Genomic DNA, 281,142 nt, shown 5'->3' on the forward strand with positions numbered 1-281,142 from the left:
ATGTCCCCTGCATTGGCAGGCGGATTCTTAACCACTGCGCCACCAGGGAAGCCCCGAAATCAAATTCTTAACAACTGAAACCGGTTGGGGAGAAGAAGTTGGGGAGGAGAGGGATTGGGGAAGGTGGGAGGTTGGGGATGGGATAAGAGGCAGGGATTATTCCCAGAAGAATGAGGAAATTGGAGATGCAGGCAGCAGCTTCTGGAAATGTCAGTGTTTATTAAACATTTAAGGAGATTTGGGGGTTTGAGAAGAAATATACAGAATGTAGAAAAATCCTAAGAATCCCCTGTGGCTAGGAGTGCAGCCTCTTCCCTTTCCCCCCTGTTTCCCATTTGTTTTTCCTGCGTTGTCTTTGGTTATTTAAAAGCTATTTCTTAAGGCTCATTTGTCCCCTCCTCAACCCCCTCACCTATGAAGATCCTTTGTCTCTCCCTCTCCTTTCCCGTGACGTTGAGTCCCAGAACAGTGCTCCAAAGTGGTCAGGGGGCACCATTCCTGTAGCTGAGGTTTGAGGATCAGGGGCCCCTCTGCTTGGGCTGGCTCTCCGTTAAGGATTTAATGGGGGGTGGGGAATTGCCAAAGCCGCATGACGTCATTGGTACTCAGTCATGGGGGGAGGGTAGAGCATGGGCACAGATCAGATAAACAAACAAACAAACAAACAAACAAGAATGGATTAAAAAATAAAAAATAACTAACAACCTAAATAAAACCTGAAGGAGAGTCTGATCTGGGTGACCTGGGTGTTAGCTGGGAGGGCAGAGTCTGGAGCTGGGCCACCTGACAGAGGGGAGGGAGGGTCAGAGAGAAGAGAGTCAGAGGGACAGGCTAGGTGGTGCAGGGGATGGGAATATCAGGTGGCCTGGAGTTGAGGCAGGGGGTATCAAGGTCCCTTTCTTCTCAGCGCCAGAGGAACAGGCACCAAACACAGAGTCCTTGGGGCAGGTGAAGCGTAGGATGGAGCCCTGGGCTTCCAGAAAGCCAGGGGGTGAAGGTGGGGGAGAATATGAAGTGCCTGGGGAATGAATTTTGGAATGAAACTTACATCTCAAAGGGAAGTGAGGGCAGGGCAGGGCTGGGGAGCTAAGGAGGAAAGCACCTAGACGGGGGATAGAGGAGCCTAGGTTCCCCTTTTCTGGCAGGGCCTTGGTGGGGGGGGGGGCGGTGATCACTTTTCTGAGTCCAGGCCCATCATGTTCTTGAGGGCATTCTTGAGGCTGGTTCTGCTGGGGGACTTGACAGCAGGCCGGAGCTCCGAGCTCTGCTCATCCTTTCGTAGCTCCATCTCTATGACCACCATCTGAGAGCCTTTGGAAGACTCCGCCCCTGACCCCTTACCCCCCGCCCGGCCCGCTAACCGCTATTTCTTATCCTTGCGAGACTCCCCCAACCCTTTAGTCTTCTTCTCACTGGCAGCTTTGGTGCTTCTGCTGTGGTCCAGCATGGCATACAGCACTGGCGTCTGTGGAGAGGAGTGCACGCATCAGTCACCGGTCTGGTGGGGCTTGACTGTTTCCATCCTGCCCCTGACTGCTGCCCGGAGGCCCCCCAAGTCCCGCTAACCTGCCGGCCGCGCTTCGACGAGTCCTTCACAGACTTGTGCAATTTCCCCTTCTCCATGGCACTGCAGGGAAAGGGGGTGCTATGGATTTGGCCCTGTTGGAGCCCCTCGTAGAGGGGTCAAGGCTTCCTTTTCCCTTTGGCCCTCCCACCCATTGGGTTAGTCTCCGCCCAGATGGGGAGTAGTGGGTTAGGGAAGGGGAGTCGGCTCCGCCCTTTACCTGAGTCTCCTCTGCAGGGCCGCCTGCCTGCGTAGCCAGCAGTACCGAATCAGGTAGAAAAGCAGCAGCAGCAATAGAACACCCCCCAAAACACCCCCGATCACGGCTCCCAGCACCACCCCGTACCTAGTAGGCACTAAAACGGGAAGGAAAAGAAGTGGGGGAATGAGCAGGGACAAGTATCTTTGGTTCCTAGCCCCACACCTATTCCCTACGGTTCGGGTTGTAAGACACCCCAACCAAGGCTGCCTTCTGCCCACTCTCCCAGAGGCTGAGGGACATTAGCCCCGGCATTTTGCCCCTTCCCCCAGCCTCTCAGGGAGGCCCGATCCCCTCTCTGAACTCCCTCCCATACCCACATCCCATCTCCTCTCACACCTTTTTCAAAGACATAGAGCGTGACCTGAGAGGTCTTGCCCACTATGTCTGGTGGGTTTTTGACGTCACAGGTGAAAGTGCCGTTGTCACTATAGTCCAGGTTGTGTATGACAATGGAGCCATCCTTCCAGAGAGGGTCCCCTACCCACTGAATGCGCTCTTTGAAGGTCCCCACCTCATCGATGTAGGGTTGTCCCTTGGCATAGTGGAAGATCTATGAGGAATGAGGGGAAGCATGTATTTCTAGCCTCAGGGTGAGGAATTCTGGGCTGGTGACGGTAATGCTGGGGAGGGGATTCAGCCCTAGTCAGGGTGACGAAGATTGCCACTTACCTTGCCAAAGATGGGATTATGGCTCATAAAGGATTTCCCCTTCCTTAGCCCAAGTTCTCTTTTCTGTGGTTCTTTGAAGCACCCTTTCTGTTATGCAATCTCAGGATTCCCCCCAGGCACTCACCGAGATGGCATCGCGGCCTCCTTCTGGCTGGTAGCGCCAGGTGAAGGAGATGTCATCTGAGACCCACTCACTGGACCAAAAGGAGCAGTGCAGGGTCACCTGGGAGCCCACAGCACCGTGGACCTCCTTGTCCGTGTAAACCACAATGGCCTGGGCTGGGGAGAGCACTGCAAACATAGAGAGGGAATCAGATGCACATGTGGGCCCAAAAAGGGATATAGAGTGAGTGAGATCAATAGGAAGTCAAGCCTGAGTCAGAGGCCATAGCAAAGACTGGGACAGAAATGACGAATTCTGAGGTCCAGGTCTCTCTTGCCTAATTGAATAGATGAGTGGAAATGCTGTGTTGGTTCAAGCTCTTCAGCATGTTCATAGAGGAAATGAAATCAGCAGTACCAGAATTCTCCTGAGGACTTCCAGAAGTTGAATTCTGTCTCCAAGTCTAACTTTCCCTTTGGATCAGTATCTAATTCTTAAGCTATCCCTTAGATGCAGGCTTTACAATTTTTAAAACTTATTATAAATTATACAGGTAACACATAGTGCATTCTTCTTATAACTATTCAAGCAATAGAGATAAAGAGAGCTAAAGTCTCTCTTGACCAATTCCTTTCCTGTAGTCCCCTCCCAGATATTACCAATGTTATCAGTTTAATGTGTAACAATTTTCTATGTGTCAGACTCAATATAAACTCAAGATACACACGTACTTATAAGAAATAGTTTCTTCCTGTGGAGCTTTCTTTTCTTTCCTTTTTTTTTTTTTTAACATACATTGCATTATAGTCTACCTTTTTTTTTTGCTTAAGAATATATGTATAAAAAGAATATATGTATCTGTTGGGAGTGTTCCACTTTGATGCATACAGATCAATATTATTTTTAACAGCTACATAGTATTTCACAGTACAACAAACTCAAATTTCTTGCAGAAAAATTGAAGATAACTAGAGAATGTAAGTCTTCTTCCCTGACCCAGCTGTCTTCATTGCTGAATCTCTGATTGCCATACAGCTGCTCTTGACTGGGGGGTCACGGAAGGAAGGACCTCATATCCCTCTCAGGGGAAGCTTGATTCAGAGCAGGACCCCCAAGCCCAAAGCTCAGATGACTCTGCATTTGAGCCCCTTGTGGTTCTGGTTTGACCCTCCTCACCCTCCTCTTGGCCATTTTGTCCCAGTGCCACTCCCAAGACTCACCCACACAAGGCCATTCCAGGGAGATTATGTGTGTGGGCTGGCCCTGGCTGGGGGCAACTGTAGACCCTTTTGTTCTATGGGAGGGGGAGGAAGCAACCAAATAAATAGAGACCCATTGTCTGACCACTGACCAATGTTGGGGGCTCATGCCTCCCCTCCCCTCACCGCCCCCCGCACCCCACCCGGGGTCCATAGTCCCAAATCTCCCACCTCAGCATACAATACCAGTGACTCACCTCCTGGGGCTCAGCCTTAGAGCCTTCTTGGGTATCCCAAATGTAACAAGGAAGGTTATTCATTGGATCTAACTTCTATTCCTCCTGTTCAAATATCAACCACTGCCCTTCAGCTCTGTTCAATGGTGCTATGAGTGGGACAGAACTCTCTCTCCCTCTTATACTCCAAGATTCCCTCTCCCCATTTCCCTCACCACGCCCTTCTCCAACTCCCTATCTTTAACATTTTCTCAGGGTACCTCTGAATAGTCCAGTACAGTCCAGAAGAGTCTAGCTTCTAGGTTTAGGACTCAAGGAGCTGACAGCAGAGAATCTCAGACATTCTAACCAGCCCTTCCTCCCCTCCCCCCATTTGCCCTACTTCTCACCCACTGCACTAGGCTTCAGGGCAGTTTGGAGAAGGGAACAATCCATTCAGATAACCCTGCTTTGAACTTCTCTTCCTCACCCAATATCTGCCCTGGGGCAAGGAAGGGGCTGGTCAACTTATGTGGAAGATAGCTTTAGATGGGACAAGACCCTAGAATCTCATAGAACCTCCCTTCTACTCTGTTCATCCACATAATGGACGCAGATCCACAGAGAGAAACTGAGGCACCAAGAGACAAAGGATCTGAGGAGTTGGGACCACAAACCTTGGGCTCCTTCCTTAGATCACATTCCCTGACTTTTCTCTTCAGGGAAACTAAGGTTAAGTTACCTTCTGCACGACTAGGGAATGAGTAGGGACCAGAACCCAGATGTCTGAACATGTTCCTTACCAAGCTCTAACACTGCTTCCTACTAGGCCTTCACCACCGCTTTGGGGGCATTTATTGGTTTCCAACCCGGGTCCAGTCAGGTCCACTTCAGGAGAGCTCTCTACACTCTTTTACCTTTTCCCTTCACAGAATACCTTTACCTTTACAGCCTCCCTCCAAACTATATATTTTTTCTCTGCATAGAATATCACCTTCCTGCTCTTGCTCACTCTTTCTTTGATTGCAGTGAGGAGCACAGCGAAGGCAGAGGAAAGCTTGCTGAGAGACAACCTGAGCCCCGGGGCCCCCAGACTGGGGTGGCTCAACTTACCCAAAGAGGAGAAGAGTAGCGCAGCCAGGACAGGACTGGGGCTGGAAGAGGGAGCCCCAGGAGCCATAGCTGGGGCAGGGCTAGGGCCCGGAGCGTCCGTGGGGTTGGGAGAGTGGGGGACAAGGAACTGAGCGGGGGTTCCTGGAACCCGCTTAAAATCCCCCAGGGCCCCAGTATGAGGGGGCTGTCCTGAGCCAGTAGCCAATTGCAGCCTGGCATGTGCAGTTGAGAGGTGGTGGGGAGGGGGGCAGAGTGCAGGGAGCAGAAGGGGCATTGTGTCCTCTGGGTGGAGGGGTGGGGGGGACACATACCACCCCATACACTGAGGGCTTTGTGTCTGCTAGCCTCCCCCTGCCCCAGGCTGGAATGTCGGGGGGGGGGTGAGGGGGAGGGACAGAAAAAGGGACACAAACACATTTCTCTGAGGGACAGATGGGCAGAGGAACCTGAATCCTAAGGCTATGAAAAGGGATTCCTCCCTAGCCTCCATGCCTGAGAGTGGCTCCCCTAGAGCTCTAGGAGTTAGAGGCGGGTTTCCCCCAGAGAACTTTGAAAACAGGATATCCCTGTTATCTTGACTACTATGGGCTGCATTACAGGCTTCTTGAGATGACCAAGTCCTTTGGGTGTCTTTTTTTTTTTCCCCTATCTCTCTGCATCTTTGGTGATTCTTTCCAGATAAAAAACTTTTTTTCCATGGGAAAATATCCAGGGAAGAATCCCTGATTTTTCCCTTTTTTTCAGGAGGTCCTTCACTGCCTAATGCTGCAGATTAAGTCCATTTCAGTTAAGAGCAAGGCAACAAAATTATATTGAGTACCAGCCAGCTACATATATGAGTATGCGAATATGTGGGTATGTGAGTAATAGAAAGAGGAATAAAAATTAAGATCCTCCTTCAAGGAGTTCAAAATTTAGTTTGGGGAGACAGAGAGGGGAGAATCAGAGGACAAACCCATTAACAACGAAATATAATAAACCATGATGCTTGTATAGCAGACTGATGAACAAAGTGTTGAGAGTATAAATGAGGGCACATAGAGCTACATTAGGAAAATTAAGTTATGTAACAGAGATTAAACACAAAAATATCAATAACTTTCATTTAATAAATGAAGTTCAGAGGAAGGGGGAGTCATGTCTAGAAGGCAATATTAGATGTGGACCAACCTTTAAGGATGCATGCCATTTTGAAAAGGAGAAATTGGCAGTGAGGGTATCTAGGCAGATAGAACCACAAAAGCAAAGACAAAGAGATAAGAAAGTGTGTGTGTGTTGGGGGGGGTGGTGGGTAGGTTTGTGAAGTTTTGGGAATATTCAGGGCAGATCTGGTGTCCTCCATTTTTACTCGACTTGGGGGATCTTGAACAGGCATCAGAGGAAAGGAGTCTGTACAGGAAAGTTGAAGCCAGTTTGTGGAGGGCCTTAAATGACAGACTAAAGGGGGTGGATTTAATTTGGTACATCATAAGAATTTGCTGATGGTTTTGGGATGGTATTTGGGGTTAGGAATGGGAGTGTCTACATGGTCAGAGCTGAGTTTTAAGACAAATACGTTACGTGAAACATTTGAAGAACTAAGTGAAAGAGGCATCCATTGGATTTGTTAATGTGAAGCTTCCGAGGGCCAAAGCAAGATCAATGACTGGAAGATCAATAGCAGAAAACTGTATTTTACCGTAACAACTTCCTAATGACTAAATTGTTTACTAAATGAAACTTGTTTTTTGAGGTACCCATTATCGAATGTGTTAGAACACACTCTTGAAGATCAGCTGTCAGCAGCGCTACAGAGGACATTCCTGCACTGGAGAGAAAATCGGGTTGGAGAGCCTGTAAGGTCCCTTCCAGTCCAGAAGTTTATTAAAGTGCTTTCTTTGCCAGCATTATAGAAATGCAAAATAGTATATTCATTTGATGTAGAAATAAATGAATCTGTGCTATTTAAGTCCTGAAAGGAAAAGTACAGAAGCCCTAGGTATAAATAAAATCTGAATATTAATGTAACGAATATGTTTTTATTGCCGAACAGGAGTTGCTCTGGGCTGTCTGCTTCACTTCTCCTCACCCTTCCTCCTCAAAAGAGGCTCAAGAACTTTTGCGCTTTTCCGTTCCTTTCCACTTGCTTGTTTTCTCCCTTATGTTATAAGTGCTCTAGAAGTGATTGCTGTGCTTGGGTTCCTCAAAACTGTTTTTATGTATATAAATCAAAGCGAGTTCTCCCCCACCCCTACCCCAGGTTCTTCTGGCAGTGGGTGTCACCCACATAGCCCTGAAACAAGGAACAAGGGAGCGTTGTCTTTGGTTAGTGGGCATCTAGCTCATGCAGCAGCTCAAGCCCAGGAATTGTGAGACATAAAGCTAATCGAGGTGGTTAGAGGACGCTCCCCATGCTCGGAAATGGTGCTCTGAGAGGTTCTCTCCCCCATGGATCTCAACTTGTGCACTATCTCTGTATTGGTGAAGACGGTTCACATAAGAATGGGAAGGAGCCCAAAATATCTTTACAAAAAAAATTTTTTTAATTGAAGTATAGTTGATTTACGAAGTTGTGTTAATTTCTGGTATACAGCAAAGTGATTCAGTCATATATATATTCTTTTTCATATTCTTTTCCATTATGGTTTATTACAGGATATTGAATATAGTTCCCCGTGCCATACAGTAGGACCTTGTTGGTTACCTATTTTATTCATAGTAGTTTGTATCTGCTAATCCCAAACTCCTAATTTATCCCTCCTCCTTTCCCCTTTGGTAACTATGTTTGTTTGTTTTCTATGTCTGTTTCTGTTCCGTAAATAAATTCAGTTGTACCATATTTTAGAGTCCACATATATGTGATATCATGTTATTTGTCTTTTTCTTTCTGACTTACTTTAGTATGATAATCTTTTGGTTCATCCATGTTGCTGCAAGCCGAAAGTATCTTCTTCCCTGCATGTCTCAGTCACCCTATAATACTTTTTAGTCCCACCTGGGAGGGGGAAGGCATGAAACTAGACTGAGAAGTCCTCAGTGAAGAATCTGGGCAAGTCCTCTGCTTTGTGGTGCTAAACAAAATGAGTGTGTTTTTAGAGGTGCTACCTGTGAAGCACCTCTAAAAACAAAAAGGTAAAACGCAGACTGCAGAATTTGAGCCAGCGGCAGTCCTGCGGAAAACTTGTCACTTTCTAGAAGTCAGCTGAGAGAGGCGGGGTCAGAGACTAACTGCGCACAGAAAATCTGCGAAGAGTCGGAACTAGGGAAGAGCCGGAGACGCTCCCAATCCTCTGAAAGAGCTGGTGTCGTCACGTGACAGGAGCCCCGCCCCGCCCCCCCCCCCCGTCGCCCAGAAGTGGTGGGGCCGTCGGCGTCACTTCCGTCCAGGCCGGAACGCAAGATGGCTGCGCTCTTGTTGAGGTGACTTTAGTGGGGGGTGGGAGTCGGTGCCGGCGGCTCTCGGGAGAGCTGCACTGGCGCCTCACGTCTTGCTAACAGCTATTTACCCCGTGCCTCGGCAGGGAAAGGACCTGTGGGTGGAGGCCACGCGCTTTGGAAACGTAGAGACCCTTCCCCTCCCCTAGCGTCTCCTGTGCACCCTGTAGGGCTTCGGGGTCCCTGGCCGAGTATCTTTTCCTTACTCCTTGCGGATGGGTCGCGGGGCTCTCGCCGCTTCTGCTTTCCCACTTCTAAAATAGTTTTTCCCCATTTCTAAAATAGTTCTTCCCCAGATTGCTCTCGGGGCTGCAGCGAGAGCCGAACTCCAAGAAAATAAGTAGGTCTAACTTCTCTTATTTGGGGCTTGGGCCTCGAGGAGAAGGATCTTGGTGTACTTTACCTTTGCGTTTTACTCCTGCAAACACCAGCCGCTGGCAATGAGTGGGCACTGTCCCAGTTCCTAACGGGCCCCTGGCAGAGAGTGCAGGAGGCCTAGACCCCTATCGGGGTGACGATTAGCAATAGCGCCGATAGTGGTCGCTCTGCTGCCCCAGAGCAGCCAGGAACTTCAATTTTAGTTTATTTTTTTACTTGGTGGGTGAGGGGAGTAGATGCTCCAGTTTTCCTCTGTAGTGTCAACTCCTTGTCCAGAGAAATATCCTAGATTGTCTTCCATTTTGAACTGTCCACTGTCTACAAAGCCTCGTTCTCTGCTCAGAGCCTTTCTAGCCATAGCGATTTTAGACGCTCTTGGTACGAATCCCAGCATAGTTTCGTGCCAGCACTATTTTTGGAAACTATTTGTTATGGAAAGTTAGTTTTAATGCAGTTGAGATTTAATTCCTGATTTCCCCAAATGTCTTCTCATTTCTCTTTCCTCTTCAATCACCCCGTATAAAAATAGACGGACTTTATTTAGTTTTTCTCTGTGACAGAATGATTCCTCTTGGAGGTGAGATCAGGAATGGTTTATCTTAATCCTTCGTTTTTCTCCCTGACTCTTATTTCCAATTGTGTCTTTTTTCTAAAGCGTGTCAGGGCTAGTCTTGCCAGATTGCCTCCTTTATTACAAGTAGTTTGACCATAATTGAATGCTTTTGAATTCTTTGATATATCATATTTTAGAAGATGTCACAGGCTTTTTGGTGGAATTAACGTTTAGCTTGTAATGATCATATTGGGTCTAAACAGTTCATTTTAGGAGTTTCATGATTAGCGCTTAGAAACCCAGGATCACTGAACGCATTGAGTATGTCCAATCTGTATCATTTTGAGCTGTGTAAGGCTGTCATCACTAGGATTCATTAGTGGTAGTACAAAACTCTTATGGAAGGGGAACCTTAAATTCTAGGAGCTAGTTTATAGTTCTAGTAGTGTCACTAATTCCATTTATTTTGGACAAGTCAAGGTCATTGATTGCGTGATTGTGGTTTCTTCATTTGTGAATGAAAACAGTGATAACTTGAACTCACTTAAGAGAAATATTGGCTAAACATTTTTAATGCTTGGTTAACTAAAAATTATTAGTTACCACAGTATTGTATGTCATGGCTTTTGAATAGTGCTCTATATTTTGTATACTCCCTAAAGTTCATGGACTAGCTAGGGAGGAATAACCAGCTAAGTAGCACAAACTCCATTGGCAGTCAGTCAGGGAATGATTTGCCAAAGCCAAGACCGAGATAGAGAACTAAGCTAAGAACAGCTAGGCTTCTATCTAGTGATATTCACGCAGCTTAAGCACAAAGCTACCAAGTCATTAACCCTCTGAACGTTGCTCATCATATTAAATGCTACACGTGAAGCACCTCCAAAAACAAAGTTTAATTTATTTAAAGTCTAAATTCTTAAGACTGCTTTTTAAAATAAGCAAACTAATTCACAAATCATTTTTTTGAGCCCCTTCTGTCATATTATTATAGGTGCTATAGATGCAAAGTATTCCAGTTCTATTCTTGAGGAGCTCAATTTTAGGAAAGGAGATAACTGGATTAATTAATAAGCTACATAATGTTGACTTAGAGATATGAACAAGTGATGTGGGAGCATGACAGGTGCAGCAGGTAAGGCTAAAGGAGTGGTGAAGTTGCCATTTGGGAGTTGTTGGATCTTGAAGGATGAGTTTGTCAGGCTGCGAGGGAGGTCCACTCAGAGAATAGTCTGAGCAAAGGCATGTGGTCAAAAGAAACCATGCTCTGTCTGGGGGTAACGTAACATTCAGTGTGGTAGAAGTATAGAGGGCTGAAGGGGACTTGTGGGAGAATAGCTCTGGAGAATTGGATTAGGTCATGTTGAGAAGGGCCTTGTTTGACTGCAGTGTGAACCTTATAAGTAGTGGGGAACTGTTAAAGACTTTTAGGCAGATGATTGATGAAGTCAGCTTTATTTTTCAGTAATTTAACTCTGGTAATATTGAACGATAGGGAAGAGATTGGTGCTAGGAGATCAATTCAGGAGCTCCTGTTATAGTCCTCCTAGTGAGAAATGAAGAGAATACACACTAAAACAATGGACTGAAGTTTCCTAGATAGTATTGGTAGGATTGGGTGATGCCTTGCATATATATGGGGGGATGTAAGAGAAAAGAAATCAAGAATGACTTACATTGTATCTTTGGAGTTAGTTGGGTGCTCATACAATTAATCAGAAATTTTGTAAATAAGTGATTGCTCTTCATTGTGTCCTTCAAGGTTATATAAATATTTCAATGTTGCTGTTACCTCAGACATTTATGAAACTAAATTTTGACATGCCATCAGATCAAGTTTAGAGGGCATACAAGAGAAACTCATTATATTATAGTCACATCTTGTTTTGGACCAAAAATGGATCTTATTCAATTTGATCACATAGACTTGGCTTTGAATAACTTTTGGTTTTTTCCAAAAGTCAAATCCATTTTCAGCAGATGAATATTTTTACACTGCGAAGAGTTTTAAAAAGAACGTGATGTGAATTCTAAAGACCTTTGGGAGACCAGTGAAATAATACTAAATTGCATATATGTGGTATATTGCAGTTTAGAGAGTGCTTTCCTATACATTTTCTCATGCAGTCCTCCCAACAACCAATAATGTAGGTATTATCAATCCTATTTTATAAATGAAAAAGCTGAAGCTCAGTGACTCACTAAGTTACACAACTTATGCAGATCTAGACCTCCAGTCTGGCTTTTTTACTTTGTCCAGTGTTCTTTTTACATTACTCTTGTTGCCTCAGTACAGAGAAGAGTTTCAAAAACAATTTGAGCCATGATTACATTTTGGGGGAGACATGTATAATGCATTTAGAAAGGGACCAGCACTAACTAGAAATAAGTTCTGGCTTGTTAATTAAAAATAAAACAAAGAAAGTACTATTACTTTCTAGCTATAACATATAAAGCACTCTTCCTGGGTGGAAAAAGAAATCTTTTCAGGGTTCCTGGTTTCACATGAAAGGCAAGGATAGATTAGATATCTACTCTTGTCATATTTCAAATAAGGTTATGCAGTTGTGCAACTAGTTTCTGTTAGGGCCTTGTGGAAAGATTACATTGGTATTTGTCTGGGAGACAATAGCACTAGACAGAGAGTGCTGTAGATTCCAACCCACATCTGCAAACTCTTGCTGGGTAGCTGAGTGACTGGATGTAGCCTGGTGTGAGGAATGCATGCCCTGCAACTTCAGAGTCACAATTACTTCAATTGATTTAAAGAGATTTGTTCCCACTTCTTTCTTTCTGGGAGTCTTGGGTACACAATGTCTGTATTCACCTCTTGCCTCCAAAGCTGGAAAGAGGGAAGAGCTGAAGGAAGTGTTGGTTGGATTATTTTTCCTTCAAATAGTGGGCCCTTCTAGTGTTCTAGTGTAGAGTGTAAGGTTCTTGAAATGTTTATGCATCTAATATCAATGGTATGAGGGACATCATGAGCTGTTTTAGAAGATCATTGGATCTTAATGTGATCTTGTATCCCCACAGTGCCTTGCACATAGTGTATATACAATAAACTTTTGTAGAATCTCAATGTATTTGGTCCCAGAGCTTCACTCTGAAAACTTTCTCAAATACCTTTGGAAAGATTCGATATAATGTGAGTTAAAGGGGTGTAGTGATCATGTGTTTTTCATAATACCATGTAAACGCTGGATCAGTTAAATTCTCTTTAGATAGAATGCCTGGGTACATTTTAGTCTCAGACTTGAAAAGCAGTTCTGGTATTGATATATACATTTCAAAAATAGCAACTTTTTAGTAGAAAACTTGTGTTACCTTCTTCAAGTACCTTTTCATGTGGATAGTAAAGAAATCTACATTCTCATATTTTTTGCACTATTATATGACAGCCTTTTTTTTTAAGTTTTTTTAAAAAATTAATTAATTTATTTTTGGCTGTGTTGGGTCTTCGTTTCTGTGCGAGGGCTTTCTCTAGTTGCGGCAAGCGGGGGCCACTCTTCATCGCGGTGCGCGGGCCTCTCACTATCGTGACCTCTCTTGTTGCGGACCACAGGCTCCAGACGCACAGGCTCAGTAGTTGTGGCTCACGGGCCTAGTTGCTTTGCGGCATGTGGGATCTTCCCAGACCAGGGCTCGAACCTGTGTCGCCTGTATTAGCAGGCAGATTCTCAACCACTGCGCCACCAGGGAAGCCCGACAGCCTTTTTCATGTAAAGTTCATCCAGGTTGTCTGGAACTTGTTGGTAGTTACTAAAATGACAGCTTAATACTTGGGACCCTGCCTCCTCAAACCCCTTGTTCTTTAAACCTTTTAAATTCATCCATTTGCATCAGGTGTCTGCTTTGGCTAAGTTGTATAGTACTTGGTGTTGCCACTGGCTTATTCTGTACCCAACCCCCTTTTTAAATTTTATTTTATTTTTTATTTTATTTTATTTTTGGCCATGCCTCGTGGCATGCACGATCTTAGTTCCCCCACCAGGGATCGAACCCTTGCCCCCTGCAGTGCAAGCGAGGAGTCCTAACAACTGAACTGCCAGGGAAGTCCCCCTCTCTTTTTTTTAAACCCCTGTCTTTTAACCATCACCTCCTTTAACATCTAGCTTGAAAAAATTTGCTTTCTGTATTTCTTTGTTGAACATTACCAACTCTGATTATTCTTTTACCTTGTATTATTTGTGTTCAGCTAAAACCTTATTTTGCATTTGTGAGTAATATTTGTGATTATTCTCAAGTTATTTAAAGTTGTAGCTTTCCAACTAGAAAAAATCTCAAAGATCCTGATACTGTCATTGTTTTCATCTTATTCCTAATTTTCCCCTCCACCCCAAATCTAATACAGTAAAAAAATAGAGAAGTTGATATACTGAAGTAGGTCTCTAAATGTGTATTGACTGTTGGTTCTCTTATCTTTCAGACGTGTTGGCCATCATTGCCTCCGTGCCCACCTTAGTCCTCTGCTCTGTATCAGAAGGTAAGTTTCTAAATATGGAGATTATTATTAACCTTTTTTTCATCAGGGAAAAGCAGTAGGTTGTTGACTGATATTTTGGGGATATGTACGAAAGCAGGTAATTGTAGATGGTTCGCTGAAAATTTAGTGATTGTGGTCCCTATTTTTCTCATCTGGTAGTAGAAGAAGGAAGGATAAGAATATGTCTTTGTTTTTTTCTTAATTTTCCTCACTTTAAGCTTTTCTGCTATATCTAACTTTATTGATTTGCATTTTGGGCAGCTCCTAGGCCTTAGTCTTTATATCTGTTTCTTTCTGCTATATTCATTTCTAGTCTATTGACTTCAACAATTGTCTCTTTGTGGTTCTTTCTTTTTTAACGTTTAATTTTAGAAATATTTTGTACTTCCAGGGAGTTCTCTAGTGGTCTAGTGGTTAGGATTCAGTGCTTTCACTGCCACGGCCCGGGCTCAATCCCTGGTTGGGGAACTGAGGTCCCGCAAGCTGTGTGGTACTGCCGGAAAAAAAAAAAAAAAAAAAAAAGAGAGATAGAAATATTTTGATAATTGGTACTTTCAGAAAAGTTGGAAGAACAGTACAAGGAGGTTCTGTATACCTTTCACCTACATTCATCAGTTGTTAACATTTTGCTGTGTTTACCTATCACTCTATATATTTTAGGTTGTGCTATATGAAATTGCCATTTTTGTGGGTCAAAACTGGCCTAGTAGTGACAATTTAGTGTGGTTCAGCACAATTTAATTATTGTGATTATTTTCTCTGAATTCTTTGAGATTAAGTTGCAGACATCATGACCTTTTACTTCTAAATACTTCTAAGGGAATTCCCTGGCGGTCCAGTGGTTGGGACTCCGAGCTTCCACTGCAGGGGGCACCAGTTCTATTCCTGGTCGGGGAACTAAGATCCCACATGCCGTGTGATGCGGCAAAAAAAAAAAAACAACTTCTCCTAAGATCAAGAGCATTATCTTATAAAACACAGTATAATTATACAAATGCAATTATCAAATTCGGCAAATTTAACATTGATGTAATCTTATCTGATATACAGTTGTTTTTCAGATTTTCCATTTGTCCCAAATAATGTACTTTATAGAAATACAGTCCACCTGTCCCCCATCCAAGATCTAATTAGGCTCACATATTATATTTAGTTGTCATGTTTCTGTAGTATCCTTTAACCTGGAACTATTTCTTAGCCTTCCTGTGTCTTTTATGACATTGACATTTTTGAAGAATACAGGTCAGTTATTTTGTAGTCTCTTAAGTTAGGTTTGTCTGATTGTTTTCTAATGACTAGATTCAGGTTATCCATTTTTGGCAAGAGTAATACATAAATGATGTTGTATTCTCAGTACATCACATCAGGGGCATATGATGTCATTTGTCCCATTAGTGATTTTAACTTTGATCATTTGAATACAGAAATGTCTGCTAAATTTTTTCCCAGTATGGAGATAACTGTTTTTAACTTTTGCAATTAATAAGTAATCTATGGGGAAATATTTTCTTGAGGGGGATAGATCATGTTTAATATAGGCACATAGTAAGTTAAAGTGTTGAACACAGCTGTTTAACAATTGGCTTCAGGGACTTCCCTGGCAGTCCAGTGGTTAAGACTCTGCACTTCCACTGCAGGGGGCGCAGGTTCAATCCTGGTAGGGGAACTAAGATCCCATATGCCCCACATGTGGCCAAAAAAAAAGGAAAAAGAAAAGAAAAAGAAAAAAACAGTTGGCTTCAGCCTAGCCCAGTGACAAGGAAAACCAAGAAGCTATTCAGAGGTACTGAGCTGAATCCAGTTCTTGATTTTTGAGAACCTAAAAAGGAGTCTTGAAGAGCCAGATGAGAGCAGGTGGTAATGTATGAGATATCACCCATGGCCTAGGAAAAGGATAATCCATTTATGTAAATGGTTTTGAAATATTATATTTGCCCTGCTGCCCAACAAGAAAGAAGTTTAGCCTCCATTACTGGACCTGTGTGTTGGGGGATTGGAAAGAAGAGTTATCCTCTGATATGACCTCATTGGGTGATTGAGGTTATTAATAACTGAGTCAAACTTGGCAGAAAGATAAGGTGAGTGGACAAACCATGTTTTCCTAATACGTAGGTTCATCTAGCCCAGCTTACCTTTTTATATTTTAACTTTTTGTTATGTGAAAATTTAAACCAAGTTTACTTTTAATCATTTTAAAACCTTTTGGTTTTATTTTAGTGCTGTCCCTTTGGGAACCACAGCCAAAGAAGAGATGGAGAGGTTCTGGACTAAGAACACTGGTTCAAACCGTCCTTTGTCTCCCCATGTCACTATCTACAGGTAAGGGCTCTGGAACCAGGGGATTTAGTAGTAGTGGATAAAAGTTCTGGAGGTTGCCCCATAGCCTCCCTGATTATTTCCCTTAGGCCTTTTTTTATAACAAGATGACTAAATTCTCTCTTCTGGCCTTAGAAGGGTAATCTAGCCTGCAAAACTACTATTTGGAAAATTCTGGTAAGTCAAAATGTAATTCCTATTAATTAAAAAAATTTATTTTGAAACAGTTTCAGATTTACATAAATGTTGCAGAAGTAGTGCACTGTGTTCCTCTATACCTTTATGCAGATTCCCAATGTGTTATAACATGTCTGAATGATTTAAGAACAAGTGCAGTGTTGATGATACCCCATTATTCCTGTATTAGGTTTCTATTGCTGCTGTCACAAGTTACTACAAACTTGGTGGCTTACAACAGCACATTTATTATCTTACAGTCCTGTAGGTCAAACTCTGGCTCATGTCTTACAGGGCTAAAATTAAGGTGTTAGCAGGGCTGCATTTGTTTCTGGAGGCTCTAGGGGAGAATCTGTTTCCTTGCCTTTTCCAGTTTCTGAAGGCTGTTCTGAATTCTTTGGTTTGTGGTCTTCCTCCATCTTTAAAACCAGCAGTGGTGGGTCAAGTTCTCTCATCCTATCACTTTGAACCTGCTTCATTGTCACATTTCTTCTCTAACTCCCTACTTCTGCCAGACCCTTCCACTTTTAAGGACTTTAAAAGGATTATATTGGGCCCATCCAGCTAATCCAAGATAGTCTCCTTATCTTAAGGTGAGCTTATAGCAACCTTAATTTCACCTGCAACCTTAATTCCCCTTTGCCATTTAAGGTAAATACTCACAGGTTTCAGGGATTAGAATGTGGACACCTTTCTGCCTACCACAATCCCTTAATACTTGAGTGTATGTTTCCTAAATTCAAGGAAACTCTCCATACTACAACCGTCACAGTCAAAATTAACATTGATCCAGTGTTACCATCTAATCCTCAGATCCCATTCAGGTTTTGCCAGTTGTCCCAATAATGTCCTTTATAGGTCCAAGAGCCAACTCACGATCATGTATTACATTTAGTTGTCTCTTTAATCTCCTTCAGTATGGAACAATTTTTAGCCTTTCTGTATCTTTTATGATCTTGACAGTTTTAGGATGTTTCCCAGTTTGGGGTTTATCTGATGTTTTCTTGTGTTTATGCATTTTTGGCAGGAATACCTCTGAAGTGATGTAATGTTCTTCTTAGTGCATCCTATCAGAGGGTGACACATGATGATGATTTATCCCATTGGTAGTGATGTAACTTTTTTTTAAAAGATTTATTTATTATTTATTTATTTATTTAATTTATTTATCTTTGGCTGCATCAGGTTTTAGTTGCAGCATGTGGGATCTTCGTTGTGGTGCATGGGCTTCTCTCTAGTTGTGGCGTGCGAGTTTTCTCTTCTCTAGTTGTGGCGTGCGAGTTTTCTCTTTTCTAGTTGTGGCGCACAGGCTCCAGGGTGCACGGGCTCTGTAGTTGTGATGCATGGGTTCCAAAGCACATGGGCTCTGTAGTTTGTGGCACACAGGCTCTAGTTGAGGCACTCGAGCTCAGTAGTTGTGGTGCACGGGCTTAGTTGCCCCGTGGTATGTGGGATCTTAGTTCCCTGACCAGGGATCGAACCTGCGTCCCCTGCATTGTAAGGTGGATTTTTTACCACTGGACCACCAAGGAAGTCCCTGGTTGGTGATGTAACTTTTTATCACTGGTTAAGGTGTGTCTGCCAGGTTTCTCTACTATAAAGTTAATGAATAAAGATGTATTTATTAATTCTTATTTTGTGGGGTGGTACTCTGAGACTGTAATGTTCTATTTCTCGTCAGATGTTTACCCATTAGCATCTTTCGATGGTAGTTGCCTGAATCAGTTATTACTGTGATGGTTGCCAAATTGTGATTTTTCTAATTCCATCATACCTTGTTTATTACTATAGGGTAAAGCTTGCTTGCTTGCTTGCTTGCTTGCTTTCTCTCTCTCTCTCTCTCTTTCTTTCTCCAGGATTTCTAACAGGAAAAACTCTTCTCTACTCTTATGACACCAACTAAAGGAAAGACACTAATGTTTCCTCTCTACTCTCAATACTTCTGATACCAAACGTGTACGGGTTTTCCCACATCAACCAATTTTTCAACTCTCCAGAAACCAACTGGGTGTCCGACAATTCAGTTATGACACTAACTACTTGGAGTTAGCACAAACCCCCCAGGTTAGAGGCTCAGTCCCACAAGACTGCCTGCCACTTCGGATGCCAATCGCAAGTCCCAGGTTGTCACCTGTACTTCTAACTAATCAACTATAAATCAAGAGTTTTCACAACACCCTCTATGGATTCAATAATTTGCTAGAATGGCTCAAAGAACTCAGAAACATTTATTTAAATTTACTAGTTTATTATAAAGGATATTACAGATGATACAGATGAATAGCCAGGTGCCCTTTTTGGTAGTTCTATGTCTGGAAGGATCCTGAGCACAGGAGCTTCTGTCCCCATGGAGTTGTGGTGCACTACCTTCCTCTCGTGGATGTATTTACCAGCCTGAAAACTTCCCAAACCCTGTACTTTGGGGATTTTTATGGAGGCTTCAACACGTAGGCATGATCAATTATTAACTTAATCTCTAGCCCTTCCCTCCCCGGAAGGAGGTGGGGGTGGGGCTGAAAGTTCCAAGCTTCTGGTCATGGTTTGGTCTTTCTGGGAACCAACCCCCATACAGAGTCACCTCATTAGAACAAAGATGGCTCTTACCACCCAGGAAATTCCAAGGGATTTAGGAACTGTGTGTCAGGAACCAGAGTCAAAGACCAAATAAAAAGATACTCCTAGCACCCCTATCACTCAGGAGATTAATAAGGGTTTTAGGAGCGCTGTGTCAGAAACTAGGAACAGATATATGTATATATATATATATATATATACACACACACACACACACATATATATATACATATACACATATATATATAGACTTCCTTGGTGGCGCCTGCCAATGCAGGGGAATATATATATACGCACATATATATATATACATATACACATATATATATAGACTTCCTTGGTGGCGCCTGCCAATGCAGGGGACACGGGTTTGAGCCCTGGTCCGGCAAGATCCCACGTGCCGCGGAGCAACTAAGCCCATTAGCTACGACTACTGAGCCTGCGCTCTAGAGCCCATGAGCCACAACTACTGAAGCCCACGCTCCTAGAGTCCTTGCTCCACAACAAGAGAAGCCACCGCAATGAGAAGCCCGTGCACCACAACGAAGAGTAGCCCCCGCTCACCACAACTGGAGAAAGCCCGTGAGCAGCACCGAGGACCCAACGCAGACAAAAATTAATTAATTAATTAATTTAAAAAATATGTATATATATATTTTTTTCTATTTTTGCACAATTCCTATTTTGCCCAAAGAGTTACACTGTTACTCTGATTTATTTTGTTGTTCAGATTGTCCCAGACTTAGCTAGTGGGAGTTCTTTCAAGATGGCTCCTATGAAATCAAGGTCTGGGTGCTAGATGTGCTCATTGCTACCAGGATATCATTGCTTCTAGGCTGTTTCAGTAGATAGAGCTATGAGATATATGTATGAATACACACATGTACATGTGTATATGTGAGTATATACATATGCATACGTACATCTATTTCTGTTAATTTGTTGTCTTCAGAAGTAGCATTGATGGCTGTTACGCTGGTGTCTTCCCAAAAAACCCCTATAGATCTGCTCCTTTCTAGCTAACTCAGCAAATCATCTTGAGCTCAGCTACCGTCTTTACTTGGGTTCCTGCCAGGGAGGCTGGTCATTTTTTAACCACCTCCACAAATACCACAACCCTTCAGATTTTTTCCAAGCCAGATTCCAGAAATAATTCTGATTGAACAGTAGAAATTGGACATTCTGCTAAAACAGAAGATTAATAAGTGATCTCAATCCTTGCTACTTTATGGTAAAACTTTTTTTTAAGAGATGAAAGATGTGGGGGAGGATGATAATGATGAAGAACTTCTCAAAGTATTTTGAGTCTATATTTAAAGCCCTGGCCTTTTTTCACAGGTCATATAACAAACAGTAATAAGCTGATGAGACGAGACTTAAACTACCTTGTTTGCTCTTCTGGTTATGAAACTCTAGACATATTTATGGGAAAAAAAAATAGCAGGAAACATAAAGCTGTTTCCAAGGTGAAATGTCTGGGAAAGATGTCTAAGATATCTGGAATCATATATTTTCTGTTGCTAACTTTTATAGATTTTTGGAGGTGGCATGGAAGTATATGGTTAAGTTAGCCCTTTCTGAAGTACTCTTTTTTTAAATTTTTTTTTTAAAATAAATTGTTTATTTATCTATTTTTGGCTGCGTTGGGGCTTTGTTGCTGCACGCAGGCTTTCTCTAGTTGTGGTGAGCAAGGCCCGTGCAGAGCACGGGCTCTGGGCTTGCGGGCTTCAGTAGTTGTGGCTCGTGGGCTCTAGAGCGCAGCCTCAGTAGTTGTGGTGCATGGGCTTAATTACGCTGCAGCATGTGGGATCTTCCAGGACCAGGGCTCGAACCTGTGTCCCCTGCATTGGCAGGCGGATTCTTAACCACTGTGCCACCAGGGAAGTCCCTGAAGTACTCTTTATCTTTTTTTTTTTTTTTTTAAGTTAGTGATGTCAGAGCTTTTATTTGTTTTCCTTTTTTTTATTCTTTTGTGCATTTCTTTTTTTTTTTAAATAAATTTATTTATTTATTATTTATTTATTTAGTTTTGGCTGTGTTGGGTCTTTGTTTCTGTGCGAGGGCTTTCTCTAGTTGCAGCAAGCGGGGGCCACTCTTCATCGCGGTGCATGGGCCTCTCACTGTCGCGGCCTCTCTCGTTGCGGAGCACAGGCTCCAGACGCACAGGCTCAGTAGTTGTGGCTCCCGGGCCTAGTTGCTCCGCGGCATGTGGGATCCTCCCAGACCAGGGCTCGAACCCATGTCCCCTGCATTGGCAGGCAGATTCTCAACCACTGCGCCACCAGGGAAGCCCTGGAGGAGAGTTCTTGAGGCCTCCTTGGGCTTGGCTGATGTCCCAGGGGCTCCAGGTGGTAGGGAGTTCCTGTACACTTTCCCCGACCTGTGAGTCACTGCAGCAGAAAACAATGCACTGCGGGAAGGAAAAAAAGGATAGACAATAAAGTGGGAACAGTATAAGGAGATGTGTCCCCTGCATTAGCAGGCAGATTCTCAACCACTGCGCCACCGCGGAAGCCCCTTCTTTATCTCTTAATAAATTAAGTCAGTTTATCAAAGTAAAAGTGTGTATAGGGATTATGTTATTAGGAAAACAAGTCATTCTAAAGGACGTTAGAAAAATAGTTTTAAAAACTTAAGAGTTAGAAACGTTCTTAAATTTTAATTTTTTTTTTTTAATAAATTTATTTTATTTATTTATTTATTTTTGGCTGCGTTGGATCTTCCTTGCTCCGTGCAGACTTTCTCTAGTTGCGGTGAGCGGGGGCTACTCTTTGTTGTGGCGCGTGGGCTTCTCAATGCGGTGGCTTCTCTTGTTGCGGAGCACAGGCTCTAGGCATGTGGGCTTCAGTAGTTGTGACACACGGGCTTAGTAGTTGTGGCTCACAGGCTCTAGAGCACAGGCTCAGTAGTTGTGGAGCACGGGCTCAGTTGCTCCGCAGCATGTGGGATCTTCCCGGACCAGGGCTTGAACCCGTGTCCCCTGCATTGGCAGGCGGATTCCCAACCACTACGCCACCAGGGAAGCCCTTAAATTTTAATTTAATCTTCAACCTCATTGGTTTTAAGACTGCTACTTGGGGCTTTGGATATTCCATTAAGCTTCTGCGGATAGTTGTGTGGGGCTGGCCAACATGCAGATTTCACTGTAGGCCCTTAGTTCTGGATAACCAAAGCAACTTGACTTTAAGGATTTTGCATTTGAAGAAAGGGTGCTGCTCAAAAAATAATAATAATAAAAAAATTAAAATAAAAAAAGTTTAAAAGCCACTATTGTACCTAATGAGTGAATTTCCTCTGCAGTAGTTTCATAAATGGATGTCTACCTATGCTTGCACACCTCCAGAGACAAGGAACTCACTACCACCCTTTTCCAATTTGGGAATTTCTCTTATTATCAGAAAGACCCTCATTTTATTGAACTTACTACAACTTATATCTTCTGTACAGTGGTTCTAGTTCTACCTTGAACCATATAAAATAGATCTAAGTCCATTTTTTTTCTGACAACCTTTATTGACGTTGAGTATCTTTTTATGTGTTTATTGGCCATTTGTATATCTTCTTTGGAGAAATGTATCTTCAAGTCCTATGCTCATTTTTAAGTTGGGTTGTCTTTTTACTTTTTTTAAATTGTGGTAAAATGTATATAACATAAAATTTGCCAGTTTAGCCATTTTTAAGTGTATAGTTCAGTGGCATTAAGTACATTCACATTGCTGTACCACCATCACCACTATTCATCTCCAGAATCCTCTCATCTTCTGAAGCTGAAACTATACAATAATTCCATTCCCCTCTGCCCCCAACCCCTGGCAACCACCAGTCAAGTTTCTGTCTCTATAAATTTGACTACTCTAGGTACCTCATAAGGTAGAATCATATAATGTTTGTCCTTTTGTATCTGGCTTATTTCATCTGGCATAATGTCTTCAGGGTTCATCCATGTTGAAGAATGTGTCAAAATTCTATTCCTTTTTAAAGCTGAATAATATCCCATTTTACGTATATACCACATTTTGCTTATCCATTAATTCGTCCATGGATTTTTGTGTTGTTTCTATCTTTTGGCTCTTGTGAATAATGCTGCTATGAACATGGGTGTACATGGGTGAACATGGGATCCCTTTGAATCTCTGATTTCAATTCTTTTGGGTATATCCTCAAAGTGGAATTGCCAGATCATATGGTAATTCTATATTTAATTTTTTTTAATATAAATTATTTTTATTTCTTTATTTTTGGCTGCGTTGGGTCTTCTTTGCTGTGCGCGGGCTTTCTCTAGTTGAGGTGAGCGGGGGCTACTCTTCGTTGCGGTGCGTAGTTTCTCATTGTGGTGGCTTCTCTTGTTGCAGAGCATGGACTCTAGGTGCATGGGCTTCAGTAGTTGTGGCTTGCGGGCTCTAGAGCACAGGCTCAGTAGTTGTGGCGCATAGGCTTAGTTGCTCCGCAGCATGTGGGATCTTCCCAGACCAGGGCTCAAACCTGTGTTGCCTGCACTAGCAGGCAGATTCTTAACCACTGCGCCACCAGGAAAGTCCCTATATTTAATTTTTTGAGGAAGCAACATACTGTTTTCCACAAGGGCTGCACTGTATACATTTCCACCAGCAGTGCACAAGGGTTCCAATTTCTCCACATCCTTGCCAACATTTGTGGTTTGCTGTTTTTGTTGTTGTTGTTTTAATAATAGCCATCCTAATGGATGTGAAGAGGTATTTCATTACGGTTTTGATTTGCATTTCTCTAATGATTAGTGATGCTGAGCATCTTTTCATATACTTACTGGCCGTTTATATATCTTCTTTGCTTTTTACTTTTTTGGTGGTATTGTTTGCAGCGTAATGTTAGGTCACTTGCTGAAAATCATATATCTTATGTCTCTAGCTTTTCCTTGATTAACATTCTACTAACAGTCAAAAAAGGAAAAAAATTTAACACACTTCAAATCAGTAGATATTTGTTAATTGCTCACAGTGTGCTTGGTACTTTTTTAGGAGTTGGAAATACAAAGATGAATAAGATATAATCTGTGTTCAAAAGGATCTCAGTATTTCCTGAAAAAAAATTTTCCAAAGGGAAATCATACTGGCTCCTAGTGATCATCTTTTCTGTAAGTGAATTTAAACAATCTTGATTTTCTGTGCTTGACTCTTATCTAATGTTTGAAAGGAAATAGTGGGGATGATCTGTCTCTGCTCCATGATGTCTGAGGCCTCAACTAGAGAACACAAGGCTGGGACTGAAATAATTTGAAGATCCGTTTACTCACATGTCTTGGGTTGATTCTGGCTCTTAGAGGGGACTTCGTTTTTCTCTCTGCATGGGTCTTGTTACATGATCTCTCTGCTGAGGCTATTTTGGGCTTTCATATTGCATAAGAGAGGGATGGACGAAGGGATGGAGGGATAGAAGGAGGGCAAGTGATTTGGAACTCGTGCAGTGTCAGTTCTGCTGCATTCTATATCTTGAGGCAGTCAGTCATGAAGTCCTGCCCAGAGTCAAGGGGCTAAATATAAATACTTGCCTGATGAGGAGTGACAAGATTCTGGAAGATCATGTGAGACTGGAAATAATATCATGGTTGTTTGGAAAATAAAATCTCCCTTACCTACTCAGTACTAGGCTAATCAGGCTATGGTTTAAACCATTTTTTAAAATTTAAAAAAAAAATTAATTAATTAATTTATTTATTTATTTTTGGCTGCATTGGGTCTTCGTTGCTGCGTGCTGGCTTTCTCTAGTTGTGGCGAGCAGGGGCTGCTCTTCGTTGCGGTGCATGGGCTTCTCATTGTGGTGGCTTCTCTTGTTGCAGAGCACGGGCTCTAGGCGCACGGGCTTCAGTAGTTGTAGCACATGGGCTTAGTTGCTCCGCGGCATGTGGGATCTTCCCGGACCAGGGCTCGAACCCGTGTCCCCTGCACTGGCAGGCGGATTCCTAATCACTGTGCCACCAGGGGAGCCTAACCATTTTTTTAAAATTAGGGTAACATTTGACTCCCATTTTCCATTTCAATATGTCTAAAAGATTACTAGAACAGTGCATATGTTCCATGTGTTAGCTCTTGGGATTTAATTAATCTTGCCAGGAGCCCTAAGTGCACTTGGAATGCTAAGCAATGTCTTATAATTTCCCCACTTTTTTTTTTTTCTTTCAAATAAATATTTGTTCTGTCTTTTTCAGTCTGATAATCATTCTCTTTGACAAATAAAATAGTTGAGCAATCTGCTTTGCACTCTGTCATCCATTAACATAAAATTGTCAACCCCAGTTAGGAGGCTGTCTTTCCCTGAATACAATTTTAAAAGCCCCTTGTTGTTGTCCTTGACATTTTTGCAAGCCTCAGCTCATTCTGGGTTTTAGTCTCCTGATTCTTCTAATCAAATTATGCCATTGTTCTCCGCTTGTCCTTTGTTATGAGGCTCTTCTTCTGCCTTTTATATTTATCTTGTTAGTCTGAGTTAATCAGAGTGGTGTCTAGCCAGTTTTTTTGGTTTCTTTAGACATTACTCCTTTCTTACAGTGACCATTTTTAATACATAGAATTTCCTTTTGTGGTCCTTTCAACCTACTTGACTTGCTTCCCTTTAGAGTATGGAGTATGTGGTCTGATTATGCTCTGCATTCCCTATCTAAGCTGACTTTCCAGGATGAATGTTAACTTTATCCAAAGATGCCTGTTCTTTCCATTTCACTAACCAGTTCCTTCTTGAGCATGAGCACTAGGTCCAGAATGTAGCAGTGTTGGTTGTCCTTCCATGGAAATGCTTTGGCAGATAGACAAATCAGAACATGATTGATTGATATTAATTAATTAATTAATTAATTAAAAAAAATTTTTTTATTATTTATTTATTTGGTTGCACTGGGTCTTAGTTGTGGCAGGTGGGCTCCTTAGTTGCGTCTCCAGGACTCTTTAGTTGTGGTAGGTGGGCTTCTTAGTTGCGGCTTGCAGGCTCCTTAGCTGTGGCATGCGAACTCTTAGTTGCGGCATGCATGTGGGATCTAGTTCCCTGCAGGGATTGAACCCTGGCCCCCTGCATTGGGAGCACAGAGTCTCTTCCACTGCACCACCAGGGAAGTCCCTAATTAATTAATTTTTGACTGTGTTGGGTCCTCGTTGCTGCGCGCGGGCTTTCTCTAGCTGCGGCAAGTGGGGACTACTCTTTGTTGTGGTGCGCGGGCTTCTCATTGTGGTGGCTTCTCTTGTGGTGGAGCACGGGCTCTGGGTGCATGGGCTTCAGTAGCTGTGGCTTGCAGGCTCTAGAGCGCAGGCTCAGTAGCTGTGGCGCATGAGCTTAGTTGCTCTGCGGTATGTGGGAATCTTCCTGGACCAGGGATTGAACCCATGTCCCCTGCATTGGCAGGCGGATTCTTAACCACTGCGCCACCAGGGAAGTCCCACAACATGCTTTAAAAAGTGGTTTGATGACAAAGTATTTTAAAACTACTGTGGATTAAGAACATATACTAAATCCAGCAAAATGGGATTTTAAATTTGGGATAGGTAATTTATTAGGGAATGACTGATATGCTCAATTTGGATATTTTGGGGTATATAATAAGAAAGATCATGGATGACTGTATGTTATATGAAACAGTGGATAAATAAAACTCAGGTTTTCTTCTACTTCTGTCTTACGACTGGAGAAATGGAAGGACCCAGGTGGTTGTAATCTAGTGTTTATTTTCTAACTGTATGCAACTTTAATTAATGTTTTTGACCCATATTCCTTCTTCTTATGAAAGGAGGAGTGTGAGTTTTAATTGATTCCTCCTCTCAGCTCTGTTAGTGATGCAATCTGGAAAAGGGAGTAATGCTTCTCCTTAAGTAAATCATTGTTCTTATTTTCAAATTAGAGAGTGGAAACACAGGAATGTGAAAGCTGTTTGTTTTTGTTTTGTGATAAATGGTTGCCTATTTCCGAAGTGGTTTATATTCTCTTTGCCAAGACGGACTCTCTACTATGGTGTCATCTATTCCTTTTTTTAATTGCTTTTTTGTGTTTCTTTTCAGATGGTCTCTTCCCATGGTGATGTCCATTTGCCACCGTGGCACTGGTATTGCCTTGAGTGCAGGTATGTATATGTGTTTTTATGCGCACATGAACACACAAACACACACACACATACTGCTTTGAAAAACTTTTCTGTTTCTTTGGCTCTTGGCAATGCCTCCTTGGCAGTGCCTCCTCAGAAACTTGATTTAGAGAAAATGATAAGTCATTTAAGCTTATTGTTTGTTCATTTCTTTAACAATTAATTATGAGTTCACACAGTGCTCAGGTTCTTTTCTTAGCCAATCTTTTTTCTTTTTTTAATTCTTTTTCTTATTTTTTCTTAGCCAATTTTTAAATCATCCCTAGCATGTCCTGATAGTATGTTTATTGACATTACAGAGAACAGATATACAAATATAATGGAGATAGACTGGCTGACTGACCAAACACAGTCCAAGATTAATCATCAACCTTATTCTTTCAGAAACTCAGTTTTAGCACCCAGTTTTCATCACCTAGAATTGATCAGATGCAAAAACATTAACTCATTCTCCAATCTCAAAAAAATCTTGGTTACAAATCAGAATGTCTATTTATTTATTTATATAATATGAAATACAGCTGCAGAGTGAGTCGTATGCTGGTCTTAGTGCATCCTTTTCAGGTAGTAAGGTTTATTGCAGGTAGGATGTACAGATTATAGTCAGGTTTCTGGAGTCTGATGGATCTTTCCACAGTAGGGAAGTACCTTATAAGAGGATCAGCTGTATTTTAAAAGTTTTCTCTGGCTAGTGCTGGAGACATGGACATATTTTTGTTTTTCATAATATCCTTTGGGCCCCCTCCTAGGCTTCCGTAGAGTATGTTTTCACTGAAGTGGTCATCAACAGGACTAGTGGCTCAAATATAGGGATCCTGTATTTAGGGAGCTGCTGCTGAGACATTGGAGGAATTACCCAAAACTAAGTCTCTGCTATTCACAATTAGATTAGTTTTGTTGGTAAGCAAGTAAAGATAGGAACTCCTATCTAAGATCCGATGTTATCATTCCTTTGTTACCATTCCTTAGGTTATTATATAACTTGTAATTATTTTATTTGCTTAGTTTTTATAAATCTGTCTCTTTTATTAGGCTGTAAACTCTTCATAGAGTAGGAACTGCATCTATCTTATTTACCTTTCATATCCTCTAGCACTCAGTAGATGCTTAGTAAATCTTTATTTACTAAATGAGTACAACCATGTAAAAATCACTTTGCTCATAGTGGTCATTTCAGATATGTTCGTTCCTTCTAACTTCTAATTAATCTCCTGTTATGCATTAGAAATTGGATAGTGATAATAATAGCCTCTACCCTCAAGGGTGAAAGAGTCTAAGGAGTAAGACAAATAAATATTTAGAATGCACTGTGATAACTTTTTAATAGAGGTATGAGATCCCAGTGGGGAGAACAACTCTGCAGGAATTGGAGAACTTGAAAGAAGGATGAGTAGGAGAATTCATGAAAAGGAGGTAGAGGAGGACTTTCCAATGGACAGACTACCTTATGCAAAGGCACAGGGTTTGGAAAGCATCCAGAGTCCTGGATAATGATAACTAGATCTGCTTGTTTAAGAGTTGTGTTATGGGAGAAGCAGCAAAAGATAAGGCTGGAAAGTGTGCCAGACAGTAAAGGACTTTGACTGCTGTGCTGAGAAGTTGGAACTTGATCCCGTAAACCATGGGAAGTCATAAAAGGTTCATGTTCTCACTTGTTTGGCCTAGACAAATCCATGATTAGGTATTTATTCAGACTATAGAGATTTTGTGGCCGATATATAAATTCTATAAAGCATGTTGAACTAAAAAAGCATGATGACACTAGTTTGACTTTATATAGAATTTATTGAGGAAGACCTTTACAAGCAGTCCTTTAAAAGGTGGAGAGAGAAGGCTAGTAACACTCTTTCATTGCTTAGATTCTGTAGGGATTAAAATACTCGTGATTTTTCATAGTGACAGACAGTATAAAAATCTAGGTGAAATTAGGTAAATTGCTTGAGAATGGCAGGTAGCTGAAGCTGCAATGTGAATGAGACTGGGAAAGGGTTATCAAGATGCAACATACAACAATAAAAAGAATGAGATTCGAAAAAGAAAATATGAGTGCCAAACAACAGATATTTTAGAGGAATACAACTATAAATAAATTGTACAATTAACTTGAATGGGTAGAAGAATGGTCCTGAATGTTTTGGATAGTCTTTAAAAACAGGTTAGATTGGAGAATCAGAACTTCAGTGAAAGGTCACTTGACTGTATAGGCAAACCTACTACTCAGGCAATCGTTTCTTTTCTAGAAAAGCCAAAGGACTTATAGATATATAAAGTAACTAATGGAACTCTGAAATGACTGTTTTTTTCGTCTGGGCTTTTCATGAGATGGGACCGGAGTTATTGATTCTCAAATGTGATGTGTTATACCCTGGTCATTCCCCACTGAGGCAGTTTAGAGAAAGAGAAAAGAGCACAAACTTTGGAGTTAGATCTGAGTTCAATTCCAACTCTGTCACTAACTAGCTACTGTATCATCACTTCTTTTTCTGGTTATAATAATGCCTAGTTAGGACTGTGAGAATTAAATTAAATATATAAAATTTGAGCTGTAAATCAGGGTTCCCGTGACCCCTTCCTCAGGTTTGATAATTTGCTAGAACTCACCATAACTCAGGAAGACACTTTATTTAGACATACTGTTTTGTTTCTTTTTTTTTTTTTTTTTTGCCATGTGGCTTGTGGGACCTTAGTTCCCTGACCAGGGATTGAACCTGTGCCCCCTGCATTGGAAGTGTGGAGTCCTAACCACTGGACCACCAGGGAAGTCCCAAGTCATACTGGTTTTGAAAATAAAGGATCAACTTCTTTATTTTATTTTTTAAACTTGCTTCAGAACTTTTTTTTTTGGCTGCGTTGGGTCTTTGTTGCTGCGCTCAGGCTTTCTCTAGTTGCGGCGAGTGGGAGCTACTCTTCGTTGCAGTGCGTGTGCTTCTCATCACGGTGGCTTTTCTTGTTGCGGAGCTTGGGCTCTAGGAGCACAAGCTCAGTAGTTGTGGCGCACAGGCTTAGTTGCTCCGCGGCATGTGGGATCTTCCTGGACCAGGGCTCGAACCCGTGTCCCCTGCATTGCAGGTGGATTCTTAACCACTGCGCCACCAGGGAAGTCCTCAACTCCTTTATTTAAAAAACCAAACAGAGGAGATACACAGGGCAAGGTATGGGGGAGCAGAGAGGGGAGTGTGTATGGCGCTTCCATGCCCTCTCTGGGCACACCACTCTCCCAGCACATCTTTGTGTTCAGTGACCTGGAAGCTGTCCGAGTCCTGTAGTTTAGGGGGTTTTATGGTGGCTTCATTGCCTAGGCAAGGTTGATTAAATCATTGGCCATTGGTGATTAGCTCAATCATCAGCCACTCCCAGGTGTGGTGGGGTTGGGGGAGGGAGGTGGACAGGGAACGGGAGGGGGAGGTATGGGACTAAAAGTCCCAATCCTCAAATCATGCCTTGGTCTTTTTGGCAGCTAGACCCCATCCTGAAGCTGTCTAGCCGCCCGCACCCAGCGCCCCCTGCCCAGCTGCTAATTATCTCATTAGCATACAAAAAAACTTTCCTTTCACTCCAGAGATTACAAGGGTTTTAGGAGCTGTGTGCCAGGAACTGGGAAAAAGACCAAATACGTATTTCTTATTGTATCACATCTTCAAACAAGGAATGTCAAGTTAATCAGAAGCGATTTTGGCCAAAGCTTTCCTTTTACAAATGAAAAGTATATGAGAAGAAATTAAATATGAAATTTCCTAAATCATCCTCTGATGTTTAGTGTACTGGGAGGCAGGAAATAGCCTCTCCTCCTAGAACCTGAGTGCCTGAGGAGGGACTCCTCTAACAGCCAAACAATTTAAATTACGAAAACAAAGCCACTGAAGCTGTCCCATCTAATCACTAAGAAAAATTAAATGGTGCTTTCACTTGGCTGCCAGGACCAATTTCAGCCTGCTCCTCTGCAGTTAAGTGCTACATACAGAACTGTGCGGATTGTCAGTAAGTCCTATTGCCACTTCCAGAAGCCATCATAAGTTCCTTCAGACACTTCTTCCCAGCAAGCCTCTGCAGATGTCACTGCAAAGAGAATGAAGACATCTAAAAGGGACTTGGTGGACCTGTCCAAATGATGATTAAAACTCAGGTTGGCAGTACCTGATTGCTGTCTTAACTAAAGTGTTGTCAAACTAATCTCATCATATATTCTGCCTGTCTGCTTCCCTGCAGCCTTGTGGGGGGGTGGGGCGCGTGGCGGGCAGGAGTACTCATGCATTGAGGGAAAACAAAGAATTTCTGAGAAGCATTTTCTCTTCTGGTGACAATCAGTTTTTCCAGGTCATCCCCTCTTGACAACTCAAGGACCAAGACATGGAGTAGGAAGGGCTGAGAATGAGATTTTTAGCTACAAGTGATCAGACATTTTCTGAGAGGTAAAAGATTAAATATTGCAACTATTAATGTAAATAATAATCACTACCAGGCCTGTATTAGGAACTTTATATATATGTATTTAATTTAATTCTCACAGTCCTAACTAGGCATTATTATAAGCAGAGAAGGAAGTGATGATATAGTAGCTAGTTAGTGACAGAACTGAACTCAGATCTGTCTTAACCAAAGTTTGTGCACTTTTCACTCTCTCTACACTGCCTCTGTCTGGAATGACTGGGATTCCTAACATACGACATATCACATTTGAGAATCAATAATTCATGTCCCATCTCACAAAAAGCCCAAGAGAATAAAACAGTAATTTCAGAGTTCTGTTAATTACTTTGTAAATCTGTAAGTCCTTTGGCTTTTCTAGAAACGAAGCTGACAGCCTGAGCAGTAGGTTTGCCTGGTCTCTCACTGAAGGTCTGATCCTCTAATCCGACTTGTGTGAAGGTCAGTGTGGAACAGGAAGTGAGGATGGTAATGTCCAATTTAATTTCTGAGGTTTGAGATGTACGATATCCAACAACATATTAGTAAGTAACTGTGGTTATTTAAGAATAAAATTTTTTTCTTTCCATTTACAAGGATATTTTTTTCAAATAGCTGCTAAATTATTAGGACATAAATATTTAAGTTGTTTGAATCTAACTACTTAATAAACAGAACTGTTAGGTTTTTCTTTTGGCTTAGGGGCATCATGAAAAAAAATTCCTGAAAACACTGAGGTACCATGGAACTGAGATAGTTTGAGAAGGTTTGGGAGGAAAATATGACCCAAGAGCATTCAAGGATCTTTGACAGTCTGGATAGATAGGAAGCTAGACGATCACAGGAGCTCCCCATTATCCTCTGAATTTCAGTGCAAACCTGAAGTTCTGAAACCTCGACAGCCACACATATGCCTCAGATACCAGGCTCAGCTCTGATATGTGCACCAAATGTGACAGCAGTCTAATAACTGAGTCCCAGGAATGGCCACTCAGCCACACTTACCTCTAGGAGACCAGACTCTGATGTGGCTGCCTCATCCTAGGGTGTGAACAGCATGTCTTCCTTCAGCCTTTGCTTCTCCTATGAATGCTATAAAATTCTGACGCATCTGAGGTTTCGTCAAAGAGCTGGAAGCCATGGTAGTTATTCTCAGCACCAGCATTCTTCCAGACTGATGGAGAAATGGACAGTGCCCAAAAGTTTTTAATTTTGATGAAGTCCAGTTTATTATTTTGTTGCTTCTGGTTTGGTGTCATATCTAAGAAACCACTGCTAATCCAAGGTCATAAAGATTTACTCCTTTGTTTTCTTGGTGTTATGGTTTTAGTTCTTACATTTAGGTCTCTGATCCATTTTGAGTTAAGTTTTTGTATGGTAGAGATTTGAGTGATTTAAAATTTTTTCTCATTCTTTTCCTTGGACTGAATGTACTGTTATTATTTTTTCTTACTGAGATGATGATATAGATGCAGCCAGAGGTGGCTTCTAAAATGGTGGGTGAAGTTTTTATAGAGAGAGATGTTGAAAGAAGGAGCAATATGCTAAGATATATGGCAAATTTAAGAGATTAGGGTCAGATTCCAAGTAGCGAATCTTTCACTGCAAATGTGAACATTAGTTTAAATCGTCCCCATTTTAAAATGGTTTAGAATTGTGTGAAGTCCTAGGGGCTGTCATAGAACCCAGTTTTATGTGTTACATTGGTTGTAGCTGGTGTGTAGCTGTGACGGGCTTACTTTGTTTCTCCTCAGGGGTCTCTCTTTTTGGCTTGTCAGCCCTCTTGGTCCCTGGGAGCTTTGAGTCTCATTTGGAACTTGTAAAGTCCCTGTGTTTGGGGCCAGCACTGATCCACACAGCCAAATTTGCACTCGTCTTCCCTCTCATGTATCACACCTGGAATGGGATCCGACACTTGGTAAGTTAATTGTAGACTTGTGCATTTTCTGGGTGAAAGGAATGGAGAGCCTGGAAGGATTTTCTCTTTCCTGGTGTGGGTTTAGTGCTGTTCTTAAAGTTAGTTGTGCTGGACCTTTGTTCAAGGGCCTCTTGGAGAAAGCTAAACTAGATGCCCTGTGCGTTGCCAGGTAGCCCAGCTGGTGATGTAGCTGAGACTGGACGTAGGCCTGGAAGATACTTGCAGGGTCTCAGTGAACTCTTTTAGTTTCGAGAGGGATGTTACTAAAAGAGACCCATGAAGCCAGGCCATACATCTGGCATAGAAGGCATATTTATCAGACAAATAATAGTTACTGCTTTCAGTCTAAACTTCCTATCAACACAGAGTGACAAATCTGGCTGGAGTCAAATATACTGACGTTTATTATCTTGATATTGGATTGTGTTAACTGCTTTTGTTTTTTGTTTGTTTTGAACTATTAGAGAGAATGGGGCCAACTTTAACAAGCAACTGGGTGCTAGGATCCCAATACTGAGTTTAGGAATCTTTTGATAGCCTGAAATCTGACCATGTTGCTTCCTACATGACCTTGGGGTCAGTTCAAACTGGTGTCTCCTTCTCTTTATTAAGGAATTAAAGCTTAATGAAACCTGCCCCAGGTCAGAGATGAATCTCTCCTACAGCACTTTAAGATTTATATTTTGTGGTCTCCCTACCCCTAGTCTTGCTTCCTTTCCCAGGAAGATAATTACAGCTTCATTCTTTCTGGTTTTCCATTATTTCTCAACCTAAGCCATCTGTCAGTTGGATGCTCTTGCCTTAATTTGACCTTTCATAACTTCCACATCAGAGCCTAGAGATAAGCACTTTCTGAATTGTAGTCTGGTCCAATAGACAGTTTAATGGAATCAGAAAAGTGAGAGACTAAATGATCTACTAAATTAAGTGTATCTATCAACTGTTCCCTAGGGCAGTGTTCAGTTTGATTCAAAATGACTTTACTTCCCTCAGGAGGAGGGGATGGAGAGGGAGGGCAATTTCCATTAATGACTTCTTATTCCACAGAACAAAGCTCTCCAATGGAATCAGCTGATCAGCTTCCTTTGTTGGCATCCTGGCTCAGGCAGGGACTTGCCATATATTTGCTTTTGTCTCAGTATGGGGGGAGGGAAGGGGAAGAGATTTTATAAAATGTCAGAACTCAGTCAAGGCTTTTCTTAATCCCTTAAATCTGCTTTTGTTTGTTGTTTTAGCAAGTCCTGGCTCTGAGTGTGGGACAGGATTTTATCTGTTCTCTGTGACAGTCCATAGTTCTTGCACTCTGAGCTTCATAATTGCCTTGCCAGAAGATCTAGTGGGGGAGTGGAGGGTGGAATTGATATTAAGAGAGTAGGAAGTGACAAGGTCTCTGGTATGCTAGAGAACACTCCCCCATCACCACCACCCAGTAGGTCTCGATTTTTTGGTAAAACGCTGTGCCTTTATAAGCAAAACAGCTTTTTGTGGAATCTGTTTGACTCCTAATCTTATCTAGGTAGAAACTCTTTGGCAGCTGAGGTAGGGGCATCTTCTCATCTTGATTATTTTGGGAGCTCTCTAATTTTTCTCTGAAGCAATCCTAATTTATTCAGTTTTACATTCAGGGTATAGGTATATGTGTGTGTTGAGACAGTCATATGTGGAAAGTATGAAACCTGAAGACTCTACTTTTGCCCGAGGGGATCTTTTAGAGTACAATATGTTAATGTCCCTAGGGCACAAGAGAGTCTAGATCAGTATTTTTTAAATTGTGTTTTTTTGACTCAATGGGTAGAAAATCAATTTAGTGGATTGCTACCAACAACAACAAAAAAAATTAAATAGAATACAACATATAGAATATAACACACATGGTAATGATAAATATTGCTTATTGTTTCGTGAAATTTTATATAGTATATATTTTATATATACACACACACAGACACACACATACATACACACACACACACTGGGTACTAATTAAAAAGATATTTCTTAGTTGGGGGTGTGGGTGACAGTCAAAACAAAATTGAGAAATAATGTTCTAGACCCCAAAGAGTATTTTTTAAAAATATTGGTCCTGGACTTCCCTGGTGGCCCAGTGGTTAAGAATCCGCCTGCCAATGCAGGAGACACAGGTTCGAACCCTGGTCCAGGAAGATCCCACATGCTGCAGAGCAACTAAGCCTGAGCGCCACAACTACTGAGCCTGCGCTCTAGAGCCCATGAGCCACAACTACTGAGCCCTTGTGCCACAGTTACTGAAGCCTGCGTGCCTAGAGCCCGTGCTCCACAACAAGAGAAACCCCCGCTTGCTGCAACTAGAGAAAAGCCCGTGCGCAGCAATGAAGACCCAATGCAGCCAAAAATAAATAAATAAATTTATTAAAAAAAAAATACTAGTCCTCTGATGGACAAATGTTCCTTCTCAAAGGGGATTCTGTGGTTGGCTATACCTAGGAAATCATGTATATTATATCCATTTTGGAGATTAACAGTGTGCATTAATAAATTGTTTGAGAAGTCTTGTAGTTAAACTTTTACCAAATTAATTTGACCACAGAACTTTTTTCCCCCATGTAATGCCTTTTAACATTCTGAGGAACTAGTTTTTAGAGAAACACACTTTGGGAAACACTGATCAGTTTTTTTGTCACGAGGGAAAGTTTTTATCTATTCATTCTGGAAGATCTTATGGGCTGAGGATGGATCCCTTTACTGTCATTGGGATAAATGGGTGGTCGTTACTGTATTGTGGGTTTTGAGGAAAGTGAAGGTCAGGAATATGGGGAGAAGAGCTTTTCTCTAGAATCATGCTGAGAGGAATTGCCTGTTCCTAGGTGGAGTTTCTTTCTGAGAAAGGAGCTGTGAGAGTGACCAGGACCCTGATTGCTGAAAAAAAATTTTTTTTTCTTATTTCTACAGATGTGGGACCTAGGAAAAGGCCTGACGATTTCCCAGCTATACCAGTCTGGAGTGGTTGTCTTGGTTCTTACCGTGTTGTCCTCTGTAGGGCTGGCAGCCATGTGAAGAGCCGACGTTCCCAGCATCATCTTCCTACCAGTTATTGCATTGACCTATCTTCCTGTTTGTTACTCTTATCTTAGGCCATGGCAAAGTTATCTTGATTTGTTTAGACCCTTTTGTGCTTGCAGATCCCCTTGGAGCTCAGCAGTAAGAGTACCTTATAGAACCAGAGTAGTGGAAAAGGATCCAGTTTTCCCCTTATTTCTAAAGATGGAATGACTGTAAAAACTCCCTTTTCCTGCCCCCAGCTTGCAGCCTACTCTGGGCCTGGGAGCCCTCATTCTCTCTCCATATTAGGCCTTGATTTGTGCTGAGGGTCAGCTTTTGGCGCCTTCTTCCTAAGACAGTGGAAACAATGCCACTCTGTGGCCTCTGCCTTGGGGACTGGGAGTGGGGCTTGAGTTGCCACTGCCTGTGGGTTGCTGGCTTAAAGGACAATTCTGTTAATTGGTCAGAGCCCAGGGTCTTTAACACCCACACAGTGTGACTGAAAGACGAGGGGTGGGGTTGGAGGGGAATTAGCCTGTCCCGGCTAGAGGGAGATGAAGAGAGTAAGTTGGCTCTTGGAGAACATGCTTTGGGGAGAAGAAGATATATAGCTTTTGATGCAAGGGGAAGATCCAGAAAACTATCATTGAACCTATTAAGGATTATTTCTCTTCCTTGCATTTCCAGAAAAACCAAGCCTCTTATTGTCATGTTTTCTAATCCAAATTCATGTGACAGCTTTTTCTGAAATGGAATTAAAATTATTATTTTGTCTTTGACTCTCCTTGATATCTTGAGAAACCAAGACAATGGTGGTTGGGGAGGAGCCAATTTCCTCCCCCTCCCTCTGGTCTCAGGCGATTACATCCCCCAATCTGACCTTTCTCAGGAGGGAAACAGTTTGTCCTACAAGTGACCACTGGAAAAATTTTCAGGGAATCAAATGCAAGTAGCCAGGGTTTTAACATCTTGCCGAAACCTCAGGGAAGGAAGGAGCAAGAGAGAGGAAGTTAAGCATGTGGAGAGATTTTTGGTTATTACAGGCTCCAAAATCCCACTGAGAACTGATTATTATAAGCCTTAAGGTACAGTTCAGCAAATTATGATCCAGTGGAACAATGGAGGGGACAGCCACGGGACTATGAATATGAACTAAGTATGTCCATTTGGGGAGAAAGGGGAGTAGAGGTAAGAAAGGAGAGATTGTTGGAAACCTGGCAAACATTTGTAGTTTAATGAGAAAACTTGCTACTTTTATAATCCATGTAGGCCAGGCTTTTGGGTCCCTAACTGCCTTGACAGGAGTGCTGCTTTGATAGTCTTTGGAAACTCTGGGGTGACAGATCTATCTTGCTGTCACTCTGAGTTTTTAGCCAACCAGTTAAAGCTGTGGGTTGGAGAGAAGTAACAGTGGCTGTAATTGGTGTCAGTTGGAGAGGAAGACCTTACTTAGTTGCCTCAACAGTCTTCATCCCAGCTCCCAAGTAGTCTTTGGCTTTAAGTGATGATCACTTCTCCCTTTTTGCTACACTGGCCCTGGGAAGTCTTTGTAGCCTTCCTCCAGCGTATACATATGTCCTCTATACTTGTCCTTGGAGTTAGGCATATGTGTTTATCAGGGAACAATTGGGCACTGGAACTGGGAAAGGTTTGGCAAGGGCATTAAATTTAACAGCCAGTGCCAGGAAGATGCAGAATGGGGATAATGATAAACAAATTGGAGGCTGGGAAATAGATAAGGGACTTTTTTGGTGGCTTCTTATCATTCAGGTGATTGGGGTGGGGGGAGTGGCAGTGTGGTCATCATGTATGTTATTCTGTCCTAAATTTCTACTTGTTGTCTCCCTTTATTTTTCTTCTCTGTCTTCTAATCACTTCTATATCTTCAGTTTTCAAATTATATTTGTATTTTTGCTTGAGTTTTGCTTTTATAACTCTTTCTAATTTGTTTTCCCTGTGTGTTCTGTCATCAGATAATGAAGTGTTAGACAAGGATTGTGTCTTCTACTCTGGCTTTCTGTACCTTTTCTTCCCCACCTTCTCCAAATGCACATACACACACTCTACCCTAAATGATTGTACTTCTGACTTTGAAGTTGTAGTTCATGCTCAGGATGAAAAGTGAGCGAGTAGGGGTGACAGACTTGTTATTTGAGGTTTCTTTTGCTGTGATTCAGACCAGCTTCCTCCTGGTCATTTCTGGAAATGACTCAATCCTTGTAAAAATGTGGTCTACCCCCAAGCCACTGTCATGTTCTTTTCCCTGCTCTATTTCCTCCAACCCTCCTCCAAGTTATGGGTTAAAAGAGGCAGACATAGCAGGAGGGAAAAATCCAAATCAGTAGAAGAGTCAACAAAGAATGTTTATTTTCCAAATTTGCCTTTATTCCCATCCATAATTTCCCTGACTGGGGGGTCTTGCTTACATCACTCAATCTCTAGACAGGTTTTCTCAGTGTGGTCCCTTAGTCCCTAATGGAGTTCCAGGTTTGCATTTCTGGACCTCGGCTAAATTAGGACCTGCACAGTGTTCTAGCATACATGGGCTTCCAGGTGGACTCTTTGGAGAGTTGGGTGGGCTTTGGGGACCCGGAGTGTGACCTTCAGAGGGGTGTGAGCTTTGGAGTTGATCTGGGGAATTGAGATTTGATTCTGGGGAGTTTAGGATTATGGTTGGACTTGGTGCTTGCTGTACAGTCTTTGTGATAGACTTCTCAAGTTTCTTCTGACTGTCTGGATCACGGGGCTGTCAGGGGTGGAATAGAAGAGACAATTATGTTTCAGGTTAGGCCTAGATCATTCCCAATCCATCTCACAATTCTAGATCCCTTTCTCCCCATTCCATGAACAAAAGGTCAGGTTTCAAATAAGAGTTAAATTTGATACTGTTAACTTCCCCTTGAGATCAGCTCATTTTGTACTGTGTGGAGGGGGTGTGAGTGGGAGGGTGTGGATAAGATGCCCTTAGCTTATCCCTTCAGGCCTCAGAGGTTGTTTAAGGACTAGACAGGGTAAGACAGCATTGGTTAGAGGTTCCCCCTGCTGGGATTGTGGTAGTATAACAGGCATTTTTGAGGTTGAAATGAAGTGAAGACAACAGGATTGAGGTTAGATGGGAGGAAGAGATACCTTGCCTAAGATTTCAGGATGTAGCCCATTGGAGGCCTTGAGTAAATCAGGATTTTTCTGTATCCATTTGGTAAGGGAGGCAGCACCAGCAGCTGTACGGGAGGTCAGGGTCACCCGAGCAGGGGGTACCTTCAGAGGCATTTGCCAGGTGCCCATGAAGGAACCCCAAGGACTTGCCTAAAAGGAAGAATGGGATTCCTCAACAGGGCTTCTCACTCCCAGTAACTGACCTATTGGTGGGCCTTCTGTTTGTCTTATTTCCATCCTTTACCTTTGGGAATGCATCATCATGAAACAAGAATGAAAGCATAATTTCCCCACTCTTCCTTTTCCCCCTCTCTCATTTAGGCTACCCTAATTTTTTCATCCCCTTATCTCTGCTGGCTTCAATTCCATATCCTTAGGTTAAGTTTGGCAGCGTACCCACTGCATAAATGTTATCACCTGAAGGTGTTCATTTTATACAGATCATTCATCAGCTTAAGGAATTCTGGGTGTTAAACACAACCCTGTTCTGTTGGATAAGCTGGCTGGAAGTTTGGGGGCACTCGTGTTACAGTGTGAATTAGATTGCACTTTAATTTCCCAAATAGGAGCTGCAGGAGATTGCACGTCTCCCCGCTCTGTTACTACAGTTCTGTGCCTCAGTTCTATACCTTTCAAGATGAGAATGGAGGCGAGTATCTCACCTTGGAACGGGGCACTGAAGGCAACAGATGACCACGATCATTGGCGATAATCTGAGTGTAGCCTTCATGGGAAGAAATCCTCTGGGGTAGAGGTGGGGAGAGAAGTGCTTGTGAAGATGGAGTGGAAAAGTGGAAGAAAGTATCTGAAGGGCTTGAATTAAGGGCTGAGGGAGAGGAGGATATGGGAATTCAAAGAAGGCTGAAAGAAGTTAGGTACCAATGAATTACATAGAGTGTGACGTAAAGAACCAGAAACTGGCATTGTGCTGTGCTGAATGTGGAATACCTCTTTTGTTGGCTTGGCGAGAGACCAGTTCTGCAGATACTTGGGTGAGAAAGCTTTTTCATACTGTGGAGAAAAAGATGAGAATCCCTATGAGACCCAAAGGCCCCAAGCCCAGGAAATGATAGCTAGGCACAGTTCTTTAGATTTGAAGACCAAAGACATGAACAACCATGCTAAGTAAGCTTTAACTCACTTTAGAGAGAATGTGATTTGTTTCATCTGTGTGCTGTCCAACAGGGAGCCACTAGCCACATGTGGCTATTGAGCATTGGAAATGTGACTAGTCCAAATTGAGGTGCTTTGTAAGTACAGTTGACCCTTGAACAACATGGGTTTGAACTGTGCAGGTTAACTTACAATAAATAAATAAATATGTACTTTTCAATAAATATGTATTACAGTACTACATGATCAATAGTTGGTTGAATCTGTGGATGTGGAACCCGGGTTATGGAGAGCCGACTGTAAAGTTACATGTAGATTTTCAACTGTGTGGGGATCTGTACCTTAATCCCTGCCTTGTTCAAGGGTCAGCTATATAAAATACAATGGATTTTGAAGACTTAGTACAAAAAATGTGAAACATCTGATTATAACTTAAAATATTAAGTGTTGGAAATAATATTTTGGACTTAACTGGGCTAAATTATTATTATTATTATTATTTTTTTTTTGGCTGCGTTGGGTCTTTGTTGCTGCACGCAGGCTTTCTCTAGTTGTGGCGAGCGGGGCCACTCTTTGTTGCAGTGCGTGGGCTTCTCATTGCGGTGGCTTCTCTTGTTTTGGAGCACGGGCTCTAGGCACGTAGGCTTCAGTAGTTGTGGCACACGGGCTTAGTTGCTCCACGGCATGTGGGATCTTCCCGGACCAGGGATCAAACCTGTGTCCCCTGCATTGGCAGGTGGATTCTTAACCACTGCGCCGCCAGGGAAGTCCCTAAGTTATATTATTAAAATTATTTCTTTTTAATTTTTTTCACGTAGCTACTAGAAAATTTAAAGTTACATTTGTGACTCACATTATCTTTTTATTGCAGTGCTGGTCTAGACCAGCGGTCAGCAAACTCTGGCCTGGGCCAAATCCATCCTCCTGTCTGTTTTTGGATGGCCTGAGAAAGCTAAGAATTGTTTCTATAGATGAACATTTGCAGTTGATTTGATAAAGGGGAACACTAACTTTGTACCCCAATTAAGCGAAATATTTTCTCATTCTATAAGAATTTCATGCTTTTCATTAATATTACAAAAAATTGCACTCAGTTATTGTATTTTGAATTTTGTCAAAATTTTATGGAAAAGTGTTTTCTCTCATACCTATATAATATCTCTGATTTTGTCACTCGACCCACAAAGCCTAAAATATTTATTCTCTGGCCCTTTTCAGAAAAAATTTGCTGACCTCTGGGTTAGGGCCTACAAACTTAACCCAGAGATACCTATTACTTGTCCTTAGGCCCTCCCTCCCCTGAGGAGCTGAGGAGGTAAAAAAATACTATCTCACCTGACTCTTAGCTATATATTCAGTCATCAGAATCCTATGGGAGGGGTCAGGCGAAAGGTGGAATCTGGAAGGCAAAATTAAACGTTAAAGAAATGGAAAAGAGTACTTACTTGGTTGGCACTGTAGTTAGTGGCCATGATCCTGCCACTTCCTCTGTTTACCTGTGTTGCCTGGCAACCGCAAGAAGGCCGACCTTCTCGGACTACCTCCCAATTAGCAGGGGCTGCCTTTTCCTTCTTGTTTATCACTGTCTTGGCTGACACTGCCCCCAATCTTTTCCCCTGAAACTTAGGTTCATTTTCATTTTAGAGATGGGAGGGACAGAGTAAATAAATGTGAGAAAATTGGTTGAATAGTGGCCCTGACTTTTTTCTAGCATAACTTCCCCTGCTTAAGAACTTCCAGGTTGTCTTTGACTGGGGTCTTCAACTACCACAACAAACCATGGAGCCCCAAGAGCTGTGTTCATTGGGCAGTGTGGTGTAATGTACCATAGACTTTAGAGCCAGACACTGGGGTTTGAGTCCTTACTCAACACAGGAACATAGGAGCTGTATGGCATTAAACAACTGACATCCCTTCACTGAATTTCTATAGTCATTTGTATTGTGGAGATAATAGAACAATTACAGGGTAAATGAGGTGAGGTGAATAAAGTATCTAGATAATGTCATACCATGGTAGGTACTCAGTACTGCCAAGACCCTGTTTACAGGGTCCACTACTTCGTTTTCTCAGAATAACAAAGGAATGATGTTTTTATTTATTTATTTTGTTTATTTATTTATTTTAAATAAATATATTTATTTTTGGCTGTGTTGGGTCTTCGTTGCTGCACGCGGGCTTTCTCTAGTTGCGGTGAGTGGGGGCTACTCTTCGTTGTGCTGTGCGGGCTACTCACTGTCATGGCTTCTCTTGTTGCAGAGCATGGGCTCTAGGCGCGTGGGATTCAGTAGTTGTGGCTCATGGGCTCTCTTAGAATACAGGCTCAGTAGTTGTGCCACACGAGCTTAGTTGCTCCGCGGCATGTGGGATCTTCCCAGACCAGGGCTCGAACCTGTGTCGCCTGCATTGGCAGGCGGATTCTTAATCACTGTGCCACCAGGGAAGTCCAGGAATGATGTTTTTAAAAGCAGCTGATTCAGATTTGTCCCCAGAAAGAAAAACATATCCTTAGTCCTTAAATGACTCCTGTCTCTTCCATCACTCTCTAGAATCACAGAGCCTAAAAACAAAGGTGCTTGATGTTGGCTGGGATGAGGTGGAATCAGGAGCTGGTGCCAGGAGATTGAGCAGGGATGATGAAAGAAAGCTGTAGTGTGGAAATCATCAGATTTAGAAAATTAAGTGGTGGTGCTATGACACAAACCTAATATTTGTTGGACTAGGAAACCTGTCTGAGACTAATCTAAAATGGCATTATCAGAACCATCTACTGGGTTGTTAGGGAGAAAGTGGAATTGTGTTTTCTGAATTATAAAGTTTATCCATAAGGTATTAAAATGAAAGGAAAAAACTAAGAAGTAAGTTGTCCAAAGAAATAGATCATTGAGAACCAGGGGAGCATTTAAATGGATGATTGTCAATCCCTTCTCCCTTCCTTCTTCTCCCAAAGTCCTCATCCCAACCAACACACCAAGTACAAGAACACTCCTACACTTCTAGAGGTGGAGGTAAAAACAGCTCTTGTTTTACAGACTCTGGCAGTTAACAGATGTGCTTATGTGAGGTCTGGAAAGGGGACTCGTGTGCTTAGTCCCTGTGGTTCTCATTACTCTCTAGAGTGATAACATTTTGGTTCCTAAAGCCACAATGATATTTAAGCAAGCATCATTTCTCTTGGAACTTCTGTCTTTAGCTGGTATGCTTTTCTGATAGAGATGCAGTGTTATATGATGGCTGCAATCTTATTTTTTTTAATTAACTAGTTTTTGTTTAATTGAAAAAAGTGTACATGGGAAAAAAATTTCACTTTTACGGAAAGGTATTTAATGAAAAGCAAATCTCCATTTGACTTCAACTCCCAGTCTTGCTCCTCAGAGGCAACTACTGTTATTATTTTCTTGTGTCTCCTTCCAGAAATATTCTATACATTCTAAGATTAATGGGAGCAAGCCGTTCACACTGTTTTGTGATTTGCTTTTTTGACTATCTTGGGGATTTTTTTTTCATGACAGTTTATTATTTCATTTTAGGGTGTACCATCATGTATTTATTTAGTCTCATTTGGATGACCATTTAGGTTATTTCTAGTCTTTTGCTGTTACATACATTGCTGCAATGAAAATCTATATCTACATATATATCTTTACGAATATAAATATATATAGAGAGAAATATATGTGTATATCTTTAGGAACATATGTGATTAGTAGGATAAATTTCTAAAAGTGAATTGTAAAGTCAAAGGGTTTATGAATTTAGGACATTAGTAGACAATGTCAAATTGCCACTCAAAGACATTGTACCAGTTTATACATCTGCCAACGGTGTATGAGAGTGCTTAGTTCTCCACTCCCTTACCAATGTTTTTCCTGTTTTTGTCAATCTAATAATAAGAACTAATGTAGTTACTATATGCGAGGCACAGTCCTAATTGCTTTTTATTATATTTTCTCATTTGGTTCTCACAAGAACCCCAGCCTAGGAAACTGGGGCATGCGCAGTAAGGAGTAGAACCAGGATTTAATCCCAAGTATTCTGACTCTAGAGTGATCAGGTTTTTTTTTGTTTGTTTTTTGCTTTTTTATAATGTGTATGTCTGTATTATTTAAAATTTTTATTTATTTATTTTTGGCTGTGTTGGGTCTTTGTTTCTGTGCGAGGGCTTTCTCTAGTTGCGGCAAGCGGGGGCCACTCTTCATCACGGTGCGCGGGCCTCTCACCATCGCGGCCTCTCTTGTTGCGGAGCACAGGCTCCAGACACGCAGGCTCAGTAGTTGTGGCTCACGGGCCTAGTTGCTCCGCGGCATGTGGGATCTTCCCAGACCGGGGCTCGAACCCGTGTCCCCTGCATTAGCAGGCAGGTTCTCAACCACTCCGCCACCAGGGAAGCCCCAACTACTTTCATTTTAAGATTTAAAAATATATTTTGAATATCATTAAATATTAGTACATAAAGAGCTTCCTTGCTTTTTTTATAGCTGCATAGTATACATTAATGATGTATTATAATCAGTTCCCTATTGTTGAACATTTAGTTTGTTTTTAAACTTTTGCTATGCAGCAATGAATAACTTTCTACATGTGTTGTTTTGCATTGTGTGAGTATATTTGTAAGATAAATTTATAGAAATGAAATTGTGAAGTCAAAGGATATGTGCAGTTTGATAGATACTGCCAAATTGCCTTCTAGAGGTTATATCCCCTCCAGCCATTTATCAAGAGTTCTCTGGCAGATCTTGAAGCCTTGATGGATTGATTAGATCTCCAAGTTTGCTTTTATCCCACATCTCTTCCCAGACATTAAAGAGATTCACAGCAACTTCTCCCTCAAAAATTTGCGTTGTTAGGTAAACTACCTCAATTAGTGATTTCGAATTTATAATAGCCAAAAGTTAGCAACCTGAACTTTCAATGTATTTTTCTTCCCATGGCAATTTTTTTTTCTTTTTCACCACGCAGCTTGCAGGATCTTAGTTCCCCGACCAGGGAATGAACCCAGGCCCTCGGCAGTGAAAGCGCAGGGTCCTAACCACCTGACCGCCAGGGAATTCCCCCCCATGGCAATTTTAAAACCAGAAAAATCATTAGTAACCTCATTAGTAAAAACTTGAGCATCTCATCTATTACATAGTTTGACCAACAGCTCTCCAAGTTTTCTTCCAGATAGTTCCAAAGTACCCTGCATGCTAGTTCACTGGGGCAGGTGGTAGTGGGTCTTGGATTGGAGACCTGGCTTTTGCCTGTTATCCTGAGCTAACAGGATCTTATCCAACCAAGCTCCTGGACCAACTTTGAACTATTTACACCTCCCTGTTTTCTATATATTCCTTTATAGGAACTGAAGACAGTTCTGTACACAGTAAGCACTGAAGGAATGGATGGCTGCAAATATAGACACTATTTCAAAATTTCTCTAAGATTACAAATTTTTTATCCTATTTTCTTTCCTTTGAGGAACCTAAGGCTCCCTCTATTGGAGACTGCTATTACGTCTCCCCTCCCATACCCCATAAAAGAAGAATATTCTTGATAAGAACACTTCCTGAGGAATCTAGAGAACAAGCTGTAGACAATCACAATGACTGAAGAGACATCAGTGTCTCTCACTAGTGGAGAGAATTAAATTTATGTTTACTTGAATAACCAAGAATAAACGATGGTTCTAATGGAAAGTGTAGTTATGTGATAGCTATGTGCTTTGACGATATACACAGTGGCCATAAAGTCTGGGAAAAGATACTATTTTGTTCTGTATTGAAATATAATACCAACAAACCATTAATATGTATTCATTTATGTTTCCAGATTTCTTGGCAACGCTGTAAATATAGTACAGCTAACAATGAGAGATTAGATATGTGAGGTAGATTAGGTAGTATGTGAGAAGTATCAATAGAATAAGCCCTGATTATCATATACAGGTATTAACTAGAAATAAAAGGATTTGCCTCAAGTTAGGTGCTAGGGGAAAGCAATGGGGGCTGGTGGGGGGAGTGACTGATTAAGAGATTCCTAGATAGTTTCAGTGTTGCTCTATATTAGGAAAAACTCCAGTCCTCCTGTGTTTCTCCTTTACTCTCACACTACTATCTCATTAACAACACTTCTGACACCAGACAAGGGGGTTTTCCCCACATCAGGTAATTCCATGACACCAGCTGGGTGTTCTATAATTTAGCTCAATTCTAACGCTATCTACCTGGAGATAGCGTCAGATCCCACAGGTTAAGGGCTCAGTCCCACAAGACCGCCTGCCCCCCCACCCTTCAGATGCCAATTGCATGTCCAGGTTGTTACTTGTGCTTCTGATCAATCAGCTGTAAGTCAGAGGTTCCCATGACCCCCTCCTTGAGTTTAATTAATTTGCTAGAATGGCTCACAGAACTCAACAAAATACTTGAGGATATCTGTGAGGATATGATAAAGAATACTGATGAACATCCAGATAGAAGAGATGTTTAGGGAAAGTATGTGGGAAGGGGCGTGGAGCTCCCATGTCCTCTCTGGGTCTGCCACTCTCCCTGGACACTCTCCAAACCCTATCTTATTGGGATTTTTCTGGAGTCTTCATCACATAGGCCTGATCGATCGTTAATTCCATTTCTAGCCCCTCTCCCCTCTCCAGAGAATGGGGGATGGGGTTGAAGTCTAAGCTTCTAATCATGACTTGGTCTTTCTGGTAACCAGCTTCCATCCAGGAGCCCACCAATAATCACCTCATTAGAGCAAAAGACACCCCCACCCCTATTACCCAGGAAATTCCAAGCACTGTGTCAGGAACCAGGGTCAAAGACCAAATGTTAGCACAAAAGATGTTCCTAGTGCTTTTATCACTTAGGTATTTACAAGGGTTTCAGGAGCTCTGTGCCAGGAACAAGGGGCAGAGACCAATATATGTATTTTCTATCATCTCACGTGCTCATATAGACAATAGCAAAAAAGAGACAGAACTTATGTATTGTATAAAAGTATTAGGATAAAGTTAACCATTAGAACAAAAATACAAACTCTTAAATACCAGAAGGTATGTTAAAAAAAAGTGGGGGGTGGGGAGAGGAGGAAGCATATGAAATAGATCACATGGTGAGAGACCTACATATATAAAAAATATGTAACATAAAAGAGTAAGGCAGATCTAAGGCCAGAAATATTGATTGCATCAAAAAATATATAAATGGGCTTACCACACCTGTTAAAATGATTTTCACATTGACTATAAAAGCAAATTCCAACACTATGCTGTATAAAAGAAATATATCTAAATTGAAGAGATTCAAGAAGCCTAAAAATCAATGACTAAAAAAGTACCAGAATGTTTTTCTTAAATTAAAGCAGGGGTTGCAATTGTAATTATCCAAGAAGTAGAATTCTGACTAAAATGGTTTAAAAGAGATAAAGAATTTTTTTTTAATTTAATTTTTTATACAGCAAGTTCTTATTAGTTATCCATTTTAAACATATTAGTGTATATATGTCAATCCCAATCTCCCAATTCATTCCACCAACCCCTCCCCCCTGGCCGCTTGCCCCCCTTGGTGTCCATGTTTGTTCTCTACATCTGTGTCTCAATTTCTGCCCTGCAAACCCATTCATCTGTACCATTTTTCTAGGTTGCACATATATGCGTTAATATACGATATTTGTTTTTCTCTTTCTGACTTACTTCACTCTGTATGACAGTCTCTAGATTCATCCACGTCTCTACAAATGACCCAATTTCGTTCCTCTTTATGGCTGAGTAATACTCCATTGTATATATGTACCACATCTTCTTTATCCATTCGTCTGTCGATGGGCATTTAGGTTGCTTCCATGACCTGGCTATTGTAAATAGTGCTGCAATGAACATTGGGGTGCATGTGTCTTTTTGAATTATGGTTTTCTCTGGGTATATGCCCAGTAGTGGGATTGCTGAGTCATATGGTAATTCTCTTTTTAGTTTTTTAAGGAACCTCCATACTGTTCTCCATAGTGGCTGTATCAATTTACATTCCCACCAACAGCGCAAGAGGGTTCCCTTTTCTCCACACCCTCTCCAGCATTTGTTGTTTGTAGATTTTCGGATGAAGCCCATTCTAACTGGTGTGAGGTGATACCTCACTGTAGTTTTGATTTGCATTTCTCTAATCATTAGTAATGTTGAGCATCTTTTCATGTGCTTCTTGGCCATCTGTATGTCTTCTTTGGAGAAATGTCTATTTAGGTCTTCTGCCCATTTTTGGATTGGGTTGTTTGTTTTTTTACTATTGAGCTGCACATATATTTTGGAGATTAATCCTTTGTCCGTTGATTCATTTGCAAATATTTTCTCCCATTCTGAGGGTTGTCTTTTCGTCTTGTTTGTAGTTTCCTTTGCTTTGCAAAAGGTTTTAAGTTTCATTAGGTCCCATTTATTTTTGTTTTTATTTCCATTACTCTAGGAGGTGGATCAAAAAAGACCTTGCTGTAATTTATGTCAAAGAGTGTTCTTCCTATGTTTTCGTCCAAGAGTTTTATAGTGTCCGGTCTTACATTTAGGTCTCAAATCCATTTTGAGTTTATTTTTGTGTATGGTGTTAGGGAGTGTTCTAATTTCATTCTTTTACATGTAGCTGTCCAGTTTTCCCAGCACCACTTATTGAAGAGACTGTCTTTTCTCCATTGTATATCCTTGCCTCCTTTGTCATAGATTAGTTGACCATAAGTGCGTGGGTTTATCTCTGGGCTTTCTGTCCTGTTCCATTGATCTATATTTCTGTTTTTGTGCCAGTACCGTATTGTCTTGATTACTGTAGCTTTGTAGTGTAGTCTGAAGTCAAGGAGTCTGATTCCTCCAGCTCCTTTTTTATTCTCTCAAGACTGCTGTGGCTATTTGGGGTCTTTTGTGTCTCCATACAAATTTTAAGACTTTTTGTTCTAGTTCTGTAAAAAATGCCATTGGTAATTTGATAGGGATTGCATTGAATCTGTAGATTGCTTTGGATCGTATAGTCATTTTCACAATGTTGATTCTTCCAATCCAAGAACATGGTATGTCTCTCCATCTGTTTGTATCATCTTTAATTTCTTTCATCAGTGTCTTATAGTATTCTGCATACAGGTCTTTTGTCTCCCTAGGTAGGTTTATTCCTAGGTATTTTATTCTTTTTGTTGCAGTGGTAAATGGGAGTGTTTCCTTAATTTCTCTTTCAGATTTTTCATCATTAGTGTATAGGAATGCAAGAGATTTCTGTGCATTAATTTTGTATCCTGCAACTTTACCAGATTCATTGATTAGCTCTAGTAGTTTTCTGGTGGCATCTGTAGGATTCTCTATGTATAGTATCATGTCATCTGCAAACAGTGACAGTTTTACTTCTTCTTTTCCAACTTGTGTTCCTTTTATTTCTTTTTCTTCTCTGATTGCCGTGGCTAGGACTTCCAAAACTATGTTCAATAATAGTGGTGAGAGTGGACATCCTTGTCTTGTTCCTGATCTCAGAGGAAATGCTTTCAGTTTTTCACCATTGAGAATGATGTTTGCTGTGGGTTTGTCATATATGGCCTTTATTATGTTGAGGTAGGTTCCCTCTGTGCCCACTTTCTGGAGAGTTTTTATCATAAATGGGTGTTGAATTTTGTCAAAAGCTTTTTCTGCATCTATTGAGATGATCATATGGTTTTTTCTTCAGTTTGTTAATATGGTGTATCACATTGATTGATTTGCGTATATTGAAGAATCATTGCATCCCTGGGATAAATCCCACTTGATCATGGTGTATGATCCTTTTAATGTGTTTTTGGATTCTGTTTGCTAGTATTTTGTTGAGGATTTTTGCATCTATGTTCATCAGTGATATTGGTCTGTAATTTTTTTTTGTAGTATCTTTGTCTGGTTTTGGTATCAGGGTGATGGTGGCCTCATAGAATGAGTTTGGGAGTGTTCCTTCCTCTGCAATTTTTTTGGAAGAGTTTGAGAAGGATGGGTGTTAGCTCTTCTCTAAATGTTTGATAGAATTCACCTGTGAAGCCGTCTGGTCCTGGACTTTTGTTTGTTGGAAAATTTTTAATCACAGTTTCAATTTCATTAGTGGTGATTGGTCTGTTCCTATTTTCTATTTCTTCCTGGTTCAGTCTTGATAGGTTATACCTTTCTAAGAATTTGTCCATTTCTTCCAGGTTGTCCATTTTATTGGCATAGAGTTTCTTATAGTAGTCTCTTAGGATGCTTTGAATTTCTGCGGTGCCTGTTGTAACTTCTCCTTTTTCATTTCTAATTTTATTGATTTGAGTCCTCTGCCTCTTTTTCTTGATGAGTCTAGCTAATGGTTTATCAATTTTGTTTATCTTCTCAAAGAACCAGCTTTTAGTTTTATTGATCTTTGCTATTGTTTTCTTTGTTTCTATTTCATTTATTTCTGCTCTGATCTTTTTTTTAAAAAAATAAATTTATTTATTTATTTATTTATTTTGGACTGTGTTAGGTCTTCATTGCTGCAGGCAGGCCCTCTCTAGCTGCGCCGAGCAGGGGCCACTCTTTGTGGTGGTGCGTGGGCTTCTCACTGCAGTGGCCCCTCCCACTGCAGAGCACAGGCTCCAGGCGCACAGGCTTCAGCAGTTGTGGCCCACGGGCTCCAGAGTGCAGGCCCAGCAGCCATGGTGCACAGGCCTAGTTCCTCCGCAGCATGTGGGATCCTCCTGGAGCAAGGCTTGAACCCACGTCCCCTGCACTGGCAGGCGGACTCCCAACAACTGCGCCACCAGGGAAGCCCTCTGCTCTGATCTTTATGATTTCTTTCCTTTTGCTAACTTTGGGTTTTGTTTGTTCTTCTTTCTCTAGTCCCTTTAGGTGTAAGGTTAGATTGTTTATTTGAGATTTTTCTTGTTTCTTGAGGTAGGCTTGTATTGCTATAAACTTCCCGCTTAGAACTGCTTTTGCTGCATCCCATAGGTTTTGGATCATTGTGTTTTCATTGTCATTTGTCTCTAGGTATTTTTTGATTTCCTCTTTGATTTCTTCAGTGATCTCTTGGTTATTTAGTAATGTATTATTTAGCCTCCATGTGTTTGTGTTTTTTACAGTTTTTTCCCTGTAATTGATTTCTAATCTTATAGCACTGTGGTCAGAAAAGATGCTTGATATGATTTCAGTTTTCTTAAATTTACTGAGGCTTGATTTGTGACCCAAGATGTGATCTATCCTGGAAAATGTTCTATGCGCACTTGAGAAGAAAGTGTAATCTGCTGGTTTTGGATGGAATGTCCTATAAATATCACTTAAATCTATCTGGTCTATTGTGTCATTTAAAGCTTGTGTTTCCTTATTAATTTTCTATTTGGATGATTTGTCCATTGGTGTAAGTGAGGTGTTAAAATCTCCCACTATTATTGTGTTACTGTCGATTTCCTCTTTTATAGCTGTTAGCAGTTGCGTTATGTATTGAGGTGCTCCTATGTTGGGTGCATATATATGTATAATTGTTATATCTTCTTCTTGGATTGATCCCTTGATCATTATGTAGTGTCCTTCCTTGTCTCTTGTAACATTCTTTATTTTAAAGTCTATTTTATCTGCTGTGACTATTGCTACTCCAGCTTTCTTTTGATTTCTATTTGCATGGAATATCTTTTTCCTTCCCCTCACTTTCAGTCTGTATGTGTCCCTAGGTCTGAAGTGAGTCTCTTGTAGACAGCATATATATGAGTCTTGTTTTTTTTTTTTTTTTTTAAAGTAATATCTTGGTTTGTTGTTTTTTTTAAAAAATTATTTATTTATTTATTTATTTTTGGCTGTGTAGGGTCTTCGTTTCTGTGCGAGGGCTTTCTCTAGTTGCGGCAAGCGGAGGCCACTCTTCATCATGGTGCATGGGCCTCTCACTATCATGGCCTCTCTTGTTGCGGAGAACAGGCTCCAGACGCGCTAGCTCAGTAATTGTGGCTCACGGACCCAGTTGCTCCGCGGCATGTGGGATCTTCCCAGACCAGGGCTCGAACCCATGTCCCCTGCATTAGCAGGCAGATTCTCAACCACTGCACCACCAGGGAAGCCCTATGGGTCTTGTTTTTGTATCCATTCAGCAAGCCTGTGTCTTTTGGTTGGAGCATTTAATCCATTCACGTTTAAGGTAATTATCGATATGTATGTTACTATTACCATTTTCTTAATTGTTTTGGGTTTGTTTTTGTAGTCCTTTTCTTCTCTTGTGTTTCCCACTTAGAAAAGTTCCTTTAGCATTTGCTGTAGAGCTGGTTTGGTGGTCCTGAATTCTCTTAGCTTTTGCTTGTCTGTAAAGCTTTTGATTTCTCCATTAAATCTGAATGAGATCCTTGCTGGGTAGAGTAATCTTGGTTGTAGGTTCTCCCCTTTCATCACTTTAAATATGTCATGCCACCCCCTTCTGGCTTGTAGAGTTTCTGCTGAGAAATCAGCTCTTAACCTTATGGGAGTTCCCTTGTATGTTATTTGTTGTTTTTCCCTAGCGGCTTTCAATAATTTTTCTTTGTCTTTAATTTTTACCAGTTTGATTACTATGTGTCTCAGCATGTTTCTCCTTGGGTTTATCCTGTATGGGACTCTCTGTGCTTCCTGGACTTGGGTGGCTATTTCCTTTCCCATGTTAGGGAAGTTTTCAACTATAATCTCTTCAAATATTTTCTCAGGTCCTTTTTCTCTTTCTTCTCCTTCTGGGACCCCATAATATGAATGTTGTTGTGTTTAATGTTGTCCCAGAGGTCTCTTAGGCTGTCTTCATTTCTTTTCATTCTTTTTTCTTTATTCTGTTCTGCAGCAGTGAATTCCACCATTCTGTCTTCCAGGTCACTTATCCGTTCTTCTGCCTCAGTTATTCTGCTATTGATTCCTTCTAGTGTATTTTTCATTTCAGTTCTTGTATTGTTCATTTCTGTCTGTTTGTTCTTTAATTCTTCTAGGTCTTTGTTAAACATTTCTTGCATCTGCTCGATCTTTGCCTCCATTCTTTTTCTGAGGTCCTGGATCATCCTCACTATCATTATTCTGAATTCTTTTTCTGGAAGGTTGCCTATCTCCACTTCATTTAGTTGTTTTTCTGGGGGTTTATCTTGTTCCTTCATCTGGTACACAGCCCTCTGCCTTTTCATGTTGTCTATCTTTCTGTGAATGTGGTTTTTGTTCCACAGGCTGCAGGATTCGAGATAAAGAAATTTTTACCACAATTAAAAAAAGAGAAAGAATTACACTTAATATGGGAGACATAGACGCACATTAATAATAGGAGACTTTAACAAATCAGATCTAGAGAGACAAAGTGAACAAGAAATTAGTACACATACAGACAACCTAACCAACATAATAAATAAGATAGATTTAATATATATTAAACTCTGAACCTTGATAATAGAGAATATGGCTTTCTTCCCCCCCCAAATGCATATAAAGGATTCACAAAAAATCACAAAAATGTGGCACATTCACATCTTAGGCCACAGAAAAAAATCTCAATAAATTCCAATTTAAATTTCCAAATGGGAAATTTAAAAACTTGCTGTTAACCACTTCTGGGTCAAAGGAGAAATGCAAAACAAAACGAAAATATTAATAATGAAAACAAGAATCTATGGGAAATAGTTAAAACAACTATCAGAGAAAGATATAATATTAAATGAATAAAAGTTAAAAAGCAAAGATAAATGAACATTATGTCTCAAAAAACTAGGGGGAAAAAAAAAAACAAGGCAAACAAAATGTCAGCAAAAGAAAGAAATTAGTAAGAAAAAAAAAAGGCAGTGTTAATGGGTTTGAAAACTACGACAACAAAAAGTAGAACTCTTAAAACTGGAAATTAAAATTCTCTTTTAAAATAAATAAATCCAAAACTGTTTCTTTGAAAAAATTAAATTGATAACTTCTTAACTAAACTACTCAAAATAAAGGGGGGGGGGGAAGACAGCACAAATACATAAAGTTAGAAAGAAAGAGACACAGAAAAGAAAAATTTTTAAATATTCTATGTAAATATGTTCGAAAATCTACATTAAATGTATAATGTTGTATAAAACCCCAATTTAACAGAATTGACCCCTGTGGAGACAGAGTAAAAACAGACCATTTAACATAAAAGAATTAGAGAAACTGGTTAGAGTTACCCCACAAAACAAAACAGATCCACATAGTTTCACAGAAGATATTATCAAATTTAAAAAAATAAATCCTTAACTTTTTAAGCTATTTTAGAGCATGGCATAAGAAGGAAAATTCACAAATTCATTTTATGAAGTGGGTGTAACATTGATTCCCAAACTTGAATTTTGGAACCATGACAAAGACTAAACAAAAAACACTATAGATCAACTTCACTTATTAATATTGATACAAAAATCTTATATAAAATATTAGTAAGCAGAATCCAGTAGTATGTTAAAAAAATTGTATCATGACCAAGTGGATAATACTCTATGGATGCAAAGATGGAGAGTCAAAGGAAATCCATTAATATAGTTTATTATATTAATTGATCCAAGGTAAAAAAAAAAATGCTCATCTCCACAGATGCATTGATAAATTTTAATACATAACAACACCACCAAAAAGTAAAAAGACAACTGGGGGAAAAAGTTATACCACAGGCAAAGAGTTAGCATCTTTGATAAAAAGAACAACAGGGACTTCCCTGGTGGTCCAGTGGGTAAGACTCCACACTCCCAATGCAGGGGGCCCAGGTTCGATCCCTGGTCAGGGAACTAGATCCCACATGCCACAACTAAGAGTCCACATGCCACAACTAAGAAGCCCAAACACCGCAACGAAGATCCTGCATGCCACAACTAAGACCCGGCACAGCCAAAATAAATAAATAAATAAATAAATATTAAAACAAACAAACAACGACAACAACAAAACTTCTAAAAATACAGAAGAAAAAAACTAATAACCCTATAGAAAACTGGTTATAATGAGGCATGTCACAGTGAAAGACATACAAATTGCTGTTAACCATATGAAAATTGTTCAGTATTGCTCATAATTTTAAAAATATTGAAATTAAAACTGCATGGAGATACCACATTTTACCCACGAGACTGCATAAATCCAAAAGTTTGATAACGTACTCTGTTGGTCAGTCTATGAGGAAACAGGCATTCTAATATGTTGAGTATGGAAATGTAAAATGGTACAACCTCCACGATGGAGACTTTGGCAGTATCTAGCTAGCACAATTATCAATGCCTTTTGATTAAGCAATTCCATTTTTAGAAATCTATCCCAAAGATACTCTAGCAAAAATATGAAAAGTGTCAACTATTATATGCAGCATTATTTGTAATAACTACAGACTGGAAACAACTCAGCTGTCAGTAATACGGTATCTCCACACAGTGGAGTACTACACAGCTGTGAAAAGCAGTGAGGAAGATGCTGCTGTGGAATGATGTCCAGGAAATACTTTAAAGTGAATAAAGCAAGGTGCAGGACATGTGAATAGTGTGCTATTGTTTATATTAAAAAGGAGATAGAAATATATGTGTTTCTAAGAGAAAAAGGATGGAAAAATAAGTGGTATGATTAGTGATTACCTTTAGGTAGAGGAGAAATAATGCGGAAAAGACAGGGGTAGAAGATAAACTTCTTTGAATATACCTTGTTTTGCAGAGTTGATTTTAGAACCATGTAAATATTTTACATAATTATAAAATTAAGATTAAAAAAAGGTAATTCCTAAAATAAAAAACAAATGAATTCTCATTATTTTCACAAGAGTTTTTTTTTTTTTTTACAGAGATAATTGGCTACATACAACAGCTATATAAATGAGTCAATACCTCTACTTCCTCTAAACGTCACGAATTTCATAACCAGTTTTCTTTCTTAAGACTAAGTCTCCCTCTAGTGGAGATTAGTTTTACAACCAGTCCCCTACCCCCTACACTGCAAAGGAAGAAACCTTTTGCCCATTGTCTCCTGCCACCAAATCCTTAAATTACATAAGTGTTAGAGTCATGAGGAGGAGGATGTGATGGAAGATATTGAGCAATGGGATAGCAAAGAGTCAGGGACAGAGTCAAGTTTTAAAAAGAAGTGGGGGGAGGAGAGACTCTAAGAGCCAAGAAAATTTGGTTATTCAACCCAGAATGGGGAAGGAACTTCAACTTCTTGTTGTTGGAGGATTGCCACCAACTCTGCGCAGAAAGATGCGATTAATATGTCAGTGTTGCTGTGTACCCAGGGAAAGAGCTCCCCCTAAGGCATTGCTTTAGGGAGAAACCTGGGTGAGAAATAGTGATGAGTAGATGAAGAGTGATTCTCTTGAGCCAGATGAAGTGTGATGGGGGTGAACTCCAGGCATCTCTCCCATCCCTCAGGATGCTCCCAGAGTCCCACTGACCCTTGAGGTCAGATGCATGAAAGCTTTGCCTCCTTGGAAGCTGATCATGGGGAAAGGTACTGGCACAGTCTCTTCAGTTCCTGGTAGGGAGAGGAGAGTCAGAGACTGGCTCACATTGACAGTGGCCTCTGGGGATATGATGGGAGGAGGGTCCTTTTGTTCTGGGCTGTCCTAGGTCTCATCTGACCTCACACAGTGGAAAATACTCAGAGGAAAACTCCTTTAGAGTAGAACCTCTTCTAACATCTACTCCAGTTTCTAAAAGTATATGCCATTCTTCCCCTCCCTCTGTCACAGTGTGGTCTTACCATCTGTAGAGAACGTTTGAGGCTTGCCACCTCAGCATGTATCTCCAATCTCCTGTACAGTTTTAAATAAGAACACAAAAAGAAATGAATACTAAAAACAGTCTAGTTTCCCAAGTTCATTTCTGGTCCTATAGTATCTAACTCCTTGGTAGGGAGGGATAAATTAGGAGTTTGGGGTTAATACACACACACTACTATAGATAAAATAGATAATCAACAAGGATCTACTGTATAGCACAGGGAACTCTACTCAATATTCTGTAATAACCTATATGGGAAAGAATCTGAAAAAGAATGGATATATGTATAACTGAATCACATAGCTGTATACCTGAAACTAACACAACATTGTAAATCAACTATACTCCAATATAAAATAAAAATTTTTTAATAATCCACTTCTTGGTATATACCCAAGAGAAATGAAAACATATGTCCAGACAAAAACGTATACATGAGTATTCAAAGCAGCAATACTCATAATAGCCAAAAAATAGACGCAACTGTAATGTCCAAAAACTGATGAGTAGATAAAATGTGGTATAATCACACAATGGAATATTATTCAGTAATACAAAGAATGAATTCATGCTATTATTTCTCTCGTCTACTAAACAAACAAAGAAATGAATTACCAGTACACGCTACAACATGGATGAATCTTGAAAACATTACACTAAGTGAAAGAGGCCAGTCACAAAGGACCACATATTATATGATTCCATTTATATGAAATTTCCAGAATAGGCAACTCTGTATGGACAGAAAGTAGGTTAGTGGTTGCATAAGGCTGAGAAGGGACCTGAGGGTGATGGCAAATTGCTACGGGATTTCTTTCAGGGACGAGGAAAATTTTCTAAGGTTGTGGTGATATTTGCACAACTCTGTGAATATACTAAAAGTCAATGAAGTGTGCCCTTGAACTGAGTGAATTGTATGGTCTATGAATTATATCTCAATAAATCTGTTACCAAAGAACTAAATAAATGAGTAAATGTCCCCCCCTACCCCCGCCAAATCTAACTCCTTAATTCAGTTCTGGGGGCCTGCTCTTCTACATATCTAGCCTAAGAATACTGTCCAGGAAATTACTCATTTGAATGATTATTTCAGCCAATTCCCACACCTTTCTTTGTTCTGCCTTCACTCCCTCCCTTTAAAAGGTGAATTGAAATCCTAGATGGAAAAAATTGTCTTAACTAGGTGTGGTGACACTTCCTGTGGGCAAAATATAAGAAACATGTCGCTAAAGGCTAAAGTTCTTAATATAACAAGAAGTAATGTGAACGTTATACAATGAAATATTGATCAGCCTTAAAAAAGCATGAAATTCTGACATGCTACAACATTTAGATGAACCTTGAAGACATTATGCTAAATGAAATAAGCCTGTCACAAAAAGACATACTGAATGATTCATTTATATGAGGTACCTGTACTTAGAGTGATCAAACATCATAGAGGCAGAAAGTAGAATTCTACTGGGTCTGGGGGGGGAGATGGGGAGTTATTGTTTAATAGGTACAGAGTTTCGGTTTTGCAAGATGAAAAAAATTCTGGAAATGGATAAGGGTGTTGGTCATACAACAATATGAATGTACTTAATACGACTGAACTGTACACTTAAAAAGGGTTAAGATGGTAAATTTTATATGTATTTTACCATAATAAGAAAAAAAAAATTTTTAAGTGTTGTGTAATGTGAACTTTACTGAAGACTGCCAAGAAGTAATGAAAACAGGTACCGATGAATGCTGCTAGGATAAGATGTCATGTCTCATTTTAACAAGTACCAAGAGGAACACCAGAGCTCTCCAGAGTTCTGTGTCTCTCCTTGTTACATACAAAAATCACTCAATCATCATTCATACCTCTTCTCTGAGAATATATTGCCTCAGACCACTCCCAAATTTTACCCTCTCCTTCTTCGTTTGTCAGAAATCAGGCACAGAGTCAGTAATTTCCTAAAAAGTCTAGATCAGAGTTTTTATTCTCACAATTATCAAAAATTTTTGAGCAATTAAAGTAAAACCAAAGTTTTTAAACTTATTTTTGCATAGCCCCTTGTAAAATGAGAATAATATTAGTACATTTTATATATGAGAAAACTGAAACATAGGAAGGTTAAATAATTTGTCCAAGGTGCACAGCCAGTAAGTTGCAGAACCAGTTTTCAAACTCCCAAACTGACCCGTTCCTGAAAGTCCAGACCCTAAAATCTGAAATCTCGAGCCCTCATTTTATCTGATTGGATTAGTGAAACAAAACAAGTTTCTCCTATGGGAAGTCTCAGATGTTTAACTTCCAAGCATATATTAAAACTCTTCAGTAGTGGAAAGGGGATATAATATAGAGCATTTCCTCAACTCATTTGACCACTGGACTTATTTTTCATGGAGCCTCTCAAGGAATTTTCTTAGCTGAAATTTTGCAAAACTTTACATGTAATACAGAATATTGCTTTGTCTTTTTCAACTACTTTAAGAGAATATTTGAATTACTTTCTCTCATTTGGAAAAATTTTTAAATTGAGATATTGAGAAACTTAATGATTTGCCTAAGGCCATAACCAGTTAATATTGGAGCTGTAATTAGACTCTAGGCCTTCTGGCCACAATTTCAGGGATTTAAAAAAAAATTTTTTTTTTAAATTATAGAAGGAATATATTCACATTGTAGAAAATCAAACAAATCAAACAGAGATATGCAAAGACTCCCCCCTCCGCCACCCCCAGCATTCCAACCTCATCTTCCTTGGGGAAAAAACTATTCTAGTTAAAGTAGATTTGGCTGCAAGTGACAGAAAATTTAAAATGAGTAGCTTAAAAATATAGAGAGGTTTATTTTGCTCCCATGAAAATGTCCAGAGGTATGCAGTGCTGGGTTGTTAGGGGAGCTCTGCTGCTTGAGGACCTCAGGGTCTTAGATTCCTTCCAGCTCATTCTTTCTCCATCCCAAGGGTGGAACCCTGATTCTCATAATCCAAGATGGCAGTAGTTCCAAAGGGCACGCAGCAGCTGTCTTTTAAGGAATGATGCTTGAAGCTGTCACACAAAGATGTTCCCATTTTCATCTCATTGGCCTGAACTTAGTCACTGACCATAGCTAGCTGCAAATATAGCAGGCTAGGAAATATACAGTTTTTATTCTGAGAGGTTATATGCCCAACTAAAAATTATGTTACTAGAAGAAGTGGGAGAAATTATGTCAGGGAACTGTTTCTGAAACTAAATAATCTTCAGCACTTGTTATGCATCCTTTCAGATTGTTTTCTTGTACTATACACATTACTCTGCAACTTGCTTTTTTCATTTAATATATCACTGAGGTATCAGAGTCCTCAGCTGAAAGAAACACAAATCAACTCTGGCTAATTCAGTGGAAAAATAACTTATTAAAGGATATTGGGTAGTTCATACGATTTCTAGGGAGATAGAGAATTAGACTTGGATTTTAAGTTATTCCTGTTAGTCCTGACGAATTAGTACCCTGAGCTGCCACTGCCACTGGGCACGACCACTGCGGCTTGCATATCTGACTTACTCTGCCCTGGCTCCATGGGCATACGACCTATGCAGTCCCATAGGGCCCTGCACTGAGAAAGGCTGTGCCCTCGGTTTAATTGTCTGTTGTCCCCGTCTTGAAATTCTTAATAATTTTTGAATAAGGGGCCCCACATTTTTATTTTGCACTGGCTCCCAAAAATCATGTAGCCAGTCCTGCGTTCTGGACATTGGGTGCTACTATTCGAGTCACTGTGACTACCACCTCTAGAAACTGGCTGAAGCTGCCGCTGTTGCCATACCCCTCACCAGGCTGCGTTCACTGCCTTCCCTGCTTCTTCCCCTCACCTGTTTCCAATTCAAGATGTGGGACTGGTGGTCTAATCTGCAGATTTTCTAGCTGCAACAGAGGCTAGAAAAGTGACTAGCTGGCATTTTATGGTGGGAGAAAAGCTGTATCTTACAAGGCTGGGGCAGCGGTGGTTGGGTGGGGATCCCCCAAACATAGGAAGTAGGTTCAGAGGCTCAATAGTCAAAAGGAATCAATAAAATAGAACCGCAAAGTATACATAAATTTATCTCATTTTCTTAAACAGTTGCCTAATATTCCATAGTGGAGACATTTATTCAATCATTCCCCTGTTAATGGGCATTCAAGATATTTCCACTTTTTGCTACCACAATATTGTAATAAACATCTTTATATATTTGGCCTTCTATACTGATGGTTTTATTTCAGTAGGCTAGATTCTTAAAAGTAGAGTTGCTGGACAAAAGTGAACATGTATTCTTATTTTTAGTATATATTGCCAGGTTACTTTTTAAAAAATATAGTAATTTATATTCCCACCAGAATGATACAAAAGTGCTGTTTTCTCCCATCCTTTTAGTCCCTGAATATTATTACTCTTTTTCTTTTTATCAATCTGATGAGTGAAAATGATATATTATTCTTTTAATTTTTGGTTTTTTCACTACCAGCACCTTTTCATATGTTTATTGGCTATGCTGAATTTCTTTTTTATGAATTGCCTATTCATATCCTTTACTCACTTTTCTATTAGTTTCTTTTTCTTATCAATTTGTAGGCACTCTTTGTGTGTTAGAGATACACTTTTTCAGTCATATGTGTTGGAATTATTTCTCAGCATGTTTCTAGTTTTTTGTTTTTTTGTTTTTTACTTTATTTAGGGTGTCTTTTGTTTTAATTTCCTTTAAAAGATAGTTAAATATGTCTTTTCCTGTATGGCTTCTCCATTTGGTTGGTTATTCTTGCTTAAGAAGTTTTCATTGTACATTTATGTGCTGATTGGTTATAATAAGCACATATTTCTTTTGTAATAAAAATATTTTTTTAAAAAGGAAAAGAAGGGGCTTCCATGGTGGCGCAGTGGTTGAGAGTCTGCCTGCCAATGCAGGGGACACGGGTTCGAGCCCTGGTCCGGGAAGATCCCACATGCCGTGGAGCAGCTAGGCCCGTAAGCCACGATTGCTGAGCCTGCGCGTCTGGAGCCTGTGCTCTGCAGCGAGAGAGGCCGCGATAATGAGAGGCCTGCGCACCGCGATGAAGAGTGGCCCCCGCTTGCCACAACTAGAGAAAGCCCTCGCACAGAAGCGAGGACCCAGCACAGCCATAAATAAATAAATAAAAATTAAGAAAAAAAAAAATAAAAAAAAAAAAAAGGAAAAGAAGTTTAAAACCTTGAAAGAGTAGCCTGAAGACTTTTATTCTTAGGTCCAATTCTATTACCAACTAGATATGGCCTTGGACAAGTCACCAAGTTGCTATTTCATTGTCTTAATTTTACAAATGAAAGGTAGTAACATCTACCCTGCCACTTCACAGGGTTGTTGTAAAGATAAATCAGATTTTTTAAAGTATAAATATGGGTTATAAAAATATAAGGTATTATTATTATTATATGTTTTCCCTCTTGAAAGGTAATGTGATGAGTAAAGAGATCACTAGATTAGGAAGTCATGTTCCATCTTATGCCAATTACTAACCAGTATGCCTTTGAACAACTTGCTTAGCTTCTATGAGATTCAGTTTCCTCATCCTTAAAATGAAAGTGTTGGTCTCTAAGTTTTTTTCCAGCTTTAAGGATCTAAAGATATTATAGCGAAATCCCTAACAAGAAAGTTATGTAATTTTTTTTGGTATTAAAGGATATTCTTAGGATTAAGTGTTTAAATATGTATCTTGAAGATACATAAATGGAGAGTGGATTGGAAGATGACAACTATGGATGAACTGAAACTGATTAGGAGCCTTCTGCAGTTGTTTAGGTGAGGGGTGATGGTAGATTGAACCAGGATGAGAGCAAAGGAGAATGTAGAACAAGTGAGTCAGCCTTAAAAGTCTCAGTTGATCATTTGGCCCATCTTGGGTGTTTGTTAAGTCACAGCACGCACTCAGATGATGGACAGATATAGGTCCAAAACCAAAATTAATCTTCCTATTTCCCATTCCGATTCACATTTGTTCTCCAGTTTTATGTCTTAAGACTAAGACTCTTTCTAGTGCAGACCAATATTTTGACATAAGTAGTGGCTCACAATTTACTCATTACATTCAGATATGCATGGGAAAAAAAAATGTAGCCTATTTTATAATTGATCTAACCTGTTCTTAAGCCTCTATCCTACAAGATGTGGAGAAATGGGGGAAATTTTAACTGCCCAGTTAAAGATCTCTAAGTTTTTTCTTGTTTAAGTTGTGGTGGTGATTGTGTTTCCAAAGATGACAACAATATCTCCCACCCCATAAGCTCTTTTGAAATGTGACCTGGACAATTACCCTTCAAGAGGTAGAGTCTATTTCCCTTCTCTAGGAATCTGAGAACTGCTGATATGTAAGTTCCAGGGTGGAGCCTTAACAGATCTGTAGCTTCTGCCTGCCTTGGTTGGAACATTCCCTCTTGCTAGTCCGTGCCATGTAAGAAGACCAGTTACTTTGCCAGAGATAAAGGCCATGTGGAGAAAGGCCTAAGGCTATCTTGATCATTCTAGTTCCAGCCAAATTCCCATCTGAGCCCCTGCCAACCAACAGAACCATAAGAAATAATAAATTGTTATTTTAAGGCACTAAATTTTGAGGTGGTTATACAGAAATAGATAACAAAACATGGTGTTTGGGGGTTAACTCAGTCCCTATAGGAATATGCTTGGTCTTTCATCATTCCTCTTAATTTTTCAACAGGGTTGCAGCTAGATATTCCATAGCACGTGCTCTTCTTAAATGTGATGCTGACATTCCTCCCACTGAGGAGTCTATATTCTCTCCTCTTGAATTTGGGTGGGCCTATGACTAAGGTGGAAGGGATGCAAAGTCAAAGGTGACAGCTCCTGCTTGGTCCTCTTGGGATGCCACCTCTTGGAGTCCAGCCACCTTGGATCTGAGGAAGTAGAGAGACCTCATGGAGAGTCCACTTGTAGGTGCTGCTGCTGACGGCCTCAGCTGAGATCCCAGCCGACAGCCAGCATAACATCCAGACATTTGAATGAGCAACTCCAGATGATTCCAGCCCCCAGCCGTCAAGTCACCTCTGGCCTCCAAGTCTTCCCAGCTGAAGTCCCAGAGATTTTAAGCAGAAACAAACTGTCCCCAACATACCCTTTCCAAATTCTTGACTCTGGAGTCATTTGTTACACAACAATAGATCACCAGAACACTCTCTTATTCTCCTCAAGGTGGCATCTAGGTGAAGGTGGACCTACCATGACCTAGAGGTAGCAGAAAAGGGAGGCAACCCTGTGGCTGGCAGCTGGCACCTTACTGCTCTCAGATGTGTTGGGCTGGCCTTGTCCCTGGGTACCATGTGCTAAGTTGCAGCTATTTCTGTTGGGCCTTTTGCCATCCTGACATTAATTGTTCAAGTCCATTGACCCATCCCATTCATTTGCCTCTAGCTGCAAAGTCTCTGCCCAGTAAGCTGTTTTGTCTCATTCCCAGACTTCTACAAAAGACATTTGTTCTAGTCTAGGTGTCTTCCCTTGGAAGGAGATGGGAGTTAAATCTATTCAGAATCTATTCCTCTCTCCTCCCGCCCCCCCCCACCAGCAACTCCCAGTGTGACTGTATTAGACCAGATGGTGGGTCAAGTTCTCACTTCCTACTCTTAGGGGTTTTTTGTTTGTTTTATTTTGTTTTTTTAATCCATTCCTCAGGAGTGGGAGGCTCAGAGTCCCTTCCAGCACTAGCCTCACCTTCAGGGTTTCATTAGAATATTGGGGAGTGTTCTGCAAGGGGTGTAGGCAGGAGCAGCTGTGTTTAAGGTAGCAAGAAGTACTGCTGGCACCCCAACCTCAGTTTCCTGCAGTTTCCCCACTGCCTCACCTTGTTGTCAGAAACCAGGAAATTCACCTCTTCCATGGTAGGGCTGGGGCTCACATTCTCTTGTTTGACTTGGACCTCACAGATGCTCCCTCCAAGGACTCCAAGACAGAGTACACTCTTTATAGGCCTGGTCTCAAGTGATGCTCTGGTTTAAAAAGGGATTTGTGGACAATCAGTACAAATGACCTGGGTTTGGATCTAGCTCCATCACTAGAATGGGAACTCAGGCATATCTCTTTACAACTTTATTTCCTCATCTGTAACATTTTGATGATTATCTCATAAGATTGTTAAAATGATTAAATGACATTGTAAACTACTGTGATACAAAGTAAATGTAAAACAAACGTTAGTCATTATGATTAGGAAGTGTATATTATTAGCACGTTTAAAAACTCCGAAAGCTATTTAATTAGAGGACTGCTCAACTCTGTTGAACCAGAATTTTCCTGGTTAATACGTCCACAGGAACACTTTTAAATAGCACACCTATAATTGGGATTAGGTGGAGATGGAGGAGCTGGAGTGAATGGGACCCGGCTGGAACACGCACATGACTATGAAGTGTTCAGATCTATGGGATCGCCACTCTCCTCGGAGCAATGACAAGGCCCGGTCATTTCCAGCTCCTGGGCCCGAAGTGGGGACGCCAACAGGAGGCTGCCTGCGCTGTGCTCCACTTCCCTCCCACCGATGTGTGGCCGGTATCGTGTCACGTTGCTCCCACTGTCGGGAACAGATCAACACTTCCCAGCTTTCCGGTCCTGACTCAGGCCTGACTTGCGGGAAGGCTCCCCACCGCGGCTGCCCTGGCAGGAGCGGGGGCGGGGCCGCCCGCGGGCGTGACGGCGGGCAGGGGGCGGGGACGTCCGAGGGCTGCGGCCAATCGGCCTTCTCAGACTTCCGGGAAACGCTGGCGCGCCTTTTCTCCAGGCCTCAGATTTCCGGCCTTGAAATAGGTTTCTCAGGTTGTACCGTTAAGCCGAATGTGGCCTTTGTGCAGGTTTCGTGCCCCGGAGACGGTCTCAGGAGCCCGGATTTCAGGTGTGTCTGGGGACCCCTGGGCGTCTCGGTTGACTCGCGCGCTGCCCAGCTGTTGGCCCTCGGAGTCTAAGGAAAACGAGGAAGGAGGGGTTAGGTGCAGCCTGGACGACCCCAGGAGTAAGAAGGCGAAATCACGCGACGAATTAATTTTTGGAGATATTCGCGTTTTTATTGTTTAGTTAATGTGTCCATATCTTCTTTGTCTTTGTAATGAAAATTTATAATCTCGCCTTTGCCTAACTAGATTGCTCTTTTCTCATATTACGTGTCTTTTTTTTTTTTTTTTTTTTTTTTAACCATGTTTGAATTCGTCTGCCCACTCCAGAAAAATGTCCACTGACATTTTCACTTAAAGTTAGGTCACATACACTTCTCGTTTCTATTTAGTCTTAATGGTATTTTTTTTCACCTTAAAAACATTTGATAGTTTTTGAATAGGTGATACATAAAAGTAATAAAAATAAATCCACACACTAAGAAAGTTAATACAGAGAAAAAACAGGTGGTTGCCAGAGGGGAGGGGTGGGAGAGGAGAGAAATAGGTGAGGGAAGTTAAGTGGTGCAAACTTCCAGTTACAAAGTAAATGAGTTAGGAGTATGAAATATACAATGTGGGGAATATAGTCAATAATAATGTAATATCTTTGTATGGTGATAGATGGTAATCATTTTGAAATGTATAGAAATATCGAATCACTATGCTGTGCATCAGGAACTAACATAGTGTTGTATAGATCAAATATACCTCAAAAACAAACAAACAGGGCTTCCCTGGTGGCGCAGTGGTTGAGAATCTGCCTGCTAATGCAGGGGATACGGGTTCGAGCCCTGGTCTGGGAAGATCCCACATGCCGCGGAGCAGCTGGGCCCGTGAGCCACAATTACTGAGCCTGCGCGTCTGGAGCCTGTGCTCCGCAACAAGAGAGGCCGCGATAGTGAGAGGCCCGCGCACCGCGATGAAGAGTGGCCCCCGCTTGCCACAACTAGAGAAAGCCCTCGCACAGAAACGAAGACCCAACACAGCCATAAATAAATAAATAAACAAATACTTTAAAAAAAAATTAAAAAAACAAAAAAACAAAAAACAAACATACTAATAGAAAAAGAGATCAGATTTATGGTTACCAGAAGCAAGGTCTGGGGAGAAGCAGAATTGGATGAAGGTGGTCAAAAGGTACAAACTTCCAGTTATAAGTTAAATAAGTACTAGGGACATAATGTACAATATGATAAATGTAATTAACACTGCTGTATGTTATATATCAAAGTTATTTAAGAGAGTAAATTCTAAGAGTTCTCATCACAAGGGAAAAAAATTTTTTTTTTTTTTTTTTACTTTTATTTGCATTTATTTTTTGCAGCATTTATTCCCGGGCCATAAGTTTTTGTTTCTTCATTTTCTTCTGGGATATCTTTTTCTTCTGGGCAACCTCCTCTCCTGGTTTAGGAACAATCTGTTCTTTTTCAGTAAGGATCATCTCAATGTGGCAGGGAGAGCTCATGTATGGGTTGATCCGACCATGAGCTCTGTATGTCCTGCGCCGCATCTTGGGGGCTTTGTTCACCTGGATATACTCAATGACCAGAGAATCTACATCTAAGCCCTTAAGTTCAGCATTACTCTCTGCATTTTTGAGCATGTGCAGTAAAAATTCAGCACTTTTTGGGCCACTGACCTTGCGTCCAGCCCCACTGTTTGGCCTGGGCACACCTACCAACTTCCCCATTGTAATGATGGAATGGCACACACTGCTTCTTTAAAGTGACATCCTTCAGATACTTGGTGGCTTTTCGGATATGCATACCCTTAATGGCCTGGGCTGTTTCACGAGTGTTCTTAAAGTTAACACGAAGATTTGAACCTCTTGACTTGCATGATTTTGTGGGGTTTTCTGGGTCAAGTGAATAGCGAACCATTTTTAGAGGTCACCTCAGGCCGCTGACCGGAAAAGCAAAAATTTTTTTAATGTTATCTTATTTTGTATCTATATGAGGTAATGGATGTTCACTAAACTAATTACAGTAATCATTTCATGATGTATATAAGTCAAATCATTATGTTGTACATCTTAAACTTACACTGTGCTGTATGTCAATTATATCTCAATAAAACTGGAAGGGGAGAAAAATCGTTAAAACAAAAAACAAATGGAGACTGGCTTTGAAAATTCCCTGAGCAGACAAAACCAGTTTAGTTATACAGCAAAGCTTAATTTAGCTTATTTTACAAAGCAAGGGAGACTAATTTGACCTTGGTCACTTCTTGCTCATGCCTCTGGAAATCATAGGCACAACTTAAACTCTTCACCAAAATTGATATGAGGTAACCACTAACCAATTCCCTATCACTTAAGGAAATTCTAAAATTGTAACCAATCACTGTGAATAATAAGCAGTCACTGCCTCCTCACTAATACAAGCTGCTTTGTAACAATACAGTTGGCCCTTCCTATTCGTGGCTTCCACATTCTTGGGCTCAACCAACCAAGAATCAAAAATATTTGGAAAAAAAATTCCAGAAAGTTCTAAAAAGCAAAACTTGAATTTCTCGCAAGCCAGCGACTATTTACATGGCATTTATATTGTATTTACAGCTATTTACATTTACATTGTATTAGGTATCATAAGTAATCTAGAGATGATTTAAAGTAAATGGGAGGACGTGAGTAGGTTAGAGGCAAACACTACACCATTTTATATGATGGACTTCAGTGTTCAAGGATTTTGGTGTATGAGTAGAGGTCGTGGAACCAATCCCCCACAGATATGGAGGGATGACTCTATACCCCTGAGTTTTCCTCCATGTTTTGGAGTGAGTGCTCCTGGTGTGTGAACTTTCTTTTTGTTGTGTGCATAGTAAACTTTTACTACTTCAGTGATTCATTGGTTTTACTTCTGCTGTTTCTGAACTTTGGACAAAGTATTGGGTTGGCCAAAAAGTTTTTATTTTCACCAAGAACTTTATTGATCAATATATACACCATTTTGTTCCACTACCTTCTGCCATTTTTCAGGCAACTTCATAATTCCATCTTCCCAAAATTTTTTATCTTTTTGAGCAAAGAACTGTTCCAAGTGCCTTTTACAGTCTTCCAGGGAATTGAAATTTTTTCCATTAAAAGAATTTTGTAAGGACAGAAATAAATGGAAATCCGAAGGTGCAATGTCTGGTGAATGTGGCGCATGAATCAGAACTTCCCAGCCAAGCTGTAACAGTTTTTGCCTGGTCATCAAAGAAACATGTGGTCTTAATTTATGACAAAGGAGGCAAGAACAATGGAGAGAAAACAGCCTCTTTAATAAGTGGTGCTGGGAAAACTGGACAGCTACATGTAAAAGAATGAAATTAGAACACTACCTAACACCATACACAAAAATAAACTCCAAATGGATTAAAGACCTAAATGTAAAACCAGACACTATAAAGCTCTTAGAGGAAAATATAGGAAGAACACTCTATGACATAAATCACAGCAAGATCTTTTTGACCAGCCTCTTAGAGTAGTGAAAATAAAAACAAAAAATGGGACCTAATGAAACTTAAAAGCTTTTACACAACAAAGGAAACTATAAACAAGACAAGAAGACAACCCTCAGAATGGGAGAAAATATTTGCAAACGAAACAACAGACAAAGGATTAATCTCCAAAATATACAAACAGCTCATGGAGCTCAATATCAAAAAAACAAACAGCCCAATTAAAAAATGGACGGAAGACCTAAATAGACATTTCACCAAAGAAGACATACAGATGCCAAGAGGCACATGAAAAGATGGTCAACATCACTAGTTATTAGAGAAATGCAACTCGAAACTCCAATGAGGTATCACCTCACACCAGTCAAAATGGCCATTATCAAAAAAATCTAGAAACAATAAATGCTGGAAAGGGTGTGATGAAAAGGGAACCGTCCTGCACTGTTAGTGGGAATGTAAATTGATACAACCACTATGGAGAACAGTATGGTGGTTCCTTAAAAATCTAAAAATAGAACTACCATATGACCCTGCAATCCCACTACTGGGCATATACCCTGAGATAACCATAATTCAGAAAGAGACATGTACCACAATGTGGTACATTGCAGCACTATTTACAACAGCCAGGACATGGAAGCAACCTAAATGTCCATCGACAGATGAATGGATAAAGAAGATGTGACACATATATACAATGGAATATTACTCAGCCATAAAAAGAAACGAAATTGAGTAATTTGTAGTGAGGTGATGGACCTAGAGTCTGTCATACAGACTGAAGTAAGTCAGAAAGACAAAAACAAATATCGTATATTAACGCATATATATGGAATCTAAAAAAAAAAAAAAAAAGTGGTACTGATGAACCTAGTGGCAGGGCAGGAATAAAGACGTAGACATAGAGAATGGACTTGAGGACACGGGGGGCGGGGGAGGGGGAAGCTGGGGTGAAGTGAGAGTAGCATCGACATATATACACTACTAAATGTAAAAATAGATAGCTAGTGGGAGGCAGCAGCATAGCACAGGGAGATCAGCTCGGTGCTTTGCGATGACCTAGAGGGGTGGGATAGGGAGGGTGGGAGGGAGGCTCAAGAGGGAGGGGATATGGGGATATATGTATGCATATGGCTGATTCACTTTGTTGTACAACAGAAACTAACACAGTATTGTGAAGCAATTATACTCTAATAAAGATGTATAAAAAAAAAAGAAAAAGAAACATGGTGTTGCGGTATCCTGATGGAAGGTTATGCATTTTCTGTTGACTAATTCCGGACACTTTTTTTCGAGTGCTGTTTTCAGTTGGTCTAATTGGGAGCAGTACTTGTTGGAATTAATTCGTTTGGTTTTCTGGAAGGAGCTCATAATAGAGGACTCCCTTCCAATCCCACCATATACACAACATCACTTTCTTTGGATGAAGACCGGCCTTTGGTGTGGTTGGTGGTGGCTCATTTCACTTGCCCTATTTGCCCTTCTGTTCCACATTATTTAAAAATTTTTTTAAAAAATAATTATGGCTGCGCCAGGTCTTAGTTGCGGCATGCGGGATCTTCGTTGCGGCATGTGGGATCTAGTTCCCTGACCAGGGATCGAACCTGGGCCCTTTACTTTGGGAGCACGAAGTCTTAACCACTGGACCACAAGGGAAGTCCCCTGTTCCACATTATTGTACAGTATCCACTTTTCATCGCCCGTTACAATTTGTTTTAAAAACGGAATGTTTTCGTTACATTTAAATAGAGAATCACATGCAGAAATACGGTCAAGAAGGTTTTTTTCGCTTAACTTATGTGGAACCCAAACATCAAAGCGATGAACATAACCAAGCTGGTGCAAATGATTTTCAGTGCTTGTTTTGGATATTTTGAGTATGTTGGCTATCTCCTGAGTGTTATAACGTTGATTGTTCTCAATTAATGTCTTGATCTGATTGCCATCAACTTCAACTGGTCTACCCGACTGTGGAGAACCGTCCAGCGAGAAATCTCCAGCATGAAACTTCGCAAACCACTTTTGACACATTCGGTCAGTCACAGCACCTTCTCCATACACTGCACAAATCTTTTTTTGCATTTCAGTTGCATTTTTACCTTTCTTGAAATAATAAAGCATGATATGCTGAAAATGTTGCTTTTTTCTTCCATCTTCAATATTAAAATGGCTACACAAAAATTCACCAATTTTGATAAGCTTTTTTTTAAAATGCATGCTGATATGACAGCTGTCACAATACGATCTCACAAAATTGTTTCAAATGAAGTTAAAGATAACTAAGTGCTACTAGAGACAGCTGACGCAAAAAACCGAACGGACTTTTTGGCCAGCCCAACATATACAAAGAAAAGTAAGTTTCCTTTCCAGCTCTACCCTCAATTCCCCATTCCTTTTCCCAGAAGCAAGAATGGCTATCAGTTTCTTGTCTGCCTTTCCTAGATAACTAAACACATATACATGTATCTATATGTGCATAGATATATTTCCTCAATTTTTCCTTACCCCAATACTACATATTATACACACTGCTCTGCACCTGAGTCCTTTTCAATTAATATATCTTGGAGACTTTGAACAAGTCTAAAAGCAGGATGGTATGCAAGATGAAGAGTGATTAAAAACTGTCCTACTATGGCTGGGCTCTAAAGCATTTCCATCTCTTTGCCAGTGTAGGCAGATGGCCCAACCATGGGAATTATGGACGCTTTTCCAGCCCTTGACATGCATTGGCTGTTTCTTTCCAAACAAAGGGAAAAGTTTGCTCAGTATTCTTACTGAAGTTCGGCAGGTTGTGATACCTGAGATTCCTGAGACTCAGCCAGATGGACCCTGTTTCCCCAGCAGTGTGTGTAGCATTCACCCGAAGTCCCTAAGCCTGGGTAGAATTACTGGCCTGTGCAGAGGCCTCTTTGAAAGCCAAGGCTGCTTTTATATCAATGGGAGATCCCCGGGGCCTCCCGAAACAGGAAGTAGTTGTGCAGACTACTCATTTCAGACCCAAAGTGCATGTGACCCAACCATTTTTTTTTTAATTTCTTAGATAAGCTTCACTGATTCTATCCTGAAATTCTTCAGAAGGCTCATCATACTTTCCTCAGACCGGGGGTGACAGCAGAGAAGGGAGTTCAGTGAGACCACCTTAGGGAAATGCTAAGCTCAGGGCCAATGCTTACTGAAGTTTACCTCACAACCTCCCCGGAAAGCCATGGTCTTGTTTGCTCTCGTAAACAAGGCCTGTCTCCCTGCCCCTGGATTTCCATTTTGTGTCCCACCAAAGATCAGACTGGAAGATCCTGGCCAGTTTGGGTGGTGCAGACCTATCACCCTACTATTTCTTTGTGCTCTCCATAAAGCCCTGAAATATTCTGACCAATCAGGATGAACTCTTTTCAAGGTCCAGAGAGCTCTGAGGAATTTGCCCATTCTCTTCCTCCCCAGCTGCCCAGGTTACTGGCGTATGCTCAGAAAGGAGCTAGTGGAATGGGTAACCTAGCACTGCTAGAGTAGTTGGTCTGGGACAAAGGTGAGGGAGAGGAATCAACCACTTTGGACTCAGAGAGGAAAGCAGGGCCACCAAGGGAGCTGTAGTTATTCCTTCTTTATTGCTATTAGGCTGTAGTTTCTCTCTTCCATACCATCAATGAGCCCCAGTGAAACCACAGGTTGTGCTGTTTATTTGTATTTTTGCTCTCAGATTCATTCTCTACCCTACCTCTGCCCTATTCTGCAATGCAGGGAAATGCATTTCCCAGGCTCCCATATCATGCGAAGTGAAAATGAAATTCCCTACAATGTCTCACAAGGCACTCTACCTCCCCCTAGCTCATTCTGATCCAGCTACACTGGTCTTCTTGCTATTTCTGTAATATAATAGTTAGCTCCTGCTGTAGGACCTTTGCACTTGCTGCCCCTCAGCCTAGAAGCTTGTTCCCCAGATTTCTACATGGCCAGTTCCCTAACTTCTTTCAGGTTTTAACTCAAAGTTACTTTCTCAGGGGCCCTTTCTTGGCCACACTATCTCAAATTTTCACACACACATCCCAGACATTTAATACCCTGCTGCCCTCTTTATTTCTCCTTAGTATTTATTATCATCAAACTTATTATATATTTTATCTTGTTATCATTTGCCTCACCCACTAGAATGTAAACTACATGTGGGCAGGGATTTGGTTCTGTCTTTTTTTGTAGTTAATGAATCCCTGGAGGTTAGAACAGTACCTGGAACTTAGTAGGTACTCTATAAATATTTGTTTAATAAAGAATGTATGATGGCATTGTTTGTCATATCTTGGAGTGGGTAACAACCTAGCATCTATCATGGGGGAAAGAAAAGTAAAATGGGTGGGTGCCCACTATGAAATTATTTACAGCAGTCAGAAACACAGGACTAAATGTGCACACAGAAACTTGGGTAGAACCCAAAGTCACAATGCTGAGTGAAGAACATACACAAAATTAGGAAACAGTTACACACAAAACAACTACACAGTCTACAAGGATACACACAAATTCAAAATACATGTCAAACACATTAGAGAGGGGGTGAAAGTAGGTAATAGGGATAAAAGAAAGTAATAAATTAAGACAAAAATAAATAAAGCAAGAGAAGAGTCTTGCACCCATCCATGTGGATCAAGGGCAATGAATTGAGATTAACACTGTACCTGAGGTCCATCCCAAAATTATTTAATGTTGTGAATACATATTTTAGTTTCATACAAAAATTTTAATAAGAAACTTAAAAATATGTATTTGTATGAGTATCCAGAACAGACTTCAAATACATGTTTATTTATTTTTTTCTGAGAAATATTAAAACAAATTTTAACAGCTGTATTAGGCATAACTGACATACAGTAAATTGGACATATTCAAAATGTACAGGTTAAGTTTTGGCAAATGTATCACTCTCTGAAATCATCCTCACAATGGGGGGCCAACTTGCCCATTAGGCATGGTAGGCATACACCTACAAAAATATTTCAACTTATTTTAAATCCAAAATGCTTTAATTTTTTAAAAAAGATCATTTAAATTCAAAATAAAATAATGAAATTTTACAAGTGATTTTATATAATATTAATACCTTCATCTTTATACCAATGCAGCTGTAAAATATCTTATATTAAGTTATATATTTAAGTCATATATTATATATAATAATATATTCAATTATATATTATATGTTATATATAAATGAACTATATTAATACAACTAAATTTTAAATTAAAGAAAATATTTTTAATATTTAAACATTATTTTTTATGAAGAGTCCCAGGAAGGTCAAAGTGTCTAGGGCCAATGAAAGTCATAATGCAGCCCTGTCACAATTAAGATAGTGAACATATCCATTGTCCCCGCAATTTTCCCTTTCTAATCCTTATTGCCTGCCATTCTCCTTCCACTTACCAAGCAATCACTGATCTGCTTTCTGTCATTATAGTTTTCATTTTCTACAATTTTATATAAGTGGAGTCATATAACACTCTTTTTGACTGGGCTTCTTTCACCCAGCATAATAGTAATAATAATATTTTTTTTTTCTTTTGCTGAGCAGCATTCCATTGTATGGATGTAACCATAATTTATCTTCACCTGTTGGGTGGGTGACGTTTGGGTTGTTTCCAGCTTTGGGCTATTACAAATAAAGCTACTATGAGTATTCGTGTACAAGTCTTTCTATGAGCATACACTTAATTTTCTCTTGGAAATACCTAGGATTAGAATGGCTGAGTCTATAGTAGTAGTTTAACTTTCAAAGAAACTGTTAACTGTTTTCCAAAGTGGATGTGACATTTTACATCCCCCCACCCCCCATCAGTGTATGAGTGCTCCAGTTCTTCCACATCCTGGACACCTGGTATGATAGGCATTCTAATACATGTGTATGATATCTCGTGTTTTAATTTTGCATTTCCCTAATGATTAATGATGTAGAACATCTTTAGATATGATTATTTGCTATCCGTCTATCTTCCTTGGAGAAGTGTCTGTGCAAACTGCCGGGTGTGTGTGTGTGTGTGAAAATAACTTAATTAAAAGAAAATATACATTGTTTCCACCTGATTTAGAACCAAGGGCTTAGGGCCTTAGGATTCCCTGTGGGGAAAGACTCAGAGGAGAGAGGGAGAAAGAATCTCCATGACTGGGAACTTAGAACTGAATGCATGGGGACAGCTTAAATCGAAAAAAGAAATAGGCAGGTTTGGTGGGGGTGGAGAGCAGAGCGACTTGTAACACTGGCTCTGCAACTATGTTCCATTCATTCCTCTGGACTGCAGGGTAAAGATACCCGCCCTTCAGCTTAAAGCGAGATAATGCCAGGCACACAGCTGGGTCTTGATACAGGTTTGCAAATTCTATGGAGGAGACAGCCCCTTGCAAACCCAGCTGAAGAAGAAGGAGCCTGAGCAGAGTCTGAATAAGGGACCAGCCTGAGTTTCAGGACACCGCCCTGAACCAGAACTTGGTTCTGGGGATCCGGATCGGAACCGATGACTTCATTCGAGTGGCCAAAAGTACTTTACCTTTCTGGTGTCAGAAAAGATAAGAGAAAAACTGGAGGACCGCCGCGGGGGTCAGTGCTCAAACAGCGAAAAAAAAAAGAAAAGCACGCGTGTTGTTTCCGCCCGGTTTCGAACCGGGGACCTTTCGCGTGTGAGGCGAACGTGATAACCACTACACTACGGAAACAGCCGATAGCTGTTCTTTCAAAAACTAGTCTTGAAATGTAGCAGCTCGTCACTGTGTCCCCGCCGGTGAGAAAAGTGCCAGGGAGGGTCAACCACAGCCTAGGCTCGCCCAGAGGCCTGGAAAGTGGCAGGCAAGGCCCGGATGCGCGCCCGGCATCATGGCTACAGCACCAGGTGAGCTCGATGGTGCCTCATCAGGAAACTCCCAGCACAAGTGAAGCTCCAGCCAGTGTCCTTGCTGTTGAAAGCCTGAGCCTGTGGGCCAAAGCTCCAGGCTTCCTCAAATGCTCGTCGTGCAGTTTTCCGGATCCTGCAGGTCCCGGAGGAACGCTTGGCGGGGAGCCGGACCACCCTGGGGTCAGGTCACCCTCTGGCACTTAGCGCGTGTCCCCTGTTCCGAGACTGGAGAAAAATGGTGCAGTAACTACAGGTAGGAAGAGACTTAGGTGACAGACTCGGCCAAGATAAGGAAAAACCAGCTCATCGGTGAAACAAATATACACCTTAAGTTTGCCCAGTACTTATTTTAGAAAGCAATTGTAATGGAAAAACTGTTTTCTCCTTCCTACGTCTTTCTTCCCTTTACTACTCACACCAGCACTTCACTTCTGGTCACCAAGTGTGTGGAGGTTTTTGCCCCACAGCAAGCAATTCTCTGTCTCTGACACCACCTACGTGTTCCATAGTTTAACTCAATTCTGACACTATCTACTTGGAGATTAGATTAAAGGCTCAGTCCTACAAGAGTGCCCTCACCCCCTTCATATGCCAGTCTCAAGCCCAAGTTATCACCTGAACTTCTTTTTTTAATTTTATTTTATTTACAGCAGGTTATTATTATCTATTTTATACATATTAGTATATATGTCAATGCCAATCTCCCAATTCATCACACCCCCACCCCCACCCCCCGCTTGGTGTCCATACATTTGTTCTCTACATCTGTGTCTTTATTTCTGCCTTGCAAACTGGTTCATCTGTACCATTTTTCTAGACTGCACACATATGCATTAATATACGATATTTGTTTTTTTCTTTCTGACTTACTTCACTCTGTATGACAGTCTGTAGGTCCATCCACGTCTCTACAAATGACCCAATTCCATTCCTTTTTATGGCTGAGTAATATTCCATTCTATATATGTACCACATCTTCTTTATCCATTTATCTGTCAATGGGCATTTAGGTTGCTTCCATGACCTGGCTATTGTAAATAGTGCTGCAATGAACATTGGGGTGCGTGTGTCTTTTTGAATTATGGTTTTCTCTGGGTATATGCCCAGTAATGGGGTTGCTGGGTCATATGGTAATTCTGTTTTTAGTTTTTTAAGGAACCTTCATACTGTTCTCCATAGTGGCTGTATCAATTTACATTCCCACCAACAGTGCAAGAGGGTTCCCTTTTCTCCACACCCTCTCCAGCATTTGTTATTTGTAGATTTTCTGATGATGCCCATTCTAACTGGTGTGAGGTGATACCTCATTGTAGTTTGATTTGCATTTCTCTAATAATTAGTGAGGTTGAGCAGCTTGTCATGTGCCTCTTGGCCATCTGTATGTCTTCTTTGGAGAAATGTCTATTTAGGTCTTCTGCCCATTTTTTGATTGGGTTGTTTGTTTTTTAATATTGAGCTGCATGAGCTGTTTATATATTTTGGAGATTAATCCTTTGTCCATTGATTCGTTTGCAAATATTTTCTCCCATTCTGAGGGTTGCCTTTTCATCTTGTTTATAGTTTCCTTTGCTGTGCAAAAGGTTTTAAGTTTCATTAGGTCCCACTTGTTTATTTTTATTTTTTCACTTGTTTATTTTTGTTTTTATTTCCATTACTCTAGGAGGCTGGTCAAAAAAGATCTTGCTGTGACTTATGTCAAAGAGTGTTCTTCCTATGTTTTCCTCTAAGAGTTTAATAGTGTCAGGTCTTACATTTAGGTCTTTAATCCATTTTGAGTTTATTTTTGTGTATGGTGTTAGGGAGTGTTCTAATTTCATTCTTTTACATGTAGCTGTCCAGTTTTCCCAGCACCACTTATTGAAGAGACTGTCTGTCTTTTCTCCATTGTATATCCTTGCCTCCTTTGTCATAGATTAGTTGACCATAAGTGTGTATCATCTAAAACTGGGAAAAATACCCAAATGTCCATTATTGGGAGACTGGGTAAATAAATTGTGATATATTTATATAATGGAATACTCACAACAAAATAACTATATACTGATATCTTCAACAATATGAATGTATTTAATAATCATCATGTGAGTGAAAGAAACTATACACAGAAGAGAACTTACCCTGTGTTTTCATGTATATGAAATTTCAAGAACTAATTGTGATAAATGTCAGAATAGTGGCTCCCTCTGGTGGGGAGTACAGATTGAGAAGGAGTAGGAGAGAACCACCTAGGATGCTGGAAATGTACTATATCTTAACTTGAGTGGTGATTGCATGGGTGTATACATATGTAAAAACTCATCAAGCTGTAAGTTTAATGTTAGTGCACTTTAAACCTCAGTAAAAAGGAAAAATGAACAAAACACAATTCCTTAAAAATTACAAGTGTGGGACTTCCCTGGTGGTCCAGTGGGTAAGACTCCATGTTCCCAATGCAGGGGGCCTGGGTTCGATCCCTGGTCGGGGAACTAGATCCCACACGCATGCCACAACTAAGAGTCCGCATGCCGCAAATAAGAGTCCGCATGCCACAACTAAGACCCGGCACAGCCAAAATAAAAAAATAAATTAATTAAAAAAAATTACAAATGCAATTTCTTTTCACTTAGCAATTCTTCTATGAATTTATTCTCCAGATATAGCTGCACATTTTCAAAATGATACGTGTACAGGTTATTCAAGCAGCATTCTTTGTAATAGTAAAAGATTGGAAACAACCTAAATGTCCATTAATAGAGGATTGGTGAAATAAATTATGAACATCTACACAGTGGAATACTATACAGCCACAAAAAAGGAATGAGGAAGATCATTTAAATGAATAAGGCAGGTGTAGAAAAATATATATAGTATAATACCATTTGTATAAAAGGGGGAGTATAGACATTAGGTGAATAGGGGTGTTTAGGCTTTTCCTACTCCTAGTTGGTTCTCATTATCCCTCACTTCTTATCATGGCCCCTGACTCCTTTTGTGTGAAGCCACAAAATCTGCAGTGTGCGCAACCATGACCTTTTAAGCCACTGTCTGGGGAAGTCTGAACAGGTAGCAGCCTCTCTGCAAGAGTGGGATGTTTGAAACAATTGTATCAGATAATGGTAAAGGATCTCCTGTAAGCTTTTCTTAACAGGCAGACTTTACTCAACCCATTTAAAAGGCTGGTTAACCTTAATATGTATATGAATGATTTAAGATTTATCTTTCATCTACAATAGAAATAGAATGATTCATAATAGTTTGTTTTCTCTAAAGCCCTAATACAATGCAATGTTTGTCTTTTTAATTTGTTTGTTTTGATAACTTATATCTTTCACAGACCCAAAGGGCTGAATAAAATGGGAACTACACCTGTTTGTAGACTATTTTAGTTTGACTGTAACTGAAATGAAATATTTTGTCTGGAACTATATAATCAGTTAATCCAAGATGGCAAGTCTACAGGATGGGACATTGAAATACCCTAGAACAAAAGGCAATATGTTACGCAAGTTGGTAATCAATTTTTAAAATGTGCAAGGATGGTTTCTGAGCTGCTGGGATAAGAGTATTTGAACACAAAACCCTCTATTCCTCTACACAGAGATGTGTGGGTTTTTCCCCACTGACCAGTTCTCTAATACCAGCTGGGTGTCCTAAATTCAACTGAATTCTGATACTATCTACCTGTGGTTAGCACAGACTGCACAGGTTAAGGGCTCAGTCCCACAAGACTGCCACCGCCATTTCAGATACCTATCGCAAGTTCAGGTTGTCACTTGTGCGTCTGATCAACCAGTTATAAATTGGAGGCTCCCATAACTCCCTTCTCAAGTTTGATTATTTGCTAGAATGACTCCCTGAATTCAGGAAAACAGGTTACTTACTAGATTATCAGTTTATTATAAAAGGATGCAACTCAGAAACAGCCAGAATAAAGAGATGCATAGGGCAAGATATGTGGGGAGGAGCTCAGAGCTTTGATGTCCTATCCAGGTGGGCCACCCGCCTAGCACCTCCATGTGTTCACCAGCTTGAAAGCTCTCTGAACCCCCTAGTTAAGGGATTTTTATGGAGGCCTCCTCTAATAGGCATGCTTGGTTATTTTTTTTTTATTGAAGTATAGTTGATTTACTATAGTTTCTGTTGTGTTAGTTTCTGGTGTATAGCAAAGTAATTCAGTTATACATATATGTACATATTCTTTTTCATACTCTTTTCCATTAAGATTTATTACAGGATTTTGAATATAGTTCCCTGTGCTATACAGTAGGAGCTTGTTGTTTATTTTATATATAGTAGTTTGTATCTGCTAATCCCAAACTCCTAACTTATCCCTCCTCCACCCCCTTTCCCCTTTGGTAGCCAAAAGTTTGTTTTCTGTGTCTGTGAGTCTGTTTCTGTTTCATAAATAAGTTCATTTGTGCCATATTTTAGATTCCACATATAAGTGATATCCTATGGTACTTATCTTTCTCTTTCTGACTTACTTCACTTAGTATGATAATCTCTAGGTTCATCCATGTTGCTGCAAATGGCATTATCTCGTTCTTTATAATGGCTGAGAAGTGTTCCATTGTGTATATACACCGCATCTTCTTTATTCATTCATCTGTTGATGGATATTAGGCTGCGTCCATGTATTGGCTATTGTAAATAGTTAGGCATGCTTGATTATTAACTCAATCTCCAGTGCCTCTCCAAAGGATGGAAGTGGGGGAGTAGTTGGGGGGCTGAAATTTCCAAACTTCTAATCATAACGTTCTTTCTGGTGACAAGGCCCCATCCTGAAGCTATCCAGGAGCCCACCAAAATTTCCCTCAATAGAACATAAGATGCTCCTATCATCCAGGAAATTCCAAGGGATTTAGGAGCTCTGTGACAGGAACCAGGTCAAAGACCAAATATTAGAACAAAAGATGCTCCTAGCACTTTTATCTCTCAGGATATTACAAAGGTTTTAGGAGCTCTGTCCAGGAGCCTGGAATAAAGACATATATATATATATTTCTTATTAAAAAAAATATCACAGTACCTATATGGGGGTCTCTCAGACACGTGGCATAACAACACTGGGCATCATTATTTTACAAGTCCTAGCACTAATTGTTAAGCCAGACAGACACCAGCCCCTTCTCCCACTTTTGGAGGAAGGGAGGAGAAAGGGCCCACACAGCCATAATTCTCAAGAGAAACAAAGGGCAGTGTCGAACACCCGGTTGCTAGGCTGATCAGCACCTGAGCGGAGGCTGTGAAGGTTGAAGATGTCCTTCAGGTAATTCCAAAATGCCCACCCCCATTGAGAATCACGTATTTATTTATTTATTTATTGCCTTGCAGCTTGCAGGATCTTAGTTCCCAGACCAGGGATGGAATCCAGCCCCAGCAGTGAAAGCGCTGAGTCCTAACCACTGGACCACCAGGGAATTCCCTGATTTATACTTTAAAAAATTAATTTTCACACTGAAACATGCACAATATTTCAGATATCTTCTAAATCTTGAAAGGTTTTATTAGCATAGGCACAGCATTAATAATTATGACACTTTCTCCCACTTTGAAATATTAAAAATAGTTAAAATTAGAGTTCTAGGAAGCCCAGTAATTTTACCTTTTTGGTCTTTCCACTGGTGGCTGTCACCAGGTGCCTCATAGGGAAATTCAGAGCCACTCAGTACACTTACTGAGCTTGCAAAATCAGGGATGTCATCCATTTGTATTTCTTGTAAAATAAGAATGTATTTCTGTATAGTAACTAACTGGTTAATTTTACTTGTAAGCCAGGAAATAAAATGAATAAACAAATGTGATGTGGTAACAAAATTAATTAAATATTTGGGAAATCAAATCCTAATCTCCATGACAGATGATAATAATCACTACTATACTAATGAGGAAGGATATGGGGCGTTTCATCAAAGTTGGTTATCTCCTTCAACTGCCTGGGTCTACCCTGGGTCCAGCTAGCTACAGACATTGATTGCTCTGGTCCAATTAGCTCCCAGGCTACCAGCAGCATCCAGTCCCCTGCAGAAAGGAGAGAGTGAGAGACCAACATAGAAGTGGCACATGGTGGAAATGCCAGAAACATTGTCGGCTCTCCACCCCTCCCCCACCGAAACCCATTTGCTCCCCGCAGGGCTGTGGTAGGTGGTCATAGAATGAGGAGGCTGCACTGCTGTGGTCTGGGAGCAGCAGACGCTAGGTTTGGCCTAGTGGAAGCAACGGGTCAGGAAAATCCAACCACGTGCTCTGGAGAGATGCATGCCCTGTTCAGCTCCTGCCTGAGCAAAGGGGAATGAGGTGATCGCAAAGGACGGACTAGGAAGAAGCCGTGGACTTCTATCCGAAATGCAAAGGAATTAAAAAAGCAATCAATTGGGCATAGGGGCCAGCTGGACGCTTGAATGGGAGGTGCAGCGTGGGCATTCTGGAGTTCTTTGGCTGCTTGATCAAGGCCCAGAACAATGGAAACGTTGATGGCACAGTATCAGAAGCTTAGTAGTAAGAAGGAAACAAAATAGATAACAAAAGCAAGACAAACTCCAGCTGGGAAGTTTGAGAAAGAAAGTCTTAATAACCAAAATATAAATGTATACCAGGAAACCCATCTTACCTTCTGGTACCAGGATCAAAATTATGGGGCCTAGTGTAAAATGAAAATGTGAGACCCCTGTTCAGAAAGCAGCAAGAAAAGTACTGTTCAACGTAGTGAAATATAACACTTTTTCCTTTTTTTCTGTGGTCTCTCTGTCTTGACTTGTTATGGTGTTTTTTATTTGCTATTTAATGTCATTCTATGTAAAGAAAAATTAAGAATTTAAATAGCATGAATTTTACTTGTCATCTTTATATTGTGCAATGCCAGTTTTAAATGTTGACCAAGTTCTCACTATTGCCCATTTCTTATACTCTGCTTTATCTTGACCTAACTTTAGTCAGGCTTCTCTACTCCCCACAGGCCCTTAAACTTTGGATTGTCCCTGAGATTGAACAAGCACTAAAATGCAGAATATGTCCCTTTCACCAGCTTATCCTGAGAATCATCTGGCCAAAGGGAGATACATTTCCTGGGAAACTGCTCTGATCATGCCATCTATTCACTCTCCATTGATTCCTCAACTTCCCCTTAAAAGTTTCTGGTAAGCTCTGCTTACCCCTCCCTCTGAAAGAAACACCTTTTTCTGTTTGATTTTGAGATGCTTGCAGATTTCTGAGATTGGAACATTCTCCCTATCGCAATAGTCTTTTTGAAAAGTCTTTCATTATCTAAGTCTAGATTTGTTTTTATTTGACAATGAAAATATAAAAGCATTTAATTCATATGCTGAATCACTGAAACGACACAATCCATATTTCATAGCTCCTATGTGCACATGAATTTTTGTCCCTACCAGAACAGTGGAAATGCTGCATAGGACTAACTCAGCTGCTTTTATTTTACTTCTTGATACACACATACTACCAACATTTTCTATCTTTGGCTTGCTGATAAGTAAGGACTGAAAGGAAAAGGAACTATGGGTTGTTCTGTCTTTCTCTTTCCTTCTATGTCATCGTTTTCAGCATAAGTGGTTGGCTAATTCAGGGAAGTGATATGATAGGATTCCCTGGTCGTTTGTTTTTCTTAGAATGTCACTGCCTTTTGGTGTCTGAAGCAAGTTCTGCTTTGAAGGGAAAGTGTAGCCTCTGGGGCAAGCAGGTCAGCTTATTCAGTCATAGAGGCAATGTACTTACCTTATACTACTCATCTTAGGTTTTTGAATTCCCACTGCATAGTGGGTCCATCCGGAATTCTGTGTTCATCAAGCATAGCAAGTGCTATATACAAATGGGTGACAAGGAAGGCAGATAAGAATGTTGCTGGTATCTGCTTATTGAGCAGGCTTCATTGTCCCACCGGGCTCCAGTTACAAAACTCTCGGTCAAAGATAAAATTATTTAAAATTTCAGGGACATTTTTCGGGCATCCCTAAAAGTTTCTAATATTTGTTTGAATCATTCCCAAGATCTTTTTCTAGAAGGTGCTGTCTGTCCTTTTTAGTGCCCTTCCCTGGTGGTCTAGCGGTTAGGACTTGGCACTTTTACCGCCAAGGCCCAGACTCGATTCCTGGTCAGGGAAGCTAGTTCTGTTTCTGATCACCCACATTCTATTGTTGCCATGGCTGCTGCGGCTTCAGTGCCTGAGTCTTTACCGAGGCTTGCTTGCCCGTACCTCAAGTCATCTGGTCCTGAGGTATATATTTACGAAGGGAACAAGGTGACTGTGAAAAAATGAAAAATTCCTCTGTGCAGATTCGAACTTGCTTACATGTGCCTCACCACACTGGGAATTACTGATTTCTGTGGCTTGTCGTCCCCCACCCTCACTGTGCAATATAAGTAATTTCTACATGAAACGAGTGAGTTATTGCAAATGGTTTATAAATCTATTAAGGCTTTATTGGCATAGGCACAGTTTTAGTAATGGATGTAATTTCCACCCCCACCCCCCCCACCCAGTTCATTGAAACCCTAAGAGCAGTTACATTCAGAAATGTAGACAGCTCAGGTAATTTTACCAGATCCACTGCTGTTTCTGCTGGTGGCTGCAGCCGGGTATTCCCAGTTGCCCCATTAGGAAGTTGAAACCATCTATTATGCTTCCTTACGTATTTTAGGAATAGAAAACCACACTTCATCCGTTTGATCTTTTGTAAAAATAAGAACACATTTCTACATGATAATTGGTTAGTTAACTTTACCTGTAAGACAGGAACTGTAATAAAAAGATCAAGGATGATATTATTAAAATGGCAAGTTACATGGCAACAGTCCTTCCTTGGCTGTCAAGAGACGTCGTCCCGCAATTCTCAAAGTTGACTTCAGGATAACCTGGAGAAGTTTGAGAGGCATGAAGACTTTGCATGCCGCCCCTTAATCTGAGGATCTCCAAGTTCAGCATTGGTGGGCAAAAATCAGGAGCCATGTGGTCACTTGCGTATCTCAAAGATTGCACGCAAGCAAGCCTTTGCTATAACAGAGGCGGTGGGAGTCTCAACAGCAACAGAATACAGGTGACCAGAAAGAAAAAACAGCTTTTCCTGACTGGAAGTCGAACTTGGGCTGCGGCGGTTAAATCCTAGCCACTAGACTACCAGGGAACAGGGTCAGGAGGCTGCAGGCAGCACCTTGTGGAAAAAGATCTTAGGAATGATTCAGATATGTGTTAGAAAACTTTCAGGGATGTCTGAAGAATGTTTTGAAGTGGTGAGTGTGGTGGTGGTGCAGTGATTGCCACCTGGGTCAAAGGGTGGAAGGGAACTTTAGTGGCAGAAAAGTTGGAAGAAAGATTGTGACAAGTCAAGCCAGGCAGGAAGAGGATAATTTTTCCTACAACATTTTTGTCACTGACTCTCTGACCACAGGGGTTTCTCTTCTTTCCGTCCTTCTTTCTTTCTTCCTTCTTCCTTCCCTCCCTCCCTTACTACCTTCCTTCCTTCCATTCCTAAAATTTGTGTGCCTCTCTCCCTTCTGTAGTTTCCCTATGTTTGACTGAGGAAAACATGTCCTTTTTTGCCCACCCTTCCCCTAAAAGGACAATATTCCTGGTCTTCTCCAAATTTACCTCTCCCCAATGCAGAGGGGGAAACATTCAGGGTCAATGGGAAATGCCCACCTGGAGCTGCACCCTTCTTCTTGGCTGTGCTGTTATTTGCGACCTGGGAATGACCTGCACAAATGCCTGAATTCTGATGAGGCTTCTTCGCCCATCAGTATTGCTGAGGTGGGTGAGGCCTCCAGTGCATACAGGCAAGGATCCACAGGTGGCCAAAGGAAGGCTGTTTGCAGGGGTTTGAACAGAGCTTGGACATGGGAGGTGAGGTGCCCTTTCAGTGCAGAAAGGAGCTAGAGTTGACAGAGGGTCCTCCCTGTGCCACCATGCTTAGGCACAGAAGTGTGAGGAGTCCCATAATTCTAAATGTAAAACTGGCCTCACAGATCCTTCAGAAGGTATTTTTGTCAAGGTAGGAAGAAAGATCTTATTTTATTTTGCTCTTTATTAACTTAATTTATAAGTTTAAAATATTTAAACATATGGTATGTGGGCCTCCATTTGTACTCATTCCCACAGCTGCAGATATTAGGGCACACTGACTTCTCTGACTTTCCAGGCCCACCCATGTATCAAGCTATCAGCTCCTTGCCCTGACCACTTGGATCTAAGGTCCTTCTTTCCTAACTGAGTCATCTTTCCCCACTCCCCCCACCAGGAACCTTTTCCCGGGTCCCACCCCTAGTGAATCATAGCACCCTTGGAAATAAGCTCAGAACCTTTCCTACCCACTGTATCCATTAAGCATCAAGTCCTTTCTGTTTCATCCTCTGTGGCTTCCCCTCCAGTGAGGACAATGCCAAGTTCTCTGGGGAGTGTTTTCACCTCAGTAGCTCAAGCAGTTGCCATGTAGTTTGAAGGTACGGGGCTAAGGGGTGTGCATGTCCCTCTTAAAATTGTATTCAGTATCATGTTTCCAAATTTTAAAGAAGATTCCTTTAACTTGAGGAACACTCAGATATCCTACTAGAAGTTAATGAGAGGAGGGAGGAAAGGAAGCCTGTAAAGTTTCTCGGATGTTGGACTGGATGGATGGTGTGTTAGTCAGGATCTCCTAGAAACAGAACCATTAGGGGATCTGTATCTATCTATGTCTATATCATCTATATTTATATCTATATCTATATCTAGAGAGAGAGAGATTATAAAGAATTAGCTCATGTGATTATGGATCTGCAGTGTGAGTTGACAAGCTAGACACCCAGGAGAGCCGGTTCAAGGCCAGCAGGCCCCAGACCAAGGAAGAGTTTATGTTCCAGTCCAAGTCTGAAGGCGGGAAAACCGCAATTCCCAGTTTGAAGGCAGTTAGGCAGGATGAGTTCTTTCTTACAAGGGGGAGGACAGTCTTTTTGTTCTATTTGGTCATCCAACAAATTGGATGAGGCCCACCCACATTAGGGAGAGCAATCTGCTTTACTCAGTCTTCTGAGTGAAACGTTAATCCCATGAAAAAACATCCTCACAGAAACACTTGAAATAACATTTGACCAAATATCTGGGCAACCCATGGCTCAGTCAAGTTGACACATAAAACTAACCATCACAGATGGTGACACCGTTATACTAAGCACACAGAGAGAGACTTGCTTTGGTTGGGCTTTAGTTTAGGATAACTGCTTTTTCAGAGCATTTTTGCTTCTGCCCTATTTGGATGTAGTGCAAAGATGCTTTCATCTGGTTGCATAAGAGGGATGAATTAAGAAAGAAAAAGTCCCTTCTGGCAGAGAAACAGCAGGGCTGGGCAATAGTAGGCTAAAATACACTTCCCTGGGAGCGCTTGAACCAACAATATATTGATTTACAGTTAAACCTGCTGACCATCGGACATCAGGGACCACACTGAATTTTTTTAAGTGAAATTCACATAACATAAAATTAACCATTTTAAAGTGAACAATTCAGTGGCATTTAATACATTCTCAAGGTTACACAACCACCACCTCTATCTAGTCCAAAACATGTTCATCATCCAAAATAAAACTCCATATCCATTAAGCAATTATTCCCTAATACTCTCTCCTCCCAGAAACCAACGTTACCTCAAAAAATTTAAAGTTACAAACGTCCAGGAGTGGGATTAGAACCAATGACCTTTACACCTAACAGCCTAACACACTAACCACTTGCACCACAGAAGCCAAGGCAACATATTCATCCTTGCAGATTATATTCACAGATCTTTAATCAAACACCACGTTCCTCCGCTAAGATTTCCACTTCTTCACTTTCACATTGCAAGTAGGTCTGACTTGTGTGATTCTAAAAACTAAAACAAGAAATCATCCCTGCATGTGACACTAGGATCCTTACTTCCTTTCTTCCCAATTCCAGGAGGAAGCGACTGCCTCTTTCTCCTGAAGTTGAGACAGAGACACGAGTAAAACTGAATTCACTACTTGAGGGACGTGAGAATGGCTTGAGGGAACGGAGAATGAAGCAGGGGTGGGTTTTGGGCAAATAGTTCGCTGCTAATTTGAACTAATGATCCCTGCTTGGGAAGTCAGCCTTATGTCCTAATTTCAGTAAACGTCTTTGAAGCCCAGTTTCATTGCCCCTTTCTGAATTTTAAACAGATGCTGGGTTTATTCAAAGACATAAGTTCAATATGGCAGTGAGCTCCGAAGCTCTCCCTGAATGATTCTCAAGGAGTACTAAATACACCAACTGGAGGCAGAGCAACGTCTGGGGACCTGAGAGACTGTAGGTTGAACACTCCCCCCCAATACTACTCCTATTAACACACGTAGTGATACAAAAATTTTGCTGATGGGCCATGGCTCGCCATAGAGGATCACTAGTTTTTAATGAGTATCACTATAATTTTTTATTCTGAAACATGAAACCCACCTGCAAGTTACTTTGAATCAAGAAAATCAGTTTTAGTAATGAACGTAGTTACCCCAGATTCTTTGGAATTCTAAAAGCAGTTAACTATTCAGAGTTCTGCGCAGACTGGGCAATTTTACCAAACGCTCTGACATTTCTACTGGTGGATCCTGCCATTCAGAAGTTCCTCAATAGACAAAACCAGAGCGTCAATTACACTTACTTAAGGTCTGAAAAAGCCTACTTATTGATTATTAATTACTTAATAATCATTAGTGTTATAATATTAATGTATTAGCATGATCACATTTATCATATAATTATATAATGAAAAAAGTACTTAATTTATTACTATTAATGTAATTAATATTATATTAATATCAATTAATTATTAATTAGGTGTTAATTTACCTATATATTCATATGGTTAGTTTTTCTAGAAAAAAATTTTGATGCTGCTATGTGTAAAACCAGATCAGAAATGATATTCAGAAAATGAAAAATAATACGATGTCATTTCCTAGCTAGGAGGTAAAGCAGATACAAATGGAAGACACCACTTCCTCCAGGGAAAAGTCGATTTGATTCAAAAGGCTTTTGTAAAAATTCCATAGACAAGTTTTGCTAGAAGTGCAAGAGGCATAGAGAAAGTCTGGGTCCACAGAGTGGAGAGGCTTCTTTTTCTTTTCTTTTCTTAAAATTTTTAAACAAGAGTCAGGTGGTCAAAGTCCTATTTAAAAAAAAAAAAAGGAAAAAATAGCAGCTGAAGAGTCTAGAAGAAGAACTGAACGCAAAAACTTCCACATGAATAGAAAGGTAACTGCCAAGGAAAATATTAAACAGAAATAACAGGAGCTGGAAACTGAACTAGATAAATCTCAGCACCAAGGAGAATGCCATTTCCCGGTAAGGAAGGATAGTGACAAAGAAAAGATATAGTGGTGTGAAAAAGGTGGGGAGTTTTCCTGGAAAGAAAGGCAGGGTGGAAAAGAGAACAAAAGTCAACGCCAGAGAGTAAAAGGAGGTTATGTGAACGTATCCTTAACAAACGCAATTACCACAATGGTGCAGCCATCTGGCCTAAAAAAAATGAGGGCTGCGATTTACTATGAGAGCATCATCAGAAGAAGACAGGTACAGGGGTGGAGAGAAGGATGGTGTATCCTGGGTACACAGACGGTAAGGCAGAAATGGGAAATTATTAGGTCATATCTACGTGAGGGGCGTGTGTGTGTTTGGTTCGGGGTGGGGGAGGGAGGTATTCTCGGTAATATTGTTGCCTCACTGTGATAGGATTGAGAGCACTGGTCATGCAACTGGAACAAGATGACGGCTAGTAGTCCACCCTGTCAGGCATCTGCCTCCACCGCCTCCCACCTGCTTGGCTAAGTTTGCCCGACTGGCCTGCGGTATCTGCCTGCTCTCTCACTACCGCTGCCCGGTGGTGTAACTACTGGCACGTGTCCAGATTCATTTTCACATCTCTGGCCCCCGGGTGCCTTGGTCCGCCTCTCTGCTCCCATGGCCCGCACAAGACCAGGACGCCCTTGGAGCACACCACCGACACACGGGAGTCACAGGCAGCCCAGGAGCTGGCACGCAACGGGGAAGCTGGCCCGAGCGGTTGCTGGCATGAGCGACGAGATAAGGGAGGCGAGTCCACGCAAGTGGCCCGACTTGGAGATGTAGTTCCCTGTCCCGCAGCCTTCGGCTGTCGCCGCCGCCGCTGCCGGCACGCAACACTGCCACCCCCGGCCCACCACCCCTAACTTTACAAAAAACAGCAGCATCAGCACCAGCACAACACCGGTACCACCGCCGCCGCCAGCGGCAACACCAGAACCAGCAGCACCATCACCTCACGAGGAAAGACGGGGTGGGTGGTCAGAAGGGAGGGGCGTCGTGGGGGAAGCAGTGCTGATGGAGAGTCCAAACACAGGCGGGGGCGTTTGCTCGTGGCCACGGCCACGGCGGGGAGAGGCGCGGCCCCGGCCACTCGTGTTTGGGGCTGAGGCAAGCGTCCGGAAAGGAAGACACGGGACGTCGAAGGCCTCGAGTGGGCGCGCGCCAGTGCGGCCAAAAGGTTTGGCCGGGGAGGCAGGGTGGAGGTTGCCTGGCAGGGCTTGGGCTGGAGATGCAGGGCACCGGGCGGCTCTTGTCGGGGCGCCGAGGCCGCGGAGCAAGCGTGGCCTAAAAGTGGGATGTGGACGGTGGGAGGTAGAGAGGCTTCCCTGACCGGGAATCGAACCCGGGCCGCGGCGGTGAGAGCGCCGAATCCTAACCACTAGACCACCAGGGAGCGTCAGGCTCTACCACTGCTCCTGCTGGACCCATAGCACCCGCTCGGCGCCACCTTGGCGCCAAGACCCGGCCTTTCCAAGTCCAGCCACGCGCCGCCCCTGGCAATCCACGTGTCCTACCGTCCTTCCTGCTTGCAGCGCCCTCAGAACACTGCGCGCCTGCTTCTCGCACACACGAGAAAAGCCGCTGGGGCCAGCTAGCTCCCTGCTCCCAGCTCTCCCTCACAGGCCCCCGGCCGGCCGGCCGCCCGTGGAGCTCGGTAAAAGGTCAGCCCGCTGCGTTGGCCGGGAATCGAACCCGGGTCAACTGCTTGGAAGGCAGCTATGCTCACCACTATACCACCAACGCTGCACAGCCCGGGCCGCCCCGAGACGCCGGCACCGGGCTCGCCCGAGCGCACTCTCGTCGCCGCCGCCTTCTCCTCCTCCTCCTCCTCCAACTCCTCCTCCTCCTCCTCCTGCTCCTCCTTCTCTTCGACTCCTCCTCCTTCTCTTCCTCCTCCTACTCCCCTTTCTCTTCCCCGTCCTCCTCCTCCTCCTCCTCCTCCTCCTCAGCCGCCGCCGCTTGGAGCAGCCCTGCCCCGACGCCCCGCCGGCCGGCAGCTCTGTGACGTCACAGGCGCCACCAAGGCCCCCCGGCGCCCCACCCGCGCCAGCCCTACGAAGCTGCCCTAGGCCGCCGGCCCGACCGCCTCAGGGGGGCGCTCTCGCTGCCTTGCTGCTCCAGGGCCCTCCGCTCCACGCCGCGGCCCGCCCCCGCCCCCGCCCCGCCCCGCCCCGCTCCCGGGGCACGCGTCTTCCAGCCCCCGGCTGGCCAAAGCCCTTCTCCACCGGGCGCTGGGCCAGGCCACTTCCCGCACCGACAGGGCACGCCACTCATCCGCCTCCCACCCGTCCCGGCAGCTGTGCACCTATGCCGCTGTGGATAGCTGCGCAGCTGTGCGTCGCGACGCAAGGAGCCCACTGAGACAGCCACTTTGGGCGGGCCGCAATGTCATCGGGCGCTTGTGGGGTCCAGAGGAGGCCCTCGCTCGGCCCTGGCGACTGAGCGCCCGGCGAGGAGGAAGGGCTGGGCGGCTGGAGGGGGGCGAGGGTGGGCAGGCTGGGCACGCGCTGGCGCCCTGCGCCTCGCTGGAGGGCGGAGGGCGGAGGGCGGAGGGAGGAGAAGAAGGGCCCTTGGGAGCCAGGCGGCAGGACAGAGAGCGGCGCCAGCCACCAAAAGAGGGCGTGTTGCCTCCCCGTCGGGGAATCGAACCCCGGTCTCCCGCGTGACAGGCGGGGATACTCACCACTATACTAACGAGGACGGCGGCCACCGCCCCCGCGCCCGGCCGCTCTCGGGCTGCCTGCCGACGCCTCCCCCTGCCCTCCGGCCCCCTGCCCACCACGGGCGCCCGGCACGTGCCCGACCCGACCCAACGCCACACCAACCGCGCCCTCCAAAGCAGCAGCCCCCGACCCCGACAGGGACCCGGACCCGCGTGGCCCTGAAAACTCCGAGTGCGCGCTGCCTATTGCCTCCGACGCGGGGATCGCGCCGGGTGGAGGGGGCCCGAGACGCAAAGCAAGGCTGCGAGGAGGGGGTGGGCGCGCGCCGGGCCATGGCCGGCGAGGAGACGCGCGGGTGGGGGCCGGCGGCAGGGGGCTGGCCCGACGCGGCCCGGCTGCGTCCGGGGCCAGGGCTGGGCGAGGGCGCCACCGCGGCGCAGCCAGGCGCGTCGTCTGGCCGTGCTCCCCGTCGGCCGCCGCGCGCCCGCTCCGTCGCTCACCCAGACGGCCGCGCGCCTGGCGCGGAGCACCGCGTCCCGCCAAGGGCACCGGGGTTCGCGTCGCCTCGGGTCCCAGCCAGCCGAGCGGCCACGCGCACGCCCAGGCCCGCCGTCAGGATGGCCGAGCGGTCTAAGGCGCTGCGTTCAGGTCGCAGTCTCCCCTGGAGGCGTGGGTTCGAATCCCACTCCTGACAAGCCAGCCTTTTGGCCCGCCCGACAAACGCACCCGGCCCTACGGCAGCGCTTTACTGCCTTCCAGTCCGTTCGCGCCTTGCACTCTTGCGGCCTCTCCGAACTCCGGCCCGGACATCCACGCCTCTCAGACGCGGGACCTTCTCAGCCACGGCCGCGGGCCTGGCAGAAACGGCGCACTAGGAACCCTCCGGCGACTGGCTTTCCGGACAAACGCCCTCCCCGCCAGCTCCTAAGCCCCCTCCTACCTGCACCCACACCAGAAAAACCTTCAGTCCTTCGCAGCCCATCTTCCCTCACCTGCTTGCGGCTGCTGCTGCTGGTGCTTTTCCTGCCTGCCTGCCTGCCTGCCTTCGTCCCTCCCTCCCACTCCCACTCCCACGCTCCACCCCGCCCCCACCGCCACACGCAGAACGGCCGCGTGTGGAAAGCCCTCCACGCCTGGCCCGCCCTCCGACTTCGGCCTGGTGAACAGCGGACTCGCTCTCACAGCCTTTCTTCCACTTCCGCCACCAGCAGCTCTCCCTCTTTCCAACATCCTGTCCTTCCCGCCAGCCCCAACGGCCCGCCTGCCCATTCCATTCCCTCCACAGCCACACCGTCTTGCCGGCCTGTGGTGCGTGCCCTCGGTGCTTTTTCGCCTTGGGACCTTGGCCGGACCACACCTGCCTGCCTGCCTGCCTGCCTGCCTGCCTGCCTGCCTGCCTCCCTCCCTGCCTGCCTGCCTGCCTGCCTGCCTGCCTGCCTGCTGGGCCGCGTGCAGCCCAGCCTCCTGCTGGCCAGCCAACAGGGGGCCCTCCCTGCACGGGGCCTGGCGCAGGAGTCGCTCCCGGGAACGGTGCTCCAGTGAGTAGTGAGCGGAAGCCCTGGATGCCCTGTCACCCACCACAGACGTCCGGCCCCCAGCCCGGGCCACCCACCTCGGCGCCACAGCGCAAGTCCCTCGGGGAAGCCGCTGCTCCGGCCGGACCCAACCACACCCTGGCGCGCTCCCTCCCTCACCGGGCTGTCCGCGAGCCAGCAGCCAGTCTGCCACAGTGCTTCTCCTCACAACCAACGCAGCAGAGCGGGACCCCGCGGGAGAGGGGTGGGCCAGAGCGCAGAAGCGAGGCTCAGACACCTTTGGTCTTGTGGCCTGAGCGCCGCTCGGCGACGGCGGCGGCGGCGGCGGCGGCGGTGCCCGGCGTCCATCTCCCACGCTCGCGGTCCCTGCACAGCCCCGAGCTCCGACCCCTGCCCCCGCCCGCCCTCGCACGCCCCGCACCAGCAAGAAAGCCAGCCGCCAGAGGGACTGTGCGTCGGGGCCGGGCGGCTGCTGAGAGGAACGTCGGCGCTCGGCCGCAGCGGCCACGCCTCGCCTGCCCTGACTGGGATTCGGGCGCGGGCCAGGCCGCTTGGGCTCCTGGCTTCCTCTGGCGACACCGACAGTCTCGCGGCGGCCGTGGACGGCAGAGAAAGCGCAGGACGGGCCGAGCACGCCTGCGTCCCTCCGTCCCTCGGTGCTTCCGACCGCCTCGCGCCCTGGGGTCGCCAGCGTGCCCGGAGCCTCTCATTCAGGTGGCCCGTCGGCCTCCTGCTCAAATGGAGCACATGCCCACGGGGCGAGCAGTGACCAGGGTCCGGCGGTTGGCGGCGAGCGCCGCTGGGGCAGCGCCGGGGGCCGGCGGCCACCGGTGCATGGGTGGTTCAGTGGTAGAATTCTCGCCTGCCACGCGGGAGGCCCGGGTTCGATTCCCGGCCCATGCAGCCGCAGCGTCCCCTTTTGGTTCCCGCAGCCCCACAGCGGAGCTGGGCTTCCCCGCTGCCACACTCAAGGCACCGGTCGTGCAACAGCTCGCTCACCACCGCACCTTCCGGCCCCTGTCCTTCCCACGCAGACGCCCCCACCCCACACACACCCGGGAGCCAGGCCTCCGGGACCTGACACCTTGCGGGCTCAGCCACTCTTACGCCCAGACCCCTTCCTTGTCCTTGTTCTCGTCCTTACCCCGACCCCGCTTGTGTCACGCTTTTCACTGTGAGGAACACCCCACACTGGCACCCGCACAGCCCAACCTCTTCACCTTTCGCCACGTTTCCAAGCTCTCTGCCTCACTCTGCCCGCACTTCGAGAGTTATACTATGTTTGCACAACCAGGAGCAAGGAAGTTGCCACCTCTGGGAGTGATACATCCCACTTTCCTGGACAGTCCCCAAAGCGTTCACTTGCACGAGGAGTTCAAAAGAAGTCCACACCATCATCGCAGACTGCACTCTAGATTCATGTTCTGACCCTCGACAGAAATACGTTTCCAACACCGGCCCGCTCCTCCACCACTACTGCCACCACCACCATCAGCACGACAAACACCAGCCCCTCCCCTGAACCTCTGCTCCCACCAACAGCATCAGCCCTCGGGACAGCACCACCGGCACCACCACCTCAGCCTCCACCCTACTCCCACAGACACCCCCATCCCACCCCCTATCTCCCCGCTTTTTCCCCCGATCCTTTCCAAATCCTACGTTGTCAAGGATCCTGCCCTTGCCTCTGTCCCGTTGCCCTCCTTTTTTTCCCCTTCGTCGTCTTCTCCTTTTCGCAGCAGTACGGTTGACTTACAATACTGTGTGACTTTCAGGTGTACAGCCAAGTGATTCAGTTATATGTCCTTTTCCAGGTTATTTTCCGTTATACGTTATCACGACATATGAATACAGTTCCCTGTGCTGTACAGTAAATCCTTGTTGCTTCTGTGCTTTATGTCCAGTATTTCCTCTCTGTTAATCGCAGCTCCGGATTTTTCCCTGCCCTACACTTTCCCCTTGGGTAACGAACAGTGTGTTTTCTATGTCTGTGGGTCTGTTTCTCTTTGGCACATACATTCGTTTGTAGTACGGTTTAGATTCCACATATCTTTGTGCTCCTCTGCCTGACTTACGTCGCGAAGTGTAATATACTCTAGGTCCATCCTTACTGGTGCAAATGGCAATATCTCACTCTTTTGTATGGCTGAGGAATATTCCACAGTACGTACGTACCACGTCTTCCTGTGCCAGCCATCGGTTGATGGGCACTTGGGTTTTGTCCATGTCTTGGCTGTGGCCCGTAGTGCTGCTGTGAACATGGGGGGGTGCATGGATCTCTTCAAATGACAGTTTCTCTCCTTTGCCGATGTGTACCCACGATGGGGATTGCTGGATCATATGAGAGCTCATATTTCACCTATTTATTTAGTGTGTTGTTTTTATTTATGCATTTAATATTTATTTATTCGTTTACTTATAAGAACTAGTAGCTGCAATTTTGGAAGAAAAGTTGATTAACAGTATTGAGTTAGTTTCAGGTGCACAGCAAAGCGGATACTGTCTTCCATGTCTAATATTGTTTCAGGTTGCTTTCCATCACAGTTTACTACAGGATATTGAACATCATTCCCTGTGTTATTCTGGAAATCCTTGTTGCGTATGTCTTTTATATGAAGTACGGTGTATCTGTTCATCGCAGCTCCTACTTTATGTCTCCACCCCTCCCTTTCTCCTCGGGGAACCACCAGTGTGTTTTCTATGTCTGTGAGTCTGTTTCGCTTTGGCACATACATTCTTGTCTATTATGTTTTAGATTCCACGTATCTTTGTGCTTCTCTGTCAGACTTAACTTCACTAAGTGTAATATTCTCTAGGACCATCCTTATTGTGGCAAATGGCAATATTTCATTTTCGGAAATGGCTGAGTAATATTCCACAGTACATTTACACCGCATCTTTTTCTGTCAGCCAACCGTTGATGGGCACATGGGTTTTTTCCATGTCTTGGCTGCGGCACACAGTGCTGCTACAAAGACGGGGGTGCGTGGATCTCTTCAAACAACAGTTTTTCTCTTTGGCGGATGTGTACCCACGACGGGGATTGCTGGATCATCTGATGGCTCATGTTTCTCCTGTTTATTTTGTTCGTTGTTTTTATTTATTTATTTACTTACTTACTTATAAGTACTAGTACTTGTGGTTGAAGAAGAAGAGTTGATTAACGATATTGAGTTCGTTTCAGGTGTACAGCAAAGGGGATACTGTTTTCCATGTCTAATATCGTTTCAGAGTGATTTCCATTACAGGTTATTGCAGGATATTGACTATCACTCCCTGTGTTATTCTGGAAATCCTTGTTGCTTATCTCCTTTATATGAACCACTGTGTATCTGTTCATCGAGCTCCTAATTTATCCCTCCACCCCTCCTTTTTAACTCGGGTAACCATCACTGTGTTTTCTAGGTCTGTGAGTCTGTTTCCGTTTTGCACAGAGATTCATTGGTAGTACGTCTTAGATTCCACATATCTTTGTGCTTCTCTGTCGGACCTACTTCACTAAGTGTAATACTCCCTGGGAGCATTCTTGTTGCGGCAAATGGCGATATTTCATTCTTTCTTATTAATGGCTGTGTAATATCCCATAGTACATATATACCACCTCTTCTTGTACTAGCCACCCGTTGATGGGCACTTGGGTATTTTTCCATGTCTTGGCTACTGCAAATAGTGCCGCTGTGAACATGGAGGTGCTTGTGCCTTTTTGCACTCTTGTTTCGTCATTTCCGGGTACGTACCCAGGAGTGGGATTGCTGGATCATAGGGGACCTCTCCTTTGGCCTCTTTCAACCTCAACCCCTCCTCCCCCCACCCCCGCCGCCACACACACCTGAGACCGGATGGTTTCTCCCGACGAGAGGCGATGTATGTCTCTGGGGCAGTAGAATGCCCCCACCCCATTCGGACCCCGCCTAGCCCCTGTGGCGCGCTCCGTTTCTGTTGTTCTCTTGCCTGCCTCCTACCCACCGCCCCCAGTCCCAACCCACTGGTTAGCCTGACCACCTTGCCGCGCAGCACAGCAGTCTGGCGCCCTCACCCGCCACCCCACCGCGAAGGGGTCCTCTCCCACCATCTTCCTCGCCCCACAGCCCACTCACACACCCCGCCCTTCCCCCAGCCTGCAGGCTCGGACCCCTCTCCCCGCCACCTTCCCCTTGTATCCCAGGCCCGACTGTCACATGTCCTGCCCGGAAGTCTCACTTCCGCCAGTGCTCCTCAGACGCACTCCTACTCCAGGCCCACCCCGCCCCCTGATCTGACCCACCCGTACACACGTGCCGGGCCAGGTGCTGCCACCACCCCAAGCTTCTGCTGAGCCCCTGCCTGAGGGGCCAGCCGCTCTCCCGGGCCAGGTCCCCGCCAGCCCAACACCTCCCGCTCCTGCCCGCGCTCCACCCAGACACCCCAGGCCCTTCCTCGCACCTCCCAGCACGCGGCCCACCGCCGCCCTCTCTCCATGGGGTCGTTCTGCTCCGTTCCCTAACCCGCGTGGGGTGACCACCGACCACGGCCACAAACACCTTCATCCCACACTGTCAGCCACCCCCACGGCACCGGCAAGGGCGTTCAGGAAACCTGCTGCGGTGGTGCGAAGCACCCGTCTGCCCACCGGTGCTCCGTTCCACAGGGGATCCGGCTTTGTTAGAAGGCACCGCCTGTGACACCGCCGTCGCCGTCGGCGCTGCCGCCGCTGTCGCCGTGGGGGAAAAGCAGTGCTGATGGAGAGTCCAAACACAGGCGGGGGCGTTTGCTCGTGGCCACGGCCACGGCGGGGAGAGGCGCGGCCCCGGCCACTCGTGTTTGGGGCTGAGGCAAGCGTCCGGAAAGGAAGACACGGGACGTCGAAGGCCTCGAGTGGGCGCGCGCCAGTGCGGCCAAAAGGTTTGGCCGGGGAGGCAGGGTGGAGGTTGCCTGGCAGGGCTTGGGCTGGAGGTGCAGGGCACCGGGCGGCTCTTGTCGGGGCGCCGAGGCCGCGGAGCAAGCGTGGCCTAAAAGTGGGATGTGGACGGTGGGAGGTAGAGAGGCTTCCCTGACCGGGAATCGAACCCGGGCCGCGGCGGTGAGAGCGCCGAATCCTAACCACTAGACCACCAGGGAGCGTCAGGCTCTACCACTGCTCCTTCTGGACCCATAGCACCCGCTCGGCGCCACCTTGGCGCCAAGACCCGGCCTTTCCAAGTCCAGCCACGCGCCGCCCCTGGCAATCCACGTGTCCTACCGTCCTTCCTGCTTGCAGCGCCCTCAGAACACTGCGCGCCTGCTTCTCGCACACACGAGAAAAGCCGCTGGGGCCAGCTAGCTCCCTGCTCCCAGCTCTCCCTCACAGGCCCCCGGCCGGCCGGCCGCCCGTGGAGCTCGGTAAAAGGTCAGCCCGCTGCGTTGGCCGGGAATCGAACCCGGGTCAACTGCTTGGAAGGCAGCTATGCTCACCACTATACCACCAACGCTGCACAGCCCGGGCCGCCCCGAGACGCCGGCACCGGGCTCGCCCGAGCGCACTCTCGTCGCCGCCGCCTTCTCCTCCTCCTCCTCCTCCTCCTCCTCCTCCTGCTCCTCCTTCTCTTCGACTCCTCCTCCTTCTCTTCCTCCTCCTACTCCCCTTTCTCTTCCCCGTCCTCCTCCTCCTCCTCCTCCTCCTCCTCCTCCTCCTCCTCCTCCTCAGCCGCCGCCGCTTGGAGCAGCCCTGCCCCGACGCCCCGCCGGCCGGCAGCTCTGTGACGTCACAGGCGCCACCAAGGCCCCCCGGCGCCCCACCCCGCGCCAGCCCTACGAAGCTGCCCTAGGCCGCCGGCCCGACCGCCTCAGGGGGGCGCTCTCGCTGCCTTGCTGCTCCAGGGCCCTCCGCTCCACGCCGCGGCCCGCCCCCGCCCCCGCCCCGCCCCGCCCCGCTCCCGGGGCACGCGTCTTCCAGCCCCCGGCTGGCCAAAGCCCTTCTCCACCGGGCGCTGGGCCAGGCCACTTCCCGCACCGACAGGGCACGCCACTCATCCGCCTCCCACCCGTCCCGGCAGCTGTGCACCTATGCCGCTGTGGATAGCTGCGCAGCTGTGCGTCGCGACGCAAGGAGCCCACTGAGACAGCCACTTTGGGCGGGCCGCAATGTCATCGGGCGCTTGTGGGGTCCAGAGGAGGCCCTCGCTCGGCCCTGGCGACTGAGCGCCCGGCGAGGAGGAAGGGCTGGGCGGCTGGAGGGGGGCGAGGGTGGGCAGGCTGGGCACGCGCTGGCGCCCTGCGCCTCGCTGGAGGGCGGAGGGCGGAGGGCGGAGGGAGGAGAAGAAGGGCCCTTGGGAGCCAGGCGGCAGGACAGAGAGCGGCGCCAGCCACCAAAAGAGGGCGTGTTGCCTCCCCGTCGGGGAATCGAACCCCGGTCTCCCGCGTGACAGGCGGGGATACTCACCACTATACTAACGAGGACGGCGGCCACCGCCCCCGCGCCCGGCCGCTCTCGGGCTGCCTGCCGACGCCTCCCCCTGCCCTCCGGCCCCCTGCCCACCACGGGCGCCCGGCACGTGCCCGACCCGACCCAACGCCACACCAACCGCGCCCTCCAAAGCAGCAGCCCCCGACCCCGACAGGGACCCGGACCCGCGTGGCCCTGAAAACTCCGAGTGCGCGCTGCCTATTGCCTCCGACGCGGGGATCGCGCCGGGTGGAGGGGGCCCGAGACGCAAAGCAAGGCTGCGAGGAGGGGGTGGGCGCGCGCCGGGCCATGGCCGGCGAGGAGACGCGCGGGTGGGGGCCGGCGGCAGGGGGCTGGCCCGACGCGGCCCGGCTGCGTCCGGGGCCAGGGCTGGGCGAGGGCGCCACCGCGGCGCAGCCAGGCGCGTCGTCTGGCCGTGCTCCCCGTCGGCCGCCGCGCGCCCGCTCCGTCGCTCACCCAGACGGCCGCGCGCCTGGCGCGGAGCACCGCGTCCCGCCAAGGGCACCGGGGTTCGCGTCGCGTCGGGTCCCAGCCAGCCGAGCGGCCACGCGCACGCCCAGGCCCGCCGTCAGGATGGCCGAGCGGTCTAAGGCGCTGCGTTCAGGTCGCAGTCTCCCCTGGAGGCGTGGGTTCGAATCCCACTCCTGACAAGCCAGCCTTTTGGCCCGCCCGACAAACGCACCCGGCCCTACGGCAGCGCTTTACTGCCTTCCAGTCCGTTCGCGCCTTGCACTCTTGCGGCCTCTCCGAACTCCGGCCCGGACATCCACGCCTCTCAGACGCGGGACCTTCTCAGCCACGGCCGCGGGCCTGGCAGAAACGGCGCACTAGGAACCCTCCGGCGACTGGCTTTCCGGACAAACGCCCTCCCCGCCAGCTCCTAAGCCCCCTCCTACCTGCACCCACACCAGAAAAACCTTCAGTCCTTCGCAGCCCATCTTCCCTCACCTGCTTGCGGCTGCTGCTGCTGGTGCTTTTCCTGCCTGCCTGCCTGCCTGCCTTCGTCCCTCCCTCCCACTCCCACTCCCACGCTCCACCCCGCCCCCACCGCCACACGCAGAACGGCCGCGTGTGGAAAGCCCTCCACGCCTGGCCCGCCCTCCGACTTCGGCCTGGTGAACAGCGGACTCGCTCTCACAGCCTTTCTTCCACTTCCGCCACCAGCAGCTCTCCCTCTTTCCAACATCCTGTCCTTCCCGCCAGCCCCAACGGCCCGCCTGCCCATTCCATTCCCTCCACAGCCACACCGTCTTGCCGGCCTGTGGTGCGTGCCCTCGGTGCTTTTTCGCCTTGGGACCTTGGCCGGACCACACCTGCCTGCCTGCCTGCCTGCCTGCCTGCCTGCCTGCCTGCCTGCCTGCCTGCCTCCCTGCCTGCCTGCCTGCCTGCCTGCCTGCTGGGCCGCGTGCAGCCCAGCCTCCTGCTGGCCAGCCAACAGGGGGCCCTCCCTGCACGGGGCCTGGCGCAGGAGTCGCTCCCGGGAACGGTGCTCCAGTGAGTAGTGAGCCGAAGCCCTGGATGCCCTGTCACCCACCACAGACGTCCGGCCCCCAGCCCGGGCCACCCACCTCGGCGCCACAGCGCAAGTCCCTCGGGGAAGCCGCTGCTCCGGCCGGACCCAACCACACCCTGGCGCGCTCCCTCCCTCACCGGGCTGTCCGCGAGCCAGCAGCCAGTCTGCCACAGTGCTTCTCCTCACAACCAACGCAGCAGAGCGGGACCCCGCGGGAGAGGGGTGGGCCAGAGCGCAGAAGCGAGGCTCAGACACCTTTGGTCTTGTGGCCTGAGCGCCGCTCGGCGACGGCGGCGGCGGCGGCGGCGGCGGTGCCCGGCGTCCATCTCCCACGCTCGCGGTCCCTGCACAGCCCCGAGCTCCGACCCCTGCCCCCGCCCGCCCTCGCACGCCCCGCACCAGCAAGAAAGCCAGCCGCCAGAGGGACTGTGCGTCGGGGCCGGGCGGCTGCTGAGAGGAACGTCGGCGCTCGGCCGCAGCGGCCACGCCTCGCCTGCCCTGACTGGGATTCGGGCGCGGGCCAGGCCGCTTGGGCTCCTGGCTTCCTCTGGCGACACCGACAGTCTCGCGGCGGCCGTGGACGGCAGAGAAAGCGCAGGACGGGCCGAGCACGCCTGCGTCCCTCCGTCCCTCGGTGCTTCCGACCGCCTCGCGCCCTGGGGTCGCCAGCGTGCCCGGAGCCTCTCATTCAGGTGGCCCGTCGGCCTCCTGCTCAAATGGAGCACATGCCCACGGGGCGAGCAGTGACCAGGGTCCGGCGGTTGGCGGCGAGCGCCGCTGGGGCAGCGCTGGGGGCCGGCGGCCACCGGTGCATGGGTGGTTCAGTGGTAGAATTCTCGCCTGCCACGCGGGAGGCCCGGGTTCGATTCCCGGCCCATGCAGCCGCAGCGTCCCCTTTTGGTTCCCGCAGCCCCACAGCGGAGCTGGGCTTCCCCGCTGCCACACTCAAGGCACCGGTCGTGCAACAGCTCGCTCACCACCGCACCTTCCGGCCCCTGTCCTTCCCACGCAGACGCCCCCACCCCACACACACCCGGGAGCCAGGCCTCCGGGACCTGACACCTTGCGGGCTCAGCCACTCTTACGCCCAGACCCCTTCCTTGTCCTTGTTCTCGTCCTTACCCCGACCCCGCTTGTGTCACGCTTTTCACTGTGAGGAACACCCCACACTGGCACCCGCACAGCCCAACCTCTTCACCTTTCGCCACGTTTCCAAGCTCTCTGCCTCACTCTGCCCGCACTTCGAGAGTTATACTATGTTTGCACAACCAGGAGCAAGGAAGTTGCCACCTCTGGGAGTGATACATCCCACTTTCCTGGACAGTCCCCAAAGCGTTCACTTGCACGAGGAGTTCAAAAGAAGTCCACACCATCATCGCAGACTGCACTCTAGATTCATGTTCTGACCCTCGACAGAAATACGTTTCCAACACCGGCCCGCTCCTCCACCACTACTGCCACCACCACCATCAGCACGACAAACACCAGCCCCTCCCCTGAACCTCTGCTCCCACCAACAGCATCAGCCCTCGGGACAGCACCACCGGCACCACCACCTCAGCCTCCACCCTACTCCCACAGACACCCCCATCCCACCCCCTATCTCCCCGCTTTTTCCCCCGATCCTTTCCAAATCCTACGTTGTCAAGGATCCTGCCCTTGCCTCTGTCCCGTTGCCCTCCTTTTTTTCCCCTTCGTCGTCTTCTCCTTTTCGCAGCAGTACGGTTGACTTACAATACTGTGTGACTTTCAGGTGTACAGCCAAGTGATTCAGTTATATGTCCTTTTCCAGGTTATTTTCCGTTATACGTTATCACGACATATGAATACAGTTCCCTGTGCTGTACAGTAAATCCTTGTTGCTTCTGTGCTTTATGTCCAGTATTTCCTCTCTGTTAATCGCAGCTCCGGATTTTTCCCTGCCCTACACTTTCCCCTTGGGTAACGAACAGTGTGTTTTCTATGTCTGTGGGTCTGTTTCTCTTTGGCACATACATTCGTTTGTAGTACGGTTTAGATTCCACATATCTTTGTGCTCCTCTGCCTGACTTACGTCGCGAAGTGTAATATACTCTAGGTCCATCCTTACTGGTGCAAATGGCAATATCTCACTCTTTTGTATGGCTGAGGAATATTCCACAGTACGTACGTACCACGTCTTCCTGTGCCAGCCATCGGTTGATGGGCACTTGGGTTTTGTCCATGTCTTGGCTGTGGCCCGTAGTGCTGCTGTGAACATGGGGGGGTGCATGGATCTCTTCAAATGACAGTTTCTCTCCTTTGCCGATGTGTACCCACGATGGGGATTGCTGGATCATATGAGAGCTCATATTTCACCTATTTATTTAGTGTGTTGTTTTTATTTATGCATTTAATATTTATTTATTCGTTTACTTATAAGAACTAGTAGCTGCAATTTTGGAAGAAAAGTTGATTAACAGTATTGAGTTAGTTTCAGGTGCACAGCAAAGCGGATACTGTCTTCCATGTCTAATATTGTTTCAGGTTGCTTTCCATCACAGTTTACTACAGGATATTGAACATCATTCCCTGTGTTATTCTGGAAATCCTTGTTGCGTATGTCTTTTATATGAAGTACGGTGTATCTGTTCATCGCAGCTCCTACTTTATGTCTCCACCCCTCCCTTTCTCCTCGGGGAACCACCAGTGTGTTTTCTATGTCTGTGAGTCTGTTTCGCTTTGGCACATACATTCTTGTCTATTATGTTTTAGATTCCACGTATCTTTGTGCTTCTCTGTCAGACTTAACTTCACTAAGTGTAATATTCTCTAGGACCATCCTTATTGTGGCAAATGGCAATATTTCATTTTCGGAAATGGCTGAGTAATATTCCACAGTACATTTACACCGCATCTTTTTCTGTCAGCCAACCGTTGATGGGCACATGGGTTTTTTCCATGTCTTGGCTGCGGCACACAGTGCTGCTACAAAGACGGGGGTGCGTGGATCTCTTCAAACAACAGTTTTTCTCTTTGGCGGATGTGTACCCACGACGGGGATTGCTGGATCATCTGATGGCTCATGTTTCTCCTGTTTATTTTGTTCGTTGTTTTTATTTATTTATTTACTTACTTACTTATAAGTACTAGTACTTGTGGTTGAAGAAGAAGAGTTGATTAACGATATTGAGTTCGTTTCAGGTGTACAGCAAAGGGGATACTGTTTTCCATGTCTAATATCGTTTCAGAGTGATTTCCATTACAGGTTATTGCAGGATATTGACTATCACTCCCTGTGTTATTCTGGAAATCCTTGTTGCTTATCTCCTTTATATGAACCACTGTGTATCTGTTCATCGAGCTCCTAATTTATCCCTCCACCCCTCCTTTTTAACTCGGGTAACCATCACTGTGTTTTCTAGGTCTGTGAGTCTGTTTCCGTTTTGCACAGAGATTCATTGGTAGTACGTCTTAGATTCCACATATCTTTGTGCTTCTCTGTCGGACCTACTTCACTAAGTGTAATACTCCCTGGGAGCATTCTTGTTGCGGCAAATGGCGATATTTCATTCTTTCTTATTAATGGCTGTGTAATATCCCATAGTACATATATACCACCTCTTCTTGTACTAGCCACCCGTTGATGGGCACTTGGGTATTTTTCCATGTCTTGGCTACTGCAAATAGTGCCGCTGTGAACATGGAGGTGCTTGTGCCTTTTTGCACTCTTGTTTCGTCATTTCCGGGTACGTACCCAGGAGTGGGATTGCTGGATCATAGGGGACCTCTCCTTTGGCCTCTTTCAACCTCAACCCCTCCTCCCCCCACCCCCGCCGCCACACACACCTGAGACCGGATGGTTTCTCCCGACGAGAGGCGATGTATGTCTCTGGGGCAGTAGAATGCCCCCACCCCATTCGGACCCCGCCTAGCCCCTGTGGCGCGCTCCGTTTCTGTTGTTCTCTTGCCTGCCTCCTACCCACCGCCCCCAGTCCCAACCCACTGGTTAGCCTGACCACCTTGCCGCGCAGCACAGCAGTCTGGCGCCCTCACCCGCCACCCCACCGCGAAGGGGTCCTCTCCCACCATCTTCCTCGCCCCACAGCCCACTCACACACCCCGCCCTTCCCCCCAGCCTGCAGGCTCGGACCCCTCTCCCCGCCACCTTCCCCTTGTATCCCAGGCCCGACTGTCACATGTCCTGCCCGGAAGTCTCACTTCCGCCAGTGCTCCTCAGACGCACTCCTACTCCAGGCCCACCCCGCCCCCTGATCTGACCCACCCGTACACACGTGCCGGGCCAGGTGCTGCCACCACCCCAAGCTTCTGCTGAGCCCCTGCCTGAGGGGCCAGCCGCTCTCCCGGGCCAGGTCCCCGCCAGCCCAACACCTCCCGCTCCTGCCCGCGCTCCACCCAGACACCCCAGGCCCTTCCTCGCACCTCCCAGCACGCGGCCCACCGCCGCCCTCTCTCCATGGGGTCGTTCTGCTCCGTTCCCTAACCCGCGTCCACACTGTCAGCCACCCCCACGGCACCGGCAAGGGCGTTCAGGAAACCTGCTGCGGTGGTGCGAAGCACCCGTCTGCCCACCGGTGCTCCGTTCCACAGGGGATCCGGCTTTGTTAGAAGGCACCGCCTGTGACACCGCCGTCGCCGTCGGCGCTGCCGCCGCTGTCGCCGTGGGGGAAAAGCAGTGCTGATGGAGAGTCCAAACACAGGCGGGGGCGTTTGCTCGTGGCCACGGCCACGGCGGGGAGAGGCGCGGCCCCGGCCACTCGTGTTTGGGGCTGAGGCAAGCGTCCGGAAAGGAAGACACGGGACGTCGAAGGCCTCGAGTGGGCGCGCGCCAGTGCGGCCAAAAGGTTTGGCCGGGGAGGCAGGGTGGAGGTTGCCTGGCAGGGCTTGGGCTGGAGGTGCAGGGCACCGGGCGGCTCTTGTCGGGGCGCCGAGGCCGCGGAGCAAGCGTGGCCTAAAAGTGGGATGTGGACGGTGGGAGGTAGAGAGGCTTCCCTGACCGGGAATCGAACCCGGGCCGCGGCGGTGAGAGCGCCGAATCCTAACCACTAGACCACCAGGGAGCGTCAGGCTCTACCACTGCTCCTGCTGGACCCATAGCACCCGCTCGGCGCCACCTTGGCGCCAAGACCCGGCCTTTCCAAGTCCAGCCACGCGCCGCCCCTGGCAATCCACGTGTCCTACCGTCCTTCCTGCTTGCAGCGCCCTCAGAACACTGCGCGCCTGCTTCTCGCACACACGAGAAAAGCCGCTGGGGCCAGCTAGCTCCCTGCTCCCAGCTCTCCCTCACAGGCCCCCGGCCGGCCGGCCGCCCGTGGAGCTCGGTAAAAGGTCAGCCCGCTGCGTTGGCCGGGAATCGAACCCGGGTCAACTGCTTGGAAGGCAGCTATGCTCACCACTATACCACCAACGCTGCACAGCCCGGGCCGCCCCGAGACGCCGGCACCGGGCTCGCCCGAGCGCACTCTCGTCGCCGCCGCCTTCTCCTCCTCCTCCTCCTCCTCCTCCTCCTCCTGCTCCTCCTTCTCTTCGACTCCTCCTCCTTCTCTTCCTCCTCCTACTCCCCTTTCTCTTCCCCGTCCTCCTCCTCCTCCTCCTCCTCCTCCTCCTCCTCCTCCTCCTCCTCAGCCGCCGCCGCTTGGAGCAGCCCTGCCCCGACGCCCCGCCGGCCGGCAGCTCTGTGACGTCACAGGCGCCACCAAGGCCCCCCGGCGCCCCACCCGCGCCAGCCCTACGAAGCTGCCCTAGGCCGCCGGCCCGACCGCCTCAGGGGGGCGCTCTCGCTGCCTTGCTGCTCCAGGGCCCTCCGCTCCACGCCGCGGCCCGCCCCCGCCCCCGCCCCGCCCCGCCCCGCCCCGCTCCCGGGGCACGCGTCTTCCAGCCCCCGGCTGGCCAAAGCCCTTCTCCACCGGGCGCTGGGCCAGGCCACTTCCCGCACCGACAGGGCACGCCACTCATCCGCCTCCCACCCGTCCCGGCAGCTGTGCACCTATGCCGCTGTGGATAGCTGCGCAGCTGTGCGTCGCGACGCAAGGAGCCCACTGAGACAGCCACTTTGGGCGGGCCGCAATGTCATCGGGCGCTTGTGGGGTCCAGAGGAGGCCCTCGCTCGGCCCTGGCGACTGAGCGCCCGGCGAGGAGGAAGGGCTGGGCGGCTGGAGGGGGGCGAGGGTGGGCAGGCTGGGCACGCGCTGGCGCCCTGCGCCTCGCTGGAGGGCGGAGGGCGGAGGGCGGAGGGAGGAGAAGAAGGGCCCTTGGGAGCCAGGCGGCAGGACAGAGAGCGGCGCCAGCCACCAAAAGAGGGCGTGTTGCCTCCCCGTCGGGGAATCGAACCCCGGTCTCCCGCGTGACAGGCGGGGATACTCACCACTATACTAACGAGGACGGCGGCCACCGCCCCCGCGCCCGGCCGCTCTCGGGCTGCCTGCCGACGCCTCCCCCTGCCCTCCGGCCCCCTGCCCACCACGGGCGCCCGGCACGTGCCCGACCCGACCCAACGCCACACCAACCGCGCCCTCCAAAGCAGCAGCCCCCGACCCCGACAGGGACCCGGACCCGCGTGGCCCTGAAAACTCCGAGTGCGCGCTGCCTATTGCCTCCGACGCGGGGATCGCGCCGGGTGGAGGGGGCCCGAGACGCAAAGCAAGGCTGCGAGGAGGGGGTGGGCGCGCGCCGGGCCATGGCCGGCGAGGAGACGCGCGGGTGGGGGCCGGCGGCAGGGGGCTGGCCCGACGCGGCCCGGCTGCGTCCGGGGCCAGGGCTGGGCGAGGGCGCCACCGCGGCGCAGCCAGGCGCGTCGTCTGGCCGTGCTCCCCGTCGGCCGCCGCGCGCCCGCTCCGTCGCTCACCCAGACGGCCGCGCGCCTGGCGCGGAGCACCGCGTCCCGCCAAGGGCACCGGGGTTCGCGTCGCCTCGGGTCCCAGCCAGCCGAGCGGCCACGCGCACGCCCAGGCCCGCCGTCAGGATGGCCGAGCGGTCTAAGGCGCTGCGTTCAGGTCGCAGTCTCCCCTGGAGGCGTGGGTTCGAATCCCACTCCTGACAAGCCAGCCTTTTGGCCCGCCCGACAAACGCACCCGGCCCTACGGCAGCGCTTTACTGCCTTCCAGTCCGTTCGCGCCTTGCACTCTTGCGGCCTCTCCGAACTCCGGCCCGGACATCCACGCCTCTCAGACGCGGGACCTTCTCAGCCACGGCCGCGGGCCTGGCAGAAACGGCGCACTAGGAACCCTCCGGCGACTGGCTTTCCGGACAAACGCCCTCCCCGCCAGCTCCTAAGCCCCCTCCTACCTGCACCCACACCAGAAAAACCTTCAGTCCTTCGCAGCCCATCTTCCCTCACCTGCTTGCGGCTGCTGCTGCTGGTGCTTTTCCTGCCTGCCTGCCTGCCTGCCTTCGTCCCTCCCTCCCACTCCCACTCCCACGCTCCACCCCGCCCCCACCGCCACACGCAGAACGGCCGCGTGTGGAAAGCCCTCCACGCCTGGCCCGCCCTCCGACTTCGGCCTGGTGAACAGCGGACTCGCTCTCACAGCCTTTCTTCCACTTCCGCCACCAGCAGCTCTCCCTCTTTCCAACATCCTGTCCTTCCCGCCAGCCCCAACGGCCCGCCTGCCCATTCCATTCCCTCCACAGCCACACCGTCTTGCCGGCCTGTGGTGCGTGCCCTCGGTGCTTTTTCGCCTTGGGACCTTGGCCGGACCACACCTGCCTGCCTGCCTGCCTGCCTGCCTGCCTGCCTGCCTGCCTCCCTCCCTGCCTGCCTGCCTGCCTGCCTGCCTGCCTGCCTGCTGGGCCGCGTGCAGCCCAGCCTCCTGCTGGCCAGCCAACAGGGGGCCCTCCCTGCACGGGGCCTGGCGCAGGAGTCGCTCCCGGGAACGGTGCTCCAGTGAGTAGTGAGCGGAAGCCCTGGATGCCCTGTCACCCACCACAGACGTCCGGCCCCCAGCCCGGGCCACCCACCTCGGCGCCACAGCGCAAGTCCCTCGGGGAAGCCGCTGCTCCGGCCGGACCCAACCACACCCTGGCGCGCTCCCTCCCTCACCGGGCTGTCCGCGAGCCAGCAGCCAGTCTGCCACAGTGCTTCTCCTCACAACCAACGCAGCAGAGCGGGACCCCGCGGGAGAGGGGTGGGCCAGAGCGCAGAAGCGAGGCTCAGACACCTTTGGTCTTGTGGCCTGAGCGCCGCTCGGCGACGGCGGCGGCGGCGGCGGCGGCGGTGCCCGGCGTCCATCTCCCACGCTCGCGGTCCCTGCACAGCCCCGAGCTCCGACCCCTGCCCCCGCCCGCCCTCGCACGCCCCGCACCAGCAAGAAAGCCAGCCGCCAGAGGGACTGTGCGTCGGGGCCGGGCGGCTGCTGAGAGGAACGTCGGCGCTCGGCCGCAGCGGCCACGCCTCGCCTGCCCTGACTGGGATTCGGGCGCGGGCCAGGCCGCTTGGGCTCCTGGCTTCCTCTGGCGACACCGACAGTCTCGCGGCGGCCGTGGACGGCAGAGAAAGCGCAGGACGGGCCGAGCACGCCTGCGTCCCTCCGTCCCTCGGTGCTTCCGACCGCCTCGCGCCCTGGGGTCGCCAGCGTGCCCGGAGCCTCTCATTCAGGTGGCCCGTCGGCCTCCTGCTCAAATGGAGCACATGCCCACGGGGCGAGCAGTGACCAGGGTCCGGCGGTTGGCGGCGAGCGCCGCTGGGGCAGCGCCGGGGGCCGGCGGCCACCGGTGCATGGGTGGTTCAGTGGTAGAATTCTCGCCTGCCACGCGGGAGGCCCGGGTTCGATTCCCGGCCCATGCAGCCGCAGCGTCCCCTTTTGGTTCCCGCAGCCCCACAGCGGAGCTGGGCTTCCCCGCTGCCACACTCAAGGCACCGGTCGTGCAACAGCTCGCTCACCACCGCACCTTCCGGCCCCTGTCCTTCCCACGCAGACGCCCCCACCCCACACACACCCGGGAGCCAGGCCTCCGGGACCTGACACCTTGCGGGCTCAGCCACTCTTACGCCCAGACCCCTTCCTTGTCCTTGTTCTCGTCCTTACCCCGACCCCGCTTGTGTCACGCTTTTCACTGTGAGGAACACCCCACACTGGCACCCGCACAGCCCAACCTCTTCACCTTTCGCCACGTTTCCAAGCTCTCTGCCTCACTCTGCCCGCACTTCGAGAGTTATACTATGTTTGCACAACCAGGAGCAAGGAAGTTGCCACCTCTGGGAGTGATACATCCCACTTTCCTGGACAGTCCCCAAAGCGTTCACTTGCACGAGGAGTTCAAAAGAAGTCCACACCATCATCGCAGACTGCACTCTAGATTCATGTTCTGACCCTCGACAGAAATACGTTTCCAACACCGGCCCGCTCCTCCACCACTACTGCCACCACCACCATCAGCACGACAAACACCAGCCCCTCCCCTGAACCTCTGCTCCCACCAACAGCATCAGCCCTCGGGACAGCACCACCGGCACCACCACCTCAGCCTCCACCCTACTCCCACAGACACCCCCATCCCACCCCCTATCTCCCCGCTTTTTCCCCCGATCCTTTCCAAATCCTACGTTGTCAAGGATCCTGCCCTTGCCTCTGTCCCGTTGCCCTCCTTTTTTTCCCCTTCGTCGTCTTCTCCTTTTCGCAGCAGTACGGTTGACTTACAATACTGTGTGACTTTCAGGTGTACAGCCAAGTGATTCAGTTATATGTCCTTTTCCAGGTTATTTTCCGTTATACGTTATCACGACATATGAATACAGTTCCCTGTGCTGTACAGTAAATCCTTGTTGCTTCTGTGCTTTATGTCCAGTATTTCCTCTCTGTTAATCGCAGCTCCGGATTTTTCCCTGCCCTACACTTTCCCCTTGGGTAACGAACAGTGTGTTTTCTATGTCTGTGGGTCTGTTTCTCTTTGGCACATACATTCGTTTGTAGTACGGTTTAGATTCCACATATCTTTGTGCTCCTCTGCCTGACTTACGTCGCGAAGTGTAATATACTCTAGGTCCATCCTTACTGGTGCAAATGGCAATATCTCACTCTTTTGTATGGCTGAGGAATATTCCACAGTACGTACGTACCACGTCTTCCTGTGCCAGCCATCGGTTGATGGGCACTTGGGTTTTGTCCATGTCTTGGCTGTGGCCCGTAGTGCTGCTGTGAACGTGGGGGGGTGCATGGATCTCTTCAAATGACAGTTTCTCTCCTTTGCCGATGTGTACCCACGATGGGGATTGCTGGATCATATGAGAGCTCATATTTCACCTATTTATTTAGTGTGTTGTTTTTATTTATGCATTTAATATTTATTTATTCGTTTACTTATAAGAACTAGTAGCTGCAATTTTGGAAGAAAAGTTGATTAACAGTATTGAGTTAGTTTCAGGTGCACAGCAAAGCGGATACTGTCTTCCATGTCTAATATTGTTTCAGGTTGCTTTCCATCACAGTTTACTACAGGATATTGAACATCATTCCCTGTGTTATTCTGGAAATCCTTGTTGCGTATGTCTTTTATATGAAGTACGGTGTATCTGTTCATCGCAGCTCCTACTTTATGTCTCCGCCCCTCCCTTTCTCCTCGGGGAACCACCAGTGTGTTTTCTATGTCTGTGAGTCTGTTTCGCTTTGGCACATACATTCTTGTCTATTATGTTTTAGATTCCACGTATCTTTGTGCTTCTCTCTCAGACTTAACTTCACTAAGTGTAATATTCTCTAGGACCATCCTTATTGTGGCAAATGGCAATATTTCATTTTCGGAAATGGCTGAGTAATATTCCACAGTACATTTATACCGCATCTTTTTCTGTCAGCCAACCGTTGATGGGCACATGGGTTTTTTCCATGTCTTGGCTGCGGCACACAGTGCTGCTACAAAGACGGGGGTGCGTGGATCTCTTCAAACAACAGTTTTTCTCTTTGGCGGATGTGTACCCACGACGGGGATTGCTGGATCATCTGATGGCTCATGTTTCTCCTGTTTATTTTGTTCGTTGTTTTTATTTATTTATTTACTTACTTACTTATAAGTACTAGTACTTGTGGTTGAAGAAGAAGAGTTGATTAACGATATTGAGTTCGTTTCAGGTGTACAGCAAAGGGGATACTGTTTTCCATGTCTAATATCGTTTCAGAGTGATTTCCATTACAGGTTATTGCAGGATATTGACTATCACTCCCTGTGTTATTCTGGAAATCCTTGTTGCTTATCTCCTTTATATGAACCACTGTGTATCTGTTCATCGAGCTCCTAATTTATCCCTCCACCCCTCCTTTTTAACTCGGGTAACCATCACTGTGTTTTCTAGGTCTGTGAGTCTGTTTCCGTTTTGCACAGAGATTCATTGGTAGTACGTCTTAGATTCCACATATCTTTGTGCTTCTCTGTCGGACCTACTTCACTAAGTGTAATACTCCCTGGGAGCATTCTTGTTGCGGCAAATGGCGATATTTCATTCTTTCTTATTAATGGCTGTGTAATATCCCATAGTACATATATACCACCTCTTCTTGTACTAGCCACCCGTTGATGGGCACTTGGGTATTTTTCCATGTCTTGGCTACTGCAAATAGTGCCGCTGTGAACATGGAGGTGCTTGTGCCTTTTTGCACTCTTGTTTCGTCATTTCCGGGTACGTACCCAGGAGTGGGATTGCTGGATCATAGGGGACCTCTCCTTTGGCCTCTTTCAACCTCAACCCCTCCTCCCCCCACCCCCGCCGCCACACACACCTGAGACCGGATGGTTTCTCCCGACGAGAGGCGATGTATGTCTCTGGGGCAGTAGAATGCCCCCACCCCATTCGGACCCCGCCTAGCCCCTGTGGCGCGCTCCGTTTCTGTTGTTCTCTTGCCTGCCTCCTACCCACCGCCCCCAGTCCCAACCCACTGGTTAGCCTGACCACCTTGCCGCGCAGCACAGCAGTCTGGCGCCCTCACCCGCCACCCCACCGCGAAGGGGTCCTCTCCCACCATCTTCCTCGCCCCACAGCCCACTCACACACCCCGCCCTTCCCCCCAGCCTGCAGGCTCGGACCCCTCTCCCCGCCACCTTCCCCTTGTATCCCAGGCCCGACTGTCACATGTCCTGCCCGGAAGTCTCACTTCCGCCAGTGCTCCTCAGACGCACTCCTACTCCAGGCCCACCCCGCCCCCTGATCTGACCCACCCGTACACACGTGCCGGGCCAGGTGCTGCCACCACCCCAAGCTTCTGCTGAGCCCCTGCCTGAGGGGCCAGCCGCTCTCCCGGGCCAGGTCCCCGCCAGCCCAACACCTCCCGCTCCTGCCCGCGCTCCACCCAGACACCCCAGGCCCTTCCTCGCACCTCCCAGCACGCGGCCCACCGCCGCCCTCTCTCCATGGGGTCGTTCTGCTCCGTTCCCTAACCCGCGTGGGGTGGCCACCGACCACGGCCACAAACACCTTCATCCCACACTGTCAGCCACCCCCACGGCACCGGCAAGGGCGTTCAGGAAACCTGCTGCGGTGGTGCGAAGCACCCGTCTGCCCACCGGTGCTCCGTTCCACAGGGGATCCGGCTTTGTTAGAAGGCACCGCCTGTGACACCGCCGTCGCCGTCGGCGCTGCCGCCGCTGTCGCCGTGGGGGAAAAGCAGTGCTGATGGAGAGTCCAAACACAGGCGGGGGCGTTTGCTCGTGGCCACGGCCACGGCGGGGAGAGGCGCGGCCCCGGCCACTCGTGTTTGGGGCTGAGGCAAGCGTCCGGAAAGGAAGACACGGGACGTCGAAGGCCTCGAGTGGGCGCGCGCCAGTGCGGCCAAAAGGTTTGGCCGGGGAGGCAGGGTGGAGGTTGCCTGGCAGGGCTTGGGCTGGAGGTGCAGGGCACCGGGCGGCTCTTGTCGGGGCGCCGAGGCCGCGGAGCAAGCGTGGCCTAAAAGTGGGATGTGGACGGTGGGAGGTAGAGAGGCTTCCCTGACCGGGAATCGAACCCGGGCCGCGGCGGTGAGAGCGCCGAATCCTAACCACTAGACCACCAGGGAGCGTCAGGCTCTACCACTGCTCCTGCTGGACCCATAGCACCCGCTCGGCGCCACCTTGGCGCCAAGACCCGGCCTTTCCAAGTCCAGCCACGCGCCGCCCCTGGCAATCCACGTGTCCTACCGTCCTTCCTGCTTGCAGCGCCCTCAGAACACTGCGCGCCTGCTTCTCGCACACACGAGAAAAGCCGCTGGGGCCAGCTAGCTCCCTGCTCCCAGCTCTCCCTCACAGGCCCCCGGCCGGCCGGCCGCCCGTGGAGCTCGGTAAAAGGTCAGCCCGCTGCGTTGGCCGGGAATCGAACCCGGGTCAACTGCTTGGAAGGCAGCTATGCTCACCACTATACCACCAACGCTGCACAGCCCGGGCCGCCCCGAGACGCCGGCACCGGGCTCGCCCGAGCGCACTCTCGTCGCCGCCGCCTTCTCCTCCTCCTCCTCCTCCTCCTCCTCCTCCTGCTCCTCCTTCTCTTCGACTCCTCCTCCTTCTCTTCCTCCTCCTACTCCCCTTTCTCTTCCCCGTCCTCCTCCTCCTCCTCCTCCTCCTCCTCCTCCTCCTCCTCCTCAGCCGCCGCCGCTTGGAGCAGCCCTGCCCCGACGCCCCGCCGGCCGGCAGCTCTGTGACGTCACAGGCGCCACCAAGGCCCCCCGGCGCCCCACCCGCGCCAGCCCTACGAAGCTGCCCTAGGCCGCCGGCCCGACCGCCTCAGGGGGGCGCTCTCGCTGCCTTGCTGCTCCAGGGCCCTCCGCTCCACGCCGCGGCCCGCCCCCGCCCCCGCCCCGCCCCGCCCCGCTCCCGGGGCACGCGTCTTCCAGCCCCCGGCTGGCCAAAGCCCTTCTCCACCGGGCGCTGGGCCAGGCCACTTCCCGCACCGACAGGGCACGCCACTCATCCGCCTCCCACCCGTCCCGGCAGCTGTGCACCTATGCCGCTGTGGATAGCTGCGCAGCTGTGCGTCGCGACGCAAGGAGCCCACTGAGACAGCCACTTTGGGCGGGCCGCAATGTCATCGGGCGCTTGTGGGGTCCAGAGGAGGCCCTCGCTCGGCCCTGGCGACTGAGCGCCCGGCGAGGAGGAAGGGCTGGGCGGCTGGAGGGGGGCGAGGGTGGGCAGGCTGGGCACGCGCTGGCGCCCTGCGCCTCGCTGGAGGGCGGAGGGCGGAGGGCGGAGGGAGGAGAAGAAGGGCCCTTGGGAGCCAGGCGGCAGGACAGAGAGCGGCGCCAGCCACCAAAAGAGGGCGTGTTGCCTCCCCGTCGGGGAATCGAACCCCGGTCTCCCGCGTGACAGGCGGGGATACTCACCACTATACTAACGAGGACGGCGGCCACCGCCCCCGCGCCCGGCCGCTCTCGGGCTGCCTGCCGACGCCTCCCCCTGCCCTCCGGCCCCCTGCCCACCACGGGCGCCCGGCACGTGCCCGACCCGACCCAACGCCACACCAACCGCGCCCTCCAAAGCAGCAGCCCCCGACCCCGACAGGGACCCGGACCCGCGTGGCCCTGAAAACTCCGAGTGCGCGCTGCCTATTGCCTCCGACGCGGGGATCGCGCCGGGTGGAGGGGGCCCGAGACGCAAAGCAAGGCTGCGAGGAGGGGGTGGGCGCGCGCCGGGCCATGGCCGGCGAGGAGACGCGCGGGTGGGGGCCGGCGGCAGGGGGCTGGCCCGACGCGGCCCGGCTGCGTCCGGGGCCAGGGCTGGGCGAGGGCGCCACCGCGGCGCAGCCAGGCGCGTCGTCTGGCCGTGCTCCCCGTCGGCCGCCGCGCGCCCGCTCCGTCGCTCACCCAGACGGCCGCGCGCCTGGCGCGGAGCACCGCGTCCCGCCAAGGGCACCGGGGTTCGCGTCGCCTCGGGTCCCAGCCAGCCGAGCGGCCACGCGCACGCCCAGGCCCGCCGTCAGGATGGCCGAGCGGTCTAAGGCGCTGCGTTCAGGTCGCAGTCTCCCCTGGAGGCGTGGGTTCGAATCCCACTCCTGACAAGCCAGCCTTTTGGCCCGCCCGACAAACGCACCCGGCCCTACGGCAGCGCTTTACTGCCTTCCAGTCCGTTCGCGCCTTGCACTCTTGCGGCCTCTCCGAACTCCGGCCCGGACATCCACGCCTCTCAGACGCGGGACCTTCTCAGCCACGGCCGCGGGCCTGGCAGAAACGGCGCACTAGGAACCCTCCGGCGACTGGCTTTCCGGACAAACGCCCTCCCCGCCAGCTCCTAAGCCCCTCCTACCTGCACCCACACCAGAAAAACCTTCAGTCCTTCGCAGCCCATCTTCCCTCACCTGCTTGCGGCTGCTGCTGCTGGTGCTTTTCCTGCCTGCCTGCCTGCCTGCCTTCGTCCCTCCCTCCCACTCCCACTCCCACGCTCCACCCCGCCCCCACCGCCACACGCAGAACGGCCGCGTGTGGAAAGCCCTCCACGCCTGGCCCGCCCTCCGACTTCGGCCTGGTGAACAGCGGACTCGCTCTCACAGCCTTTCTTCCACTTCCGCCACCAGCAGCTCTCCCTCTTTCCAACATCCTGTCCTTCCCGCCAGCCCCAACGGCCCGCCTGCCCATTCCATTCCCTCCACAGCCACACCGTCTTGCCGGCCTGTGGTGCGTGCCCTCGGTGCTTTTTCGCCTTGGGACCTTGGCCGGACCACACCTGCCTGCCTGCCTGCCTGCCTGCCTGCCTGCCTGCCTGCCTGCCTGCCTCCCTCCCTGCCTGCCTGCCTGCCTGCCTGCCTGCCTGCCTGCCTGCTGGGCCGCGTGCAGCCCAGCCTCCTGCTGGCCAGCCAACAGGGGGCCCTCCCTGCACGGGGCCTGGCGCAGGAGTCGCTCCCGGGAACGGTGCTCCAGTGAGTAGTGAGCGGAAGCCCTGGATGCCCTGTCACCCACCACAGACGTCCGGCCCCCAGCCCGGGCCACCCACCTCGGCGCCACAGCGCAAGTCCCTCGGGGAAGCCGCTGCTCCGGCCGGACCCAACCACACCCTGGCGCGCTCCCTCCCTCACCGGGCTGTCCGCGAGCCAGCAGCCAGTCTGCCACAGTGCTTCTCCTCACAACCAACGCAGCAGAGCGGGACCCCGCGGGAGAGGGGTGGGCCAGAGCGCAGAAGCGAGGCTCAGACACCTTTGGTCTTGTGGCCTGAGCGCCGCTCGGCGACGGCGGCGGCGGCGGCGGCGGCGGTGCCCGGCGTCCATCTCCCACGCTCGCGGTCCCTGCACAGCCCCGAGCTCCGACCCCTGCCCCCGCCCGCCCTCGCACGCCCCGCACCAGCAAGAAAGCCAGCCGCCAGAGGGACTGTGCGTCGGGGCCGGGCGGCTGCTGAGAGGAACGTCGGCGCTCGGCCGCAGCGGCCACGCCTCGCCTGCCCTGACTGGGATTCGGGCGCGGGCCAGGCCGCTTGGGCTCCTGGCTTCCTCTGGCGACACCGACAGTCTCGCGGCGGCCGTGGACGGCAGAGAAAGCGCAGGACGGGCCGAGCACGCCTGCGTCCCTCCGTCCCTCGGTGCTTCCGACCGCCTCGCGCCCTGGGGTCGCCAGCGTGCCCGGAGCCTCTCATTCAGGTGGCCCGTCGGCCTCCTGCTCAAATGGAGCACATGCCCACGGGGCGAGCAGTGACCAGGGTCCGGCGGTTGGCGGCGAGCGCCGCTGGGGCAGCGCCGGGGGCCGGCGGCCACCGGTGCATGGGTGGTTCAGTGGTAGAATTCTCGCCTGCCACGCGGGAGGCCCGGGTTCGATTCCCGGCCCATGCAGCCGCAGCGTCCCCTTTTGGTTCCCGCAGCCCCACAGCGGAGCTGGGCTTCCCCGCTGCCACACTCAAGGCACCGGTCGTGCAACAGCTCGCTCACCACCGCACCTTCCGGCCCCTGTCCTTCCCACGCAGACGCCCCCACCCCACACACACCCGGGAGCCAGGCCTCCGGGACCTGACACCTTGCGGGCTCAGCCACTCTTACGCCCAGACCCCTTCCTTGTCCTTGTTCTCGTCCTTACCCCGACCCCGCTTGTGTCACGCTTTTCACTGTGAGGAACACCCCACACTGGCACCCGCACAGCCCAACCTCTTCACCTTTCGCCACGTTTCCAAGCTCTCTGCCTCACTCTGCCCGCACTTCGAGAGTTATACTATGTTTGCACAACCAGGAGCAAGGAAGTTGCCACCTCTGGGAGTGATACATCCCACTTTCCTGGACAGTCCCCAAAGCGTTCACTTGCACGAGGAGTTCAAAAGAAGTCCACACCATCATCGCAGACTGCACTCTAGATTCATGTTCTGACCCTCGACAGAAATACGTTTCCAACACCGGCCCGCTCCTCCACCACTACTGCCACCACCACCATCAGCACGACAAACACCAGCCCCTCCCCTGAACCTCTGCTCCCACCAACAGCATCAGCCCTCGGGACAGCACCACCGGCACCACCACCTCAGCCTCCACCCTACTCCCACAGACACCCCCATCCCACCCCCTATCTCCCCGCTTTTTCCCCCGATCCTTTCCAAATCCTACGTTGTCAAGGATCCTGCCCTTGCCTCTGTCCCGTTGCCCTCCTTTTTTTCCCCTTCGTCGTCTTCTCCTTTTCGCAGCAGTACGGTTGACTTACAATACTGTGTGACTTTCAGGTGTACAGCCAAGTGATTCAGTTATATGTCCTTTTCCAGGTTATTTTCCGTTATACGTTATCACGACATATGAATACAGTTCCCTGTGCTGTACAGTAAATCCTTGTTGCTTCTGTGCTTTATGTCCAGTATTTCCTCTCTGTTAATCGCAGCTCCGGATTTTTCCCTGCCCTACACTTTCCCCTTGGGTAACGAACAGTGTGTTTTCTATGTCTGTGGGTCTGTTTCTCTTTGGCACATACATTCGTTTGTAGTACGGTTTAGATTCCACATATCTTTGTGCTCCTCTGCCTGACTTACGTCGCGAAGTGTAATATACTCTAGGTCCATCCTTACTGGTGCAAATGGCAATATCTCACTCTTTTGTATGGCTGAGGAATATTCCACAGTACGTACGTACCACGTCTTCCTGTGCCAGCCATCGGTTGATGGGCACTTGGGTTTTGTCCATGTCTTGGCTGTGGCCCGTAGTGCTGCTGTGAACATGGGGGGGTGCATGGATCTCTTCAAATGACAGTTTCTCTCCTTTGCCGATGTGTACCCACGATGGGGATTGCTGGATCATATGAGAGCTCATATTTCACCTATTTATTTAGTGTGTTGTTTTTATTTATGCATTTAATATTTATTTATTCGTTTACTTATAAGAACTAGTAGCTGCAATTTTGGAAGAAAAGTTGATTAACAGTATTGAGTTAGTTTCAGGTGCACAGCAAAGCGGATACTGTCTTCCATGTCTAATATTGTTTCAGGTTGCTTTCCATCACAGTTTACTACAGGATATTGAACATCATTCCCTGTGTTATTCTGGAAATCCTTGTTGCGTATGTCTTTTATATGAAGTACGGTGTATCTGTTCATCGCAGCTCCTACTTTATGTCTCCACCCCTCCCTTTCTCCTCGGGGAACCACCAGTGTGTTTTCTATGTCTGTGAGTCTGTTTCGCTTTGGCACATACATTCTTGTCTATTATGTTTTAGATTCCACGTATCTTTGTGCTTCTCTGTCAGACTTAACTTCACTAAGTGTAATATTCTCTAGGACCATCCTTATTGTGGCAAATGGCAATATTTCATTTTCGGAAATGGCTGAGTAATATTCCACAGTACATTTACACCGCATCTTTTTCTGTCAGCCAACCGTTGATGGGCACATGGGTTTTTTCCATGTCTTGGCTGCGGCACACAGTGCTGCTACAAAGACGGGGGTGCGTGGATCTCTTCAAACAACAGTTTTTCTCTTTGGCGGATGTGTACCCACGACGGGGATTGCTGGATCATCTGATGGCTCATGTTTCTCCTGTTTATTTTGTTCGTTGTTTTTATTTATTTATTTACTTACTTACTTATAAGTACTAGTACTTGTGGTTGAATAAGAAGAGTTGATTAACGATATTGAGTTCGTTTCAGGTGTACAGCAAAGGGGATACTGTTTTCCATGTCTAATATCGTTTCAGAGTGATTTCCATTACAGGTTATTGCAGGATATTGACTATCACTCCCTGTGTTATTCTGGAAATCCTTGTTGCTTATCTCCTTTATATGAACCACTGTGTATCTGTTCATCGAGCTCCTAATTTATCCCTCCACCCCTCCTTTTTAACTCGGGTAACCATCACTGTGTTTTCTAGGTCTGTGAGTCTGTTTCCGTTTTGCACAGAGATTCATTGGTAGTACGTTTTAGATTCCACATATCTTTGTGCTTCTCTGTCGGACCTACTTCACTAAGTGTAATACTCCCTGGGAGCATTCTTGTTGCGGCAAATGGCGATATTTCATTCTTTCTTATTAATGGCTGTGTAATATCCCATAGTACATATATACCACCTCTTCTTGTACTAGCCACCCGTTGATGGGCACTTGGGTATTTTTCCATGTCTTGGCTACTGCAAATAGTGCCGCTGTGAACATGGAGGTGCTTGTGCCTTTTTGCACTCTTGTTTCGTCATTTCCGGGTACGTACCCAGGAGTGGGATTGCTGGATCATAGGGGACCTCTCCTTTGGCCTCTTTCAACCTCAACCCCTCCTCCCCCCACCCCCGCCGCCACACACACCTGAGACCGGATGGTTTCTCCCGACGAGAGGCGATGTATGTCTCTGGGGCAGTAGAATGCCCCCACCCCATTCGGACCCCGCCTAGCCCCTGTGGCGCGCTCCGTTTCTGTTGTTCTCTTGCCTGCCTCCTACCCACCGCCCCCAGTCCCAACCCACTGGTTAGCCTGACCACCTTGCCGCGCAGCACAGCAGTCTGGCGCCCTCACCCGCCACCCCACCGCGAAGGGGTCCTCTCCCACCATCTTCCTCGCCCCACAGCCCACTCACACACCCCGCCCTTCCCCCCAGCCTGCAGGCTCGGACCCCTCTCCCCGCCACCTTCCCCTTGTATCCCAGGCCCGACTGTCACATGTCCTGCCCGGAAGTCTCACTTCCGCCAGTGCTCCTCAGACGCACTCCTACTCCAGGCCCACCCCGCCCCCTGATCTGACCCACCCGTACACACGTGCCGGGCCAGGTGCTGCCACCACCCCAAGCTTCTGCTGAGCCCCTGCCTGAGGGGCCAGCCGCTCTCCCGGGCCAGGTCCCCGCCAGCCCAACACCTCCCGCTCCTGCCCGCGCTCCACCCAGACACCCCAGGCCCTTCCTCGCACCTCCCAGCACGCGGCCCACCGCCGCCCTCTCTCCATGGGGTCGTTCTGCTCCGTTCCCTAACCCGCGTGGGGTGGCCACCGACCACGGCCACAAACACCTTCATCCCACACTGTCAGCCACCCCCACGGCACCGGCAAGGGCGTTCAGGAAACCTGCTGCGGTGGTGCGAAGCACCCGTCTGCCCACCGGTGCTCCGTTCCACAGGGGATCCGGCTTTGTTAGAAGGCACCGCCTGTGACACCGCCGTCGCCGTCGGCGCTGCCGCCGCTGTCGCCGTGGGGGAAAAGCAGTGCTGATGGAGAGTCCAAACACAGGCGGGGGCGTTTGCTCGTGGCCACGGCCACGGCGGGGAGAGGCGCGGCCCCGGCCACTCGTGTTTGGGGCTGAGGCAAGCGTCCGGAAAGGAAGACACGGGACGTCGAAGGCCTCGAGTGGGCGCGCGCCAGTGCGGCCAAAAGGTTTGGCCGGGGAGGCAGGGTGGAGGTTGCCTGGCAGGGCTTGGGCTGGAGGTGCAGGGCACCGGGCGGCTCTTGTCGGGGCGCCGAGGCCGCGGAGCAAGCGTGGCCTAAAAGTGGGATGTGGACGGTGGGAGGTAGAGAGGCTTCCCTGACCGGGAATCGAACCCGGGCCGCGGCGGTGAGAGCGCCGAATCCTAACCACTAGACCACCAGGGAGCGTCAGGCTCTACCACTGCTCCTGCTGGACCCATAGCACCCGCTCGGCGCCACCTTGGCGCCAAGACCCGGCCTTTCCAAGTCCAGCCACGCGCCGCCCCTGGCAATCCACGTGTCCTACCGTCCTTCCTGCTTGCAGCGCCCTCAGAACACTGCGCGCCTGCTTCTCGCACACACGAGAAAAGCCGCTGGGGCCAGCTAGCTCCCTGCTCCCAGCTCTCCCTCACAGGCCCCCGGCCGGCCGGCCGCCCGTGGAGCTCGGTAAAAGGTCAGCCCGCTGCGTTGGCCGGGAATCGAACCCGGGTCAACTGCTTGGAAGGCAGCTATGCTCACCACTATACCACCAACGCTGCACAGCCCGGGCCGCCCCGAGACGCCGGCACCGGGCTCGCCCGAGCGCACTCTCGTCGCCGCCGCCTTCTCCTCCTCCTCCTCCTCCTCCTCCTCCTCCTGCTCCTCCTTCTCTTCGACTCCTCCTCCTTCTCTTCCTCCTCCTACTCCCCTTTCTCTTCCCCGTCCTCCTCCTCCTCCTCCTCCTCCTCCTCCTCCTCCTCCTCAGCCGCCGCCGCTTGGAGCAGCCCTGCCCCGACGCCCCGCCGGCCGGCAGCTCTGTGACGTCACAGGCGCCACCAAGGCCCCCCGGCGCCCCACCCGCGCCAGCCCTACGAAGCTGCCCTAGGCCGCCGGCCCGACCGCCTCAGGGGGGCGCTCTCGCTGCCTTGCTGCTCCAGGGCCCTCCGCTCCACGCCGCGGCCCGCCCCCGCCCCCGCCCCGCCCCGCCCCGCCCCGCTCCCGGGGCACGCGTCTTCCAGCCCCCGGCTGGCCAAAGCCCTTCTCCACCGGGCGCTGGGCCAGGCCACTTCCCGCACCGACAGGGCACGCCACTCATCCGCCTCCCACCCGTCCCGGCAGCTGTGCACCTATGCCGCTGTGGATAGCTGCGCAGCTGTGCGTCGCGACGCAAGGAGCCCACTGAGACAGCCACTTTGGGCGGGCCGCAATGTCATCGGGCGCTTGTGGGGTCCAGAGGAGGCCCTCGCTCGGCCCTGGCGACTGAGCGCCCGGCGAGGAGGAAGGGCTGGGCGGCTGGAGGGGGGCGAGGGTGGGCAGGCTGGGCACGCGCTGGCGCCCTGCGCCTCGCTGGAGGGCGGAGGGCGGAGGGCGGAGGGAGGAGAAGAAGGGCCCTTGGGAGCCAGGCGGCAGGACAGAGAGCGGCGCCAGCCACCAAAAGAGGGCGTGTTGCCTCCCCGTCGGGGAATCGAACCCCGGTCTCCCGCGTGACAGGCGGGGATACTCACCACTATACTAACGAGGACGGCGGCCACCGCCCCCGCGCCCGGCCGCTCTCGGGCTGCCTGCCGACGCCTCCCCCTGCCCTCCGGCCCCCTGCCCACCACGGGCGCCCGGCACGTGCCCGACCCGACCCAACGCCACACCAACCGCGCCCTCCAAAGCAGCAGCCCCCGACCCCGACAGGGACCCGGACCCGCGTGGCCCTGAAAACTCCGAGTGCGCGCTGCCTATTGCCTCCGACGCGGGGATCGCGCCGGGTGGAGGGGGCCCGAGACGCAAAGCAAGGCTGCGAGGAGGGGGTGGGCGCGCGCCGGGCCATGGCCGGCGAGGAGACGCGCGGGTGGGGGCCGGCGGCAGGGGGCTGGCCCGACGCGGCCCGGCTGCGTCCGGGGCCAGGGCTGGGCGAGGGCGCCACCGCGGCGCAGCCAGGCGCGTCGTCTGGCCGTGCTCCCCGTCGGCCGCCGCGCGCCCGCTCCGTCGCTCACCCAGACGGCCGCGCGCCTGGCGCGGAGCACCGCGTCCCGCCAAGGGCACCGGGGTTCGCGTCGCGTCGGGTCCCAGCCAGCCGAGCGGCCACGCGCACGCCCAGGCCCGCCGTCAGGATGGCCGAGCGGTCTAAGGCGCTGCGTTCAGGTCGCAGTCTCCCCTGGAGGCGTGGGTTCGAATCCCACTCCTGACAAGCCAGCCTTTTGGCCCGCCCGACAAACGCACCCGGCCCTACGGCAGCGCTTTACTGCCTTCCAGTCCGTTCGCGCCTTGCACTCTTGCGGCCTCTCCGAACTCCGGCCCGGACATCCACGCCTCTCAGACGCGGGACCTTCTCAGCCACGGCCGCGGGCCTGGCAGAAACGGCGCACTAGGAACCCTCCGGCGACTGGCTTTCCGGACAAACGCCCTCCCCGCCAGCTCCTAAGCCCCCTCCTACCTGCACCCACACCAGAAAAACCTTCAGTCCTTCGCAGCCCATCTTCCCTCACCTGCTTGCGGCTGCTGCTGCTGGTGCTTTTCCTGCCTGCCTGCCTGCCTGCCTTCGTCCCTCCCTCCCACTCCCACTCCCACGCTCCACCCCGCCCCCACCGCCACACGCAGAACGGCCGCGTGTGGAAAGCCCTCCACGCCTGGCCCGCCCTCCGACTTCGGCCTGGTGAACAGCGGACTCGCTCTCACAGCCTTTCTTCCACTTCCGCCACCAGCAGCTCTCCCTCTTTCCAACATCCTGTCCTTCCCGCCAGCCCCAACGGCCCGCCTGCCCATTCCATTCCCTCCACAGCCACACCGTCTTGCCGGCCTGTGGTGCGTGCCCTCGGTGCTTTTTCGCCTTGGGACCTTGGCCGGACCACACCTGCCTGCCTGCCTGCCTGCCTGCCTGCCTGCCTGCCTGCCTGCCTGCCTCCCTCCCTGCCTGCCTGCCTGCCTGCCTGCCTGCCTGCCTGCCTGCTGGGCCGCGTGCAGCCCAGCCTCCTGCTGGCCAGCCAACAGGGGGCCCTCCCTGCACGGGGCCTGGCGCAGGAGTCGCTCCCGGGAACGGTGCTCCAGTGAGTAGTGAGCGGAAGCCCTGGATGCCCTGTCACCCACCACAGACGTCCGGCCCCCAGCCCGGGCCACCCACCTCGGCGCCACAGCGCAAGTCCCTCGGGGAAGCCGCTGCTCCGGCCGGACCCAACCACACCCTGGCGCGCTCCCTCCCTCACCGGGCTGTCCGCGAGCCAGCAGCCAGTCTGCCACAGTGCTTCTCCTCACAACCAACGCAGCAGAGCGGGACCCCGCGGGAGAGGGGTGGGCCAGAGCGCAGAAGCGAGGCTCAGACACCTTTGGTCTTGTGGCCTGAGCGCCGCTCGGCGACGGCGGCGGCGGCGGTGCCCGGCGTCCATCTCCCACGCTCGCGGTCCCTGCACAGCCCCGAGCTCCGACCCCTGCCCCCGCCCGCCCTCGCACGCCCCGCACCAGCAAGAAAGCCAGCCGCCAGAGGGACTGTGCGTCGGGGCCGGGCGGCTGCTGAGAGGAACGTCGGCGCTCGGCCGCAGCGGCCACGCCTCGCCTGCCCTGACTGGGATTCGGGCGCGGGCCAGGCCGCTTGGGCTCCTGGCTTCCTCTGGCGACACCGACAGTCTCGCGGCGGCCGTGGACGGCAGAGAAAGCGCAGGACGGGCCGAGCACGCCTGCGTCCCTCCGTCCCTCGGTGCTTCCGACCGCCTCGCGCCCTGGGGTCGCCAGCGTGCCCGGAGCCTCTCATTCAGGTGGCCCGTCGGCCTCCTGCTCAAATGGAGCACATGCCCACGGGGCGAGCAGTGACCAGGGTCCGGCGGTTGGCGGCGAGCGCCGCTGGGGCAGCGCCGGGGGCCGGCGGCCACCGGTGCATGGGTGGTTCAGTGGTAGAATTCTCGCCTGCCACGCGGGAGGCCCGGGTTCGATTCCCGGCCCATGCAGCCGCAGCGTCCCCTTTTGGTTCCCGCAGCCCCACAGCGGAGCTGGGCTTCCCCGCTGCCACACTCAAGGCACCGGTCGTGCAACAGCTCGCTCACCACCGCACCTTCCGGCCCCTGTCCTTCCCACGCAGACGCCCCCACCCCACACACACCCGGGAGCCAGGCCTCCGGGACCTGACACCTTGCGGGCTCAGCCACTCTTACGCCCAGACCCCTTCCTTGTCCTTGTTCTCGTCCTTACCCCGACCCCGCTTGTGTCACGCTTTTCACTGTGAGGAACACCCCACACTGGCACCCGCACAGCCCAACCTCTTCACCTTTCGCCACGTTTCCAAGCTCTCTGCCTCACTCTGCCCGCACTTCGAGAGTTATACTATGTTTGCACAACCAGGAGCAAGGAAGTTGCCACCTCTGGGAGTGATACATCCCACTTTCCTGGACAGTCCCCAAAGCGTTCACTTGCACGAGGAGTTCAAAAGAAGTCCACACCATCATCGCAGACTGCACTCTAGATTCATGTTCTGACCCTCGACAGAAATACGTTTCCAACACCGGCCCGCTCCTCCACCACTACTGCCACCACCACCATCAGCACGACAAACACCAGCCCCTCCCCTGAACCTCTGCTCCCACCAACAGCATCAGCCCTCGGGACAGCACCACCGGCACCACCACCTCAGCCTCCACCCTACTCCCACAGACACCCCCATCCCACCCCCTATCTCCCCGCTTTTTCCCCCGATCCTTTCCAAATCCTACGTTGTCAAGGATCCTGCCCTTGCCTCTGTCCCGTTGCCCTCCTTTTTTTCCCCTTCGTCGTCTTCTCCTTTTCGCAGCAGTACGGTTGACTTACAATACTGTGTGACTTTCAGGTGTACAGCCAAGTGATTCAGTTATATGTCCTTTTCCAGGTTATTTTCCGTTATACGTTATCACGACATATGAATACAGTTCCCTGTGCTGTACAGTAAATCCTTGTTGCTTCTGTGCTTTATGTCCAGTATTTCCTCTCTGTTAATCGCAGCTCCGGATTTTTCCCTGCCCTACACTTTCCCCTTGGGTAACGAACAGTGTGTTTTCTATGTCTGTGGGTCTGTTTCTCTTTGGCACATACATTCGTTTGTAGTACGGTTTAGATTCCACATATCTTTGTGCTCCTCTGCCTGACTTACGTCGCGAAGTGTAATATACTCTAGGTCCATCCTTACTGGTGCAAATGGCAATATCTCACTCTTTTGTATGGCTGAGGAATATTCCACAGTACGTACGTACCACGTCTTCCTGTGCCAGCCATCGGTTGATGGGCACTTGGGTTTTGTCCATGTCTTGGCTGTGGCCCGTAGTGCTGCTGTGAACATGGGGGGGTGCATGGATCTCTTCAAATGACAGTTTCTCTCCTTTGCCGATGTGTACCCACGATGGGGATTGCTGGATCATATGAGAGCTCATATTTCACCTATTTATTTAGTGTGTTGTTTTTATTTATGCATTTAATATTTATTTATTCGTTTACTTATAAGAACTAGTAGCTGCAATTTTGGAAGAAAAGTTGATTAACAGTATTGAGTTAGTTTCAGGTGCACAGCAAAGCGGATACTGTCTTCCATGTCTAATATTGTTTCAGGTTGCTTTCCATCACAGTTTACTACAGGATATTGAACATCATTCCCTGTGTTATTCTGGAAATCCTTGTTGCGTATGTCTTTTATATGAAGTACGGTGTATCTGTTCATCGCAGCTCCTACTTTATGTCTCCACCCCTCCCTTTCTCCTCGGGGAACCACCAGTGTGTTTTCTATGTCTGTGAGTCTGTTTCGCTTTGGCACATACATTCTTGTCTATTATGTTTTAGATTCCACGTATCTTTGTGCTTCTCTGTCAGACTTAACTTCACTAAGTGTAATATTCTCTAGGACCATCCTTATTGTGGCAAATGGCAATATTTCATTTTCGGAAATGGCTGAGTAATATTCCACAGTACATTTACACCGCATCTTTTTCTGTCAGCCAACCGTTGATGGGCACATGGGTTTTTTCCATGTCTTGGCTGCGGCACACAGTGCTGCTACAAAGACGGGGGTGCGTGGATCTCTTCAAACAACAGTTTTTCTCTTTGGCGGATGTGTACCCACGACGGGGATTGCTGGATCATCTGATGGCTCATGTTTCTCCTGTTTATTTTGTTCGTTGTTTTTATTTATTTATTTACTTACTTACTTATAAGTACTAGTACTTGTGGTTGAAGAAGAAGAGTTGATTAACGATATTGAGTTCGTTTCAGGTGTACAGCAAAGGGGATACTGTTTTCCATGTCTAATATCGTTTCAGAGTGATTTCCATTACAGGTTATTGCAGGATATTGACTATCACTCCCTGTGTTATTCTGGAAATCCTTGTTGCTTATCTCCTTTATATGAACCACTGTGTATCTGTTCATCGAGCTCCTAATTTATCCCTCCACCCCTCCTTTTTAACTCGGGTAACCATCACTGTGTTTTCTAGGTCTGTGAGTCTGTTTCCGTTTTGCACAGAGATTCATTGGTAGTACGTCTTAGATTCCACATATCTTTGTGCTTCTCTGTCGGACCTACTTCACTAAGTGTAATACTCCCTGGGAGCATTCTTGTTGCGGCAAATGGCGATATTTCATTCTTTCTTATTAATGGCTGTGTAATATCCCATAGTACATATATACCACCTCTTCTTGTACTAGCCACCCGTTGATGGGCACTTGGGTATTTTTCCATGTCTTGGCTACTGCAAATAGTGCCGCTGTGAACATGGAGGTGCTTGTGCCTTTTTGCACTCTTGTTTCGTCATTTCCGGGTACGTACCCAGGAGTGGGATTGCTGGATCATAGGGGACCTCTCCTTTGGCCTCTTTCAACCTCAACCCCTCCTCCCCCCACCCCCGCCGCCACACACACCTGAGACCGGATGGTTTCTCCCGACGAGAGGCGATGTATGTCTCTGGGGCAGTAGAATGCCCCCACCCCATTCGGACCCCGCCTAGCCCCTGTGGCGCGCTCCGTTTCTGTTGTTCTCTTGCCTGCCTCCTACCCACCGCCCCCAGTCCCAACCCACTGGTTAGCCTGACCACCTTGCCGCGCAGCACAGCAGTCTGGCGCCCTCACCCGCCACCCCACCGCGAAGGGGTCCTCTCCCACCATCTTCCTCGCCCCACAGCCCACTCACACACCCCGCCCTTCCCCCCAGCCTGCAGGCTCGGACCCCTCTCCCCGCCACCTTCCCCTTGTATCCCAGGCCCGACTGTCACATGTCCTGCCCGGAAGTCTCACTTCCGCCAGTGCTCCTCAGACGCACTCCTACTCCAGGCCCACCCCGCCCCCTGATCTGACCCACCCGTACACACGTGCCGGGCCAGGTGCTGCCACCACCCCAAGCTTCTGCTGAGCCCCTGCCTGAGGGGCCAGCCGCTCTCCCGGGCCAGGTCCCCGCCAGCCCAACACCTCCCGCTCCTGCCCGCGCTCCACCCAGACACCCCAGGCCCTTCCTCGCACCTCCCAGCACGCGGCCCACCGCCGCCCTCTCTCCATGGGGTCGTTCTGCTCCGTTCCCTAACCCGCGTGGGGTGGCCACCGACCACGGCCACAAACACCTTCATCCCACACTGTCAGCCACCCCCACGGCACCGGCAAGGGCGTTCAGGAAACCTGCTGCGGTGGTGCGAAGCACCCGTCTGCCCACCGGTGCTCCGTTCCACAGGGGATCCGGCTTTGTTAGAAGGCACCGCCTGTGACACCGCCGTCGCCGTCGGCGCTGCCGCCGCTGTCGCCGTGGGGGAAAAGCAGTGCTGATGGAGAGTCCAAACACAGGCGGGGGCGTTTGCTCGTGGCCACGGCCACGGCGGGGAGAGGCGCGGCCCCGGCCACTCGTGTTTGGGGCTGAGGCAAGCGTCCGGAAAGGAAGACACGGGACGTCGAAGGCCTCGAGTGGGCGCGCGCCAGTGCGGCCAAAAGGTTTGGCCGGGGAGGCAGGGTGGAGGTTGCCTGGCAGGGCTTGGGCTGGAGGTGCAGGGCACCGGGCGGCTCTTGTCGGGGCGCCGAGGCCGCGGAGCAAGCGTGGCCTAAAAGTGGGATGTGGACGGTGGGAGGTAGAGAGGCTTCCCTGACCGGGAATCGAACCCGGGCCGCGGCGGTGAGAGCGCCGAATCCTAACCACTAGACCACCAGGGAGCGTCAGGCTCTACCACTGCTCCTGCTGGACCCATAGCACCCGCTCGGCGCCACCTTGGCGCCAAGACCCGGCCTTTCCAAGTCCAGCCACGCGCCGCCCCTGGCAATCCACGTGTCCTACCGTCCTTCCTGCTTGCAGCGCCCTCAGAACACTGCGCGCCTGCTTCTCGCACACACGAGAAAAGCCGCTGGGGCCAGCTAGCTCCCTGCTCCCAGCTCTCCCTCACAGGCCCCCGGCCGGCCGGCCGCCCGTGGAGCTCGGTAAAAGGTCAGCCCGCTGCGTTGGCCGGGAATCGAACCCGGGTCAACTGCTTGGAAGGCAGCTATGCTCACCACTATACCACCAACGCTGCACAGCCCGGGCCGCCCCGAGACGCCGGCACCGGGCTCGCCCGAGCGCACTCTCGTCGCCGCCGCCTTCTCCTCCTCCTCCTCCTCCTCCTCCTCCTCCTGCTCCTCCTTCTCTTCGACTCCTCCTCCTTCTCTTCCTCCTCCTACTCCCCTTTCTCTTCCCCGTCCTCCTCCTCCTCCTCCTCCTCCTCCTCCTCCTCCTCCTCCTCAGCCGCCGCCGCTTGGAGCAGCCCTGCCCCGACGCCCCGCCGGCCGGCAGCTCTGTGACGTCACAGGCGCCACCAAGGCCCCCCGGCGCCCCACCCGCGCCAGCCCTACGAAGCTGCCCTAGGCCGCCGGCCCGACCGCCTCAGGGGGGCGCTCTCGCTGCCTTGCTGCTCCAGGGCCCTCCGCTCCACGCCGCGGCCCGCCCCCGCCCCCGCCCCGCCCCGCCCCGCCCCGCTCCCGGGGCACGCGTCTTCCAGCCCCCGGCTGGCCAAAGCCCTTCTCCACCGGGCGCTGGGCCAGGCCACTTCCCGCACCGACAGGGCACGCCACTCATCCGCCTCCCACCCGTCCCGGCAGCTGTGCACCTATGCCATGCCGCTGTGGATAGCTGCGCAGCTGTGCGTCGCGACGCAAGGAGCCCACTGAGACAGCCACTTTGGGCGGGCCGCAATGTCATCGGGCGCTTGTGGGGTCCAGAGGAGGCCCTCGCTCGGCCCTGGCGACTGAGCGCCCGGCGAGGAGGAAGGGCTGGGCGGCTGGAGGGGGGCGAGGGTGGGCAGGCTGGGCACGCGCTGGCGCCCTGCGCCTCGCTGGAGGGCGGAGGGCGGAGGGCGGAGGGAGGAGAAGAAGGGCCCTTGGGAGCCAGGCGGCAGGACAGAGAGCGGCGCCAGCCACCAAAAGAGGGCGTGTTGCCTCCCCGTCGGGGAATCGAACCCCGGTCTCCCGCGTGACAGGCGGGGATACTCACCACTATACTAACGAGGACGGCGGCCACCGCCCCCGCGCCCGGCCGCTCTCGGGCTGCCTGCCGACGCCTCCCCCTGCCCTCCGGCCCCCTGCCCACCACGGGCGCCCGGCACGTGCCCGACCCGACCCAACGCCACACCAACCGCGCCCTCCAAAGCAGCAGCCCCCGACCCCGACAGGGACCCGGACCCGCGTGGCCCTGAAAACTCCGAGTGCGCGCTGCCTATTGCCTCCGACGCGGGGATCGCGCCGGGTGGAGGGGGCCCGAGACGCAAAGCAAGGCTGCGAGGAGGGGGTGGGCGCGCGCCGGGCCATGGCCGGCGAGGAGACGCGCGGGTGGGGGCCGGCGGCAGGGGGCTGGCCCGACGCGGCCCGGCTGCGTCCGGGGCCAGGGCTGGGCGAGGGCGCCACCGCGGCGCAGCCAGGCGCGTCGTCTGGCCGTGCTCCCCGTCGGCCGCCGCGCGCCCGCTCCGTCGCTCACCCAGACGGCCGCGCGCCTGGCGCGGAGCACCGCGTCCCGCCAAGGGCACCGGGGTTCGCGTCGCGTCGGGTCCCAGCCAGCCGAGCGGCCACGCGCACGCCCAGGCCCGCCGTCAGGATGGCCGAGCGGTCTAAGGCGCTGCGTTCAGGTCGCAGTCTCCCCTGGAGGCGTGGGTTCGAATCCCACTCCTGACAAGCCAGCCTTTTGGCCCGCCCGACAAACGCACCCGGCCCTACGGCAGCGCTTTACTGCCTTCCAGTCCGTTCGCGCCTTGCACTCTTGCGGCCTCTCCGAACTCCGGCCCGGACATCCACGCCTCTCAGACGCGGGACCTTCTCAGCCACGGCCGCGGGCCTGGCAGAAACGGCGCACTAGGAACCCTCCGGCGACTGGCTTTCCGGACAAACGCCCTCCCCGCCAGCTCCTAAGCCCCCTCCTACCTGCACCCACACCAGAAAAACCTTCAGTCCTTCGCAGCCCATCTTCCCTCACCTGCTTGCGGCTGCTGCTGCTGGTGCTTTTCCTGCCTGCCTGCCTGCCTGCCTTCGTCCCTCCCTCCCACTCCCACTCCCACGCTCCACCCCGCCCCCACCGCCACACGCAGAACGGCCGCGTGTGGAAAGCCCTCCACGCCTGGCCCGCCCTCCGACTTCGGCCTGGTGAACAGCGGACTCGCTCTCACAGCCTTTCTTCCACTTCCGCCACCAGCAGCTCTCCCTCTTTCCAACATCCTGTCCTTCCCGCCAGCCCCAACGGCCCGCCTGCCCATTCCATTCCCTCCACAGCCACACCGTCTTGCCGGCCTGTGGTGCGTGCCCTCGGTGCTTTTTCGCCTTGGGACCTTGGCCGGACCACACCTGCCTGCCTGCCTGCCTGCCTGCCTGCCTGCCTGCTGGGCCGCGTGCAGCCCAGCCTCCTGCTGGCCAGCCAACAGGGGGCCCTCCCTGCACGGGGCCTGGCGCAGGAGTCGCTCCCGGGAACGGTGCTCCAGTGAGTAGTGAGCGGAAGCCCTGGATGCCCTGTCACCCACCACAGACGTCCGGCCCCCAGCCCGGGCCACCCACCTCGGCGCCACAGCGCAAGTCCCTCGGGGAAGCCGCTGCTCCGGCCGGACCCAACCACACCCTGGCGCGCTCCCTCCCTCACCGGGCTGTCCGCGAGCCAGCAGCCAGTCTGCCACAGTGCTTCTCCTCACAACCAACGCAGCAGAGCGGGACCCCGCGGGAGAGGGGTGGGCCAGAGCGCAGAAGCGAGGCTCAGACACCTTTGGTCTTGTGGCCTGAGCGCCGCTCGGCGACGGCGGCGGCGGCGGCGGCGGCGGTGCCCGGCGTCCATCTCCCACGCTCGCGGTCCCTGCACAGCCCCGAGCTCCGACCCCTGCCCCCGCCCGCCCTCGCACGCCCCGCACCAGCAAGAAAGCCAGCCGCCAGAGGGACTGTGCGTCGGGGCCGGGCGGCTGCTGAGAGGAACGTCGGCGCTCGGCCGCAGCGGCCACGCCTCGCCTGCCCTGACTGGGATTCGGGCGCGGGCCAGGCCGCTTGGGCTCCTGGCTTCCTCTGGCGACACCGACAGTCTCGCGGCGGCCGTGGACGGCAGAGAAAGCGCAGGACGGGCCGAGCACGCCTGCGTCCCTCCGTCCCTCGGTGCTTCCGACCGCCTCGCGCCCTGGGGTCGCCAGCGTGCCCGGAGCCTCTCATTCAGGTGGCCCGTCGGCCTCCTGCTCAAATGGAGCACATGCCCACGGGGCGAGCAGTGACCAGGGTCCGGCGGTTGGCGGCGAGCGCCGCTGGGGCAGCGCCGGGGGCCGGCGGCCACCGGTGCATGGGTGGTTCAGTGGTAGAATTCTCGCCTGCCACGCGGGAGGCCCGGGTTCGATTCCCGGCCCATGCAGCCGCAGCGTCCCCTTTTGGTTCCCGCAGCCCCACAGCGGAGCTGGGCTTCCCCGCTGCCACACTCAAGGCACCGGTCGTGCAACAGCTCGCTCACCACCGCACCTTCCGGCCCCTGTCCTTCCCACGCAGACGCCCCCACCCCACACACACCCGGGAGCCAGGCCTCCGGGACCTGACACCTTGCGGGCTCAGCCACTCTTACGCCCAGACCCCTTCCTTGTCCTTGTTCTCGTCCTTACCCCGACCCCGCTTGTGTCACGCTTTTCACTGTGAGGAACACCCCACACTGGCACCCGCACAGCCCAACCTCTTCACCTTTCGCCACGTTTCCAAGCTCTCTGCCTCACTCTGCCCGCACTTCGAGAGTTATACTATGTTTGCACAACCAGGAGCAAGGAAGTTGCCACCTCTGGGAGTGATACATCCCACTTTCCTGGACAGTCCCCAAAGCGTTCACTTGCACGAGGAGTTCAAAAGAAGTCCACACCATCATCGCAGACTGCACTCTAGATTCATGTTCTGACCCTCGACAGAAATACGTTTCCAACACCGGCCCGCTCCTCCACCACTACTGCCACCACCACCATCAGCACGACAAACACCAGCCCCTCCCCTGAACCTCTGCTCCCACCAACAGCATCAGCCCTCGGGACAGCACCACCGGCACCACCACCTCAGCCTCCACCCTACTCCCACAGACACCCCCATCCCACCCCCTATCTCCCCGCTTTTTCCCCCGATCCTTTCCAAATCCTACGTTGTCAAGGATCCTGCCCTTGCCTCTGTCCCGTTGCCCTCCTTTTTTTCCCCTTCGTCGTCTTCTCCTTTTCGCAGCAGTACGGTTGACTTACAATACTGTGTGACTTTCAGGTGTACAGCCAAGTGATTCAGTTATATGTCCTTTTCCAGGTTATTTTCCGTTATACGTTATCACGACATATGAATACAGTTCCCTGTGCTGTACAGTAAATCCTTGTTGCTTCTGTGCTTTATGTCCAGTATTTCCTCTCTGTTAATCGCAGCTCCGGATTTTTCCCTGCCCTACACTTTCCCCTTGGGTAACGAACAGTGTGTTTTCTATGTCTGTGGGTCTGTTTCTCTTTGGCACATACATTCGTTTGTAGTACGGTTTAGATTCCACATATCTTTGTGCTCCTCTGCCTGACTTACGTCGCGAAGTGTAATATACTCTAGGTCCATCCTTACTGGTGCAAATGGCAATATCTCACTCTTTTGTATGGCTGAGGAATATTCCACAGTACGTACGTACCACGTCTTCCTGTGCCAGCCATCGGTTGATGGGCACTTGGGTTTTGTCCATGTCTTGGCTGTGGCCCGTAGTGCTGCTGTGAACGTGGGGGGGTGCATGGATCTCTTCAAATGACAGTTTCTCTCCTTTGCCGATGTGTACCCACGATGGGGATTGCTGGATCATATGAGAGCTCATATTTCACCTATTTATTTAGTGTGTTGTTTTTATTTATGCATTTAATATTTATTTATTCGTTTACTTATAAGAACTAGTAGCTGCAATTTTGGAAGAAAAGTTGATTAACAGTATTGAGTTAGTTTCAGGTGCACAGCAAAGCGGATACTGTCTTCCATGTCTAATATTGTTTCAGGTTGCTTTCCATCACAGTTTACTACAGGATATTGAACATCATTCCCTGTGTTATTCTGGAAATCCTTGTTGCGTATGTCTTTTATATGAAGTACGGTGTATCTGTTCATCGCAGCTCCTACTTTATGTCTCCGCCCCTCCCTTTCTCCTCGGGGAACCACCAGTGTGTTTTCTATGTCTGTGAGTCTGTTTCGCTTTGGCACATACATTCTTGTCTATTATGTTTTAGATTCCACGTATCTTTGTGCTTCTCTGTCAGACTTAACTTCACTAAGTGTAATATTCTCTAGGACCATCCTTATTGTGGCAAATGGCAATATTTCATTTTCGGAAATGGCTGAGTAATATTCCACAGTACATTTACACCGCATCTTTTTCTGTCAGCCAACCGTTGATGGGCACATGGGTTTTTTCCATGTCTTGGCTGCGGCACACAGTGCTGCTACAAAGACGGGGGTGCGTGGATCTCTTCAAACAACAGTTTTTCTCTTTGGCGGATGTGTACCCACGACGGGGATTGCTGGATCATCTGATGGCTCATGTTTCTCCTGTTTATTTTGTTCGTTGTTTTTATTTATTTATTTACTTACTTACTTATAAGTACTAGTACTTGTGGTTGAAGAAGAAGAGTTGATTAACGATATTGAGTTCGTTTCAGGTGTACAGCAAAGGGGATACTGTTTTCCATGTCTAATATCGTTTCAGAGTGATTTCCATTACAGGTTATTGCAGGATATTGACTATCACTCCCTGTGTTATTCTGGAAATCCTTGTTGCTTATCTCCTTTATATGAACCACTGTGTATCTGTTCATCGAGCTCCTAATTTATCCCTCCACCCCTCCTTTTTAACTCGGGTAACCATCACTGTGTTTTCTAGGTCTGTGAGTCTGTTTCCGTTTTGCACAGAGATTCATTGGTAGTACGTTTTAGATTCCACATATCTTTGTGCTTCTCTGTCGGACCTACTTCACTAAGTGTAATACTCCCTGGGAGCATTCTTGTTGCGGCAAATGGCGATATTTCATTCTTTCTTATTAATGGCTGTGTAATATCCCATAGTACATATATACCACCTCTTCTTGTACTAGCCACCCGTTGATGGGCACTTGGGTATTTTTCCATGTCTTGGCTACTGCAAATAGTGCCGCTGTGAACATGGAGGTGCTTGTGCCTTTTTGCACTCTTGTTTCGTCATTTCCGGGTACGTACCCAGGAGTGGGATTGCTGGATCATAGGGGACCTCTCCTTTGGCCTCTTTCAACCTCAACCCCTCCTCCCCCCACCCCCGCCGCCACACACACCTGAGACCGGATGGTTTCTCCCGACGAGAGGCGATGTATGTCTCTGGGGCAGTAGAATGCCCCCACCCCATTCGGACCCCGCCTAGCCCCTGTGGCGCGCTCCGTTTCTGTTGTTCTCTTGCCTGCCTCCTACCCACCGCCCCCAGTCCCAACCCACTGGTTAGCCTGACCACCTTGCCGCGCAGCACAGCAGTCTGGCGCCCTCACCCGCCACCCCACCGCGAAGGGGTCCTCTCCCACCATCTTCCTCGCCCCACAGCCCACTCACACACCCCGCCCTTCCCCCCAGCCTGCAGGCTCGGGCCCCTCTCCCCGCCACCTTCCCCTTGTATCCCAGGCCCGACTGTCACATGTCCTGCCCGGAAGTCTCACTTCCGCCAGTGCTCCTCAGACGCACTCCTACTCCAGGCCCACCCCGCCCCCTGATCTGACCCACCCGTACACACGTGCCGGGCCAGGTGCTGCCACCACCCCAAGCTTCTGCTGAGCCCCTGCCTGAGGGGCCAGCCGCTCTCCCGGGCCAGGTCCCCGCCAGCCCAACACCTCCCGCTCCTGCCCGCGCTCCACCCAGACACCCCAGGCCCTTCCTCGCACCTCCCAGCACGCGGCCCACCGCCGCCCTCTCTCCATGGGGTCGTTCTGCTCCGTTCCCTAACCCGCGTGGGGTGGCCACCGACCACGGCCACAAACACCTTCATCCCACACTGTCAGCCACCCCCACGGCACCGGCAAGGGCGTTCAGGAAACCTGCTGCGGTGGTGCGAAGCACCCGTCTGCCCACCGGTGCTCCGTTCCACAGGGGATCCGGCTTTGTTAGAAGGCACCGCCTGTGACACCGCCGTCGCCGTCGGCGCTGCCGCCGCTGTCGCCGTGGGGGAAAAGCAGTGCTGATGGAGAGTCCAAACACAGGCGGGGGCGTTTGCTCGTGGCCACGGCCACGGCGGGGAGAGGCGCGGCCCCGGCCACTCGTGTTTGGGGCTGAGGCAAGCGTCCGGAAAGGAAGACACGGGACGTCGAAGGCCTCGAGTGGGCGCGCGCCAGTGCGGCCAAAAGGTTTGGCCGGGGAGGCAGGGTGGAGGTTGCCTGGCAGGGCTTGGGCTGGAGGTGCAGGGCACCGGGCGGCTCTTGTCGGGGCGCCGAGGCCGCGGAGCAAGCGTGGCCTAAAAGTGGGATGTGGACGGTGGGAGGTAGAGAGGCTTCCCTGACCGGGAATCGAACCCGGGCCGCGGCGGTGAGAGCGCCGAATCCTAACCACTAGACCACCAGGGAGCGTCAGGCTCTACCACTGCTCCTGCTGGACCCATAGCACCCGCTCGGCGCCACCTTGGCGCCAAGACCCGGCCTTTCCAAGTCCAGCCACGCGCCGCCCCTGGCAATCCACGTGTCCTACCGTCCTTCCTGCTTGCAGCGCCCTCAGAACACTGCGCGCCTGCTTCTCGCACACACGAGAAAAGCCGCTGGGGCCAGCTAGCTCCCTGCTCCCAGCTCTCCCTCACAGGCCCCCGGCCGGCCGGCCGCCCGTGGAGCTCGGTAAAAGGTCAGCCCGCTGCGTTGGCCGGGAATCGAACCCGGGTCAACTGCTTGGAAGGCAGCTATGCTCACCACTATACCACCAACGCTGCACAGCCCGGGCCGCCCCGAGACGCCGGCACCGGGCTCGCCCGAGCGCACTCTCGTCGCCGCCGCCTTCTCCTCCTCCTCCTCCTCCTCCTCCTCCTCCTGCTCCTCCTTCTCTTCGACTCCTCCTCCTTCTCTTCCTCCTCCTACTCCCCTTTCTCTTCCCCGTCCTCCTCCTCCTCCTCCTCCTCCTCCTCCTCCTCCTCCTCCTCAGCCGCCGCCGCTTGGAGCAGCCCTGCCCCGACGCCCCGCCGGCCGGCAGCTCTGTGACGTCACAGGCGCCACCAAGGCCCCCCGGCGCCCCACCCGCGCCAGCCCTACGAAGCTGCCCTAGGCCGCCGGCCCGACCGCCTCAGGGGGGCGCTCTCGCTGCCTTGCTGCTCCAGGGCCCTCCGCTCCACGCCGCGGCCCGCCCCCGCCCCCGCCCCGCCCCGCCCCGCCCCGCTCCCGGGGCACGCGTCTTCCAGCCCCCGGCTGGCCAAAGCCCTTCTCCACCGGGCGCTGGGCCAGGCCACTTCCCGCACCGACAGGGCACGCCACTCATCCGCCTCCCACCCGTCCCGGCAGCTGTGCACCTATGCCGCTGTGGATAGCTGCGCAGCTGTGCGTCGCGACGCAAGGAGCCCACTGAGACAGCCACTTTGGGCGGGCCGCAATGTCATCGGGCGCTTGTGGGGTCCAGAGGAGGCCCTCGCTCGGCCCTGGCGACTGAGCGCCCGGCGAGGAGGAAGGGCTGGGCGGCTGGAGGGGGGCGAGGGTGGGCAGGCTGGGCACGCGCTGGCGCCCTGCGCCTCGCTGGAGGGCGGAGGGCGGAGGGCGGAGGGAGGAGAAGAAGGGCCCTTGGGAGCCAGGCGGCAGGACAGAGAGCGGCGCCAGCCACCAAAAGAGGGCGTGTTGCCTCCCCGTCGGGGAATCGAACCCCGGTCTCCCGCGTGACAGGCGGGGATACTCACCACTATACTAACGAGGACGGCGGCCACCGCCCCCGCGCCCGGCCGCTCTCGGGCTGCCTGCCGACGCCTCCCCCTGCCCTCCGGCCCCCTGCCCACCACGGGCGCCCGGCACGTGCCCGACCCGACCCAACGCCACACCAACCGCGCCCTCCAAAGCAGCAGCCCCCGACCCCGACAGGGACCCGGACCCGCGTGGCCCTGAAAACTCCGAGTGCGCGCTGCCTATTGCCTCCGACGCGGGGATCGCGCCGGGTGGAGGGGGCCCGAGACGCAAAGCAAGGCTGCGAGGAGGGGGTGGGCGCGCGCCGGGCCATGGCCGGCGAGGAGACGCGCGGGTGGGGGCCGGCGGCAGGGGGCTGGCCCGACGCGGCCCGGCTGCGTCCGGGGCCAGGGCTGGGCGAGGGCGCCACCGCGGCGCAGCCAGGCGCGTCGTCTGGCCGTGCTCCCCGTCGGCCGCCGCGCGCCCGCTCCGTCGCTCACCCAGACGGCCGCGCGCCTGGCGCGGAGCACCGCGTCCCGCCAAGGGCACCGGGGTTCGCGTCGCGTCGGGTCCCAGCCAGCCGAGCGGCCACGCGCACGCCCAGGCCCGCCGTCAGGATGGCCGAGCGGTCTAAGGCGCTGCGTTCAGGTCGCAGTCTCCCCTGGAGGCGTGGGTTCGAATCCCACTCCTGACAAGCCAGCCTTTTGGCCCGCCCGACAAACGCACCCGGCCCTACGGCAGCGCTTTACTGCCTTCCAGTCCGTTCGCGCCTTGCACTCTTGCGGCCTCTCCGAACTCCGGCCCGGACATCCACGCCTCTCAGACGCGGGACCTTCTCAGCCACGGCCGCGGGCCTGGCAGAAACGGCGCACTAGGAACCCTCCGGCGACTGGCTTTCCGGACAAACGCCCTCCCCGCCAGCTCCTAAGCCCCCTCCTACCTGCACCCACACCAGAAAAACCTTCAGTCCTTCGCAGCCCATCTTCCCTCACCTGCTTGCGGCTGCTGCTGCTGGTGCTTTTCCTGCCTGCCTGCCTGCCTGCCTTCGTCCCTCCCTCCCACTCCCACTCCCACGCTCCACCCCGCCCCCACCGCCACACGCAGAACGGCCGCGTGTGGAAAGCCCTCCACGCCTGGCCCGCCCTCCGACTTCGGCCTGGTGAACAGCGGACTCGCTCTCACAGCCTTTCTTCCACTTCCGCCACCAGCAGCTCTCCCTCTTTCCAACATCCTGTCCTTCCCGCCAGCCCCAACGGCCCGCCTGCCCATTCCATTCCCTCCACAGCCACACCGTCTTGCCGGCCTGTGGTGCGTGCCCTCGGTGCTTTTTCGCCTTGGGACCTTGGCCGGACCACACCTGCCTGCCTGCCTGCCTGCCTGCCTGCCTGCCTGCCTGCTGGGCCGCGTGCAGCCCAGCCTCCTGCTGGCCAGCCAACAGGGGGCCCTCCCTGCACGGGGCCTGGCGCAGGAGTCGCTCCCGGGAACGGTGCTCCAGTGAGTAGTGAGCGGAAGCCCTGGATGCCCTGTCACCCACCACAGACGTCCGGCCCCCAGCCCGGGCCACCCACCTCGGCGCCACAGCGCAAGTCCCTCGGGGAAGCCGCTGCTCCGGCCGGACCCAACCACACCCTGGCGCGCTCCCTCCCTCACCGGGCTGTCCGCGAGCCAGCAGCCAGTCTGCCACAGTGCTTCTCCTCACAACCAACGCAGCAGAGCGGGACCCCGCGGGAGAGGGGTGGGCCAGAGCGCAGAAGCGAGGCTCAGACACCTTTGGTCTTGTGGCCTGAGCGCCGCTCGGCGACGGCGGCGGCGGCGGCGGCGGTGCCCGGCGTCCATCTCCCACGCTCGCGGTCCCTGCACAGCCCCGAGCTCCGACCCCTGCCCCCGCCCGCCCTCGCACGCCCCGCACCAGCAAGAAAGCCAGCCGCCAGAGGGACTGTGCGTCGGGGCCGGGCGGCTGCTGAGAGGAACGTCGGCGCTCGGCCGCAGCGGCCACGCCTCGCCTGCCCTGACTGGGATTCGGGCGCGGGCCAGGCCGCTTGGGCTCCTGGCTTCCTCTGGCGACACCGACAGTCTCGCGGCGGCCGTGGACGGCAGAGAAAGCGCAGGACGGGCCGAGCACGCCTGCGTCCCTCCGTCCCTCGGTGCTTCCGACCGCCTCGCGCCCTGGGGTCGCCAGCGTGCCCGGAGCCTCTCATTCAGGTGGCCCGTCGGCCTCCTGCTCAAATGGAGCACATGCCCACGGGGCGAGCAGTGACCAGGGTCCGGCGGTTGGCGGCGAGCGCCGCTGGGGCAGCGCCGGGGGCCGGCGGCCACCGGTGCATGGGTGGTTCAGTGGTAGAATTCTCGCCTGCCACGCGGGAGGCCCGGGTTCGATTCCCGGCCCATGCAGCCGCAGCGTCCCCTTTTGGTTCCCGCAGCCCCACAGCGGAGCTGGGCTTCCCCGCTGCCACACTCAAGGCACCGGTCGTGCAACAGCTCGCTCACCACCGCACCTTCCGGCCCCTGTCCTTCCCACGCAGACGCCCCCACCCCACACACACCCGGGAGCCAGGCCTCCGGGACCTGACACCTTGCGGGCTCAGCCACTCTTACGCCCAGACCCCTTCCTTGTCCTTGTTCTCGTCCTTACCCCGACCCCGCTTGTGTCACGCTTTTCACTGTGAGGAACACCCCACACTGGCACCCGCACAGCCCAACCTCTTCACCTTTCGCCACGTTTCCAAGCTCTCTGCCTCACTCTGCCCGCACTTCGAGAGTTATACTATGTTTGCACAACCAGGAGCAAGGAAGTTGCCACCTCTGGGAGTGATACATCCCACTTTCCTGGACAGTCCCCAAAGCGTTCACTTGCACGAGGAGTTCAAAAGAAGTCCACACCATCATCGCAGACTGCACTCTAGATTCATGTTCTGACCCTCGACAGAAATACGTTTCCAACACCGGCCCGCTCCTCCACCACTACTGCCACCACCACCATCAGCACGACAAACACCAGCCCCTCCCCTGAACCTCTGCTCCCACCAACAGCATCAGCCCTCGGGACAGCACCACCGGCACCACCACCTCAGCCTCCACCCTACTCCCACAGACACCCCCATCCCACCCCCATCTCCCCGCTTTTTCCCCCGATCCTTTCCAAATCCTACGTTGTCAAGGATCCTGCCCTTGCCTCTGTCCCGTTGCCCTCCTTTTTTTCCCCTTCGTCGTCTTCTCCTTTTCGCAGCAGTACGGTTGACTTACAATACTGTGTGACTTTCAGGTGTACAGCCAAGTGATTCAGTTATATGTCCTTTTCCAGGTTATTTTCCGTTATACGTTATCACGACATATGAATACAGTTCCCTGTGCTGTACAGTAAATCCTTGTTGCTTCTGTGCTTTATGTCCAGTATTTCCTCTCTGTTAATCGCAGCTCCGGATTTTTCCCTGCCCTACACTTTCCCCTTGGGTAACGAACAGTGTGTTTTCTATGTCTGTGGGTCTGTTTCTCTTTGGCACATACATTCGTTTGTAGTACGGTTTAGATTCCACATATCTTTGTGCTCCTCTGCCTGACTTACGTCGCGAAGTGTAATATACTCTAGGTCCATCCTTACTGGTGCAAATGGCAATATCTCACTCTTTTGTATGGCTGAGGAATATTCCACAGTACGTACGTACCACGTCTTCCTGTGCCAGCCATCGGTTGATGGGCACTTGGGTTTTGTCCATGTCTTGGCTGTGGCCCGTAGTGCTGCTGTGAACGTGGGGGGGTGCATGGATCTCTTCAAATGACAGTTTCTCTCCTTTGCCGATGTGTACCCACGATGGGGATTGCTGGATCATATGAGAGCTCATATTTCACCTATTTATTTAGTGTGTTGTTTTTATTTATGCATTTAATATTTATTTATTCGTTTACTTATAAGAACTAGTAGCTGCAATTTTGGAAGAAAAGTTGATTAACAGTATTGAGTTAGTTTCAGGTGCACAGCAAAGCGGATACTGTCTTCCATGTCTAATATTGTTTCAGGTTGCTTTCCATCACAGTTTACTACAGGATATTGAACATCATTCCCTGTGTTATTCTGGAAATCCTTGTTGCGTATGTCTTTTATATGAAGTACGGTGTATCTGTTCATCGCAGCTCCTACTTTATGTCTCCGCCCCTCCCTTTCTCCTCGGGGAACCACCAGTGTGTTTTCTATGTCTGTGAGTCTGTTTCGCTTTGGCACATACATTCTTGTCTATTATGTTTTAGATTCCACGTATCTTTGTGCTTCTCTGTCAGACTTAACTTCACTAAGTGTAATATTCTCTAGGACCATCCTTATTGTGGCAAATGGCAATATTTCATTTTCGGAAATGGCTGAGTAATATTCCACAGTACATTTACACCGCATCTTTTTCTGTCAGCCAACCGTTGATGGGCACATGGGTTTTTTCCATGTCTTGGCTGCGGCACACAGTGCTGCTACAAAGACGGGGGTGCGTGGATCTCTTCAAACAACAGTTTTTCTCTTTGGCGGATGTGTACCCACGACGGGGATTGCTGGATCATCTGATGGCTCATGTTTCTCCTGTTTATTTTGTTCGTTGTTTTTATTTATTTATTTACTTACTTACTTATAAGTACTAGTACTTGTGGTTGAAGAAGAAGAGTTGATTAACGATATTGAGTTCGTTTCAGGTGTACAGCAAAGGGGATACTGTTTTCCATGTCTAATATCGTTTCAGAGTGATTTCCATTACAGGTTATTGCAGGATATTGACTATCACTCCCTGTGTTATTCTGGAAATCCTTGTTGCTTATCTCCTTTATATGAACCACTGTGTATCTGTTCATCGAGCTCCTAATTTATCCCTCCACCCCTCCTTTTTAACTCGGGTAACCATCACTGTGTTTTCTAGGTCTGTGAGTCTGTTTCCGTTTTGCACAGAGATTCATTGGTAGTACGTTTTAGATTCCACATATCTTTGTGCTTCTCTGTCGGACCTACTTCACTAAGTGTAATACTCCCTGGGAGCATTCTTGTTGCGGCAAATGGCGATATTTCATTCTTTCTTATTAATGGCTGTGTAATATCCCATAGTACATATATACCACCTCTTCTTGTACTAGCCACCCGTTGATGGGCACTTGGGTATTTTTCCATGTCTTGGCTACTGCAAATAGTGCCGCTGTGAACATGGAGGTGCTTGTGCCTTTTTGCACTCTTGTTTCGTCATTTCCGGGTACGTACCCAGGAGTGGGATTGCTGGATCATAGGGGACCTCTCCTTTGGCCTCTTTCAACCTCAACCCCTCCTCCCCCCACCCCCGCCGCCACACACACCTGAGACCGGATGGTTTCTCCCGACGAGAGGCGATGTATGTCTCTGGGGCAGTAGAATGCCCCCACCCCATTCGGACCCCGCCTAGCCCCTGTGGCGCGCTCCGTTTCTGTTGTTCTCTTGCCTGCCTCCTACCCACCGCCCCCAGTCCCAACCCACTGGTTAGCCTGACCACCTTGCCGCGCAGCACAGCAGTCTGGCGCCCTCACCCGCCACCCCACCGCGAAGGGGTCCTCTCCCACCATCTTCCTCGCCCCACAGCCCACTCACACACCCCGCCCTTCCCCCCAGCCTGCAGGCTCGGGCCCCTCTCCCCGCCACCTTCCCCTTGTATCCCAGGCCCGACTGTCACATGTCCTGCCCGGAAGTCTCACTTCCGCCAGTGCTCCTCAGACGCACTCCTACTCCAGGCCCACCCCGCCCCCTGATCTGACCCACCCGTACACACGTGCCGGGCCAGGTGCTGCCACCACCCCAAGCTTCTGCTGAGCCCCTGCCTGAGGGGCCAGCCGCTCTCCCGGGCCAGGTCCCCGCCAGCCCAACACCTCCCGCTCCTGCCCGCGCTCCACCCAGACACCCCAGGCCCTTCCTCGCACCTCCCAGCACGCGGCCCACCGCCGCCCTCTCTCCATGGGGTCGTTCTGCTCCGTTCCCTAACCCGCGTGGGGTGGCCACCGACCACGGCCACAAACACCTTCATCCCACACTGTCAGCCACCCCCACGGCACCGGCAAGGGCGTTCAGGAAACCTGCTGCGGTGGTGCGAAGCACCCGTCTGCCCACCGGTGCTCCGTTCCACAGGGGATCCGGCTTTGTTAGAAGGCACCGCCTGTGACACCGCCGTCGCCGTCGGCGCTGCCGCCGCTGTCGCCGTGGGGGAAAAGCAGTGCTGATGGAGAGTCCAAACACAGGCGGGGGCGTTTGCTCGTTGCCACGGCCACGGCGGGGAGAGGCGCGGCCCCGGCCACTCGTGTTTGGGGCTGAGGCAAGCGTCCGGAAAGGAAGACACGGGACGTCGAAGGCCTCGAGTGGGCGCGCGCCAGTGCGGCCAAAAGGTTTGGCCGGGGAGGCAGGGTGGAGGTTGCCTGGCAGGGCTTGGGCTGGAGGTGCAGGGCACCGGGCGGCTCTTGTCGGGGCGCCGAGGCCGCGGAGCAAGCGTGGCCTAAAAGTGGGATGTGGACGGTGGGAGGTAGAGAGGCTTCCCTGACCGGGAATCGAACCCGGGCCGCGGCGGTGAGAGCGCCGAATCCTAACCACTAGACCACCAGGGAGCGTCAGGCTCTACCACTGCTCCTGCTGGACCCATAGCACCCGCTCGGCGCCACCTTGGCGCCAAGACCCGGCCTTTCCAAGTCCAGCCATGCGCCGCCCCTGGCAATCCACGTGTCCTACCGTCCTTCCTGCTTGCAGCGCCCTCAGAACACTGCGCGCCTGCTTCTCGCACACACGAGAAAAGCCGCTGGGGCCAGCTAGCTCCCTGCTCCCAGCTCTCCCTCACAGGCCCCCGGCCGGCCGGCCGCCCGTGGAGCTCGGTAAAAGGTCAGCCCGCTGCGTTGGCCGGGAATCGAACCCGGGTCAACTGCTTGGAAGGCAGCTATGCTCACCACTATACCACCAACGCTGCACAGCCCGGGCCGCCCCGAGACGCCGGCACCGGGCTCGCCCGAGCGCACTCTCGTCGCCGCCGCCTTCTCCTCCTCCTCCTCCTCCTCCTCCTCCTGCTCCTCCTTCTCTTCGACTCCTCCTCCTTCTCTTCCTCCTCCTACTCCCCTTTCTCTTCCCCGTCCCCCTCCTCCTCCTCCTCCTCCTCCTCCTCCTCCTCAGCCGCCGCCGCTTGGAGCAGCCCTGCCCCGACGCCCCGCCGGCCGGCAGCTCTGTGACGTCACAGGCGCCACCAAGGCCCCCCGGCGCCCCACCCGCGCCAGCCCTACGAAGCTGCCCTAGGCCGCCGGCCCGACCGCCTCAGGGGGGCGCTCTCGCTGCCTTGCTGCTCCAGGGCCCTCCGCTCCACGCCGCGGCCCGCCCCCGCCCCCGCCCCGCCCCGCCCCGCCCCGCTCCCGGGGCACGCGTCTTCCAGCCCCCGGCTGGCCAAAGCCCTTCTCCACCGGGCGCTGGGCCAGGCCACTTCCCGCACCGACAGGGCACGCCACTCATCCGCCTCCCACCCGTCCCGGCAGCTGTGCACCTATGCCGCTGTGGATAGCTGCGCAGCTGTGCGTCGCGACGCAAGGAGCCCACTGAGACAGCCACTTTGGGCGGGCCGCAATGTCATCGGGCGCTTGTGGGGTCCAGAGGAGGCCCTCGCTCGGCCCTGGCGACTGAGCGCCCGGCGAGGAGGAAGGGCTGGGCGGCTGGAGGGGGGCGAGGGTGGGCAGGCTGGGCACGCGCTGGCGCCCTGCGCCTCGCTGGAGGGCGGAGGGCGGAGGGCGGAGGGAGGAGAAGAAGGGCCCTTGGGAGCCAGGCGGCAGGACAGAGAGCGGCGCCAGCCACCAAAAGAGGGCGTGTTGCCTCCCCGTCGGGGAATCGAACCCCGGTCTCCCGCGTGACAGGCGGGGATACTCACCACTATACTAACGAGGACGGCGGCCACCGCCCCCGCGCCCGGCCGCTCTCGGGCTGCCTGCCGACGCCTCCCCCTGCCCTCCGGCCCCCTGCCCACCACGGGCGCCCGGCACGTGCCCGACCCGACCCAACGCCACACCAACCGCGCCCTCCAAAGCAGCAGCCCCCGACCCCGACAGGGACCCGGACCCGCGTGGCCCTGAAAACTCCGAGTGCGCGCTGCCTATTGCCTCCGACGCGGGGATCGCGCCGGGTGGAGGGGGCCCGAGACGCAAAGCAAGGCTGCGAGGAGGGGGTGGGCGCGCGCCGGGCCATGGCCGGCGAGGAGACGCGCGGGTGGGGGCCGGCGGCAGGGGGCTGGCCCGACGCGGCCCGGCTGCGTCCGGGGCCAGGGCTGGGCGAGGGCGCCACCGCGGCGCAGCCAGGCGCGTCGTCTGGCCGTGCTCCCCGTCGGCCGCCGCGCGCCCGCTCCGTCGCTCACCCAGACGGCCGCGCGCCTGGCGCGGAGCACCGCGTCCCGCCAAGGGCACCGGGGTTCGCGTCGCGTCGGGTCCCAGCCAGCCGAGCGGCCACGCGCACGCCCAGGCCCGCCGTCAGGATGGCCGAGCGGTCTAAGGCGCTGCGTTCAGGTCGCAGTCTCCCCTGGAGGCGTGGGTTCGAATCCCACTCCTGACAAGCCAGCCTTTTGGCCCGCCCGACAAACGCACCCGGCCCTACGGCAGCGCTTTACTGCCTTCCAGTCCGTTCGCGCCTTGCACTCTTGCGGCCTCTCCGAACTCCGGCCCGGACATCCACGCCTCTCAGACGCGGGACCTTCTCAGCCACGGCCGCGGGCCTGGCAGAAACGGCGCACTAGGAACCCTCCGGCGACTGGCTTTCCGGACAAACGCCCTCCCCGCCAGCTCCTAAGCCCCCTCCTACCTGCACCCACACCAGAAAAACCTTCAGTCCTTCGCAGCCCATCTTCCCTCACCTGCTTGCGGCTGCTGCTGCTGGTGCTTTTCCTGCCTGCCTGCCTGCCTGCCTTCGTCCCTCCCTCCCACTCCCACTCCCACGCTCCACCCCGCCCCCACCGCCACACGCAGAACGGCCGCGTGTGGAAAGCCCTCCACGCCTGGCCCGCCCTCCGACTTCGGCCTGGTGAACAGCGGACTCGCTCTCACAGCCTTTCTTCCACTTCCGCCACCAGCAGCTCTCCCTCTTTCCAACATCCTGTCCTTCCCGCCAGCCCCAACGGCCCGCCTGCCCATTCCATTCCCTCCACAGCCACACCGTCTTGCCGGCCTGTGGTGCGTGCCCTCGGTGCTTTTTCGCCTTGGGACCTTGGCCGGACCACACCTGCCTGCCTGCCTGCCTGCCTGCCTGCCTGCCTGCCTGCTGGGCCGCGTGCAGCCCAGCCTCCTGCTGGCCAGCCAACAGGGGGCCCTCCCTGCACGGGGCCTGGCGCAGGAGTCGCTCCCGGGAACGGTGCTCCAGTGAGTAGTGAGCCGAAGCCCTGGATGCCCTGTCACCCACCACAGACGTCCGGCCCCCAGCCCGGGCCACCCACCTCGGCGCCACAGCGCAAGTCCCTCGGGGAAGCCGCTGCTCCGGCCGGACCCAACCACACCCTGGCGCGCTCCCTCCCTCACCGGGCTGTCCGCGAGCCAGCAGCCAGTCTGCCACAGTGCTTCTCCTCACAACCAACGCAGCAGAGCGGGACCCCGCGGGAGAGGGGTGGGCCAGAGCGCAGAAGCGAGGCTCAGACACCTTTGGTCTTGTGGCCTGAGCGCCGCTCGGCGACGGCGGCGGCGGCGGCGGCGGCGGTGCCCGGCGTCCATCTCCCACGCTCGCGGTCCCTGCACAGCCCCGAGCTCCGACCCCTGCCCCCGCCCGCCCTCGCACGCCCCGCACCAGCAAGAAAGCCAGCCGCCAGAGGGACTGTGCGTCGGGGCCGGGCGGCTGCTGAGAGGAACGTCGGCGCTCGGCCGCAGCGGCCACGCCTCGCCTGCCCTGACTGGGATTCGGGCGCGGGCCAGGCCGCTTGGGCTCCTGGCTTCCTCTGGCGACACCGACAGTCTCGCGGCGGCCGTGGACGGCAGAGAAAGCGCAGGACGGGCCGAGCACGCCTGCGTCCCTCCGTCCCTCGGTGCTTCCGACCGCCTCGCGCCCTGGGGTCGCCAGCGTGCCCGGAGCCTCTCATTCAGGTGGCCCGTCGGCCTCCTGCTCAAATGGAGCACATGCCCACGGGGCGAGCAGTGACCAGGGTCCGGCGGTTGGCGGCGAGCGCCGCTGGGGCAGCGCCGGGGGCCGGCGGCCACCGGTGCATGGGTGGTTCAGTGGTAGAATTCTCGCCTGCCACGCGGGAGGCCCGGGTTCGATTCCCGGCCCATGCAGCCGCAGCGTCCCCTTTTGGTTCCCGCAGCCCCACAGCGGAGCTGGGCTTCCCCGCTGCCACACTCAAGGCACCGGTCGTGCAACAGCTCGCTCACCACCGCACCTTCCGGCCCCTGTCCTTCCCACGCAGACGCCCCCACCCCACACACACCCGGGAGCCAGGCCTCCGGGACCTGACACCTTGCGGGCTCAGCCACTCTTACGCCCAGACCCCTTCCTTGTCCTTGTTCTCGTCCTTACCCCGACCCCGCTTGTGTCACGCTTTTCACTGTGAGGAACACCCCACACTGGCACCCGCACAGCCCAACCTCTTCACCTTTCGCCACGTTTCCAAGCTCTCTGCCTCACTCTGCCCGCACTTCGAGAGTTATACTATGTTTGCACAACCAGGAGCAAGGAAGTTGCCACCTCTGGGAGTGATACATCCCACTTTCCTGGACAGTCCCCAAAGCGTTCACTTGCACGAGGAGTTCAAAAGAAGTCCACACCATCATCGCAGACTGCACTCTAGATTCATGTTCTGACCCTCGACAGAAATACGTTTCCAACACCGGCCCGCTCCTCCACCACTACTGCCACCACCACCATCAGCACGACAAACACCAGCCCCTCCCCTGAACCTCTGCTCCCACCAACAGCATCAGCCCTCGGGACAGCACCACCGGCACCACCACCTCAGCCTCCACCCTACTCCCACAGACACCCCCATCCCACCCCCTATCTCCCCGCTTTTTCCCCCGATCCTTTCCAAATCCTACGTTGTCAAGGATCCTGCCCTTGCCTCTGTCCCGTTGCCCTCCTTTTTTTCCCCTTCGTCGTCTTCTCCTTTTCGCAGCAGTACGGTTGACTTACAATACTGTGTGACTTTCAGGTGTACAGCCAAGTGATTCAGTTATATGTCCTTTTCCAGGTTATTTTCCGTTATACGTTATCACGACATATGAATACAGTTCCCTGTGCTGTACAGTAAATCCTTGTTGCTTCTGTGCTTTATGTCCAGTATTTCCTCTCTGTTAATCGCAGCTCCGGATTTTTCCCTGCCCTACACTTTCCCCTTGGGTAACGAACAGTGTGTTTTCTATGTCTGTGGGTCTGTTTCTCTTTGGCACATACATTCGTTTGTAGTACGGTTTAGATTCCACATATCTTTGTGCTCCTCTGCCTGACTTACGTCGCGAAGTGTAATATACTCTAGGTCCATCCTTACTGGTGCAAATGGCAATATCTCACTCTTTTGTATGGCTGAGGAATATTCCACAGTACGTACGTACCACGTCTTCCTGTGCCAGCCATCGGTTGATGGGCACTTGGGTTTTGTCCATGTCTTGGCTGTGGCCCGTAGTGCTGCTGTGAACGTGGGGGGGTGCATGGATCTCTTCAAATGACAGTTTCTCTCCTTTGCCGATGTGTACCCACGATGGGGATTGCTGGATCATATGAGAGCTCATATTTCACCTATTTATTTAGTGTGTTGTTTTTATTTATGCATTTAATATTTATTTATTCGTTTACTTATAAGAACTAGTAGCTGCAATTTTGGAAGAAAAGTTGATTAACAGTATTGAGTTAGTTTCAGGTGCACAGCAAAGCGGATACTGTCTTCCATGTCTAATATTGTTTCAGGTTGCTTTCCATCACAGTTTACTACAGGATATTGAACATCATTCCCTGTGTTATTCTGGAAATCCTTGTTGCGTATGTCTTTTATATGAAGTACGGTGTATCTGTTCATCGCAGCTCCTACTTTATGTCTCCGCCCCTCCCTTTCTCCTCGGGGAACCACCAGTGTGTTTTCTATGTCTGTGAGTCTGTTTCGCTTTGGCACATACATTCTTGTCTATTATGTTTTAGATTCCACGTATCTTTGTGCTTCTCTGTCAGACTTAACTTCACTAAGTGTAATATTCTCTAGGACCATCCTTATTGTGGCAAATGGCAATATTTCATTTTCGGAAATGGCTGAGTAATATTCCACAGTACATTTATACCGCATCTTTTTCTGTCAGCCAACCGTTGATGGGCACATGGGTTTTTTCCATGTCTTGGCTGCGGCACACAGTGCTGCTACAAAGACGGGGGTGCGTGGATCTCTTCAAACAACAGTTTTTCTCTTTGGCGGATGTGTACCCACGACGGGGATTGCTGGATCATCTGATGGCTCATGTTTCTCCTGTTTATTTTGTTCGTTGTTTTTATTTATTTATTTACTTACTTACTTATAAGTACTAGTACTTGTGGTTGAAGAAGAAGAGTTGATTAACGATATTGAGTTCGTTTCAGGTGTACAGCAAAGGGGATACTGTTTTCCATGTCTAATATCGTTTCAGAGTGATTTCCATTACAGGTTATTGCAGGATATTGACTATCACTCCCTGTGTTATTCTGGAAATCCTTGTTGCTTATCTCCTTTATATGAACCACTGTGTATCTGTTCATCGAGCTCCTAATTTATCCCTCCACCCCTCCTTTTTAACTCGGGTAACCATCACTGTGTTTTCTAGGTCTGTGAGTCTGTTTCCGTTTTGCACAGAGATTCATTGGTAGTACGTCTTAGATTCCACATATCTTTGTGCTTCTCTGTCGGACCTACTTCACTAAGTGTAATACTCCCTGGGAGCATTCTTGTTGCGGCAAATGGCGATATTTCATTCTTTCTTATTAATGGCTGTGTAATATCCCATAGTACATATATACCACCTCTTCTTGTACTAGCCACCCGTTGATGGGCACTTGGGTATTCTTCCATGTCTTGGCTACTGCAAATAGTGCCGCTGTGAACATGGAGGTGCTTGTGCCTTTTTGCACTCTTGTTTCGTCATTTCCGGGTACGTACCCAGGAGTGGGATTGCTGGATCATAGGGGACCTCTCCTTTGGCCTCTTTCAACCTCAACCCCTCCTCCCCCCACCCCCGCCGCCACACACACCTGAGACCGGATGGTTTCTCCCGACGAGAGGCGATGTATGTCTCTGGGGCAGTAGAATGCCCCCACCCCATTCGGACCCCGCCTAGCCCCTGTGGCGCGCTCCGTTTCTGTTGTTCTCTTGCCTGCCTCCTACCCACCGCCCCCAGTCCCAACCCACTGGTTAGCCTGACCACCTTGCCGCGCAGCACAGCAGTCTGGCGCCCTCACCCGCCACCCCACCGCGAAGGGGTCCTCTCCCACCATCTTCCTCGCCCCACAGCCCACTCACACACCCCGCCCTTCCCCCCAGCCTGCAGGCTCGGACCCCTCTCCCCGCCACCTTCCCCTTGTATCCCAGGCCCGACTGTCACATGTCCTGCCCGGAAGTCTCACTTCCGCCAGTGCTCCTCAGACGCACTCCTACTCCAGGCCCACCCCGCCCCCTGATCTGACCCACCCGTACGCACGTGCCGGGCCAGGTGCTGCCACCACCCCAAGCTTCTGCTGAGCCCCTGCCTGAGGGGCCAGCCGCTCTCCCGGGCCAGGTCCCCGCCAGCCCAACACCTCCCGCTCCTGCCCGCGCTCCACCCAGACACCCCAGGCCCTTCCTCGCACCTCCCAGCACGCGGCCCACCGCCGCCCTCTCTCCATGGGGTCGTTCTGCTCCGTTCCCTAACCCGCGTGGGGTGGCCACCGACCACGGCCACAAACACCTTCATCCCACACTGTCAGCCACCCCCACGGCACCGGCAAGGGCGTTCAGGAAACCTGCTGCGGTGGTGCGAAGCACCCGTCTGCCCACCGGTGCTCCGTTCCACAGGGGATCCGGCTTTGTTAGAAGGCACCGCCTGTGACACCGCCGTCGCCGTCGGCGCTGCCGCCGCTGTCGCCGTGGGGGAAAAGCAGTGCTGATGGAGAGTCCAAACACAGGCGGGGGCGTTTGCTCGTGGCCACGGCCACGGCGGGGAGAGGCGCGGCCCCGGCCACTCGTGTTTGGGGCTGAGGCAAGCGTCCGGAAAGGAAGACACGGGACGTCGAAGGCCTCGAGTGGGCGCGCGCCAGTGCGGCCAAAAGGTTTGGCCGGGGAGGCAGGGTGGAGGTTGCCTGGCAGGGCTTGGGCTGGAGGTGCAGGGCACCGGGCGGCTCTTGTCGGGGCGCCGAGGCCGCGGAGCAAGCGTGGCCTAAAAGTGGGATGTGGACGGTGGGAGGTAGAGAGGCTTCCCTGACCGGGAATCGAACCCGGGCCGCGGCGGTGAGAGCGCCGAATCCTAACCACTAGACCACCAGGGAGCGTCAGGCTCTACCACTGCTCCTGCTGGACCCATAGCACCCGCTCGGCGCCACCTTGGCGCCAAGACCCGGCCTTTCCAAGTCCAGCCACGCGCCGCCCCTGGCAATCCACGTGTCCTACCGTCCTTCCTGCTTGCAGCGCCCTCAGAACACTGCGCGCCTGCTTCTCGCACACACGAGAAAAGCCGCTGGGGCCAGCTAGCTCCCTGCTCCCAGCTCTCCCTCACAGGCCCCCGGCCGGCCGGCCGCCCGTGGAGCTCGGTAAAAGGTCAGCCCGCTGCGTTGGCCGGGAATCGAACCCGGGTCAACTGCTTGGAAGGCAGCTATGCTCACCACTATACCACCAACGCTGCACAGCCCGGGCCGCCCCGAGACGCCGGCACCGGGCTCGCCCGAGCGCACTCTCGTCGCCGCCGCCTTCTCCTCCTCCTCCTCCTCCTCCTCCTCCTCCTCCTGCTCCTCCTTCTCTTCGACTCCTCCTCCTTCTCTTCCTCCTCCTACTCCCCTTTCTCTTCCCCGTCCTCCTCCTCCTCCTCCTCCTCCTCCTCCTCCTCCTGCTCCTCCTTCTCTTCGACTCCTCCTCCTTCTCTACCTCCTCCTACTCCCCTTTCTCTTCCCCGTCCCCCTCCTCCTCCTCCTCCTCCTCCTCCTCCTCAGCCGCCGCCGCTTGGAGCAGCCCTGCCCCGACGCCCCGCCGGCCGGCAGCTCTGTGACGTCACAGGCGCCACCAAGGCCCCCCGGCGCCCCACCCGCGCCAGCCCTACGAAGCTGCCCTAGGCCGCCGGCCCGACCGCCTCAGGGGGGCGCTCTCGCTGCCTTGCTGCTCCAGGGCCCTCCGCTCCACGCCGCGGCCCGCCCCCGCCCCCGCCCCGCCCCGCCCCGCTCCCGGGGCACGCGTCTTCCAGCCCCCGGCTGGCCAAAGCCCTTCTCCACCGGGCGCTGGGCCAGGCCACTTCCCGCACCGACAGGGCACGCCACTCATCCGCCTCCCACCCGTCCCGGCAGCTGTGCACCTATGCCGCTGTGGATAGCTGCGCAGCTGTGCGTCGCGACGCAAGGAGCCCACTGAGACAGCCACTTTGGGCGGGCCGCAATGTCATCGGGCGCTTGTGGGGTCCAGAGGAGGCCCTCGCTCGGCCCTGGCGACTGAGCGCCCGGCGAGGAGGAAGGGCTGGGCGGCTGGAGGGGGGCGAGGGTGGGCAGGCTGGGCACGCGCTGGCGCCCTGCGCCTCGCTGGAGGGCGGAGGGCGGAGGGCGGAGGGAGGAGAAGAAGGGCCCTTGGGAGCCAGGCGGCAGGACAGAGAGCGGCGCCAGCCACCAAAAGAGGGCGTGTTGCCTCCCCGTCGGGGAATCGAACCCCGGTCTCCCGCGTGACAGGCGGGGATACTCACCACTATACTAACGAGGACGGCGGCCACCGCCCCCGCGCCCGGCCGCTCTCGGGCTGCCTGCCGACGCCTCCCCCTGCCCTCCGGCCCCCTGCCCACCACGGGCGCCCGGCACGTGCCCGACCCGACCCAACGCCACACCAACCGCGCCCTCCAAAGCAGCAGCCCCCGACCCCGACAGGGACCCGGACCCGCGTGGCCCTGAAAACTCCGAGTGCGCGCTGCCTATTGCCTCCGACGCGGGGATCGCGCCGGGTGGAGGGGGCCCGAGACGCAAAGCAAGGCTGCGAGGAGGGGGTGGGCGCGCGCCGGGCCATGGCCGGCGAGGAGACGCGCGGGTGGGGGCCGGCGGCAGGGGGCTGGCCCGACGCGGCCCGGCTGCGTCCGGGGCCAGGGCTGGGCGAGGGCGCCACCGCGGCGCAGCCAGGCGCGTCGTCTGGCCGTGCTCCCCGTCGGCCGCCGCGCGCCCGCTCCGTCGCTCACCCAGACGGCCGCGCGCCTGGCGCGGAGCACCGCGTCCCGCCAAGGGCACCGGGGTTCGCGTCGCGTCGGGTCCCAGCCAGCCGAGCGGCCACGCGCACGCCCAGGCCCGCCGTCAGGATGGCCGAGCGGTCTAAGGCGCTGCGTTCAGGTCGCAGTCTCCCCTGGAGGCGTGGGTTCGAATCCTTTTCTTAACAAATGCCCCCAGCCTTATCGGAGCCTTTTAGTGCCTTCCAGTCGTGCTTTTTCTCTTCTTCTTCTCCGCCTACCACCGTCCCCATCCCCCTTTTAGCCCACGCTAGCTCTGCGGCGTTGTGGACCGGATAACACCTAACGCACTCCCAGCACCTCCAGTCCAAGCCCTGTTAGGCAACCTTCTCCCTCCTTCCGGACAGAACTGCTAGCCGCATTGTTGGGAGCGCCCACTCGAGGCCTTCGACGTCCAGTCTCTTCCTTTTCGGATGTTTGCCTCAGTCCCAAACGTGGCTGGCCGGGGCAGCGCCTCTCCCCGTCGTGCCTGTGGCCACGAGCAAACGCCCCCGCCTGTGTTTGGACTCCAGCAGCACTGCTTTCCCCGCGACGCCCCTCCCCCTCACATCTGACCACCCACCCCTTCTTTCCTCATGAGGTGCTGGTGATGCTGGTGCTTTTGGTCTTTCTTGGTGCTGGTGCTGCTGGTAGGGGCCTTTGGTTCTGGTGTTGTGCGGGCGCTGATGCTGCTGTCTGTTGTAAAGGGGGTGGTGGTGGGCAGGGGTGTGGTGAGGTGGGTGTTAGAGGTGAGGCTGGTGGTGTTTGTGTTGAGTTCTGGCAGCCTCATCGCTGGAGGCGACTGCAGAAGTTTCGGGAGAGTGATCTACATCAACAACAAGATCTACAAGTTGTGGTGCTCCTGTGGTCCTGGTGGTTCCCAGTCTAGTGGTTCTCGTGGTGATAATGATTTAGTTTGTGATGGTCGTCGATTGCCGCTGCTTCGGGGAGGAAATTGGTAGGCAGTTGAGAGGCATCTACACATCATGGTCGGGTTTTTTAGGTAGCTGGTAGTCCCTTACTAGGTTCCACATTTTAGCACATTCTTGGGACTTTCTCGCTTAATTTATTGCCCTAACACTTCTGAATTAGTGCCATTCATTTAACATATATATATATATATTATATATATATAAGATATATATATATAATATATATATATATATTTTACTAGTTTTCCTTTTCTAAATTATATGGGATGAAATGACAAATCTGATATGTCCATTTTCAGAATTGTGACAATCTTTGTACTTAACAAAAGGCCTGTTGCCCATCTAGCATGAAGCCACTATTATATCACTGGCTTTTTATTTTTATTTCATTTATTTACTTATTTTTTGGCCACGCTGCAGGGCTTGTGTGATCTCAGTGTCCCACCATGGGTTGAATCCTGGCCAAGGAAGTGAAAGCCCAGAATCCTAACCAGTAGATCACCGGCTTTTTATAAAAGGAAAATCTTTACTGGGAGGTTCATGGTAAGGAGATAACTTTAATCTGTCTCTTCATTTTGCAATTAAGCCAAACCTTTAGAAAAAAAATTTTTATTGAAGTATAGTTGATTTTTTAATTGAAGTATAATTGCATATATAATTAAAAGAATATATATGTATTCTTTTTCAGATTGTTTTACATTATAGTTCATTACAAAATATTGAAACTAGTTCCCTATGCTATACAGTAGGTCCTTGTTGTTTACCCTTTTTATAGACAGTAGTGCGTACATGCTGATCTTGATGCCAAAAGCACAGCTTCTTTGTACACCAGTGCCAAATCGAATCTCGGAGACAGAGTTTTGGGTGAAGTAGAAAAAGAGGTTTATTACTTTGCCAGGCAAAGGGGGACACAGCGGGCTCCTCCGTCAAAAAGCTATGTGTACCCACTTGGAGAGGATAGTGAGACGTTTTATAGTAATGTTCAAATAGGGTATTATCAGTTCGTGGAGATTCTTCTGATGACTTGGTGGCAAGGTAAGTAGAAGTTAGCATCATCAACCTTCAACTGGTCCAGGGTCTACATGCTTGTGGGCAGCATACCATCGTTAATTTCTCCCATCTGGTGGAGGTTTCAGTATCTGCAAAGTAGCTCAAAGATATTGTTGTATGTGTCAGTTGATGGGGAACCAGGACCTTGCCTCAAGGCTGCAATATTGTTTCTCTTGACAGTTTGTTTCTCCCTGGTCTTGCATCCCCTCCCTTTCCTAATTAACGACACTTGAATCTGCCAGTTGGAACTCAGGGAAGGTCCTGGAGGCTGAATGAAGGCTATTTCCTGTAATCAAAGAAATGGGGGACACAGAAAGGCTTTGTGCCCAGGAGCCTCACAGGGCCCTGCTCAGTATCAATCTCAAACTCTCAATTTATCCCTCCCCCCCTTTCCCCTTTGGTAACCTTAAGTTTGTTTTGTATGTCTGTCAGTCTGTTTCCGTCTTGTAAGTTCATTTTAGATGCCACACATTTTAGAGTACACATATAAGTGGTATCATATGGTATTTGTCTTTTTCTTCTGAGTTACTTCCCTTAATATGATAATCTTTAGGTCCATCCCTATTGCCACAAATGGCATTATTTCATTCTTTATTATGGCTGAGTAATATTCCATTGTGTATATATACCACATTCTGTATCCATTCATCTGTCAAGGACACTTAGGTGCTTTCATGTCTTGGCTATTGTAAATAGTTGAGATTCAGCCAACTTTTATGAATTAGGGGAAGGTTAGTTGGTATATGCTGATGGCGCAAGTTTTGAATGGAGGAATTTGAAACTTGGCCATTTATCGTAAGATATAGTAAATGGGTCTTCAGCACTGGATTTTCCTGGACAAGGGACCCTTTGCTCTGAAAGAGTTCCGGCATTCAGGTTACCTTCATGTCCAGCTCCTTTGGTTCCATGGTGGGGGAGGGGGGATAACCTTTTGTTCCAGGTGTTGTCTGAGGTCAAAGTTTTTTTCTTTGCTCATGCCTTGGATGCATGACTTGCAATTTGTTTTTTTGTCTCTGAAAACCAACTCAGTATCTTGTTGCAAACAGGACAGGGCTGGTTTTTGGCTGTTTCTGAGGTTACATATTCATAGAAGAATTTCAAATAGACAATCCCTATGTGAACATGTTCAGTCTCACTAAAAATCTATGAAATGTTGATTAAAAAAAGCTTGTGATATTTTAAATATCTTTTCCCATTTCATATGAGCACTTCATAGAAATAGCAAAAGTGAAAGAATTTTACCACAAACACTTGTGTAGTGGCTTGAATAGTATCCCCCTTAAATTAATACCCACTTGGAACCTCAGAATGTGAGCTTATTTGGTATAGGGTCTTTGCAGATGTAATTAGTTAAGGTTCTTGAGATAAAATCATTCTGGATTTAGGGTGGGCCCTAAATCTAGTAACTGGTGTCCTTATAAAAAGAGGAGAGGACACATAGAGACACACAGAGAAGGCTGTATAAGATGGAGATGAAGGCAGAGATTAGAGTTACATTGCCACAAGCAAAGGAATTCTGGGAGTCACCAAAAGCTAGGAGGAGGCAAGGAAGGATTCTTCCCTAGAACCTTCAGAGGGAGCATGACCCTGCTGATACCTTGATTTCAGACTTCTAGGCTCCAGGGCTGTGAGAGAATAAATTTCTGTTGTTTTAAGCCACTTGGTATGGTAGTTTGTTATGGCACCCCTGGGAAACTAATGCAATTTGCATACCTACCATCTAGGTTTTACAATTAACATTCTACTTTATCACATATTTGTCTATTTATCCAAACTTCTAGTTTGTGATATTTTTAGACTTATCAGATATTATCAATATTTTCAATATTTGACATTGCAATGTTCCTGAGGGTCTGAGGGAATGATCAATATTATGCACTTTGTTGGAAGTAAAATTATTCTACAAAGTTTTTAGAGAAAAATTTGGATCTATCTAAATTTTAAATGTTTATATTTTTTAATCAAACAATTCCACTATAGGAATTTATCTTACCCAAATATTTGCACTAGTGGACAAGGTTGTATGTTCCTTGCTTTATTATAGAAAACTAGGAAATATCTCACATGTTCATAGTTAAGAGCCTGTTTATGAAATACATAACACAATGTAGCTGTTTGAAAGAGTGAGTAGATAAGTATATATGTCAATTATACTTTTGTGGTAGTCAGCTTCCAAGACAGCTTCTAATGATCATCACCTCCTGGCTTCCAAACCCTCTGCAGTCCCCTCCCACACTATGTCAGGTTTTGTCTATGTCAACAAACAGAATATAGCCAAAATGAAGATATGTCACTTCCAACATTAGGTTAGAAAATACTATGGCTTTCATCTTGGGTGCTCTCTCTTTCTCTCTCTCTCGCTCTCTCTCTCATAACCTTCTTTGGGAGAAGCCAGTTGACATTTTGTGAGGATACACGGGCAGCCTATGGAGAGACCTACATGGTGAGGAAGCAAGGCTAAGCAGGTAAGCAGCCACCTGAATGAGCTCAGAACTGGATCCTCCAGTCCAGCTGAAGCTTCAGATGACTGCAGACCCAGCCAACAGCTTCATGGCAACTGCATGAGGACCTTGAGGCAGAACTATGAAGCTAAGTTGCTCCTGGATTCCTGACACTAGAAACTGTGACATAATAAATGTTGTTTCAACTTGCTAAGTTTTGGAGTAATATGTTATGCAGCCATAGATAACTAATACAAAATAGTATGTTAAAAAAGTAAATTATACCATAGTGTAATCATATAATGATGAATCTTATATATACATATACATTTTTTCATATAAATTCTTGAAATTCATAACATATAATATTATGGTGAGTAGATAATATAATAATGTGGTCAGTAGATCTTATGTCATTTGTCCTACTGTATCATTTAAATTTTTATAATTAACTCTTATAATTGATGTGTAATTGAGCTTTATTGGTATATAATTGATATACAGTAAAATGTACACATTTAAAGTGTACAGTATAAGTTTTGCCATACAGATCCATCACTACGATCAAGATAATGAACACATTATCACCCCCAAAATTTTCTCCTTCCCCTTTATAATCGCATCCCTCCCCAGGCAACAATTAATTTGCTTTCTGTCACCATTGATTAGTTTTCATTTTATAGGACATAACTGTCCAATAACATTTCTGTGATAATGAAAATGTCTTATATCTGCATTGTCCAATATATGGAGCCACTATTCACATGTGGCTATTGAGCTCTTGAAAAGAGGCTTATCTAAATTGAGAAATCCTGTAAGTGTAATACACACTGGATTTCAAAGACTTAATATGAAGACAAGAATATAAAATATCTCATTAACATTTTATACTGATTATATACTGAAATGATACTATATTGGATATATTGCATTTATGTATTGAATTGTGTCCCCCCGCAAAATTCATATGGAGAGGTCCTAACTCCCAGTACTTCAGAATGTGAATTTATTTGGAAATAGGATATCTATTTCCTATGTATAATTAGTTAAGATGAGGTAGAGTGGACCCCTAATGCAATAGGCCTAATATCCCTTTTTTTTTTTTTTGGGCCGCACCACACGGCATGTGGGATCTTAGTTCCCTGACTAGGGATCCAACCCGGCCCCCTGCATTGGAAGCATGGAGTCTTGACCACTGGACCACCAGGTAGGTCCTAGCATCCATATTAAAAAGGGAAAGTCAGATACAAACCCACACACAAACAGAGGGAGAACACAGGTGAAGTTTGGAGTTATGCAGCCACAAGCCAAGGAACTATTAGAACCTAGGAAAGAGGCCTAGAACAGATCTTTCCCTAGGGCCTTCAGAGGGAGCATGGCCCTACTTGATACTTTGATCTGACTCCCAGCCTCTGAAATGGAAATAATAAATTTCTGTTGTTTAAGTTACTCAGTTTGTGGTACTTTTTTTATGGCAGCCCTAAAAAACTAATACACTGGGTTAAATAAAATTTTAATTTTATCTGTTCCTTTTTACTTTTTTTTTTAATACTCCTTCTTGAAGAATGCCCTCTCTCTTCTCTCTTCAAATACCCTATGGAACTAATGTATGGGTTTCTGAAAAATTATGCAATCCCATTTAAAATGAAAGTAAACATACTCCTTTATCATGTAATATGGCGCCTAAGGTGGTAGGGGCCCACAGGGGAAACCTTCCACAGTTAATGCAATGAGAATGGAGTCTGGCTCCACATACCTGTGATGGAAGGGACACTTTTTCCTGCACTCTTAACTCCGGAGGGTGTAATTGTTACCAAGTCCAAGCTCACTGCTCGCTGCAGGACAGGCCAATAAATCAGAGACGAGGTGTTGAGGCAAGGAATACGATTTTATTCGGAAAGCCAGCAGACCAAAAAGATGGCAGACTAAAGGCTCAAAATAACCATGTTATCAGGGTTTGGATGCCAGTTTCTTTTATAGCACAGAGAGGGGGAGGAGATGAGGAAGTAAGTAAAAAGGCCATAAGTTTTGCAAATATCCCCTAGAATGGCCAGCATAGGGGAGGGGATGTGTTAATTTCTTCTTTCTTGCAGCCATCACAGGTGGACAGGGTCCAGATGTTGCCCTGAACAAAGGCACTTTGGTTTAACATTCAGGCAGAGGGGCAGGGTTCCCCAAGGCAGGCCATTATGTACTGACAGTATCCTTTTAGTGAACAAAAGCAACAGGAAGCAAAGGAAGCAAAGGTTAAAGTGAAAGAAACAGATACCACATATAGTCAGATTTGGCTCTTCCCTGTTACAAACTGTTGCAACATGAAGAAATGTGAGGAGAACATCACAGTCAAGAATTACAGTGGAGGTGGACAGTAGCACAAAAATCTGGGAGAGTAAATCATTTATTTGACTTTTTCTCTGAATTTTTTGTTTTGTTTTTGGTTTGAAGAAGAAAATAACTTTTCTAATCTTATTTTGTTTAGGCAAATATCCAAAGGACTGAGGTGAGCCCTCAGTAAAACTGTAAGTTAAAAGCTTTTTATTTCCATCCTTCCAACCCTTCCCCGAGCTCCCTTCTCCCTTCTCACTGGCTCCCTCCCTAATTGCCTTGAGTTCCCAGCACTCTGGGTCTATGTCCCCTCTGATGAAACTACTAGCTTGAGAAGCTGATTCTCTCTAAGGTGTGTTGTTAGACTGTCCTCAACTAGAAAAAAATGTTGATTTAAAGCAAACAAAACCCACACATACTAGATTAAATAAAAAAGACACTCAAAGACAGAGATCAAAGTATGATGTGAGCTAACTGAAAGCAAAACTGGATGTGTTTTTGGGAAGCCAGAATCTGAAGACATGACCATTCTCATCTACTTTTCTCTCTACTTCTCTCCAATTTCAAAATTAATCAATTCTGATTCTCTTTTGCTTTCTCACTCTCTCCCCTTTCCTTCCTCCCTTCTATCCTCTCTCCTTCTCTTAGATGGCTTGCTTTACTTTAACATGACCTAGCATGGTCTGACTCCATATGATCTTACAATTAAGTACCTGCCATCATCTAACTAAGGTCTCTGACCCTCAGTTAATTTCTTTTTTTTTTTTTTTATAAACTTATTTATTTTTATTTTTGACTGCATTGGGTCTTCGTTGCTGCACGCGGGCGTTTCTCTAGTTGTGGAGAGCAGTGGCTACTCTTGGTTGCGGTGCGCGGGCTTCTCATTGCAGTGGCTTCTCTTGTTGCGGAGCACAGGCTCTAGGCGCGCGGGCTTCAGTAGTTGTGGCTCACGGGCTCTAGAGCGCAGCCTCAGTAATTGTGGCGCACGGGCTTAGTTGCTCCGCGGCATGTGGGATCTTCCCAGACCAGGGATTGAACCCGTGTCCCCTGCATTGGCAGGCGGATTCTTAACCACTGCGCCACCAAGGAAGCCCCCTCAGTTAATTTCTAAAGACAGTCTGATTAGTCATTGGTCATTCACTGAACTCGCTCCTCCTTGGGCGATGATGGGACCTAGCCTGAATTGAGAGGGCTGGGGGAGAAATTAGGAAAGGATTTTGTCAACCTGAAAGACCTAGGGCTGCCTCTTCTAGCTGCGAGCAAGGCAAGGGAAGTAGAGCGTGTATATCAGGTATGTATTGACATTATCTCATTATCTTATAATAGATATTACATTACCTATTTTTTCCCTATGTTATGGCTAGTGTATCTGAATGTATAAAAAATTAATGTAAAATTTATATATTTGTTATTTCATAAATGCTAGAGGGATCATCTCCATCAAGGATGGGATGATTTTTCACTTTTTACTTTTTTAAATGTGGCTTCTAGACAATTTGAATTTATATATGTGGCTCACATTACATTTCTACTGAACAGCACTGCAATAGAGGTATATGTAACAACAAATTTGTCTTGTCAGGTTTACCGGGAAACTGTTTCTTCTTCTCCAAGCCCTTTATCTGGTGATGCCTATCTATTCCATGTCCCTAGTTAATATGGAATGACAATCTCTAATTAGCAAACAGCAATTGGTATTGCCTTTGGTATTCACCTAGAACTCTCTCCCATTTATCTGTAATTCAGCTCGCAAACTCTCAGGTTCTTTTGATGATCTGTTTGGAAGAATTCTCTGATTTTGACACTTGATACTCTCTCCTCAACACAATTTCTAATTTGCTCTTTAATCTATGAACCTCCAGCCATAGACATTTTTGCTGTCAACATACCCACAGCCATCCATCCACCCTGATCCCAAAGGATCCATATCTATTGAGCTAACTTGCTTGATTTTACTACTATGAGAGGTGAACTAAACAGATGCTATATTATTAAAAAATCAGTCAATCAGTGGAAATACTGACATTGTTCTATGAGTGTAGGGAGCATCTTAGTACCAATTACTCTGGTGGTTTTGTAGGTAAATATCATCTTGACTGTACTCAATGGTGTTAAACTTCAGGATTAAATTATTCACTTATGAATTGGTGCAAATGCAGTAATCCTCTTTAAGTAAATTTCTGCCTGCAAGACTTCCTCATTCCATCTCCAAATGAAAGAAAATATAAGACACCTAAACTTTGGGGGAATATTCTCCCCAACCGCCATCATTTTGTTTTATTAAAAAAATTTTTTTTTTGGCCACACCACATGGCTTGCAGGGATCTTAGTTCCCTGACCAAGGATCGATCCCAGGCCCACTGCAGTGGAAGCACAGAGCCCTAACCACTGGGCCGCCAGGGATTTCCCTTGCCAATATCATTTTAGAGCAGTTGACACTGAGCATTCTTTCTGACAATTATTAGATAATTACTAATTGAGGCCATTCTGTTGATTTAGGGTAATAAAATCTGATGCTAAATAAATGTGAGCATTCTTGTCCTCAGCCTGGGAATCACATTGAAGAGAAAGCAGACTCTGGAGCCTGATTTGGGTAAAACTGGAAAAGAGTCAATGCTCATCTTCATTAACATATAGGCTAATGAACAGGAAGATCTGGTTAGGACAGGAAGAACTCTTAAGAATAGAATAGACAGGGACTTCCCTCGTGGTCCATTGGTTAAGACTCTGCGCTCCCAGTGCAGGGGCCCAGGTTCGATCCCTGGTTAGTGAACTAGATCCCACATGCCGCAACTAAAGATCCCGCATGCCGCAAGGAAGATCCTGCACGTGGCAACGAAGATCCTGCATGCCACAACTAAGACCCCGCGCCACCAAATAAATAAATTAATTTAAAAAAAATAGAAGAGACAAATAAATCAATGGAACAGAACAGAGAGCCCAGAAATAGACCCATGTAATATAGTCAACTGATCTTTGACAAAGAAGCAAAGGGAATACAATAGAGAAAAAATAATCTCTTCAACAAATAATGCTGGAACAACTGGACATCCACATGCAAAAAAAAAAAAAAGATTCTAGACACGGATCTTACACCCTTCACATAAATTAACTCTAAATGGATCATAGACTTAAATGTAAAATGCAAAATTATAAAACTCCTAGAAGGTAACAAAGGAGGAAAATTTAGATGACCTTTGGTATGACAATGGCTGTTTAAATACAACACCAAAAGTATGATCCATGAAAGAAAGAATTGATAAGCTTGACCTTATTAAAATTAAAAACTTTTGCTCTGCAAAGGCACTGTCAAGAGAATAAGACAAGCCACACACTGGAAGAAAATATTTGCAAGTCATATCTGATAAAGAGCCCCCTTACTTTACTGAGGTCCGGAGAAGCAAAGAGCCTTCCTTGCCCAATACCACACAGTGGCAAAGCTGGGTCTAAAACCAGCTCTCATCTCCCCCTTCCTAACCTAGGTCCTCAGAGATAAATAACCCTCTGCTGTCTAAGCCCCTCACTTTGTCTTGGTGAGGCAGGAGATAGATGGGCTCCAGGCTAGACATTTACAACCAGCTTCCTGTCTATATTTCTTGAGGCAGGAAATAGATGGACTCCAGGTTAGACATTTACAGCCAGCCTCCTAATCATACTTCAAGATAGAAATAACAACAGGGACAGGGTAAATAGCTGGACTTTGTCTCCTACAGACACTTTAAGATAACAGTAATGGCAGGAGCAGAGAGGGGCTAAGCCCTGCTTGGGTAAAAGATCAAGAGGTCACATATTTCTCATCCTTGGGTTCAGGGAGACCTCAACTGCACATGTGCAGAAAGGCTCCTTGGGCGTCAAAAGGAAGGGGACACCAGACCATAATAAGTTATGCTAGCTCCCCCAAAGGCCCTTGCATTGAAATCCACCTTGGCTTAAGGACACACATGCACATTAGGGAGGGCCCTGAGGCAAATCAGCCATGAGGTCAAAACAAGACTATCAGCCAGAGCAAAACAAAGACCCGGAAGACTGCCCCCTTAAAAATGATCTAATTCCAGGCTTCCCTGGTGGCACAGTGGTTGAGAATCCACCTGCCAATGCAGGGGACATGGGTTCGAGCCCTGATCCGGGAAGATCCCACGTGCCGTGGAGCAACTCAGCCCGTGTGCCACAACTACTGAGCCAGAGCTCTAGAGCCAGTGAGCCACAACTACTGAAGCCCGCGCGCCTAGAGCCTGTGCTCCGCAACAAGAGAAGCCACTGCAATGAGAAGGCTGCGAACCGCAACGAAGAGTAGCCCCTGCTCGCCACAACTAGAGAAAAGCCCTCGCGCAGCAACGAATACCCAACACAGCCAAAAATAAATAAATAAATGATTTAAACTTCCCAAAGGCACAACTTTTCTCTGAGCTCACCCATGCATCTGTCAGCATGTACTCTGCTTTCCTAATAAATGCCTTACTTCCTCTCTACCTTCTGTCTCCTTGTCAAATAATTCTTTTCAAGGCAGACAAGAACGTGGGCCCAGACCTTAGCCAGTGGCCTTCATGGTCTAGTGGTTAAGACTTGGTGCTCTCACCACCGCAAACAGGGTTTGATCCCAGTCTTGCTTCCAGCTGCTGCTTGCTGCTGCTCACTGCTGTCTCTCCAAGATCAATGGGTCTTTGCTTCCTGAGAAATAGCCCTTCCTTCTCTCATATTGTTTCTCTCTCCTCTCATCAAAATTCTTCAGCACTCTGCTGTTCTGAAAAACAGTGAATGGTGAACAAATTCACACTCTGAAGTTAATGATCCACCTAACTTAGGGTATTTGCCTAACTAAAGATTGTTAAAGATGACAGTGCTTTAATACAAAGACATGAATTCCCAAAGGAGGTTTTCAGGCTGGACTGTTGATGCTAGTGTGTGGACCTGGCTGAGCCCCTTCAAACCAGGGCTTCTATAACTCCATCATTCTTTCTCCCCTCTTCCCTTTTTTTTTTTCCCTCTTCCCTTTTGTGGTTGCCTTTCCTTCCAGACTTCCTCCTCCTTTGGGGTCAGCAGTTGATTGTAGTGTTGCCTAGGGTGTCTCAGCTGTTGAGGAAGTGGCTGTAACAAGGAAACCCTAGAAAGGACTGATAAAGGATCTGCTGAAAGGGTGGTCAGTATATTAAGAAGAAGAGAAACAGAACCCAACCAAGCAGAGAAAAGAGCACCTTCTGAATCAAGTGGCTAGAATCTGAGAGTGTCTAGAGCTGGAGTCACTTGAGTTTATAGCATTTATCTGTCCTCCCCAAAGTGGGTCCATAAACACCAGTACCCACTGGAAGTGCTACCCAAAAACTGGGTTCACCTCTTGGTGGGTGTCAAGCCAAGACACAGCCAAGCCAAAGAGCAGGAGAAGGAAGGATTCATTACTTACAGCAAATAAGGAGTCCTTCCCAAAGCAATGTCTCCCTGAACAGCCACATTGGGTTTTTTTTTTTTAATTAATTAATTAATTAATTTATTTTTGGCTGCATTGGGTCTTCATTGCTGCGCGTGGGCTTTCTCTAGTTGTGAGTGGGGGCTACTCTTCATTGTGGTGCGCGGGCTTCTCATTGCGGTGGCTTCTCTTGTTGCAGACCATAGGATCTAGGCACACGGGCTTCAGTAGTTGTGGCACGCGGCTCAGTAGTTGTGGCTTGTGGGCTCTAGAACGCAGGTTCAGTAGATGTGGCGCACGGGCTTAGTTGCTCCTCGGCATGTGGGATCTTCCTGGACCAGGGCTCAAACCCGTGTCCCCTGCATTGGCAGGTGGATTCTTAACCACTGCTCCACCAGGGAAGCCCCAAATTGGGTAAGTTTTAAGCTCAGGGTACATGCATATTCATGAAGGGTCTTGAGCAGAAGAGAATTCAGCATAGAATTGAGTCAAAGGTTGACAGAGTCCAGGCTTTAGTTGATTGAAGTCAAGAGGGTCAGAAAAGGTCAACGTTTCTTAGGTTCCAGTTGATCTGGTGATTGAGCACTTCAAGCTAAATCTTTACCGCTGAAACAGAACTAGGAGTCTTTACAGCTGATCTATTATCTTTGCTATTGTTACTTCTCTTGCCTAACAGTGGTTTGTTCCTGCATTCTTTTGTTCTCTTAAGACCATTAATTACTGAGACCTGTTCAAAGGCAAGCACTATGGCTAGGCTTAGATCACAAAATGGCTTAGGCCAAAAATGGCTTATGTGACAAAAACCATGCCTGATTCTCTTTCTCTGGGGGTCCCCTACCCTTTCTGCTTATACAGAAGCAGTGAACTAGACTCTCCCAGTCTTTTAATAATAATAATGATAAAAACTAAAATTATGCCAGGTTCTCTGTTAAGCATTGTTAAAAACAAGACAATAGGCCCAAAATGGAGTCACTTTTGCTAAGCCCCATGTCATGAAACCAAAACTAATTGCAGTTTTGGCTCTCCCAGAAATGGAATCAGGAATCACCTGATCAGCACTAGTTAGGTAATCTGCCTGACAGACCCCTGCCATCCCCTAAGGAAAGTAACCCTGCCATAAGCAATCTGCTTTTTGGGCTAATACAACTTCCTTCTTCCTGCTCCCTTCTGCCTATAAAAGTCCTTCATTTTGTACAGCTCCTCAGAACTCCTTTCTATCTGCTAGATTGGATGCATCCTGATTCATGAATCACTGAATAAAGCCAATAAGACATTTAAAATTTACTGAGTTGAATTTTGTTTTTTAACAGCGTGATTCATGAGTTTTCTCATTTAATCTTCATAACAAAATTATAAGGTAAATACCAATGTAGTCTGCAATTTACAGATGAGGCAACAAAGCCTAGAAAGAATGAATAATATATCTAAGATTACACAGCTGGTAAGGGATGGGGATTTTGATCTGAATCTATCTATCTATCTTCAAAGGCCATACTCTTAATCACTGGACTTTTCTGATCTTTGAATTACTCATACCTTTCCTATTTCCAGACATATACATTTCTTTAAAGATTTATTATTTATTTTTTATTATTATTATTTTTGGCTGCATCGGGTCTTAGTTGCGGCTCACAGGATCTTCATTGTGGCGCTTGGGCTTCTCTCTAGTTTTGGCGTGCAGGTCTTCTCTTCTCTAGTTGTGGCGTGCAGGCCCCAGGGTGCGTGGGCTCTGTAGTTGTGGTGTGCAGGTTCCAGTGCGCGTGGGCTCTGTATTTTGCGGCACGTGGGCTCTCTTGCTGAGGTGCACGAGCTCACTAGTTGTGGCGCGCTGGCTTAGTTGCCCCATGGCATGTGCGATCTTAGTTCCCTGACCAGGGATCAAACCCGCGTCCCCTGCATTGTAAGGCGGATTCTTTACCACTGGACACCAGGGCAGTCCCCCAGACATATACATTTTAAATCAAGCTGTCCCTTTTGAAGAATTCTTCTTTCTGGACTTCCCTGCCATTCCAGTGGTTAAGAACTCCACACTTCCAATGCAGGGGGCGTGGGTTCAATCCCTGGTCGGGGAACTAAGATCCCGCGTGCCAGAAATTCTTCTTTCTCACTGGCATATTTCAGTTTTGAATAAACAGTGTGCCCTTGTATTTGTAATCATTTTGTTACTGAACCAAAAGGGTCCTCTCACCCACATGCAGTAAAGTCAATCTACTGACATCCTGTTGTGGTAAAGGAAAGTGTAGCGTTCGTTGTAGGCACCAAGCAAGGAGTCTGGGACAGCTAGCGCTCAAAAAGCCTGGACTCCCTGATGGGTTTCAGGAAAACGGTTGTTTTTTTTTTTTTTTTTTAATTTATTTATTTTTGGCTGTGTTCGGTCTTCGTTTCTGTGCGAGGGCTTTCTCTAGTTGGCGGCGAGCGGGGGCCGCTCCTCATCGCGGTGCGCGGGCCTCTCACTATCACGGCCTCTCTTGCTGTGGAGCACAGGCTCCAGACGCTCAGGCTCAGTAGTTGTGGCTCACGGGCCCAGTTGCTCCGCGGCATGTGGGATCTTCCCAGACCAGGGCTCGAACCCGTGTCCCCTGCATTGGCAGGCAGATTCTCAACCACTGCGTCACCAGGGAAGCCCCAGGAAAACGTTTTTAAAGACCAAGTGAAGGAGGAGAGTTGCAGGGTATGGGATCAGCTCATGCACAATTCTCTGATTGGTAGATAAAATGAGGTAACAGGGCAGTGTCACGGGGTTAACATTATCAGTCCTTAGGCTCCAGTAGGCCTGGGGGCTATGTGTCCACGGTCATCAAGTACTTAACATCTTCCATTTGGTGGGTTTTTTAGCATCTGTAAAACAACTCAGGAAATGTGCGTCAGATACTGTTATCTAGGTACTTCAGAGAGGAGGTAAAGCAGAGGATATGGGGAGGGGTCTGTCCCAGGAAGGCCCCATACAGTCCTGCTCGTTACAATTCCCCCCTTTTCTTTGATACTCCTCAATCGTGAGGAGAACAGGGTGACAACTGCTCTTTTACTTCTTGCTGAATGGGGGCAAAGTCAGTTTTTCAGGATTAGAGGAGAGAAAGTCATTGACTTTCATTTCAAAGAATTCTTGAGTCCCAAGCTTAGCATCAACATTTTGTATTACGAAAATACATTACCTCTGTTTTTGATGGCTTTGTCATAGCAGCTGGACAGACATTTGAAAACTAATAGAGATATTACAATTATAATAATGATCAAAATACTTCCTTGTAGCATTTCCCAAAGGAGTGTTCCTCGTTCAGATGGCAACCAGAACGATAAGTTATGGAGCGGGTCCTCTCTACGAATCTCTTGTAATCAAGCAGACTTTTGAATTATTCTATTTTTCTGGGTATCAAGCTCTCCTGGGATATTAATATATATCTAAAGAACCTAGTGCCTTCTGTTGGGAGACTATAGCTTGAGCTGTGTTGTTTGTCACTACTATTTGTTTGTCACTGCTATTTAGTCACTTTGTCACTAAAGTAAGAGAAAGGTTTCATAGTTGCAAGAGGAGACCTTCAGAAAATAAGGTTGCAGTTGGCAGCTGCTAGCAGATATTGTTTTGCGGATGGCTGGTGGTGTTCTTAAATCTGATACAGTTTGGAAAATTCAAGTTCTCAGCAATACATGAAAGTGCTTGAAATCACATCCACCTAGTTTTATGTTGGATGTCTGAACCATAGCTACCCCCATTTTGAGTCTTAAATGCATTCCCGTCCTCAATCACCAAAGCAGATGTACAATGTATGTTTAGTAAGCCACAAAACAGGCCAGTCTGGTCAGTAGAATTTAAGTTAAACCATGATTAGATTAAAATTCCTGAGAGCTGAGGTAGATCATCTACATCTCAAAGGCACAGGAAGAGAAATACCAATTCCTTTCATTCATGGGAGCAAAAATACCCCCTAGGGGACTACAAGATGAACAGAGCTCTGGTCACCCATACTTAATTATTCACAGCCAAACAGCAAACCAATGCAATGCAGAACGGTCTCTCAGGGTCGCAGTTCCCTAGGCCCAGAAAGGGAAATTCCCAACCAGTGCTCCACTGTAGGCAAAGCCAATGCAATAAAGAAGAATACCTTAACAGAGCTCAAAGACTGTAGATGTCTCGACCAGCCAATGGCAGTACTGATACACAGACACACACAAATAACAAATATTGTCCCACAAACAAAAGATCAGACAAGGTGTAGCCCAAAAATTCCACTTCCACTCCCAGATGCAGGCTTCCGGAGTGGCCTGGCTCCTGAAAGAGAATGGACCCAGCGTGTCTTGCAATGAGCCCAGAATGGCTGACTCCCTAAAAGGGAAATGAGCCGAGATGGTGTGGGTAGAATTTTCCCAACCCGAGCAAGCCAGAGTGGCTCTCCCCAAAACAATACACACAAAAACACAAACAACAAATAAGGTATGGTCACACAGATAGAAAATCAGAGGAGGTGTAGTACAAAATTCTACTCCCACTCCCAGACGGAGGCCTCCAAACAGATTGGCCCAGCTCTTGAAAGAGAACGGACCCAGAGTGGCTCACAATGAGCCCAGAGTGGCTCAGTTCCTACAAGGGAATGAGCCCAGATGGAGTGGAGAGAAAGTCCCAGCCTGCACAAGCTGGAGCAACTCACCCCCAGTGATGCAGAACGTGGACAGTAGCTCAGGACGTTTCTCAGCTCCCAAAAGCCTCATGCTGGGTGGCCAGCACTGCCAGGAAGAGTGCCTTTGAGTTCCCCAGAGCAAAATGAGCTCCGGCAGCTGCTGGGGACTCAAGGGGCTGCCCCTGGCTGGAGTCAGCCTGCCATGGGCACAGACTCCTGGGCTGGCTCACCAAAATTGTTACCAAACGCAAGTTCGTGTGCCTAACAGTGAGGCCAAACAAATTAAAACATCCGAGTTTGGAGCAGAGAAAGTTTATTGCAGGGCCAAGCAAGGAGAATGTATGGCTCATGCTAAAAAAAAAAAAAAGAGGAACTCTGATGGTTTTTGGGGAGAATTTTTATAGGCAAAATTTTGGGTGAGGGCTGCAAGGTGTATGACTTACTTCTGATTGGTTGCTGGTGAGGTAATGAAACAGGAGGGAAGGGGGCAGGGCACAACCTTTAAAAGAATGACATAGCCATAGGACATGACAAAACTGCTTAGAACTAACTAGATCAAAGATGGCGGAAGATTCGACTTCCAGTAGACCTTGAGCCTCATTATATGCTCACTGTAATGCATAAGATAAATGATACACCCACCAGGGTCATGACAGTTCAGAGCTAACCATAAAAAGCCAAAAGTGGACCAGCTTAGATCAATTCAGAGAACAGACTGGTGGTTGCCAGGGCTGGGGGGAAGAAACAATGGGGAGAAACTGCTTAATGGTACACGGCTTTACTTTGGACTGATGGAAATGATCTGTAACTAGATAGAGGGAGTGGTGGCACAACACTGTGAATGTACTAAGTGCCACTGAATTGTATACTTTAAAATGGTTAATTTTATGTGATGTGAATTGTACCTCAATTAACAACTATAAAACAATCAATATCCAACAAAGGAGCAATTTTCAGGAAAAATAAATAAATAAATAAACAAAGCCAAAAGTCGGCAGTGGCCCAATTCCTGGAAATCCCTGCCCTTTCCGCCCTGAAATAGTTGGAATAATCCTCCCACTCATTAGCCTATGAGATTACTAAGCCCATAAAAACTAACCACACCATATTTTGGGGCCTCTGGCCTTCTGAGATGGCCCACACTCTGTGGAGTGTGTTTCTCTCTAAATAAATCCACTTCTTACTTATCACTTTGTCTCTCACTGAATTCTTTCTGCCATGAGACATCAAGAACCTGAGCTTCATTAAGTCCTGAGACCAAGTGTGTGATCTCAATTGAAAAAAACCATAGGTTCAAGTCCCAATCTGAGTTGCACGGTTTCAGCAACAGGACAGTGTTCCAGGAATCTTGGGCTCAGTCTGAAGTTACCATCCTCCACCTGGATGGGGGCCTTAGTCCCTGCAAAACTCAAAGATACTGTTATGTATATTCCTTCAGGAGGAGCCAGGACCCTGCCCGATTCCTGCACTATAGTTTCTTGACTGCTCCTCCTTTGTTTCTGCATTCCCTCACTTCCCTGATTAGTAAGTGTTTGAATCTGCTCTTTGGAACTCAGTGAAGGTCTAGAAGGCTGAAGCCTTTTTTCTGCAAACAAGACAGGGACACAGAAAGGATGTGCACCCGGGAGGGCCCCCCAGGGTCCTGTTCATTTCACTTTTCTTTTAGAAACATCTCCTTGTAGTTTGTTCTTTCTTTACTCTTTTCTCAGCTGTGATGGGAAGGAGAGACGCCTACTTAGGTTTTGGTTTTGTATGGGAGGAAAAATAGTTTTCCCTCTACCCTTCTAGGGTCTTGGTTGAGACACCTGCCCCCCCCCGCCCCCCCCCACCTGGCCCCTTAATAAAAGACAGATTAACAGGAGAAAAACAAACAGAATTTTGATAACATATATACCTCCTGTATACACGGGAAATACCCAGGAAAACTGAGTGGCTCCCTGAAATGATGCATCACCTTAAACACTGTATTCTGCTAAAGACAGAAGAAAGATTTTGGCAGTGGAGGAGCCAGTTATGGCAGGTTATCAGGAAAAGCACATTAAAGGGTCAGGTTGTTATGCAGATTTAAGTCTGTGCCTTCTCCATTGATAAGAATTTCTTGTGATTTAGAGTGATCCTTCTCTTCCTGGTATATATAGCTAGATACCCATATAAATGGGAATTTCCCTTCTAAATGTAAATTTCCCTTTCCGAGAGAAAATTCTGCTTAGTTTTCAGAGCTTTTCCAGTATCTGCTGTTTCTAAAAAATAAGCAGCTCAAGATAATCCTTAAGCCAGAGAGGCATATTTTGGGGTGGCATATTCTGCTCCCTTCTCAACCGATTACAAAGAGCCACCTAGGCTTTTTAAAAAATAATGCAAATACTTAACCTATAGCCAATCAAATGATTTCCTTGCTTTGCTTCCATCTTTTCTCTAAAAAAGTCTTTTGCCACGTTCCTACTTGTGGACCACTCCTAATCACTTCCAGTTTGGTGTGGCCCAAGTGGAATTGATTTTTGCTCAAATGAACTTTTAAAAAATTTTAATATGCCTCAGTTTATCTTTTAACAGTTTTTTTGTGTGCAAATGAAGGTACAGGGGATCAGAATGAGCCTCCCCAAAATGTGCCCTTTTGTGTGAGAATTATTTTAGGCTAAAGGCAATTGAAACCGACCCTGCTGGGCCCTCCTGGGTATAAAAGCTTTTCCATGTCCCTTGTTTTTTGTTTGTAGGGAAAAGGCTTCAGCCTTCTAGAACTTCTCTAGTTCCAAAGGGCAGATGCAAGCAGTTTTTAATTAGGGAAGTGAGGGAATGCAGAAATAAAGCAAAGCAGTCAAGAAACAGTAGCTCAGTGATAAAAAAAAACAGAATCCTAGTTCCTCCTCAAGGGGTATACATAGCAATATGACACATATCCTTGAGTTCTTCTGCAGAAACTGATGCCAAAAACTCAGCCTTTGTACATGGGTGCTGAGTCAAATCTTGGAGACAGGGTTTTGGGTGAAGTAGAAAAGAACAGCTTTATTGCTTTGCTGGGCAAAGGGGGACACAGCAGGCTCATGCCCCTCAAAAACTGTGTGTCCCAACCCAGGAGGATTTGGTAAGGAGTTTTATAGCAATGTTTCAATGGCAGCGTTGCTGATAAGATTAGGGTGTATGCAGGGCCTGCACTCCTTTAATCTGGCCTCAGGTGGTCTCTGGATAAGCTTCTCTGGTTCTTGAGACTATCAAACCATGAATTTCTCTCTGGAATGAGGTTTGCTTCATCAAGTAGTTCATCTTCCATTTGTTGGGGGTTTTAGTTCTGTAGAAGAGCTCAAAGATACTGTTATGTGTATCCCTTGAGGCAGAACCAGGACCCTGTTCCAAGGCTGCACTATTGTTTCCTGTCTGCTCCTCCCTTGTCTCTGCATCCCCTCCCTTCCCTGATTAGCAACTGTTTGAATCTGTCCTTTGGAACTCAGGGAAGGTCATGGAGGCTAGAGTCTATTCCCTACAAACAAGGAACAGAGGACACAGAAAGGCTTCTTTGCCCATGAGCCCCACAGGGTCCTGCTTGGTTTCAAAACTAAGGTCCCAGGACTTCCCTGGTGGCGCAGTGGTTAAGAATCCGCCTACCGGTGCAGGGCACTTAGGTTCAATCCCTGGTCCGGGAAGATCCCACATGCCGCTACATCAACTAAGCCCGTGCAACACAACTACTGAGCCTGTGTGCTAGAGCCCACGAGCCACAACTACTGAAGCCCGCGCGCCTAGAGCCGGTGCCCCACAACAAGAGAAGCCGCCGCAATGAGAAGCCCGCACACCACAATGAATAGTAGGCCCTGCTTGCCGCAGTAGAGAAAGCCCACACGCAGCAACAAAGACCCAAGGCAGCCAAAAAACAAAAAAAAACTAAGGTCCCCCACCCAGGTGGAAGACGGTAACTTCATGCTGAGCACAAGATTCCCGGAAGACTACCCTATGGCCTCACCATCCACCAATCAGAAGAAAGTCACACAGCATGCAGCCTTCACCCCAAATTTTGCTTATAAAAACTTTTCCCCCAAAATTGAAACTGGACAACCCAGTGTATCCTATTCCTAGGGTAAGGTAAGCTGGCTAAAACTGAGTTGGAGGATTGTGATTGGCATATGTTAGGTTACCTTGACAGGTGTTTTCTGTAAGTGCAGGCTGCCTTAGGTTTAGATGTGAGGTGTGGGCTGGGCCACTGGGACAGCCTCCATATTAAGGGTCCTGATACATAAATTAACTTTATTAATTCCACTCCCCTTTGATCACACTTTCAGTTGTACTAAGAGTATTGATCAAACTTAAAATATTGGCATGACTCTGAGCTACCGCTTCTGTTTGATATTGGAATCAGGTTGGCTCTCTGACTGAACCCATAGGTTAGGATATTGAGGTCTCCGTCGAGTAGTTAGCTGTTTCCTTAATCCCATTTTTGGCATTCTAGATGAAGGGAGGACATTTGTGTCGGAGATCATTTGTCTGGTCTCCCGCAGCTGACACATGCATTTAAAGTTTTTGAGAGAATGTAGACCACCAGGGAGACTATTAAAACGACTATAAGCAGAATAATTACCAACATTTGGAGGGCACTCAAAAACCACAGTCCCCATGACCCCAAACAACATAGATCAAATAGATCAAAGAAAGACCGCATTGAAGGAGACATTTTCGTAAGCAAAGTGGCTTTTTTAGTTATCTTAGGTAACTGAGTTTCAGCCTCCCCAGAAGTGTTAATCCAAGTGCAGCAAGTGGGGTTGGCTATGGCACAGACACTCCTTGCTTAGCTAAAAGACAATCAAGGGCTTTCCTATTACAAGAACAACTTTGGTCAGAGAATCTAGGGATTTTGGTTGGGCAGCTACTGTTTTAGCAGTGGATTCTGTGATCACACTGACTCCTAGTCTGGGAAATAGGGATCTGCCAAAGGAAGAAAATTTTGAGTCATGAATGCCTCCTGGTAATTCCCATTTGATCTGTAATGTAGGTAGATAGGTGGAGCCCATCGTGAAGCCTTGGTTTGATTGTGGGCAGTCGGAGACGTAGAGTTAGACTGCAGCTTCTCACCACTTCCCAATTATTTAAACATTGAGCTTCCCATGCATGATGGGGTACTGTCATCCACATATATAGATAAACCTGGGAGAAGCACGGGTGGCACCACCAAAAGAGGTATTCCCATGATGGAGAATATTGGAATAGGAGTGCAGAGCGATCAGCCAAGCCCTGGAGGTCAGATGATTTATGATTTAAGAGTTAAGGGTCTGTAGACTGCACAGAGAGTATTGTTCTGATTTCTCTTTGTATTAGTTGTTAACTGGACCAGAGAAATTGACTTGCAGGGTCAGGGTTAGGAGTCTAACAGGTTAGAGAGGGTGCTTCATTTGGTCCAGAGAAACTGAGGCATTAGAAATCAGGGAGAAGTTTGTAACAGGCACAACTACAGGATCACCAGCATCATAGACCAATTGGGGTCTTCAGTGGGAAACTTAATAATCAGATAGGTCTCCCCCTTTGCAAGAGCCCCAGAAATACAGATGATAACATTATCTTTACAAGTGAAAATAGAAAGAATGGTGAAGCAGGTACAAAATGGAGGTGTTTCATGTTGAGAGTGGAACGGACCAGGATTCTTGTTTGTTCCAATGTCTCGGGTGTAAGCAGTCTACACGACATCAGGCAGCTTCCCATTCTAGTAAGCCTGATTGTGAGGTCTCCAGCACTTGTACAGAACCAGATGTCAGGTGGAGCCTTTTTCAGCAAGTTCCTCCAACAAGGAATTTTATTTTCTAAATCCAGAATTCTATAATACTTACAAGCTTTTGAGATGAATGGGAAGGTTCTGGAATTGGTAAACAGCGTAAGCGGGCTTTAAATTGTTTCTTGAGCTACATACAGTTCTTATAAGAACAGTTGTTTTTAATTCCTCAAAGAAATGCACTGCAACCTGAATACCTCAAAGGGCTGACCCACCAGATAAATGGAATATTTCCTGCCATATCAGTAAACAAAGGATGTCACAGTCATCAATGATTGCAGCCCTCCAATGTGAGCCAATGAGCCGATGAGCCCTGGGGAAACTCAGGGCTGAAAAGAATACCTGCCATCTAGCAGCCATCAGACTGCAGCCACTCCCTATGGTGAGCCCGGAGAAAACTCAGGATGTGAAAACACAGGATACTGGCCCCAGATAGCTGAGGTGCATATCAAAGGAATGATTTCAGTGAGCCCAGACTCTTGCATCTTCCCATACGTAGAAAAGCACTAACTTCCTTAACTTGAGATATCTGGTTTTCTTTAATTAACAATAATCTTTTGACGTTCCCGACTACCTGCTCTCTGTTGCAGAACTCCTATATATCCTGGCTCCTCCCCTCGCCTCCTCAGAGCAGTTTCTCAGAGCTATCTGAAACGCTGTCTCCCAGTCTGCAGTCCTCATTCTGCCCCCAATAAAACATAACTCGCAGCTCTCATATTGTGCAGTTTTTTTTAAGTCAGTCAACACACCCCTCCAACTGCATTATCTTCAATTTGCTTCTTTATATCAGGAGAAAATCTTCAACTAAATAGAACTTAAAAGAAAATGTCAGTAAATCAACTATACTTCAATAAAAATAAATAAAAATATATAAAAAAAGATGGAGTTGCTCAACGTTAAAAAAAAGTATCCTATGTTCTATATATATAGCTGTTTCTCTTTGGAACGTTTTTCTTCCCCCTGGGTACATAGTGTTATTTAGCTTAGGGGAGAAGGCCTTAAAAAATAGGATGTAAACATAATAGCTCTCCCAAGATCCAGAGCCACTCACAAAAGTCGCCAAGACAAAGACTTAGATAATTCTCCTGAGAGCTGGCAACAGTCAGTAGGACCACAGCTATAAATGGGATGCACCCTTGTTTTGTGCTAGTCTCAGCCTATCAACAACCAGTGTTGTGGTTGGACCAGCTCTTGGGGTTCTTATAATGATTGCAAGATGCCCTTCAGCAATAACCATCAGGAAACTGAAAAAGACAGAGGCTCATTACTTATAACACCTGGAAATTACACAGCACACCTGGGGCCACACAGCAAGGTCATGGGGAGACAGAGTGCACGTGGGCCTGGGGTTCTGCTTTTATTGGGGCTGAGGGTGGGTCCTAGGGTTTTGGGGGCTCACTCTTTATTGGTGAATTTAAAACATAAGAGCAGGAATTTAAAGGACAGGATGGAAAGAAACAAAAACCATGTAGACCAATTGGTCAGTTATTTAAATCTACCAAAATCTCTAAAACAAAGGAGCCTCAGTAAGTGGAAGTGGCCTGGCTCTTTATCTACTTGTGTGGTTGGTACTGTGTTTAGCTGAGATAGCCTTCTTTGAAAGGGCTGCCCCTTGAAATGGATGCCTTGGCAATCAAAGCTTAAGTCAGCCACTTGTATTGCAAAAAAGAAGAAAACTGTCAGGGCTTACACTACAAACCCATATTTCTGCCTGGCCATATTTTGGGGGCCCCAACCTGATGGTTGCCAAGTCAAGTTCTCAACACAAAATGAGACAAACAGAAGAAAATAGCTGTCCCTGGGAGAGAAGAATTGACAACCAATAGGCACCCCAAAACCAAAATCAAAAAAGCCTGAATTTGGAAAAGAAAGGACAACATGAAATTTAATTTTCCTCTCTTGACCAGGCACTACAGAGATCTGGGAGACCTGACTGTGGTAAGAATTCTCATCCTTCACCAGCTTCTGCCAGTTTTTCCAGGATCCCTTCTGGAGGCTCTGGAGCATGAGGTATTTAGAGTGTAGCTCTGGTATCTCTCAGAATTTAACAAGGGTTTCCATTAATCTTAGTTTTAGTGTCCCCTTGGCTGTTTAAGGGAATAATTGGTAGCAGTTTACCAGAGACGCCCTCAGAGTCTCACCAACCCCGAGAGGGGCCATTTGGTGACCTTCCTTTGAGGGTAGATACGGGGTATCTGTAAGGCCACTAACTTGGCAGACTTTTGTTTACAGATCTATAGTCTCTTCAGAGTGGAAAGGCAATTCAGATAGAGGATTAGCAGAGTGTGGGTACTCAGGTAAAGGAGGACAGAGGGGAGTAGTAGGAGTCACATCAGGCTTGTAGTCTTTTGTTTTAGGTACCTCTTGTGTCTTTACTTTTTCATTCCCCTTTCGCAATGAATCTTTCAATGAAGCTCTCTGGGACTCTTGAAGCCTTTTGGAGGCATACCAATTAAAATAGGTATCCCATTCTGTTTGTCTGATTTGAGGACTCTTACTTTCAAGTGCACTCTTAAATGAGCCATCTTGTCTAACTGGAAGATTCCCTATAATGGCCGTTGTCATTCTAGGTTGTCTTAGTAAGATGTTGCCATTTTTGTAGATATCTATAGCTTCTTGGAACGCATTTATCAGACATAAAATAAGCAGGTGTGCCAGAAGGTGGCAAGCTTAATTCTTTGATATTTGAGGGTCCCACTTCTGTAGCTAAGCCTTGGATCTCTTAGAGCCAAATTAATGTTTAATAGGGATGTGCCACCAGGTTGGGGATTATGTGGTGTTATCTTTTGTTTGTTTTTTTGTTTATTTTTTTTGGCTGTGTTGGGTCTTCGTTGCAGCGTGCGGGCTTTCTCTAGTTGCAGAGAGCGGGGGCTCCTCTTCGTTGTGGTGCATGGGCTTCTCATTGTGGTGGCTTCTCTTGTTGCGGAGCACAGGCTCTAGGCGCATGGGCTTCAGTAGTTGTGGCTTGAGGGCTTAGTTGCTCCACAGCATGTGGGATCTTTCCGACCAGGGCTCGAACCCGTGTCCCCTGCATTGGCAGGCAGATTCTTAACCACTGCACCACCAGGGGAGTCCCGGGGAATGTGGTGTTTAAGAGTGTACCTTGGGGACTTCCCTGTTGGTCCGGTGATTAAGAATCTGCCTTCCAATGCAGGGGACTTGGGTTCGATCCCTGGTCGGGGAACTAAGAGCCCACGTGCCATGGGGCAACTAAGCCCACATACTCCAGCTACTGAGCCCGTGCACTCTGGAGCCCCCTCACCACAGCTACAAAGAAGTCTGCGTGCCGCAATGAAGAGCCTGGTCACTGCAACGAAAGATCCTGTGTGCCACAACTAAGACACGACGCAGCCAACAAATTAATTAATTAATTAAAAACAAAAAGTGTACCTTGTTACATGGAAATTTTCATGAGGTTGGCATGTGACCTACTGTTGATCTAAACCATTCCTTGACCAACTTATCCTACCCCAGGAGTCTGAGAGAGTGAGGTGGTGAGCTCTCTGACAGCATTTAAGTGTTTGATCTGTGGCCACCAATTTTGCTGCTTTGGTTTTCAAGATTCCCATAGTAGTAGATCTTTATTCCTTTAACGAGAATATCTCTTTATAGTGGCAGATGCTGTAATGTCTTTCAATAGTTTGACGTGCCTACATAGATTTTGATGTGCTTTTGGTCAAAATAGTCCAAATTTATTGTCTTAATTCAATTTCCCAAGTCCCCCAGCAGTGCATGCTGTGGATTTAGCTCAAGCTTTGTGAGTTTCCTAATGCCTGCCATCATGCTTTCTTTTGCTTCAGGGGCACCTATTATTTTCCCTCGTTTAAATAATTCTCCCTAGTTCAACCAGACTTACTGTTTCTGACAGCTTGAGCACTGTTCCTGAGATCTGTCAGTACCTCCTGATGGTGTTTACACTGTAGCTGAGATTGGGCATAAACTCAAATGTTGTGGCCTACTAGATCTCACCAGGAAATATCTGAAGTCTCTCACACCCCAAATTTCCACCTAAAAGGATTAGAACAAACAAACTTGAACTCCAAATGGGAACTAGGTGGAGCTCGATCTAAGAGAAATTACCAGAGATACTGGAGAGCAGCTGGAGAGGTAGCAAACTAAAGTGGCTCTGTAGGAACCTTTACCTTCATCTAGGAGCCAACCCGGGAATCTTCAGTGGCTGTTTTCACATCACACCTCATTGACAATACAGGCTACACCTTGGAGAGATTGCAGGTTCGCTTCCAGACCACTGCAATAAAGCCAATATTGCAATAAAACGAGTCACACAAATTTTTTGGTTTCCCAGCACATATGAAAAGCTATGTTTACACTATAACACAGTCTATGAAGGGTGCAACAGCACCACGTCTATAAAACAATATACACACCTTAATTTACGATGATCTTATTGCTGAAAATACCAAAACAATTTAAATAGTAACGTCAAAGATCACTGATCACAGATCACTATAACAGATATAATAATTATGAAAAAGTTCAAAATATTATGAGAATTACCAATGTGTCACTTTGTGACACAGAGACACAGTGAGCCAAAAGCAGTTGGGAAAAATGGTACCAATAGCCTTATTCAACAAGGGTTGACACAAACCTTCAATTTGTAAAAAATGCAGTATCTGCAAAGCGCAGTTAGCACAATAAAATAAGATATGCCTGACCTGTCCAATGACAAAACTAAAACAATTTAGTTACAAGATTGATATCCTTTATTCAAGGGAAAACAAGCCATGGATTGAGGTAGTACAGTTCCTCATAAGCAGTGGAGAACACTTCCCAAGGGATTTGGGCAAGACCAAGTTTTATAGAGCTTTAGAAGAGGCAATGTGGAGACAGGGCATGACTGGCTAGGAGGTTGGGAATTTCCTTATATGACTAACAGGTCCTGATTTCTAGAGTAAAGTAAGCTAAGTAAAGCTGAGTTGGAGGATTGTGATTGGTGTATGTTACATCCCTGGACAGGTTTTTCCTGTTAAGTGCAGGCTGACTTAGGTTTAGATTTGTGATGTGGTCTGGTCCACTGGGGTGGCTCCAATGTGTGGGTCCCATTATATAAATTAACCTTTAAAGTGTTGATGTCAGCTCACTGAAGTCTTTTCAGTGGTTAAAGAAATTTTTTCACCTAAAAATCAGATAAGGGCTGGAGGTAGATTGGGGGTGGGAGGTGGGGTAGAACGGGGCCAGTAGAAAAGCCTTGGCCAAAGGAGTGGGGCTATTGAGGTTTCTGAAGACCACAAAGTGTAAGAACAGGTTTCACAATGTCATTTCCTTGAATATTACAGCTTGCTTCCTGAGAGAGCTTTTGGGAGAGAGGCCCCAGCAAAGGGGCCAATGACAAAAACAACACTTCTTTTCACTTCCTCTTTTGGACTCCAGAATTTGTCTGTTCTCTGGGGGTGGAATCTGTCAAGCCTCGAGGGAAGTCTGTGTCTGCCGTGCTGGGCTGTCAGAGCCAACCTGCTCTCTCCAGGAGGTGATGGGGATCCCCTCATTCTTAGCCCTCCCTGCTGCCAGGAGTGACCGAGCTGACTGCACATCCTGCCATCCTTTGGGCCACATGCTACTGTGGACGGCTCTGCTATTCCTGGGTGAGACAGGGTCCCCAGGAAGGGCAGTGGAGCAGGGACAGAGGCAGGCATGCTTTTCTAACTCAGCTGCTGTCACCTCGGTTGGGGCTGAGCTTTGGGCAAGAATGAGGGCTGGTGCGGGAAGCACGTCAGGAAAGTCAGGAGGGTGAAGGCAGGCTGATGAAAATCAGATTCTGACAACCTTGCTGGCCTTGGCAAATTATGAAATTGGCAGAGGTTTTTTTTGTGTTTTTTTTTAATTTTTGGCTGAGTTGGATCTTTCTTGCTGCACGCGGGCTTTCTCTAGTTGTGGAGAGTGGGGGCTACTCTTCGTTGTGGTACATAGGCTTCTCATTGCGGTGGCTTCTCTTGTTGCAGAGCATGGGCTCTAGGCGCGCGGGCTCAGTAGTTGTGGCGCACGGGCTTAGTTGTTCCGCGGCATGTGGGATCTTCCCGGATCAGGGCTCGAAATCGTGTCCCCTGCATTGGCAGGTGGATCCTTATCCACTACGCCACCAGGGAAGCCCAGAAGAATTCATTTTTTTAAAGTCTTTTGCCCAATTTCACTGGGCACCGAGGTCCCTGGTGCTCTGCCACCCCCCAGAGCAGAGCCAGCTGTGAAAAAAGTCTAGTGACCTAGACTTGAAGGACTAATGAGTGGCCAAGGTGTTTACCTTCCTTAGAAATTTGTGTTTCACTGGGACCATATTCTTAGGCGGGAGGGCTAATGCTGTCTTAGGCCAATAGGAGGTGGGGGGAAGCAATAAAACACATGGTTGGGGGCAGTGGCTGTTCTCTGTGCCCCTGACACCACTTCAGGCAGCAGAAGCGTATTCTCTTTATGTGAAAGGAGATTCCCCTGGGAAAAAGCACAGGAGGGTCTGGGTTATCCAGGGAAAGGGGATCAGAGAATACATAAGCCAGGCAATTCTAGAATCAGTTGTGGGACCAGAGGAATCATGCATGCCTCCTTGCACTGCAGACAGAAGTGAAGAAAAGACCAAGCGCAGCAGAGCAAATTTACTAAAGTGTCAGAATGGCAATTTAGTCTTTCTGAATATGGAGACAGTAAATTTATAGAGATACCGATCTGGCCCCTGTGTGGTAATTTCGTTAACACACAGCTGAACAAGTAAAGACATGGAAACCCAGGTGAACATAATGCAGACAGAGACGGTCAAGAGAGTTAAGGGGATTTGCAAGGAGGTGATTATTTATAACGATGAATCATCATATCTAAACACCAGGCTGATCTTTGCTTTCTCTTTTACAGCTCCTGTTGTTGGGAAACCTGGTAACTGCTCACCACATTCTCTCCCTCCCCCAGCTACCCTCTGTCTCTGCTCCCTGCACCCTGTCTGGAGGTGCTCTGGGTGCACCAGCAACCCAGGACCGAGGTAGAGCCAGGAAAGAGTAATTGTTCCCACAAGATACCCTGCCCCACCCCCTGCTGTGTCCTCCCCTTTCCTTCCTCCCAGGGAAGCCAGGGATGGACAGCCATGGGGCACAGGTGCCTCAGCCCTTATGCTTCTGTTATGGTGAGGCCGAGGCCTCACAGATTCTGTCACAGAATATAACTGTCCTCTGTCTCAGTCGCCTTCCTCTTTCCAAACTAAATCACAAGCCCAGGCCATTTTAGTTTCAGTTGCATACAAAATCACATGATCTGCTTATGTTATCTCCATAACATATCTGACACGTTAGTTAATTTGCTCTGCTGCTGTTGTATTTTCCTCACTTTATGTCTGCATTGATAAATCTTTTACTTTTCATGTATCTGAAGGCTTCAGGGCCTGTTCCCTGGACACAAATAGGAGATACCACCGGTTGCAGCTTGGTGGGATGAACACTGCTGGGCACTGCTTTCTCTGCACCACTAACCTCTCCACCTCCCAGGACTGGTAGTGGGGTGGGACTCTACCTGGGCCACTGAACGCAGGGCTCCCTAGACTGGCCTGCCAGCCTTTCTCCTCTTTCTTTTTCTTCTGAGGCCACAGAGACTCCTCTGTGCTTGGGTGTCAGGACAGGTCTATTCTAAAGGATAAAGAATGGGGACTTCCCTGGTGGTCCAGTGGTAAAGAATCTGCCTTACAATGCAGGGGACTCAGGTTCGATCCCTGGTCAGGGAACTAAGCCCGTGCCTCAACTAGAGCCCACGGGCCACAAACTACAGAGCCCACGTGCCCTGGAGCCTGCGCGTCGCAACTAGAGAAAAGAAGACCCACACGCCAAAACTAGAAAGAAGCCCGTGCACCACAAGGAAAGATCCTGCACCGCAATGAAGATCCCTCATGCCGCAACTAAGACCCGACACAACCAAAAAATAAATAAATAAATACAACTTTTTTGTTGTTCTGACTTCTTCCATTCCTTTTTTTTTAAAATGTATTTATTTCTTTTTATTTAGAAATAAATACATCTTAAAAAAAAAAAAGAATGGAAGAAGTTAGAACAGAAACGTGATGTCTGACTCTCAGCCTGGCACTTCCATCAGATGTCCCCATTTCTCTTCTTCCAGCTGTGGAGAGAGTTTATCCACTAGTGTCCAAATGCCTCAGCTTACAGGGGAGGAAAGTGATTCCCCAAACGATGTATGTGTAGTATGTGTGTGCGTGTGTGTGTGTGTGTGTATGTGTTTGCTTGCCCCCTCTCCCATTCCCCTACCTCTTGTCCTCTCCCCTGAGTAGGAGCCAAGCTCCCTGAGAGAACCTGGGTTCCTGGGGGCCCCTGTGTGGGCTGCATGAGTTGCAGGAATTGCCTTTAGTTGCAGAACAGTTCTGCGTTGGGTTCCTCTCTTGATGTCTCCAGCATGGCCACAGTTTTCCATCATCTGCGATTTGGGGTCTGCTTAGGCCCTTGGGGTCCCTTTCCTCATGCTGCCTTCTCTCTCTGCCCCTCAGCAGGTCTCCCGAAGGCTGTGGTGAACATTCAGCCTGCGTGGATCAATGTGCTCAAGGAGGATGACGTGACGCTGATGTGTCAGGGGACCAACTTGTATGAAGGCAACCTCACCCTGTGGTTCCATAATGGGAGCTCCATCCAGAGCCAGAACCAGCCCAGCTATAGCTTTAAGGCCAGCAGCAATGACAGCGGAGACTACAGGTGTCAGAGAGAGCAGACCAGCCTCAGCGACCCTGTGCATCTGGATGTGATTTCCGGTCAGTGGAGGAAGGCCTGGGAGAGTCTGGGAGATCAAGGATAGAAGGAATCTGCTTATATGGGAGAGGTTTTTCGGAAAGGGGAATTGCCTGCTTACTGGGAAGCATGGCTGTGAGTTGTTTGAAGGGGCTTTTGTCCACTCATTTCCCTTTTCACGCACCCCATTGCTTAGTATGTGTGGTGAGGTGGAAGTTCCTAAGAGATTTCTCAGAATATGTTGGGCTCTTTTGTCTCGGTGCTGATTGAGCAAGAAGGTGACAAGGCCACTGACAGGCAGCTGGGTATGAGAGAAGCAGAAGGAAATCCCTAATTCACAGAAATCCTTCCATTTTTATGGCAGAGTCGAAGGCACAGACAGACCACAACTGAATCCTAGCCCTGGAAATTGCTAGCCATGTAAACATGATGATTTCATTTACCTTTGAGCTTCAGTTTCCTCATCTGCTCAGTGGAGATACTACTGCCTCCCCCATCAGGTTCCGGTGAGAATCAGCATTTCCCTGGCCCCCTGCCCTCTGTGCAACTTGAGGTGAAAGTTGTGTCTTAACCACCTTTTATATCCAGCCCCAGGCACAGGACAGGGCTTAATAAATGTTTGCTGAACCGATCAATGATCCTCCAAAGCTCCTGGCAAGAAATACGTTCTCCATAGAGAAAAGCTGCAGTGTGATTATGATGAATATTGTCATTGCTGTTCTTCACTTAGTCCCCTTCCCTCACCCAATTCTCAAATTCTCCTCAAAGGTATCTAGGCCCGGTGGGCCTGCAGCTCCAGGCCTGCAATCTCTACCCTCTGTGCTCAGCAGGAAAAGACAGTCCTGGAGGGAAGCCCCAGAGGCCTGGCAGGGCCTCAACCTCAGTGCTCCTGCCTCTCTAGGAAGGGGTGGAGGTGAGGGATCCTTCCCCCGAGACTGAGCAGGTGCGTTGACAAGGAGCCCTGGCCCATGAGGTGGACACCGCCCTGAAGGACCTAGGTGAAGAGCTAGATGTGAAGGCCTGGAGCCAGAGCACCAGCCATGGGGACCCTGAGCCACTGTCATGGAGACTAGAGTCAACAGAACGCCGACTGCACCGATGGGAGTCCGTACTCAGGTGGTGGCGCTCGTTCCCAGACAGCTCAGGGCCACGGTCTGAACAGCAGGCAGAGCAGGCACTGCAGGGGCAGCTCCGTGGGCCTCAGTATCTCCACCAGTTCGTGTCCAGCAGCAGCTCAGCAGGCCCAGCTGCACAGCCTGGCTGCCATCTAGTGGCCACAACTGCTGCTAGTCAGCAGGCCAGCTCCCCCAGACACCAGCACAACGCAGCAGCTGAGCGCCACCCCGGCCTCAGTCAATCTGGCCACTGCATCAGCCTCCCAGCTCACCAGCCAATCCCGAGTGAGCTCTCCCAGTGTTACCACTGTGACCCAATCTGTGCTACTGGGGAACGCCACCTCCTCCCCCTCAACCTGTCCCGGGCCCAGATGCATCTAAGACCACAGCTGGGAAACCTATTCCAGGTAAACCAGACCTTGGCCCAGAATGTGCCTCTAGCTTCTCAACGCGTCCTGATGCCTATTAGGACAGTGGCAGTCGTCCAGCAGGAGGGGCTGTCTGCTCAGGCTGCTGGAGTCCAGGTAGATGCAGTTCAGGTAAAGAACTTGGCACTGAGGGACAACAGGCTCAGCCCGAAGCTCCACCCAGAACGCTATTCCCCTGTTTCTCTAGCCTCCCCTAGGCCTCTAGCCAGGCCCTAGCTGTGGCTCAGGCTCCCTCTAGGGCCTCAGGCCAGTTCTTTAGCCTTAGTGCAGCTGGTGGGGGCAGTGGGAATAGCATTCTAAGGTACATGGGTCCAGGCGGAAGTGGCCACCCACTTTGGCCTTTGGGTCAGTGGCCCTCCTCAGGAATAGGTGGTGCTTGGAGCTATCCCAGGAAAGGCACAGCAGTGGTGGAGCCCTTGCCTGCATCCCAAACAGTGACTGCTCCAGGGCAGCTAGTGCAGTGGCCAAGAAGACAGGAGCAGGTGGGAGTGGTCAGCAAGACGGGACAGCTGCACCTGCTCCCAGCCAGACCCTCATTAGCTCAGTCACCACACACAGATCCAGCCCCATTCACTGATTTAGCAACAGCAACAGATCCAGCTCTTGGAGAAACAGGTGGTGATGAGGCAGCAGATTGTTATCTACCACTGGCAACAGCTCCAGCACCGTCAGCCCCGGTACCCCTCCCCACAGCTACACCTCTCCAGCTGGTCCAGCAGCAGCCAAAAGTCTCACTGCCCCTGAGCCACCACAGTCCAGGTCCCTGTTGTCTTCTGCATGCAGTCCGTGCACCTGCCGGGCAAACCCAGACGTTGGCTGCCAAATGCAAAGAGGAGGGCGATGATGGGTCCACATTGGGTTCCGTGCTCCTGCCAGGGCTTCTCCAGTAGCAGAGAGCCCCAAGGCCATGGAGGAGGAGAGCAGGCTTGGAGAAGAAGCTGAACTAGTGACCAGTGGGAATGCTAATTCACCAAGCAGTGAATTAGCAGCCGTGGCCCCTGCCCATCAGCACCTCCTCCTACACTAGCCATGGGGTCCAGATAAATGGTGACTCAAACAAACCTCCACAAGCCATTGTGAAGCCCCAGGTGCTCACCCACGTGATTGAGGGCTTTGGTATCCAGGACGGAGCAGAACCTGTCCCAGTGTGGTGTTCTCCATTACTGAAAAGCCACTACAGACTGGCCTCCCGACAGGGCTGAATGAGAATCAGTCAGGCGGCCCCTGGGGAGGGGACAGCCCATCTCCTGAGTAGTCAAGAAGACAAATCTCCTGAAGTTCCAGCACTGTGGGAAGTACAGTCCTGGAGAACAGTTCTGTGACTCCACGAGTTTCTGCTCCATGACTTGTACCAAAAGGTAGAGTGTGAACTGTAGCTGCCAGTTCTGGTTGAAGAGGAGAAACATGAAAGAGTTTCAGGAAGCCCACTATGCTTGTGTTCACCAGTGCGGACCCAGCTGCAGCTCCTCTGTCATCACCCATGCTAAGATCCAGGGCAAGTGCCACAGGGGTCAAGAGGACTCTAGCTGGGGTTCAGAGAATTCCAGTCATGGTAAAGGACTCTCTCCAATGTCCCTGGGCCTTTATCGGTGAGAGCTGGACATGGGGAATGTGACCCAGGGAACCTCCATACAGCTGTGCCTACACCAGGATTCATGGCATCAACCCTGTGTTGCTGTCCAGTAATCTTAGCCACTGGAGTGCAGAGGAGGTATATGAGTTTATTGCTTCTCTACTAGGCTTCCAGGAGATTGCAGAGGAGTTTTGTTCCCAGGAGATGGATGGAAGGGCCCTTTTTTGACTTAAAGAACACCTCGTGAGTGCCGTGAACATGAAGCTGGGCCCTGCCCTCAAGATCGGCACCAAGAAATTGTCCTCGAGGAGACCTAAGGTGGCCCTCTTGCACAAAGCAGCCTAAGGCTGGCACTTCCACTGTCCAGGTTACAACCTGGTACCAGTAGAGACTTTGCCGAGAAGAAAGTGCTGTTCATATGATGTGCACCTTCAGTAGAGGGGATTACCCAGACAGGGAGGAGAAGTGCAAGAATTGGTTGCTGGTGCTACATGGAAGCAGCGTTGACATTTTCTCTGGGTTCTACTTCATTTAAAAAAATCTTCACAATTCTCAGCATTCCCACCTACCCCAATCCAACCGTTATAAAAGAGGCAGTCTAGGGAACCAGGACTGCTCACCTAATCCTGGAGTGGAATGTCTAGCCAGGGCCTGAGTTCCTCAAGAGGAGGAATACACAGGATGGTATGGGAGGAAATGGGTGGAACGCAGAGGGTGCCTCCCCAGTGGGAGAGGTGGGGTTTTCTAGCTTGTGTGACCCAAGTCGCAAGATCTGGTGCTCCCCACCTTCCCTCTGGATTGTCCCACTGTAGCCGTGGCCCAGAGTTTTCTCTTCATTGTCACTCCCTCCCTCAGTATTGAACATTTTCACCTGCATTTGTGGCAGGCTCAGCAGCCAGTGTAGAGACTTTTTTGGCATCATTCCGATCTGCTGAAGGGGCTAAGCGTGGTTGACTAGCACACGTGTGGCTGTTGTCATTTCTTTCTCATGTCCCGGCTCCCTTCCAACGTATCTATTGTTTTCTACCCGTTCTTTCCAATTCCAACTCTACTCTGTTTTATAGCTTTAGGAAAAAGGAGTGCGTGGGCTGAGGTCAGATTATAAGTACCCACCTTAGCCTCTATTCCCTATACGACAAAGAAATTAAATATCTCTTTCCTCAGTAAAAGGATGAAAATCGGAGGAAAAGAGTACACAGCAGGCTAATGGCCCACCCATGTCACTGCTGCCTTTAGACAAAGTCCCCGCTGAAGTGAAATTCCACTTTTACTAACATGCACCAAATAAGCTAATATTTGTTAGACGTCCGTGACTTTCCCCAAAGACACTTGACTCTGTTGTGTCCCCCTCACATGTTGTCTCCTATGTCAGACTGGATCCTTCCCTCCCTCCCTCCCTCAGGGAAGGGACTGTACTATTGGGTCTCCTGTATCCTTCCTGCAGGGGCCTGTTGGGCAGGACAGGAAAGGGAAGACAAGCATATCCTGAGCACCTCCTATGTGCCAGGAACTACCGTAGATAGCTAATGGGATTATCGTGGCTATTTTCACATGCGAGGAAACGGAGGCCCAGAAGACTTAAATTATTCGCCCAAGATCACAGAGCTCATACGTGATGGAGCCAGAATTAGAGACCAGGGGTGCCTGATTCCAAACTTAAGCTCTTCCCTCCGCACACAGCGGCCCACCAGTAAGGATGGTCTGGGTCTCGGATTTGAGTCAAGACCGCCTGAGTCCTGTGGTCCCTTTGTGTCTTTCAGACTGGCTGCTGCTCCAGACCCCTAGCCTCGTGTTCCAGGAGGGGGAGCCCATCGTGCTGAGGTGCCACAGCTGGAAAAACAGCCCTCTGAATAAGATCGTATTCTTCCAGAATGGAAAATCCAAGACGTTTTCCTATCTGCGTTCCAACTTCTCTATCCCACAAGCCAACCTCAGTCACAGTGGCGAGTACCACTGCACGGGATTTATCGGGCGGGCACTGCACTCATCACAGCCTGTGACCATCACTGTCCAAGGTGGGAACCAATGCTGTTCAAGGAGCTTTATACCTTGGAAAGATAGGTAGTGAGAGGATTCGTGATCTTTTTTTGTACTTCAGAACCTTTGTTCTCATGAGTATGCCTGTTTGACATCAACGGGAAAGTTCTAGCTTGACCTAATTGCTGTGTGAATTTGCAGCTCTGTTCCAGCCCATTTCTCAGGGATTATAGAAATGGGTGTCATTCATTTGGAGTTTTAACTCTTAGGGGACAGAAGCCACCTTTTCATCCTCCATATCCATCCACCAGACATTGCCGCTCTCCCTCTTTTCCACCTTATTCAAAGCACTTTATCATATGTCCCTCTAGGTGTCTAATGCTTGCTTGTGTCTCCCTACTGAACCTCTCAGCCTAGGATCAAATCTTAGCTCAAAGCGGCCACGTTGGCACGAGAATCTCTCTCTACGTACAAAGAAAGAGGCTTCTGCCTGTTCTTGAGAAATTGTACATTGTGGAATCCGTATCATACCCTTTCAGAGAGCATCACAAGCTATTTATGCCAGACTAATGTTGGTTAGTGAATACCCAGTCCCGGGCTCAGAGGAGGTGGTGAGTGAAGATCTGTTGATGTGGTCTGTGGATTCCCTAGTTCAATGTTTCCCAAAGGCTGTTCCCCAATCACATAACTCCTTGAGAGGCCTTTCAGAATGAAGGGTTCTGTGATCAAATTAATGCAGAACACACTACATACTCTGTTCCTCTCCTTTTATATTCATAATTCATATTAAAGGCTTCAAGAAGTCCTGTCTTAAATGGAACTTTTAAACTAAGTTTCATAAGGCATTTGCTAAACCCAAGTAACCACAAAACATTTTTCCTTTACAACTTCTATTAATGTCCTGCAGAACAGATGTGCCTGAGGTCATCCTTTGGGAAATGCTGATCCAGTGCTTTCTTTGGAAAGGCAGAGAGATGAAGGATAGATCCTCTGAAGCCTTCCGGGGCTAGCTGTCTGCTCTGGGCCTTCGCCTAAGCCTTTGGCTTCGGTGACTTCACAAAGGCTCCTCACTGGGGACCTGAACGTTTATTCCAAATTTCTGTCTTAACAGCTGTCATTTTTCCCATCCCTCTGCCTCTCCTATTAGGTCCGGCAATTCTATTCATCATTCCACCTTGGTATCAAATCACTTTCTGCCTGGTGATGGGGTTCCTTTTTGCAGTGGATACAGAGCTGTATTTTTCTGTGCAGAGAGACCTTCAAAGCTCAGTGGGAGACTGGAAGAACTGCAAAGTCAGATGGAGCCAAGGCCCTCAGGATAAATGACCCCTCATCCCACGGTGTAACAGCAGTGGCAGGAGACTCTCTTCAGGCCATAACTTTCCTCTTCCCCTGGCGCCACCTTGACAGCAGCGTGGGCTCAGGAGCTTCCAGGGAAAGAAAAGGCCTGTGATCTCCAGAGCTAAAATCCTAATAGGCCCTACCTTCACTGATTTCCCTAAGACCAAGGCACAGTCACAGCCCACCCAGCTCTACAAGGACTCAGAGCAAATGTGTTTTCACAGATCCTTGACAGAGGTTCCTCAAATATATGAAACCTCAGGAAATCCTGCTTCTACTTTCAAAATAAATCCAACAATCTGAACACTTCTCAGTACTCTACTACTAGCATCTTGGTCCATGCCACCATCCTCTCACTTGAATTACTGCAGCAGCCTCCTGACTGCTCTCCCTGCACCCACCCATGACACCCGACAGTCCATTCTCACCATAACAGCCAATGTGTGTTGTATCTGTCACTTCTTTTCTTGGAGCCATGCAATCGCTTCCCTCTTGCATTTAAAGTAATAGCTAAAGCCTTTGTAATGTTCTACAAGGCACTACATGATCTTGCTCCTCAGTGCCTCTCTAACCTCATCTACTGCTCTCCTTTGCTTCCTTGAACTCTTCAGTTATACTTCTGCTACAGGTTTATATGTTATTTACTGTTTCTGAAATGTTCATTCTTACAGATATCTACATCATGCTTCATCATGGTCTTTACTCAAATACCACCTTATCAGTGAGGTCTCCTTGATCATTCGGTATAACCCCACTCCTCCACCATCTCCTAATCCCGCTCTCCTGCTTTATTTTCCCCATTGTACTCATCACCAACTGGAGTACCATATGTTCACTTGTTTAACTGTTTACTGCTGTATTTTTTCCCTATTGTGTGTATCACCAACTGACTACCCCCTGTCCCATTAGAATATGCTCCAGGAGAGCAGGGCCTTTGTCTGTTTTGTTCACTACCATATACATAGAGTCAAGGTCAATGTCTGGCACTTGATAAAGCACTCAATACCTATTTGTGGAATGAGTAAATTCTTTAGCATTGGAAATTAGAGACTTTTTTTAGGTACATCTACTCCATCTTCCCAGAAGCAGAGGTCCAATTCAATACTACTGAACACCCTATTAGATACTACCCAATATATACCACTAGTACATGCATTTCAGCTTTGAATATATTTGCCTAAACTCAGTATTATTTACTTTCACCCATCACATCTTTTAAAGTAGTATATCAGTTGGACCTACTTCCCTTTAATTGAATTGACTTCCTAAGCCTGCAGCGTAGCATTGTGAAAAGCATACTGAAAAGAGAGCCAAACAACCTGGATTTGTGTTTCATTTCTACATTTGCTAGCTGGTTTGTCTTGAAGAATTCATTTAACTACTTTATGAATTAGATTCTTCTTCTGTAAAATGGTAATATCTGTATCTCCCTCCCCAGGGATATCATGTGAGGTTAAAGTGTAACAGCATATATGGAAGCATAATGTCTTTGGAACATAATCGGCGTTTAATAAATGCTCATGGAATCTGATGTCTTTGGAGCACACTATTTGGCTGGCACTTTCTCCTTAAATAGATAAGATTGCTGTTACTATAGTAACTGAAAAAAAAGGTAAGAAGGTCTAAGTTGGAGTAGGGGTGGCCTAGAAGGTAGAACTGAGTGAGTTACATTTTTGTGGCTAGTCACATCAGAAAAAAAAAAAATGGGGATAATCCCATTTGACCAGCTGTAGCCAGTATATTAAGCTCAGATGCTGTAAAAATACAATCTCAGTGGCATAAAACATCAAAGGTTTATTTCTCATTCATTTTCTGCTTCCAGTCTTCCTGGAAGACTCCTCAGGAAGCTGTCTTTCATGGGATGGCTCAGGTTTATACTTCCATTTCAACACCAGCTACCACACATTGCCAAGGAAGCCAAAGAGAACAGTGGCAATTAGGATGGTAATTAAATGCCCTCTGCCTGGAAGTAACATATCACACATACTTAAATTTCATTGGTCAAAACAAGTCATATGGCCTGATCTCAAGAGGCATGGAATTGCAATCCCTTTCTGAGGCTAGAAGGAGGAGAATCATACACATTGGTGAGCATCATCCATGTCTATCACACTAACATTCCTTACTGTACCACTCTGAGGGGTAAAAATGAATAAAGTATATATGGCACTGTCTGATAGACATAGCAGATCACTCCTCTTTTTCTTATTAACGGAAGCAGGATTTATTTGGGTATAGAGCAGGTACATAGTTTAGGGGAAACAGGAATCCTCTTTTGCTCCTGGATGAAATCAGAGATTTTTAAAGCTAGAAAGTGTCAGAAATGATGAAATTCAATCTTGTCATCTTAAAATCGAGAAAGGTATAGCCCAGATGGTTGAAATGACTTGTTCAAGGATGTACAGATAGTTGGTATCACAGGTCTTTATATATAGTTTTGGATCATACTATACATTTTGTTCTACAGCTTGCTTTTTGTGCTCAGTTTTGGGTCAAGAGCATCCCTCCACAATGACCTTTTAAGTCATCACTTGAATGTCTCTTCTACTTTTTTTTAAAAATAAATTCATTTATTTATTTATTTTTGTCCGCATTGGGTCTTCGTTGTGGTGTGTGGGTTTCTTACTGCAGTGGCTTCTCTTGTTGCAGAGATCAGGCTGTAGGCGCATAGGCTTCAGTAATTATGGCACACAGGCTTAGGATCAAACCCGTGTCCCTTGCATTTACAGGCAGATTCTCAACCACTGCGCCACCAAGGAAGTCCCTATTCTACTTTTAAAGACACTCAATCTAAGTTACTAAACATAAGTGGATATGTTTAAGTGTATGTATAAAATTTGCATTGCATAATAAGCTTCTCTATTATGAATTAAAAAATAAAGTGAATGACATTGGAAGCATGCCTGTGTGATGCTGTGTCTAGGTACAGAGGTGATTGCTTTAGGGCTATACCTGGAACTCTTGGGGGTAGATGTGCAGGTGGGGTTTTGAGGCTGCTGAGCGCTGGGAGAGAAGGTCAGAGTAGCTTGGACAAAGCAGTCCCTGAACAGTCCAGGGCACAGACCCCAGGCCAGGCCACCTTTTCCTTTCTGAAGTGAGCACCCTTTTCTTGCAGGCCCTTGACTAAAATGTCCTAACTTTTACACACAGGCCTGGGCAGCCTAAATACTGAAAGTGAATGAATGTAAAGCTGACAGCTTCTCTCCCTCCTGGGTTATAAAACAGGTTCCTTCCTTTTGAGGATGATTTGATTTTCCACCATGGAAGTCACCCATTGCATACGTCTTCAAACATTCCCTTTTTTCCAGTGCAGAAGTGGGACTGACAGCTGCATCCTGACTCCCTCCTCCCTCTTCAAAGGCCCTGAAGCATTCCAAAGGGTTCTGAGCCATCTGAGGAGAAAAGACCCACTTACAGAGCGAAGGTTTTTCATTCCTCTTTTTAAAAATTAGGAGTTGCCTTTGAATCGGGTGAATAATAATATATTATGTAATAGTTGAAGCTACTAGAGTTTAACATTAGAATGTATCATGTTCCCCTGGGTACTGTGCTCTTAGTATAGCGGTGACTATCCCTGTCTGTCATGCAGGAAATCAGAGTTCCTTCCCCCATGGGGAGATTATAGAGAACATTTGCTTCTCTTTCCTCCATTTCCATCCTCACGTCTCCAAAAAGTCTCCTTCTGTTGGCTTTTTGGGAGTCCACGCCAAATAGAAACACCAAAAAATTCAAATGGGATATTCTGGATTAAGGAAAGTGAGACATGGCAAAGACTCACTTTGCAAGGCCATAGCACTGAGGGGAACAAATGTGGCTTTACTGACCAGTGAACTCATCTCCTCCCCTGGCCTTCAGGCATAGGATGGACTGCAGCCTCCAGGAATTTACTCCCCACCTGTGTCCTGGGCTCCGGCTGGGAACCCATCCAGGCCTCAGAGAAAAACACACCCTGTGCCTTTTCAACCGGCCCCTTGGGACGATGTTCCTTGGAGACACTGGCCCAGGGAAGAGGTTCAACCACAGGAGGGACATTTTCACCACAGTTCATCCAGCCACATGCTCCTTCCTCCTGTGCTGTGTTCTCTCCAGGGCTGGGTGGAGAAGTCATGCCTGGGTCCCCAAGCCACAACACCAGGTTCCGGCTCCTCCCAGGAATGCGACTTGGTAAAGGAGGAAAAACCAAACGAACCCAGCCTTCAACTAACTGGTTTTGTTTATTTCAGTGTCACAAATCCTAGAATAGAAAAAGTCTTAACATATACACACTACTATATGTAAAATAGATAACTAATAAGGACCTAGGTAACTCTTCTCAGTACTCTGTAAGTGACCTATATGGGAAAAGAATCTTAAAAAAGACTGGATATATGTATAAGTGATTCACTTTGCTGTACAGCGGAAACTAATATAACATTTTAAATCAACTGTACTCCAATAAGAATTTTTTTAAATTAGAATAGCCTGGAAGAAAATAGCACAGTGCATTGGCCGGGAATCGAACCCGAGCCTCCCGCGTGGCAGGCGAGAATTCTACCACTGAGCCGCCAATGCCCGTACCGTTAACGAATTCTAGAGCGCCATCTCTTAAAGGCATCTCTGGCCCTAGTTTCATTCCAGAACAAAAATCGGGCCACCCCTCTTAGCCACAATTTCGAAAACACTGCCTTTAGGTTTCAAAACAACAACAACAACAACAACATAATAATTAAGACTTAAGAAAAAAACCTACTATTTAAACCCCTGCCTCGAGGCCATGGCTCTATTCGCATGGTGACATGCTTTCGGCTTTTCTCGAGCCGCTGGACTCTGAACAGCCCTCTTCAACCACCCAGAGGAAAAACTGTTTTCTTGAGAAGTTTTTGCTTTACCTGAATTCTGCCCCAACCGCTCGCCCTTAGAACAAGCCGGGAGAAGCTGGAACTTTCTCTGCAGCTCTGAGTCAGACGCAGCTGGGGCCGCCCCTCCTTGCACGGCCCTTCCCCCGTAGTCAGCCCGGCGCCTCCTGGGCTGAGTCAGCCTGAGCGCGGGGCCGGGCGGCTCTGGGCTCGCCGCGAAAGCGCTGGAAGGTTGGCGTCGGCGGGGGCGGGGGGGACGGCGGGTCTCCTGCAACTGGATAAAAAGCTCGTGGAAGCGGAGCCGAGCAGATCCGAGCTGGGCAGGCAGGAGAGTCGCACCGCTGAGCGCACCTCCACGGCTGAGCCGCTCGAAGTTCCGCAGACTCCTGCATTTGAATCGGTCTCACACTTGTCCCCAGAAGCGCGAGAAGCCACAGCCATGTCCGCTGCAAGGGAAGTGGCCATAGGCATCGACCTGGGCACCACATACTCATGCGTGGGCATGTTCCAGCAAGGCCGGGTGGAGATCCTCGCCAACGACCAGGGCAACCGCACCAGCCCCAGCTACATGGCCTTCACCGACACCGAGCGTCGGGTGGGCGATGCGGCCAAGAACCAGGCGGATCTGAACCCACACAACACCATGTTCCACGCCAAGTGACTGATCGGGCGCAAGTTCGCAGACCCCACTGCGCAGTCGGACATGAAGCACTGGCCCTTCCAGGTGGTGAGCGAGGGCGGCAAGCCCAAGGTGCGCGTGTCCTACCGCGGGGAAGACAAGGCGTTCTACACCCAGAGGAGATCTCGTCCATGGTGCTGAGCAAGATGGAGACAGCGGAGGCGTACCTGGGCCAGCCCCTGAGGCACGCTGTAATCACGGTGCCCGCCTACTTCAACGACTCCCAGCGTCAGGCCACCAAGGACGCGGGTGCCATCGCGGGGCTCAACATGCTGAGGATCATCAACGAGCCCACGGCGGCTGCCATGGCCTATGGCCTGGACCGGCGGGGCGCCGGAGAGCGCAACACGCTCATTTTCGACTTGGGTGGGGGCACCTTCCACTTGTCGGCCCTCACTATCGACGCCGGTGTCTTTGAGGTGAAGGCCACGGCTGGAGACACTCATCTGGGTGGAGAGGACTTCGACAACCGGCTGGCGAACCACTTCGTGGAGGAGTTCCGGCGGAAGCACTGGAAGGACTTGAGCAGGAACAAGCGGGCCCTGCGCAGGCTCTGCACAGCCTATGAGCGCTCCAAGCGCACCCTGTCCTCCAGCACCCAGGCCGCTCTGGAGATCGATTCCCTGTTTGAGGGCGTAGACTTCTACACTTCCATCACTCGAGCCCGCTTTGAAGAACTGTGCTCGGACCTCTTCTGCAGCACCCTGGAGCCGGTGGAGAAGGCCCTAAGGGGTGCCAAGCTGGACAAGGCCCAGATCCATGACATTGTCCTAGTGGGTGCCTCTACCCGCATCCCCAAGGTACAAAAATTCCTGCAGGACCTCTTCAATGGCAGGGAGCTGAACAAGAGCATCAACCCGGATGAGGCTGTGGCTTATGGGGTTGCTGTGCAGGCAGCAGTGTTGATGGGGGACAAGTGTGAGAAGGTGCAGGATCTCCTGCTGCTGGATGTGGCTCCCCTGTCCCTGGGGCTGGAGACAGCTGGTGGGGTGATGACTACGCTGATCCAGAGGAATGCCACCATCCCGACCAAGCGGACCCAGACTTTCACTACCTATTCAGACAACCAGCCTGGGGTCCTGATCCAGGTGTATGAGGGTGAGAGGCCCATGACTAGGGACAAAAACCGGCTGGGATGCTTTGAGCTCAGTGGCATCCCTCCTGCCCCACGTGGAGTCCCCCAGATCGAGGTAACTTTTGACATGGATGCCGGTGGCATCCTGAGTGTGACAGCCACTGACAGGAGCACAGGCAACGCTAACAAGATCACCATCACCGATGACAAGGGCCAGCTGAGCAAGGAGGAAGTGGAGAAGACGGTGTGCGAGGCTGAACAGGACAAGGATGTTCAGGATGAGGATGAGGCCCAGAGGGACAGGGTGGCTGCCAAAAACTCTCTGGAGGCCTGTGTCTTCCATGTGAAGAGCTCTTTGCAAGAGGAGAGACTTAGAGACAAGATTCCTGAAGAGGACAGGCGCAAAGTACAAGACAAGTGTCAGGAAGTCCTTGCTTGGCTGGAGCACAGCCAGTTGGCAGAGAAAGAGGAATCTGAGCATCAGAAGAGGGAGCTGGAGCATGTCTGTCGCCCCATCTTCTCCAGGCGCTACGGGGGGCCTGGTGTCCCTGGCGGTAGCAGTTGTGGAGCTCAAGCCCGACAGGGAGCCCCCAGTACTGGCCCTGTCATTGAGGAAGTCGATTAAATGGCCCCTCCTGGCAAGGCAGCTGTGACTGGAAGGGCTGGGCTTGTGGACTTTCTAGACTGTCTACTATGATCCTGCCTATCTTGAGGGGTGGGAGTGGAGGAGAATCTTGCCCCCAAACAGGGAGTTTTTTTGGTCCGTATGTTTTATAACTGAGGTATTTGCCAGTTGACTTTTAAAAAATCTTCTCCTACTTCAAACAAGCAGAAGTAATCATTATGAACATTTGTGTGGCACTTTATCACTGCTTTTATCTACATTTAATGTATTTTGTTACTTGCATGTATGGATTTTGTTATGTGAAATAAGAGAGCTAAATAAACTTTTAAAGTTTCTTCTTAGTTTTCATTCTATCCAATTAAGTAGATGAAGGGGCAGGGCTATCAGAAGCAGAAAATGTTGGGGTGGGTGCTGAAGGAGGGATGGGAAGAAAATTCATGAGGCTGTGTGCATGATTTCTATAAGGGAAAACAAGATAAGAGGAAGAGTTTGAGGCAGGCACATTGAGACAGTATTGAAATGAGGTCAGACAGGAGAGAATTGTGACACTGTGTTAAAAGAGGGAGGGAGGTGGAGCTGGAAAAGCAGAGAATGAAGAGAAACTTAAGCCCTAGCAAGACCCTAAAATAAAAATTCTGTATTAGGAGCCCAGTTTAGTTTGTCAGTCTGTGTGTCCTAACACACTGCCAAAGAGTTTATATGCTAATTATCTGCCTCTAATAATGTGACCTTATTCATTGTTCATTAGAGAGCAGACCCCAAGTCTTGGACTCTGGGGAATATGTTAGACTAAGAGGGTAAGTCTAGTGGTGTAATTAAAGTTATTATTATCTTATCTATGTGAGAGAAATAGCATGGCCCCATCTGCTTTCTGCTGATGAGCCCTAGGATGATGATGATGATGACAATGGCAATTGTGTAGCAAAATGGCTATATTGGAACCAGAAGGCTTAGGTTTTCAGTGCTGTTACGTTATCTACTCTGCAAGTTAAATTCTCTGAGCTTCAGTTTTCCCTTCTATATAATGGGGATGATGATGAAATAGTACCTCAGAATTGTTATAAGGGTACAATTAACTAAATATGAGAGGAGTGAAGAAGAATGTTAGGCATATAGTATATGAGCAACAAATATTAGCTATCACTAATTATTATTAATTGATTGTCAACTATGTACCAGGTACTTGATTATACAATGTAATCATCACAGCAACATCACAGTGTATTATCTCTTTTGAAGGTGAGGATCTGGAGGTTAAAAGACATTAAACGATTACTCAAGGTCCATAGCTATTAAGTCGGGGAAGGGGGGTGGTGGGGAGAGTTGGAATTAAGAACACTGTCCTGCCTGATTCTAGAGCCCGTACATTGTCACCTCACAAACAGGCCATAACTCCACGTATTACCAGATCTTCACCCAGCTGTTGTGAAATTGTACGTATTATTCCTTTAGAACACAGTTGGATGCTGAGCCCTGAGAGAAAAAGTGTATTTTATTGTATATTTACATTATCCATTAAGTGAATATGTGTTTTTTATAGCAAGTGACTGAACCTGGGAAATATCCTAAGGCTCAACTCTATTGCCAGTTAAATGACATATAAGAGAAGGATAAATCTGTGTAAGTTGCTTCCCAATCAGCCCAATCCACACTGTACCTCTCCTGTGTGCAAAGAGAGATTTATTTTTATCTCAGAAAAGAAGGCGGCCTTGGTTAGAGCAATGCTACGTTATATTTAGCTAAGGGTGATTTCTTGCAGGTGGAGAGGAGGTTGCAGTCACAACCCATTTGTCTCCTGGTTGTCATTTCACATTTTTAACTGCTTTTTCGTGCTCCTGGCCTAAGTCCTATGCCAGCTGGCTTCACATTGAAGCAACCTGCAAAAAAGAGATGATGTCGCATACACATTCTGTATTATACTTTCCCTCTCCTGAATTTCCTTCCAGCTTCCCACATTGACCACCCCAAACTGTTTGTAACTTCTCAAGCAGAATGATGGCACCTACAGGGTTTAGACAGTTTCCTAGCATTTCAACAATCTCTCTCTCTCTCGTTAAAAACACACACAGTATATAAGAAGGAGAATTTCATTGTGCTTAGTTGTCAAAACACCTCAGATCTTCTCATTTGGATGGTATCTATTTTTCTACAGAGGCATTTAAACAAACTAACCATTTCATCTACTTTTAAATGACTGCTGATGTTTTAGATTCTTTGGGGATTGTTTCCTGTTAATAGGCATCTAAATGTCATTGTATTGTGTGTGTATATATATATATAGTCTTCGATTACTGTAATCACAACTATGCGTGATTACAATAAAAATATTAGAAAAAATTAAATATTTGTTCCCCAAAATATTAGAACAAATTAAATCAAAATATATGCCCATTATTAAAAAATCAAATCTTGCTACAATCCTTCTAATGAAAAACCAGCAGTCTTGGGAATTCCCTGGTAGTCCAGTTGTTAGGATTCTGCGCTTTCACTGCCATGGCCGGGGTTCAATCCTTGGTAAGGGAACCAAGATCCCACAAGCCTCATGGGGTGGGCAAACAACAACAAGAACAAAAAAACCCCAGCAGTTTCTTGCCCCACTCCTAAGTTCTACTCCTAACAGGCAACCACTTTCAAGTTTTTGTTTTTTTTTTAAGGCCTTTTTATTTTGCAATAATTTTAGACCAACAGAGAGTTGTAAAGATACTACAGAAAGTCACTGTATATACTTCATCCAGCTTACCCTAATGTTAAGGGGATTTCATATTTTTCCACTAATGTTCTTTTACTGTTTCAGAAGCCAATCCGGGTTAACTCGTTGCATTTAGTTATCATGTCTTCCCTACAATCTGCAACAGTTTCTTAATCTTCCGATGTTTTTCAAGACCTTCACATTTTGAAGAGTACTGGTTAGGTATATTTGGTAGACTGTCCCTCAGTCTACCAAATTTGGGTTTGTCAGTTTTCTCATGATTACAGTGGGGTTTTGGGGAAGTATACCACAGGGTGAAGTGCCTGTCAGGAGGTATGTGATATCAATGTGACTTATAAATGTGGGAATCTTATAAAATGTAGATTCAGTAGGTCTGAGGTACAGCCTGAGATCTGTATTTCTAATAAGCTGCTAGGTCATCTCAATCCTCACAACAATTCTTTCTCCATTTTACTACAAGCAAACTAAGGCTCAGAAAAGTCAAATACATTTCCCAAGGTCGCAGCCTAGTAAATAACAAAGAATGTAGTTTGTCTGGCGAGCTTTCATTAACCAACCTAAGGATCCTTCCATCCTCATGCTTATGGACCTCACACATTCAGCCTCTTCGGACTGACAGCTCTTCCCTCTTCCGGAAAGCACAACAAGATTTTTCTATAAATCAGCTCCTCCCAAATTAGAGAGTGGCTTGTTTGCGGTCTTCAAGAAAAAGTTCTTGAAACAACTCCATGAGTTTACCTTTGCTCTCTAGTACTTTCCCCCGTTTGGTGTGTTGATTTCCTTCCCGGGTCTTTGAGGACCCAGCAAACATACTGAATTAGCATTGGTGGTGGCAGCTGGCCCGGCAAGATGGTGGGGAATCCGAGTCTCACCAAAGTTTGACACTGCAGTCTGAGCACGAAAAGACTCAGGTCAGTTATAGCAAGTTTAGGGATCTGGGTTGAGGGCTTTTCCTTGTTCAGGGGAGTCTTTTGTATCTACATGCAGTAAATAGGCATTGAGAAACCGGAGTCTAAAGGAAAGAAAAAAATTTTTTGTAGTTAGGGATAGATCTAAATAGATTCAGTTTCATAGTAAAAGGGAAGCACAATCTTCATATGTAGATAGGCAGCATTGAAAGGTGTTTATTAATCAATACTCCTTTCTCCACGAATTCAATCCTACTTGTATGTTGGAAAAAAGTGAGTAAAACGCACACATTGTCAGAAGTGGGATTCGAACCCACGCCTCCAGGGGAGACTGCGACCTGAACGCAGCGCCTTAGACCGCTCGGCCATCCTGACAGCTGGAAATCTAGTATTCTTATTCCCTTCTAAGATTGTCAAACAGCGCGGTAGCATGATGTTAAATTATATCAATACTGTTTGCTGTTTATTTAAATAAACTTAGAACTCTCCCTGGACTTCTTCGCAAAACAGGAAAAATAAAACTGCCTCCGACTCCTATCTCTTACTTCTTCATCATCCTAAACTGTAAAGATCCATTTCCCCAGTGTCCCTTCGAGCGCTCCTCTCGCTCCTTCTCTCGGGGGACCGAGCCACACCAGGGTGGACCCCCTTGCTGGCCGGTCTCCCTCGAACCCTCCGCCCCAAATCGCCGGTACCGAACCCAGCACCCGGTGTATCCAGTGCTGGGGCGCGCCAAGCGGCGGAGCTGGGAGCGCGGACGACAGAAGGCGGCGGGGGAGAAAATTTCCCGGGCCGAGCGAGGCGTTCGTTGGCTTTCCCTCCGGGCTCCGCGTGTTCCAGCCCTCCGGCTCCGGGCGCCGGGTGGTCTCTGCGTTCCCGGCGCCGCGTCGTTAGTTGGTAGGGCCGACTAAGAGGAGTAAGGACGGGGTCCATTCTCACCGAGAAAAGGCTTTGTGTGCTTTGGGATCTCGGATATAAAGCAATACCAAAAGCCATCTGTGACGTCATGGCCAGTAGTATACTTATATATGTAATTCAGAAAAATTCCGAGCGGCGGCGTTGGTGGTATAGTGGTGAGCATAGCTGCCTTCCAAGCAGTTGACCCGGGTTCGATTCCCGGCCAACGCAGTCGGTGTTCTTTTCACACTCAGCAAGTTCCTGAAAAGAGCGAGAAGTAAGGCGTGCAATATATTTTTAAAGCCTGAGCGAAACTGGGAACTGAAAATTAGAACGGCAGCCAAACCTCCCTTTCTCCCCTGATCTCCTTATATACCCTGGGGGCCTCATTCTCTGACCAGCCATATTTTGGAGGGATTAGATTCTAAAGGCTTTCTTTCCTCTCTTACCTTCCCTCCTGCCTTCCTTTTTAAACTGCCAACTCGTGAGAAATCTTTGGTATCTTCTGGATTCTGCGATGTCTTGTCTGAAACTCAGCCTCGGAAAGGGGCCATGGATTTATATCGGCGAGACTCATACGGTAGCTACAAGCTATTGGGCACTTGAAACTGGCGGGTGCGTCTGAGGAACTACATTTTATTTTTGTTCCCCAATCTCCCAATTCATCACACCACCCCGCCCCGCCCCACCCCACCCCCCGCCGCTTTCCCCCCTTGGTGTCCATACGTTTGTGCTCTACATCTGTGTCTCAATTTCTGTCCTGCAAACCGGTTCATCTGTACCGCTTTTCTAGGTTCCACATATATGCGTTAATATACGATATTTGTTTTTCTCTTTCTGACTTACTTCACTCTGTATGAGTCTCTAGATCCATCCACGTCTCTACAAATGACCCAATTTCGTTCCTTTTTATGGCTGAGTAATATTCCATTGTATATATGTACCACCTCTTCTTTATCCATTCGTCTGTCAATGGGCATTTAGGTTGCTTCCATGACCTGGCTATTGTAAAGAGTGCTGCAATGAACATTGGGGTGCATGTGTCTTTTTGAATTATGGTTTTCTCTGGGTATATGCCCAGTAGTGGGATTGCTGGATCATATGGTAATTCTATTTTTAGTTTTTTAAGGAACCTCCATACTGTTCTCCATAGTGGCTGTATCAATTTACATTCCCACCAACAGTGCAAGAGGGTTCCCTGTCCTCCACACCCTCTCCAGCATTTGTTGCTTGTAGATTTCCTGATGATGCCCATTCTAACTGGTGTGAGGTGATACCTCATTGTAGTTTTGATTTGCATTTCTCTAATAATTAGTGATGTTGAGCAGATTTTCATGTGCTTCTTGGCCATCTGTATATCTTCTTTGGAGAAATGTCTATTTAGGTCTTCTGCCCATTTTTGGATTGGGTTGTTTGTTTCTTTAATATTGAGCTGCATGAGCTGTTTATATATTTTGTAGATTAGTCCTTTGTCCATTGATTCGTTTGCAAATATTTTCTCCCATTTTGAGGGTTGTCTTTACGTCTTGTTTATGGTTTCCTTTGCTGTGCAAAAGCTTTGAAGTTTCATTAGGTCCCATTTGTTTATTTTCGTTTTTATTTCCATTACTCTAGGAGGTGGATCAAAAAAGATCTTGCGGGCTTCCCAGGTGGGGCAGTGGTTGAGAATCTGCCTGCTAATGCAGGGGACACGGGTTCGAGCCCTGGTCTGGGAAGATCCCACATGCCGCGGAGAAACTGGGCCCATGAGCCACAACTACTGAGCCTGCGCGTCTGGAGCCTGTGCTCCGCAACAAGAGAGGCCGCGATAGTGAGAGGCCCGCGCACTGCGATGAAGAGGGGCCCCCGCTTGCCGCAACTAGAGAAAGCCCTCGCACAGAAACGAAGACCCAACACAGCCAAAAATAAATAAATAAATAAATTTTAAAAAAAGATCTTGCTGTGATTTATGTCAAAGAGTGTTCTTCCTATGTTTTCCTCTAAGAGTTTTATAGTGTCCAGTCTTACATTTAGGTCTCTAATCCATTTTGAGTTTATTTTTGTGTATGGTGTTAGGGAGTGTTCTAATTTCATTCTTTTACATGTACCTGTCCAGTTTTCCCAGCACCACTTATTGAAGAGACTGTCTTTTCTCCATTGTACATCCTTGCCTCCTTTGTCATAGATTAGTTGACCATAAGTGCATGGGTTTATCTCTGGGCTTTCTATCTTGTTCCATTGATCTATGTTTCTGTTTTTGTGCCAGTACCATATTGTCTTGATTACTGTAGCTTTGTAGTATAATCTGAAGTCAGGGAGTCTGATTCCTCCAGCTCCGTTTTATTCCCTCAAGACTGCTTTGGCTATTCGGGGTCTTCTATGTCTCCATACAAATTTTAAGATTTTTTGTTCTAGTTCCGTAAAAAATGCCATCGGTAATTTGATAGGGATTGCATTGAATCTGTAGATTGCTTTGGGTAGTATAGTCATTTTCACAATGTTGATTCTTCCAATCCAAGAACATGGTATGTCTCTCCATCTGTTGGTATCATCTTTAATTTCTTTCATCAGTGTCTTATAGTTTTCTGCATACAGGTGTTTTGTCTCCCTAGGTAGGTTTATTCCTAGGTATTTTATTCTTTTTGTTGCAATGGTAAATGGGAGTGTTTCCTTAATTTCTCATTCAGATTTTTCATCATATGTGTATAGGAATGCAAGAGATTTCTGTGCATTAATTTTGTATCCTGCAACTTTACCAGATTCATTGATTAGCTCTAGTAGTTTTCTGGTGGCATCTTTCAGATTCTCTATGGATAGTATCATGTCATCTGCAAACAGTGACAGTTTTACTTCTTCCTTTCCAATTTGTATTCCTTTTATTTCTTTTTCTTCTCTGCTTGCTGTGGCTAGGACTTCCAAAACTATGTGGAATAATAGTGGTCAGAGTGGACATCCTTGTCTTGTTCCTGATCTTAGAGGAAATGCTTTCAGTTTTTCACCATTGAGAATGATGTTTGCTGTGGGTTTGTCGTATATGGCCTTTATTATGTTGAGGTCGGTTCCCTCTATGCCCACTTTCTGGAGAGTTTTTATCATAAATGGGTGTTGAATTTCGTCAAAAGCTTTTTCTGCATCTATTGAGGTGGTCATATGGTTTTTATTCTTCAATTTGTTAATATGGTGTATCACATTGATTGATTTGCGTATATTGAAGAATCCTTGCATCCCTGGGATAAATCCCACTTGATCATGGTGTGTGATCCTTTTAATGTGTTGTTGGATTCTGTTTGCTAGTATTTTGTTGAGGATCTTTGCACCTATATTCATCAGTGATATTGGTCTGTAATTTTCTTTTTTTGTAGTATCTTTGTCTGGTTTTGGTATCAGGGTGATGGTGACCTCGTAGAATGAGTTTGGGAGTGTTCCTTCCTCTGCAATTTTTTGGAAGAGTTTGAGAAGGATGGGTGTTAGCTCTTCTCTAAATGTTTGATAGAATTCACCTGTGAAGCCATCTGGGCCTGGACTTTTGTTTGTTGGAAGATTTTTAATCACAGTTTCAATTTCATTACTTGTGATTGGTCTGTTCATATTTTCTATTTCTTCCTGGTTCAGTCTTGGGAGGTTATACCTTTCTAAGAATTTGTCCATTTCTTCCAGGTTGTCCATTTTATTGGCATAGAGTTGCTTGTAGTAGTCTCTTAGGATGCTTTGTATTTCTGTGGTGTCTGTTGTAACTTCTCCTTTTTCATTTCTAATTTTATTGATTTGAGTCCTCTCCTTCTTTTTCTTGATGAGTCTGGCTAATGGTTTATCAATTTTGTTTATCTTCTCAAAGAACCAGCTTTTAGTTTTATTGATCTTTGCTATTGTTTTCTTTGTTTCATTTATTTCTGCTCTGATCTTTATGATTTCTTTCCTTATGCTAACTTTGGATTTTGCTTGTTCTTCTTTCCCTAGTTCCTTTAGGTGTAATGTTAGATTGTTTATTTGAGAGTTTTCTTGCTTCTTTAGGTAGGCTTGTATAGCTATAACTTCCCTCTTAGAGCTGCTTTTGCTGCATCCCATAGGTTTTGGATCGTCGTGAGTTCATTGTCATTTGTGTCTAGGTTTTTTTTTGATTTCCTCTTTGATTTCTTCAGTGATCGCTTGGTTATTTAGTAATGTACTGTTTAGCCTCCATGTGTTTGTGTTTTTTCCTTTTTTTCCCCTGTAATTGATTTCTAATCTCATAGCATTGTGGTCAGAAAAGATGCTTGATATGATTTGAGTTTTCTTAAATTTACTGAGGCTTGATTTGTGACCCAAGATGTGATCTATCCTGGAGAATGTTCCATGCACACTTGAGAAGAAAGTGTAATCTGCTGTTTTTGGATGGAATGTCCTATAAATATCAATTAAATCTATCTGGTCTATTGTGTCATTTAAAGCTTGTGTTTCCTTATTAATTTTCTGTTTGGATGATCTGTCCATTGGTGTAAGTGAGGTGTTAAAGTCCCCCACTATTACTGTGTCACAGTTGATTTCCTCTTTTGTAGCTGTTAGCAGTTGCCTTATGTATTGAGGTGCTCCTATGTTGGGTGCATATATATTTATAATTGTTATAGCTTCTTCTTGGATTGATCCCTGGATCATTATGTAGTGTCCTTCCTTGTCTCTTGTAACATTCTTTATTTTAAAGTCTATTTTACCTGATATGAGTATTGCTACTCCAGCTTTCTTCTGATTTCCATTTGCATGGAATATCTTTTTCCATCCCCTCACTTTCAGTCTGTATGTGTCCCTAGGTCTGAAGTGGGTCTCTTGTAGACAGCATATATATGGATCTTGTTTTTGTATCCATTCAGCAAGCCTGTGTCTTTTGGTTGGAGCATTTAATCCATTCACATTTAAGGTAATCATCGATATGTATGTTCCTATGACCATTTTCTTAATCGTTTCGGGTTTGTTTTTGTAGGTCCTTTTCTTCTCTTGTGTTTCCCACTTAGAGAAGTTCCTTTAGCATTTGTTGTAGAGCTGGTTTGGTGGTGCTGAATTCTCTTAGCTTTTGCTTGTCTGTAAAGCTTTTGATTTCTCCATCGAATCTGAATGAGATCCTTGCTGGGTAGAGTAATCTTGGTTGTAGGTTTATCCCTTTCATCACTTTTAGTATATCATGCCACTCCCTTCTGGCTTAGTGTTTCTGCTGAGAAATCAGCTGTTAACCTTATGGGAGTTCCCTTGTATGTTATTTGTCGTTTTTCCCTTGCTGCATTCAATAATTTTTCTTTAATTTTTGACAGTTTGATTATGATGTGTCTCGGCGTGTTTCTCCTTGGGTTTATCCTGTATGGGACTCTCTGTGCTTCCTGGACTTGGGTGGCTATTTCCTTTCCCATGTTAGGGAAGTTTTCGACTATAATCTCTTCAAATATTTTCTCGGGTCCTTTCTCTCTCTCTCTTCTACTTCTGGGACCCCTATAATGTGAATATTGGTGCGTTTATGTTGTCCCAGAGGTCTCTTAGGCTGTCTTCATTTCTTTTCATTCTTTTTTCTTTGTTCTGTTCCATGGCAGTGAATTTCACCATTCTGTCTTCCAGGTCACTTATCCGTTCTTCTGCCTCAGTTATTCTGCTATTGATTCCTTCTAGTGTAGTTTTCATTTCAATTATTGTATTGTTCATCTCTGTTTGCTTGTTCTTTAATTCTTCTAGGTCTTTGTTAAACATTTCTTGCATCTTCTCGATCTTTGCCTCCATTCTTTTTTCCGAGGTCCTGGATCATCTTCACTATCATTATTCTGAATTCTTTTTCTGGAAGGTTGCCTATCTCCACTTCATTTAGTTGTTTTTCTGGGGTTTAATCTTGTTCCTTCATCTGGTACATAGCCCTCTGCCTTTTCATCTTGTCTATCTTTCTATGAATGTGGTTTTTGTTCCACAGGCTGCAGGATTGTAGTTTTTCTTGCTTCTGCAGTCTGCCCTGTGGTGGATGAGGCTATCTAAGAGGCTTGTGCAAGTTTCCTGATAGGAGGGACTGGTGGTGAGTAGAGCTGGCTGTTGCGGAACTGCATTTTTAAGTCTATTTAATTGAAATCAACACATTAATTAATTGACATTAATTAATTAATTGAAATAAATCAACGTAAAAATGTAAACAGATACTCAATCCAGCTATTGCAGAACGTTTAAGTATGTTAGGAAGAGCTTTGGTATGTGAATCCACTTTTTCAACTGCAAGTGTCATGAAATCTAAATATTAATCAAGCTTTTCCAATGAAAATTTAACGTCTGAGTAGAAATGTGCTGTCTGTAAGTGTAAAATACTTACCGGTTTGAAAACTAAGAACAACAACAACAACAACAACAAAATCTAATTAATATTTGTGTATTAGTTACATGTTGAAATAATATTTCGGAATATTGGGTTAAGTCAGATATATATTTTAAATTATCACCTGTTTCTTCTTACTTTTTACTGTGGGTATTAGAAATTTTAAACTACCTGTGGAGCTCCCATTATGTTTCAGTTGCAACGTGACAGTCTAGATACAGTAAAATAACAACTTGACCAGCAACCAACGGTCTTTCAAGGAATAAATTGCTATGGCAGTTTAGAAGTAACTTCCTAATCAATGATTTTAAACCCTCTACTGTTGTTTTCCTCATTGGCATACTGGTGAGTGGCCTGGCCTGGCCTGGCCTCTCAGGTAGGAGATCGGCGTTCGATTCCCAGATGGGGAGAGATAAAAGAACTTTTTTGTTCTCTCTCACTGCCGAGACAAAAACTAATCTTAAACAACTTTGGGTTCTCTCCAAGAGAACGTCTCTTGCATGCGAATTTCCTGGATGGTGGGCAAGAGTACTAGTAGGTATGGTTGTTTTGACCCTGGTTCTGTGTTAAATGCATTGGATGATTAATCCTGCAATCACGTTTCCACCTGATCTGCTGTTGAATGGGCCTACCACTGAGTGTATCTTTTCCCATCCCCATTATTTCCTGCTGCCTTCTGGAAGAGCATCCCAGGATTCAGGCTCTGCCTTAAGCCCTGTATTCCAGATTCCCACCTTTCCTTCTTATCTTCTCCTTCTCCTTCTTATCGACGATTCTCTAGGCGCTCCTTTTTTCTTCCTCTTGTGTATATTGCTATTCAGTAGGGGCCAGGCTAAATTCTCAAGCCCACACTCTTTCTACTGCCATACTACACGAAAGTATGCAACTTTATGAAACAACCTCCCCTACAAGGGGTGATGAGGAATAAACAAAGATTTTATGTCTAAACCAGATACAGAGAAATGAGACACTGGTCTGACAATCAGAAGACCTGTTTTTTTTGTTTGCTTGTTTGTTTATCACTAACGAATGGTTTGCTTTTTTGCACGCCATTTAACTTCTCTGGGCTGCGGTTTCTTCATCTGTAAAGTGGAGGAGCCAAAGTACAGTTTTTGAGACGCTTTGCAGCCCTAGAGTCCTTCGAAGTAGTGCCTTGCGCTAGCACCTGGTACATAGTATATGCTCATTTTTTTAAAAGATAATATTTTTTCCTGAATATAAGGGTAATATATAGTCCTTATAGAAAATATGGAGAATAAGCAAATCACTAAGAAATAAAATGCACCCATATTTCCATCATCCAGGAAATCCTTATTAATATTTTGCTGTATGTTTATCTCTTTGGCATTTTTAAAATGCAAGGTTGGAATCATATGGTACATACTGTTTTTTTAAGCTACTTGGGTGTTTACTTAAACATGTGAATATTTCTATATTTATTAAATATTAGTCTAAAACATTAGTTTAATGACTTCATTGTGTTATACTATATGGCTGCACCGTAATTTTTTTAATCTCCTATTTTTGAACATTTATGTCTTTTCCAGTGTTTTTTCCCTCTCTAATGGGGCAGTTCTTGAAATCTCTGCTCAGTAGTCTTTTAGCCTTCCAGCTATTATTTTCACCCTGGCCTCCCTCAAATCAGTACATATCAGGTTCAAGGGTGAGTCAAAGATATGACAGGTGATTCATTTGCAGATTTGCTTTTCCTTAATGATGCTCCCTCCTTTCTGAAATTTACTCCTTTAATTTCCAGCCAGTTTGGCAGCTCTAAGCTCTACCTTGATGTATGAGGTATAAGACTGGTTTTCAGCATGAGTTTATATGCCTGAGGGTTTGACTGGTGAGTGCCCTCAGAATGAAGATATTACACATTGTCGTTACTTCTTCCAAGGCTTGAATCCTCTTTATTTTCTATCTAATTTAATTGCTCTTCAGTGCCTTCAAACAGATTTTTTTTTTTTAATATTTTGTCCAGAATTTATCACTGTTATCTGTGGAGTGGTTAGTCCTATGAAAACTATTCTTCCATTATGGAAACTGGAATTGCTTTTAAATTTTATTCGTAATGTTTGAAGTTCAGAAGTCTCTAATTTCATGTAGTCAAATATTTTTCCTCATAGTTTCTTTCTTAACTTTTTATATACATAGAAAAGTCTTTCCCACCCCCATATCAGGTCAGTTTTTAACCTTTATTTTCTTATAGTAATTTTTTTCATTTTTACTTTTTGGCATTATCTCTTTAATTCTTTTTGAAATTATTTTGAGATATAACATAAGGTAAGTCCATACCTCTACCCATCCCTCCACCTGATGGTTCTCTGTTCAATTTATCCGATAGCCCACCCCCCAATCACTGATTTGAAATCAGTGATTTGACATCGTTGATGACTACTAACCCATCCATCCTCCTCAAACAAAGCAAAACTAAAACTCTGGGACATCCTTGACTCCAGCCCCAGCTTGGATCCATGAAACAGTGGTGAAACTAGAAGATATCGAGCTTCCTTTTGGATATTGTAGCTGATTGTGAGTCAAAGGCTTACACTCTTTTACTCTGCTGTCCTTTGTGTCATTTTCTGCACATGCTTTTTGATATTCTACTATGTGAGTGATGTCCCACTCTGATTTCCAAAACAGTTTGACAGCAGACCCACCTTGGATCATGAGATGTTAATCATGAATCCAGGAGTTTGCAAGCTTTCTCTTACATATTGAGGATGATTGGGATGGCTCAAACTTTGTTCTATTACACTGGTTGGATCTTTTCCACAGGAATTTGGGAGGAGGAGTCCAACACAAGGACTTGGAGCCCTTTCCCCACCCCCCACAGGTTGTCATTTATGAACAAAAACATGCACAGACCCTTGCCACAGCTTATCACACCATAACCACATCCGTAGCCCACTACTACCTAGTTCTTTAGAGCTTTCGATCCCCTCATACCCTAAAAGTCCCATACTGAGGGTGGAGATGGGAAGTTTGTTTGCTTTTATTTTAATTTGGCGTTGATTTTATTTTATTTTTGCTTTTCAGTTTACTCACTGCAATGGATATGTGGATTGGTTTGTTCAACACCTATTCCAATGGCATTCTGGCATTGTTGTAGTGGCCTGTGCTGTAGTGGCTGGAAAGCCGAACTATATTTTCTAGATTCCTCTGCAACTGGGGTTCCGGATATGATTTCCTTTCACCAACCAGATACACTTTAGTGAGATTTTGATTTGGAGCCGAGTTACATGGGAGAGAGGCAGGAATATAATTTTGCTGATATAAATAGTGGTTAATACAGCTTTGTTCTAGAACTAGAGATTGTGAAAGCTTTTAAATTTATTTTGCAGCAGTTTTTACTGTATAGTGTGGTAGTCCAATATACAGAGTAGTTTTGGGGGAGTTATTCCTGGAAGTGGGCCTGGAGTCTGTTTTTTCAGTTTTCCCAATACCTCATTAATTATCTGTACCCCTCAATAAATACTTCGTATTTAAACAAGCTAGAGTAGATTATCTTTTTTGCAGTTAAGAACTCTATGTGCTCATCTTTGAATGAGAAGTAATCTAAGTAATCTATCTAGATCTGGTGTTTGTCCATAAATATGGGGATAGAGTCTTTTTGCTTCTCCCTCATTGTCCACTTAAATGCTATTATTTTCCTCCCAGATCTTAAGCAGAAAGGCTAGTTTGCATTAACAAAGATTGAATTTTAACAAAACAATTCACACAAAACAGCACATTATAAATATAAAATGTAGAAAATAATAAAATGAGCATCCCTGTATTTCAACACCCTGCTCAAGAAAGAAACAGAACAGAAGAAGCCTTCTATGTTTCTCTCTTTGATGCATTTCTCTCCTTCCCAATAAGGAGTCTTATTTTGGATTTTATCTTTATTATTCCTTTGGCTTTTATAAAATTCACTACATGTGTATGTGTTATCAAATAATATTATTTGTATTTTCACACTTTTAAAGTTTATACAACTGGTATCAGGTGGTATGTATTCTTTTGCAACTAGCATTTTTTCCACTAAATATTATTTTTATGGAATTCATTTGTGTTGAAACACCGAGCTAAGAATGGTATTCTGAAGATTTAAAACAGTTACAAGAATATATGTTTCAAATATTCTCTATTATTCTTTAATTATATATATAGATAAGTGTGTTTATGTATCTTGTAAAACTGATTTCCGGGTAATGTAAGGGCAAATACTATGTCAAATCTTTCTACTCATCTCCAAATTAGCTGATTTTTAATAATTGTTGGTTTTGTTTTATACAGCTGTCACTAGCTAAATGATGCCGCTACCTGAACCCTGGTTTAACATAGGGGAAATCCATCAAATTCCTCCAATTCCTTTCCAATAAATTGATAGTCATTAGGTAACTTGTCTCAATAAGCAGAAAACTTTTTCCTAAAATTAGGAAAGGATGGGTGTTGATACTGAATCCCTTGTCATCTTCTGTGGAACTAACAGCAATTTTATTAACAGTTTTTTCTAGCCTTTAAAATATTGTCTAAGGTTTTATATATTATCTGTATTATACAAAAATCATATATTGGAATGACATGTATAATTAGGTTGACCTCAGCCATTCAGGCTGGATGAGGCAACATAATGTGGTGGTTAAACACAAGGGCTCTGTTGTACTTCCTGTGTTTGTTTGAATCTTGGCTCTCTGTCTCAGTTTCCTCATCTGTAAAAGGGGATAATGATGATAATTACAATTCCCAAATGAGTTAATAAATGTTTAGAATGGTGCCTGGCAATGCACAAGCATTAATTATTCATTTTATTACTAAAACAAATTTTAATGCCCATGGTGGGAGGATGTTTGGGATTAAAAAACAAAAACAAAACCTTGTCACAGGAAAGGAAGGTGAAATAAAACATGGATGGAAAAAGAGAACAACTGCACCTCAGTCATCCCTTAGCCCCCGATTTTTCTTATGCTCCAGTGCCAGAGTGCCAGCAGAGGCCACAACACCTGGCTGATGCCTTCATTGTGACCTATTACTTCCTGCCTGCTCTCTCTGTTATTCCCTGACTCTCTTGGTGCCAAGATTGCATGGAGGCTGCAGTTCCCACAAGTGGCCACAAACAAGGGTGACTACAGAGGTGTACTGAGTAGTGGTGGGTAGCCACTGTCTTGGGGGACCAAACACTGGGCACTTATTAACTGGACCATGGTTCAGGTAGCCCTGTCCTGGGAGACGTACAGGGACAGGGACCTATATCCAGGACCTGCAGTAGGCTGGCTTAAATTAGACCTGCAGGTTGGGAGGCATTGAGTGGCCTCCTTGGAAGTGACTGCCTACAGTTTCTTAGAGTTGGCCAGCAGTGGTATGGGGTGGGTTTCTAGGGTGTCTAGGGAGAGCCAAAGCAGAACCCAGAGGATGATTCTTTCTGAGGAGTTAATTGGTATGGCACTGACCACTCAGAATAGTTACTAGCTATATATTTCCCTCATTGTAACAGGATCAATTGCATTTCAGAAGTTTCCTGTTGTTTTTTCTCTAACAGATTTAACAGAAAATATTGTTTAACACATATGCTAAACATTGATGGTTAGTACAGTATTCCTTTTCCCAAGTGCACATGTAAAACCTTGAGCATTTGATAATTCTGGTATGTTATATTTTTATTACTACTAAGTATTTTTCAATTTTCATTCAATTTCTCTTTGATCCATGAGTTATTTAAAAACAGGTGTTTTTAAAATTTCCAAATACGTGAGGCTTTCAAAAGTTCTTTTTTGTACAGTAATTGCTTTCTGAGTTAAACTTCATTCTGTTCAAAGATACATATGTAGTAGTGCCAATTCCATGAGTACGTTAAGACTTGTTTTATGGACTCATACAAAGTCAATTTCCATAAATATTCCAGGTGCATTTGAGAAGAAAGTATAACCAATAATTATTGGTGGCAGAGTTCTCTCTCTCTATATATATCTATTAAATCAAGCTTGTTAAATGTGTTTATATGCTTTTTTTTCCTTCTGCTTGACCTATCAAATGCTGAGAGAAGTATGTTGAATTCTCCCACTGTGGTGATGGGTTTGTCAATTTTCCTCTTGGTATAATAATTCTTGCTTTTATATTTTAATGCTATTTTAATAGATACATATGTGTTTAGAATTATTATATGTTCATTGTGAGTTTAATCTTTTATTAGCATATGGTGACCATATTCATCCCTAGTGAGGCATTATTTCTTAAACTTTATTTTGTCTGATATTATTGATATATAGCTATATACCAACTACCAACTTTCTTTTCATTAGAATATTCCTGACATATCTTTAGCAATTCTTTTACATTCAGTCTTTCTGTTTATGTTTTAATGTCATTCTTCTAAACAAAATAAAATGTATTTTAAAAATCCACTTTTGTCTTTAACTGGCAAGTTTTCTCCAGTTATATTTATTGTGATTACTGATATATTTTGGATTTATTTACCACCCCATTTTGTACTTTCTTTTTGCCTCAGTTTTTCTTTGACTCTTTTTTCCCCCTTCTTTTGGATTGCTGTAATGTGTACGTGCAAAGTGAAGCATAGGAAATATATGTATATTTAGAATAAACTTGAAAGTTATTTTTAGTTTTTGCAGCCAATCCAATAAAGGAGATGAAGATGAGAGTAGTGAGTCCCAAACTTGGACTTCACAGAGGAGTAAAAATTTCCCCCAAATGCTGGTGACCAATATAGGGTTGCCAACTTTTTATTTTGCCAAGTTAGGAAATTGATAAAACAATCGCAGCCACATCAACTATCATCTATCCTCATCATCATTTTATAAAGGAAAGGACATTTAAAAACAAAAATTTAAAGTGTGAAAGAGCAATGCCAGCTTAGAGGTCATTTAGCAAACTTATCTGAGATACACACACATACATATATATAATTTATGCACATACATCTCTATATTTGTGTGTATTCTCATTTCACTGGAAATCATTGAAAACTTTGACCTGCACCGAAACTGGAACCCAATAATTAAGAGGATGGCGGTGCAGAAGGAAGAAGAAGGTTCTATGTGGAGGGTTCAGAGGCGCCCTGGGGCTTGGGCAACAGAGAAAATGGCTGCTTATGTGTGCTTGGGTGCGGCGAGGAACCGGTGTGGTAGCCGGGTTGGGTATGCCTGGGGTGTAGGTGATGTGATTCACGAAGCCCGTGGCTGTTAAATGGCCCAAGAACAAAGAGAGGAGCTTCTCTCTAAGCTGGAGAGAAGAGGAGCAACTTATTAGGCCCAGCACTGACCAGGATCCCTAGGTTGATTATGTTGGATAAAGGGCCTCGGGTAGTTGGATGTGGATTATGTCAGAGTGAAAGTCCTTAAATTACAGGCATTTATAAATCCTGTGTCCTGTCTGGGTGCCTAATATGCTAGTAGAAACCTTTCAAAACAGCTGGGGTTGAAGATTAATTTTGTTATGTTACGCTCCCTTACTTAGATATAACATTTTGCCGCACATGATTGGACATGTGACGCAGTATTTTAAAATTTCACGATAATAAGCTTATTATAAGTTAAGACTCGCGCACGTACACATGAATGCATAAATTGTCTAGATCAGCAAAAAAGTATATTGATATACTTCTCAGAGCAAAACCAAGTGAATTCGTGAACCCACAGAGAGCATTCATTTTGGGTTCCCCAAAGACCCTTCGTTCATTCGTTTTCTTAGCATCTTCCGGGTAGAAAGTGAGTTCTGTCCCAGATCTAAGCAGGTGCTAGCGTAGGTGCTAGGGAAAAAGACCTGCTTCTCTCGGGGCTACTAACTGTCCTGGTGCGCTGGAACGTGATGGCTCCACCGGTTCCTATGCCAGCCTCAACCAGAATTTTTTTGAAGACGCAGAGTACACTAAGGGGTTATTCGTCAGTGAACTGACTTGGTAATAAAAAGGCTTGCTGTCTGTCTCTGTGGCGCAATCGGTTAGCGCGTTCGGCTGTTAACTGAAAGGTTGGTGGTTCGAGCCCACCCGGAGACGGGATTTCCACCCTTTTGAACCCCGGGACGTATCACAGTGCCACTCCACTCGGGCTGCGTCCAGCCTACCACGTGCTTTGCTAGCAGTTTCGAGTCCACGTAATTAAGGTTGCAACTACTAATACAATTTTTACTTGCTCTAGTAAGGTTCTACTAAAATTGCATCACGAAACTAACGCTTTAAAAATACTTACCAGCCAGAGGAAGTGAGTATTCATAATCTCAAACTGAAATATTTTATCCAACCTCTGCCTGCGTTGCCTTTGTACTTGTATTTCCTAACTCGTGAAATGGGCGTTTCCAGACCCTGGGCCCTTAGTCATGCTACGTCCTGCTGGTTACCAATATTTGGAGAACCTACCTTCTAAATATTGGAATAACCATCTTCCTCTTCAGCCTGCTGACATTTACTTCCTCATTACTTATCCCTTCGGTTACTGAAATAACTACCTAGCTGCCTAGGCAGTTTCCTGTCTTCAGCTGTCCTCTCCTTTCCAGCCTCCAGGTAGCTGCCAGAGAAGCTTTCTTTAGAAAAGACCTGTTTAAAATCCCTCAATGGCCTGCAGGGTAGACTACAACCTTAGCTTGGAAGGCAGTGCCTTTCATAATCTGGCCCCTGAACCCTCTCCTCTGCTTCACTGACTCTTCAGAATTGAACAGAACCAAACTGCTTTCTTGACCGCCTTCTCTGGCTTTTGAATCTTTGCCCATGGGCCTTCAGCGTTTCTCCTTTTTGCCTGGCAAACTCCTAGTCATCCATCAACACAACACCAAAAATTAAGCCTCTTTTCTGCAGCCCTTTCTTCATTCTCTCTTTATTTACGTTTTGGTTTTTTTTTCTCACTAAGAATGAAAGTTCCTCCAGGGAATGACCCTGGGTCGTTCATCTTGGTATCTTCAGCACCTAAACTCAAGCTTGGCACATTGTAAATACTAAATAAATGTGAACTGAATGTTCAGCATTTCCAAATGCCCTTGTCTGATGTCTGAATCTCATCTAATATTCCTATACCAAGCTTGAATTGTCTTGGCATAAAGCTCATAACTGACACAATTAGGCTGGCCAGATACGTCTGCCCAGGCCCCACCTCCTTCCTAGCTCTTTCCTGCCCCATGCTCTAAAACTACCTCTAATTCTCATTCATCCTCCTATCCAATACCACCTATGAAATTTTCCCTTTGCCCCGTTGTCCCAACAAGATTTGGTGAATTAGCAAGCTGACTAATTCATATGAATTGTGGTGAGATGGTTGCTGAGACGAGAGGGGTTCCTCATCAACCCAAACTGATCCCTGTGTAACCGAAAGTGGGGTCGGGCTGCTCGCCACTCAAAAGCTAGTAAAGAGGCAAGGTTGGTGGAAAGGAAAGTTTGCTTTATTTTGGATGCCGGCAACCTGGGGGGAGGGGTGGACCCTGTCCATAGGCCGACTCCCCTCACTGACAATCAGTGGGCAAGAGATTTTATAGGCTGAGGGAGGGGGGCTACATGCAGAAACAGCACAGTCAGCTCTGACAGTCATCTTGAAATTGGTCATGGGTGGTCTAAGCAGCGTCATCTTGATTGTTTTAAGTACAGTTCGTCTTCAGTTTGAGGGTCGGTTTGTTCCCATTTCCTTGAGGCCAATTCTTGGAATTGTGGCAGCTTTTGTCATGGCTACAATCTGGACATCATGTAGTTAACTCTTTCCACCCGGTCGGGGTTTCAGTATCTATAAGACAGCTCACAGGAAATGGCTCAGAATATTATCTATAGCCTTTGAGAAAGAACTAAAGGTCCTTGACTATGCTTAATGACTAAACAATTATAATTTGGTCTCCTTTGACTGTTTTCCTTTGTTTCTGCATTTTCTCACTTCTCTGATTAAACTTAGTCTTTGGCTAAAGTTTTTCCACAGACAAAAGGCAGGCAGAGGACATGGGGGACAAGGACCATAGGGTCCTGCTTCATTTCACTGATAGAATTTTGGACAATGGGAGGAAAAAAGGATTTTTTCATTCTTGTTTTATTACCATGGTTTTTCCATCTTCTGTCTGACAGTAGAAGCAGGATCTTGTAAAATGCCTTGCTGAAATCAAGAAATGGTTCTATTTAAAACTTCTGAAACACAAAGAGAGATAGCTAAAGCTTTCTTCTATAAGCAGTGATTGCCTTCTCCACCTCTACTCCATTGTTACTGACATGCTGAGGGATTTCAAAGTTTCATAATTTAACTCAGTAGAGTTTAGTACATTTAATATTGGTTATCCAACATCTGTTTAAAGGATCATGTGATCAAAGCTATATGTGAATTTGATACTAAAACGGAAAAGCTGGTTTTATAGTCCCTGCCACTGCTCTCTAATTCTCACTATTGTGCCCAGTAAAAGCATTCTCACCTCCTACCCATTCCTTCCTGTGCAGTTGTGGTTGACTTCTTCTCATGCTTCCTCTGTTTGGATGCGGAGGTATCTCTGTTCACTGAGCTTAATCTGGGACAGCAATGTTGCTCTCCTTCCAATGGCTTTATTCTGTGCTTTCTTTTCTAAATCCTCCAACCCCTACACCCCTTCCTGGACCATTTCCTACTCATGACATTAAGAGGGTTGATCATCGTATACTTGCAGACCATCCCAATTCTGACATGGGCTCCCCTGAAAAACTCTATTCTGCATCACCTCTGTGATTTTCTTTTACCTCTACCATGGCTCATATTCTAGGAAGACAGCCCAGGTGGCGGTCTTCTCTGGTCTTTCCTGGACTACCCTGCTCTTTCTTAGCCACCCCCTTCATTGGTTCTGCTGTCTCCCCTAGACCCCCCAGACGTACCCGCAGTCTGTCTAGAAGGAGTTTTAGGGTGACTTGAAGGCAGCCAGCCCTGCAGCAACAGATGCAGACTACTATCCAGCTGGTTCTCAACCATGAATTCTCTTATTTACATATCCATTTATTTAAGGACAATATGCATACATCAAGGGTAATCATCAAGAGTCTGTATTGTTGCTTTGCTGGGACAGAATGGTTAGAATAGAGAAAGCATCCATCGTCGCTCTGAGACTTCTATTCCTGGTAATGCAGCTGCTTACTGGGGCTTCACTGTTGGCAACTGAAGACCACAGTCCCTTCCTTTCCGTAGGAGACCAAGAGAAAACAGAGTTGGGTGAAGGACCCTCAGCCTAGATAGAGTCTGAGGTGTAATTTTCCTGCTGCTCCCAGAGATGCCTGTTGGGCATGGTGGGGCTGTGAATTTAGAAAGAGGTTCAGAGATGCTTCTTTTATCACCCCCATGGGATGGGGATGCTGCTTTTATTACCCTCATTTGCCCTGAGTCCATGTGACTTTGCTATTCCTCCAGTCCTCCTTTGAGTTTCGAAGGTCTCTCTTCACAGAAAAATGCAGCCCCGTGTCCACTGCAAACAGGAGTCCCATCACCAGGAAGAAAGCGATTTGGTGCCAAGGTGGAAAGAATGACGAGCTGGATGGTGGACTTTCTTGACCTAATAGGAGAAGCAGAGGGATGAGAAGAAAATGACATTTGTTAAGGCAGAAATTTGGAATAAACAGTGAGGTCATCGGTGGAAAGTCTTTCTGACACCTGCTAAGAGGCAGATTCTAAGGAATATGGGGGAGTCTGGCGGAAAACCATAGCTTCCTCCCACTGAGTCTGGGTCTTAATGCTACCTGAGCAAAAGTGTTTTCATGTTTGTTGGAGGTATGTGACATAGTGTTGAGCAAGGTAGGTTGTAGCTGGGTTTTGTGTGAAATTATGAAAGAAGTCAAAGTTGAAGTTGGTGTGAGAACACTATTTCTTAATTCAGTAACTTTCTCTTGTGTCTCAAAATAGTACTCATTGTTTTTACCCCACTAAAGGAAATCTAAAAAAAAAAAAAAAAAGTGAACCATTGAAATCTGCTACTTACCGTCAGAAAATCGATAATATTTCTTTATCACGGCTCAGTAACTAATAACCCAAAATGGAAAGAGGTAGAATTTGCTTGTTCTCAACCTCTTAGCCCTTAATATTGTTATTTGAAAGTCATTCCTCACTGTAGCCTACAAACTGGTAACATTAGAGTGGATTTTTAGTCTCAATTTTTTTAACTCTTAATTTTGATTTAATTTCAAACTTAAAAAAAGGTTACCAGTAAAGTATAAATAACTCTCATATATTCTTTGCCTAGATTTACTAATTGTTTGCATTTTGCCCCCATTTTCTTTATTATTTGCTTTCTCATTCTCTATTTGAGAGTATTTATTTTCAATTTAAATTGTGATGAAGTTATTTTTTATACAAATTATGGCACTGTTTTGTTAAAATCTCAGACGATGTGTGGCTATCTTGCTGTCTTACTACATGTAAATTGCTTACAACAAACTTCTTAGTCTGATTACAGGTGGAAGTTTTGTGAAATTAGGAAGTCCAGGAGCACCGTGGCAGGGGATCTCTGACCCTGGAGGATGGTACTACAGAAACTGGAGATGTTTTCTAAGTGACTTAGTGGAATTCAAAATTCTGTCATAGGACATTGGCGCCTGTCCAATCCTTTCATTTTATCTAGTGGTTCAGTATACCGGCTTTGAATCTTTGGTGTGCCCTTGGAGACACATTAATTACCCCCCTCCCTTTTTTCCACCTCAGTTACTTCATCTGTAGAGTCAATATTACCGATCTCTTAATGTTGCTGTGAGGGGTTACTATGATCATCAGACTAGTTGCATGTAAAGAAGCACTCAGCACAGTGTCCAGCACGTTGAAAGATGCCCAATAAATGTCAGCATGTCTTTGTTACAGAAGTGGAAACTGACGTTCAGAGAGTTTAACTGGCCACAGTTACATGGTTAATTAGCAGCAGAGCCAGAACACAGGTTATGGGTCTTTCTGTGAGAAAGTGAGGCACTACTGCCAGCTTCGCTTTTGGCTATGACTTGAGGCTTGGAGGGGAAAGGAGAACAGGTAAAGATGGGCCAGCATGATAGAGACAGAAAACATTATGGATATAGTTTGAAAGAGGTAAGTAAGGACAGGCATATTTATGGGGGAGGAAATGTGACTTCTGCACCTGCTGTCACATTGCAGAGTGAATGATCCTTGTAAAGAAGTCTGTGGAATGGTCAGCAATCTCCTCCCAACTCATCTTCCCAGTGTGAATGCAGAGTCCCCACACATGGTGCTCTGGGCCCTTTAGATGTGCTCTGCACATCTCTTACCTTGAACAGTGATGTTCATAGCCTCTGAAGACTCGTTTTTCCTCCCGATAATCCCCCTGCAGAAGTAGGAGCCACTGTGTTCAAGTTTTGCTTCTGGAATGTAGAAGTCAGAATTCTGATAAGAAAACTTCTTGCCTTTGCCATTCTGGAAAAATTGAACCTTTTCTACAGTAGTATTCTTCCAACTGTGACACTTCAGCTGAATGGGCTCTCCCTCCTGGACCACCCACCGAGGGGCCTGGACCAACAGCCAGCCTGAAAGACACAAAGAGAACACAGGCCCAGGAGGCCTCAGCATTCAGTGCAAAGCTCTTGTGAAGGGGATGCTCACCACCCAGATCCTGGGGGATGATTGAAAGCCAGACTGGGAGCCATCCTTACGTAGCTTTCTTTGGGAAAAAGCCAACTGGGCCCTGCAAGAGAACACAAGTCACACCAAGAACTTTTGTCTAATGGTGGAGAGGGAGAGACACACACATGGTCAAAACATAAGGTTAGAGCATAGGGTCTCAGTGATGAGGCAGGTGAGAAGCAATTTGCAGTATCCTTAATGGCTACACTTGGATTTGCTATGGCAGGTAATAAGGAGCCATTGTAAGTTCTAGATCAAAGAGTAAAAATTGTATTAGAAAATGATGATTTGCCCAATTAAAGGAAAGGTAGACTTCAGAAGGAATGGACAGTTGTAGGAATATTGGAAGACTGTTGCAGCCAGTCAGGAAGAAGGTTACTGAGTGGCCACAGGAGTGGCTGCAGAAATCATGAAGGAGAACTCAATATAAAAGTCAGGGAGGGGGGGACTTCCTGGGTGGCGCAGTGGGTAAGAATCTGCCTGCCAATGCAGGGGACATGGGTTTGATCCCTGGTCCAGAAAGACCCCACATGCCGCGGAGCAACTAACCCCGTGCGCCACAACTACTGAGCCTGCGCTCTAGAGCCCGCAAGCCACAACTACTGAAACCCGGGTGCCACAACTACTGAAGCCCGCGTGCCTAGAGTCCGTGCTCCGCAACAAGAGAAGCCACTGCAATGAGAAGTCCGTGCACTGCAACAAAGAGTAGCCTCCGCTTGCCACAACTAGAGAAAGCCTGCGTGCAGCCAAAAAAGAAAAAAATTAAATTAAATCTTAAAAAAAAAAAAAAAAAGTCACGGAGGGGAAAAAAAAGCATGCGTGGTAGTGCTGATGGTAATTGGTGGTTTCTGAAGGGCCACAGCCTCTCAGCAAGGCCATCTTCATTACTGAGCACAGCCTCTGAGAGAGAGAAGGTTATGTCACCAAGACACTTTTTTCACAACTGCCTTGCCAAGTAACCAGGCTCAACACACACACAGAGAACTTGAAATTGTGGTCAGGAAGTTGGCCTGAATAATTAAAAATGATACTGCAGAGAAATTTTAAAATGACATGAGAAAACATTCATCAGACAATGTTAAGTTAAAAAGACAGAATACAAAAAGTAGGTATGCTCAGAAAAAAAGAAAAAACTTGGACTTAAATATTAACAGGGGTTACCTATGTAATCATATATGTGTATATATGGTCTGGTTTCTTTGGGGGGAACATTCTTGTTCCATTCTGGCTGTCATGGACTCAGTGAATGTCCATATGTACATTCGTTAAACTAATATTTTATTGAGCACTTACTATGTTGTGCAGACTGGGGATACCCAGATGACTAAGACACATCAAAGAATCTGTGATCTAGACATAGAAATAATTACAATACAGTGTGATAAGTGCTACAACAGGCTACGAACAAAGGACTGAAGGACCAAAGAGAATGGAGCAAAGAAATTCTGCCCAAAGAAAGTAAGGAAAGCTTCTCAGAGAAGGAGATAAGTGAAATGGGTCCTAAAGCATGATCAGGAGTTTGCCTGGTGAAGTTAATGCTCTTGGTCACAGTTTAAAACAGTTCTCACTGATTAGACTTCTAAAGTCAGTTTCTAGAGCCAAGTTTAAGACAAACTAATAACTCCCAGATATGATTTGTCTATTGCTTCCTGTTGGTAATTCCCCATTTTATTTGGTCATAGGTGGCCATCTATCTCTCACCTAGCTAGATGATAGACATTCCTCTCTGTAGCTCTGTAGACTGAGAACCATGTCAGCTAAGTGACACAGTCAGGCAAAGAAGCCAAGAAAATCAGCTTCAGATTCCATGGAATTCTGTTGCAGGTCCACCTTCATTAGGCCCTCCTTCCCCTCCAGACTTGTTCCACTCACATACATTATACAGATGGGGCAGCCATGAAAATAGAGTCAGGCTTACAAGGTGACGCTGCAGGTACCGGGCTATGTGGTGTGATTTCAGGGACACCAGGAGAGATCTCTGCCTCCAAAATACTTCTTCTACTTGCATTAATGACTGGATTCTGTTAATACACAAAGACTTTGATTCCATGATGAATATGCAGGCTGAATGTGTATATATATCCCTATTAGGAGAGATATCACATGGCCAAATTTATGCTGAAGTGTATATTTTGAGTGTGGCATTGATGGGAAGAGAGAGATAGATATTATGGTAAATTAGGGATGGCTTGCGGGGTAGCTTAGGGCATTGTGTGTCTGAGAGTGAGGAGATTGAGGTCCTAAAATGGATTCATTAATTTATTCAATAACTATTATTGAGCATCAGTGTCACGCCCTGACCTTCAGATGACACCATTCATGCTGTATGTATTCTATGTGAATGTTGATTCCTGGAATTGTGCAGTGCAGCAGCCCTGTAGTATATGCCAGGCTCTGACTTTTTACCTAAGGCCTACTTATAGCTAGGACTACAATTCTGATATAATTCAGTAGGACTACAGATCATCTCATCTTAGTTTTAAGCCCCAGGAACATCATCTTCTGGTGCTTCCCAAGTCTTTCAGGGCCTCTTGTTTTACCATTTATTGGTGATTTCCCTTTTCCCCTTCACCTACTCACCGATGTAGACTTTTAGCTTCACCGGGTCGCTGAGTGTGGAGAGGCCTGTCTGACACTTGTAGTCTCCACTATCCTCAACTTTGGCACGTGTGATGAAGTAGCTGGGGGCCTGGTTTGAGATGAGTGTCCCATTGTGCCACCACTGTGTGGAATTGTCTCCAAGAGGGTAGTCCCCCTGGCACTTTAGAGTCACATGGTCATCCTTGAGCACCCGGTCCCATTGAGGGTCTAGGAGCACCACAGCCTTTGGGAGATCTGCCGAGGAGTCAAGAGAATGTAGATAAGGGCAGGGGAATGAGCCAGCCCTACACTGGCATTCCCAGGGAGGCTCAAAACCCATTGCAAACCGAGAGTTGGCAACTCAGCCTTAGCATAGCACTCAGTCTGAGCATATTGGCTTGGAGAGGCTTGGCCTCCTTCTTGGTCTCCCTTTATCTTGAGCAAAATTGGCCAGAGAAGCATAGGGCCAAGCCCTACTGTGTTGGGGGAATTACCCCTGCCAACCCCACATCAGCAATTTCCTATGCAAAGAACATTTCCTAATACCCTGTGGCTATTGCACATTTACATTCCTCACTTGACCCATCCAAGACCACGAAGCAAACTCACCAGTCTGCGTGCCAGCTGAAACTGTAAGAAAAAAGAGTGAAAGGAATATTGAGTAGCAGCAGAGATCAGGGTGACTGGAGTGTGGAGTGAGTTTAAACTCCCCTGCCCACCTCTGCTCTGGGAGGCCTGTGTCCCCAAGAATCAAGGTAAATATAGTGGATAGCTCTCCCATTGCCTGTCCTCTGGTCTCCAACGTCTGTGCCTCCTACTCCCTTGTCCACCCAAACCCCTGTTTTCAACACCATTCCCTTACTCTGTGGTCCCCGTTCGAACTCCCAGATTAAGGGTACAGATCGAATGTCCCTGAATCAAGCCATAAAAACAAGCTCACCCCAAGTCCCCTGGAAAGGGAGGAAATTAAAAGACTTAGAGAGGAACACTGGAATGTGAGAATGGAAGAGACAGACCTTCAGGACCATCTCGTCCATACTCTTCAGTTTATAGGTAGACAAACTGAGACCCAGAGGGGTGAAGTAACGGAGACCTCACGTCCCCCTTCATCTCCTAATTATGCACAAATCAGGGCCAGCAATTCTCCACATCTCTAACGCTTGAAGCTTTGTCCTAGAAGCTAAATCTACATCCATAGACATGGTAAGGGGTCCTATCCCTTGGTAGGGGTCTCATCCCTTGCCTGAAAAGGGATGTCTGCTGAACCCAGGGCATCTTGAGCTCAACTCCCAGGCAGGGTGATTCTGACTTACCTAGAAGCAGCAGAGCCGTTGGTGGTAGCAGCTGCCACATGCTGTGCGTTAGAGTAGACAAGTCACCACAGATATCAGAGCCCTAAGGGGACCTGGTTGACTTGAAGAGAGGAAGTAAACAGCCTTTCTCCCCACCCCTCAAGCCTATTACTCATCAGTTTCCTTTTTTGGAAACGTCATTTGATTCCTGAATTTGAACTCTGACTAATGAAACCCCACTTCTCTGGTTTGGATCCACCCCCTGACACGAACAGGACAACAGGACCCTGGGAATGAGACTCAATAAGGAGGACATTCCCTGAGGGGGTCTCTTGTTCTACCTCAAAACTTCTCACTCTCCTGCTTGGCCCAGACCCATCTCCACCCAGCCAGGGCCTGCCTACAGAAAGTAGTCATTTAAATCATCAGATCATTAGAAGTGTCCCTCACCCCACTATTATCTCCACCAACATTTTCTTTCAAAATTGGAAATGCATATGCCTCTGGGATCTCTTACTAACTCCTTAGTGTGAATTCCATCATGAGATTTGCATCCTCTATTAAAAGAAACACAGGCAGTGGGAGAGAAATGGGCTCTGGGAGGAGGAGTTACCACTGAAAGGTTGGAAGGAACACAGAAAAGGTGGAAACGGGGTGGGGGGGAAGAGGGCAGGGTGAAGCGAGGACCAGAGCATTTTACCTTCACCCCAGTGTTATTAGGGCTGTGCTGGGCCACAGTAGTTCAGGTTAGCTTGGGCCCCTCAGGGACCCACTGGGCCTCGGCTGGTCTGTGAGCCTAGCAGCCTGGGTTCCAGGGCTTCTTACCAGAAAAAGTGTAGGCGCAGTGGTTAGGAAGTGGTAAGGTTGCTAACCTCTTCTCCTTTTTTCTCAACATCCCTCCTGCCAACGCATACGCCCCCATACCCTCCCCCACCCTCACCCCTACTTTGTTTGCTCTCACTTTAGTCCAGGTCTCAGACAGGAAATCAAATGGCTCTGCTGGGCCATATCATGCCCCCAGCAGATTCCTGGACATCTGGGGGCAGGTCTCACTTGGAAAAGCCTTGGAAAAGCCCAGGAGGTGAGCAGCAGACAGAAGTGAGCCAGTGATGTTTGGCAGGGGTAGAGTGGAGGCAGGGGCTGGCACAAGTGCCTGCTGACCACTGCTTTGGACTCATGCCCCTTTCTACTCCAGAGTCATATAAAAACTGCTTCACAGGTTTTGATTTCTGTTTTGTTTTGCTCCTGAGTAGAGTTAATTGATCCTCCACCATTCCCATCCTCCCCGCCCCCAACATGTTCCCGCAGCAACCCTCCCCCACAGGCCCTTGGATTAGATGTCTGACTAAGATGGACATTCTAGTGCTCCCTCTTTTTTTTTTTTTTTTATTTAAAATGAAAGCTTCTTTCTTTCTTTATTCATTTTTGGCTGTGTTGGGTCTTCGTTTCTGTGCGAGGGCTTTCTCTAATTGTGGCAAGCGGGGGCCACTCTTTATCGCGGTGCGCGGGCCTCTCAGTATCGCGGCCTCTCTTGCTGCAGAGCACAGGCTCCAGATGCGCAGGCTCAGTAGTCGTGGCGCATGGACTTCGTTGCTCCGCGGCATGTGCGATCTTCCCAGACCACGGCTCGAACCCGTGTCCCTTGCATTGGCAGGCGGATTCTTAACCACTGCGCCACCAGGGAAGCCCTAGTGCTCTCTCTTAAGGGATTTGTTTACATCTTCCAAAATCCAGACTAGTATCTGAACGCTTCAGGCTCCATGATATGGTACTTCAGATGCTTATCTGGGAAACCTAAAACAGAAAGAGTGCCTTCGGGGCTTTCTGTGGTTTCTGAGGTGAAAGGTGACTACCCCTCAGCGCTCTCTGTTGTTCATTGTTACTGAAGTGGCTTTCTGCAACATGATGTGGTGCAAGGCATTCGCTTTAGTTTTCCTTCTTGGAGGTTTTATTTTCTTGTTGACTCGTTTTCTGTCTGTGGCCTTCAAATGGAGGGAGGAATTGTCAGCTGCCGAGAGGATGGGCTAGACAGGAAGGAGAGGAGGGAGAGCACAGGAGGACAGCAGAAGAATGGGAAACGTTCTGCAGGTTTTCCTGAACAATCCTCCAATTGAGTGTGTCGGGGTGGTATGGCTTAATTTTACAGTGATAGGTAAAATGCAAATTTTTAAAAGAAGGACAGATGGTCCTGGCATATTTTATTGCTGGAGTGTTTGTCTTCACGCTTGCTTTTTCTTTTCTCCCTCATCCTTTTCTTTACTCCCTCCCTTCTTCTCTTCCCTAATGTTGAAATGACAGCCACAGCACAAGGTTCTGAGATTACAGAGTTCATCAGGTATCATCCCCTGGGATTTATAGTTTCTTAAGGCGAGACTACCAGATGAGCATCTGAAGTGCTTTAGAGACTATGAGAGTATTTCTGAAATTCTGTGTATGCACAAAGAAGCCAGTGGCTAATTCTGTCTGGGGGAGGAGTCCACGTGGAAGAGAGAACACTTTAATTGGATCACAGAAGATAATTATGTGTTCAGCGGTAAGGCTTTTGAGGGAAATAGTCACTTCAGGCAAAAGGAGAAGCATCAGCAGAGACTTGGAGTGAAATAGGCTGGCGTGTTTACAGAGCTGGGTATAGCGCCACAGGATTCGTGAGTACTACAAAGGAGAAGCACAGGCTCTTAAAGGGTTAAGAGGGCTGTGTTTCAGGTGAGTGTGGGATGGAATTCCAACTCCACCGCTTATTTAACCTGTCGAGGTCTCAGTTTCCATATCTCTAAACTTGGGCTAACAAAAATGGTACTAAGCCCAAGGAGTTGTTGTGAGGTTTAAATGAAATAATGCATATAAAGTTGTTGGTTCCACATCTGGAACCATACCGGTTGATGACTATCAGAAGTGCAACACAGGAGGTTGAGGCCTTCTCTCGTTTTCTGACTTAAGTTGTGACACTCCCATCCCCTGTACTCCTTCAGGAGCTTGTGCTTCTCCTTTGTAGTACTCATCACATTTGTGGACTGTAAGTTCTTTGAGGGTAGGGCATCTGTTCCTCTTGTTCATCATTGTATCCCCAGCATATTGCACAGTGCCTGGAACAGACCAGTCATTCAATTAATATTTATTGGGTGATCATAAAGGACTTGGTATGTCACGGTGAACAACTTGTACGTTCTGGAACTGCTATCACAGTAGTTTTTACAAAATGTAAAACTGATCATCAAGGTTTTAAGCTGGGGAATGACACAGTCCAAGAAACAGGTTGGAGGGGAGAAAGATTGAAGGCGGAGGGAAAATTTGGGAAGTTATTTTAACAGTTTAGCTGAAAGATAGGAGATTCTCTGATAAAAAAGTGAAAATGCAATGGAAGCGTCTAGGAGAGATGTTAAGGAAGTAGAACGGACGGGATCTGGCTGAGTGATTGGCAATGAGGAATGATGGAGAAGGAGGGGCTAGGTGATGCTCAACTTTCTGATTTGGGTGATCAGGAGGATGGTGACACATTTCCTGGACATAAGAAATAGAGGAAGAGGAGCAGACTTTGGGAGAGGGAGATAATGATCTCAGCTTCTGACACTGAGTTGGAGGTTGGTGGTGATTTTAGCTGGAGATGCCAAGTAGGCAGTTGAACATATGGCTCTGGAACTCCGAAGGTTTGGACAAAAGAAGATTTAGGAGGCACCAACATGGTTGATGTTTTAAACTTTTGATAAAAGCTTTAGGCCCTCTCCCAAGAAAAAATGCACACATACACATCATTTTCCCTATAATTTAAGACGCTCCATGTGAAGCCCATCCAAAGATCCTAGGTTAAGATGAAGTATAAATATCATCTCTCTGATTATGAGTATTGAGTGAGAAAAAAGGGGAACAGTGAGGGAAAGGAAGGGGAAATGAGGGGAGAGGTGGGGAGGGGGAGAGGAGAGGGCCAATGACAGAAACTTGACACTCAGCAACTTTGACAGGGTGTATGAAGGAAGAATAGCTGACAAAGGAGATTGGGTAGGAGGGGCTAAAGAAGTGAGGAGAACAGGACAGCCCAGGGAGGACGGATCTTCAAGGAGGGAGAAGTTAACAGTATAAAATTCTGTAGAAAAGTTCAAGAAAGAGTTCTTTCAATGTGGCAATCTGGGAACAATTCATGACCTTTGCCTGAGCAATGTCAGGGGCTGGGGTTGGGGGACAGGAGCTTGATAACTTTTGGTTGAAGATTGAGTAGAAATGAAATAGTGTTTTAATGAGTTACTACTCCTTTTAAGAATCTCTGTTATGCTTTCATAACAGAAAGCATAACAGAGCAGATCCACTCCCCTCCGCCTTCTTGTCAGCACCTCAGTATCCCTGGAGGAAGCCCCCACTGTGAGTAGTCAATAGAAAGTGGTGATTGCTTTTTACTACAGAAGCCAAAGGAGTCAGATCTCCCCTTCCGTCACCTTGGGCTCGTGTTATGGGCTAAATTGTGTCTCCCCTAAATTTATATGTTGAAGGCCTAATCCCCAGTACCTCAGAATGTGGCCATATTTTGAGATAGGGACTTTAAAGTTAAAATGAGGTCATTATGGTGGACCCTAACCGAGTACGACTGGTACAGTTATAAGAAGAGGAGATTAGGACACAGACATGCACAGAAGGAAGACCATGTGAAGACACAAGAAGATGGCTATAGCGGGCTTCCCTGGTGGCGCAGTGGTTAAGAATCCACCTGCCAATGCAGCGGACATGGGTTCGAGCCCTGGTCGGGGAAGATCCCACATGCCGCGGAGCAACTAAGCCCGTGCACCACAACTACTGAGCCTGCTCTAGAGCCCGCGAGCCACAACTACTGAGCCCACATGCCACAACTACTGAAGCCCGTGTGCTTAGAGCCCGTGCTCTACAACAAGAGAAGCCACCACAATAAGAAGCCCGCGTACTGCAACAAAGAGTAGCCCCTGCTCGCCGCAACTAGAGAAGCCCACGTGCAGCAACGAAGACCCAATGCAGCCAAAAAAAAAAAAAGAGGATGGCTATCAGGACTTCCCTGGTGGTCCACTGGTTAAGAATCCATCTTGCAATGCAAGGGACGCCGGTTCAATCCCTGGTCAGGGAACTAAGATCCTACATGCTGCAGGGCAACTAAGCCAGTGTGCCACAACTAGAGCACCTGAGTGCCGCAACTACAGAGCTCGTGTGCTCTGGAGCCCGTGCGCTGCAACGAAAGATCCTGTGTGCCGCAACTAAGACCCGATGAAGCCAAAAATAAATAAATAAATAAATATTAGAAAAAAAAAACGATGGCTATCTATAAGCCAAGGAGAGAGGCCACAGGAAAATAAAACCCTGACAACACCTTGATCTCTGATTTCTAGCACCCAGAACTGTGGGAAAATAAATTTCTGTGGTTTAAGCTCCCCAGTCTGTGGTACTTTGTTATGGCAGCCTGAGTTGACTAATACAGAAAGTCAAAGAGCAGGCATGTGATTTGGCTTGGCCAGTTTGTCTTTTCTGGGATGTTGAATTCTGAATAAGTGAGACTTATTCACTTATAAGGGAGATTCACTTAGAAGAGAGGGAGATGGTTGGGTCCCATTCACCATAACAGTGAGATAGGCTGATCTACCTCCAGCTTCCACCCCACGATAAATTCCTTTCTTTAAACTGAATATATCCAGAATCTGATACAATTGCTTATTATCAAGAGCCCTGAGTGATACAGTAAGAAAGGAGAATTAGAAGACGGTACTTACGAACTTCCCTGTTGGCACAGTGGCTAAGAATCCACCTGCCAATGCAGGGGACACAGGTTCGAGCCCTGGTCCAGGAAGATCTCACATTCCGTGGAGCAATTAAGCCCGTGCGCCACAACTACTGAAGCCCGTGTGCCTACAGCCTGTGCTCGGCAACAAGAGAAGCCACTGCAATGAGAAGCCTGCACACCGCAACAAAGAGTAGGCCCTGCTTGCCGCAACTAGAGAAAGCCTGCGTGCAGCAACGAAAACCCAACACAGCCAAAAATAAATAAATTAAAAAAAAAAAAAAGAAGATAGTAACTAGACGGGGTCAAGGAAAAAAAGGGAGATTTTGTTTTAAGTAAAGATTTGAACTTGTTTACGGGTCTTTGGGAAGAAGTCAGCAGAGTGGGAGAAGTTGGATGTATGATAAGGAGGGAATACCTGATGAGGCAAGTGTAGATCCTAAAGACATGAGAATAGAACATGGGTGGAGAGTTGGCTCTGAACTGGGTATGGAACACCTCTCCCTCTGAGCTAAAAGCAGGAGGTGAGAAAGATGCATATGCAAATCTATTTTCAGATATTGAGTAAGAATGTTAAAGTAGTTTATATCTGATAGCCTTGATTTTCTTAGGTGAGGAGTCGGTCATCTGTTGAGAAAGAGGGGGTGAAGGTGATGATAGTAGGGGGCTTAAGGATACCAGAGAAGGTTTAGAATGACCATTATGGTGAATAGGAGAGGGAGCTGACAGTTTGCATGTAAAAGGATTGCCAAGCAATGCCAAGGGCCCAGCAGAGGTTGAAGTTTATGGATTTGTAGCTAGGCCAATCCTCAGTGTTGGTAACTTTTCTTCAGTAGTATTCAGGCCAACGGCTCTCTGACTAGCTTGCTGAGAGCAGTCCTGAGCAGGAATGCAGGTAGATTATGCCACCTCCAAAGCAGTGCAATTGGATTGCGGAAATACTAGAATGAAGGCAGGTAGAAGTTCAGTGAAGTCATCCAAGACACAGAGTCAGGAGAGGGAATGTGCGAGGCAGGCTGGCCTGGTCGTCTTTGGTATAGCCCAGGACGAGAATTCCAGCTGTCGATTGCTGTGTAACAAACCATCTCAAAATTTAAAATAATAATCATTATGGTGCAAAATAACTATTTTATTGTTCTCATGGATTCTATGGGTCAGGAATTCAGACAGGGCATGGTAGGGATGGCTTAAATCTGCTCCACGATATCTGGGGCCTCCCCTGGGAAGAATCAAACAGCTAGGGACTAGTATCATCTGTAGGCTTTTTCATACAAAAAAGGGGGAAAACTGAAAAAGACAAAGGCGCTCGGAAAGTAAAAAATACTAAGAAAGACACCCAGGTTCACAGACACTGAATCTCAAACATAGATGGAAAATGCACACAGATTAAGACACACACACAGAGGTCTGGAAACAGATATGAATGTAGAAACACATAGAGGCAGTCAAGATGAGAGAACAACTCCAAAAATAGGAAGAGACAGATAGACACAAGGGAAGAAAACTACAAGGAACTGAAATAGATTTTGTGGTGTAACCTTAAACCACAGCCTGTACTTTAGCAGTGGTCACTGAAATAATATAGCCTATTGACGTGTAAGAGCTTTACAGGAATTCGATGTTATACGCAAATGCCCTACCTTGTTATCTCACATCAGAACACACTTACACTCCTCCCAAACTTGCAGAATTTTAAGTTGGTGATGTGTTATGGTAAAGATACTGATTGAGGAGGAAGGAAATCCAGGTTTTGGTTTCAGTCTGACAGAGGCTAGCTGTCAAACCACTTCTCTTTCCTAAAGTTCTATTTCCTCATCTGTTAAGTGAGGTAATTGAGCTAGAGTATGTGTAGTTCTTTCCATTTTAATATTCTATCGTTTTGAACGCTGGCTTCCACTTGTAATTTCTAGGCATTGCAGAAAGCGAGGCAGGAAAGACAGGGCCGAGCCCAAGGCCAGCCTCCTCATGTATGCGCATTCGGGAGAAGGCAAAGACACTTTCTTGTTTTGCACTTAATGAGGCCATGATGCATGGAGGAATGACTTCTAAAACAGGAACATTGTAGCATCTGAACGAGAAACTCTCACCATGAAAACTGAGGAGCATGCGCAAAAAAAATGCACAGGTTGCCCGATGGCCCTGTAGGAGCTTCCACCTGTGGGGCTCACTCGCCTAGGACGGAAAAACTAAAGGGAAAACAACTCTTAGAGTGCATGTACGGTGGCTTCAGGAGACAAGTGCACAGGACCAGGAGCTGATGCAACCTGGTGCACCCAGGCCACACTTCAACCCTCCCCTCAATGAATGTTCCACCGCTAATCAAAAAGACCCCCACCCATTCAAAAGCCTAAAAATAAGATTAAAAAGGAGATCAAAAATTCTGCGAGGCCGGCCTCACTTGGGAGGACGCCCACACCCCCTTCTTCTCCGAGTGTGTAACTTTCGCTTCTGCCCTAAATAAACTGCTTCTTTGTTCTCTTTGCTCCTCAGTCTCTCTGTGTTTTTCTTTGTGTTATGTGTTCCTTGCCCAAATTCTTTTGGATGAATTGAACAGGAGCCTGGACTTTTGATAAAGCTTTTCCAGTATCAAAAGTAGTAAACTTTGTCTTTTGAAAATCCTAATGAAGGTCATTGGGCTATTTTTGAGAGCCCAGGGAATTTTCTAACAGAGCTAGCAAATTAATAGCTCTAAGATTTAAAAGTTAATTATAAAAATTGAACTCATGCTTTCTCTTCCATGCAAACCAGATAAATCTACTAGAAAAATAAAAGTGACGCTGAAAAGAAACCTTAATTTTGAAAGGGAAATGGAAATACTGTTTTGTTTTGGTTTTTCATTAGGGCTATCCCTTCATCAGTGGGAATGTGAGCAGAACTCAGAACCATTCCTAGAGATTCAGTCCTTGTTCCTCTCACCTGTATTTTGTGTTGGTGCTTTAAACAATTCTTTGGGAAAATACACACATTATCTATAATATATTCTTTCTGTTTCTATATTCTTCTAATTCAGAAGTAAATAAAGTAAAAATGACATGATACCTCTCTCCCCCAATTTCACTCCCCTCTTCAAGGATAACCACTGATAAATTTGTTGTCCTTCCAGAACTTTCCCTATGCATTCATATTCATGTAAACACACATCTACCCTTACATATTTATGTTTTGTTCATTTTTGTTGTTATTGTTTACATATCACATAATTATTCTGCAACTTGCTTTTTTACAACTATTCCACATACACATAGACACACAAAGGCACACACCACTCAATAGTTTCACTTTTTTTTTTTTGGCCGTGCAGCTTGTGGGATCTTAGTTCCTAGACCAGGGATTGAACCCGGGCCCTGGCAGTGAATGCTTGGAGTCCTAACCACTGTGAGACAGGCTGGGACCTGGGACCCTTTGCTGCAGTGCTGCAAGGCTTGCACCTGGACACACCTCTCCTCAAGTAACAAAATACAAAGAAACTGTATGGGACTAAAAATAACTGTGTGCCTGCACAGTTGGCACAAATTCGGGACCCAAAAGATACAAAGAGACCAAAACACCCAACTGCAACTTCTGAAGAGCTTGGAGCAAAAACAGGGTACTGAGCATGCTCCCTGCACACAACCCCACCTAAGAGGTGGGCAAAACACCTAAGCCACCCCTCTGTTCCGACCCCCTGGACACACCCCTACCCTCACCCCACATAAGGAACAAGCTTGCCTCCTCCCTCAGGGAGTGAACAAGCAAGGGAACCTGTTGTTTGTTCCCGCTACGCCCTGCATGCGGCAGGGGCCCCAATAAAGCCTTGCCTGAATTTCTTGTCTGGCCTCTAGTCAATTTCTATTGATTGCGAAAGGTCAAGAACCCTGGTTGGTAACATATTTTGTGGCACGCAACGGGGGCTTGTCCCCTTCTGGGGAGAGGATCTGGGCCCCTCCAGGACCAGGAACACAGCTTCCCGGTGGGTGACAAGTGGCCACCTGAACCTCTTGTTTCAGCGTCACCGCATTTGGTAAGTCTGCCTTCCTGGCCCCTAGGGGCCTCAGTACCCTCATTCAGGCAACGCTTTCCCCCTCCCCTTTGTCCTTTTTCCCCCCTCACCATTTTCCCTTTTCCCTCTCCTGATATCTCTCTACTTCTTTCTCTGTCCTCTCCTCCCTCTGTCCTCTCTTACTTCTGTCCTATCCTTCTGAGAGAGTGGACATAGGACAGCTACAGTGTCACTCCTCTCAGCTTGTGAGACCATGCTCCCTCTGACCAGCAATGGGTGACAAGCAGAGGTGGGAGAGGCTCGCCTCATACCATGCAGACCTCGGTCCAGCGGCCTCTCCCTGACTGGAGATTTATGAGCGTGATAGAGGTTCAAACCTCATCTCGTGTACTGGCTGGAAGTCCGATTGTCCCAATATTCTCCCCTTTATTTTCCTGCCGCCAAGAGAAGTCCCACTGAGAACGGGCTGAAGTGGCAGATTTCTATATACTGGGGTACGCGTGGGTGAGAGTCCCGTCTGTGGGTTGGGGACCCACAGACTGATCTCGGAGGGACATCGGTGAGCGGTCCTGAAGAGAGATCCTAGTTCCCTGCCCAGGAATTGAACCTGAGTAGCCTGGATGAAAACCAGGAATCCTAACTGCTAGGCCACCAGGGGCTAGAGGTTAGAAGTGAAGTGGCCCTAGCTCTTTCCCCAATTTGAAAGCAAGAATGTTTCAAGGAGGCAAAAACTGTTAAAACAGGTACAAAGTTTATTATTAAGGGCACAGCACAAGGAATGGGAGAGCACACAGAGAAGCAGTTTGTTTATCTAAGACAGAAGCAAGGCAGAAATAACACGCCCAGAGAGAAGGGGTATGGGCGTCCTCGCTAATGAGGAGAGGGGCAGTAAAGAGGTGATTTAAATCCCTTGTATAGGACAGTTCTTCCGGGTCTCCGTTTACCTTTGGCCAATTATCTCGTTTCTTTTTTCACACCTGACTGGTCCCAGGACCCTCCCCAACATGCGTGCGCAACTTTTTGCTAAGATGGATCCCACCCCAGAGGTGTGTGGGTGCATGTCCACACTTATTATGGGGTGGTGCTCCCTCCATTTTTGACCCCAAAGGAGCCTTCCTGCGCATGTGTAGACAGGGAGGTTTTTCTTGACCTCAGGAGTGGGCACCTTATCTCTTTACTTCAGCAGAGCTCAGCTCTGCCACTGGCTTTGTCCTTGGAGTGTCTGGGTGAGAACAAAGCTTCAGTTTTACTCCACGTGACAAACACCAGCTGTCTGGCCCAGGTGCCCATCCATCTCGTACAAGACAACGTACAAATTGTATGCATGGGTGAGAGTCCCCCCTGTGGGTTGCAGTCCTGCAGACGACGTAAAACTGGCTGGTTTCTGGGCTTGATCACCCCGGTGGGCAGTGGACAGTGTGCTGCCTCCTTCACTGGCCCTTTCTGGAAGCGCGGAGGTTGGTGCCTGAAGAGACACCAGCAGGGGGCAGGTTGAAAAGGCAATCTCTCTCTTTCTGTCTCTTTTCTCTTTTTCAGTCTTTTCTGTCCCTCCTCCCTTTACCTCTCCCTTGGTCCTCACACCTGCACCCCCGTCCCCTTTATCTTGAAAACTTCTTGTTTGTGTCTTTTAAGTTTTTTCTTTTTTAAAAAATTTTTATTTATTCATTTATTTACTGGCTGCGTTGGGTCTTCGTTGCTGCATGCAGGCTTCCTCTAGTAGCGGCGAGCAGGGGCTACTTTTCGTTGTGGTGAGCGGGCCTCTCACTGCGGTGGCTTCTCTTGTTGCGGAGGGCAGGCTCTAGGCGCACGGGCTTCAGTAGTTGTGGCATGCAGGCTCAGTAGTTGTGGCTCGTGGGCTCCAGAGCGCAGGTTCAGTAGTTGTGGTGCATGGGCTTATTTGCTCCGTGGCATGTGGGATCTTCCCGGACCAGGGCTCGAACCCGGGTCCCCTGAATTGGCAGGTGGCTTCTTAACCGCTGCACCAGTAGGGAAGTCTGAGCTGGTTATTTCTGAATGGAAAGAATAAGGGACAAAATATGGGTACAGAAAGTTATAGAAGGTTTGCGGAAGGGGAACATTGAGAAAAGAATTTTGTATGTAGTCAGAGTCTTCTAAGGTTGCATTAAATTTAATTAGGTAAATGGATTTTATTAAGAGTAGGCTGATACAGGACTGGATTTGGTTTTCCTCGCTCATAAGAGAACAGAGTTTTCCTGGAATACTCCTTTTGATATCAGATTGTGTGAGTTTCTCTGCCTTTAAGTGATCTGTGTTACTTTTGATATTTTTTTCCCCACCTTAGCTCAAGGAATAATGGTTTCACAGCGACCTGCGACTCTTTCTGACCAGGTGTTTTAAAAGTTTTTCAAGTTTTTGGCAGACTTCCCAAATATCTAATTCTAATTGAAATTCTCTTGACTTCCAGTTAACTTTGGGGCGCTTCAGGGGACCCCTGGAACATCCCAAAGAGAGATCCTAAACAAATTGGGTTAATCTGTAAGGAGAGGTTTGGCAGGTTCTCAGAGAACCCTGACAAGTTTCGGGATGAATTTATCACGCTGGGGCTGACATTCTCTCTCACCTGGCAGGACATCACGGATATTCTGGCCCACTGCTGCACCCTGGATGAAAAGGAGCATATACTGAGAAAGGCCAGGGAACACGCAGATGGCCTGCTGGCCGCCAATCCACACCACCAAATTTATCGGGTGGGGATGCAGTCCCAGAACGTGACCCACACTGGGACTATGAAGAATGTGTAGGCCAGGCTAGGATGAGACGTTATATTACTTGTCTGTCAGAAGGAATGAAAAGGTGTATGGTGAAGCCTGTAAATTATGATAAGGTCCGAGAGGAAAAAGATGAAGACCCGGCAGTCTTCCTGAGCCGGGTGACAGAGGCATTCAGGAAGTACACCAATACAGACCCTAAGTCCACAGAAGGGAGGACATTATTGGCCATGCATTTTATCACCCAGGCTACTCCTGATATCCGGAGAAAATTGCAAAAGCTTGAGGCTGGGCCCCAAACCCCATTGTCAACCTTGGTAGAGCAGGCCTTCGTGGTCTATAACAACTGAGGCTTAATGGAGGTGACCAATAAGGATAAGAGGCTAATAAAACGCAGCTTTTGGCTGCTCTGATTCACCCACCACCTCGAGGGGACCCTGGAGGGCTGAGAAGGCTGGACAGACCACCAAGAAGCTGCCTGGCCCGAACCAGTGTGACTCTTATCAGAAGGGGGGCACTGGAAGGGGGAATGTCCTGAGCACCCTCCTGCAGGATGCCCGAGGGGCAACCCCAGCAAGTCCCAGTTCCTTGTGGATCTCTTGGATGAGAGATGCCCGCACGCTGACTGATAAGGCCTGAGCGCCTGCCAGCCTCCAGATCCCACTCGATCCATCCTCATGACTCCAGCGGAGCCTCGGGTCACCCTTGATGTGGCAGGTAGGAGAACTGAATTTCTTGTAGACACTGGAGACGCCTGCTCTGTTCTGACTTGGCCAGCCTGCCCCCTCTCCGACCGTGACTGTACTGTGACAGGGGTTGATGGACAGCCAAAGGTAAGGCGATTTATGTCTCTCCTTGCCTGCAGAATCAGGTCCATTATTATTACTCACTCCTTTTTGTATATGCCAGAATGCCCTGTCCCTCTCCTGGGGAGAGACTTGTTAAATAAGTTAGGAGCTACTATATTCTTAGGACAGGGTGAGGTCCAAGGAGGTAAATAATTCAAACAGAGAATGTGTCTATTAGTAGCCCCAGATTACCCACCTGTTGGGCATCAAAATATTCCCCAAGACATCCCCCAAGGAATTAGAGAACAGGTAGATCCTACAGTTTGGGATACCTCGGTGCCAGGAAGGGCAAAATGTGTTCCCCCTATAAAAATAAGGTTAAACCTGGGGAAAATACCCCTGGAAGAGACAATATCCTTGTCCTTTAAAGCCTGAGGCCCTGAGGGGAATCCAACCGCTGCTCAGCAGATTCCTAAAACACAGACTCATTAGGCCCTGCCGATCCCCTTGCAGCACCCCGATCCTCCCTGTTCAGAAAGCTAACGGGGAGCATTGGTTTGTGCAAGAATTATGAGCAGTGAATGAGGCAGTCACCTCTCTTCACCCACTGGTGCCAAATCCATACACCCCCCTCACCCAAGTGCCAGGGAGCGCTCAGTATTTCTCTGTTTTGGACCTCAAAGATGCATTTTTCTGTATTCTCCTACATCCAGACTCTCAATACCTTCTTGCCTTTGAATGGAGGGACCCTGACACCCTGGAGGCTACCCAGTATACCTGGATAGTGCTTCCGCAGGGTTTTCGGGACAGCCCCCATCTTTTTGGAAATGCGTTAGCAAGGGAACTGAGGGAACTGAGCCTTGAGAAGGGGACTCTGCTACAATATGTTGATGATTTATTGATAAGTAGTGAGACCAAACAAGATTCAGATCAAAATACTGTTAGGGTCCTGAATTTTCTGGCAAAAAGGGAATATAAAGTGTCTCCAAACAAGGCTCAGATCTCACAGCAACAGGTTCAATATTTAGGATTTGTTTTGACCCTAGGGGCACGAGCCCTGGCCATAGATCAAACAACAGCAATTAGTGCTTTACCACCGTCTCCAACCACAAAGAGGCAACTCCGAGGCTTCTCCGGACGGCTGGTTTCTGTCGTACCTGGGTTCCAAGTTATGGCCTTATAGCAAAACCCCTATATGAGGCTCTAAAGGGAGAAGAAAGGGAACCCCTTCCATGGAATAGGGACCACCAGCAGGCCTTTGAGATTCTAAAGACTGAGGTGAGTAGTGCACCAGCACTGGGGCTTCCAAATTTGGACAAGCCCTTCACCCTATATGTTCACGAGAAGTCAGGGATAGCACTAGGAGTCCTGACCCAAAAGCTGGGACCGGATCAGAGACCAGTGGCTTACTTTTCAAAACAACTGGACTCAGTGGGGCTGGGATGGCCAAGCTGCCTTAGGGCAGTAGCCGCCACAGCCCTGTTGGTTAATGACGCTTCCAAGCTCACCCTGGGACAACACTTAGATGTGTTAAGCCCTCATCAGGTACAATCTGTGCTGGAAGTCAAAGGACATCATTGGTTGACTGGAGGAAGGTTAACAAGATATCAGGCCCTTCTAGTGGACGCCCCCGACATTACCTTAAAGGGGTGCCAAACCCTGAACCCAGCAACTCTGCTTCCAGCAGTCGAGAGTGGAGACTTACTGCATCAATGTATAGAGACCATAGAACAGACTTACTCCAGCAGGCCTGATCTTCTAGATGAGCCTCTTGACAGCCCTGAGGTCAGGTGGTTTACTGATGGGAGCAGTTTTGTAGAAATGGGAACCCGATAGGCAGGGTACGCCATAGCTAGTCTAGATGAAGTCATAGAAGCCAAGGCCCTGCCACCCCAGACGTCAGCCCAGAAGGCTGAATTAATTGCATTAATGAGAGCTTTGCAATTAGGGAAGGATAAGAAATTAAATATTTTTATTGACTCTAAATATGGGTTACGCATGCTACATGCTCATGCTGCCATTTGGAGAGAAAGAGGAATGTTAACTGCTAAAAATTCCCCCATAAAACTTAAAGATTTGATTCTGGCTCTTTTAGAAGCAGTGCAGCTTCCGACCCAGGTAGCAGTAATCCACTGTAGGGGCCATCAGAGGGATGGATCTTTTGTGAGCCAAGGGAACAGCAAAGCTGATCAAACAGCAAAACAGGCAGCTCGACTGCAGGAACCTGAACAAGTTATGGCTCTACTCACTGGCCCCCCTGAACTCCCTAGCCTTCCCCAGTATTCCCCACAGGAACAGGAAAATGCTGAGAAATGGGGCTATGAGAAGGGAAGCACAGGCTTGTATAAAAAGGAGGATAAGGTTCTAATCCCTGAGGCCCAACAATGGAAACTCACTAAGAGCTTACATGATGCCGCCCACTATGGGCGGGATATACTATGGGACTTGATGCAAAAGGCTTTTTCAGGGACGGGACTTAAAAGAACAGAAAAACAAGTAATGCTTGCCTGTGATTTATGTGCCCGTAATAACCCACAGACCCATCCAATCTCCTTTTCGTTACTCAGGCCAATCCACACGGAGGGACATATCCAGGGGGAGACTGGCAGTTAGATTTCACCCAAATGCCCCCACGATCAGGATATAAATATCTTCTTGTGTTTGTTGATACTTTCACAGGATGGGTTGAAGCCATCCCCACCCGATCTGAAAAGGCTATGGAAGTCTGTAAGTCCCTTTTAAAGGAAATAATTCCTCGGTTTGGACTTCCAAAGTCCTTCCAGAGCGATAACGGGCCATCTTTTATAGCCAAAATCACCCAGGGACTCACAACGGCCCTAGGGATAGGATCTATGAGCTACACACCTCTTGGCACCCCCAGTCTTCAGAGAAGGTAGAGAAAATGAACCATACTTTAAAGAAAACCTTAGCAAAGCTCTGCCAAAAAACTCATGAACCCTGGACCAACCCCGAGGAGTGGTCTGAGGCTTAGCCCATTTAAAATGACCTATGGGAGGCCTTTCCTTACTACTGACATTCTACTGGATGAGGAAGTGAACCAGGCCCTGAGATATATTATTAATCTAGGACAAGTTCAGAAGGCAATCCAGAACTATGCCCACAAGGCACTGCCAGCTCCCACTAAAAGTACAGAGGAAGGAACAGTTCCTTCACAAATAAACCCTGGGGACCAAGTTCTTCTTAAAACCTGGAAAGAGGGGTCCCCTTGAAGACCAACTATTGCCAAAATGGAAGGGCTTCTATAAAGTAACTTTAACCGCCCCCACTGCTGTCAAACTTCAAGGGGTATCTAGTTGGGTACATTTGTCCAGACTAAAGCTTTTACCTTCAGAAACCCCGCAGGTCACAACAGAACAATACACCTGTGAGCCAGTGGAAGATCTAAGATACCTATTCAAAAGACAGGCACCATCAATAGATAAGTAAAATGATGTAGTGGGTTGGCTCCTATTTGAAGCCTTAATGGGACTTGGGACCTCTCTTGTTTCCTTGGCTGATGTGGTTCTTGACGATCGTCTGGACCTTGATTACCTTCTGGCCGAACAAGGCAGAGTGGCTTCATGATTTTGGCGGGGTGATTTTGCCTCCCTTGTCTGGCCAGCAGTTAAGGAAGCCCAAAGTTAACCCTGGTTCCTTCCCTTACTAGGCCCTTTAATGGCTGTCAATGTTCTTCTCCTTTTTAGCCCTTGTTTGTTTAACCTTTTGGTTAAGTTTGTGTCATTTAGCCTCCAACAGTTTGAAGTAAGGCTCATGATGGCTCAAGGAATTCAGCCCATTCCAGCGGAAAGTGGCCCAGGTCCCTACAGGTCCTTGGAACAGTCAGCGAGGGACTTCTACACCTCTAGGGTAGGCTAGGGTCTGTGGCCCCTGTCCAGCAGGAAGAAGTTTCAGAAGAAGAGAACTCTGGCCCCTTACCCCTTAAGAATAAGGGTGTAGAATCTCTCAGGGGAGAATGAGACAGGTTGGGACCTGGGACCCTTTGCTGGGACCTGAGACCTTTGCTGCAGTGCTGCAATGCTTGCACCTGGACACACCTCTCGTCAAGCAACAAAATACAAAGAAACTGTATGGGATTAAAAATAACTACGTGCATGCACAGTTGGGGCAAATTCTGGACCCAAAATGTACAAAAAGACCAAAAACTCCAAGTGCCACTTTTGAAGAGCCTGGAGCAAAAACAGGGTACTGAGCACGCTCCTTGCACACAACACCACCTAGGGGGTGGGCAAAACACCTAAGCCACCCCTTTGGCCTGACCCCTGGATGCACCCCTACCCTCACCCCATATAAGGAACAAGCTCGCCCCCACTCGGGCAAGCAAGCAAGGGAACCCGTTGTTTGTCCTTGCTCCCTCCTGCTGCAGCAGGGGCCCCAGTTAAGCCTTGCCTGAATTTCTTGTCTGGCCTCTAGTTAATTTCTATTGATTGGGGAAGGCCAAGAACCCTGGTTGGTAACAAATAGACCGCCAGGAAATTCCCTCACATTTTTTTTTTTTGGCTGCGTCGGGTCTTAGTTGCAGCGTGTGGGCTTCTCTCTAGTTGTGGCATGCGGGTTTTCTCTCTCTAGTTATGGCACGTGGGCTCCAGGGTACCTGGGCTCTGTAGTTTGCGGCACGTGGGCTCTCTCATTGAGGCACGCGAGCTCAGTAGTGGTGCACGGGCTTAGTCGCCCCGCAGCATGTGGGATCTTAGTTCCCCGACCAGGGATCGAGCCCACGTCCCCTGCATTGGAAGGCAGATTCTTTACCACTGGACCACTGGGGAAGTCCCTCCCTCACATTTTTTAATTGAAGAAAACATACTAAAAAAATATGTATTTTTGAGGAGTGTGTGGAAAGGAAGAGACAGTGTTACTCCATTGATTTTCTTGTATCCTTAAGAGACTCATTATCAACACTAGAACAGGGCTTTCTCCTGTACAGACCTTGCCTACGTCTCCCTTTCTTCCGGACTGGCAGAACCTGATTTTGTTCAGATATATGGTGGCCGTGAGCTTTAGAGAAGGCTAGACCTTTTCCTAGCCCCAGGAGGTGGTTTTTGGTTAGTCTAAGTCAGTGGTTCTCATATTTGAGCTGCATCAGAGTCATCTGGAGGACTTGTTAAAACACAAATTAGTGGGCCCCACTGTCAGATTTTCTGATTCTAGTAAGGCCCCAGAATTAGCATTTCTAACAGATTATGATGTTAATACTGCTGGTCACACTTTGAGAACCAATTCCCTTGCCAGTGATTGACTTAGGACTGAACATGTAATACAGCTCTAGACAATGAACCCTCAGAGGCAATCTGCTAGGGGGGGGGATTCTGGGGCATAAGAAGTAATAAATTCTCTGTCAGTCTTTGAAGATGGTGATGTTTAAGGATGTGATGCTGGGAGCTGCTGCAGCCATCTTGCTTACATGAGGGAAGTGGCTAACATGCTAATGATAGCAAAGCAAAGAGAAAAATCTGGGTGACTGGTGACATTATTGAGTTATAGATTAACCAACCCTCAAACTGCCCTATCTTCAGACAACTTGATATGTGACATAGAAAAATATTTCTTGTTTAAGCCATCTGAGAGGAGTTTCCTGGTACTTGCTGCAGAAAGTCACCTAACTGATACATACACCTCTCTCAGTGCCCAGGGAGACTCCAGGTGATGTAGTTGCAGAGCAATTTACCTAAAGTCAGATTTTGGACATTTTTAGGTTTTTTCTAATTTTCATTATTTTCAATAGTGCTGCAAAGAACAATAGTTTTTCTTTTTTTTTTTTTTTAATATTTTGGCATTTTTCCAAAGGCCATTTTCCCAGAAGTGAAATTACGATGTCATAGGCATGCATATTTCTTAGCTTTTGATAGTATTTCCACATTTCTTTCCAAAACAATTGTTTTAGTTTACACTGCATTCAGAAATCTGTTAGAGGGACTTGCCTGGTGGTGCAGTGGTTAAGAATCCGCCTGCCAACGCAGGGGACACGAGTTAAAGCCCTGGTTCAGGAAGATCCCACATGCCGCGGAACAACTAAGCCCGTGCGCCACAACTACTGAGCCTGTGCTCTAGAGCCCGCGAGCCACAACTACTGAAGCCCGCGCACCTAGAACCCATGTTCCGCAACAAGAGAAGCCACCACAAAGAGAAGCCCGCTCACCACTATTAAGAGTAGCCCCTGTTCACCGCAGCTAGAGAAAGCCCCCACACAGCAAAGAAAACCTAACGCAGCCAAAAAAAAGAAATCTATGAGAATCCACTTAATCACATTCTTTTTCTTAATCTTAGGCAATTAATAGACGAAAAATGGGGTCTCGTCATTTTAACTTGCATTTCTTTGATTTCTAGTGTGTCTGAACATTACTCTGGTTGCAGCTTCTAAAGAGGTTGGAGGGAGTAAGACTGGTGTAGAAAGATGAGTTAGGCTCTTGCAGTAGTCCTGGTGGCAGATGAAGATGGCTTGGGACCAAGGTAATGGTAGTTGGGTTTGGATATTTAGCAAGGAGAACTGGCAAAATTGGATGTGGGTTATGAAAGAGAGTAAGGAAACCACAATGATATCTAGATTTATGGCTTAGGAGGTGCCATTCCTTGAAGTGGGAAATATGATGAGTTTAGATGGGATGGAGTGGGGAGATATAAGTTCAGGTGTGGCTATTCTGAGTTTGAGGTGCCTGTGGGACATACCAGTGGAGTGGTCAGGATCAGTTGGATATCTGGAAGGAGAAGTATGGGCTAGAACTAGAGACATGGCCTCAAGCTGAACTGTGCTTTAGGAAATTAACTGGAAGCCATAGAAGTGATTCCTTTATTTGCTAAGGCCTTGAGGTAGGTCTATTTCCAGTGACAAGATGATAATTTTGAATCACTTAGAACCTCATTTATAGTTCTTCAAATGTTCATATCAAATATTTCCTTGCTACTGAGCTGGGCAGTTTTGGCCCTCCCCAGGAACAGTTTCCAGCAACTCTCAGCATGTTTGGCTTAAGACAGTGTTTCTACCCTCCTGAATCTTAACCCTTGCTGAAGACCATGCATTTGATACAGTTAGAGGACAAGGCAGGCCTGAGGGGGAACTTCTAAGCCATTTGAGTAGCAGACCCTAGATGTTGGGATCTAATTCCTAGTTTTCTACTCCCTCTTCAAATTGTGCCCTTACCACTAAGGGCCTAAAGCCAGAGTGCAAGTGAATGAAAACAAGACATTGATGCCGTTGTCTGAGGTCAAGGGTCACTCAAGCACAAGAGCAGAGCAGGTGGCTTAAAAAAGAGCATCCCCAGGTTCTCCTTGCTCCTGAACCTGACTCCCACTACCCTAGCCCGTTAGCTGGCTGCTTCTTATGTTAAACCACTCAAATCTTTCTTAAGCTTTTTTTGAAAACTGGGTATTTCATCCTGCAGAGGAGAATTACATTATCCACTTTGTCTCAAAAGAGGGCAGTAGAGAGCAGCAAAGAGCCTGGTTTTGTAAGCTGAGAAAAAACTAAAACAAGTCAGTCTACAACATTATCCCAACGTCAAGGTACCCAAAATATGGCACATCATGCTTCATGTGTTCATGAATGGGAGAGATCTTTGTGGAGGCAGGGCCATTGCTGGAGAGTCAGCAGAACTTAGGTGACTCTTCTTGCAAACAAGAGTTTAGCTATGTGCAACTTATGGTTTTATGGAGAAGGAGCCTGGTCTTGAGGAAGGAGCACCAATTGGCAAAATAGCTCTGTTCACAGAAAACAGCATGGGAGAACATATGGCAACACATGGCAAATTTGGGGAAGAGCAAGAAATTTGGTATTGGTGGAACATAGGATTGGGGTGGGGATGGCAGTGATAGGTGCACTCTCAGATGTTATGTGCCATCCTGAAGGGTTTAGATGTCATCTTGAAGGGCTGAACATCATTCTGAAGGCAATGGGAAGTCATTGAAGGACTGTGAGCAGAGCAGTGACCTGATTTGTTAGGCAATTTTGGTTTTCAGTTTTCGTTTTTTGTTTTTTTAATATTCATTTATTTATTTATTTGGCTGCGCCAGGTCTTAGTTGCAGCAGGCGGTATCTTTTAGTGCAGGATGAGGGATCTTCCCCTTCTTCCCCTCTAGGGTCTTTGGCTAACCTAATTATTAAATTATTAAATTGACATAAGACACATTAACAGGGGAAAAATAAATTTAATTTTGTACATTCATATGTGTGTATGGGAGCTCCACTAAAATATGAGACTCAAAGAAGTAAACAGAGCAGGAAGCTTTTATACCTTTCAGACAATGAAACAACAATTTTGTGAAGAATTGACAAGGGGGGTGGTGTTGGGCTATGGGTAGTAAATGGTGAAGAATAAACAAGGTTTTTTTTTTGTTTTTAATAAATTTATTTATTTATTTTTGGCTGCTGTGGGTCTTCGTTGCCTCACGCGGGCTTTCTCTAGTTGCAACAAGTGGGGGCTACTCTTTGTTGCGGGGCTTCTCATTGCAGTGGCTTCTTTTGTTGTGGAGCACAGGCCCTAGGTGCACAGGCTTCAGTAGTTGTGGCACGCGGGCTCAGAAGTTGTGGTTCACGGGCTCTAGGGTGCAGGCTCAGTAGTTGAGGCGCATGGGCTTAGTTGCTCCGTGGCATGTGGGATCTTCCCGGACCAGGGCTTGAACCTGTTTCCCCGGCATTGGCAGGCGGATTCTTAACCACCATGCCACCAGGGAAGCCCAACAAGGTTTGTTTATATAGCCTTCTTGGCCCTAAACTTCCCATCTCTGTTGATAAGAATGTCTCCCTTTCTCCTGGTACAGGGAGGGTACCTTTTACTTGGGATATTTATCTCCTGTTTTCAGGGAAGAAGGGTGTGGTAGGGAGGTCAGAGTGACCTTCCAGCTTCTGCCATTAAGAAAAAAACTCCTTCAGCTTAAAATACTCAATATGCCAAGCTACCATATTTTGGGACAGTGTATCCTGAACCCCAACAGTGTACAGTGATATCGTGTGTTTTCAATTTGCATTTCCCTGATAAGTAATGATGTTGAGTATATTTTCATGTGCTTATTTGGCCATTTAGATATCCTCATTCATGAAGTGCCTGTTTATTTATTTACTTACTTTTGGCTGCGCCACAGGGCTTGTAGGGATCTTAGTTCCCCGACCAGGGATCGAACCCGGGCCCCTGGCAGTGAAAGCGCAGAGTCCTAACCACTGGACTGCCAGGGAATTCCTGTGAAGTGCCTGTTTAAATCTTCTGTTCACATTTTAACTGGGTTGTCTGTCTTCTTATTGATTTGTAGGAGTTCTTTATGTATTCTTGATATGAATCCTTTGTTAGATATGCCTATTACAAATATCTTCTCCTAGTCTGTGGTCACTCACTTCTTAAGTGTTGTCTTTTGATGAACAAAAGCTTGATAAGTCTTTTTGAAAACAGTTATAGAAGATGGATTAGAATGGAGCAAGACTGAGGAAGGAAAACTAGTTAAGATTCTGTTTCAATATTTTCGGCAAGGAGTAATTAGGACATGAAATTAATAATAATAATAATAGCAAGTACTTACATAGCACTTACTATGTGCAGGCACCATTCTAAGCATTCCAAGCAATAAATAATTAACTTATTTAATCCTTATATCAAACCTGTGAGGTGGTTGAGCTATTATTGTCCCTATCTTACAAATCTGAAAACCAAGGCACAAGTAGATTAAGTGACTTGCTCAAGGTTTTATACTGCTAATAACTGGCAAGAGGGAAAGAAGTTTGAGAAAATTTAATTATCGATTGGATAGGAATGATGAAGGAGAGTAAGGGACCTAAGATAACTTGAAGGATTTTGACTTAGGTAACAGATCATAGAGAAAGAAGTGCAAGTTTGGAAGGAATAAATGAGTCTCATTTCGGAAAAAAAAATTTGAAGTGGAAATGCCTAATAAATAGCTGATTATACTTTTCTAGAATTCAGAAGAAAAGTGTTGGCTGGAGATAAAGATTTGGGAGTCATTAGCATACAGGGAGCAGAGCAGGGTGTTTTCACCTCAGTACTGCTGACATTTGAGGTCAGATAATTCTTTGTTGTGGGGGACTGTTCTGTCATTGGAGGATATTCAGCAGCATTCTTGGCTTCTACCCAGTAGATGCGAGGAGGACTATTCCCCAGTTGTAACAACCAAAAATATCTTCAGACATTTGTCAATATCCCCGGGAGGAAATCACCTTAGTTGAGAACCACTGGTCTAGTAGAAGCTATGTGTGTGGGTAAAATCATTTAGAAGAGGTGAGAAATATACAAGATCATGTTTCCCAATTTTAAAAAGTTTATTCTCAACCCTTTTAAACATAAACATAAAATTTTTCATCTTCCTTTAATTTTTTCTTAAGTTTCAAAATTGATTTGTCAAATTGCAAGTATAAAATTGTATCTCAATGCTGAATAATCTTTTCAAGCTACACCTCTACCTCTCTTTCCCCTTCCTATTCTGATACACCCCCTGGGGCAGTCTCTCCCCATTTAGAAAATCTTTGGAGGAGAGAAAAGTACACTGAAGACAGAGGGATGAACAAGCACCAATATTTAATGGGTGGGTGAAGATAGAGGAGCATTCAGAGAAAGTAATGAGGCATCAGAGGGGCAGCAGGAGAACCCCGTCTTGATGAAAGAGATGCTGTACAACATCAAAGTATTTTGGCTCTGCAAACTGCAACGATACATTCTGCCACTGGGGTTCATAAGTTATTTCTTAGAGAAGCGAGAGCATTTTGAGTACTCCCTGGGCTTGGAATGAAGGGAGAGTTTTATGTGGCAGGACCCAAGGCAACATCTAGGACAGCTCATGGGAGGAAGCTTGGAGATTCAGAAAGAAAAGGTACTTCCTCTTCAAGGCAAGAGATAAGGAAGATTGCAGAGCAGCCCCCTGGAGCCTGAGGAGATGATCTAAAATTTTCATCTTGAAGGGAAGACTAGAAAACAAGGTCTAGACACCACTGAGGTTCCCACCTATTTTGGAAGGACATTGTTGTATGGCATGCTTTAGAAACTGGGTTCTGACATTCTTCTTTTTCTCATTTCCATTTCTTAAAAAAATGTTCTTTTTAAACCTTCTAGACAATTGTGAATTGGTCAAGAGAAAGATTTAAATGTCTTCACATTTATGCTAATACAGCCTCTGCAGCAGTTATGCCTTTGGTGGCTGGCTATGGTGGTGGCACTGATAACATAGCTAAGATTTTTAAAAATTAAGATCTATTGGTGTTTTGATTATTTTTCTCTTTATCTCTGGTTTCAGGAGCTTGGATATGATGTGTTTAGGTGGTGTGTGTGTGTGTGTGTGTGTGTGTGCATGTATTTAGTCTGCTTATAGTTCTCTCAGTTTCTTGGATCTATGGTTTGATAACTTCTATTATTTTTGAAAAATTCTTGGCCATTATCTCTTTAAATGTTTCTTCTGCCCCATTTTTTCTCTCTTCTTTGGGATTTCTATTACACATACATTATACCAATTTATAATTATTTCACACTTCTTAGATGTTCTATTTTCTTTCTTTTTTCACATTTTTTCCTTTGAATTTCAGTTTGGGTAATTTCTGTGAATCCATCTTCAAGGTACTGATTATTTCTCAGCTGTTTGGAGTCTACTGATGAGCCTATTGAACATATTCTGCCTCTCTCTTACCATGTTTTAACATTTTCTAACATTTCCATGTGACTCTTCTTATAGTTTCTCTCTATTGAAATTCCCCATCTGTTCATGCATGTTGTCCATGTTTTCTACCAAAGCCTTTAACATATAATTAGTGTCAACATCTAGATCATCTCTGATACAGTTTCTCTTGCTTGAATTTTCTTTTGACAAGGTTATTTTTATCTTGCTTTTTTGGGTAGTTTCATAATTTTTTTTTTTAATGTATTTTTGGCTGTGTTGGGTCTTCGTTTCTGTGCAAGGGCTTTCTCTAATTGCGGCAAGCAAGCGGGGGCCACTCTTCATCGCGGTGCGCGGGCCTCTCACTATCGCGGCCTCTCTTGTTGTGGAGCACAAGCTCCAGACGCGCAGGCTCAGTAGCTGTGGTTCACGGGCCCAGTTGCTCCGTGGCATGTGGGATCTTCCCAGACCAGGGCTCGAACCCATGTCCCCTGCATTGGCAGGCAGATTCTCAACCACTGAGCCACCAGGGAAGCCCCAGTTTCATAATTTTTAATTGAATTCTAAATATCATATACAGGACAGTAGAGACTGAGGTTATTTATACTTATGCTTGGAAATGGGCACTCCTTTCTTCTGTTAAGTTATTAGTGTGGAGGTTGAGACAATTCAGTCAGGGGTTGAGCTGGGTTTGGGTTTTCTTTTTGCCATATTTACCTTCAATTCTTCTAGTGTTATTTTGTGCTTGGGGTGGGGTCTGGTTTTCCTGGGGTTTTTTTTCTCAGTGTTCCTGCTCCACCCTCAACTTTAGGCCTTCCTTGTGTACCTGCACCTCAGATGGTCTCTCTCCAGCAGTACTGTGCTACTGCTTCTTTTTCAGGACTTGCTAGCCTTGGAGGTGGGGCAGAGATTTACCTGTTGTCCTGGATTCACCTCAGTCTTAGGCAGGCCCTTTATCCCTGGATCTTGAGGATGGGACTTTCTCCAGTGATTCTGTACCTCTCCAGTTGCACTCCATCTCCTTCTCCAGGGGTAGAGGGTTTTTTCTCTTCCCTTCCTCCAGGTGTAATGATCTTTTATCTGTGCTCTGGGTCCTTCTCCTAATAATTTAAGGTGTTTGTTCCTTAGGGAAAATGGTTTAGGTGGGCTTCGTGCCCTTCCCACAGGGGCAGCTGCTCCTGTTATCTAGGCATGTGCCACCAGGGAGGCTTTCTCTAGTCTCCCTCCCTGACCCCAGCTTGTTCATGAGTACTGGATAGTGGTCCACAGAGAAGACCCTTTAAATGGGTGTGAACTCCTCTTGAATCAGCAGCTTCCAGTTCTTGGCCATGCTGGGCTTTGTTTAAAACGTTAGCTGAATTCTTCTAACCCATTTGTATGATAGGTCCTTCTTCCTCCTATGCTTTGTTACAGGTAAGCCAGTGCTCATCTCCTAGCTCTCCTTGCAAGCACCTATCTTTCCCTCTATTCTGTTGCATTGGTCTATGTGTCTATTTTTGTGCCAGTGCCATACTCTTTTTATCACTGTAGCTTTGTAGTATAGTTTGAAATCAGGTGTGATACCTCTGGCTTTGTTCTTTTTCCTAAGGATTGTTTTGGCTACTTGGTGTCTTTTGTGGTTCCGTACAAATTTTAGGATTTTTTTCCTATTTCTGTGAAGAATGCTGTTGGTATGTTGATGGGGATTGAATCTATAGGTGACTTGGGGTATATAGACATTTTAACAATATTAATTGTTCTGATCTATGAACATGGAATGTCCTTCCATTTGTTTATGTCTTCTTCAGTTTCCTTCAGCAAAGTCTTATAGTTTCAGTAGTACAAATCTTTCACTTCCTTGGTTAAATTTATACCTAAGTATTTTATTGTTTTTGAAGCTATTGTGAATGGAATAGTTTTGTTTATTTCTTTTTCAGATGTTTCATCATTAGTGTATAGAAATGCAACTGATTTCTTTATGTTGCTTTTGTAGCCTGCAACTTTACTGAAATCATTGATTAGTTCCAAAAGTTTTTTGGTTGAGTCTTTGGAATTTTCTGTGTACAAAATCATATCATCTGCAGATAGTGAAAGTTTACTTCTTCCTTCCTGATCCAGATACCTTTTATTTATTTGTCTTGACTAATTGGTCTAGCTAGGATTTCCAGTACTATATTGAATAAGAGTGGTGAGAGTGGGCATCCTCTTCATGTCCCTGATCTTAGAGGAAAGTTTTCAACTTTTCTCCATTGAGTAAAGTGTTAGCTGTGGATTTGTCATATATGGCCTTTATTATGTTGAGCTATGTTCCTTCTATACCCAGTCTTCTGAGGGTTTTTATCATGGAAGAATGTTGTATCTTGTCAGATGCTTTTCTTGCATCTATTGAGACAATCATGTGATTTTTATCTTTCATTTTATTAATGTGGTATATTACACTTACTGATTTACATACATTGAACCATCCTTGCATTCCAGGGATAAATCCCACGTGGCTATGGTGTATAAGGTATTACTGGCCTTGTAGAATGAGTTTGGAAGTATTCCCTTCTCCTCAATTTTTTGGAAGAGTTTGAGAAAGATTGGTGTTACTTGTTCTTTGAATGTTTGGTGTAATTGTCCAGTGAGATCATTTGTTCCTGGGTTTTTCTGTGTGGGGAGGTTTTGAATTACCAATTAAATCTCTTGTTATTGGTTTGTTCAGATTTTCTATTTCTTCATGATTCAGTCTTGGTAGGTTGTATGCTTGAAATTTATCCACTTCGTCTAGATTATCTGATTTTTTTGGCATATCATTGTTCATAATAGTCTCTTATGATTCTATGTATTTCTGTAGTCAGTTGTAATGTCTCCTTTTTCATTTCTAATTTTATTTGAGTCTTCTCTCTTTTTTTCCTTAGTCTAGCTAAATGTTTGTCAATTTTGTTTAGTTTTTTGAAGAACCAGCTCTTAGTTTTGTCAATCTTTTCTGTTGTTTTTCTGGTGTCTATTTTATTTATTTCCACCCTGACTTTTATTATTTCCTTCCTTCTGCTAACTTTGAGTTTAATTAGTTCTTCTTTTTCTAGTTCCCTGAGGTGTAAATTTAGGTTGTTTATTTGAGATCTTTCTAATTTCATAATAAATGAACTTATTGCTACTAACTGTCCTCTCAGAACTGCTTTTGCTGTATCCCACGTGTTGATATGGTGTATTTCCATTTTCATTTGCTTAGAGATCATTTTTATTTCCCCTTTGATTTCTTCTTTGGCCCATTGGTTGTTTAGAAGTGTGTTGTTTAGTTTCCACAAATTTGTAGATTTTCCAACTTTCCTCACTTGTTGATTTCTAGTTTCATACCACTATGGTCAGAGAAGATAGTTGGATTGAGTTAAACTTTCTTATATTTGCTAAGTTTTGTGTCCTATCTTATGATCTGTCCTGGAGAGTGTTCCATGTGCACTGTAAAAGAATGTGTATTCTGCTACTGTTGGATGGAATGTTCTATATGTGTTTGCTAAGTCAATTTGTTCTAGTCCATTGTTGACTTTCTGTCTGGATGACTTATCCATTGCTGACAATGGGGTATTAAAGTCCCATACTATTATTATATTGTTGTCTATTTCTCCCTTTATATCAGTTAGTATTCGCTTAATATAGTTTGGTGCTCTGATATTGGGTGTGTATATGATGTATTGACCCTTTCATAACTACGTAATGACCGTCTTTGTTGTTTGTTACTGTGTTGGGCTTGAAGTATATTTTGTCTGATATAAGTATGGCTGTGCCTTTCTTTTGGTTTCCACTTGCATGGAATATCCTTTTTCATACCTTCACCTTGAGCCTATGTGTGTCTTTAGAGCTGAAATGAATCTCTTGTAGGCAGTACATAGTTGGGACTTGTTCTGTTCATTTTTATTTTTTAATCCATCCAGCCACTCTGTATTTTTTGATTGGTGAATTCAATCCATTTATCTTTAGCATGATTATTGATATGTAAGGACTTACTATTGCCAACTTATCATTTGCCTTCTGGTTGTTTTGTATCTCCATCGTTTCTTTTTCCTCCTGTTTCTGTCTTGAAATGGTGTGTTTTAAAGCTCCTCATCAAAAGTGACTAAGAGTTAGACCCTAACTATGACTAGGGTGTTACACAAGCAGGAGCCATGCTATAATGGCAGGATTTCTATATGTTCTTCTCGTCACTACTTCAATTTGCAATCTTTCTTTTTGCTAAATTTTCACCACCTGTGATATTGGTTTTGGTTTTCGCTGAGGCTATACTGTTTGTAACACAAACATGATTTCAATTTTATGACTACCATAACCCTTTATGGTGCAAACCTGCCTCTCTTAGCTGCTGTAGTCTTCATTGTTTTCTCACATTTATGTTATTACTGCTTGATCTCAGACCTACCTTGCAGCTAACCTGCAAATGTGTCTGAAATCAAATCCCTTTTTGATTAAAATGATTTGGCTCTACAATTAATAATTACCTTGTCTAATACTCATACTTTTCCCCAATTTTTAATTCCAGTCACAAACTCAAAGCTCCTTTCTACTATGCTAATACAGGTGAAAGACAGGACGTGTTTGTGTTGCTTTATACCTGTCTCTTGCATGTATCCTGTCTTCCCCATTATAATGAGAGTTCCTCAGGGCAGAGACTCCTGCCTCTATTTCTTTCTTCATCTTCTCCTCCCACCATTACCCCATTTTATTTTATTTTTTATTGAAGTATAGTTGATTTACAATGTTGTGTTAATTTCTGCTATACAGAAAAGTGATTCAGATATGTATATGTATTCTTTTTTAATATTCTTTTCCGTTATGGTTTATCATAGGATATTGAATATAGTTCCCTGTGCTATATAGTAGGACCTTATTGTTTAATCACCCCATTTTATCAGCAGAGTGGGTGTTGACTGAGTCACTCAGTCTCTAGTTAATCGCTTCCCTGTGGGCAAGTTCTCCCTTGCACAGCATTTGGTGCTGTTGCCAGTCTCAGTATCCAGTTGTCCCAGAAGACCTAGCTTCACTTCTGCAATTCTGCCAGGGCCCAAGTTTACTCCAGCCTGCCACCTGCTTTGCACCTTTGCCAGAGAAATCTCTTTTTCTGGGGTCCTCTACTGAGACTAGGGGCCACAGGAAAGAACAGATGCTAAGCTGAGAACTCCCACTGTCTTCTTGTACAAAATAACTTCCCAGTTTCTAGACTGGTAAAGTGACCCCCATGGAGGAACTTTTCCGTAAGGCTCCTCAACCAGAAACAACACTAGTTTTATATTTGCGACTTTACTCAACTGCTATGGTCAGAGGAGATCTCCTTTATTTATATTCTTATCCTTTTAGGATCTGTCCTTTCCTAGCAATCTGCCAACCAGTGCATGAGAGGAATGAATGATGGGAACTTCATTGTGGCAAGATTTGTTCCAAACTGAATCTTGACCCACCACTTCTCTGGATACCTTCCTGACTTCTCATCCTCCAGTACTTCTGCTCTGGATACCTGATTAACGGGCCTCTCTGGCTCCTCACTCTTCTCCTTCTCTCCAGGTGATGGCGTGCCTCCTTCCTCATGGCACAGCACCTGCTTAGGATAGCAGTTATGGTAAGCTATCTCTTTGTTCCACCCTTCTGTGTGTTGCCCCAAAGAGCAGCCTGCCTGGGTGTGACCTAGGATCCCAACACTCTCTTGTCCTTGACAGGTTGTGGAAGATTGGTCACTCTCAGCCTAGGAATCACTATTGAAGAGAAAGTACAGTCTGGAGCCTTAACTGGGTAAAATTGGAAATGAACCAATGTTTATCTTCATTAACATATAGTTTAATGACCAGGAAGAACTGATTAGAACAGGAAGAGTTCTCAAAGAGCATCCTATTATTGGCAAAAGAATAGACAAATAAATCACTGGACCAGAATAGAGAGCCCAGAAATTGACCCTTATAAATATAGTCAACTGATCTTCGACAAAGAAGCAAAGGCAATACAACAGAGAAAAGACAGTCTTTTCAACAAATGGTGCTGGAACAGCTGGACATCCACAAGCAAAAAAAAAAAAAAAAAAAAGAAAAATCTAGACACCAACCTTACACACTTCACAAAAATTAACTCGAAATAGATCATAGACTTAAATGTAAAATGCAAAGCTATAAAACTCCTAGAAGATAATAAAGGACAGGGGACACAGTTTCGAGCCCTGGTCTGGGAAGATCCCACATGCTGCGGAGCAACTAAGCCTGTGCTCCACAACTACTGAGCCTGTGCTCTAGAGCCCGTGAGCCACAACTACTGAAGCCCGCACGCCTAGAGCCTGTGCTCCACAGCGAAGAGTAGTCCCCGCTCAATGCAATTAGGGAAAGCCCACATGCAGCAACAAAGACCCAACGCAGCCATAAATAAATAGATAGATAAATAGATAAATAAATAAATAAATTTATATTAAAAAAAAGATAACAAAGGAGAAAAATCTAGATGACCTTGGGTATGACAATGACTTTTTAGATACAACATCAAAAGTATGATTCATGAACAAATAATTGATACTTGACTATTAAAATTTTAAACTTATGCTCTGCAAAAGACTGTTCAGAGAATAAGACAAGCCACACACTGGGAGAAAATATTTACAAAAGTCATTTCTGATAAAAAGCATCCTGTCCATTCCCCTCATTTCACTGAGGTCCAGAGAAGCAAAGTGCCTTGCCCAATACCACACTGTGGCAAAGATGGCTCTGAAATCTGGTCTCATCTCTCCCCTCCTAACCTAGGTCCTCAGAGATAAATAGCCCTCTGTTGTCTAAGCCCCTCACTTTGTCATGGGTCTTTGCTTCCTGAGAAATAGCCCTTCCTTTCTCATATTATTTCTCTCTCCTCTCATCAAAATTCTTCAGCACTCTGCTGTTCTGAAAAAGAGTGACTGGTGAGCAGATCCTCACTCTGAAGTTAACGATCAACATAGCTTAGGGTATTTGCATTTCTAAAAGTTTGTTAAAGGTGACAATGCTTTAACGCAAAGACCTGAATTCCCAAAGGAAGTTTTCAGGCTGGACTGTTGATGCTAGTGTGTGGACCTGGCTGAGCCCCTTCAAACCAGGGCTTCTATAACTCCATCATTTGTTCTTCCCTCTTCCCTTCTGTGGTTGCCTTTCCTTCCAGACTTCCTCCTCCTTTGTGGTCAGCAGTTGATTGTAGTGTTGCCTGGGTGTCTCGGCTCTTGAGGAAGTGGCTGTAACAAGGAAACCCTAGAAAGGACTGATAAAGCAGTTACAGAGATCTGCTGAAAGGGTGGTCAGGGTATTAAGAAGACGAGAACAGAACCCAACCAAGCAGAGAAACAAAGAAAAAAGCAGCTTCTAATTCAAGTGGCTGGAATCTGAGAGTATCTAGAGTGGGGTCAATTGAGTTTCTAGCATTTATCTGTCCTTCCCAAAGTGGGTCCATAAACACCATCCCCCACTGGAAGCAGTGGACTAGATTCTCCTAGTCTTTTTTTTTTAACTGACTATATGGCCCACACTGTACCTTTCATATCCACGACTCATTTATTTTGCAAGTGAAAGTTTGTACCTCTTAGTCTCCCTCATCTATTTCTCTCTTTGGCACCCCCCTCCCCTCTGGCAACCACCTGTCTGTTCTCTGTGTCTATGACTCTATTATGTTTGTTCATTTGTCCTGCTTTGTAGATTCCACATATAAGTGAAATTATATAGTATTTGTCTTCCTCTGACAAATTTCACTTAGCATAATACTCTCTAGGTCCATCCATGGTGTCACAAATGCAAGGTTTCTTTTTTTTTTTAATGACTGAGTAATCTTCTATTGTGTATATACATCATACCTTCTTTAATCCATTCATTTATAGATGGACACTAATGTTGCTTCCGTATCTTGGCTTTGTAAATAATGCTGCAATGAATGTAGGGGTGCATATAACTTTTCAATTAGTGTTTTCATTTTCTTGAAATACCCAGGAGTGGAATTGCTGGATCATATGATAGTTCTGTTTTTAATTTTTTGAGGAATCTCCTCAAAAACTGTTTTCCATAGTGGCTGCACAATTTGCATTACCACCAACAGTGTATGAGCGTTTCCTTTTCTCCACATCCTTAGCAACACTTGTTATTTGTTGTCTTTTGATAATAGCCATTCTGATAGGTGTGTGGTGATATTTCATTGTGGTTTTGATGTGCATTTCCCTGATGATTAGTGACGTTGAGCATCTTTTTATGTGCCTGTTGGCCATCTGTAAGTCTTCTTGGGAAAAATGTCTATTCAAGTCCTCTGTCGTTTTTAATTTTTATTTATTTATTTAGTTAGTTATTTTTATTTGGTTGTGCTGGCTCCTTAGGTGTGGCATGTGAACTCTTAGTTGCAGCATGCATGTGGGATCTAGTTCCCTGACCAGGGATCAAACCTGCGCCCCCTGCATTGAGAGTGTGGAGTCTTAACCACTGCAGCACCAGAGAAGTCCCATCTCTGCCATTTTTTAATTGGTTTGTTTTTTTTGTTTTTTGTTTTTGTTGTGGGTTGTATGAGTTATTTGTATACTTTGGATGTTAACCCCTTGTCAGATACATTGTTTGCAAATATCTTCTCCCATTTGGTAGGTAGCCTTTCCATTTTGGTGATAGTTTCCTTTGCTGTGCAAAAGATTTTAGTTTGATGTAGTCCCATTTGTTTATTTTTGCTTTCGTTTCCCTTGCCTGAGGAGACATATCAAAAAAAATATTGCTAGGACTGATGTCAAAGAGTGTACTGCTTGTGTTTTATTCTAGAATTTTTATGGTTTGTGTCTTACAGTTAATTCTTTAACCCATCTTGTATTTTTTTTTGTATATGGTGTGAAAAAGTCCAGTTTGATTATTTTGCATATAGATATCCAGTTTTCCCAACACTATTTACTGAAGAGGCTGTCTTTTCCCTATAATATATTCTTGCCTCCTGTGTCATAGATTAACTGACCATGTAAGTATAGGTTCATTTCTGGGCTCTCTATTCTGTTTCAATGATTTATGTGTTTGTTTTTGTGCCAGTACCATATTGTTTTGATGACTATAGCTTTGCAGTATAGTTTGAAATCAGGGCGTGTGATGCTTCCTGCTTTGTTCTTCTTTCTTAAGATTGTTTTGGCTGTTCAGGGTCTTTTGTGTTTCCATTCAAATTTTAGAATTATTTGCTCTAGTTCTGTGAAAAATGCCATTGATATATTAGTAGGGATTGCATTGAATCTATAGATTGCCTTGGGTAGTATGAACTATCTAACAATATTGATTCTTCCAATCCCTGAGAATGGTATATCTTTCCATTGGTTTGTGTCATCTTTAGTTTCTTTCATCATCTCCTAGTCTTTTAACAGTAATGATAAAGACTAAATTTGTATGCCAGGTTCTGTATGAAACACTGTTAAAAACGATGGGCCCAAAATGGAGTCACTTATGCTAAATACCACATCATGAAACTGAGACTTACTGCAGTTTTGGCTCTCCCAGAAATGGAATCTTAAACCCGTCAATCAGGAATTACCTAATAAGCACCAGTTAGGTAATCTGCCTGATAGACCCTTGCCATCCCTTAAAGGAAAGTAACCCTGCCATAACCAATCTGTTTTTTTGGCCTAGTACAACTTCCTTGTTCCTGCTCCTATCTGCCTATAAAAGTCTTTTATTTTGTACAGCTCCTCAGAACTCCTTTCTATCTGCTAGATTGCATGCTGCCTGATTCATGAATTATTGAATAAAGCCAATAAGATATTTAAATTTTACTCTGTTGAGTTTTATTTATTAACAGCACAGTTTATGGATTTTCTCATTTAATCTTCACAGCATTATATGGTAAGTAGTAAAGTAATCTCCATTTTACAGATGAGGCAACGGAGCTTAGAAGGGAAGATTAATATGTCTAAGATTACACAGCTGGTAAGGGATGAGGCTTTTGATCTGTGTCTGCCTGTCTACAAAGTCCATACTCTTAATCACTGGACTTTTCTGACTTTTGAGTTATTCATACATTTGCTATCTCCAGACATATACATTTTATTTTATTTTTTGGGGGTGAAAGTGTTTCTATTTTTCTTTCACTTTTTAAGGATATTTTCACTGGATACAGAATTTCTAGGTTGACACTTTTGTTTTCTTTCAACACTGCAAAAATATCATTATATTGTTTTTTGACTTCCATACTGCCTGTTGAGAAGTCTGGGGTAAATCTTGTTGCTTCTTTGAAGGAATGTGTTTTCTTCTCTGGCTGCTTTACAATTTTTCTGTTTGTATTTGAGTTTAAAGCAGTTTTTTATTTTTTATTTTGTGCCTAGATGTGCTTTTACTTCAGACATATACATTTTAAATCGAGCTGTTCCTTTTAAAGAATTCTCCTTTCTCATTGGCATATTTCAGTTTTGAATAAATTGTGTGCCCCTGTATTTATAATCACTTTCTTTTAGAAACGTCTCCTTGTACTTTCTTTAGTTTTGTTGTTGTTGTTTGCTTGTTTGTCTTTTCCCCCAGCTCTGATGGGAAAGAAAGACTCCTCTTTCTGTTTTGGTTCTGCCAGGGAGGAAAAATAGTTTTCCCTCCACCCTTCTAAGGTCTTGGCTGAGACATCCCCCCACCCTAATAAAAAAAACAGATTAACAGGAGAAAAACAGACAGAATTTTAATAATAGGCATAACTCCTATATACATGGGAGATACCCAGGAAAACTGAGTGACTACCTGAAATGGCCAAAGCCATCACCTTAAATACTATCTTCTGCTAAAGGCAAAAGAAAGATTTTGGAGTTGGGGGAGCCAGTTTTGGGAGGTTATCAAGAAAGGCACAGTAAAGAATAAGGTTGTTATGCAGATTTAAGTCTGTGACTTCTCCATTGATAAGAGTTTCTTGTGATTTAGAGTCATCTTTCTCTTCCTGGTATATATAGACACCCTTATAGTGGAGATTTCCCTTATAAATGTAAATTTCCCTTACAACCAGTAACTTCTCAGTTTTCAGAACTTTTCCAGTGTCTGCTATTTCTTAAAAATAACCAGATCAAGGTAATTCTTATGCCAAAGAAGCATGTTTTGGAATGGCATATTCTGCTCCCCTTCACAATGAATTACAAACAGCCAACTGCTCTTTTCCAAATAATGCAAATGCTTAAGCTATAGCTAATCAAATAATTTCCTTGCTTTGCTGTCACCTTTTCTCCATAAAAGTCTTTCTCCAAGTTCCTATTTGTGGAGCACTCCTAACCACTTTCAGTTCATCACTGCCCAATTGGAATTGATTTTTGCTCAAACTCTTAAAAAATTTTTAATACGCATCAGTTTATCTCTCAATAGTTTGTGTGCAAATGAGGATGATGTAATTTACCTTCCAAAATTGTAAGTATTAGAGGTAATATATGTAAAGTGCCTCCTCCATAGTAAGCATTCATATGCTTACATACTAACTATTAATTTTGGTCCCTTAGTGTGTAAACTATATATTGCTCTTTACTTTTGTCTTGTCAAATGACAAAACTAAAACAATTAAAGAACAAGTTTGATGATTTTTATTCAAGGAAAAGCAGTCTTTGGATTGGGGGTGTATAGTGCCTCACAAGAAGTGGAGCACATTTCCTGAGGGATTTTGGGCAAGAGTGAGTTGTTTTCTTTTTTAATAAATTTATTATTTATTTATTTATTTTGGCTGCGTTGGCTTTCGTTGCTGCGTGTGGGCTCTAGCTGCGGTGAGCGGGGGCTACTCTTTGTTGTGGTGCGCGGGTTTCTCATTGCAGTGGCTTCTCTTGTTGCGGAGCACAGTTTCTAGGCTCACGGGCTTCAGTAGTTGTGGCACGTGGGCTCAGTAGTTGTGGCTCACAGGCTCTAAAGCACAGGCTCAGTAGTTGTGGTGCATGGGCTTAGTTGCTCTGTGGCATGTGGGATCTTCCTGGACCAGGGCTCGAACCCGTGTCCCCTGCATTGGCAGGCAGATTCTTAATGACTGCACCACCAGGGAAGCCCCCAAGAGTGAGTTTTATAGGGAAGTATAAGGGGCAATGTGAAAACAAGGCATGATTGGCTAGGAGGTCAGGTATTTTCCTATAAGCCTGGAAAGTCCTATTTTCTAGGAGAAGGTAAGCTAGTTAGAGTTGAGTTTGAAAATTCTAGTTGATGTATTTTAGGTTTCCTTGATAGGTGTTTTCTTAAGTGCAGGCTAACTTAGGTTTAAATCTGTGATGTGGCAGGCCACTGGGGCAGCTGACATTTTTGTGGATCCCAGTATACTAATTAACTGTATCAATTCCCCCCATTTTGATCAAACTTTCAGTTGCACTGAGAGTATTGATCAAAATGTAAGGTATTAGCCCCACTCTAAGCTATCACTTCTTGTCGATGTTGGCGTCAGGTTGACTCTCTCCATAGGTTAGTATATGGAGGTCTCAGTCCCTTAGTTGACTGTTTTCTTCATCTCATTTTTGACATTCTAGGCAAAGGGAGATCATTTGTCTCATTGCCAGTGGCTACATATTTGCACTTAAAGCTTTTGAGACAACACAGCACACAAGGGAGACTATTAAAATGACTATAGGCAGAATAATTCCCACTCCAAAGCCACAGTCCCCATGGCCCAAAACAACTTAGATCAAATAGATCAAAGAAAGACTGCATTGAAGAAGACAATTTTTAAAAAAAATTTTTATTGGAATATAGTTGATTTACAATGTTGTGTTAGTTTCTGCTCTACAGCAAAGTGAATCAGTTATACATATACATATATCCACTCTTTTTTAGCTTCTTTTCCCATATAGGTTACTACAGTATATTGAGAAGAGTTCCCTGTGCTATACAGTAGGTCCTTATTAGTTATCTATTTTATATATAGTAGTGTGTAGATGTCAATCCCAATGTCCCAGTTTATCCCTCAGCACTCCCCACCACTTTCCCCCTGGTAACCATAAGTTTGTTTTCTACATCTGTGACTATATTTCTGTCTTGAAAATAAGTTCTTTTGTACCGTTTTTTTAGATTCCACATATAAGTGATATCATATATTTGTCTTTGTCTGTTTGACTTACTTCACTAAGTATGACGATCTCTAGGTCCATCCATGTTGCTGCAAATGGCATTATTTTGTTCCTTTTTATGGCCGAGTAATATTCCATTGTATATATGTACCACATTTTCTTTATCCATTCCTCTGTTGATGGACATTTAGGTTGCTTCCATGTCCTGGCTATTGTAAATAGTGCTGCAATGAATATTCGGGGGGTGCATGTATCATTTCAAATTATGGTTTTCTCAGGATATATGCCCAGAAGTGGGATTGCGGGATATGGTAGCTGTATCTTTAATTTTCTAAGGAACCTTCATACTGTGTATGAACCTTCGTACTCCACAGTGGCTGTACCAATTTACATTCCCACCAACAGTGTAGGAGGGTTCCCCTTTCTCCAGCACTTACTGTTTGTAGATTTTTTGATCATGGCCATTCTGACTTGTGTGAGGTGATACCTCACTGTAGTTTTGATTTGCATTTCTCTAATAATTAGTGATGTTGGGCATCTTTTCATGTGCTTGTTGGCCATCTTTATGTCTTCTTTGGAGAAATGTCTATTTAGATCTTCCATGCATTTTTTGATTGGGTTGCTAATTTTTTTGATATTGAGCTGCATGAGCTGTTTGTATATTTTGGAGATTAATCCCTTATTGGTCGCTTTGTTTGCAAATATTTACTCCCATTCTGTGGGTTGTCTTTTCGTTTTGTTTATAGTTTCCTTTGCTGTGCAAAAGGTTTTCAGTTTAATTAGGTCCCATTTGTTTATTTTTGTTTTTATTTTCATTACTATAGGAGGTGGATCAAAAAAGATCTGGCTGCGATGTATGTACGAGTGTTCTGCCTATGTTTTCCACTAAAGTTTTATAGTATCCAGCCTTACGTTTAGGTCTTAATCCATTTTGAGTTTATTTTTGTGTATGGTGTTAGGAAGTGTTCTAATTTCATTCTTTTACATGTAGCTGTCCATTTTTCCCAGCCTGTCTCATTGATCTATATTTCTGGTTTTGTGCCAGTACCATACTGTTTTGATGACTATAGCTTTGTAGTATAGTCTGAAGTCAGGGAACCTGATTCCTCCAGCTCCGTTTTTCTTTCTCAGGATTGCTTTGGCTGTTCAGGGTCTTTTGTGTTTCCATACAAATTGTAAAATTTTTTGTTCTAATTCTGTGAAAAATGCCATTGGTAATTTGATAGGGATTGCATTGAATCTGTAGATTGCTTTGCGTAGTATAGTCATTTTGACAATATTGATTCTTCCAATCCAAGAATGTGGTGTATCTCTCTGTTTGTGTCATCTTTGATCTTTCATCAGTATCTTATAATTTTCTGGATACAGATCTTTTGCCACCTTAGGTAAGTTTATTCCTAGGTATTTTATTCTTTTTGATGTGATGGTTAGTGGGGTTGTTTACTTAGTTTCTCTTTCTGATCTTTCATTGTTAGTGTTTAGGAATGCAAGAGATTTCTGTGTATTAATTTTGTATCCTGCATCTTTACCAAATTAACTGATGAGCTCTAGTAGCTTTCTGGTAGCATCTTCAGGATTTTCTATGTATAGTATCATGTCATCTGCAAACAGTGACAGTTTTACTTCTTCTCTTCCAATTTTGATTCTTTTTATTTCTTTTTCTTCTCTGAAAAAGTCCTAGCTGTAGCTAGGACTTCCAAAACTATGCTGAATAAAAGTGGCAAGAGTGGACATCCTTGTCTTGTGACCTTAGAGGAAATGCTTTCAGTTTTTCACCATTGAGAATGATGTTTGCTGTGGGTTTGTCATATATGGACTTTATTATGTTGAGGTGGTTTCCCTCTATGCTCACTTTCTGGCAAGTTTTTGTCATAGGAAACACTTTCTTAAGCCAAATGGCTTTTTCAGTAATCTTAGGTAGCTGAGTTTCAACTTCCCCAGAACTGTGACTCCAAGTACAGCAAGTGGTGTTGGCTAGAGCACAGACACCTTCTTTCGGTCTAAAAGATAATCAAGGCCTATTCTATTACAAGAACAACTTTGGCCAGAGAGTCTACAGATTATTGTCAGGCAGCTATTGGTTTGCCAGTAGCTTCTGTGATAACTTTAAGAGTTAAGGAGAGGTTCCTGATCACAGCCTCATTTACACTTCCTCCTAATCAGGGAAGTAGGAATCTGCCACAGGAAGCAAATTTTGAATCAAGAATGCCTCCTGGTAATTCTCAATTGATCTGTAATTTTAGTTGAGAGGAGCAGCCCAACGTGAAGCCTTGGTTTGATTGTGGACAGTCAGAGACATAAAGAGTTAGCTCAGACCATAGTGTCCCACTATTTCCCAGTTACTTAAACATTGAGCTTCCCGTACATGCAGGGGCACTATCCTCCACAGATAAAGATAAACCTGGGAGGAGCACAGATGGCACCACCAAAAGAGGTATTCCATGGTGGAGAATATTGGAATAGGAGTGCAGAGTGATCAGCCAAGCCCTGGAGGTCAGATGATTTATGATTTAAGAGTTAAGGGTCTGTAGACTGCACAGAGAGTATTGTTCTGATTTCTCTTTCTGTTAGTTGTTCTGATTTCTCTTTGTATTAGTTGTTAACTGGACGCAGAGAAATTGACTTACAGGGTCAAGGTTAGGAGTCTAACAGGATATAGAGGGTACTTCATTTGGTCCAGAGAAACTGAGGCATTGGAAATCAGGGAGATGTTTGTAACAGGCAGAACTACAAAATCACGAGCATCATAGACCAACTGGGGTCTTTGGTGGCAAACCCAATAATCAAATAGGTCTCCCCCTTTGCAAAAGCCCCAGAAATACAGATGCTAGCATTATCTTTACAAGTGACAGAAAGAAAAAGAAGAGTGGTGAAGCAGGTACAAAGGGGAGAAGGTATTTCATGATGAGAGTGAAAGGACCAGGATTCTTGTTCCAAAGTCTCCGGTGGAAGCATTCTACTTCATGAAATCAGCAGCTTCTCATTCAAGTAAACTTGATTTTGAGCATTTGTACAGGACCAGATGTCAGGTGGAGCCTTTTTCAGTTGTGAAATATACATGCAAGATTTGATAACCTTGTAATTTGGTAGCAGTGTCAGTGGTCAAGGATTCTTGGTAGAGTCCTTTCCATGAGTCTCACTTTTGCAAAAGCATTAGAGTAAAATAATAACTGTCTGTTAATGACAAAAGACTTAAAATGCCCATGGATAAAAATCTGATAATTCATTTGATAAGGAAATGTAGTTAATTCTATGTTATACAATAAGTTAGCATGATAATTGGACACTGAGTATACTGACACAATTCTAGAATCTTTAAACAATTTCTGGAATACCTGTATCAGTAACGTATATCCATACACATATAACCTAAGAAGGTTTATCATCACTTATTTGACAATGCTTCCCATGTAATTTAGCATACCAAATAAACCTAATTAGTTCAACATCTCTCCTTTACAAGCTGAGAGACAAATCCCTTGAGAATTCCAAGGGGTCTCTGGGAAATCTCAGTGTTAACTCTGAGGTAAAAAATGCTGCATTTAGAATTTGATTTTGGGAAAATGTGAAAATGACAAAAGGTTTGAACATTTGACTAAATAGGATCACAGATCATTATGAAAAAATAATTATCTATTTAAAGTGACTATAAAAGATTTTAAAGGCAAATGCAGAAGGTTGCATAGTTATGAACAAAACTTAGCTCTTTTAATATTGAGAAGACTGTGTTTTCTTAAGTCAGTGACCTGATAAAGGCAACATGAAGCACAGGATATTATTTTGGTAAGATGCAAAACATTTGCTTTCCAGGTAGATTATCAGAAAGATTAAAAAATAATAACAATAAACTTTCACAGCCTTTTATATTAAGAGCAGACCAATAGTACAATAAAACTTTGTTTTTTTTAACAGACAGAAGACCAAGTCTAATTTTGCCCCAGGATACTTTTTGATATTAAAATTCATTTTTAAAAAATTTAAATAGATCCTTTCCGATCTTAGCCACACCTTCCTGCTTGACCACACTCAAAATTTCTTTTCCAAGAATCCTTTTCCACAAATATTCTCCAACTTTTTATATCCATTCTAGTTTTGTCCTGTTTTTTCCTTTTTCTTTTTTTTTCCTCTTTCTCATTCTGGAATAAACATTTTACTTTAGGACAAAATTACTCTTTTTTCCCTAACAAAAACACATCTCCATGTCTTGCATAGAAATGTTTCCCTTATTATTTCTAGTAGTTTTATATTAATTATAATTCTTATCCTTAAGAATCCCTTGATTCCTAGTGAAAACTAAAAAGTAAGCAATTGTGGACTGTCACTTGCCAATTCTGTTGATTGGCAAATTTGCAAATACATTTCCTAGTTTCGAGAAACATATTCTTCCTCATACCACATTTTTTCAGTGTGACACAAACCATGTTTACTAAGAGATCAAAATATCTTTAGTTCCTCTGTAAAAGGAAGTCAAAAGTGGATAAATCTATGTTCAGTACTTAATGTTTCAGTATTTTATCTTACTTGGAAATGAACTAGATATTCAGCAAATATCCATCATTTAAGTTACCTTAGTGTAACTTTAGGATTCAAATAACCAAAATAATTTTGGAAACTGTTTTTAAGTAGATGTACCAAAAGCATAATAATTGTTGAAAAGTTCACTTACAAACTTGTATCTTTTTTACATATATTTAATTTACTTGTTCTGAACATTTATGTTTAGATTCTTCATGACAATTTAAGAGACATTAAACAGCTAACCATCATCATAAGTTAGCTTTCTTGCTGACAAATTCTCTAACAGAGATAAAGTGAGCTTATTTGACTTTTAGTAAACCTAGGTAAAATAAAAGTATTGTATTTAATGCTGGTAACTCTGAAGACATGCCTGTTTGAATTAAACCAACAAATTTAAACTAGCTTTATTTTACAGAAGCTTATCGTACATCATGTGACCTTGGCAAACATTTGGGTTAATTTCTGTATTACTGAGAGTATAGTTGATTTATGTAAATGCTTAAATTTCTTTAAGCCAATTAAGTAGAGCTCGTTACAAATTAATTTTGGCAGTACCACCTGAAGGTAGAAAAAAACCTATGTATGTATGTATTATAACATATATACATAGACATACATAAACATACAGACAGATGCAAACAGAAGTCTTACAACTTTCATTTTAAAATTTTAGCCATGAGACAGCTATGATAATACAAAACTCAGTGGTTTATAAAAGAACAGTTGGGTCAAAATTGTGTTTCTGGCAGGTGGAATAAGTTAAAACTAGCTGCTCAGATGGCTTAAATTTTTTACTAATATTTGTGAAGACTGAAAATTTTTCATGTATGTAGTTTCCAAATAGCCTTTCCTTTTTTTAAAATTTTTTTTCCTAGTAAGGATTACTTCTCTGAAGTTTGAATTTCAAAAAAATGGCACAGGGAAAGAATGCAAGTTCCTCCAAGAAGGACTTTTATTTTCTATATCTAGAATTTTATGATACCTACAAGCTTTTTGAGATGAATGGGGAGGTTTGGGAATTGGTAAAAAGGATAGGTTGGCTTTGAATTATTTCTAGAGCTGCGTTTCTGATCTTACAAGGCAAGGACAGTTTGTTCCCTAATTAATTAATTAATTAATTTTTGGCTGTGTTGGGTCTTCGATGCTGTGCGTGGGCTCTCTCTAGTTGCGGTAAGCAGGGGCTACTCTTAGTTGCAGTGCGCGTGCTTCTCACTGTGGTGGCTTTTCTGGTTGCAGAGCAAGGGCTCTAGGCACACAGGATTCAGTAGTTGTGGCATGAGGGCTCAGTAGTTGTGGCTCATGGGCTCTAGAGCTCAGGCTCAGTAGTTGCAGCACATGGGCTTAGTTGCTCCGTGGCATGTGGGATCTTCCCAGACGAGGGCTCGAAACTGTGTCCCCTGCATTGGCAGGCAGATTCTTAACCACTGCACCACCAGGGAAGTCCCAGGACAGTTGTTTTTAATTCCTCAAAGAATTGGGTTGAAGCCTGAATGATCTCAAAGCGTTGACCCACCCATCCAACTATACATTATCTTCATTTTGCTTCTTTATATCAGGGAAATCTTTAACTAAGATACAAATCAAAAGAACTCTATGTTCTAGATTTGTAGATTTTTTTTTTTTTTGGAATATTTTCTTTCATTCAGCTTAGGCGAGAAGGCCTTAAAAAAAGATCCTATCAGACCCTGAATATCAGCTTCCAATTTGACCGACTTCTGACCATAGAGCTACTTTAAAAAAATCCTTTCAAATATCTTGTCAGGTTTCAGCTGGGAAAAATAGTAAATATTTCTGGCAGTATTGAACAACCCCATGAACCCAAGGGTGTCCTGAAAGAGGGTACAAAAGATACGAACCCTCCCAAGGTCCAGAGTGACTCGCAGAGATAGCCACGAGAAAGAAGACTTAGACAATTCCCCTGAGAGCTGGCAAAAGTCAGCAGAACCCCAGAAGCCAATGGGGTGCAACCCTGTTTTGTGCTGATCTCAGCCTATCAATAACCAGTGTTGTGGTTGGACAAGCTCTTGGGGTTCTTATAATGATTGCAAGATGCCCTTCAGCAATAACCATCAGGAAACTTTGAAAAAAACAGAGGCTCATTACTTATAACACCTGGAAATTACACAGCACACCTGGGGCCACACAGCAAGGTCATGGGGAGACAGAGTGCACGTGGGCCTGGGGTTCTGCTTTTATTGGGGCTGAGGGTGGGTCCTAGGGTTTTGGGGGCTCACTCTTTATTGGTGAATTTAAAACATAAGAGCAGGAATTTAAAGGACAGGATGGAAAGAAACAAAAACCATGTAGACCAATTGGTCAGTTATTTAAATCTACCAAAATCTCTAAAACAAAGGAGCCTCAGTAAGTGGAAGTGGCCTGGCTCTTTATCTACTTGTGTGGTTGGTACTGTGTTTAGCTGAGATAGCCTTCTTTGAAAGGGCTGCCCCTTGAAATGGATGCCTTGGCAATCAAAGCTTAAGTCAGCCACTTGTATTGCAAAAAAGAAGAAAACTGTCAGGGCTTACACTACAAACCCATATTTCTGCCTGGCCATATTTTGGGGGCCCCAACCTGATGGTTGCCAAGTCAAGTTCTCAACACAAAATGAGACAAACAGAAGAAAATAGCTGTCCCTGGGAGAGAAGAATTGACAACCAATAGGCACCCCAAAACCAAAATCAAAAAAGCCTGAATTTGGAAAAGAAAGGACAACATGAAATTTAATTTTCCTCTCTTGACCAGGCACTACAGAGATCTGGGAGACCTGACTGTGGTAAGAATTCTCATCCTTCACCAGCTTCTGCCAGTTTTTCCAGGATCCCTTCTGGAGGCTCTGGAGCATGAGGTATTTAGAGTGTAGCTCTGGTATCTCTCAGAATTTAACAAGGGTTTCCATTAATCTTAGTTTTAGTGTCCCCTTGGCTGTTTAAGGGAATAATTGGTAGCAGTTTACCAGAGACGCCCTCAGAGTCTCACCAACCCCGAGAGGGGCCATTTGGTGACCTTCCTTTGAGGGTAGATACGGGGTATCTGTAAGGCCACTAACTTGGCAGACTTTTGTTTACAGTTCTATAGTCTCTTCAGAGTGGAAAGGCAATTCGGATAGAGGATTAGCAGAGTGTGGGTACTCAGGTAAAGGAGGACAGAGGGGAGTAGTAGGAGTCACATCAGGCTTGTAGTCTTTTGTTTTAGGTACCTCTTGTGTCTTTACTTTTTTTTTTTTTTAATTTTATTTATTTATCTATTTATTTATTTATGGCTGTGTTGGGTCTTCGTTTCTGTGCGAGGGCTTTCTCCAGTTGCGGCAAGCAGGGGCTCTTCATTGCAGTGCGCGGGCCTCTCACTGTCGCGGCCTCTCTTGTTGCGGAGCACAGGCTCCAGACGCGCAGGCTCAGTAATTGTGGCTCACGAGCCTAGTTGCTCCACGGCATGTGGGATCTTCCCAGACCAGGGCTCGAACCCGTGTCCCCTGCATTGGCAGGCAGATTCTCAACCACTGTGCCACCAGGGAAGCCCCTGTGTCTTTACTTTTACGTTCCCCTTTCGCAATGAATCTTTCAATGAAGCTCTCTGGGACTCTTGAAGCCTTTTGGAGGCATACCAATTAAAATAGGTATCCCATTCTGTTTGTTTGATTTGAGGGCTCTTACTTTCAAGTGCACTCTTAAATGAGCCATCTTGTCTAACTGGAAGATTCCCTATAATGGCCGTTGTCATTCTAGGTTGTCTTAGTAAGATGTTGCCATTTTTGTAGCTATCTATAGCTTCTTGGACCGCATTTATCAGACATAAAATAGGCAGGTGTGCCAGAAGGTGACAAGCTTAATTCTTTGATATTTGAGGGTCCCACTTCTGTAGCTAAGCCTTGGATCTCTTAGAGCCAAATTAATGCCTAATAGGGATCTGCCACCAGATTATGTGGTTGTTTTTTTTTTTTTTAACAAATTTATGTATTTATTTACTTTTGGCTGCGTTGGATCTTCGTTGCTGCGTGCGGGCTTTCTCTAGTTGCGGCAAGCAGGGGCTACTCTTCGTTGCGGTGTGTGGGCTTCTCATTGTGGTGGCTTCTCTTGTTGTGGAGCAGGGGCTCTAAGTGCGTGGGTTCCAGTAGTTGTGGCACGTGGGCTCAGTCGTTATGGCTTGCGGGCTCTAGAGCACAGGATTAGTAGTTGTGGCACACAGGCTTAGTTGCTCCGCGGTATGTGAGATCTTCCCCGACCAGGGCTTGAACCTGTGTTCCCTGCATTGGCAGGTGGGATTCTTAACCACTGTGCCACCAGGGAAGCCCCGATTATGTGGTATTTAACAGTGTACCTTGTTACATGGAAATTTTCATGAGGTTGGCATGTGACCTACTTTTCATCTAACCCATGCCTTGACCAACTTATCCTAGCCCAGGAGTCTGAGAGTGAGGTGGTGAGCGCTCAGTACACTCCACATTTATTGTCTTAATTTAATTCCCCAAGTCCCTCAGCAGTTCATGCTGTGGACTTACCTCAAGCTTTGTGAGTTTCCTAATGGATGCCATCAAGCTTTCTTTTGCTTCAAGGGCTCCTATTATTTTCCCTCATTTAAATAATTCTCCCTAGTTCAACCAGACTTACTGTTTCTGACTGCTTCAGCACTGTTCCTGAGATCCGTCAGTGCCTCCTGAAGGTGTTTACACTGTAGCTGAGATTGGGCATAAACTCAAATGTTGTGGCCTACTAGATCTCACCATGAAATATCTGAAGTCCCTCACACCCCAAATTTCCACCTAAAAAGATTAGAACAAACAAACTTGAGCTTCAAATGGGAACTTGGTGGAGCTCGGTCTAAGAGAAATTACCAGAGATACTGGAGAGCAGCTGGAGAGGTAGCAAACTAAAGTGGCTCTGTAGGAAACTTCACCTTCATCTAGGAGCCAACCCGGGAATCTTCAGTAGCTGTTTTCACATCACACCTCGTTGACAGTAGAGGCTATACCTTGCAAAGATTGCGGGTTTGCTTCCAGACCACTGTAATAAAGACAATATTGCAGTAAAATGAGTCACACAAATTTTTTGGCTTCCCAGTGCCTGTAAAAGTTACGTTTACACCATAGTCTATGAAGTGTGCAATAGCTTCATGTCTGTAAAACAACATACATAGCTTAATTTAAGATGACTTTATTGTTAAAAATACCAAAACAATTTCAATAATAACATCAAAGATCACAGATCATTATAACACATAATAATAATGAAAAAGTTCGAAATATTGTGAGAATTACTAAAATATGACACAGAGACACAAGGTGAGCCAAATGCAGTTGGGAAATAATGGTACTGATAGACTTACTCAACGAGGGTTGCCACAAACCTTCAATTTGTAAAAAATGCAATATCTGCAAAGTGCAGTTAAGTTAGCACAATAAAATGAGATATGCCTGACCTGTCCAATGATAAAACTAAAACAATTTAGTTATAAGATTATTCAAGGAAAAACAAGCCATGGATTGAGGTAGTACAGTTCCTCATAAGCAGTGGAGTACTCTTCCCAAGGGATTTGGGCAAGACCAAGTTTTATAGAGCTTCAGAAGAGGCAATGTGGAGACAGGGCATGACTGGCTAGGAGGTTGGGAATTTCCTTATAAGGCTAACAGGTCCTGATTTCTAGAGTAAGGTAAGCTAGCTAAAGCTGAGTTGGAGGATTGTGATTGGTGTATGTTACGTCTCTGGACAGGTTTTTCCTGTTAAGTGCAGGCTGACTTAGGTTTAGATTTGTGATGTGGTCTGGTCCACTGGGTGGTTCCAATGTGTGGGTCCCATTATATAAATTAACCTTTAATGTTGATGTCAGCTCACTGAAGTCTTTTCAGTGGTTAAAGAAATTTTTTCACCTAAAAATCAGATAAGGGCTGGAGGTAGATTGGGGGTGGGAGGTGGGGTAGAACGGGGCCAGTAGAAAAGCCTTGGCCAAAGGAGTGGGGCTATTGAGGTTTCTGAAGACCACAGAGTATAAGAACAGGTTTTACAATGTCATTTCCTTGAGTATTACAGCTTGCTTCCTGAGAGAGCTTTTGGGAGAGAGGCCCCAGCAGAGGGCCCCAAGAGAGATCACAGAGCAACTCATGTTCTGGGGATGTTGAGGGTGAACAAATATTGATGAGGATGACAACAGAAATCAAAAAAGGGAAACTAGCATTGACTGGATACCCACAACACGCCAGGGACTTTGCTAGCACGCAAATTCTCTTTTAATTTTCAAAAACCTTGAGTGCAGTGGTTCTCAACCAGGGGCAATGTTGTCCCCAAGAGAACATTTGCCAATGTCTAGAGACATTTTTTTTTTCACAACTAGGGGGTGCCCCTAGAGGTCAGGTATGCTGCTAAACATCCTACAGTGTATAGGACAGGTCCTCACAATGAGAATTATTTGGCCCCAAATGTCAATAGTACTGAGGCTGAGAAACCCTGCTTGAAGGACGGGCACGCTAATCTTCATTTATACAGATGTGGAATCTGTAGTTCTGAGAAGCTACCTGTCATTCAAAATTAGACTTACACAGCTCTAAAGCCCTGCTCTTTGACCATGCCATAGTGATAAGAACAGTGATGGGTAAGAAAGATAAAGAACCAGGGCACTAATTGCTGCTCAAGGATATTTGTTGGAGGAATGAGTACAAGCGTGAACGACAAAGGGGAATAAGAGGATGGGTGTGATCATCCTATTGCCACTCTGACACACGTCTTTGTCCTTGTTCCACAATCCAAAACAGAGTCAGGATTATGATAATAAAGAAAATCAAATGGTGGAGGGTGGCCACAAGTCGCTATGCTCGATCTCAGGAGGGGTCTGATGCCAGTGTCTGCGCCTCTAAATAGATCTAGAGGTATGGGGAGTCTTCTGACTCACTCTCCTCCATCGCCTTTTCTAAGCAGAGAGACAGACAGGAGGTTCTGAGCTGAGTTTGGGTGACCATTTATTCCCCTCTTCTCCCAGAGGCTGAGCCCAGCTGTGGCCCCAGAGGAAGAGGAGAATCTGTTTCCCAGTTTCCACATTTTCTGTGAATTTGGAGTGGGACTGAGCCAGATTGATTCTGGGAAACCCTGAACTTCTGGGAGGGAAAAGTTGAGATGAAAGAGGGTGGAAGGGGAGGAGCCAATGACAAAAACAACACTTCTTTTCACTTCCTCTTTTGGACTCCAGAATTTGTTCTCTGGGGTGGAATCTGTCAAGCCTTGAGAGAAGTCTGTGTCTGCCGTGCTGGGCTGTCAGAGCCAACCTGCTCTCTCCAGGAGGTGATGGGGATCCCCTCATTCCTAGCCCTCCCTGCTGCCAGGAGTGACCGAGCTGACTGCACATCCTGCCATCCTTTGGGCCACATGCTACTGTGGACGGCTCTGCTATTCCTGGGTGAGGCAGGGTCCCAGGAGGGACAGTGGAGCAGGGACAGAAGCAGGCATGCTTTTCTAACTCAGCTGCTGTCACCTCGGTTGGGGCTGAGCTTTGGGCAAGGATGAGGGCTGGTGCGGGAAGCACGTCAGGAAAGTCAGGAGGGTGAAGGCAGGCTGATAAAAATCAGACTCTGACAACCTTGCTGGCCTTGGCAAATTATGAAATTGACAGAGTTCTTTTTTTTTTAATTAATTAATTTATTTATTTTTGGCTGAGTTGGATCTTTCTTGCTGCACGCGAGCTTTCTCTAGTTGCAGTGAGTGGGGGCTACTCTTTGTTGTGGTGCATGGGCTTCTCACTGCGGTGGCTTCTCTTGTTGCAGAGCACAGGCTCTAGGCGCGCGGGCTCAGTAGTTGTGGTGCGTGGGCTCAGTAGTTGTAGCTCGTGGGCTCCAGAGCGCAGGCTTAGTAGTTGTGGCGCATGGGCTTAGTTGCTCCGCAACATGTGGGATCTTCCCGGACCAGGGCTCAAACCCGTGTCCCCTGCATTGGCAGGTGGATCCTTAACCACTGCACCACCAGGGAAGCCCGGAAGAATTCTTTTTTTTTTAAGTCTTTTGCCCAATTTCACTCAGCACCAAAGTCCCTGGTGCTCTGCCACCCCCCAGAGTGGAGCCAGCTGTGAGGAAAGTCTAGTGACCTAGACTTGAAGGACTAATGAGTGGCCAAGGTGTTTACCTTCCTTAGAAATTTGTGTTTCACTGGGACCATATCTTAGGTGGGAGGGCTAATGCTGTCTTAGGCAAATAGGAGGTGGGGGGGACACATTGTGGTTGGGGGCAGTGGCTGTTCTCTGTGCTCCTGAAACCACTTCAGGCAGCAGAAGCGTATTCTCTTTATGTGAAAGGAGATTCCCCTGGGAAAAAGCACAGGAGGGTGTGGGTTATCCAGGGAATGGGGATCAGAGAATACATAAGCCAGGCAATTCTAAAATCAGTTGTGGGACCAGAGGAATCATGCATGTCTCTTTGCACTGCACAAACATGGGGATACGTCCTGTCACCGTTCGAATAGAAAGACAGGATCTTAGGCTGCAATTGAGCGCTCCTTTCTGACCATGTTCTCAGCTGTGAGCTAGGGACCAGGGACTGATAGTGCTGGTGGGTGGAAGAGTCTAGGGAAGGCCGAGTACGGGAGCCTTATTGCCAGGAATGCCTCCCCAAACTCAATTTCTAGAGTATCTACCCTCAAATCTGCTTCAGTGTGGTCCCAGAGAACATGCAGCCACTTTCCAAGTTATGTAGTATAATCGATAGTAAAATCTGTTCAGCTCTGGGAGCCTTGGCCCTCAATGCTGGATGATACTGGGGCAGGAGGTGGAGGTGAGGAAGCGAGAGTATCCTCCCATGAGCAGGATGAAATGGATTGAAGCAGAATAGCATGAAAAAGGAGCACTGAACTACCTCACTTTTCGTATGGAGAAGCTCAGGCCTGGAGTAGTGGCATGCTTCCCTACCTCTGCTGTAGTGATACCAATGTGATGCCTAGACAAGACTCCTGGGAGAGACTTTTGGAATTTTTATCCATTTGCCCTTTTGCTAAGGATTTACTCCGTCTTTTCCATTCTCATCTGGGCCGCCATATTTAGGTCTTCATTGCTCAGTAACTCCATCTTTACACCACCTTCTGATCCAGTCTTGACTGTCCTGTCTCCTGTTCTCCGAATCCATGCTGCACACTGAGGCCATGACTTCTTCAACTACAGCTATGGCTGAGTCACTGTACTTCATAAATGACTTCAGTGCTGTTCCATTGCCTACTTTATAAAGCTCCAATTCTACTCTTAAAAGTAGATTCTCATCTAGAGCCAGGCAGTGTGTACACATATTCTCTGCTTTCCAAGATTCCACAAACTGCCTTGTTTAAACATTAATTAAATGCTATGTGCAGGCTCTGTTCTAGGACTTGGAGATTTATCACTGAACAAGAGAGACAGCCTTCCTGACCTAAAGCACAAGGTCTTTGCCTCCCTCACAGTGACAGTATTATACTGAGTATGAACATATTTAGTATTCACTAATATTTGTTGAATGAATAAATGGAAGGTGACTTCT

General features: G+C 47.1%; 7 protein-coding genes, 48 non-coding genes and 2 pseudogenes across 60 annotated transcripts in view; 23 read left to right on the forward strand and 34 right to left on the reverse strand.

Moving 5' to 3' along the window:
• Positions 1-1,171: 1,171 nt before the first annotated feature.
• MPZ (myelin protein zero) lies at positions 1,172-5,192 on the reverse strand. The gene is given in 6 exon segments (XM_068538331.1): positions 1,172-1,465; positions 1,567-1,627; positions 1,785-1,920; positions 2,163-2,376; positions 2,620-2,786; positions 5,126-5,192. Coding segments are annotated over 6 exon segments (939 nt in total).
• Positions 5,193-8,493: 3,301 nt separating this feature from the next.
• On the forward strand, positions 8,494-37,237 carry SDHC (succinate dehydrogenase complex subunit C). The gene is made up of 6 exons (XM_068541147.1): positions 8,494-8,524; positions 13,897-13,953; positions 16,171-16,272; positions 27,036-27,097; positions 33,277-33,440; positions 36,369-37,237. Exons 1-6 carry the CDS (start codon positions 8,505-8,507, stop codon positions 36,471-36,473), a joined length of 510 nt encoding a protein of 169 aa, XP_068397248.1. The 5' UTR covers positions 8,494-8,504; the 3' UTR covers positions 36,474-37,237.
• A 1,673-nt stretch (positions 37,238-38,910) lies between these two features.
• CFAP126 (cilia and flagella associated protein 126) lies at positions 38,911-66,583 on the reverse strand. Its single transcript, XM_068537614.1, has 6 exons — positions 66,561-66,583; positions 65,795-65,922; positions 40,563-40,630; positions 40,277-40,357; positions 39,588-39,764; positions 38,911-39,204 (listed from the first exon to the last, which is right to left on the reverse strand). Exons 1-6 carry the CDS (start codon positions 66,581-66,583, stop codon positions 38,911-38,913), a joined length of 771 nt encoding a protein of 256 aa, XP_068393715.1.
• A 986-nt stretch (positions 66,584-67,569) lies between these two features.
• LOC137761409 (large ribosomal subunit protein uL22-like) lies at positions 67,570-68,180 on the reverse strand (annotated as a pseudogene).
• An 8,165-nt stretch (positions 68,181-76,345) lies between these two features.
• TRNAV-CAC (transfer RNA valine (anticodon CAC)) lies at positions 76,346-76,418 on the reverse strand. Its single transcript has one exon. It is a non-coding gene; the product is annotated as a tRNA-Val (tRNA).
• A 14,797-nt stretch (positions 76,419-91,215) lies between these two features.
• On the reverse strand, positions 91,216-91,287 carry TRNAE-CUC (transfer RNA glutamic acid (anticodon CUC)). The gene has a single exon. It is a non-coding gene; the product is annotated as a tRNA-Glu (tRNA).
• Positions 91,288-91,565: 278 nt separating this feature from the next.
• TRNAG-UCC (transfer RNA glycine (anticodon UCC)) lies at positions 91,566-91,637 on the reverse strand. The gene has a single exon. It is a non-coding gene; the product is annotated as a tRNA-Gly (tRNA).
• An 885-nt stretch (positions 91,638-92,522) lies between these two features.
• Positions 92,523-92,594, reverse strand: TRNAD-GUC (transfer RNA aspartic acid (anticodon GUC)). The gene has a single exon. It is a non-coding gene; the product is annotated as a tRNA-Asp (tRNA).
• A 574-nt stretch (positions 92,595-93,168) lies between these two features.
• Positions 93,169-93,251, forward strand: TRNAL-CAG (transfer RNA leucine (anticodon CAG)). Its single transcript has one exon. It is a non-coding gene; the product is annotated as a tRNA-Leu (tRNA).
• Positions 93,252-94,924: 1,673 nt separating this feature from the next.
• Positions 94,925-94,995, forward strand: TRNAG-GCC (transfer RNA glycine (anticodon GCC)). The gene has a single exon. It is a non-coding gene; the product is annotated as a tRNA-Gly (tRNA).
• A 4,122-nt stretch (positions 94,996-99,117) lies between these two features.
• On the reverse strand, positions 99,118-99,189 carry TRNAE-CUC (transfer RNA glutamic acid (anticodon CUC)). The gene has a single exon. It is a non-coding gene; the product is annotated as a tRNA-Glu (tRNA).
• Positions 99,190-99,467: 278 nt separating this feature from the next.
• TRNAG-UCC (transfer RNA glycine (anticodon UCC)) lies at positions 99,468-99,539 on the reverse strand. Its single transcript has one exon. It is a non-coding gene; the product is annotated as a tRNA-Gly (tRNA).
• An 895-nt stretch (positions 99,540-100,434) lies between these two features.
• On the reverse strand, positions 100,435-100,506 carry TRNAD-GUC (transfer RNA aspartic acid (anticodon GUC)). The gene has a single exon. It is a non-coding gene; the product is annotated as a tRNA-Asp (tRNA).
• Positions 100,507-101,080: 574 nt separating this feature from the next.
• TRNAL-CAG (transfer RNA leucine (anticodon CAG)) lies at positions 101,081-101,163 on the forward strand. The gene has a single exon. It is a non-coding gene; the product is annotated as a tRNA-Leu (tRNA).
• A 1,673-nt stretch (positions 101,164-102,836) lies between these two features.
• On the forward strand, positions 102,837-102,907 carry TRNAG-GCC (transfer RNA glycine (anticodon GCC)). The gene has a single exon. It is a non-coding gene; the product is annotated as a tRNA-Gly (tRNA).
• Positions 102,908-106,993: 4,086 nt separating this feature from the next.
• TRNAE-CUC (transfer RNA glutamic acid (anticodon CUC)) lies at positions 106,994-107,065 on the reverse strand. The gene has a single exon. It is a non-coding gene; the product is annotated as a tRNA-Glu (tRNA).
• Positions 107,066-107,343: 278 nt separating this feature from the next.
• On the reverse strand, positions 107,344-107,415 carry TRNAG-UCC (transfer RNA glycine (anticodon UCC)). Its single transcript has one exon. It is a non-coding gene; the product is annotated as a tRNA-Gly (tRNA).
• Positions 107,416-108,314: 899 nt separating this feature from the next.
• On the reverse strand, positions 108,315-108,386 carry TRNAD-GUC (transfer RNA aspartic acid (anticodon GUC)). Its single transcript has one exon. It is a non-coding gene; the product is annotated as a tRNA-Asp (tRNA).
• Positions 108,387-108,960: 574 nt separating this feature from the next.
• TRNAL-CAG (transfer RNA leucine (anticodon CAG)) lies at positions 108,961-109,043 on the forward strand. The gene has a single exon. It is a non-coding gene; the product is annotated as a tRNA-Leu (tRNA).
• Positions 109,044-110,716: 1,673 nt separating this feature from the next.
• On the forward strand, positions 110,717-110,787 carry TRNAG-GCC (transfer RNA glycine (anticodon GCC)). Its single transcript has one exon. It is a non-coding gene; the product is annotated as a tRNA-Gly (tRNA).
• Positions 110,788-114,910: 4,123 nt separating this feature from the next.
• TRNAE-CUC (transfer RNA glutamic acid (anticodon CUC)) lies at positions 114,911-114,982 on the reverse strand. Its single transcript has one exon. It is a non-coding gene; the product is annotated as a tRNA-Glu (tRNA).
• Positions 114,983-115,260: 278 nt separating this feature from the next.
• TRNAG-UCC (transfer RNA glycine (anticodon UCC)) lies at positions 115,261-115,332 on the reverse strand. Its single transcript has one exon. It is a non-coding gene; the product is annotated as a tRNA-Gly (tRNA).
• An 891-nt stretch (positions 115,333-116,223) lies between these two features.
• Positions 116,224-116,295, reverse strand: TRNAD-GUC (transfer RNA aspartic acid (anticodon GUC)). Its single transcript has one exon. It is a non-coding gene; the product is annotated as a tRNA-Asp (tRNA).
• A 574-nt stretch (positions 116,296-116,869) lies between these two features.
• TRNAL-CAG (transfer RNA leucine (anticodon CAG)) lies at positions 116,870-116,952 on the forward strand. Its single transcript has one exon. It is a non-coding gene; the product is annotated as a tRNA-Leu (tRNA).
• A 1,684-nt stretch (positions 116,953-118,636) lies between these two features.
• Positions 118,637-118,707, forward strand: TRNAG-GCC (transfer RNA glycine (anticodon GCC)). The gene has a single exon. It is a non-coding gene; the product is annotated as a tRNA-Gly (tRNA).
• Positions 118,708-122,830: 4,123 nt separating this feature from the next.
• Positions 122,831-122,902, reverse strand: TRNAE-CUC (transfer RNA glutamic acid (anticodon CUC)). Its single transcript has one exon. It is a non-coding gene; the product is annotated as a tRNA-Glu (tRNA).
• Positions 122,903-123,180: 278 nt separating this feature from the next.
• Positions 123,181-123,252, reverse strand: TRNAG-UCC (transfer RNA glycine (anticodon UCC)). The gene has a single exon. It is a non-coding gene; the product is annotated as a tRNA-Gly (tRNA).
• Positions 123,253-124,145: 893 nt separating this feature from the next.
• TRNAD-GUC (transfer RNA aspartic acid (anticodon GUC)) lies at positions 124,146-124,217 on the reverse strand. Its single transcript has one exon. It is a non-coding gene; the product is annotated as a tRNA-Asp (tRNA).
• Positions 124,218-124,791: 574 nt separating this feature from the next.
• TRNAL-CAG (transfer RNA leucine (anticodon CAG)) lies at positions 124,792-124,874 on the forward strand. The gene has a single exon. It is a non-coding gene; the product is annotated as a tRNA-Leu (tRNA).
• Positions 124,875-126,550: 1,676 nt separating this feature from the next.
• Positions 126,551-126,621, forward strand: TRNAG-GCC (transfer RNA glycine (anticodon GCC)). The gene has a single exon. It is a non-coding gene; the product is annotated as a tRNA-Gly (tRNA).
• A 4,123-nt stretch (positions 126,622-130,744) lies between these two features.
• On the reverse strand, positions 130,745-130,816 carry TRNAE-CUC (transfer RNA glutamic acid (anticodon CUC)). Its single transcript has one exon. It is a non-coding gene; the product is annotated as a tRNA-Glu (tRNA).
• A 278-nt stretch (positions 130,817-131,094) lies between these two features.
• TRNAG-UCC (transfer RNA glycine (anticodon UCC)) lies at positions 131,095-131,166 on the reverse strand. Its single transcript has one exon. It is a non-coding gene; the product is annotated as a tRNA-Gly (tRNA).
• A 901-nt stretch (positions 131,167-132,067) lies between these two features.
• On the reverse strand, positions 132,068-132,139 carry TRNAD-GUC (transfer RNA aspartic acid (anticodon GUC)). The gene has a single exon. It is a non-coding gene; the product is annotated as a tRNA-Asp (tRNA).
• A 574-nt stretch (positions 132,140-132,713) lies between these two features.
• Positions 132,714-132,796, forward strand: TRNAL-CAG (transfer RNA leucine (anticodon CAG)). Its single transcript has one exon. It is a non-coding gene; the product is annotated as a tRNA-Leu (tRNA).
• Positions 132,797-134,421: 1,625 nt separating this feature from the next.
• Positions 134,422-134,492, forward strand: TRNAG-GCC (transfer RNA glycine (anticodon GCC)). The gene has a single exon. It is a non-coding gene; the product is annotated as a tRNA-Gly (tRNA).
• Positions 134,493-138,615: 4,123 nt separating this feature from the next.
• Positions 138,616-138,687, reverse strand: TRNAE-CUC (transfer RNA glutamic acid (anticodon CUC)). Its single transcript has one exon. It is a non-coding gene; the product is annotated as a tRNA-Glu (tRNA).
• Positions 138,688-138,965: 278 nt separating this feature from the next.
• Positions 138,966-139,037, reverse strand: TRNAG-UCC (transfer RNA glycine (anticodon UCC)). The gene has a single exon. It is a non-coding gene; the product is annotated as a tRNA-Gly (tRNA).
• An 896-nt stretch (positions 139,038-139,933) lies between these two features.
• TRNAD-GUC (transfer RNA aspartic acid (anticodon GUC)) lies at positions 139,934-140,005 on the reverse strand. Its single transcript has one exon. It is a non-coding gene; the product is annotated as a tRNA-Asp (tRNA).
• Positions 140,006-140,579: 574 nt separating this feature from the next.
• Positions 140,580-140,662, forward strand: TRNAL-CAG (transfer RNA leucine (anticodon CAG)). The gene has a single exon. It is a non-coding gene; the product is annotated as a tRNA-Leu (tRNA).
• A 1,626-nt stretch (positions 140,663-142,288) lies between these two features.
• On the forward strand, positions 142,289-142,359 carry TRNAG-GCC (transfer RNA glycine (anticodon GCC)). Its single transcript has one exon. It is a non-coding gene; the product is annotated as a tRNA-Gly (tRNA).
• A 4,122-nt stretch (positions 142,360-146,481) lies between these two features.
• On the reverse strand, positions 146,482-146,553 carry TRNAE-CUC (transfer RNA glutamic acid (anticodon CUC)). Its single transcript has one exon. It is a non-coding gene; the product is annotated as a tRNA-Glu (tRNA).
• Positions 146,554-146,831: 278 nt separating this feature from the next.
• TRNAG-UCC (transfer RNA glycine (anticodon UCC)) lies at positions 146,832-146,903 on the reverse strand. The gene has a single exon. It is a non-coding gene; the product is annotated as a tRNA-Gly (tRNA).
• Positions 146,904-147,790: 887 nt separating this feature from the next.
• Positions 147,791-147,862, reverse strand: TRNAD-GUC (transfer RNA aspartic acid (anticodon GUC)). Its single transcript has one exon. It is a non-coding gene; the product is annotated as a tRNA-Asp (tRNA).
• A 574-nt stretch (positions 147,863-148,436) lies between these two features.
• Positions 148,437-148,519, forward strand: TRNAL-CAG (transfer RNA leucine (anticodon CAG)). The gene has a single exon. It is a non-coding gene; the product is annotated as a tRNA-Leu (tRNA).
• Positions 148,520-150,148: 1,629 nt separating this feature from the next.
• On the forward strand, positions 150,149-150,219 carry TRNAG-GCC (transfer RNA glycine (anticodon GCC)). The gene has a single exon. It is a non-coding gene; the product is annotated as a tRNA-Gly (tRNA).
• Positions 150,220-154,342: 4,123 nt separating this feature from the next.
• Positions 154,343-154,414, reverse strand: TRNAE-CUC (transfer RNA glutamic acid (anticodon CUC)). Its single transcript has one exon. It is a non-coding gene; the product is annotated as a tRNA-Glu (tRNA).
• A 278-nt stretch (positions 154,415-154,692) lies between these two features.
• On the reverse strand, positions 154,693-154,764 carry TRNAG-UCC (transfer RNA glycine (anticodon UCC)). Its single transcript has one exon. It is a non-coding gene; the product is annotated as a tRNA-Gly (tRNA).
• A 986-nt stretch (positions 154,765-155,750) lies between these two features.
• On the reverse strand, positions 155,751-155,822 carry TRNAD-GUC (transfer RNA aspartic acid (anticodon GUC)). The gene has a single exon. It is a non-coding gene; the product is annotated as a tRNA-Asp (tRNA).
• Positions 155,823-184,241: 28,419 nt separating this feature from the next.
• FCGR2A (Fc gamma receptor IIa) lies at positions 184,242-193,959 on the forward strand. The gene is made up of 5 exons (XM_068538333.1): positions 184,242-184,426; positions 185,679-185,699; positions 187,306-187,563; positions 192,417-192,683; positions 193,781-193,959. The coding sequence occupies exons 1-5, from the start codon at positions 184,315-184,317 to the stop codon at positions 193,957-193,959; spliced, it is 837 nt and encodes a 278-aa protein (XP_068394434.1). The 5' UTR covers positions 184,242-184,314.
• Positions 189,114-191,001, forward strand: LOC137761724 (polyhomeotic-like protein 1 pseudogene; annotated as a pseudogene).
• Positions 193,960-198,454: 4,495 nt separating the features above from the next.
• Positions 198,455-198,525, reverse strand: TRNAG-GCC (transfer RNA glycine (anticodon GCC)). The gene has a single exon. It is a non-coding gene; the product is annotated as a tRNA-Gly (tRNA).
• Positions 198,526-199,096: 571 nt separating this feature from the next.
• On the forward strand, positions 199,097-201,429 carry HSPA6 (heat shock protein family A (Hsp70) member 6). Its single transcript, XM_068538334.1, is given in 2 exon segments — positions 199,097-199,599; positions 199,602-201,429. Coding segments are annotated over 2 exon segments (1,938 nt in total). The 5' UTR covers positions 199,097-199,248; the 3' UTR covers positions 201,189-201,429.
• A 3,669-nt stretch (positions 201,430-205,098) lies between these two features.
• On the reverse strand, positions 205,099-205,181 carry TRNAL-CAG (transfer RNA leucine (anticodon CAG)). Its single transcript has one exon. It is a non-coding gene; the product is annotated as a tRNA-Leu (tRNA).
• A 681-nt stretch (positions 205,182-205,862) lies between these two features.
• On the forward strand, positions 205,863-205,934 carry TRNAG-UCC (transfer RNA glycine (anticodon UCC)). Its single transcript has one exon. It is a non-coding gene; the product is annotated as a tRNA-Gly (tRNA).
• A 13,974-nt stretch (positions 205,935-219,908) lies between these two features.
• TRNAN-GUU (transfer RNA asparagine (anticodon GUU)) lies at positions 219,909-219,982 on the forward strand. Its single transcript has one exon. It is a non-coding gene; the product is annotated as a tRNA-Asn (tRNA).
• Positions 219,983-222,884: 2,902 nt separating this feature from the next.
• LOC137762783 (low affinity immunoglobulin gamma Fc region receptor III-A-like) lies at positions 222,885-229,535 on the reverse strand. Its single transcript, XM_068541148.1, has 5 exons — positions 229,412-229,535; positions 228,708-228,728; positions 228,099-228,353; positions 225,167-225,421; positions 222,885-223,455 (listed from the first exon to the last, which is right to left on the reverse strand). The coding sequence occupies exons 1-5, from the start codon at positions 229,449-229,451 to the stop codon at positions 223,274-223,276; spliced, it is 753 nt and encodes a 250-aa protein (XP_068397249.1). The 5' UTR covers positions 229,452-229,535; the 3' UTR covers positions 222,885-223,273.
• Positions 229,536-278,854: 49,319 nt separating this feature from the next.
• LOC137762784 (low affinity immunoglobulin gamma Fc region receptor II-like) overlaps positions 278,855-281,142 on the forward strand; it is a 17,381-nt gene continuing 15,093 nt past the window's right edge. For all 6 annotated transcript variants that reach the window (XR_011073617.1, XM_068541149.1, XM_068541151.1 and 3 more), the window contains exon 1: positions 278,855-279,047. Coding sequence is in view for 5 of the 6 variants with exons in the window: in XM_068541149.1 (XP_068397250.1) it covers positions 278,936-279,047 (112 nt within the window). In the remaining variant the exon portion in view is untranslated. The remainder of the gene's footprint in view (positions 279,048-281,142) is intronic.

The sequence above is a fragment of the Eschrichtius robustus genome, chromosome 3, assembly GCF_028021215.1.
Source record: "Eschrichtius robustus isolate mEscRob2 chromosome 3, mEscRob2.pri, whole genome shotgun sequence".
Classification (NCBI taxonomy): Eukaryota; Metazoa; Chordata; class Mammalia; order Artiodactyla; family Eschrichtiidae; genus Eschrichtius; species Eschrichtius robustus.

Coding starts and splice junctions, on each gene's coding strand:
- LOC137762783 (XM_068541148.1), bottom strand. CDS start 229,451: ATGTGGCAGCTGCTACCACCAACGGCTCTGCTGCTTCTAG. Junction 228,729..229,411: donor AACGGCTCTGCTGCTTCTAG/GTAAGTCAGAAT, acceptor TTTTTCTTACAG/TTTCAGCTGGCACGCAGACT. Junction 225,422..228,098: donor GAAGCTAAAAGTCTACATCG/GTGAGTAGGTGA, acceptor TGTGTCTTTCAG/GCTGGCTGTTGGTCCAGGCC.
- FCGR2A (XM_068538333.1), top strand. CDS start 184,315: ATGGGGATCCCCTCATTCTTAGCCCTCCCTGCTGCCAGGAGTGACCGA. Junction 185,700..187,305: donor TCCTGTTGTTGGGAAACCTG/GTAACTGCTCAC, acceptor TCTGCCCCTCAG/CAGGTCTCCCGAAGGCTGTG. Junction 187,564..192,416: donor GCATCTGGATGTGATTTCCG/GTCAGTGGAGGA, acceptor TGTGTCTTTCAG/ACTGGCTGCTGCTCCAGACC.
- SDHC (XM_068541147.1), top strand. CDS start 8,505: ATGGCTGCGCTCTTGTTGAG. Junction 16,273..27,035: donor CCCCATGTCACTATCTACAG/GTAAGGGCTCTG, acceptor GTTTCTTTTCAG/ATGGTCTCTTCCCATGGTGA. Junction 33,441..36,368: donor GGAATGGGATCCGACACTTG/GTAAGTTAATTG, acceptor TTATTTCTACAG/ATGTGGGACCTAGGAAAAGG.
- CFAP126 (XM_068537614.1), bottom strand. CDS start 66,583: ATGTCAGTGGACATTTTTCTGGA. Junction 40,358..40,562: donor TCGCCAAGCCAACAAAAGAG/GTATTCCACATT, acceptor CCTCTACCCCAG/AGGATTTCTTCCCATGAAGG. Junction 39,205..39,587: donor ATCCTGAAATCTTAGGCAAG/GTATCTCTTCCT, acceptor CACCCCTGACAG/CCCCGTGATCCAGACAGTCA.